Raw genomic sequence first — 288,358 nt, forward strand, 5'->3', positions numbered from 1 at the left:
TCAAAACAAAAATAATCCAGATATTTGTTCATAAGACAAAATTTTACAGTTATAAAACTATTTATAATTGACTTACTGTGCTGGGGGTAATACTGACTAGTTTCAACCAGTTTGTACCTCAGTCATTAAGAAACACCACTATATACTATACAAGATGTCCTATCCTGTAATTACTATGTTAGTACCCATAAGAAAAGAAATCAAATTTTTTTTATAGTTTGTGAGAAATAAAATTTAAATAGTTCACAAAGAAATTCTTTGTCCAAAAGGGGTATAAATAAGCAAAAATGAATTATAAGGTTACTGCCTCTTCTGAAATGCATTCTTATTTTGATAGTAAACAAATACTCCATGTCTGAAATGAGTATTTTTTAACCAGGGCAAAAAAAAAAAATGTTTATCAAAAAGTGGCATAACTTTGCAAAACAAGAATTTGTAACAGAATTATTACTAATATCTCCCGCCTAAGGGGAGGCTTACATACAGCACAAAGTTGTGCTATTTCAAATGGACCGAACACAACAAACCATTTTAAGCTTTGACCCTCAGTGTGATCTTGACCTTGAGGTAGGGATCCGGGTGTTATGCATGACACATTGTCCCATTATTTTAAACATTTGTGCCAAGTAATTTCTTAATCCTTTGATCTATGCAAAAGTTATGGACCAGACACAAAATATACAGTATAACAGGCAATGTTAAGCTTTGACCTCCAAGTGTGACCTTGACCTTTGAAGGTAGACATCTGGGTATTGTGCATGACATATTGTCTCATTATTGTGAACATTTGTGCCAAGTAATTTCAGAATCCTTTGAATGATGAAAAAATTATGGACCAGACACAAAAGATACCTTTTAACAGACCATGTTAAGCTTTGTCTCCAAAAGACCTTGGAGGTAAGGGTCCAGGCGTTGCGCATGACACAGAGTCTTATTATTGTGAACATTTGTGCCAAGTAATTTCAAAATCCCTTGATCTATGAAAAGGTTATGGACCGGACACAAAATCAAAATGTAGCCAATAATAGATCATGTTAAGCTTTGACCTCCAAGTATGACCTTGACTTTGGAGGTAGGCATCTGGGTGTCGTGCATGACACATCATCTCATTATTTTGATCATTTGTGCAAAGTATTATCAAAATCCCTTAATGGATGAGAAAGTTATGGACAGGACACAACATATACCCTCCAATTTATTATCACCATATGTGACGTTGACCTTGTTTTATCACCATGTGTGACCTTGACCTTGGAAGTAGGGGTCTGGGTGTTGTGCATGACACATTGTATCATTATAACAATTATTTGTTATTATTATTATTCCTTTGATGAATGGCTTAGATATGGACTGACACAAAAGTGTGACAGAGGGATGGACATACTAACAAAATGGTACTTAAAGTGACATTTCTTTTGATCTTTTTAGTTAATTTTAGTGACACAAGGCTTAACAAGACATACAATTATAAACGGAATGAATATGATCAAACAAAATGTACTGTTACCCATAGTTCTCCTAGTCACACAAGTACCTCTGTTTGTATTGATGGACAGAGGGGCTGAATAGCAGAGCCCATTTCAACAACCCCCTCTTTTCTTTAAAAAGGCCGGGGGCAAAAGGCTAAATGGTGCAATTTTACTCTAACATCAGGATCATGACAAAAGCTTTTTTTTAGAGCAAAACAACAACAACACACCTGTCACTTTTTTTCACAGAGTTTATTTTGCAGTAGTTTAATATAAAATTTGTACAAGATTGTTTTATGTATTTAATCATGATAAATAATTTCCTTCTAATTCAAACAGCTTAATCTAAAGTTAAGTAATGTTATAGAAAAAAATGATAATTACAATTTTAAAGCACTGTTATTAATATAATTATCGCCTGAAATGTTACAGTCAGCCATCACTCTGATTGTATATAATATGAAAATTACACAATGTGCCAAAAACAAGCCAGTGAAGACATAATGTAATGTTGAAAGTGAAAATATACCTTGAGCAGACGGTGGAACTATTGATGATGTATTCGATGTGGTGCTACCATTTGTGACAAAGCTTTTCTATATGATGTATAACCTGTTTGATAGCAGCATTAAAATGACTGGCTCAAGGAGAAAACAATTTTTTTTTAAAACACTATCAATCTAACTTAATGTGTCATGATAACAGAGCAATTTTAGTAAATTTAGAAACAATACAAAAAAGCCTTCATTGTCATTTCCTTAAAATGATATTTATGCCCATTCAGGAGTAAATTGCAAAATAACTTTACATTTTGTCATATTTGTTTTCAATTTATACAAAGGTCATCTGAAAAGTCAATAAATAATCTCTGTGACCCACATAAATATCTATAAATAAACATCGGAAATTATCGTAATGTTCATTGGGGCAGTCGTTTTATATTTTAAGCAGTTTTTATATTTAATTCTTAACATTTTTCATTATCAATTTTTGTTCAATCACCATTATCGTAGTTAATCTTTTGAAATATACAAATTATTCATCTTAGCCAGAAAGTGAGGAAAAAAATGAGCATAATGTCACTTTAAAAATTTGTTAAAATCAATTATAGTGTAATATATGAATATGTTTGTCTTGATCATCACATACATTAGTATATAATGTACCAGTATAAAATACAGAAAGAGAGCAGCACAAAGTGACTGTGTCCTGGTTATAATTAGATAACTCATGATAATAATTATGGAAGAAAATTTTTAATACTTCATGTATTTTAACACCTGTATAATGTTCAAAGGAATGTTTTATAAATCTGAAATGCAATTTTGCATATACTGTCAGCACAAACACGACATTCAATATATTATAAAACATCAATACAATATTACTATGTCTACAACAACATTGATGGTCCCGTACAGCACCATGTTATATGTGAGTCTAATAAAAATTAAATTTAAAACATAAAAAACCCCTTTTAAAGGTTAAATAATAGGAAAAGTTTCAAAACAAGAATTTTAAAGGATAAAAGAAATATGTCGTTTTGGAATTTCAAGGTTTAAAATTTTTTTTGTAATTATGCGAGGAGGTAAATCATTGTTATTTTCTAGTATTTCCAAAGTAAATACTATCGTTGTTTATTTGGTAAAAGATTTAAAGAGAAATGTAAAAAGGGCACCTACCCCATACGGTAAAATCTTACACTAGCTTGAACAAAAATTTTATTAAAAATTTTCCCTTGTGGCTGAGGGATTATTTTTATGGTTGAGCATTAAGAATTGCAGCCACTGTCTATCCCTGCTTGAGCGTAAGAGGCGATTAAATGGGTTCAATACTAGAGACTATGCATCTCTTAGCTCCAGCAGGTGAGATGGTTTCAACCCCAGATTTCGCTTTGAAGTTTGTAACATGCAAGGGTAGCCAAAATCATATTTCCTGTTTCTGCCCCATATGACCTATACAGTGTTGATGTGCCGTATACCCAAACAAACAATTTTTAACACAGTCATTACCAAAAATCTCAGTCATCTGGACAACTACTAGTATCATAAAATAATATGATAAATCAGTAGAACTCTAACTTCTGCATTGACAATGTTTAAATTAAAACATTTACTAATTCTTTTTTTTCAGAGACAAAATTACCTGGTGTTATGATACTATATTAAAGAATACAAAACAATTCATCCCCACCTCATACTGTATTATATATCTACCCATAGTCAGTATGAAATTACTGTCCTTACATATAACATGATGCTGTGATTTTCAAGTTCAACCAGAGCTCACATTTTCTAGACATTCACACTGGTGTAATAACTTGGTATGATACCAAGTATGAACACTTATCTGGTGTGACTTAGATTATTATGTCTTGGTCCTTACAAATGAGGCTTGATATGAATAGAAAAAACAACTAAAAATTGTTATCTCAAGCAAAATCAAAGTTGTAAGTGACATGTACAATAATTATAAAGGAAATAAATAAATCTATGCTGCCATCATTTTACTGACAAAACTTAACAAAATACAAATATAGTCTCACAGTAATCAAATCAAAGATAATATATTTACAAATTAACAAATACGCAAAATATTAATGTTGAATATATCAAAATTTCTCATGGTTTTGCATTGTATGTCATGAACCAAATTGCCAAATATAATTATCTTGCAAAAGAGCTAGCAGGTTGTATTTATAAAGAATTACGCATAAATATACAAAGCATGATTATCTTCATTTATTTTGAAACATCTAATGGTAACATTAGATTGATGGTGTAAGTAAAAAACAAATTCCTGATAGGCCCTAGCCTACTCACATTACAAACTATATCTTATTAAAATTTTGAGAAACATTTATCAATTAACCTGATGTTAAAGTAAAAAAAAAGCTATATATCTGCTGCAATAATAATTGTTAGTGTCCAACTTTATTTGTCATCCAATGAATACGCTGTATTTCTTAAAAAATGTGTGCGTTAATTTTCATAGAAGTACAAAAGTCGATACTATATCGAATTCCGTTCATAGTCGCCTTCTATTTTTCACAGTACTTCATAGAACCGCATGGTGACGTAATAAAGTGGATAATCGTGAGGCCAAATAAAGTTTGACACTAAATATGTTAGTATTCATCCATGCTGTTCTACAGAAATTAGAAACATTCTCCTGATGCTATTGCTCCCGTCGAAGTTTCTAATTTCTGTAGAACAGCACAGATGAACACTAACATATACTTGGAATTTATAAAAAAAAAGATCTTTCCTAAATGCTTGTATAAACTGCCTTTAAAGCAAATGGTGCATGGATAAACTCATTGCTGAATGGATAAAAGCCTACTTAAAATAGTAGAATATTTTGTTTCTGAACCTTTTATTCTTTTACATACAAAATTCATTTGTGTTAAATAAGGAAGACATTTTATGTTACAAATCTTTCGAGACTCAACTATTAGATTAGAGATCCTATCTAATTTTACTGTTGATAAATTTTAAAGAAATATTTCATTTGATATAGCCTTATACCCTTAAACTAAGCGAACAACTAGCAAGCATTTTCTGAATGTCCTATCCAAATCTTATTCTATACATATTACAAGAGATTTATGCTGGTACATATGCACAAAATATTTGAGCCGCGTCAAGACAAAACCAACATAATGGGTTTGCGACCAGCATGGATCCAGACCAACCTGCGCATCTGCGCAGTCAGATCAGGATCCATACTGTTCGCTATCAGTTTCTCTACTAGTAGTAGGGTTGGTAAGCGAACAGCATGGATCCTGATCAGACTGCGCGGATGCGCATGAATGGTCTGGATCCATGCTGGTTGCAAACCCATTATGTTGGTTTTGTCATGAGGCGGCTCATTTTTGTGTTAAGATTGTAAAAAGGGAGGCATATAGTGACTATAATGCAAAAATTGATCACTACTGTCAGGCAAGATATTTAAGTGATACTTAAAAACACTATAAACATATATATTATATGAACAATAATTGAAATCAGCAAAATCTACTAGCATAAGACAAATCACAGAAGCAGCAAATTCCCAGGAAGTATTGAACACTGTATGTGTATGTTGTAATAAAAATGATCAGCTTCTACATTGTGAATATCTACATATGTATGTGAAACACACTTTACATTGCCCTATCTCTCAATACTCATTATCAATTCTAAACTTACATTTTAAAGTAACAGTTTTTTTGTAATGTGCTGTACAGTTATTTCATGTATCTGTAGATTCTTGTATGGTGAAATAAGTTGCTATTAAACAAAAAATAATTTATAGTTTAAGTTTGTAGTTTTAATAAATTTTGAGGTCAAGATAACTTGGCAGCAAGTTTATAACTAAACATCATCCATTGTCACAAATCAATACCATCTATATATGAAACACATTGGAAAATAACTGGGAAAAGAACATGACATAATACATGTACTAGTATTATAAAACATAAATTTTGTAAACACTACAAAACAATATCATTTTGTAACACAATATTAAATTCATATTTCCCTGAAATAATATACTATATTACTTAAAGTATTAAACAATAATCTAAATGCAATGAGATCTGACATTTAGACTGACAATACTCGATTAACGTTACATTCTATCTTTTATTCATTAGTTCTGACTTCTTCCACTACTTGTCAAATGTAACTAAATAATGAATTACAGTTTTCATTAAATTATTTTTGATTTATGTTTGGCAGTTATAGTGGCTCAAGTTGACTACAACCTGTATATCTTATGGCACTTTAATCAAGCACCAAATTGGGTAAGGATGACTTTTTATAATTTAGCAATAAATGTAAAGTTTAAATTATAGAATGCAGTCATAGAATATCAGCAATGTTGAAACTGTAATAACAATCAATCAAACTGTCTGTATTGTATAGTTGTATTGTAGTCGTATTGTAGGCGTATTGTAGTCATATTGTTGTTGTATTGTAGTCGTATTGTTGTCGTATTGTAGTCGTATTGTTGTGGTATTGTTGTTGTATTGTAGGTGTATTGTTGTTGTATTGTAGTCGTATTGTTGTTGTATTGTTGTCGTATTATAGTCATATTGTAGTGGTATTGTTGTTGTATTGTAGGTGTATTGTTGTTGTATTGTAGTCTTATTATAGTTGTATTGTAGTCGTATTGTAGTGGTATTGTAGTCGTGTTGTTGTTGTATTGTAGTCGTATTGTTGTTGTATTGTAGTCGTATTGTTGTTGTTTTGTAGGCGTATTGTAGTTGTATTGTAGTCGTATTGTTGCCGTATTGCAGGCGTATTGTTGTTGTATTGTAGTCATATTGTTGTTGTATTGTAGTCGTATTGTTGTTGTATTGTAGTCGTATTAGGTTAAAATTCAGCATCAATTTCTTCATAACAAGCAAAAATGACCTCTTGCAATACTATTACTGCATATTCAGATATAATTTGGAGTGATATCCAACTTACTTAGGTCTTTTGACTGATGATATGGCTTAAAGTACTGGTAATCAGATCATTTGCTTATAACTAGATCATTGTTATAATATTTATACACTATGCTGGCATGAAATCTACAAAAATTTTGAAATATTCAATAACTGAAAAAATAACATATACAGATTAAGAATGATTTACTTATTCAGTTTTACATATGACTAAAGAAATAAATGTCTTGCTTTACTGAAACTCAGCATGATCAATTACAGAAACAAATCAGCAGTTACTTCATTTCAGCATAAAATTCAAGTTTACCTTCATCTATTAGTCAATGTTCAAACCAAGAAATTAATGAAAAGTTTGACATGAAACAGTTTAACTCTGAATTCATAATAATCTGTGACATATTCACTTATAAAACTATTGTACCATAACCTTATTTAAAAAAACATATTGAATAAGTGTTTAAGTTAGCCACGTGGAAATATTGGCAAATTTTGCGTATTGATGAAAATAGCTAAAATTTCCTCTTGCCTAAATATCAACCAATATGTCATTAAATTCTACCCTTGCATGATTCACTTATATTTCCTCACGCAAAATGTCTCGACTTTAAATTCGCTAACTTTTCAAAATGCAGAAATATTCATTTAAACAGTATGCCATTTTTGTGTTATTAAAGCCATTATTGGTTCATTATAACATTAATGTGATCCTTGCATCACATATATCCACATGTACTTACTGTCTTTGGCATTCAGCTCAAACAAAACAACAAGAACTGACAGACAATCTGTATGAAGCCATAGAAAAATATATTTTCATTTATTGTACCAGTATTTTAAATAAGAACTTCTTCTGGTCATATACCATGCTTTTTATTTTTTTATCTTTAGTTACAAAGTTAAAATTTAAATATGTTAAAGCTATGTACAGCATCTTTAACATTTATCAATAATACTTAGATTACAGTTTGAAAATCTAGAAATTTGTTACTGATTACAAAGCATATTTAAGTCTTGTTTTCAATTTTGTTTACTAACACAACAGTATGTGATACAATAACAGCATCTGTCCGTGAATTATGAATAAAATAGTAATATTTTACGAGTATTTAATCTAAAACTTGTATTTGACGAGAAGATCTCATAAGGCATATTAAAGCAAAATGATCTGTTCCAGTAAAATCCATGACAACCAAATACACGTAATAAATCAAAATACCCATATAATAACCCTTATATTATATATCCCGTCTAACTTAAACTAAATATCTAACCATAATGTAATTGCAATATAATACAAGCAAAGTCATTCTGGATCATACACAACTTCCTGTCGCATGTGATACATGTATTAATGTAGAAAAATATGGACAGGTATATAATGTATTGCATATTACCAAGTGTAAAAATGTTTTTCCTTCATATTTGTCTATCAAATATTGACAATATCTTAATAATGACTAGATAATAGTGTTTAATTAACCTAGTTCTAATCTAACAGTTCTTACATAAACAAATTTTAAACTAAACATTTATGAATGATGAAGGATGACACTACAGCTCTGTATGGAGGTGAACTATTGCAGGCATGGTGTGTGGTTACTATGTACTGTCAGGGGAGGTAAATGTGATTACAAGTCCAGAGTAATATATTAATTGCCCACATTCTATTTTGATTTTCACTACACAAAAAAATGAATGTTAAACCAAAAAGTTGACATACATCCATGTAACACATTGGTACCCTTTACATGCATTTTCTATCCCAACATGAATAGAGTAGTTAAAATCTATATGTTATACCGGAAAACTACTGTAGAATTTAATAATTATTAAACTTTCCTTTATCTTTCTTTTAAAATATTTACTACTCACTTATACATTGTTAAAACAAGTATTCATTAGAATGGAATTTCAATAATTTTGGACAATTTTTATGGAGCTGTAATATCATTAACACTGCTTTTAAAATGAGTCAATTATTATGATTGCTAGATGTTTAAGAAATATTTTTAAGCACATAAAAATATGTATATGAAAGAATAGGAGTATTTTGCATTGTTATATTAGTAAGAGCACATTAACAGAGCACATTTAGGCCTTATTTATATATCGATCTATGTACATGTATAATAGAATTTATTTAAAATCGCAATAATCAAACATGAAACATGAACTTTGTTTCCAAATCATGACAAAACCACAACTCTATATCTTTTTCTCCTAAAACAAAGAAAATGAAATCCATTCTTGAAGGAATATAACCCTCACACATTTTTATGTAATCTCCACAAATATTCATGTAAACAGGTGCTATGACATATTGCTTAATTTCTGCACAACAACATTGCTCATGTTTTTTTCTAACAGTTTTCCTACATTAGGCACTGTGTATTTTGGTGTAAGATATCCAACTCTGTATGCTCAACACAAAATTTCATTATCAAAATTTTTTGCTTCACAACAATAGGAATTAATTCAAAGTCTGTGCTTTTTACAACTGTGAACAATATAAACTAATTCAAAATGTATTGACCCAGAATTGCCATTCTTATACTGAAAAGGTCAGACATTCATATCCCCATATGAGCTATTCCACTCCATATATTTCATTAAAGATTCTGGCGGGACACTTTTACGGATTTTCTTTATAGAGTCTGTGAAATCTGACAGCTTCATTTGCCGAACCTGAAAATACAAAATAGGAAAAATGTAACTTCAAAGCAAGTAAATACACTGATTTAATAAAAAGGTTATTTGGAAAAATCAATTAACAACACATGTTGTGTAATAGCTAAAATTATTTCAAATGATTCATTTATAATAGCATTTAATTATATTTTAAAGGGACTGCTTTTTTTAGCCTAATTTGTGTGAAAAGCGTTTAAACGCTTTTCAGTTTGGGTCAGTTTTTTACAATTTGAATAATTATTCTGGAAAAACGGTGTGCACAAATGATTTGAAATTTTTCACAAAGATTAGTGGTCTAAACCTACATCAAATGGTACAATTATCTGGAAAAAATATTTTCAGTCCCATCATGTCAAAAAACCTCAGTGGAGTCCCTTTAAGTCCCCACAACAGAATGAATTCTAAATCAATCTTAGAAGATAACTTTCCAACAGGGTGGTTTAAACATTATATTCAATATGTAAAATTTAAAAACTATTCTATTTTTAATAAAAAGCAAAGGATCATTGCTAATTTTCTGTGATTACAATACATGTACATGTATATATACTGACCTTGCTTGCATCTACATGTTTCACTTCTGTTAATGATAGCTCTGTAAAAACAAGAATAATGAATTTCAAAAGACCTTAGTTTTGAGTCATACTCCATGTAATATTCAATTTTAGGGATATTATGGTGAAATTTTTAAGTTACACAGATGTGCAGACTCATTTGGCTTCACAGATGTGGGCTCTAAATTAGTGGCAAATGCTTATCACATCAGGTTTTTTAGCATGGTAGGGGCTAAATATTAGAGTACCAAGTATATTAACTGTCATTCTTGTGGCATTTGCTAATAATTATTGCGAGATATGCATGTTTGAATCAATAAAAGATCTTTGAAAAAATCATAGAATAACTATAATGATTCTAAAATTTATAACATTACAATTACAAAATTAAAGTTCACACATTTTGAAAAAAAAATGTGAAGAACAATTGTTGGATCTTTTAAAAGGGAGGCAACTTTGCCATATTCATATAACACAGGACATAAAATTTGGTTATGAAATCTGTGTTTTTTAAAGTTTTTTAAAGTCACAAAAGGACATTGTCGGACAATTACCTGTGAATTATGATGGCATATAATATATTCAATAGCAATCTTGATAAAAAAACTAACAAAGCAGGTCAAAATTGGGTTCTGGATAATTTTCTGTATAAAATAAATGCTATGTCTAAAATATTAAGAGCAATTATTCAATAAAACACAAAAAACGCCATTTCAATATATCACTTCTGATTAAAGTGTTTATACAAACCTCTTATTGGACCAAGAGCTGCATCTTTTGCTAAAGCATTCAAGTCACTACCGGAATATCCATCTGTCATCCTGGAGTAAAAATTAAACAGCATTTAACTAAAACATTTCTTATGGAAGCTGAAAAATATCAAGACCATTCTAATTCTATGTACATTGAAATGTAAAATTTAATTAAATATCAAATCAAAGAAGTAATTGAATTTCAACATAGCTAATGGCAACTTACTAGATTTTTTTCTGGTTTTTAGTTTCATTTTCTCATAAATATTTGCATCAATATCACTTTTCATGCATATTCACCTAAACTTGATGATGTTAGTTATGTTCTTGCAACTGCTTTTCATAAAGATTACATTGTGTTAATAATCACAGCATAGAATCTGAATGAAGGTAACTTGTTTAGTTTGCATTTTGAACTGTTTGTGTTTTTTAACTTAAAGTGTATAGAGCTATATATCTGTAGCAAAAATTGTTACTGTAATTTTGAAAAAGAATATTTCAAAATATCTATATGAAAGAAATCTGTATATTTCCTTAACAGTGAAAGACGTATGCACAAAACTATTGCTTAATATTTAAATCCTACTTGAAATTTAATAGCAGCATATAATTTTGTTCTAACATTTTTTTAACATTTTATTCTGTTTACATGTGATAATAACACTTTGTGTTACAACTTCTTTTTGACATTCATCCATAACATTAAGAAACAAAATTATAATACCAATTTTATTAATCTTATACAAAGTTAACTTTTGACTAAGTCAGTTGATTGGTAAATTTACTATAGAGTATGATATAACTGGAATTAGTAATTTGACACCATGACTTACTTGGCTAGATCATCAATTTCTCTATCAGTGAGACTGTTACTATGTTTACCCAGTAAATGTTTCAGCAAATGTAATCTAGTCGACTTGTTTGGCATTGTCACATACACACGTTTAGTAAACCGTCTACAACAATAAAGAAATATTGTTAAAACATATTACAGTAGAACTTCGGTAAGTCGAAGTTGAAGGGACTTGCATAAAAACTTTGACACATCGGGATTTCAACTCATGAAAAGGTCTCAATTGATGACAAAATTTCGAGCCGTTTATGTATACAAGTAAGTTACAAAAGGCGTAACAAAAGGAAAGGGAGATAACTAACCCAGCTTATAGTAAATATATATCCCCGTGTGATTATCACCCGACACCGGGTCATGGAAGTTCTCAAATGAAAGTATTTCTTATTGTTTACTTTCAAATACCACTACAGAAATTTGAATGATAACAATTAAATCACTTTATAACACATTTAAACTCAAACAAAGGCTGTTAGAAAACAAGGCTATGTAATTTACACCTGTCACACAAGTTGATTGGAAATCATCTTCGCGCCTGGAAAAGGTATGAAAAAAGTCTTGAGAACAAAGTTGTCAAAATAATCGAAGGACTTCGACTTATTTGTGGTAAATTATACTAGATTTATTATATACGAACCTCTAAAAAAGTTCGACACATCGAACAATTCGACACATAAAATTTCGACTCATATATAGGTTTTTATAAGGAATATATAGGGGAAAAAATCGGGACTTTCATTTTAATTCGACTAATCGAAGTTCGACTAATAGAAGTTCTACTGTAATTATCTCCCCTTACAGATTTACAAACTCCATCAAAAAGAATTAATGTTAAAAGTTAACAAATAAATTGAAATAATTAAGTCTATCACTTATGTTGGAACTTGATATGATGGATAATAGTTGAATAATAAAATTCTACCAAGTGTATTAGAATATTATTACATCAAGTTTGTATGATAAATACAGGATGTAGTCATAGTTACTGAAAATGATTTTTTTTTTGGTTGGGTTTTATGTTGCATCATAAGTCATATAGCGAGTTTCCAGGTTTACTGGTGGAGGCAGACCTCAGGTGCCCTTCCATGCATCATTTCAGGCACAAATAGGCACCAGAGTAGAACCACAAACATTCAGTAAGCTAGCTAGATAGCTTTTTGCCTAGAATACACAAAGAGATTAGATAGAGGCATATGATACGAGGGCTAGATTGTAAAAACTGTGCTTGATTTCAGCATATTTCTCCACAATATTAGGCAGCAATGAGTACAATGCTGAGTGTTTTTCCAAAGAAACACCACACATTGATAGGGGAAGGGAGTTATAGACATATTTTTATACAAGTACTACATAAGTTTCTGCATGGGATCAAATGCAAAAGATATGACCAACACACTTTAGAAAAATAGAATATAAGGAATAATGGGTTAGGAAACCGGAATAAGTGTTAGAGAATTAGGAAAATTATTTAAGTGTTAGATAATAATAAAAATTAGTGTAAGTGTTAATGAATGAAGAAAACAGTATAAATGTTAGTGTGTTAGAGAATGAAGAAAATAGGAAAATAGTGTAAGTGTTAGAGATAAGTAAAATGATACTGTAACCCAACGAATATTCGCGACCAATTAATATTCGCTTTATTCGCGGATGGCTACGAAGCGCGAATATTTGTTTGCGCGAATAAGTCCGCACGATTTCGCGAATAAATTGGAGAGAAAATTTTATTTTAGACGTTGTTCATGCAAAGCTACTTGACCGGATATATTCGAATTTTACGGGCACCTGTTAGGAAGTAATGAATTGTTATGAATATTGCCATAAAGCAATAAAAACACAAACTAAGTAAACTACTACTATTTTATAAATATCAAAAGAACTCTATGTCAATATAGCAATCACTATTTCATTTACATTTAAAGTCATAATGAATTGATACAGTGTTCGAATATTTATAAAGAACGTATAATTCACTCATTTTGGACATAAGTCAATCAACACCCTAAATAGATTAACTTTGTAAAAACAGCTAAACATGTTACAAACAAAATCATCATTATGACACGCGCAACTGAGCAATTATCGTCTAGTTTGTGATTTTCACACATCTGAAGGGAACAGACGAAAGAAAACTATTTTTAGTCGAGAAAAACAAAGTATAATAGTGTGATACACACCCTTTTAACGACATGTTTAGAAATGAAGACGAACAATGCGTACATGTACACATATAAATAAAAAAAATCTAGAGAAAATGTTTTGCTGAATTGTGATCACAATTCACTTACCAATACAATATAAGGCTAGCGTATTGTTAATCCCATTTTAGACACCAATAATGACCTCAATTATTGAAGATTAATAGTTGGCTAGTGGATTTTACGGCCCCATCGGACTTTCCAATCCGCGAATTTTTTTTTTCTGAAATCAAGAAAACGCGGAAATTAATATTCGCGAATATGTCCGACCTCGGCAAAACGCGAAAATTTGTATTCGCGAATATAAATTGGGTTACAGTATTAGAAATAGAGAATAAGGAAAATAGTGTGAGAAATAGAAAATGAGAAACTGATGATTGAAGTATAGTGTGAAGAACATATAACAAATACATCATGAAAAAGGAGAATAAGATATAAATATAAAGAATGGAGTAAAAGACAACCTGAGTACAGCATCGTCTAATTCCTGTGGTCTATTTGTAGCTCCCATAATCAGCACCTTATCATCACTAGCACCTGCTACCTGCAAACACATATCACCTTTAATATATATAAATTTTTACATAATAATCACATTGATTATAAAATCCCTGTTAAATAATGGTAGAATATTGCTCAAATTGCTAGGTAACTGCATTGCTAAAAACTTGTTTTTCATCTAATGGTCCAAGCTTATAATGATTAGATTGTTCTCTTTTAATATTTAACTTTGCTTTACTTTTCTCTGTGATAATAAAACAGCCATGCAGATAAGTGGAAATGCCTGATTTTCAAATTTCAAAAAGGGGTATAATTCAATAAAATTTCAAGCCAGAATTATGGATCATGTGACATACAACACTATTAACCTTCAAACACCTGTTAAGTTTCAAATGAGTAAACACAAAGTTACCCAGTTCATAAAGGGGAATAATTCTGCAAATATCTATGCTTAAACTACGAGTCTTAAAAAGTGCCTGAAATTAGAAGCCCAAAGACATCAAAGATTTAATTGTAAATGAAGAAATAATGATTTTAAATAAGCTGAATTTCTAGGTCACTTTGACTTGGAAATAATTGTATTCCATTTTAACTGACTATTACAGACTATCATTTTTGTCTTACCCCATCAAATTGCACAAGAAATTCAGTTTTGAGTCGACGACTGGCATCATTTTCTCCTTCCTTTCTCTCACACAACACAGAGTCTATCTCATCTATATATAAAATATGTTACGAGAGATAAAACTTGCAAATGATGACATAGGGTTTGGATAATCAACAAGAGACATATGTTTACAAAAGAATCACATTTGAATTCTTTAATACAAATATATAAAAATTTCAACTTGTAAAAGTAACCTAAACCATTCAATACATATAAAAACAAAAGCTGTAAAATACAATTTTTTAAAAAGTCGAGTTCATTATTTTCATGAAATAAAATAGTATTTTACCCATGAAGACAACAGATGGTTGAAGTTCCTTAGCAACTGCAAACATAGCTCTCACTAGCTTCTCACCTTCACCAACCTGTAATAATAACAGTTCCAGCTTCTAAATATCTGATCATCAGTAGGAACATTATTAAACCTTCATTATGATAATGAAATGCTGTAAAATAAGTCTAGATCTTGCCCTAGGATAGAACTCAAACCTGGCACCTTTCAATATGTAAGTACACGCAGTAACATGAACTAGTAATTACCATAGAGGAGAGCCTTATTTCTTACAGTTTTCTTTACTATGTGGACTAATGGAGCTACAGTAATTTGTGTGTAATTAATGACAGTGTAAGTGGTAGACATTTAAAATAATTGACCACACTTTATCTCTGACAATTATATAGCAACTATATTGTACATACCCATTTAGATGTTAGACTAGAGGCACTGATATTGAAGAATGTAGCGTTAGATTCATTAGCAACTGCCTTTGCCAACATTGTTTTCCCGTTACCAGGGGGACCAAACAGCAATAACCCTCGGGCAGGTGCTCTTAAACCAGTAAACAGCTGAAATATTACAACCAAATAAACATGTTACTCTAAGTTTACAAATGCTTTCATTTCTGACAAACACATTTTTCTTGTGACTTATGTTTACTTTTGATTAGCAAAAATATCTCAGTTCTTAATAATTGATACAGATATTGATTCTATCTCTTTTAAACAATTATACTTTTAGCAGTGCTGAAAATATCTTTAAGAAAATATTTGTATTTCTTAAAAACTGTAAGAGAAACAAAATATGATGTCATAATGTCAATGAAAAGAAAAACATTAAGAATTTAACCCTTAGTTTGCTGGCAGTGACTAAACCTACATGTATGTCCAGTGCGGAACAAAATCAGCCAGAAACACTTTGCCGTCAGATCATGGTCTGCGCTGTTTGCTATTCAGTCAGTATTTATTTTGAAATTTTCCATGAAAATTATGGTTTTGTCAATAAATGTGGAACAAGTCAATTAAGCATTTAACATGGTTAGAATTAATACAATCCAATTTTGCATAAATGGAAATGAAAACTAAACATAAGAAGATATAATGATTACCTCTGGTCTAAGTGCAGGCAGTATAACTATCTCTTGGAGAGCTTGTTTTGCTGTATCTTGTCCAGCTGAAATCATGAGATCATGTACTGTATACACACAGTGATAACATCTGGTATATACCATAAACTTACACATCTGAGCACTCTGACCGGATTCTATACAGTTGACTCCTCAATATTACTTTATTTATTTTGAAATTAATTACATATACATTGTAATTTCAAAATAAGACAAATTAGTGCACAAAGTCAGCTTTGAAAATGTTTATGTTATAAGAAGCCTTAATTTCAAGAGTCAGAGATAAATCCTATCATTATAAAACATCATATAATATTCACATAAAACAAGAGATATACATGTATACTTATAACTATACCAGGTAACTAACAGTGACAGTGTTATTTTTCAAACTTTACATGAAGACCCAAGGTGCTCCTTTGTATGTTAATACATCTCCGGAAATAACAAACATTTGAAAGTTAGCCGAATATTATATTCCTTATATGAAAGAATTCTTTGTCCCTTACAGATTCCAATCTTGAAACAGAAATACTGAATTACAATGTATATGAATACAGTCTATGAGTGAGGAAGAAATGATTTTCACACCTATATCCTGAAAACTGACTGCTGGTCCATTATCTATCACTTCATTCAGTATAGTCTCTGCTAATTTCTTATCCACACCCTTCAGATTTAAATTCTTTATGTCTTTTGGCTTCTTTGGAGTGTTTTTATTGGCCTGAAAGTCACATGCATTCAAAGAATAAGGGAACTGGTAAACAAATATAATACACACATGTTGTTGCTTGTTTTGTTCACATTTAAAAATCTCTGTAGAGTAACCTTGCTAACTTCTACTAATGAATCATTTTACAGAAGCTGTAGATTCCAAATTGTCTACGAATTCACTAGATATAAACGTAATAGAAACATGTTTATTTCCCGACTCAGCCATTTGGTTGTACACTAAAAACAACATGATATGATTTTAACAACATTTTTAAAAGATTGCTATTAAGTAATTACCCCAGGGATAGAATTTTGCCTAGGAATGCCACGTCTCCAGGAGTATGGAGAGTTTGAGGGTGAGCTACGAGGTGAGGATTCCCCACTTCCCCGTCTGGTGTTGCCATAGTTACGGGGTAAAGTATTGCTCTTGTGTACAGCGCCACCTATAGGCTGCTTCATCTTCATAGGCTTATTTGTAACTGTAACAAATTGTATCATCATTATTATCATATCAGAATTAACTAACATATAAGAAAAAGTGCTTAAAAGATTGTATCTGAAATTTCCATTTAAACTGGCCATTTTTATTTTTATTAAATAGTTATTTCAGTCTAAAAATGTTACATTTTTGTTGTACAGCCCAGAAATTACAGAACAATTATTATAAACAACTTAAAACAATAGCCATGTTTCTATATATATCCAGTTGGCATGCATCAGTGAAATGGCAAGTTAGCCTATGACTCATCATCAAAGTTAGGAACATTGTTTCTATAAACAGACAGGCACACCCCAGCTATATTAACCTATGAGTAACTCACTTTAAGTCTTTTATCTCTATCATTACTGATTCCAACATGACAATGTACAATCTAAATGCTGCATTTCTAAAGTAACTTGGCCATGAAATCAACTGTTTATTCCAAGAACAAGTAATAAAACACTAGCAAAATGTCAAACCAATATAATCCATGTCAAACTGTTACAATACAAAATTATCTGATGAGTAAAAGGGGTGTTCAAAAACTAGTGTAAGTTTCTACATTTGTATAATTAGAAAAAAATAAAGGACTAGATACCAGAAACAAAAATATCTATGATACAACTTCCACCAGTTGATATTCTAACAATGAAACAGGATTTTAAATGTAGTAAAATATAAGTTGAAAAAGAAAGAAGTCTTAATAATTCTATTAACTTAAAGATTGCTACTTAATACACTTGTTACTATATATAGTAACAAAATTGCCTATGATTTCAACTGATTATGAGTGTCACGTGACCTATTATGAGTTTGCGGCCCGGGGCCGAGAACTAGTTATCAGCCCGCAGAACATGTGCAAGTGCACAAACTGAAACAATGACGTCATATTTTACGTCATCAAACAGTTAACTGTAAAAGTGAAAGTAGGTTGTCAGCACGAATCGATTTATTTTTATTATGAGAGCTTAAGCGTATTTAGTACAAACACATTTTTGTTACTTTTGAAATTTGAAGAAATTCTTTCCGAAAAAAAATGAAAATAAAACTTGCTTCTTGATTCTACTGCTTTGAACACACAAACAGTAAACATCTCTGTACAGAACAGTAGAAGAGTAGACAAGAATTTCAAGGAAAGAACTTCAAAGTCTATTAAATTTTGTTTTGATTTTTTTAATGCTACTATTAGATCTACCAAGTGTATTAAAGACATTAATACACGTCAGCGTGGGGCCGGAAGGTGATAATCGGCCCTGAATGAATAATGACCCTCGGGCTAAAGCCCTCGGGTCCATTATTCATTTTGCGGGCCGATTATCACCTTCCGGCCCTCTCCTGCCGTGTATTAACCTCTTAATATTTAATTAAAATGTCACAGTTTTCTTCGTTCATCTATTTGTTGTTGTTGTAATTGGCAATGTGAAAGTCATATGGTAACTTTCTATGTTAACTGTTGGATATATTATAACTGTACAAACATAAAAGCTGTAGAGACTAGAGAACAACCAGCCCATCAGCTAGATATACACACCCCTAATAACATTCAAACCACCAGTGATAAATGTATATGCATGAAAAAAAAAGATGAATTGTATGCAAATAGAAATAATGAAATCATCTTGTGTCCCCTGATACATGCATCTCAATGATGATACATGTTTATATAATTAGTGTAATTAGAGGAACAAAGAAAATAAAAACTGACAACTGACAAAAAACAAACAGTTTGGTACAGATCTACATGAGTGTATAGTGCATGCATAGTGAATAAAATCTGTCATACTTACATTATAACTACCACTTCATGTATATTCATATTCATCAATGATTCCCATGGATTGTGAATAACCTTGAGATCTATTTTTTAGATTTAGATTCCTGGAACAGCTCTAGTTTCATAATACATTTTACTAGTATATTACACTATACCTTGAGCTCTAGGTATCACAGATGGTTTAGGTATCACAGTTGTTCTGGTTGTGGTGGTTGTTGCTGCTGCACGTCTTTGTCTAACTGTAACATTAGGGGATAGCGGACCAGACTTTGGTCGTACCTGAGGGGATGGAGTTACTCTCGATGGTCCTGCTTCATCGACCTCCATTGGTGTTGCTCTCTGGGGTGATTTGGGAGCCTTTTGTAATAATTTATCTACAGTTTGAACAAAACAATAAGACTAGTACAGTAAAGGCAGCAAAGAATCACAAAGAATCAAACTAGTGGAAACACTGAAAATCATGCAAGATTCTACACAACAACATCACATATTAATTATAAATTTCACCATTATATGGTTCCAATACTCTGTGTCACAGCTCTAGACTAGATAGTTTTTTATTCTAAGGTAAAATAAAGGTTTTCTATTGAAAATTTGTATGTCAGTTTGTTTATCTCTTAAAGGAAACAATATGCAACTCTGCCAACAATTTGCTTTTTTTAGTCAAGAAATATATGATTGTTTAAGCTTGAGACATGATTAAGTTAAAAAATTCCATGTGTGTAAAATCTTTGTAAAAGCAGACAATATTGCTGCATCAAAAAAGTTTTAACTTACTGACCCCTGGAGGAGTTTCCCCAAAGAACTTTAATATTTAAAAAAATATATGATAAAAATGCCTATGCAGAGTTAATCAAGTGCATTTAGCAAATAATAATACATACAGAAATGAAGAAATGGGGATACAGTTTACACAACAAAAAATCTTCTAGGTGCTTGCTATAAAATTAGAATTTAAAATACAGTAATACTCAAATAAATTTTATAATATTGTAAACAAAACAAGTCAGCAAGGAAACATGATTTAACACACAAAACATCACTTCTATATTATATATACATGTACATATACAACAATATAAAATCATACCTAACACCTCTAGTCTGTCTTGTGCCATAACAAGATTGGTCATCATCTTTTCCTGTAATCGTCTTGCTTTATCCCAACTCTCTCCTGTTATAACATAAAAATGAACTAGTATTAAAATACTTGACAGTGTTTTTAAGTCCAATGGATGTCAAAATAAAACTCCATTCATAAGACCAAAAAATAACTTTTATGACTCTATTCACAAAGCTAATGGCTCAATTCACAAAGCTTATGGCTCAATTCATAAAGCTTATGGCTCAATTCATAAAGTTTATGGCTTGATTCACAAAGCCATAAAGCTTATGGCTCAATTCTTAAAGCTTATGGCTCAGTCATAAGCTTATGGCTCAATTCATAAAGCTTATGGCTCAATTCTTAACGCTTATGGCTCAATTCATAAAGCTTATGGCTCAATTCTCAAAGTCATAAAGCATATGGATCAATTCACAAAGCAAATGGTTTGATTCACAAAGCTTCTGGCTCAATTCATAACGCTTATGGCTCAATTCTTAAAGCTTATGGCTCTATTCATAAAGCATATGGCTCAATTCAAAAAGCTTATGGCTTGATTCATAAAGCTTATGGCTCTATTCATAAAGCATATGGCTCAATTCAAAAAGCTTATGGCTTGATTCATAAAGCTTATGGCTCCATTCATATAGCATATGGCTCAATTCATAAAGCTTATGTCACAATTCATAAAGTTTATGGCTCAATTCATAAAGCTTATGGCTCAGTTCACAAAGCTTATAGCTCAATTCACAAAGCTTATGGCTTGATTCACAAAGCTTATGGCTTGATTCACAGTGCCAAACAGTAACTCTTATACAAAATTTTGGCTGAAATTGTTGATCATAAGTTGGAAAATTTCTTCTTTGTGTTGTAAACAATCAAGAAAAAGTAACATTAATGAAAAAGGCACATATTAGTAAGTTGTAAAGCTTGGCAATATATTATATAGAACCTAAGTGCTACCCAATAACATGTTTCAAATGTTCAATAGGTAATGCTACATGCTAAATATCTAGGCTCTGGGCATTGTAATTTCACACAAAGAAACCTATATAAACTACCTGACTCTAAGAGTAGGTCCAATTTTGACCCCAGAAGCATGACAAAGATATATGAACAATTTATGAGAATCTGGCCCCGTGTTCACAAAGATTTAAGGATCAGGATCAAGATCAGGATCAAATTTAAAAACTCTAATATTCTTCATTGTTTATCCTCAAAGATTAAATATCTAATATTAATTTGATAAAACTAGACTTGCAATAGCAAGTTTATGAAAGTTTAGAATAAATTTATTGTCATTTTTGCAAGATACGGGCATTTTACAGTTGATCCAAATATTGATCCTGATCCTAAAATTGATCCTTATTTTGATCTGAAAATTTTTGTATTTGTTTTGTTTTTTGTTGATTTTATCCCAAAATAGTTTGGTTTCTTTGCAAATCAGCAATATTTTACATTTTGAATATATACCATTCAATTCTATGAAAGCATGATTAATTTTAGTAACATAAAACAATGAAAATAAAATCAGGATCACTTGATCCTGATCCTGATCTTTTGTTAGTGAACACGGGGCCTGTAGTTACAGGTAATTCTTGTCAAATCTTTCAGATATCAAAATTGATATAGTCGTTTCAACCATAACTCACTCATATTTCTATAAGAAAGATACCAAGCCACCAGACATGTTACATGATCACTCTTAAACAAAAACAATATTATAATATAAAGATAATCTGAGAATAATTCCTTGTGTTACTTTGTTATGTCTGCATGGAACACAACTATTGATTGTTTAACTGATGGATGATGCAAGGAAAATCTTCTCAATCCTTATGAAGACATATCAAAACATAAATTTGTCTCACCTTGTCCCTTAATATCAATAGCCACGCCCTTCTGTAGTTCAGCAATACCTTTCCTGTATAACTCTACAGCCACATCTTTACGTCCTGAAAATATATCAATAAAAAATAATGATATGATGATTCTTTAAGTTTCAGAAATGAACACATTTTTTGAGATAATAATCACATGTTCTATACTGTTTGAATAACAGATTCAAAGTATGCTAGATGCTTATCATTAACAGAAAGTAGTGCTAAGTTGTCATAAAGGCAGCAAAATGTAAAGTTGACTGTTTAATTTCCATCCAAACTACAGAGTCTCACCATATCTGTACTAAATGCTAAAATTGAAAAAAAACCTAAAAAGTATGGTTTAGCTATGGACATAATAAACAAGAAGGCCATGATGGCCCTGAGGTCGCTCACCTGTATATAGGCCCCCCACCCCCGGGCCAATTTTTACCCAAGGGCTTTTATTTGTTTATTTGAACAGACTTGGTAGACACCCATAAGAAGATGTTTCATGCTAAACATCTAAGTTCTAGCTCATTGGCTTTTTTAAAAGAAGATTTTTAAAGTTTTTACTATACACATATAGTTAAAAACAATGTCACCCCTGGGGAAGGGCCAGTTTTGACCCCTGGGCGTTTATTTTAACAAACTTTGTAGATATTTACTTAAGATGTTTCATGCTTAATATCTAAACTCTAGCTATTTGGGTTTTTCCAAAGAAGATTTTTAAGTTTTTGCTATACACATATAAGGAAAATCAATGACCCCCCCCCGGGCGGGGCCAGTTTTGACCCCAGGGCTTTTATTTGAACATACTTGGTAGACACCCATTAGAACATGTTTCATGCTAAATATCTTAGCTCTAGCTCTTTGAGTTCTTTAAAAGAAGATTTTTTAAGTTTTTACTATATGCATATAGGGAAAATCAATGACCCCCTGGGGCAGGGCCAATATGACCCCAGAGCTTTTATTTGAACAAACTTGGTATACACTCATTAGAAGATGTTTCATGCTAAATATCTTAGCTCTAGCTCTTTGGGTTCTTTAAAAGAAGATTTTTTAAGTTTTTACTATATGCATATAGGGAAAATCAATGACCCCCTGGGGCAGGGTCAATTTTGACCCCAGGGCTTTTATTTGAACAAACTTGGTAGACATTCACTAGAAGATGTTTCATGCCAAATATCTAAGCTCTAGCTCTTATGGTTCTTTAAAAGAAGATTTTTTAAGTTTTTACCATATGCATATAGGGAAAATCAATGACCCCCGGGGCGGGGCCAATTTTGACCCCAGGGCTTTAATTTGAACAAACTTGGTAGACACTCACTAGAAGATGTTTCATGCTTAATATCTTAGCTCTAGCTCTTTGGGTTCTTTAAAAGAAAATTGTTTAAGTTTTTACTATATGCATATATGGAAAATTTTTGACCCCCTGGGGCAGGGTCAATTTTGACCCCAGGGCTTTTATTTGAACAAACTTGGTAGACATTCACTAGAAGATGTTTCATGCCAAATATCTAAGCTCTAGCTCTTATGGTTCTTTAAAAGAAGATTTTTTAAGTTTTTACTATATGCATATAGGGAAAATCAATGACCCCCGGGGCGGGCCAATTTTGACCCCAGGGCTTTAATTTGAACAAACTTGGTAGACATTCACTAGAAGATGTTTCATGCTTAATATCTTAGCTCTAGCTCTTTGGGTTCTTTAAAAGAAGATTTTTTAAGTTTTTACTATATGCATATAGGGAAAATCAATGACCCCCTGGGTCGGGGCCAATTTTGACCCCAGGGCTTTTATTTGAACAAACTTGGTAGACATTCACTAGAAGATGTTTCATGCCAAATATCTAAGCTCTAGCTCTTATGGTTCTTTAAAAGAAGATTTTTTAAGTTTTTACTATATGCATATAGGGAAAATCAATGACCCCCAGGGGCGGGGCCAATTTTGACCCCAGGGCTTTTATTTGAACAAACTTGGTAGACACTCACTAGAAGATGTTTCATGCCAAATATCTAAGCTCTAGCTCTTATGGTTTTTTAAAAGAAGATATTTAAAGTTTTTTCTTTTGGTTGCCATGGCAACCAGAGTTCTGCATGGAATTAAATTCTTTGAACAATTTTTAAAGGTGACCACCAAAGGAACATTCCTGTGAAGTTTGGATGAAATTGGCTCAGTGGTTTATGAGGAGATGTCATTTAAAGCAAAAGTTTACGGACGGACGGACGACGGACGGACGACGGACGACGGACGCCGGACGAAAAGCGATCACAAAAGCTCACCCTGTCACTTTGTGACAGGTGAGCTAAAAAGAATTGAGAAATAAATATAAACTCTTTTTTGGTTTCTATCAAAACAAGCATTTAACAATATCAGAGAAAATAACAATAAGGACACTCAAAGTACAATTCAAATACTTAATAATAATCAGTAAATCATCATTTGTGCTTTGTTTAACCTTGATTGTTTCTTAGGTTAGATTTGTTTTCATTTCAATTAAAAAATATAACTTTTTCAATTCCCGTTTTAGTACATAATTTGTTTTATTTGCATAAAAAAATATATGGCAAAATTTTGATATCATATTTTTTCTGCCTGTTTTAAATGGTGAATGAATTCCCTGGTGACACATTAATGGTAAATGTCTTGTTAGCTGATTTAACTAGTTTGACAGTAAACATGACATCAGTATCTAGGACATGATTATTGCTTCAAGATGGTGACAATTGTTTCATTATAGGTATTATGTCAAGTGTTTTATATTATATTTGCACAAGTGTTACACATTATGACAACAACATTCTACAGAACTGTTTCCTCAGCAATTTTCTTTAGTCATAACAAAACTAGATATTCATAACCCTATGAATACCAAAGGCTTTCATGACTTAACTGTACTACCGGGGTGAACCTGGCCAGCCCAATTTAATGTCTTAATATACCACCAGTATTAACTAAAGCCAGGCCAGCTGCACTAATGACTTCCCTTTAACACCAGTATATAGCCAGGCCAGCCTGCTCTAATGACTTTACTTTAACATGAGTATAGAGCCAGACCAGCCTGCTCTAATGACTTCACTTTACCACCAGTGTATGGCCAGGCCAGCCTGCTCTAATGACTTCACTTTAACACCAGTATATAGCCAGGCCAGCCTGCACTAATGACTTCACTTAAACACCAGTATATAGCCAGGCCAGCCTGCTCTAATGACTTCACTTTAACACCAGTATATAGCCAAGCCAGCCTGCTCTATTGACTTCACTTTACCACTAGTGTATGGCCAGGCCAGTCTGCTCTATTGACTTCACTTTACAACCAGTGAATGGCCAGGCCAGCCTGCTCTATTGACTTCACTTTACCACCAGTGTATGGCCAGGCCAGCCTGCTCTATTGACTTCACTTTACCACCAGTGTATGGCCAGGCCAGCCTGCTCTATTGACTTCACTTTTCCACCAGTATATAGCCAAGCCAGTCTGCTCTATTGACTTCACTTTACCACCAGTGTATGGCCAGGCCAGCCTGCTCTAGTGACTTCACTTTTGAAGTTTTCCACTAGTGTATGGCCAGGCCAGCCTGCTCTAATGACTTCACTTTAATACCAGTGTATAGCCAGACCAGCCTGCTCTATTGACTTCACTTAACCACCAGTGTATGGCCAGGCCAGCCTGTTCTATTGACTTCACTCTACCACCAGTGTATAGCCAGGCCAGCCTGCTCTAATGACTTCACTTTACCACTAGTGTATGGCCAGGCCAGTCTGCTCTATTGACTTCACTTTACCACCAGTGTATGGCCAGGCCAGCCTGCTCTAATGATTACACTTTGCCACCAGTGTATAGCCAGGCCAGCCTGCTCTATTGACTTCACTTTACCACCAGTGCATAGCCAGGCCAGCCTGCTCTAATGACCACTTTACCACTAGTGTATGACCAGGCCAGTCTGCTCTATTGACTTCACTTTACCACCAGTGTATGGCCAGGCCAGCCTGCTCTAATGACTTCACTTTGCCACCAGTGTATAGCCAGGCCAGCCTGCTCTATTGACTTCACTTTAACACCAGTGTATAGCCAGGCCAGCCTGCTCTAATGACAGTATATAGCCAGGCCAGCCTGCTCTATTGACTTCACTTTACCACCAGTTTATGGCCAGGCCAGCCTGCTCCTAATGACTTCACTTTAATACCAGTGTATAGCCAGACCAGTCTGCTCTAATGGCTTCACTTTGCCACCATTATATAGCCAGGCCAGCCTGCTCTAATGACTTCACTTTACCACCAGTGTATGGCCAGGCCAGCCTGCTCTATTGACTTCACTTTACCACCAGTGTATAGTCAAGCCAGCCTGCTCTATTGACTTCACTTTGCCACCAGTATATGGCCAGGCCAGCCTGCTCTAATGACTTCACTTTACCACCAGTATATAGCCAGGCCAGCCTGCTCTATTGACTTCACTTTACCACCAGTGTATAGCCAGGCCAGCCTGCTCTAATGACTTCACTTTGCCACCAGTATATGGCCAGGCCAGCCTGCTCTAATGACTTCACTTTACCACCAGTGTATAGCCAGGCCAGCCTGCTCTAATGACTTCACTTTGCCACCAGTATATGGCCAGGCCAGCCTGCTCTAATGACTTTACTTTACCATCAGTGTATAGCCAGGCCAGCCTGCTCTATCAGACTAAATCATCACTGCTTTATTGTCACAATATAATATCGTCTTTGAAATGTGAACAGTTTAATTTCATTGTTAGGTAAGGTTATTTTACTAATTTAGCATGTTAATGTTAATTAACTAAAACATTGCTGTTCCTGTCACTTGAGAGAAATAAGGAATTACTAACAAACACATAGTGCCAATTTTTTGTAGTTTTACTCTGTGATGAATGTGAATCATTTTTCTGCCACCTTTACAGTAGTTCAACAAGTTTACATACCACACTATTTATGATATTATTGTTTACTCTTCAAGAATGAGGAATACAAGAAGAAGATTTCAACATACATATCAATAAGTACATTATGAAACATAATTAATACCTATAACTTATAATATCTGAAATAAAACCTGATTACATCATCAGATTTGATCATTTTAACAGGTTGAAATATTAATAATGCTAAGTCATAAATCATGTTTTGGAAAGGGAATTAGGTGTGTTTTGTTGTTGTATAAACTATAGACCATCTTTTATCATCTTCAACATTAGTGTTCCTTTCCTATCATAGAATGTACCGGTATGTAGCAAAAAAGAAAAGAAAAAAGTAAAGGTAATAGAAAGATTAACTATAAATGGACTATATTCAAATTCAAAAGCTGTACAGGTCTGTTACATGAATTCAAAAGTGGTTTATGGATATAGATTAAGAAATATAATTACTACATGAACTTCACTTAATCAAATTCTACAACCTTCTTATTTAGCCATTTATCCCCCCAAAAAGATCTCCTACTTCACTTGAAATAATTCTAAAACAGATAAAAATATATCTTAAAATAAATGATATAATTAGAAACATCACACTTTGTAATTCATCTCAATTATGGCCCATGCAACTTGTCTAAACAACTTGTTCAACTAATATATTTCTATTTGAGTAGAGAAAACTTTTTTTATGTTACTACAGTATCAGAGACAGATTATTCTTTTCTTTCAGTACAGCCAAGTTTTTCTTACATAAAAACAAACATCCTGCATCCAACACTCTGTAGAACTGATACATGAAATACGTATGTTCACACAAAAAAAAACAAAGCTGTAAAATGTTTATATTCATAGTCTGACAGTATTTTGTTGTAAACACCGAACAGAAAAAGTAAACATAAAGAAACAAAGAAAATTGTACCTTCAGTTTAACACGTACATCAAACAAAATTATTTTTATTGTCAGGGTTTTTATTGAAACTACGTAATGTTGGGTGAAATTATGATGCAAATTACGTAACATCAAGATTTCTTACACTAACAAAGATAATAAAACTAGCTGAGATAATAATAAGATTAATAACAAAATTACCCAATGGCAAAAAATAATTTTTATCATCTCAAACAAATCAGAATTATTATTTGAGTATTGCACTTTAATCTGATAAAAGATCAAAAGGATTGTCCAATTTAAACAAGCACTTTCATAATTAAAAAGTACTAAAATACCTACAGGTGTACGATCTTTTTCAAATTATGTAACTAATGAAAACAGTATTGTACAAACAATGTTTTAAATATACCAGAATACTAATATATACATTACTTCTTTTTTAATATGACCAGCTGTTAAATTAGCTCCTGCTACATTAAACTGTTAGACAATATATCTCCATGATTTCTTTATACAGAAATGTTTATCTTTCTTCTTAATGAGCCAATTTAAAAATCATTAAATAATTAATCATCAAATAAGAATGTATGTTAGTTTCTTTTTGAAGAAAAACGATTACATTTAAATTCACCATACACTAATGGAATGAAATTACTAATCAACTTGTTTCTTGTAGACTAAAATAAGTAAACACATTACTGAAAAAAAGCCAATTAACTTGTTAAAAATTTCCAAACCACAAGATCATATAATCAACCATAGAACCAACCATATGGTTCACGTTGTATATTGGCTTTGTTTATATCACCAACTACATCATATAAACATGAAAGATCATAAAGTCATGTATTCCATAAACATACATTATATAGAATCATGATTTATGGGGCTTCTGGTAAGCTGTAGCCTGTTGTAAGCAGAAAGGAATCCCAGCAGGGAGGGACACAGGGGGGGACATTGGCCAGAACAGGTGCCTGTTTGCCTGGTTAATGTAACCTGTCTACAGAACAATAGCATAGATAACAATAACAATACACCTCTTATCTCTCCTTATCTATATCACCACTGAGAACATACCTTTCTCTAGAAACCAGCACTGAAAGCCATACAGGCTTATCAGCAGGAACAAAGAAAAGTTTGCTGCCATCAAGTTCAATCAACTGTAAATATTTCTTTGTACAAGCCAGTTACTTATAATATTTATTTCTACCTAATCACATAATGTCAGAATCATTTTAACAAAACACTGAAATACTTACAAATACATAAAAAGAAAATAGGAATGCTGTTTTTATGAACTTTAAAATTATATAATAAATAATATCATAAACTATACAGAACTATACTGGTATGAATTAAAGAAACTCCACTGAGGTCCAATAGCCTAAAATAATAAATTTTGAAATTCTTTCTTAAAATAACTGGTATATTTAAATTTGAAACCAAGCAATAGATGGTATATAAATATAGACGGTAGTAAATTGATAATCAATTTTATGCGATTTTTTGCCGATTTGAGTGGTGAAAACTGTTTAAACGGTTTTCAGTTATTGGGCCAATTTTCACAATAAAATTGATTATTTCTTGGAAACGGAGTGAGCAAATGATTTGAAATTTTGTACATGAGTTATTGGTCTAGAATTACATCTAGTTATACAAAAATCTTGAAAAAATATTTTCGGTCCCTTCACGTCAAAAAACCTCAGTGGAGTCCCTTTAATATAATGTAACCTGCCTTTGAGATGAGCAGCATATGATATTGGCAGTTGGTTTGTAAGATTTCACTGTGCTATGTGATATTGACAAGTATGGTTATAACAATATCAGCAGCTAGTGTTGACCTAACTGTGCTGCTTTGTAATAATATATTGATTTCCTACCATCCCTGGTGAACAGTATAAATATGAAATATCATCAAATCCCACAAGACAACTTTCAGAAACTTCAATATATAGCATTATCAAATTCAAAATTAATGGAATTCTGTTTCAATTTTGATGTGTTAAATGCTACACTCAAACTAGGTCATGTTCTCATTAAATCATTGTGTTCTATAGGTCATACTGTGATATTTTTTGAGTTGGACATCAGGAAAAATCTGATGAATTTGTTCTCTAAATTTACATTACATTTTTTCAAAAAGCATCTTAAAAGAAACGATTCCAAACAAAGTAAATTAAGCTTGAGAAAATCCAATCATTCATTACATACACTTTAGTGAAATTTTAAACAGAATTATTTTAAAATAAATGAAAGAAGTCATTATAAGTATGTCACAATAAAAAAGCAACTGGTCTATTTCAAACTCAAATACCAAGGTTTATTTCTTCGTTACCTCATTCAATCTCTCATGTAATAATAATAATATTACTATACAATGAAAAACTGCTTAAAGCAACAGATGTTCCCTAAATCTACACATTTGTATATCAATGCACATCAGTCAATAAATAAAGTAAGTAAGAATAGTTAAAAATTCTATTTCAAGCACCAGCGTCCTTGACCCCAGCAAACCAAAGTATCTATCTACAAAAATTGAAAGAGATCTATCAACAAATAAAGGTTGCTTAAGCAAAAGTGTAAAAATCTTGGTCAAGTACCTTGACCTAGACCCAACAGACAACTTCCTTTACCCAGTTATAAGACCAATGAAAATTCTTATCAAGTTATTTTCTGGACAAGAGTGAGACTGATGGAACTGTAAAACTGGTTTAAAACCAAAAAGTTTAATTTTTGTTGATATTCCAATATCATTTTCCTTGCAAATTAATAGTAATCATGAATAAATATGAGATATATGTCTGCTCAATAATGCACACTCTCTGAAATTGCTATGTAGTCAATTCTTACCATATGATTATCTGCTTTGTTTTTTTACTTTTAGAAATGTTTACTTTTAAAAGCAAAGATAGTAAATAAATTGATACATATATTATTATAGATAATTTTAACATAAGGTTCAATGATGTCATACACAAAAATGAATGAATATAAAGACAACATTCATATTAAAATCTTTAAATTACACTGAAATTTTTAACTTAAAAGCAAACAACATTAAAGGTTTATAATTATGCTTGTTTTTGATAGTTTAAAGGGTAAATAAATTAATGCAAACAATACTGTGTGTGAGGTACAACATACTACATTTATATATAAACCACCTCACATCTTATTAATGTTTAACTAAACCATAATATAAAATTACCTACTGTAATACAGTTAAATAGGCTGTATGATAGCGCTTTGAGTTTGTCAACATTATTTTTTGCAGCAGCAATTACGATTTTGAGTATCCTGATGTTAATTAAAGAATACCCTAATAAACTAAAATAAAATTGGCAAAAAACATAAAATTTTGACAGAGCAAATTTAAAGCATTCTACATGCTTTGCATTCAGGGAGCATTAACCCTTTTCCACATATATACGCGAAACAACGCACTTTCGACCCCCCCCCCCCCCCTTTTTTAGGCCTCAAATAGTGAAAAAATGTCCTTTTTGGACCCCAAACATAAGTTTTCGTTTTGGAAATGTTGCTAAAAAAAATTGAGCACTTTTTCGACGCTATGAAGGGGGCGAAGTCCCCCTCATCGCAAAGAAAATTTTGGACTTGTGAGAGGCTAAAAATGACCCCAGGTCGATCATAATGTAACGTTTAACCAACACTGAAAAGCCTTTGACTATATCTCAATCCCTTGAGCAGTTGCAGCACTTTGAAATAAATTTTGATGGAAAAAATCGAGGCAAAATAGTGATTTTTGGCAATTTTGAGATGTCCCCTCGTTGCCATGGTAACAGGAAATTTAAGACTGAGCATGTTGTTACAAAGGCAATGGTCCAGTCAACATTTGTGCCAAGTTTGATTAGTATTGAAGCATTGTTCATAGTTTCATAGCAGTTTGAACTTGTAACAGGAGGCTTTTCAGTGAAAACGGCCATTTTTCACAATATGCTCATGGGGGAAAGGGTTAAAAGTTATGGACTGGTCTTGAAATGTTATGGAGAGATTATTGAAGGTATAAAGAATATAAGCAATTTGATTACAGTCACTGTGATTGTACCCTTTACCTGCAGTATCTTGACTTTCTTCTGAATGATCTTGACCCAATTTCCATATTGAAACAGTCCACTTTCAATATAACGTTCATGTATTAATGAAAACCCAATAGCTTTGCTAATGACAAACAATATTTTGTAGGATATAACAAATCAAGTAGATATGTTAAATTTAGTTACATCATATTAACATGTAGGTGTGTATGTCATCTTCACATTTAATTTTTGACAAGACTTAAGTAGATATACATTATGTAATTTATGCTTATTATATTTTTGTTACTGTTTGTAACCCCTATTTGAGGCCACCATAGCAGCAGACATATCATCAGGAACATTCCACAGTCATTGCAGGTTTAAAGCCAAATTAATTATTTACAGTTGATTTGACCTGACAGTTAACTTGACATGACAGCATAATACCGCAGTGATGTCTACCAATTCTTTGTACTTTGTGTGTTAGCCATGACAATAATAAAATGTCTTATTTGTGATTTTATTAGTCAGTAAAAAGATGGGAAAACAGGACTTTTTCAGTAAAAAAATAAGGATATTTGGGCTATTATGGTAAAAAGTAGGGATAAGCTTGGATAACAGATCTATCTCTGGCATTCAGTTTCTACTGAGGAATGCCAGACAATTCACTCCCAAGACATTTCACTATTGAGATGTTTCACTCCCAAGATGGGTCACACCTTCATGTTGCACTCCCAACTTGTAATTGTATGGACGTTTCACTCCCATTTTTTTTAAATGTTTATAACAATTTAGGAAAGTTAACAAATATTTTTTTCATTTAATATGTAGGGGAAATTAAATCTTATGTTTGATTTTTATTGATATTGAGGGCATTGTTAATAAGAATTTATAATTCTGAAAAAAAAATTATGAAATGTTACAGAATGTGTAAATAATATAATCTAAACAGTATAATATCTGCACAGAAAAGTGAATTTTGTTCTGTTTAAACAGTGTTTTGAATTATTCATTGTATTAGGAGTGAATATATTGGTTTCAATGAGGACATATGATAAATTATTAAAAGATTATTCTTTTAAATTATTTCTTTATCCATTTATTAAACAGCAGCCATTAAACAAACTTATGTAATTGTGGTGTTAACAGTAATCTTGTCGCCTAATTAATTGTATAAACACTGAGACCATCAACTTACAGTTTGACATCACCATACATTGTGAAGTCTCCCAATTTAAGCAGGAGACTCCCACTTTCTTCGGCCATATTTTCAAAGATTTTTCTTAAAATAATTAGTGCTCGCCAATTTTTTTGAGCCAATCACCGACGAGGATTTTTCAAATTTTCAGGTTACAAATCTTAATAGAACAGATTTTATATAAACTGGACGTTTTATATTATAAAACGCAAGTGGGCGGAGCTAAGTTTCTAAGAGCGCTAAAGTGCAATATACGCATGTGCAGAGATCTTGAAGTTTACTCCTCCTACTTATCAATATTTATGCATCATGTTTTTTCCGAACACGCACATGTATATCGTCACTACGGCATAGAATTAAAAAAAGAGGTTCATTGAAATGAAAACAGGCAAAATAACAGTAAAAATGTTTTAACAAAAACAACAACAACAAACATTTGTGGTTTGTGTTATAAATACAGCATTTTAGAGTCATGTGTATTTAGTATACATCTACAGATACATGGGCATCATGTATATTATTTTAAATATTTAAATTATTTGCTAAAGAGTAAAGGTAGATAGCCTATTTAAATCATAATTGTATGGGTATTTGAAAACTTGTTAACTATTTCTTATCTCAAAGAAATGCACTATGTGTCGATAAACAAACAGGCTATAAACATGAAGTGGTCGAAATAAACTGTTAAAATTTTTTAATCAAAATATTTCTTCCTGATAAACTCCATATCGCCATACATGTAACCCGAAAATGTATACCGCTACCATCTTCCAAATATGGTTATACACATTTAGGCTATCGTGTGACGTTACACAGTGTGTTGGGCGGAAAAAAATTGGGCGGAGCACTAAGCCGGTTAGAGTGCATATTGGATGTTCTTCGCAAGCTCTGCTCCTTTTTAGCTTTCTTATTTACGAAGAACACCCAATATGCACTCTAACCTATACCTGTATAAAAAAAGTAAAATAATATTTAATCAGATAATAAGATATAACTCAATTATATTAGATGATCCAATCAAGCAAAAAAGCTAAATAAACTTTAACAATATGATATACAAACTTAACCCTTTCCTTCATGAGCAATTTGTGAAAAATGGCCGTTTTCATTGAAAAGCCTCCTGTTACAAGTTCGAACTGCTATGAAACTATGAAAAATGCTTCAATACTGAAGAAAATTGGCACAAATGTTGACTGGACCATAGCCTCTGTAACAACATGCTCAATCTTAGATTTCCTGTAACATTGGCAACAGGGGGACGTCTCAAAATTGCCCAAAATCACTATTTTGCATTGGTTTTAGTCCCATCAAAACTGATTTCAAAGTGCTGCAACTTCTCAATGGATTGAGAAAGAGTATAAGACTTATCAGCGTTGGTTACACATTACCTTACAATCGACCTGAGGCCATTTTCAGCCTGTCATATGACCAAAATTTCCTTGTGAGAATCGTTATATGAATTTTGGCCTATTTTCACTTTGGACCCACTTAATGAAAACAAAAATGGATCACCTTGAGTCTTTTTCAATCAAATATTTGGCATTGGGTGGAGAAGAAATTGTGACCATACATACTGTACATAATATCATCAAAGTAACATAAGTATCGTCTGCATCCTATCTCAGGAAGTGTTATAATTATAATCATTCCATGAACTTCCTGGACCAGAACTTTATGTTTGCATTTTTCAGTCTGCAGCAACAAATAGTTATATATTTGTACAATAAATACATGAAATAATACAAAGTTATGAACTGATGAACTTACCATCTTCTTCATCAATTTTCAAAGCCTTAGAGATGTACTCAAAAGCTTTTCTGTGATGATGCTTTTGGGTGGCAATCATTGGGTCAACAGGTCCAGGACTTCTTTGAGCCTTTGACGACATACTGATGCCTACTTCTGCATCCCTTTGAGGACGATATCCTGCTCTTTGTTGGGATATTCCTCTTATAGCACTGCCTTTGCAAGCAATTATACCCAAAACAACCCACAGTTGGAAGGCAATAGTCCGTAAAACTGAGAAGATAAAGAGAAGAGGGGCAGCAATTATGCGGAAATTTCTTCGATGGAAACCTCCGTGATCTATTGGCTTGGCTTTGGATTTGTTTTCAGCTCGCTTTCGGCCCCAGGGCCGTCCAGGTCCTTTGCGATTCATTTTCTTCGCAAGCCGCCATTTCTACAAATTCACATTTCATTTACATGGTACTCGGATTTCAAGTGACAGCAACCTTTGTACTATCTAAAAAGAAAGTAAAGCTGAGTACCAGTTATTTATTATTAGTCACGCGGGATGTACCGCGCTTTAATCATATTATATGGAAGAAGTCAAATATAATCCGAATACAGGAAACCACGAAACTGACGTCATGTTTGGGAAAACCCAAAATACTGTATTGTGATTGGTAACTCGGCTAAACATACATGACTGCACTTTGATAACATGTAGACATGTAAGACACGCCCGGGGATCAGTGTTGACAATATTGTGAAAAGCTCAAGGTGTGTAAAAGTGAAATGGAAAATTTAAATTTTAGTCAAAAGAAATGCGATATGTTTTCTTCAAATCAGGATCAGTGCCTAGATAAAGTGAAAAGTTTACAGCATTTATGCAGAGCAACGGTATTATCAAATGTGACGCTCGGATGTGTAAATAATGTTAAAAATCTCGAATTACCAAATTTACTGAAGGATTTTCTGTGTTCATTCAACATTCCTGACGATTTTGATTTGGACGGATTTTACATTGATTACCATTGCAATTTTCCGAATCACGTACATCACAAAGTGCATCAGATTCACCCAGGAAAGTGCTTAATTGATGGTGCTAAGGTTTTAATTAAATCCCAGCATTGCTCAGATGTATGTCGAACCTGTGATTCGTCGGGGAGATGTACAATGCAGTCAAGCAGTGAAAGGGACATTTGGCTTCATTTAAGACACAAAAATTTAATGTCTTGTCTCATGTCAATTCACGATTCTCAAGCTCAACGCATGTGCCTTGTGTTCGAATTCCCGGGCATAACACTTCAAGATTTCGTTTTTAGAATGTTTCTGTCCAAACAACAGGTACCGGAGATTATATCCTGGCAGATACTTTCGAAACTTACTTCCGTTTTAATCTACCTAGAGAACAATGGACTAATCCCATGGGAATTATGTCACCCACAAAATGTGGTGATAACAAACAAAGGCGAGGTAAAGTTGGAGAACTTATTACTTTATCTACCAATGAAATCCGGATCAAGATACCAAAGTAACACGGCAAAGAAAATGTCACCAGAACAAATGAAAGGTGAAGAACCAACCACAAAAACTTTAGTATGGGGTCTTGGAAGGATCCTATACGAAATTTGTGCCAGACTGCCCAGGAGAGCCCCAACTTTGAAAGTCACAAACATTCCACCTATGTGTTATAACCAGGCCATCAACTGCACGAAGGAACTGTCAAAGGTTATGTGTGAGTGCCTTAGGACCAACCCATGTGCAAGACCAACACTATGTGCTTTAAAACAGCGTGCAGATAGACAAATAGAAAAATTGAATGTCAACAATTACGATACGCGACTGGAATCAAATATGTTGACACTGATGCGAAGTTTAGATCGTCTTCCTCTCTCAGGAGGATTTCTTAGATAATCATGGGACTACTCAACAAAAAGCTGCACGTTCTTTTTCCCACCGTGTAAATCAGAGAATTATAAGATGAATGGTAGTATGTGTCAGAACATGTCTTGGATGATACGTGTCTGCCTACAGCATTCCAGAGTATAGAACATTCACCTTGTGAAGAACTAAAATCAATGTGAATTCATCAAATTTTAAATGTGTTCGTTTTAAGTGTTGTGCTTGCCTATATATATTTATGTATCCATCTTGTCTCCACCACTCAATTTAAAGCATTATTGATTTTCAACGAATTCAGATTTATTTGCCAAAGGAGATTAATTACTATTTTACCCATGCCACAGAATGGTTTAGTACTATGTAGATATGCAAAAAGGGTGTTTTATTTTTTGATGAAAGATTATAATGTAAACAGATATATATGTATAATGTGTAGAATTGCTTCATATCTTGCCTAAGCTCAGGTTAACTGCGACATGTTTTGACATTGAATTATCCGATTTGAAAAGTAAATAATTGATTTCCGTCTGAAGATGTTGACATTTTTATACATTCCAACCGTGATATCTATAAATGCGTAACTTTAAAATCACAATTATTTTTAGAATGACAAATGACTGCCTTGGGCGTCCCCAAACTCCTCGCAGCGCTTACTTCCCCTGATCTGTACAGTAACCACTGCCACCACAAGTAAATTCGGTCGAATATAGCCGGATATATTTTTTTCACTTTTAATTTTAAAATAGAACACTTTATGTCATTTTAGTTTTCTTTCGTTAAATAGTTATGATTAATGTACAAGAAAGTAAAAAAATATACGTATAAAAATTATTTTGTAAACATAACGTAAGATATTTTCACTGTGACACCGTTTGCATAGTAAACAATGGCAGAATATAAACAGTTATTGAACGATTGCACAAAAATATTTGATCCGGCACTTGTTTTAAAGTGATAACAAATTGTGTGTCTTGAACTTATTTTGTCTGGTAAGGATGTAATTATAAATCTGCCAGTTTGATATGGGATCCCTGGCGTTCTGAAACTGGCCGCCATGTTTTTGTCACATGATACAACTATCATCACGTGATTTCAGTGGTGGCAGTGGTTAAAGTAGCAAAGCGTGACGTAACCGCTGTGAGGAGTTTGGGGCGTCCCTCGATGTCATCGTGGCGTACCGCGAAATGTCAGCAAAATGTGAAAATTGCGGCATTGTTCTGCTGATTTTGGCAGGCCAAATAATATGGACGTTAAATCGTAGATCAATAAGATATTAATTATAATTACTAGATTTAATAATAATTCTTTCCACACATAAATATACATTGGCTGAGTTATTAAGGGTTGTAGAGATAACAGTCTCAATCAGCACACTTTAACCTCGTATTTACAACGTAATTATTCTTGATTAAAGAACAATTTGTAACAGCGGCAACGTGAGTCTGATAATTATATAGCCACTTGACTTTTAAAGTTCATAGTTAATACTAAGCGGAAATACGGAGGTCTGGTATCTTACTGGCGAATTATCTGGTTTATTCAATTACAAGCATACGAAAAACGAAAGACGATTTTGTTTACTGTATCAAAAGTAACCTGTTTTACAGCTTTTTTTACTTTCTCATATATGAGTTTTTTGCTGTATAAAAAACAAACTTAAGGAAATATTTTGATTCATTAATAAATGAAACGCTCTATGATGGGAATGATCTCATTTTGTTTTGTTTCAACGTAGTACACAGACTGAATAAATGGCGCCGATTTTTAGCGTGGTAAGAGAGATAAGAAAGATAGTTTTTCCTATTAAGAAATTATACATACTGTATATGCCCTGTCATCACAGGTTTATGAAACATACTGTATTTCCATAGTAACGGCGACAATATATGACATTTTTCTTGTTATCGAAAGTAAGAATCACGATATGGTGTTGGGTTACAAATATATTGGGCTAACATGCGAAGATATTCAGCTAAAATACTAAATCAGGAATTATTACCGTGCTTTCACAGGTATTAAAATGATTTCTTGGCAGAAATGGAGTCATTAGAGATTTTCTGTCTTTGATATTCTCTCAATATTTTTTTCTTTTCTTTTTTCTCTCGAGAATATCTGCATTAATATAATTAAAAGATACTTTAAAACAGAGCAATTCTGCTGCTTTTCTCCGAACGGTAACAAGACATTTTGGCACGCTGAGGTACTTTATTCCTGTCTCTGGTGTTACAAAGGCTGTTTGGTACACCTGTATAGTTTTGGGATAATAGGAAATCAAGATTTATGTTGATAAACGTGTAATCAAGTCCCATCAGCTGATGCAGTATGACTTATATTATCCCATTGTCCTTGTATTAATCTGTTATCAGGGTTAAGGCATCATGATAATTAATTACACATTCTGGCAGCCCACAAGACCTGTCAGCAACAATTATACTATAAATACCAGCGAGGGTTGTTCCTCTAACATTTAAACTTTCTAGCTATTACTGCTTCAAGATTTATGTTATCAAATTATTAGAATTTACACATTTCAATGATTTCATACGCCATTATTGTTCAAGTTTTACATCAGAAAAAAGACCTCATTTTCTCCAGACTTCTATATGTCTTAGTATTGGAATTATAAGCTATTGATGTTGTATTAAAAGACAACCCTTCCATGACATTATCAAGGTAAAATAGGAAACAAAAAACATCATCAAAAGAAATGTTCTGAATCAGCATAATGGATGTTTATTTATATAGTATAAATATAAACACTACTAGTATTTTATCCATTATTGTTTTTTTTTTTCCAAATGTAAATCTAAGAGACATGGCAAAATCAATTCAGTTTTCCCTTCTTCAAGTTAAATTTTTCATAATTAAGAAAGTTGTTGTTGAGATTTAAACAGAAGTTCATATCAGCATCAACTATCAAAATTTTACAGAGTCTATTAAATAATATTTTTTATTCATAACATGTAGAGTAATGTTATAAAATAAATACCAGTTCTAGTTATTATATCCAATTTATCTCAATTTTCAAAGAATTGTTGCAAGAATGCTCCTTACAACATAATGTTTATTAACAACATGTTACTTTGAAGTGCTTTCTTGCCAATTTTATGTGACATGTCTACTTAACATGTGTACATGTATACTGTTACACCGAAGACAAACTGTCTAAAATTTCTTCACAAACTATCCTGAAAATATTAAATTGCCTGTATATATATGTATATATCATAAATGTTGTTGTATCAAGCTTATATAATTAGCCATTCAACTGTTCTATATAAAATTTTAACATATATTTAATATTGAGATGCTGTTGCCTTAGTGTTAACATCACATCTTGTAATTTAAGTTTTGTTGAAATATTTTTGTAATATTTTATATTTTGATTATCCAATGACTTCAGGAGCATGTTTTAATATTTTTGTTGTTATACATGTATCAAAGTGGCTTCACCTATTTGTGCCTTCATTTAATGTAAATGTACATGCAATTTTAATCTTATCAATGAAATATTTTACAAGATTTTTGTTAGACTGTTTTTAACAAAACAAATTTTAATCAATTTAATGTAAATATTTTTATTTTATTAAATTTGTTGAATTAAAAAAATGTGTACTTAAGGTATTGATGTTGGATTTTTTAGAAGACAAACATAATGCATGAATGAAGTATATACAATGAAGTATTGATATAAAATCAAATCAAATTGATATAATAAAAAAATCAAACAATCAAAATGTACATAAACAAATATACATTGTAGATATTGATAATTTCAGTTTTAGCTAAGCATGTTAATCATTCTATGCCAGGGTTAAACTTTTTGGTTTAGAGTTTTATTTTTATGTATGAATAATTCACTAAGGTTGTGTTTTCTTTAATCCTTAATTTAATGTAATTGATCATAAAGTGATAAGATTTTTCCATTAGTATAGAGAGCCTGGAGAAGTCTGACTACACAAATGGCAAGATAACTTAAAATACTTATCTTTTTATCCCCAAAATTGATATAAGGCTGTTCAAAAAATGGAAGATTTACAAGTCTATTTATGAAATTCAGCAAGTTTTAAACAGAAAAATAATCCTTTTAAAGTTAAGATTTATGTGTCATATTTCAATTAGTAAAACTAGCTATTTGTAGAAGGTCACTGCATTATTTCATTCAAGATGACAAATGAAGTGAAATAAGGTTATTATGTTTCAAAGGAAAGATATTATCATGATGTAGTATAGAGTTACATTTATAATCAATGAGTTGAAGATAAGATCATCACTGATATCTGTCTTCTTGAGGGGAAATTAACTGCTGCGCTGATATACACATATGATCCCTTCATGTGAAGTTTTTACTTGTCATATGATAGGATTTTAATACATAAATGAATGATGATTTTTCTATATCAGCAATGCCAGCAAACAAACCCAGCAAAGCTTAATCACAAATTGCAGTATTTTTTCAAAATGCTAAGTTGATAATAGTTTAAGAAAGTAATGAAAATAGAAAAGTATGATAATTAAACTCAGTTTATTGTGTTCATTGTTAAATTATCAGTATTCAAATTGTGTTTTAAGAGAGTTTTAATCCTACTTTAATTTTTGTTCACTCATATAATTATATATGTTGTTAAATTTTGTATTTTATTTTGTATATTACATTGCCTTTATGTAACAGATTGAATTTCTGTTATCAGAAATGAGCTACTAAATTATAAAATCTATATCATTATTAAAAAAATGTTGAATATTATTAATGTTTATATTGTGTGTTAAAAATAAATAATATTGTTTTTGTGATTCTAAATAAAAGGCGTATCTTTTTGTATATAAGATTTAGTTGGTGTTAAATTGAGAACATGTTCTCTTTTTCCATTTAATTTCCTATCAATCAAGTTTTCTCTAAAATAAATGAACCTGTAAACTGGCATTTTGATTTACATACTCTTATTATCTCAACAATAGTTTGGAAATTATTGAAAGTAAAGTTTATTGTAATGGTTAAACTGTCTCTGATGTATTATATTTCAAATAGAAACTAGATCCTATACATTTCCTTTGGCAATGATTTTTTTTCCAGATCTGAAAATTTTCAGGTAATTTCTTGCCTGCAAAACGTTTGATGTTTGAAATATCTCATCTATTTTCACAAAGAGGGTATCTTCTATTGTCATTCCATTATACATGTGACTGTTTTCTATTTTAAAGCATGTTTTTTTAACATTTTGATCTCCTTTTATTTAGTTATGTTTTGAAGTTCATTATTACAATTATGCATGTTTTTCATTTATTTATTTTTGTGTAATATCAGTATTGATTTAAACTGGTGGATATCTTATGATATATGACATAGTTAACTGTGACCTAGGTAAAATTATTGATCTATTTGATGGTTATAACACATTCAAGTCTGAAGTGTTTTTTTTTTTGTTCAGTCTGGTAATGTCAGATATTCTTGAACTGCCAGAAAATAACTGCTAACTTGACACAAATTTTCTGAAACTATAATGGTATTTATAGTTTGTATCTTCATAATCATTCCAGTATGTCATATACATAGTTTTTCCATCAAGACATAAATTATGCAACATTTTTATTTTTGGATATATTTTGTTTCTTTTATTATTTGTACTAGACATAACATTATTTTTTTCAGTTCCTGGTTTTATTTCAATTTTTTTTTGCTACTTTTGTTATACCACATACTATATCAAAATGGAATGCAATAAATCATTATTTTTAGTTAATATTTTCGTTCTATTTTGTTTGTTTGATCCCTCTGTTTGCAATGTTTTTAGTGTTTGCCAGATTTGTTCCGCATGTTTTGCTGAGAAAAGGGGAATCTGTATTATGTATTATTCTAAGTTTGAATGATTTGATTTGACATTAAAGCATTTAGCATATTTCAACTTTATTCGGAAAACGCAGAAGTCTGCTTGCTCTTTGTAGAAACATGGCTGGCAACAATGTAGTTACAACATTATATTTGAAGTCTATTTTATTTGTTATAAACTGTTAAATTGTACTATTAATTTCTCCCTTCTTACAGCAGCTGAAGTGGTGGAAGATTTATTTCTTTCTCTTACCAAAACACATAGGTCTGTGCTGGATATTTACTGTTTTACACCATATTCTTACTATGGTTTTAACAATTTTAGAGACTGTACTTTCAAAGATATCAATTTCAATTGACATTTCAACTTTTAATCCAAGCATTTTTTATCTCTTGAGCATTTTGTTTAAGAGTTGAAGGATTAGGTAATGTTTCAAATTTCCTTAGTTAACATTTAAGCAGGACCTTTTTAAACTTAAAAAATTAAAAGAAGGACAAAATAAACACTGGGATTTTAGTAAAATAAAAATCATAAGAATGATGCAATTGTTAAAAGAAGTCTATTCATTTTATTCAAAGGAAATCAGAACAATAAACAGGCAATGATAAATTAATTAAAGAAATTGTTTGTGAACTAGCCATCTACATAATTTCCATATTAAAACTACATGTGATAGGTATTTATTATATTCTCTCTTTTTTCTAAATTTCTGCTATTTAATTCCTGATTAGAGAGTTTTTGTCTGTTTTTACAGGTGGTCTGGGTTGTGTTAACACCACTTGCCTGTTGCTATGGATATGCACAATAAATTATCAAATTTTATCAGCCTAACAATGGCTGTACTGTGGTGAGATGCAAAAAATCTATAATGTAATTTACATGTCTCTCGTAATTCATACCTATTTAACCAGATTTTGGTATAATTTTTTCCTGCATTGAGATTCAGTATCAAGAATAAATTATGTGTTACAGGAAAACAATAAAGTGAAGACATTAAAATGTTACTAAATTTCCGGGATGGGATAACAGTTTTAAGTACCTGAATACATGTACAGAAAATGCAAGGAACACAGCAGTAACAGCTTGGTTTTTAGAGTAAACATTGTTAAGTGAAATTCTCACAGAGTACAAGAGAAATATTTCAATTACAATATTCAAAATGTGCAGTTAAGGAGTTTAGAATAAGAAAAGTTCTCTTGAAGTTCTTACATTTACAAATGTCATAAAAAAGAATTTCTTCTAAATGTTGAATTTTCAATGCATTTAAAAACAGTACAATTTTTTTCAAGGCAGTTATCACTAATTACACCTTTCTAGGCAATTTTCATCATTGTAACTTTCAAGGCAGCCATCACCATAATAACTGTTAAGGTAATTATGAGCAGATACAACTGTCAAGGCAGTTATCACCAATTACAAAATTCATGGCAGTTATCACCATAAAAACTGTGCAGGTCCAAATACAACTGCAAAGCCAGTTATTACCAAAAACAACTGTCAATGCAGTTCTGACAATTTCAACTATCAAGGCACTTATCATCATTTTAAGTGTCAGTGCAGTTATCATCATTTTAAGTGTCTGGGCAGTTATCATCAATTACATAATTGAAGGCATTATCACCATTTATAAACTCTGAGGCAGCAATCAGCATTTTAACTTTCAAGGCAGTTTCCACCAGATACAACTGTCATGGATGTTATCATCAATTACATCTTTCAAGGCAGTTATCACCAAATTTAACTTTATAGGCAGTAATCACCAAATACATCTTTCAAGGCAGTATAATCATCAAATACATCTTTCAAGTCAGTTATCACTAGATATAACTTTCATGGCAGTTATCACCAATTACATATTTCAACTTCTATGGCATTTATCACATATTACATCTTTCAAGTCAGTTATCACCAATTATATCTTTAAAGGCAATTATCACCACTACATCTTTTAAGGCAGTTATCAGTAGATATAACTTTCTGGCAGTCATCATCAATTACATCTTTCATTGCAGTTATCACCAGATACAACTTGCATGGCAGTTATCACCAATTATATCTTTCAAGGCAGTTATCACCAATTACATCTTTCAAGGCAGTCATCACCAATTACATCTTTCAAGGCAGTTATCACCAAATTACATCTTTCATGGCAGTTATTACCAATTACATCTTTCAAGGCAGTTATCACCAATTATATCTTTCATGGCAGTTATCACCAATTATATCTTTCATGGCAGTCATCACCAATTACATCTTTCAAGGCAGTTATCACCAAATTTCATCTTTCATGGCAGTTATTACCAATTACATCTTTCAAGGCAGTTATCACCAATTATATCTTTCAAGGCAGTCATCACCAATTACATCTTTCAAGGCAGTTATCACCAAATTACATCTTTCATGGCAGTTATTACCAATTACATCTTTCAAGGCAGTTATCACCAATTATATCTTTCAAGGCAGTCATCACCAATTACATCTTTCAAGGCAGTTATCACCAAATTACATCTTTCATGGCAGTTATCACCAATTACATCTTTCAAGTCAGTTATCACCAATTATATCTTTAAAGGCAATTATCACCACTACATCTTTCAAGGCAGTTATCAGTAGATAATTATAACTTTCTGGCAGTCATCATAAATTACATCTTTCATTGCAGTTATCACTAGATACAACTTGCATGGCAGTTATCATCAATTACATTTTTCAAGGCAGTTTTCACCAATTACATCTTTCAAGGCAGTTATCATCAATTAAATCCTTCAAGGCAGTTTCCACTATATAATTTCAAGACAGCAATCAAAAATATAGAGTAGGAAAATTATGTTGAACTTTATTCAGCCTAGTCAAGTAATTAACTTAAGTCATTATATGTCAAGAGTTCCTGTATTTCTAATTCATGAAATGTTACTGGATTAAGTATTACTACCAAAAGATGTTACTCAAGTATAGATGTGGAAAGTATTAAAGGTAACAAACAACTAAATTCTCTGATGCACATAGTCACTCTGGTAATGATCCTACATACTACAATTTCTATAAGAAAATTAGTTTCTCAATGAACAAATATGATTACATGTAAACATACAATTCCTTTGGTTTTAGTTTTCTTAAACCAAGTATTTCAGTGGATTTAAAATTGGAAATACTACTCGAGTAATGAAATTAAAGCATTTTTTTCTTTAAATGAAAAAAAAAATCACCGTATACTATTTTGAACCATTTTTGATATTTTCCTAATTCAGTATATTTGTTGCTGATAATTTACCATAGGAACTAATATTAAATGTTTGATTTTTACTTCTAAATGAAATATTGATGAAATAATATGCTTATTTTAAATTTTCTCCATTTTCATGGCAACTCATGAAATATTTATTTTTATACCACTCCCATATTTATAGAAAAAACTTGAATATCCTCCATATATCTTGTGCTGGAAAACAGGTATATAATACAAGAGCGATCAGTTATCACATGTGTCGCCTCATGATGGCAAATTTCATGTTGGGACAAATTTTGTGACAGACGGACAGACAGACAGACAGTGCACAACTAGACTTGGTACTGATCATTCCTGTAAAGTTTGGATAAAATTGCACCAGTAGTTTATGAGGAGTAGTCTGTACAAGCTTTTGCGTATCTGGCAACACACAGAAAAAAAACACCTTTTTATCAAAGGGCCATAACTCGGCCAAAAATCATTCAACCGGAAAAACCCGTGCATTATGCGCAAGGACTTGAGCTACAGATCAATCCTGTAAAGTTTCATTGAAATTGCATTAGTGGTATAAGAGAAGTAGTTCGGACAACCTTTAAAAATAAAAATTATAACAGGGCCATAACTCTGACAAAAATCATTGAACCGGAAAATGCTGAAAATATGCACAACTAGACTTGTACTGATCATTCCTGTAAAGTTTGGATGAAATTGCACCAGTAGTTTATGAGGAGTAGTCCGGACAAGCTTTTGTGTATCTGGCAACACACAGAAAAAAAAACCTTTTTATCAAAGGGCCATAACTCGGCCAAAAATCATTCAACCGGAAAACCTGTGCAATATGCTTAAGGACTTGAGCTATAGATCAATCCTGTAAAGTTTTATTGAAATTGCATTAGTGGTATAAGAGAAGTAGTCCGGACAAACTTTAAAATTAAAAGTTATTAAAGGGCCATAACTCTGACAAAAATCATTGAACCGGAAAATGCTGATAATATGCACAACTAGACTTGGTACTGATCATTCCTGTAAAGTTTGGATGAAATTGCACCAGTAGTTTATGAGGAGTAGTCCGGACAAGTTTTGTGACGGACGGACAGACAGACAGACCGACAGACAGACGACGGAGAAGTGATCCCTATATGTCGCCACTACTCCGTCCGTAGAGGCGACACAAAAACTGGACAAAATAAAACAATTCAATGTCATTAAACAAAATAAAACAGATTTTAGTTATAAGAATTTACTCATCAATCACAGATTATTACATTGTTTACATACAATATAACAAAGTTTTAACAATGTTTCTTAAATGAACATTAAATAAAGGCAAAGATTTAAAAGTGAGCATAATTTTTATTTCTACATAAAGACTTTATAACCATGACCACAAAATTGTCATTATATGGCAATGTTGTAAGTATTTCAATGTGAAAATCGCCTACAGATCATTGTATATATTATTATAAATGTCCAAATAATTGTGACATTACTAGCCATTGTAAGACAATACTTTTCATAATGACTAATACAAATACATGTGTTACTCTGCTTACATGTTCTTCTTGTAGTAACAAGTCAATGATCAAGATTTATTATAAATGCAAAATTTATACTGAACAATGAATATCTCTATTACATAAATCATAATAAACAAACTTAAAATATAGTAACAAATATTAGCTGACAACAACAGTAATGAGCTGTGTCACGACAAAACCAACATAGTACGTTTGCGACCAGCATGGATCCTGATCAGACTGTGCGAATGCACAGGCTGGTCTGGATTCGCACAGTCTGATCAGGATCCATGCTGTTCGCTATCAGTTTCTCTACATGTAAAAGGGTTTGTAAGCGAACAGCATGGATCCTGATCAGACTGCGTGGATGCGCAGGCTGGTCTGGATCCATGCTGGTCGCAAACGCACTATGTTGGTTTTGTCGTGACGCGGCTTATTTTAAAAACCAATCATCCAGGGTCTGTTAGGTTATAAAGAAATTTTCTATAGATACATAAATAACATTAGATACATAAATAACATTTAGCTACATCTCTGCACAGACCAATGGAAGTACCAAGAATCGAGACTAAGCTCAGTAAATTATATTATAAGTTATACAACTTTGAGGCCAGAACTGTTTTTCTGCCAATTTTATACATGTACTTACAACAGGGAAGGGGGTTATAAAATCACATACACAAGTTGTTAATTCTCCAATATTAAGCCTGCTAATTGATAAAAGACAAATATTGGAAGGATAGTTTATGTGTGCAAGAACTTGTATAAATAATGACAGATATTATTATAGAGACAGGCTTGCTTACTCGTCTGTACAAGCTGACCAGTCTCTATACTCCTGATGCTTCATTATAACATTTATATACTGAAATCCTTCATACTGGCAATGGAAAACCTTCAAATTACAGTCAGTAACTTAAAATGGGTGGTTCACATAAAAAATCAGTTTGGTTGAGAGGGATTAAAGGGGAACAATGATGTACAGCAAGTGTCCAGTTATAACACAGCTGCCATATACAACCTAGTATAACACTGTGACCCAAAACATGACATTCGGAGATAATATTTACATTAAAAACATTAAAATCACACTGGTAAAATACATCACAATGTCTACATACAGGTAAAATAATTTGTTTATTTACATGATATAAACATGAAAGCCCTGGCTGTTTACACATATAATTACCACTTAAGCTGATATAATCTACTTAAGTTAATATACAAATTGGATGTTTACAATACACAATAAAACCTTATTAGATCAAAAGAATAAACACAAAGCATTAAATAAACATTAAACAATGTTTAAGACATTACACTGATGTCTACAGTTATAATGACAGAGAAAATAATCAATAATAGGTTACAATAACTGTGAAATTGATAATAGTAACATATATGTGATAATGACATTTTAAATAAAGAATCAATACATATAGGACCTACAGTATTACACTGACCAGTATCTGTCTAAGTACAGTTTTATCTCAGATGCCATGACATAGAGATATATAATTTTCATGTAGTTATGTCGCAAATATAATTTATAATACAGATTTTGTTTACTCTGCCTTGATTTGTTTGTTCCATTAGAATTTTAATCATAAGACAATTAGTAAAATCTAATTTTGACTAAGTTTATCAGTTGATTTTACAGAAATGTGCAAAACATTTACTATAATTATTCAAATTTACAGTTGTAAGTTATCACTAAATTTTGATATAATACATCATGTATTTTATCACAGTAGAACAAGTTTTACTGCTTCATTAAAGCTATTCTATGAACCCACAAATATTAAATATAGCTAAACTGTATAAAAACAACTTCAGGTAACTCTAATGTCTATAATATCAGGTTTTAAATCAAAGATTTCATTGTTTTATTTTTTCAATCCTAAAAGATTATTGACATAACTAAGACTCCAGTATAGAGGCCAAACTAAATACATGTACCACTGGTTAATATCCCTTAAAATAACAGAAGACAAAATTACAGCAGCACAAGGCTAGGAAACAAATTCAGCAGGGTACAGGTAAAAAAACTTCGTAAATGTATAATCAAATCAAAACTTTGTGACACATGAAATTCCCATTATGTTCCAACATGACTGCCGTCAAAAAATCTTTCTTAAAAGGCTAAAATCTCCTTTCTTTGTAATTAATAAAGTTACTGGGAATGTCAAATTAATCAAGCTACTGGTATTCAACTTTCCTCCAGCTAGAACAGAAAGTGATTGACCTTTACCACCAGTTTACAGCAAGACCAGCTTTATGATATTTCTTGCTGCAAAGGAGATTATTTCAGATTTTGATTTGTACCGGGACATTAATTATCTCCTGGATGCCTCCATGGCAATCACCTGACATCTGGGACAATCCCCGATGTCCGGGACATTATGGCATGTATGTTTATATAGTCAGACCATTCTCTTACTGTTGGCTAACTTTCAATGTTTTCATCAGGATATCCCGAAAATTTATAATGGACAGTTACAAATATGGGAGCTGGGAAAGTTCATTACAGAAATTTAGGAGGTTATGGATTAATTTCAATATATCAACAAATTGGCAGTAAGTCATACCCGGATTCAATTCTTTAGCTATATATTAATGAACAGAAACATTTAAGCAAACTTAACAATCAAAGGGCAACAAAAAAGGGCAATATGAGGTGAAGTTAATGACTAGGATTATAAAGAAGAGCACAATTATAGCCTGGTTAAATATAGTAACATCAACAAAATAAGTAACGTGAAATAATTTACATTAATACATAATGGTACTTATTATCAGCAAGAACCATACAACACTAATAGACAGCAATAATTACACTCTGTAAGAAGTAGCTACCAATCTTCAAAGACCTGCATCCCTAGTAATAGAACAAGCCAAGTTTTAATATTCATGTCAACTTACTCATGTCAAACAAGCTAGCTGGAAAATCACTCAAGTACTTACAACATTTTCCTATAAATTCAGCACCAGAATAAAAATCTTTTTCAACCAAACAACACTTGTTTTAACTCATATTTTCAGTGAATAGAAATATAAAAATCTTCATGGAAACTTATTCCATCACAATCTTTTCCTACTGAAATGCACTGAAAGAAATGAAAAAGTTCAAACTGTCCCAATACTGTTTCATCTTAACTGAACTACAAATGTATCAACCCTTGTGGAATGATACAAACTGACAAACATTTTACTTCTCTGTATCCCGAACTATTTGAAAGATAAGACCATTACTGTCTGTCAGCCTTATGAAAGGTTCTTTCCATGCACTGTTTACTTCTCTGATAAGGAAGTTCAGCTATCACTGAAGTACTTAGTCAACCTATGAGACACTTTCATCAAAATTCTTCACATGTTCAGTCAATAATTTCCTCCTTCCATTTATCTTCATCTTCTTTCTTCACATCAGGTTTCAGATGACTTCTAATTCCCCCAATCAGATTTGATGCAGCCTCTGGAACAGTGATCAGGGGCTGAACTAAGGTAGGAGGGATTTGTCTCAAAACTCCTCCCACTGCTCCCATTACACCTTTAGTTTCATGTTCTTTTGTAGCTACTTCCACCATCGCATTAGCCGAGTCTGAAAATCCCTGAATAACAGAAAATACAGGTTTCATTGTATAAATATTTTAGATTACTTACACAGTTAACTTTTATTTCTTTAAATATATCACCTGTAAAGTAAAATATTCCAAACTGAGGTAGAATATTTACATGCACCTAAAATTTTGGACAGTTTAAGTGAGTCGAGCAAACATACAATCGAAAAGGAAATATGTCAGTAAATTGTAAGGTATTCTGACAGATTTCTTATTATTCTTAAAAATCTTTATATTAATTTTCATGTAAATAATTAAAGTTTTAAAAGAAGATGACATATAAACATTTAAATTCAAGAATAAAATTTGTGAAAAATAAAGCTATCTTACTTCACGAAGTACTATGTACGCATTAGACACGCCCTCTCGGATGTCAGATGGTTGTCTAGGATAGAAACCCCGCCTTCTTGGTCCAGGTGATACAATATCAAATGTCTGCTCAGCACACCACTATAAATAACAGTAAATATTTTAGTTTTTAAGTCTGTATCCAGTGTATATTATATATCAGCACTAAAAAAGGCTGATAAACACTGTACAAAATTGATGTTTAAGTTTCATAAGAAATTCTTGGTAGGACTGAAAATTAACTTAAAATATTGAGAATAATTATAACATTAAAGTCAATGAGGCGTACCTGTACACCCTGGACAACTCTATTGGTAAGTTCTAACACAGACATTGCTGTAGACATAGAGAATGATGTAGCTCCCCTCTGTAGACCCCTGATTATACGACCATCTTTACGATATTGTTCCACGGGTAACCAAAATAAATCCTTCACTCCATGAGCTAAAATATGTACAATAAATCAGCATCTAAACAAATAACTAACAAATATGTTTTATAAACCTTTGATACTTCTTATGGATTTTGAATCATCTTATGTTTGAATCGCTACTGTGACATATATGTCAATTACAAATGCTATTATCATTACATATACAAAAAACTGAATTAAGTTGATATTAAAAGTGCATGTATAACTTAATTAAACTAAGTTGTCCTCGCACACAAACATTTTTTAAATGAAAATACAGGTTTTAAGTGCAAATTAATTAACATCACCAAGCCAAAAATACCAGTGTAGAAACCTCATTAGTATTATCATTGCTTAAGAAATCTATGCTGATGAGCCCTACTTAAAATTGTGAACTATTTTTTGATATTACAAGGAATTACTACCATTAAAGGATCGCTGATTCTATAGTCTGAGGATTGTAGAAAGTTTACCAGAGACCTCAAATTAAACGTCTCACCAGAATGACTTCAAGTAATTGATATTAGAGTTGTAAAACAGTAAATACCTAGCTGCACAATAGAATGCATTGGTCCCAATCCACCTAGAATTGTAGGAAGTTGATTTACTTTGATGTCTGTCAACCACTCATTTAAACAAAACCACACAACCTTGTCAGAACCCAACAACCTGAAATTATATCATATCTATGTTTATTTTTATATTTTAATGGATATAAAAATTTATTTTAATAAGAAAGACACAGTTAAAGTAGAGTAAATTTAGTATATAACTAGAAATGTGTCCATAGGACACAGATGCCCCCACACGCCACTGTTCTGGCAATCTTATGACTCTAGGTCAAATATTTTTTGGACTACATGTGCCACAAGTTGAAAACAAAGGGCCATAATTCTGTTAAATTTGGTCGCAGCAAAAATTCCTTCCCTTGCTACCATCTACACATTAAGGTTATTCATCCCTGTAAGTTTAAGCAAAATCTGACATGCGGTTTAAGAGGAGTTGCATTCACAAAATTTCTACATAGTATCTAGTGAAAAAATCAACAAAGGGCCATAATTCTGTTAAATTTGGTCGCAGCGAAAATTCCTTCCTTTACTACCATTTACACATTAAGGTTGTTCATCCCTGTAAGTTTAAGCAAAATCTGCCATCCGGTTTAAGAGGAGTTGCGTTCACAAGATTTCGGGACGTACGGACGGACTGACTGACGGACGGACGGACAAGTGCAACGCTATATGCTCCCACATTGTGGGGGCATAAAAATAATTTGGGCTAAGTACAGAATTTCAGGCATGTACTAGCATGCAGTTACCTAACAATTGTTCCTCCGATCTAGATCTTACCTGTGTTTGCAGGAGTTATTTCAATTCTGGAAGAACTAGAAATGTGTCCAAAGGACACTGATGCCCCCACACGCCACTGTTCTGTCCATCTTTTGACTCTAGGTCAAATATTTTTTGGACTACATGTGCCACAAGTTGAAAACTAAAAATCAACAAAGGGCCATAATTCTGTTAAATTTGGTCGCAGCAAAAATTCCTTCCTTTACTACCAACTACACATTAAGGTTGTTCATCCCTGGAAGTTTAAGCAAAATCTGCCATCCGGTTTAAAAGGAGTTGCGTTCACAAAATTTCTACATAGTATATAGTGAAAAAAATCAACAAAGGGCCATAATTCTGTTAAATTTGGTCGCAGCAAAAATTCCTCCCTTTACTACCATCTACACATTAAGGTTGTTCATCCCCGGAAGTTTAAGCAAAATCTGCCATCCGGTTTAAGAGGAGTTGCGTTCACAAAATTTCTACATAGTATATAGTGAAAAAATCAACAAAGGGCCATAATTCTGTTAAATTTGGTCGCAGCAAAAATTCCTTCCTTTACTACCATCTACACATTAAGGTTGTTCATCCCTGGAAGTTTAAGCAAAATCTGCCATCTGGTTTAAAAGGAGTTGCGTTCACAAAATTTCTACATAGTATATAGTGAAAAAATCAACAAAGGGCCATAATTCTGTTAAATTTGGTCGCAGCAAAAATTCCTCCCTTTACTACCATCTACACATTAAGGTTGTTCATCCCTGGAAGTTTAAGCAAAATCTGCCATCCGGTTTAAGAGGAGATGCATTCACAAAATTTCTACATAGTATATAGTGAAAAAATCAACAAAGGGCCATAATTCTGTTAAATTTGGTCGCAGCAAAAATTCCTTCCTTTACTACCATCTACACATTAAGGTTGTTCATCCCTGGAAGTTTAAGCAAAATCTGCCATCAGGTTTAAGAGGAGTTGCGTTCACAAGATTTCGGGACGTACGGACAGACGTACGGACGGATGGACGGACGGACGGACACTCGGACGGACAAGTGCAACGCTATATGCTCCCACTCTGTGGGGGCATAAAAATTATATCTGTCAGACTGTCCTAACAAGAACTCTAAATCTGATTAAGAATGTAGAACACTGGGATATCTATATGAGTGCTTTTCTGAAATAATTTCCTGGCAGTAATTTGAAACAGTCAAAATGGTTGCTAGTACGAGGGTTGATCAATAAATTCGTGGACACACTCCATTAATTGTTTTCTTGGGGAAGGAAAGTTAATATAATTATATTTGACATTTATCCAATTATTTATCAATTTGATGTGTAAGTTTCAGATAAATAATCCATATATTTTATCCGAAATGACAGTTTTCAGAAATACATGTAAAGCTGATCGCCGCAGCTCATTTGCAACTTACGTTACGTCGTGACGTCGGCATTACATCTTCTCAAAAAATGCAGCACCAACTTCTACACATCGTTCATGCCTGTGTACCCATCGACTGAAAATGTTCTTTTACAATGAAGTATCAAATGAACGCAACACAGACAATGCTATGGACTGCAAATCATGGAACCGGGTTAACTTGTGCCCCTTTATTTCTGCCTTCAATTTCACTCGCATAACGTTCACATCGCAACAAGTTTTAATTGGTCTGCCGTATCTCTTATCATCCTGAAGTTCTTCTCTACCCTCACAGAAGTGTATGTGTCACTTATAAACTAACGAATAAGACACTTTTTTTGTTCCAGATACAATTTCCATGTTTTCTTTAGTTTGCTTTGGCGTCATACCAAGATTTACACAGAATTTAATTACTGCCCTCTGCTCCAACAACGTCATGCTCCTCACTGGTGACCCACCCCTGTCTCCATTAACATCTCGAAATAGTAGCGACGCTTGTTTTTTTTTAAATATTCTTTAAACGATATGAAAGAACGTTGCCGTCATTTTCATATTTTAAAGAAGCACGCCAAAATAAGGACAATTTTTAAGTATTTCAAAATGGTAAATATAACTTTTTTTTGAGCAGCGGCGTTCGTATGGTATAGGGTTGCTATGGCGATACATATAATAAACAAAATGAGATTTGTTTTTAAAAAATCACAATATATTTGAATAGTATTAAATTCTTCTCCTAAATAGCAAAAAATCTTTATAATATCTTGATTAATTATTAAGTTATTAATAGTGTCCATGAATATATTGATCAACCCTCGTACATGTAATGAAATGTATTAATACAAACCCTTGTTTGTAAGTCAGACTTTTCAGCCTCAGTTCAGATCTGTTCAATGACACAAGACCTCCTAGTCCAGCTAGCGCTCCCTACATAATGCATAAAATAAGTGCATGTACATATACTTGTTAAGGTATATACATGTATTTAGTGTTTCTAGATAATACACAAAATAACTACATATACATGTAAGGCATATAAGAATCTTACACCGGCTACCGGTACAGACCGGAATATCTAGCTCGAGGGTAACTGTTTACAGCGGTAACGAGGCTCTGCGGAGTTTCCACTTAACAGTTACCCGAGAGCTAGATATTCCCGTCTGTACCAACAGCCAGTGTTTGATTCTTTTTCTTGCATATTACATGTCAATTATTTTCGGAACAGAAATTATGCAAACTGATATTCTCATTACGCACTTTTTTCTTATAGTAGGGTATGAAATTACAACTTTATTCATAACGGAAAAATGACGTTATCCTAAGAACGCGATTCATTTATAAAAGGCGCGCGTCAATGACGTCATTTTATGCACGGGACTTGTCTTACATGGGGGTGTAAGACAGAGTTTTCTAGCACCGGTGTAAACGGAAGATAATCCTGTCTGAGATGCAAGAATACAGCTAGTGTTTCTAGACAGCTTTAGCTCTTTATATAATATACATAATGATTACATCTCCAGATCCCACTGAAACCCCTAATGATTACATACAGTGGCATATAGCTAGTTCTCCCAATTAAAACACTTAATGATTACATTAAACACATGAAACTTTTTTTTTGGTTTACATCACACCAACACAGTATAAGTCATATGACGACTTTCCGGCTTTTACTGGTGGAGGAAGACCTTGGGTCCCTTATGTGCATCATTTCATGAGCAAACCGGCATCTGAGAAGAACCACCGACATTCTGCAACCCACAGCGGCAAGGGGCAGATGGTTTGAAGTCAACAACCTTCACCACTCGGCCTCCGACACCCCTCATGAAACATGTCAATATGGCGACATGGAATGACATGGACATTCTAGCATGCATTTACACATATACACAAAGTGGCAAAGATAAATCAGACAAGCCGCCTGAAATGAACAAAACTGCATATTACTTTGAACAAGTAATAATCTTATTTTCAATAAGTTAATTCAAATATTCTTCTATACACACCAGAAGTATATATATCATAAAGAAACAAAGTCTAGGTATAAATACAAACCTTAACAAAGTTTTATATAACAATTTTACTTACATGCTCTCTATCAAACTTTCCATGGTAATCTAACCTAATGGGGACATCTGGTGAAAATACAAATGATCTGCAATAAAAATACATCACTTATTGTAATTTATCTGTAAGATCCATTACTAAACATATATTTGCATGATTAACAATTATCAAAATTAACTTGCATATGTAAGACTTCTTCTCTTGTTTACAAACCTTGAACTTCTTTTTATAATAGGCTGTACTATCTATAAGGAAAATGGATTTTTTTATTGAAAAGTTATTACAATGTAAGCTACAGTATATATTAGTATTTAAAACATTTCCTACTTGAAGAATACAGGTTGAGATGATCTGGCAGTTTCTGATGTAATGGTTGCCACACTTGATGCACTACTCTTCATGGATCCTAGCCTTATGTCATCACTGATAGAGCTGGTTCCTAAACTGCTCTTAAAACTCGCCTGCATAATGCCGGGAAACATATTTATTACAATTTACAGATTATTCTAACTAAAAGACTAACAGTTCTATAATTAGTTCACTACATTTTTTTACTATCATGGATCATAATGTCATTGAGCATGAAACAAAATTAATATGATAACACCATATTTTCACAATTTATTCTTTTGGGTATATTTGCTAAATTTCATGCTATAAGAACAGCATTGTCATTCATTACCTCCCTTACATTATACATAGTGATTTTTAGTAGCAAGCGAGGAGAAAAGTTGATTTATTACATGTGAAAATACATTTTATGAGCTTCTTAACATGTACTATAGATTGTTACAAAGTGTACCTTATTTGGATACATAATGATATCATTTACCTGTAGATCACTGGTAAGTTCATTAAACTGCATGAGAAGATCCTGTGGTTCTGGACTAGCATCTTTCTGATCATCTTTATTGACTGTCATTACTGGTGGGGGTGGGGCAGTGTTACTATGATGGGGTGGGGCTGGTTTTGATTCTGTGGTTGTAGAGATCTCATCCTCACCACCTGCCAGCTCCGTGAAGAAAGACTTCAGGAAAAATACTGTATCCTATAAGAGTAAAACAAACTTTACATACTTTTGTGTTATCATTTCTTTTTTTTTTTAATAAATCTAAGGGGTAAGACAGTCTAATGGTTAAGGTGTTCCCCCTCCTGACACTCTTTGTCCAGGTTCACTTTCGATCATGATACATCAGTACTGGATAGTTCACATTGTAGCTTAAAATGAGATTTACTAGTAACTTTACCACAACTGGGCTGAAGCTTATGATATAATTTCAAATGATTTATCACCCTTGTAATGCAACAATTTTTTTTTATTACTTGGCAGGACAAAATATACTAACCTCCTACATTTGAAAACATTCATTTATTCTAACAGCTTTTACCCCAAACGAGGCCACAAATATGCAGTTACTTGATACTAGGCACTTCTAAAATTAAATTTAAGTACATATATTGATAAGTGAGTTGTTTACCTGATCTACATTAAGTCTGATTGGTTGTAATGAAACTTTGAGGGCACATTCTTCTTCTGGTACTGTTTTATCAGGTCTGCTATGTATTGCCTTTATCTGAACCTTCAAATTTAAAATATATGACATTTTATATACATAGCATACACAGAAATTTACTTTACACTACAGAAAGTCATGTGGGTAAAGATTTTGACATTTCTTTAGTGTTGTTTTTGTTTTGTTTTGTTGTAATAAAATTTTGCACATGTTTGACAGGAAGTTTTATTTATATTGTATCTAAATTTGATGATAATAAGATCTACACATTTAGTCCAGTAAGTAACAGTAAGTAACAGTACTGTGCTATAAATCATTTGTGGTTTTAGGTATGTCAAAAGAGAAAATATCAATCAAACATTGGAGGTTTAATAGCATGTATCAGTATAGAATAAATATTTTTCCAGCAGTATCAATTTAAAGTTTAAGTTACAATAGTTTTGACAAATGTTTTGCAACCTCGCAAATACTAATGGAAATAAACCATCTCACTGCTTTCAAGACAAGTACCGGTATATCAGTCCTACTTGCCAAACCAACCAGTAGTAACAGCCTGGCAGCAAAAAGGTTGATAACAAATAAAACATGTTAGTTTTGTTACATACCATGTTAGCATATGTCTGTCTGGGCATATCATCAGATGAGTACTGGTAGAGAAATTTGTTCATTTTAGATGACTTTATACGATCCCTAATTTCTATATCACTTATCAGCAGCACTTGTCTTGAGGCCTGTGTCGTGTTGTGTGGATACTCCTCGTGTTGGAAACGTACCTGTGTTATATCATATGATACATGTACATATGTGAACTTCTTTAACATTCATTAAACTTTTTTTAAGTTGTCACACTCTTTTTAGGCATACCTTTCAACAAAACTTAAGTAATTAAATGAATTTGATAACTGTTATAATAAAATCTTGATTATTTGGAATTAAGGTCAGTCACTACATACTCTAGAATTAAATTCCACTAGAATTAAATTCTAATAATACTCCAGAGTCTTCAAATCTAAGGAATATTCTTTCAAGAATTACACAGGAAAATGTCAGTTCTATTCATTAATGTTATTATGATGAATAAGTGTACATTTAAATGCACTCTGTGCTCAGATTTCAAAATATAAGCATCTAAAATACATCATGACAAAAATTATACAAACATACTTTAGATAATTGCAGCTCCATGCACTGACAATGGTTTCTACCTGGTCCCCCTTTATTCAGTAATGTTTCCCTTGGTATAAGTGAAACCTCCCTACCACCAGCATGACCTGACCATCTATCTCCTGGTGAACCTTTGTGGAATGATACACTCATACCTTCCCTATACATACATACAAAAACATACATACAAAAATATACATATTATATATATCAAATGATGAGCCTACCGAAGGTTTGTAGTAGAACCAAAACTGGTAGATAATGTATTACCTTAAACTGCATAAGTGTTGCTGTGTCCTATTTCTTCATCTACCTCTGATTTAGAATAATCAAAAGTAAAGAACAATATAACCATTGATAGAAAAACTGGTATCTGTTTATTTATATCTTGATAAAACTATTCACTTCTTTCTATCTCTTTACCCATTTAACTTACAAATAAGCACTCGACCATTTTTGAGTGAAAAGAAATGTAAATCACCTAAAACATTTCACATTTATAGCTTAATTTATACATGCAGATGTATTTTTTTTCTACTTTTAAGATAAACTACAGCAGTAAGAATTGTATCATAGTTATGTTGTTACCTGTAATTTATATCTGCCCTATCTGATGTTACTTTATCCACATCAATGAGGTCTGAACCACCATATATATACCAGACAAGGGTCAACTCCTTCAGTGCGTACCTACACACAGCCTGCGGGAAGTTCTCTGGTGCTTTCAACAGGTCTGTCCGACCAAAAGGTTTTGAGAAATAGTTATCTTTGATTTCTACAGGAGCATTTACTAGTACTCTGATTGAAGGCTCTCCATCATTAGTCTGGAAAATAAACAACCATATACAGAAAATTCTAAATAGACTAAGGGGAATAGTTCAGTAAAATATTATAGTTAAGAACTTCAACAATTATGAAGATAGCTTTTCATCAACTACATCTAAACATCAATATTCTCTGCAATATTGTCAGGGATGAATACTTACACTTTTGGCCAAGGCTGTATTGTCAAAGATGATTACTTACACTTTTGGCCCAGGTTGTATTGTCATAGATGATACTAACACTTTTGGCCCAGGCTGTATTGTCATAGATGATTACTTACACTTTTGGCCCAGGCTGTATTGTCATAGATGATACTTACACTTTTCACCCAGGCTGTATAATCATAGATGATTACTTACACTTTTGGCCCAGGCTGTATTGTCATAGATGATACTAACACTTTTGGCCCAGGCTGTATTGTCATAGATGATTACTTACACTTTTGACCCAGACTGTATTGTTATAGATGATTACTTACACTTTTGGCCCAGGCTGTATTGTCATAGATGATTACTTACACTTTTGACACAGACTGTATTGTCATAGATGATTACTTACACTTTTGACCCAGACTGTATTGTTATAGATGATTACTTACACTTTTGGCCCAGGCTGTATTGTCATAGATGATTACTTACACTTTTGGCCCAGGCTGTATTGTCATAGATGATTACTTACACTTTTGACCCAGACTGTATTGTTATAGATGATTACTTACACTTTTGGCCCAGGCTGTATTGTCATAGATGATACTAACACTTTTGGCCCAGGCTGTATTGTCATAGATGATTACTTACACTTTTGACCCAGACTGTATTGTTATAGATGATAACTTACACTTTTGACACAGACTGTATTGTTATAGATGATTACTTACACTTTTGACCCAGACTGTATTGTTATAGATGATTACTTACACTTTTGGCCCAGGCTGTATTGTCATAGATGATTACTAACACTTTTGGCCCAGGCTGTATTGTCATAGATGATTACTTACACTTTTGACCCAGACTGTATTGTTATAGATGATTACTTACACTTTTGACCCAGACTGTATTGTTATAGATGATTACTTACACTTTTGGCCCAGGCTGTATTGTCATAGATGATTACTTACACTTTTGGCCCAGGCTGTATTGTCATAGATGATTACTTACACTTTTGACCCAGACTGTATTGTCATAGATGATTACTTACACTTTTGGCCCAGGCTGTATTGTCATAGATGATTACTTACACTTTTGGCCCAGGCTGTATTGTCATAGATGATTACTTACACTTTTGGCCCTGGCTGTATTGGTATAGATGATTACTAACATTTGCGGCCCAGGCTGTATTAACATAGATGATTACTTACACTTTTGGCCCAGACTGTATTGTTATAGATGATTACTTACACTTGTGGCCCAGGCTGTATCATCAATCATACAGAAATCATCACTATCCTCCTCATCATCACTGTATGACCCAGTTAAACCAGCAGACATTGTACTGCTTGTAACAGAGGCATCTATATTTTGAGTTATAACGATGGGATCACGGAGTGTGAGTGAACCTGGAGCACTAGGGTCACTATTAGCAACAAAGAAAACTTCCGTCTGTTTAATATCTGTGCTGGAGATATCAGGAGATGCTGAAATATAAATATGTAAACATGATGTGCCTTTAACTGTTAGAAACTGCCATTAGTATTATCATATCTGAACTTTAGTTAATAGTGAAGACATATAGAGGTAAAGATCTGTTGTTTTATATGAAAAGAGAATTAGAGTAACCGAACAAATATGTAATGAAAGCTTTTTTAAAGAAATTAATGTACAAGTAGACAAAGTTATTTCAAGCTGCATTCTTTAAACTAAACCATTATCTGAAGCAATATTACCTCATGCAAATAAAAAGCACATAACATTATAGAAAGTGTACAATGTGAATTGTGAACAAACAATGGTTAACTAATTTTGATTGCTGGTGATAATATACATGCCTGTGTCATCAGTTTATAGCAATAACAGCATACAAATCACCATAACTAATAGCTAGTATTTTCAGTTTAAAAATGAAATATTAAAATTATCTTACAATGGTGAATGGACTGTTCCGAGCAATACAAGATTATTACACAAATGAAGTAACATAATTTTTTTTTTTTTTACGTCACACCGACATAGTATAGGTCATTTGGCGACGTTCCAGCTTTACTGGTGTAGGAAGACCTCAGGTGCCCCTCCATGCATTTTTTCAGGCACAAACGGGCACCTGAGTAGAACCACCGTTGTTCCGTAAGCTAGCTGGATAGCTTCCTCACATGAAAGAATCCAAAGTCCCTGTCGGATTTCGAACCCACAGCGGTGAGGGGCAAGTGGTTTGAAGTCAACGACCTTAACCACTCGGCCACGGACGCCCCTAGTAACATAAATATCAATGTTCTTACCTTCCTTAGATGATTGAGTACTGTTAGGTGAGGACTCTATCATGGCCTCTGACATCAGATTATGTACATGATCCATGCTGGATTGTGTTAGAGATGTATCCTCAGTATCACCTTCATCTTCATCATCTTCTGTCTATAATAACATATATAATCTCTAGATCTCTATAATAATATATATTAGTCACTATGTAGTGTTCAATAACCAACATCAGTGACAATTTACACATTTCAACTAAAAGACAGCATTTTCTGAAATTTTTCTGCAAATGCTGCATTTAAATAAACCAGATAAAAACATGATCTGAAAAAAACCCCAAATAATCTTGTTTTTAATTATTGATATTATTATTCTTTTGTTTTTGCTTTAAATCATCTTAATTACTTTTTTATTATTCTACATTTATACATCACACTTTTCCACACACTACATAGAACTTAACATATTTCATCTTAAGAGATTACCAAAACCTTCATTAAAGTTCTAGCAAAGTTTCAATTCTTTAAGCTTTGAAAGTTTGATAACCAACTGCTACTTTCTTGTCCTAAATACTTTATAAGAAGAGACTGACCCTTTAAATAATAAAACACGAATTGATTTTACAGTCAAACCTGTAAACAAGGCCAATTAAAAAAGATACAGGACATGGTTTTTATAGAAAAGTGGTTTTTGTTTGGGGGTTACTTTGTTCTGTTTATTAAGTCAAGTGTTGTTAAAGAGTGGCCTTTATTTACAGGATGGTCTTTATTCGGAGGTGGTGTTTAACACAAGTTTGACTATACTTACATTAGTACTATTATCTAATTCTGTGTCTCTGCGGGTGTCTGTACCAGGTTGGACTGGAGGATGTAGGTCACCATCATTAGCAACATATTTAATGAGTTCTATCAACGCCAGACAAGAATCTGCACATGTTCTAATGTTTACAAGATTTGATGATACTCGTAAGTCAGTTTTTGGATAATGCTGCAAAATAAAACATGTTATATCTTTCCTATTTTATTCTAATTTCTACTTCATCAATACTTGGAACTGTTTATAGGATTGATAAAATATTTGAATCAGTATTTTGTTAAACAAAAGTAATCTAATATTGTTGCATTATTTTCTAATATTATGGAATTGTTAAATTACTTGAATTTAAAATAATGTAATATATATGCAAGAAGTACATGGTAACTTTAGTTCATTATACTAGTAATAATATACAAGTTAAGAGGAGCTAGAAGTGAAGAAGATACATGTACATACTGGGTCATTGCTTGTGTTTGAACGTAACAAGAGTTCCAGTCTCCCTATGTCTGCCACACATACATAATCTATAATGAAGTAGAAAATGTTGGTTAATAAATAAATAACCAGGCACTTGTCCGTGCACTATCCTAGGGTTCTATCAGGCATCTTGGCAATATCTTCATCTGTATGCTTTATCTTATACACATTGCAAGCATCTAAATTGAACCTTAAACCAACACTCCTCATACAAAATCTCAGGGTGAAGGAAATTAATACATGTATATAGAGTAACATAACTAATAGAAAGATTCAGCATTATTAAATTTATGAGAAGAGAAAGGAACCTTCAACTCCTATTGAAATCTTATTATACAGACTATGGACTGATATGTATTACTGTTGTATATTTCTTTTGCAAATACTAGAATATGTAAATATCAACAAAATAAGTATGGTCATTCACATGCACAGACACAGGATGTATCTATAAGCAACTTATAATTATCATAAAAAACTTTTATCAATTTTCCTCTTCAATCTAGGTTTTATTACACATGAATATAATACATGTATATACCTTTCCTCAAATTTGTTCTTTGACTTTTAATTTTCTTTGATATATACAAGGCCCCATCATCCAACACAAACCTGCAATTCAATACAGAACATCAATTTTTTGTACTTTTAGTGCATTACTACATAATATCACAATAAAATAACTCATATTGTCACCCTATTGCAATAACTGGTTAACTCCTATTAAATTTAGAAGGACTTAACCTGTTACTGCACTAAAGTGATGAATTATGTATGAATAATATGTTTGAGATTATATACACAATAGATGTAAATTCATTATCAATTTAAGAATAAATTTGTGAACATGAATTTTTTTTTTTTTTTTTTTTATTTTTTTTTAGTATGTCATAGTAATTTATTTAACATGAAATTTAAAATTGTTACAATCCCCACAAGATTGATTTAATCAGGATGGATATAAAAGATATTGTAAAATGCAAATGTACATTCTTAATTTTCTGTCACCTTCAAAATAACATAAACAAAACTACCAGCTATTTGTACTTGCAAGTTAAGTTTATTATACAGTTTATTAATGTGTAGTTTACATGTCACAGCTTTTAACTCTAGTTTTTATGTATGTTCACATTTACAAAAACATTTATGAAGAATAAAACATTACATTTTTTAATTTATATACATATAATTTAAGCATAATTTATGTTTACATTAAGCAATAATTACCTTAACAATGAAATGGAAGACTCAGTAACAATGTTACTGGATATGGAAAATGAATCAGCTAATATCACAGATCGTATGGGAAGAAAACTAGGTCTGAAACAAATATGTATTGTTTGTTATAATATTTTAATACAAATATCTGCAATAAGTGTAATTCAACAATGATACAAAATTTTAATTTACATACAAGACTACTGTATTTGATATTTCAGGAATGTTGTCACATGCAATTATTGGTTGGTTGGGTTTGACATTGTACCAACACGTCATATATAAAAGTCATATGATGAGTTTTTTAAGCTTTACCAGTAAAGAAAGACCTCAAGTGCCCCTCCGTGCATTACTTCTTGTATGAAAAGACACTTTATAAGAATCATTGATGTTCAATAAGCTAGCTTCGAAAGAGTCCAAAGTCCCTGGCAGGATTTGAACCTCAGCGGTGAAGAGCAAGTGGCTTGAAGTAAACATCTTTAAACACTCAGCCACGGATGCCCTTATTAAAATCATTGTGACATTAGATAAATCAAATCATGTAACATCACTGTATATATCAGATCATTGTAAATAACAATCCAGTAATAATTACTGTATACATGAATATCAAATCAAGTGTTATTGTATATGTCAGATCAAATAACATTTACTGTATATATCAAGTGATATTCAGGGATACATAAAATCAAGAGACAATCATTGTCAATGTATATATCTTCTCAAGTAAAACTGGGCATATCAAATCACATGATAATCATTGTATATACATGTACATATATCAAATCAAATCCAGTCACATTATTTGGATATATCAGATTAAGTTATCCACTGGAATTTAGTAAATCCAATTAGATGTTATTAATAATTACAGTTCATTGACAAATGTGTAGAAATGTAGACAGTTTAAATAAAATATTACCTATAGTCTATTGCACATGTCCACAAATGCACATGAAGTTCTGTAAGAACTTTAGGATCTACATATCCTAGTATAGGATAATCTTTTACATCCAGAAAATCCATCATCTGAAGATAAATATAAAACTTTCTTTTAGCACAAAATACCAAAATAAATTTGAACATTCAATCAGGTTATATGAACATTATTTTCAAAACAGATTCAAGGAAACATGAAATATCAAATTATATTGAATTGAACTCTTCTCTAACAGCTTACTTCCATTGTAACTGACTAACTTCTAACTTTAAAGTTATCTTTTCTTTGCTATATTTTCAGTAACACTGTTGCTGTTAAAGTCAGTCATATGGGAATTTCAAGCTTTACTGGCGGACAAGGTTCTTAGATCTCACTCCATGCAGTATTTCAGACCAAAGCAGACACCTGAGTAGAACTACCATCAATCTGTAAGCTAACTGGATAGCTTCCAGAGATGAAAGAATCTTAAGTCTCTATAGAGATCCAAACACACAGCAGTAATGGGATAATGAATGGAAATATGGAAACCTTTCCCACTTGACCATAAAGACCACTGCCAGTATTTAACTAACAGTCTCCCAATCAGATATAAAAATCTCACACCATTTAAGTATTTGCATAATCTTGAAGTAAGTGAGAACCACAAATGTAATGATTACTCCACTGTTCATCGTTATTACAGTGAATTGTGTATGTTATTATTGTGTTTAGAAGAGTTATATCATAAATACCTGAACAAAAACATTACAGTATGGTGGAGACATCTTATGTCTCATTGTTGCTCCTTTCACACCCACGGACACCAGAAATTCCTGAAATAATCAAATAATAATTATTTGATGAAGTCAGGTCAACACTGTAAAGGTCATATTCTGACTTCCCAGTGAAACCATTAACATTATGTAGGCTAGCTTGAGTGTTTCCTCAATGGAAGAAATCACAGACATTGGTGTGATTTGAATTTACGACAGTGAGATGCAGATCAGTTATAGTAAGAGACCTTAGTCACTTGACCAAGGAGGCCTCTAGAAACCACCTATGATATGTTTAATATAACTGGTATAAACAGAATGTAAAAGAAATTTCTTCAAAATGATTTTCTGTGAATAACAGCCTATTTTTAAAACTATAAATATATGCCATACTAATGATATAAAAATATAATTGTTTACCTTAACAATTTCATCAGCTGTTAAGTCTTTCTTTGATGTTAAAGTGTCTAGTTTGATTTTAAGAGCCACTGATACCATATCTTGTGAATCAGTACCGGTTCCTATATCTTCTCTAGTGTTGACAAGTACACCAGGCTCGGACCGGTAGATGACATGGTTGTGTTGAAGATGTGGAGGTACAGGTGCGGTTAACTCACCACACTCTATCAATGGCAGCATCTCTGTGTTTGATACACAAGCTGAAATAGATGAACATGAGGTAGTACATCATCTATTACTTTAATGTATGATACTTCACTGAGTCATTTTACAGTTATTTTTGTTCTTTTTTAAAAAATGGAAAAAAATGGTTGTGCTTAAAAATAATTCTGAAACTGACATAATGCTTTTCAGCAAAATCTAACCTTACTGAAATGTTCTTTCCACATGGCATTTATTCAATAAAAACTGATATACAACAGAAGTTTTAAATCCTACCACTATGATAGAGGTCAGCTCTGTTGACAAGGACATTGACAAACTGAATGTTAGGATCACCATTGTGAGCAGAAACAGTAAACAGGAGAAGATCTGATATCTGTACCAACACTTCACCATGTGAATCCTGCTGTATACAACCATTTGTATCCTGTAATATATATTATATATCAAGTGTGAATGTAATATGTATCATATATCAGATGTGAATATCAACTTGAAACATCAATGATAATATACAAACAATACACACAGCACCATGAGGTTACAACTATTGTCATTATCTAGCATGTTTTATTGATAAAGTAACTGGTATTATATTATTATAGCTATAAAAAGTTAGGTGCATATAATAAGATATATCATATTTTAGTTTGTTTGGTATTATACCTATTTTTAACATATGTTTTGGTCATATCTCAGCAGTCAGCCTTTTTTGGGGTTTTATAATGTACCAACACAGAATAGATCTTATGGCGACTTTCAAGCCTTACTGGTGGAGAAAGACCTAAGGTGCCTTTCCATGCATTATTTCAGGCACGAATGGACACCTGAGTAGAACCACCGACATTCCATAAGGTAGCTGGACAGCTTCTTCAAATGACAAAAATCCAAAGTCCCTGTAGGGATACAAACCCACAGCTGTGCGAGGCAAGTGGTGGTCTGAAGTCAACAACCTTAACCACTTGACCAGGGACGCCCCAGTCGGTGTAGCTAAAATGCTTTCCCGGATAATCTAACCAGTGATAACCAATTTCTCTGCAAGTGACTGACTACTAATCCCAAATTATATTTTAGACAAAGGAAACAACATATGTGATATTACCTTGCTATCTGTGAATGCTGTCAATCTTCCTTTCCCAATGTTTAGATTAAGGCACAGTTTACTCTGTTGTTGTCTTGGGGGACGTTTCCGTCGTGAATATCGACTGTCATGTATACTGTAGTGATTTATACTCTCATCATCATCAGAGTCAGATTCTATAATATATATTTATACTTACTCTACAGTAACATAGATATAAAACATGGTATGTAGTATCAAATGATTCAACTAGTATACAATAATGTTTAAAAAAGATTGTGCATCTTACACCACTTATATAGTCATACCATTTTTAAAATAAGAATTGGCTGTATCTGCAGGTGTTTGAAAAATCTGAATCTAAGCAATATCAGATCATGTAAATGTATTTAAGCTAGAGTGGGAAACAACTTCTTCCAACTTATATTAATCACTTTTGATTTCGCTTCCTGGAACCAACCAGTATAGGCATCATATGAAGAAACATTGTTGTGACCCAATAAGGGCTTGAACTCATCATCCCTGTGTTGAGAGGCAGACACCTTAACCACTAGGCCACCGCTCTCCTTGAGTTGAGAAATGTTAAATCTGTAAAATGCTACAGGCAATGTTCTCAACCACAACTTGGACATGCAATCATAATAGAATATAAGAATGTATTACCTATTTGTATACCAGATTTTGCCATTGAGAAATGTTCACCTGTATGCAGTGGACTATAAACATTAACATCTACAGTGTTAGTCATCATATAATGATCACGTTGTACTGTTACTGGGGCTGGAGCACTTGGTTCCCATAGCAACATATCATTGTTTAACCTGAAAATACATAAAAATTCTAGTCATTTTACAAACACTAAATATAACAATCTGATGTGACACTGTTAAAACAAGTAACTGGATAACACAAGAATTGAAAATAACCTGAAGAGAGATGCAAATTGTTCCTCTACTAAAATCCAGTTATCTTAAATTATTTTTTTAATAAAATCACTCGCCTAAATTTATTGTTACTAATCAATATTTAGTTTGTCACATACAATTTGAGAAATCCCAAAATGTTCTTACAGAATACTTTTTGTCATGCAGCCTCCTATGGCAAGAGGGGTACAGAAATTACTCATTATTTTGAAAAGAAGTAATTCCTCTACACAAAATATAACATTATTATATTGCCAATGTATAAGTCATCTTTTCCACATTATAATCATTGAAGAAACCATTCCTCTGGAGTTTAATAAATATGTCATTTAGAATATGCAGTTTGCACTTAACAATGGTATAATTGCCTGGTACTGGTATCCCAACACATTTATATGCAATTATGTGCTTGTATGCATGACATTTTACTCATTAGACAGTTTACTCATTAAAGCAATTGATACAATTCGGATATACAGGACAAAATCTGGTACATGTATTTAAATCAGCTTTCATCGCATTGTCTTTTTATCTGTCCACTGGCAATATTATTGCAGAACCCTAATAAGGGTCTCATATAGTAGTTTACCCATTTTATATCTTTACTTATCAGATACAAACGATTACTTAAATATCAAGCATTTGTATGAAAAATATCGGTACTGCTTTTGTCTGAGAACTACTCATATATCAGACACTTCTTACTTTATTCCGTAAAAAAGTAGTACAGACTATATTCCTAAACATTGTAGAGAGTAAACAAATGTGTTATATAAACACTGATACCTGTTGTAGAGGATTTCAAAGAATTGTTGGTTTGGCAAGAAAGCAACAAGGTTTGGAAGTACTATTTCTACAACCATCTTTGTGTTGTTGACAGACTTCTGTATGAACTCATTAAGTTCATCCCTATCTGCTGGTAGCACCATCTATAATAACAGTAATATTAAATGTAACATTATATTTCCAATAATATACATATAATTAAAAACTTATATTCCTTAATAAAACAATCAGCAAAATTCGTTGCTGGATTTTGTATCATGTTGACACACATATTCTAAATTATGTGGCAAATTTTATTTCTTTCTCTCAGGTGTAAGAACACAATGTGCCTCAATGTATAGAACCACAATGGCTTGGTCTTCTATCAAACTGTAACTCAAACAATAAAGATTCAAAATCTGACAGTTATGTTGATACTATTTTCACATCCAAGGTGTTATAATAAACCAAAATTGCATGTATTTTACAAACAATAAGACTTTTATAATAGAATAAAAAGCAAAATGGTCAGATCAATTAATGATAGGACCTGTTCTGTTTTTTCCATTGACTCCTGTTGATCGGTGTCATGCATGTTACGCCGTGATGAGAACGGGGAAGGTTCACTCCTGGCAAACTGGCATGCTCCGTTCAGGGAGTCTAGTGGTATTGTATCATCCATGTAGATCTCCTCCTCTAGCACTGATGTTGTAGTGTTACAGAACTTGACAGTGATTGTAGGATTGTTAAACCCATCCTCTCCACCTTCCCCACTTACATGAGCAAAATGTTGACACTCATCTGTACCAGTTTGTTTGTAATAACCTACAGTTCATCATATACTAGTATTATATAAGGTGTGTAATATATAGTTATACATTGATATCATCAAATGTTCTTATTGCAATAATAATAGGAAATTAGTCAGTATCCTTTGTAATTATGTAAAAACAGTTTACAACAGATAACACTTAACAATAATTGTACAATTGTACAATAATAATGTTATTTATCTAATCATAAACACAAATTTAGAGGTTAATAAACTAGTTAACCACAAATGTAACTATTTCTATTGCCTTTCATGACAAATTAACATGTTCTGAACCAATTTTATTTATACCTACAGTAAACCAAACATGGTAACAATAAATATTTCCTGGTGCAGCACATCCATACAGAAATGTTAATTAGTTTAGGCTAAAATAGATTTTTTAATACAAATGTATGTACAGTTTGTGTAGGAAGCTAAAAGAATACTGAAACACTCTTGTATCTATTCCTGGAACCAATCAGTACTTAGCAATGAGTGTAAAGTTTCTTACCCACAGACACAATACGGCTTGCCCCTGACAAGATTTGAACCAATCCAGCTTGCAATCTTAGATTACAAGTATGATGTGTTAACCACTTTGCTGCCATTCTGACTTTGTTTTAGGCAAGTCATTTTGGATAAGAAACATAAGATTACTTAGACAAGCAATCTTAAATTTACATTTAAGTTTAAACTCATCAACACTTTGCTCAACTTTAATTTGTTTTGAAATAAGGGGCACATAAGGGGCATATAGAACGATATCTAACAGCATGAATAAACTTATTAAAACTACAAGGCACGTAAACATTAATAAATCCTTGTATATCATTACAACATAAAAGATTAAGTTAATTATCAGTTAATGTTCACATTTACCATGGATATCTGAGGCTGAGATTTGAACTTGCTCCAAGGGTTGACTGGTAACAAAAGCTGTTCTTACTACAGCAGTCTCTAGATCTACAACTAAAATATCATCTCTAAGGTTACGCTGATACCAAGACTTGTCTACATGAGGTTCTTGACGAAGATCTGGGATAGGAAACCTGAAATATAGAACAGGACAAGACTTTATGTGGTACTTGATCAATTGAAAATAAAGATGTCAGTCTTAGAAATAGCTCTTTTTTTTCATTGCTTCTACAATTCATTTTTGCAATTTATATATCAAAACTCATTTAGATCAAAACAACTTATTTAAGTTGAGTCCCATTTAAGTTGAAGTCAACCCTATTCCATGAAGTACATGTATTTTAATTGGTACAGTGCAAAAGTTCACCCCTTAAAAAAAATCCATCAAATTTTGAAAAAGAAAACTTGCAAAAACAATCTTAACTGGTGGAGCAATGTTGTTCTAAATAAAGGAAAGTCCTGGAAACCAAATTACCCCTTTGTCGCTTTGGAGTTAAGCTTCTATTGCAACCTACTCAGCTACTACTTAGCCGGTGATGTCCTGACTAAAGCTGAGGAGTTGCCTTACAGAGGAGGCAGAGACAAGCCTTACTGTCTAAGGTTACTGTACATTTTTGTTCTAATTTGCAGCTGTACAGTGACCTACTTGATTGAGAATTCCTATCTTTGGCTAATATCAGTGGAACATTCATGGAGGTAAATTATCGCCACTTTTTGCATAAAAATTAACCCTTTAACCTTTTACCCCCATGAGCATATTGCGAAAAATGGCGTTTTCATTGAAAAGCCTCCTGTAACAAGTTAAAACTGCTATGAAACTTTGAAAAATGCTTCAATACTGATGAAACTTGGCACAAATGTTGACTAGACCATAGCCTCTGTAACAGCATGCTCAATCGTAAATTTCCTGTTACCACGGCAATGGGGGGACGTCTTAAAATTGCCAAAAATCACTATTTTGCATTGTTTTTTTCCATCAAAACTGATTTCAAAGAGCTGCAACTTCTCAATGAATTGAGATAGAGTAAAAGGCTTTTCAGCGTTGGTTACTAGTTACCCTAAGATCGACCTGAGGCCATTTTTAGCCTGTCACACGTCCAAAATTTTCTTGGCGATGAGGGGGACTGCCTTCCCCCTTCAAACCCCCCAAACAGAAGGGGGCACATCCCCCTTCTGGCAACCCCCTGATGTAACATTTGAATGGGGGACGGCGCTGAAAATGTGGTCACTTTTTTTAACAACATTTCTCAAACGAAAAACAGTGTTTGGGGCCTAAATAGGACGTTTTTTCACTGTTTGAGGCCTCAAAAAAAGGGGGCGGGGGGGAAAAGCCGTTGAAACATGCTTATATAAGGAAAAAGGTTAAGGGCATGACTGGTGACATGTCCCAGGTCCGTACTCAAGAGGGAAAGCTGCATTTTGTGCCTTAATGGGTGGATGGACCCTCATTAAACGTAGACTACAGAACAGTACAGATTTTAAAGTATTTACCTTATGTTGATCTTGGCAAGAGAGCTGGTTACCTCTATGATAAACCTCTGATCCTCAGTAGCACTTCCTTCATCTAGAGTCTGGGTTAAACTATAATCAGTCTAAAATAAAGAAATAGTAAAGACAATAAAATTGCCAATTGACAAATATTCAACACAATAAATATATGGACACAAAGTAAGTTTTGTGAAATAAACTTTTAACAAACCTTGATGAACTTCTTATATTGGATCATTTCCAGTTTATAATGTGAAGCTATATTGAATATTAAAGAAACTATTACTATGATAATTATTGTATATGGGTAAATCAAATTATTCGTAGTGATAATTCATTCTTGTTCACCCCTCCAGTATAATATCCCAGCCAACTTTGACATTATTTTTTCAGGTATCGATACAGAGTTTATTCTATCTTAACTTCCTTCAACAGCATGATATGTTTAACAAGTCAAGACTCTTATAGACAATATTGAGTTGATAATGACATTACTTACCCCTAAAAATGATATTTAATTCAATATTTTCATTGCATTATACATACTTAAAGGTATGGATTTAAGTAAATATTGTACATTTTACTTACCCCTACAGTATGATATAACGAAGCTCCAGCTAAGGGAGAATCTGTCACTATTTTTTCAGGGGTGATTATTGTGTTGATTCTATCTACTAGTGTAACATCAAGCTCTATCTGTACCTGACCCAATGTCACACTTATATCTGTCTCTGGCATGTACCCGGGCCGAGAAGATCGCTGTATTAATAAAGAAAGTTTTTTCGTATTATTCAAAGTTTACTAAAAATCTACATATTGTAGATGCTCAATTGTCAATAATACAAGCAGAATATGTAAGCTCTAAATCATGTTGTTTCATACAAAAAGATTTTAAAATTTGTGTATTGAATCAATGCAAACTTTATTAAGTGACCCTCATGAACTGAAGGGACCAAATTTGACACTAGGTACATGATAAATGTCACTTTTGAAGACGGCTACAAAATATACATATACCACATATCAAATATCTAAGCTCTTGCCATTTCTATTTTCTGAGAGAAGATATCAATGATTTCACTTTCTAGGTGTATATTTAGTTTATTTACAGAAATTATTGATACTGATGTATGATGTATACCACACATTGGCTGACATAACATGAAAGTAAGATGATCACAAAAGTCCTCCTCTGAACATTTTAGGGTTCAGATGAGCTAAAATGTAGAATGTTACATTGTACTATGATACTAAAATCACCAACAAATTAGGATAGCTCTCCCTGTTGCATTAATGTATCAATACTTAAATAATTAAATTCTATGATATATTTTTTTGTTCACATGGTACTTTTAATGACTACATATATTTGAATGCAACATGAAATACTCATTTTCTCTATACTATTATGCATATTCCTTAAATAGCATCTGATTCATTTTTTATTCAAAACATCATGTTTTTTATTAATTTTTCACTAAAACATAATTATTATATCATGATATTAAATCACAGTGTCAATATCATGCTTATTATCAATTGATGAATCATGTATCATCGGCATTCTATTGGATAAAGTAAACATTAGGCATGGTCTTATATAGAAAATAAACTTAAAACAGTCATATTTGTATCACTTGTCATTTATTTTCACCATGTGACACAATAATTATTGAAACATTTTCTTTTTACCAATGATTGTAAAACATATATCCTGAATTTCTCATTTACATGTATGTATATTTAATGATGTCTATATTATGGAATTTCCCCTTAAAATAATGATATCGCCTGATATAAGAATGTTTCATGCACTAAAGCAAACTATTTTGAAAAACATTTGAATCTAGAACTCTATAAAATAAATAATACATGTACATGCAAATACATAACCCCTGAATCTGGTGAATAAATCATTACTGGGTAAGTAACAATTTCTTCAGGTTTATTTATACATATATTTTTTCCCCCACCAAGTTTATTTAAAACTAGAGAGTCAGTGATATTACACTGATCATAATTTAATCATTATAAATAATAGTATGTTTCCATATGTTATTGTTATTTATGTTGTTTGAATGTGAATATGGCTGCATTAGAACTACAGTAAACTCTGCTTTCAACAATATTCGGGAAACCGCAAAATTTATATTGCTCTATCCAACATATGGCAATATCCGAAAAGGCAGCCACATACGTTTTTGTAAACCTATCATTAATATATGTTAAACAATATAAAGCTAAATCCCTCATTTCCCTCAGTGGCAGTGTGGCCAAGTGGTTAACACATCAGACTAGTAATCTAAGGATTGCTGACCTCGTGGGTTCAAACCCTGTCAGGGGCAAGCTGTTGTTTCCTTGTGGTATATATTAACACCATTTACTGAAAAATGTCAGCAAGTTTCCATTGCATGCGTTTTTGTATCAAAGTTGTCAGATTTTTAAACTTTTCAAGTGCAATGAAATGTCCTGAATGTCATACACAATATCTATGATTGTGAGATATCATGTTGTTTAATTTACATACATGTAGTAAGCTGTATATTGTAATTACTGGACCACTAGATGGAACAATGAAAGATATATATCACTGTAAGTGATGTCTAAGTTTTCTGAGGATCAAAAATATCGCAAAAATTTGATTTCTTCGTATAACAGCTTCACTGAATAATGACCGCAAATTTCTATTGCTATATGTCGAACATCTTTTAAGCGATGTCATAGTAAGTGGTGATTACTGTATTTCCTCATACTAACCATTTACAACCAATACATTGATTTCTTTTGTATAAAGAACACATTTGTGATGAGTTGAACACTAGCTGCAATAGGTAGACTTGTGTTCCCAGTATAGAGCCAGGCCAGCTTTCACATCCATAAAATCTGACCAGGCTTTATACTGCTGACTACACAATTTTAATATTTTACTACTGAACTTAATGGGTGAAAGGAGTTAAACTACTAATACGCAGATCAAAATCCATATATACACATTAACAATTATTAAGTGTCTTTCTGAAACGAACCTTATTTCTTGAGACAGTTTTAACTTGCATGTTAAAGGAGGGACTGCCTCCCTGCATACTGCTATACATGGGTACCTTCTTAACTTCTGAACCATCTCGGAAAAATGTCAAAATCTGAAAATAAACAATAAATGGTAAATTGATTAAAAAAATTTCTCCTGTTTCTGAAGCCTGAGAGAAGCACAGAAAAATTACAGTGTGTAGCAATGAAGATGTTAGATATATAACTGCAATCTAATACAAAGTGAACAAACCATGGACATATAAATCTAAAAGCAATTCAATAACATGACAAATTATTATAAACAAAAGATAATGAATACCTCTACATGATGTAAGAGGGTGATAAATTATAGAACTGAAATAATTAGCCAATGGCATCTTATCTAACAATATGTAGGAACTTCTGCTTCAGGATTATGATGAATACTGGTAAAATTATTTATCAATATAATGTTGACAATTTCATAGATTATTAACTCCTATTCATTATATAACAGTATACCAACTTTCCCAGTTACAACCCAACAGAAAGAAATTCTGTATCATTCACAAGTGTGATGCAGGGCAACATTGATGGTTATGGTTGAATATATAGTTTAAATTTGTGGGAGGTATTTAATAAAAGCGAGATGATAAAAAATATATTAATTTGGTGTATAAAGAGGTCATCTTATCTAAGCAAATACAAATAATATTATAATTATCAGAACAATATATTCTTCGTTCACATTTTGCTACCTATATAGCAAATTAGTTCACATTCAGTGCTTTCTTCATGTAATACACATATCCATCATTACAACATTATAAACTTTGAGAGAAAATATTATTTATTTGCCTTAAATGTATCTATATGTTAAAGGCACTCCACTGAGGTATTTTAACATGATCAGGGACTGAAAATATTTTTTCCAGATAAATGTACCATTTGATGTAGGTTTAGACCACTAATCTTTGTGCAAAATTTCAGATCATTCACGCACTTTGTTTTTCCTGAATAATTATTCAAATTGTAAAAAAATGACCCAAATTGAAAGGCGTTTAAATGCTTTTCACTCAAATCGGGCTAAGAAAATCATTAACATACGATGTTCAATTTATTTCATAGAATATTTCTTAACTATCTTTGCATATATTTCTGTTTAAACTGCCCCAGCTCATTTATGTAAGAAATTCAAATGTTATGTTTTTAGGCTTTTAAACCTTAGTGGAGTCCCTATAAGTTATTGCTGTGTTTTTTTGTCTCTCAGAAACAACTAATTGACTATCACAAGAACCATTAAAATGATTTAAATTAATCTTATTACAGTTACAATGCTTTCACAATGACAATGGTATGATTCATATCACTTTAAAACAATGTTATAATAATATCAAATTTACAAGGACTAGTTTCAGTATTGACTGTATAGCCTTTGATTATGAAACCAAATGAGCCGCGTCAAGACAAAACCAACATAGTGCGTTTGCGACCAGCATGGATCCAGACCAGCCTGCGCATCCGCGCAGTCTGATTAGGATCCATGGTGTTTGCTTACAGACCCTATAACAAGTAAAGAAACTGATAGCGAATAGCATGGATCCTGATCAGACTGCGCGGAGGCTCAGGCTGGTCTGGATCTATGCTGGTCGCAAAGCCATTATGTTGGTTTTGTCATGACACGGCTCGAATTATAATTTATATTTAGGTCACCAATCATGACATTATGACCAGAAACACAGCTATTTCATCATCTTACTTATCATAAAACAATAAACATGGCTCTATATGTTTTTTCTTGCCACAATGTATCATACTCCTTATTGTGTGAATAATTAATAAAAAAAACCCAAAAAACAACAAATAACAAAGAGAGTAGGTTATCCTGGAAAATCAAAAATAAAGCACGAACATGAAATTATAATACATTAGTTGATTGTATCAAAAGAGAAACATAGCCATTCACATGTCATGAAGATTCAAGTGTTTGTTGTTGACCAGTACAATCCAATTTATCAAATATTTTACACATCCTTTATCCTCTGATATAAATCTGAGGAAAAGGCAAACCTACAATGAGGGCACTTAAAAAAGTTTTTAGACCTCACTTTGGAATACATTTTTACTTCTTCTTTCGGTGAGAACTTTTTAAAGTGTCCTTGTACTTATTGTCTGAGGTTAAGCCTTTATACATTGTAAATGTTTGCTAAGAGCAACAGTAGCATTAAAACCTCCAGTACACAAACCATGTAATTATTCTTAGAATTGTAGACTTTACTTGAAATATTCATTATTTACTTAGACATGATAAATCACATTTAAAAATAACTGAAACCCATGAAAATTGTCTGTACTGAGGAATATCATTGTCCTTCTTCAAATTTAATTTGAAACAAGACTTTTTATAACTTTTAGTTAAAGCAACAATAATGTTGGTTCCGTACTATCAAAAGGCATTTGTGTATATGAGCTACGTCACAACAAAACCAACATAATGCGTTTGCCACTAGCATAGGTCCAGACCAGCCTGCGCAGTCTGATCAGGATCCATGCTGTTCGCTTACAAGCCCTATAACAAGTAGGGAAACTGATAGCGAACAGCATGGATCATGATCAGACTGTACGGATGCGCAGGCTGGTCTGAATCCATGCTGGTCGCAAACGCACTATGTTGGTTTTGTCCTGACGCGGCTCATATATATCTTACATGACTTTACACTGACGTCTTATAATTAATGTTTTGATGGAATAAACTATATACAAGTTCAATAGTTAATCAGAGCAAGTGAATACCACAAAATTAGCTTATTAATTTTCATTTGATCGGGTATTTAGTACATATAATGATCATGTTGTGAATTCCCAGCCTAATTGTGTAAGAAAGACCTCAAAGCACGAGTGGACACCCGAGTATTGTCCCAATGTAATCTAGCTTTTTAGCTCTCTCACAGGAAAGAATATAAAGTCCCTTGCAAGATTGAACCTGCATTTCAATGTTGGACAACATTTAATTCAACATGTTATTATAGACTTTTATGTTGTTTTTCTTGGTTGGGTTTTATGCTGCACCAACTGCTGCATTTTTGGTCATAAAAATTATGGTGACTTTCCAGCTTTACTGGTAGAGGAAGACCTCAGGTGCCCTTCTGTGCAATATTTCAGTCACTAACAGGCATCTGAGTATAACCACCAACATTTTGTAAGCTATTGGATAGCTTCCTGACATAAAAAAATGGGTCAAAGACAGAAAAGGCCGGGTTGCATAGGTACACAAAATATCATGAGGCTGTGAATGGTTACTTAAATTTTCTACCACTGACCATTGATGTTGAAAATTTAACTAAGTCAGTAAACCGGAAGTGGATGAGCAACAGACCTGAAATGGAATCCCACAATATTGGACCACATGTAAATGCTGTGAACCACATATCAAGAGGTTGTGGTAAGTAGTTGCTGAGAAAACTGTTACGAAAATTTCTTACTATTGATCATTAATTATGTCAAAAATTTAACTAACTTGGCAAACAGGAAGTGGATGAGCTACAGACATAAAATCAAATCCCACAGTATGGGACCCTGTGTTAATGCTGTATACCAATATCATAAGGCTGTGATAAGTAGTTGCTGAGTAAACTGTTACGAAAATTTCCTACCATTGACCATTAATGTTTAAAATTTAACTAACTTGGCAAACAGGAAGTGGATGAGCGACAGACCTGAAATCAAATCCCACGGTATGGGACCATGTGTTGATGCTGTATACCAAATATCAGAAGGCTGTGATAAGTAGTTGCTGAGTAAACTGTTACGAAAATTTCCTACCATTGACCATTAATGTTTAAAATTTAACTAAGTTGGCAAACAGGAAGTGGATGAGCGACAGACCTGAAATCAAATCCCACGGTATGGGACCATGTGTTGATGCTGTTTACCAAATATCAAAAGGCTGTGATAAATAGTTGCTGAGAAAACTGTTACGAAAATTTTCTACCATTGACCATTTATGTCGAAAATTTAACTAAGTCGGCAAACAGGAAGTGAATGAGCGACAGACCTGAAATCAAATTCCACATTATGGGATCACATGTTAATGCTGTATGCCAAATATCAAGAGGCTGTGATAAGTAGCTGCTGAGAAAACTGTTAAGAAAATTTCCTACCATTGACCATTAATGTCGAAAATTTAACTAAGTCGGCAAACAGGAAGTGGATGAGAGACAGACCTGAAATTGAATCCCACATTATGGGACCACATGTTAATGCTGTATGCCAAATATCAAGAGGCTGTGATAAGTAGCTGCTGAGAAAACTGTTACGAAAGTTTTTTCCCCACCAGCCCGTCCGCCCGCCTGCCGCCCAACATTCACCATACTATAACCTGGGTTTGCACCTGTGCAACCAGGCCAAAAATCCAGCTTCTGTCAGGATACAAACACACAGCATTGCGGGTCAAGTGGTATGAAGTAAACAACCTTAATCACTCTGTCACGGACACCCTTTATTTAATAGACTTGATGACAGTTTTTCAACAGTTATGTTCTGGAACACAAACTAATAGTAAATTATGTAATTAATATGCTGGATTACTGTTATGATCACAACTGAGGGAGTTTTTGTCTGGAAATATGTTTGGGATAAACTACATACCCAACTGACCCTTAACCTACTGAATTTGTGTAATGGATTTGCCCTGCTTTGATTTGGAACAGTCCATTCAAAGTTTAAGGGATTTCAATACATATATTACAATATAAAACTGAGCTAACATCAGTACAGAAGCTGGCCTGTCTACAATAAATGAGATAACCTCTTGGAGCATCCATCCATTGATCTTGATAACAGTATTTTATGTGAAGGTTCTTGAGTGGTGAAGTGAACTCCAAGTTACATATTTCTATGTCAGAATGACATCAATGACATATTTAACCCCATTTTAAGTTTAAGTTCAAACATATCATACTGTGGGAACTACTAGGCCCTTCACTTTATGTAGGCAGGCAAAAGGGAAATCAATCTTTGATTTAAGTCAACTTTATTGATACTGACTGTGTCAAAGTTAAGCCAATGACTGGAATGTAATCATGACAATCTTAGGATTGAAACTGATCATTAATTAAGGCTAAGAAATATATCCAAATGGTTCAACTCCCACAAGTGGCAGAATCAGTTTAAAGTAATTTCTAATTCTGTATAAATCAGAACAAAGTAAGTGTACACCTCTATATAGATAAACTGTTTTTGCCAAATGAAAAGTGTACCCTGTCTATAAAAAAAGTTGTACATGTTGTAATTCCTTGCAAACAAATGTTATTTTACATATAAGTCTATATGTACATTTCAAACTTTAAATATAAACTTACTTAACCCTAAAAAGGGAAAAACCAGAAATTTGTATGTTCAAAAAATTCAAATGTATCCATCAATGTGAACAATTATATTTAAAAAAACTCCCTTTACAGTATTGAAATATTAGTCATTTCTCTGGAAATCAAAACAAAAATTTATTCATATGTTATAAACATAATAAAGCGTAATAATTACGCAGAACCCATTATTTGATGTTGCCTACTTTATTGAGTGACAATAGATAAACATCATCCACACGTCAATCAACGGAAACAAATAGATCCTGTACTATCTATAGAGTGTTATAAGTGTACAACATCCGTCCATTTACTTATCCTTAAAACTTTAAAACAATATATAATTTCATTAATCATAGATTTACCCAGTACACATTCTGAGTAATGTTAGTAAACAAGACACTGTAACTTGCAATCAGTTTTTAAGGAGAACACAGAGGAATTACTTACATATGATATAAGGTAATTTTATAATTTGTTTATTAACTATTAAAATAATTGAGAGAAAAAAACAACAAACAAGATAGCTTTGTATTAAATATTTTAACACCATTAGCTGACATATTATTTTTATTATTATTCTGATTATTGACAGAAACAGAAAGACAATACATTTGATTAATTGTTTCCTTTTTCTTTATTGTAGAATATTTCAAGGGGGGAAAATGCCAGGAAAGCTACATCTTGTGCTGGTGTTTGTACTGTACATACCAGAAGTTTACTGTGCTACAAAACTGATACACCAATCTAACACTGAAGACAATTCTTCAACAGTACACAGCATAAAACATTATGATAGATACATCCCCAAGATAAATAGTGATGCTAAAATGATGTTTGAAAATAGAATTGCTGAATTAAATAAGATACAGTTACATTTGTTTGACCGAATAAAGCGAAGAGTAAAACGACCAAAGAGTCTTTCCAGCAATGAGTATCTTCCACTACAAAACAAATTAACAGAATGTGCTGTTGACACAAGGATATGTGACTGCTACAGAGATGTTAAGACAAACCAATCAAATATCAACTGCCGTTATAAGAATCTCTACAACATACCAGAGTTTAAATCTGTTGATACCATTTATCATAAAATCACATTCAGTGCCAACAACTATATAAAAAGCCTTCCTACTGGAGCGTTTAGGAATCTAAAAGTTGAACAAATAGACCTTCTTAACAACAAGTTAGCACAAGTACAATCAGGAGCATTTCAAGGCTTAGAACCTTACCTGTATGAACTACTAATTGAGGGGAATGGAGTACCTGGAGTTGAAATTCCTTTTCCAGTTATGTCAGTCCTAAGAAAACTGCGTCGACTCAAAGTTAAAAATTTCAAACAAGACAGCATATCAAGCTCAAACTATTTTCCATACTTTCCAGACCTTGAAGCTCTAGAGTTTGATTCTATACCTCTGGAAAGTATTGATAATCTGGCATTTTTTAAAAAACTAACAAAGCTTCAACTCCTTAACTTTCAATATGCAGAGTTTGTACAAATTCCAGTGGTAAGCTTAAGCTATTTGGAAAGCCTAAATAATCTTTATATTAGGTTCACTAAAATAAACACAGTCCTCTCAAAGTCATTTGAGAAACTTACGAACTTGCTTGATCTGGATTTATCCTTCAATCAGATAGAGACTTTGGAAAGTGATGCTTTTCTTGGAGTTGCCAATCATCTAACACATTTAGATCTAGGTTCTAATAAACTTCAGCCACACTCTTTGGTGGCATTGTCAAGAAAACAATGGACAAATCTCAAGCATCTGACACTATCCTACAATGATGGCCTCACATATATGCCAGCAAATGTCTTCAAAAACATGCCAAACCTAGAAGAATTGTTTCTTGTTAACCTGAACTTGGTGCATATATCTAGAGATTTATTTACTGGCTTAGACAACTTGTTAAGTCTTGACCTTGGTTGGAACAACATAGAATCAATACAAGATGGAGCATTTCTAAACATGAACAAGCTTTTTGAGTTAAAACTAGAGTACCAATTTAACTCTGCACCAGTTCCTAAAACATTACAATTAAACCCTGGTGCATTTAAGGGATTAGAAACAAGTCTTATCTACTTGTTTCTTGAAGGAACTACCTTGGGTTCATACCAATTATGGACAACTCTTAGGCTCTTTAAAGAATTACAACAATTGGCAATGAGTGAAACTAAAGTTAGTGAAATACCATACTATGCTTTCCGGGAAAATAAAAAACTTACTAGAATTGAGCTGAATAAAAATGGTATCAAGTACTTAAATCAAGCAACATTTAAAGGACTTGAATATTCACTTAAAGATGTATCACTCAATGATAATAACCTAGAAACAATCAGTGACTGTGTGTTTCAGAATTTCCAGAAACTTGACTACATTCATCTTATGCGGAACCCTCTAATGTGTGACTGCAGATTAAAATGGCTGCACAACTTTGTCCTTGAAAAGAACAAAACTGTACCAACATTTTCACTAAATGACTTTATCTGTAAGCAACCTCAGAATTATGCAAATATGCCCCTGTACAAAATCCCAATTAATGAGCTAATATGCACAAAGAACAACCCAGAGAGATGCATAGATGATGAATTGACTAGTAGTCCAGTAAAAACTGTTACAACAGCTACTAGGTCAACTACAAAAAGCACTACACAAAGTTCTACTGACAACTGGCTACAGTTGTCTATAGAAGGGAGAACAAGCAGTTCATTTACCATAGCATGGCGTGTTTCTGATCAAACTACAATCACTGGATTCCAACTAGAGCATCAGCTAACAACATTTCCAGAATCAAGCAAAACACTAAAGATACACAAGGATGAGAGAGTCTACACAATTCATGACCTCATTCAAGGTAATCTCTACCAAATTTGTGTTACGGCAGAACTGACAGACACCAAAGATAAGTCTGTTAAAGATTGTAAAGTAGCACAAACAATTGGAAAAAGCTCATATACAGATAAACAAAGTAGTAGTGATTCAAGAAACATAATTATTGGTGCCATTATAGCAACAGTTGCTGTTGTTGTTCTTGTGGCTGTTGGTGTATGTGCTGTTGTTAAATACAAGGTCCAAAGACTGAAGGAACTCCGGTTTGCTTTAAACTCTCCAATACAGAGAAATCCATACACAGAGGATGGCATGAATGTATGTGTTGTGCCAAATGAATACACTGAAATAGATGTTGCAAGATTAGCAAATAAATACAAAATAAAATGTCCAAAAGACATACAAAGACAATTTGGAATAGATAATACATGTTACAAAAATGGTGAAGAGATAAGTCCTTATAATACATACCAAAGAATTGGGAAAGGCAAGAGAAAAAATCCTTATGAAAATGACGACGAGGAAGATGTAGTCATCCTTAACACAGAAAGTGATCAAGTTCACTTCAAAACTGACCTAGAAGAAAGGCATTCTGCACCTTCAAGATTAGATGCAGGAGACCTTAAGAACCATTATGACAGAAATTCCCGACCACTTCCAGCAACACCGGCTGACCAAAGTAACCAAAAGAGAAGCTCAACATTAAAACCAGTGAAGAAAGTAAAACCTGTCAAAAAACAGGTACTTGTTGCCAAAGCATCAGTGTACAACAACAAGGATGAAATTGATAAACAAAATGAGGATTAGATATTAAATATCTATGGAAACACAAACATAAAATAAACTGAGCATGGCACTCAATGTTTGTACTATTTCTCAATTTTTAAGCACCTCATGTGCATAAAGGCAGTGTGCAATAATGTATATAACATAAATATATAACTACTCAATATTGTATTTATTTCAATTACCAGTATGTGTGTTATTAAAATATATTATAATAGTTATATCATTTTTTTTTGTTATTTAAATACATTTAAATAGAAGATGTTTGTTTTCATTGCAAAATTTAAAAAAAAGTCACAGAGTGAACCCCAGGTGTAATATTTCCATGAGTGAAATTATAAAACCTGATGTTTAGAGGTAAAAATAATTAGATCTTTCATGCAAAATAAACAAAGTTTTATTTCCCTTTTAAAAGTTTTGAATGACACAGTCAGCAACTGACTATATCAAAGAATGATCAATACATAACACTATAAATTTATATCTGCGTAACATGGCTTCAGATACTGCAGTTAACATGTTTGATTTTTATGCCAATTTTAACACATTTTTAGTCACATCTTGGCATTGGATCCACATATCTGGCTTTTCTGGATAACTAACCAGTAATTAACAATCAACCCACTACTAGTCACACATGATTCCTAAATCAGTGGTGAGAGACTATTGACCATTAGACTCAATGTCCGAGATCAAATGTTGCAGAGAAATTTCATATCACCATTGACAATATAAAGCTACATGTATAATGATTGTGGAAATCATTTACTCATATAACTAGAAATGTGTCATCATGCCACAGATGCCCCCGCATGCAGCTAAAATTTCAGATGTTATAATATTCAGTTCCAAATTTGTTTGCACAAATTATTTTTTTCATTTTAAGTTCAAAGCCCTTAAAACTTTTCAATGTTAACACAAACCATTACCATACAATGTTCAAGGCACTGAAATTATTCAGTCTTAACCTTTTGAAAATAGCATATTTCATATTTGTTGCCAAAATAATGGCTACATACATTTCAACAAAAGTATGAGTGCTGAAACTGAAAGTTCAAAATTTTTCCAACATTCAAGAAAGATAAGTTTGTTCAAAATCATTGAACCACGACCAAATTCAAACTTAAACTGCTTATTCCTAAGATGTATCTATATCATTTTCAAAGTGAAAGGGACATAACTCTGCCAAAAAATTATAAAACCATGACCAAATTCCAACTTGACCTGCCCATTCCTTTGACATATCCATATGTCAAATTTGAGTTGAATATGTAACACTGTTGGGTAGATAATGAACAGAAACTGTAAATTTCATATTAGTTTCAAAGTGAAAGGGGTTTTATCCTGCCAAAAATCATTGAACCATGACCATCGAACTTGGTCTGGGCATTCCAAAAACATATCCATATGTCAAATTTGAGTTGAATGTGTTGTACAGGTGGGGAGATAATAAACAGAAACTGAAAATTTTATATTATTTTTAAAGTGAAAGGTGCATAACTCTGCCAAAAATCATTGAACCATGACCAAATTTGAACTTGACCTGCGCATTCCTTTGACATATCCATATGTCAAGTTTGAGTTGAATGTGTTGTACCGTTGGGGAGATAATGAACGGAAACTGAAAATTTCATATTATTTTCAAAGTGAAAGGGGCATAACTCTGCCAAAAATCATCGAACCATGACCAAATTCGAACTTGACCTGTATTTTCTCATGTCATATCCATATGTCAAATTTGAGTTGAATGTGTGCAACCGTTACTAAGATAATGAACGGAAAATGATGATGACGGAATGACAGAATGACGGAACAGGGTAACACTATATGCCCCGGCCATTACATGGCGGGGGCATAGAAATAAAGTGTGATGTAAATAACATGTATTGTTAAACAAAGAGATGTTCATGAAAGAATTCAGAATCAAAATTTAGCAGCCAATGCAGATTTGCAAGCCATCCTCATTTATAATGACATAAATGGTTAAACAGTGTCAATGTCAGTATTCATTAAGTTTTTTTTCTTTTCTTTTTTTGGTATAAAATCACTTAAACTCAATAAGGCGATATCATTTCACATTAACTCATTAAGACACTCACAGTATAATTTTACTTAGACTCATGAAGACAATAATTATAATATCAAATATATCAACAGACACTTCAAATTTAATACAAAACATATCCAATTGTATACAGGACTGGTGTGTGGAAAGTGGTGAGGGAACATTTTAAACCCATAAGGTCATCAGGTACTAAACACTCTACCTGCAGATAATTACAAGGTAATGTGGAACAATTGCAAAATAACACAATGTTCTCCCAACTTACTTCCCCTTGATTAATTTTATATCATACTATACACTTGGTACTTAATTTGGCTTCACAACATTAAATGTTAACAACAAAACTTGGATATTTTCATTGCTCAAGTAATCTTTAACTACAAGAGCTTAAAGACTTTAAACACAGTAAAGATTTCTTTTCAAAGACCCAAAGAGCTGGTTTAACACAAAAATATATATTCTTTGGTTACTTCTTTCGATGATTTTTAAAAATGTATGCCTTGACAAAGCACCCAGGATTTTGATATTTGAATAACTTCATATTTGCCAAAAATGTTCTTTACTTGAAGCTTCACACTGTTATTAAGAAATCCTATCAAAGATTACATGATTTCAGAACCACAATAATAAAAGTAACAACAATATAACTTCAGTAATGTTTACTCATCAACTGTTTTTGTTACATCAGTCAGGATAATTGCACACAGCAAAAAAAATACAGCCAAGATTTCATGCTTTTTAAATATACATGTAATTTAAAATTATATGAAACTATTTAGCAGCAATATTTGTGTATGGTAACTCTGTATGAATAAAAAAATATAATGCAGACAATGGTGTAGCCTGGCAAGACAACATGGTTGTGGAAGCTGGTGGTGATATACTGGTTATATCCTGGTCCTCAGATGATTAATTCTCTGAGTTCTTAGATTTAGCATGCTGTCATGTAGGAGGGATTAAATGAAATGTTTACCTCAAATGTCAACAGCTGCAGAATAATTGTTGGTATAACTTATCAGAACTGGCAATTTTAGTCCAAGACCTTAATTTAAACTACAGTCGACTCTCGTTATCTCGAAGTCTTCGGGACCGTCAAAAAATATCGAGATAACGAAATGTCGAGATAAACGTATGAGGGTTTGAACCTGTCAAAACTAATTTTTTACAGAAGACATGCGCATACCTTATAAGTCAAATAAGTACGATGTTTCATTATCTTGTGTCAATCCTTATAATAAAAGTTAACAGTTTGTTACATAATTTAGCGGATGTTTACCAGCGGAAATAACAGCATTTAGGTGCTATGTGATTGACACATAGTGCGGTTTACTCAGTTATACACCACTAAAACATAAACCTTGTTTTCTAACTTTATTTATTTAGTATTTTTAACATTGCATAACAACACATATAAATTACATGAAAACATTTCATAGCAATCTTTTGTGAGAGTAATATTTATAAAAGCACAAAACTTGAATAGTTAGCACGTTTATTTAATTTACCGATTATTCGATCAAATTCACTCATTTTCGACATAAGTCAATCAACACGCTAATTAACAATTATTTTCAAAAACACCCTGACTTGTTACAAACATATCATCATCAATTATTATGACACGCGCTTTGAGCGATAACCGTCCGCTTGGTGTTTTTCACACCTCTGCGGGAGGGGCAGATGAATAATTATTTGTCGAGATAAACAAAGGATTATAGTGGAAAATAACTGTTGGGGCTGAAATATCAAATCGAGATACTGAAAAAAAAATCGAAATAAAAATATCGAGATAAAGAAATATTTTCAATATAGATAAAGAAGGGGAATAAACGAGACTTTCAGAATTTAATCGAGATAACGAAATATCGAGAAAAGCGATGTCGAGATAACGATAGTTGACTGTAATAACTTCCAAAGTATAAATGACTGTGTTAAAAATTTTCCAAACTGTCTGTACTACTAAACAAACAAGCTGACTCCTATATACCCCCCCTAAACTTCGTTTGTGGGGGTATAATAACTTCAGTAATGTTTACTCATCAACTGTTTTTGTTACATCAGTCAGGATAATTGCACACAGCAAAAAAAATACAGCCAAGATTTCATGCTTTTTAAATATAATTTAAAATTATATGAAACTATTTAGCAGCAATATTTGTGTATGGTAACTCTGTATGAATAAAAAAATTAAAATGCAGACAATGGTGTAGCCTGGCAAGACAACATGGTTGTGGAAGCTGGTGGTGATATACTGGTTATATCCTGGTCCTCAGATGATTAATTCTCTGAGTTCTTAGATTTAGCATGCTGTCATGTAGGAGGGATTAAATGAAATGTTTACCTCAAATGTCAACAGCTGCAGAATAATTGTTGGTATAACTTATCAGAACTGGCAATTTTAGTCCAAGACCTTAATTTAACTACAGTCGACTCTCGTTATCTCGAAGTCTTCGGGACCGTCAAAAAATATCGAGATAACGAAATGTCGAGATAAACGTATGAGGGTTTGAACCTGTCAAAACTAATTTTTACAGAAGACATGCGCATACCTTATAAGTCAAATAAGTACGATGTTTCATTATCTTGTGTCAATCCTTATAATAAAAGTTAACAGTTCGTTACATAATTTAGCGGATGTTTACCAGCGGAAATACAGCATTTAGGTGCTATGTGATTGACACATAGTGCGGTTTACTCAGTTATACACCACTAAAACATAAACGTTGTTTTCTAACTTTATTTATTTAGTATTTTAACATTGCATAACAACACATATAAATTACATGAAAACATTTCATAGCAATCTTTTTGTGAGAGTAATATTTATAAAAGCACAAAACTTGAATAGTTAGCACGTTTATTTAATTTACCGATTATTTGATCAAATTCACTCATTTTCGACATAAGTCAATCAACACGCTAATTAACAATTATTTCAAAACACCCTGACTTGTTACAAACATATCATCATCAATTATTATGACACGCGCTTTGAGCGATAACCGTCCGCTTGGTGTTTTTCACACCTCTGCGGGAGGGGGCAGATGAATAATTATTTGTCGAGATAAACAAAGGATTATAGTGGGAAAATAACTGTTGGGGCTGAAATATCAAATCGAGATACTGAAAAAATCTAAATAAAAATATCGAGATAAAGAAATATTTTCAATATAGATAAAGAAGGGGAATAAACGAGACTTTCAGAATTTAATCGAGATAACGAAATATCGAGAAAAGCGATGTCGAGATAACGATAGTTGACTGTAATAACTTCCAAAGTATAAATGAATGTTAAAATTTTTCCAAACTGTCTGTACTACTAACAAATCCCACATTAGGAACTCCACGTGAAACACTTAATCTTGAATGATCAACAGGATTTGATGAACGTCTACTTCTGACATTATCTGAAAAATTTCCAACAGTAGAAAGTACAGAATCCGCCTTCAAACTTCCCTCATTAACATCTGAACTTTTTCTGCAGGAAGCGGTACACTGACAGAAATAATCTGAACTACTTGATATTACAGACATATCATACTGTTCTATGGCATTGTCCTTGCTTGATGTTTTGTCAAACTCTTCTGTTTTATTTTGGTTCAAATTATTCCTGACTGTTAAGTTTGGAGGCTCAGAGAGAGTTAAGTGTTTCTTTAGCCTATAATAAATAAAGATGCCAATAAATAATGTAAACATTAATATAACAACTATTCCTCCTATTACAACACCAAGAATAGTACTAGAAAAAGACACTGATATTTTCTCTGGTGCCACTGTGGTGGTTGAAGATGGTGTGTCAGTTAGGGGTGGAAGAGTTGTTGTTGACTTGCATTTTGGTTGAGTGTCTCTATATTCATTTTCAATTTTAAGCACAAGGCAAAAAGTGAAAGTAGTGTCCTCACGTAATTGGTAGAATGTGTGTGATTTGGCATCAAGGCCGGGGTAAGCTTCTTTATTTGATTGGTAATTTGATATCAATTCCAGTTTTAAACCAGTAACATGAGTCCTGTCATTTATTACCCATGTTATTTCAATGAAAGTTGATGCTCTATTATTTATTAGAATTTCAAATTCTGGAAGAGGTGGTGTAGTACGAATTGGTGTTGTTGTTGTGGTTGTTCTTGAAGTGGTAGTTTTTGTTGTTGTTGTCAGGTATATATCTGGACAGTTTCTGATAGTTGCTCCAGTGGGACACATTTCATTTTTATTAAATTCTGTAAAGTTTTTATTTGTCAATGAAACAGGAGATGCACATTGACCTATTTCCTGACAAGCATCTGTTTCCTGGGTTTGGTTACACTGTAATTTAAACCAATCATACAGCCAGGCTAAATCACAATTACAATTTAAAGGGTTTCCAACCAAAATCAGCTTAGGTCTGACTGGAAAGTCACTCAATGTACATTGATCAACAGTTTGTATTTTGTTTCTATTTATATAAATAGTCTGAAGAGTGTCTCTTGGACCAAAAAATGTCTCTTGTTTTAAAGAGGTAATCTTATTATCAGCAATATGTAAATTTGTTAGTTTCACATTGTTTCTGAAAGCTCTATCAGGTATATTTTCAATACCAGTGTTGTCTACTTCAAGAACTAACAAATTTGTAAGTGTTGATAAATCCATCCAGAATTGAAAAACATTCAGTTTGTTGTTTTGGAGACTAAGAATCTCTAAAGATGTTTCTATTCCACTAAATGCATTATTCTGGATATCTAGATAATCAATACTCTGCTGATCATGAAGTCGAAGTTCAACCAAAGATGGCGAGTTTTTGAATGTTTGTGGTGTAACAGTTCTTATGTTATTATAAGCCAGATCAAGTGTATGGAGACTTACAAGACCAGAAAACATATCTTTGTTGATACTTGTCAGTCCAATGTCTTTGCATTGTAGATATGCTAAAGCTGGTGTTTTGCTAAATATTTCACTTGGAAGATCTCTTAAATTAAAGTTATATCCTATATTTAAGTGACTTAAAACAGTCCAGTTTTCATTTCTTAAAAATTCAAGGCTTAGTTTATTATTTAGATTATTATTATCTATTTCCAGGAATTCTACACTGTCTGTTACTCCACTAAAGGTTCTTTGATCAATTGTGTTCAGATGTATATTGTTGCGTATTTTAATGTCCTTGAGTAGTGACATTGGTGTGAAAGAATCTCCATCTATAGATGTTATACCAATATCCATAATATCTAATGAGGTTAATTTTAAAAACTTTTGAATAGCTGGGACTGGAAAAATAGTTATGCTCCTTAACGCTATTAACTTGAGTTCCTTCAAATTGCTCATTACGCCGAAGATATCTGCACTGATAGATTTTAGGTTTTTCCATTTTTTGATTGTTAAAGATTCTAGATGTGGGAATGGAAAAACAATTGGTGCCTCAATGGATGTATCACCATAGTTTTCAAGATGTAGAGTTTTAAGTTGTTCATCAAGAGCAGCAAGAGCTTGGTCAGGCATTCCATTTGACCCATCTCCTTCTAGTGATATTGATTCTATTTCTGGTGCTAAACCTTCAAATGCATAATTGTCGATCGAGGTAACTGGATTGTTTAACAGATCTATTTTCTTTACTTTCAAGTTAGCAAAGGCATTAGCACCTATCTGTCGAATATTGTTACATTTTTTACCAGCAAATGGTTGGCAAGTTCCAGTTTCTTCAGATGAAGCAAATCCGATTTCATCATATACCTGATTTGTGTTGTTAAATGTTGGTATTTCAACCAAGTTTTTGTATCTGCAGTTAATTATGGTTTTATTTTCTTTATCAATGTTGCAATCACAGTGAACTGTTGGAGAAATACAAGACTGACATATCTTAAACAACAGAGCATGGAAGACAGCTGTGGCAATATTGAAGATGTTTACTTTACCAAACATGATGATGATGTCAATACATTCACTTTGCTGAAATGAAAGATAGATTAGTTTTATCTCAGCATATTCATCCCCAGCAATGATGGCCCTAGATTGCTCACCTCAGAAATGTCATTATTTCTATCATCTATTATAAGGTTGTTAGGTCATTCAAGGTCAAAATCCAATCTCATATTAAAAATTGTAGTGAAGGTCAAAGTGTTTGCAGTCAAGGTCAAATTTTAATGTCATTGCATAAACATTCAGTAGACAGGTCAAACAATGAAGTGAAAATACAATGTCTGGAATCCAATCCACAAACAGAATTTTAAATGTAATCAAAGTTTAAAAGCCATATGGTTAGTATGTCCTGATAATATTAACTCATATTAACTCGAAGTTTAAAAGTTTTAAATTTATTACATGCACAAAAGTATTCCCCATGTTTAAAATAGAATAAAGCATCTACCATTCTGACTAACAATAAAACAGTCAGTCATCAATTCTGGCAGCTCATATCAACACTGTACTATGTACTCAGTTGAGCTATGGTTACCTTGAACAAGCCACCTTATTCTTAATCTTTGACAACCAAATATCTATCAGTTTAACATACATCATTAGCAAAACACAAACAAATGTGTGATCTTTAAATTGTTAACCAGGATGACCCTTGATTTTATTCTTTAAACAAATTTGCTAAACCTGGCTGATGATCCCTTAATCTATTACCAAAACTCATCAAAAATAGTCTTTAGACAAAACAGTTAGACCAAGTATCATGTGCCTTGTTTTTGTATCTATTGTTTGAATAAGAATTTGGATAAATTGCCTTATTTTTAAGGACATAAAATTATTGGAACATATAATAATAAGTTGTGTATCATAACAATAAAACAATGAAATGCCATGCTAAGTGCTGAACTCTTAAAATAATTACACTAACTCATATTCAAGTTTACTCCATTATCAAATGAAAGATGATTTATTAAAATTAAGTTCCGGCTAAAGTACTAATTGACTATCATTTATTAGATAAAATTACACACTTTTTACCTTTCCTTTCTAATAACTGTTTAATGTAAATGTTGACTATCAATTGAAAAAAAAACAAAAACTTAAAATCCAAATTTTATCCAAATTAAATTTGCTGTCTATTTTATGAGAGCAGTGATTGACATCCTTTGAAACTCTTCTCAGTTTTCCTGACACCTACTATAATTATTAAGGCTATATAAAATGACTATTAGTTAATTATGATAATACTAAACTCCATTAGAAACAGTAGTCAATAAAAATTCTAAATTACTAAACCAATATTATTAGGAATAGAGTGTATCAATGTCACATTATAAAGTACATTTAATGGCACATTATGAAATATAACTTATCAATGTCACATTATAAAGTACATTTAATGGCACGTTATGAAATATAACTTATCAATGTCACATTATAAAGTACATTTAATGTCACGTTATGAAATATAACTTATCAATGTCACATTATAAAGTACATTTAATGGCACGTTATGAAATATAACTTATCAATGTCACATTATAAAGTACATTTAATGTCACGTTATGAAATATAACTTATCAATGTCACATTATAAAGTACATCTAATGTCACATTACGAAATATAACTTATCAATGTCACATTATAAAGTACATCTAATGTCACATTACGAAATATAACTTATCATTGTCACATTATAAAGTACATCTAATGTCACATTATGAAATATAACTTATCAATGTCACATTATAAAGTACATCTAATGTCACATTATGAAATATAACTTATCAATGTCACATTATAAAGTACATCTAATGTCACATTATGAAATATAACTTATCAATGTCACATTATAAAGTACATTTAATGTCACATTATGAAATATAACTTAACAATGTCACATTATAAAGTACATTTAATGTCACATTATGAAATATAACTTATCAATGTCACATTATAAAGTACCTTTAATGTCACATTATGAAATATAACTTATCAATGTCACATTATAAAGTACATTTAATGTCACAATATGAAATATAACTTATCAATGTCACATTATAAAGTACATTTAATGTCACAATATGAAATATAACTTATCAATGTCACATTATAAAGTACATTTAATGTCACATTATAAATAACTTATCAATGTCACATTATAAAGTACATTTAATGTCACATTATAAATAACTTATCAATGTCACATTATAAAGTACACTTAATGTCACATTGTGAAATATAACTTATCAATGACACATTATTGTGTACACAATACAAATGTTACATTACAAAGTATGCAAAATCAATGTCACATTATGAAGTATTCTGTATCAATGTTGCATTGTTTTGTACACAATTTCAATGTTGCATTATAAAGAACACAATTTCAACATCACAACATACCAAGAAAGGAATTATAAGATATGAAAGCATTATAAAGTATATCATGGATTAACTTGTGGTATAAATGTACATATTCAGACTACATAGACTATATCAAGATACATAATATAAAAGAGCAGCATAGAGCACAATAAATTAAGCTTCCATACAAAGGTGTATATTTAATATTGAGTTCATTAAATCTCACAAAGCAGCATATCAAGGTTACAGTGAGAGAACACCATTAACTTCACCATTTAAAACATCACTGACCATGACAAAGTTTTATTTGAAGAAAATGATGCTGCTTAGATATAACAATCATTTCTTAACATATATATAACAATTAAACAATATAGTAGTAGTTGGTTGGCCTATTTCCCTATAAACAATTATTATCTTATTACGCATATATTAATTCTATTGTTATGAACGTTGCTCCTCCCAACACCTACGTATCTATAAGCTATAAGTTTACAAGTGCCCTGTAATCATTGATATACGGAAATAATTTATATATAATTTCCTGTTCATGACAACAAAATGCATAGAAAATCATTGATATTAAAATTAACTAGAAACGTGTCGTCACGTCACGAATGCCCCCGCATGCAGCCAAAATTTCATATGTTATAATATTTAGTTCCAAATTTGTTTGCACAAATTATTTTTTTCATTTCAAGTTCAAAGCCCTTAAAACTATTCAATGTTAACACAAACCAATTCTATACAAAGTTCAAGGCACTGAAACTATTCAGTGTTAACCTTTTGTAAATTGCATATTGCATATTTGCTGCAAATAATGGCTACAAACATTTCCACAAAAGTATGAGTGCTGAAACTGAATATTCAAAAATTGTCCAACATTCAAGAGAGATAGACCAAGATTGTCCAAAATCATTGAACCACGACCAAATTCAAACTTGAACTGCTTATTCCTAAGATGTATCTATATGTCAAATTTGAGTTGAATGTGTACAACCATTGGGGAAATAATAAATGGAAACTTAAAATTTCTGATTTTTTTTTCAAAGTTCAAGAGGAATAACTCTGTCAGCTATCATCAAACCATGACCAAATTCGAAATTGACCAATGCATTTTTATGACATATCTATACCTTTAATTTGAGTTGAAAGTGTACAACTGTTGGGGAGATAATGAATGGGAACTGAAAATTTCCTTTTTTTCAAAGTTAAAGGGGCATAACTCTGCCAAAAATCATCAAACCATGACTAAATTCAAACCTAACCTGCGCATTCCTCTGACGTATCTATATGTCAAATTTGAGTTGAATAATTATGTAATACTGTTGTTGAGATAATGAACAGAAACTAAAAATTTCATATAATTTTCAAAGTGAAAGGGGCATAACTCTGCCAAAAATCATTGAACCATGACCAAATTCAAACTTGACCTGCCCATTCCTTTAACGTATCTATATGTCAAGTTTGAGTTGAATGTGTATTACCGTTGGGGAGATAATGAACGGAAACTGAAAATTTCATATTATTTTCAAAGTAAAAGGGGCATAACTCTGCCAAAAATCATCGAACCATGACCAAATTCGAGCTTGACCTGTATTTTCTCATAACATATCCATATGTCAAGTTTGAGTTGAATGTGTAATACCGTTGGGGAGATAATGAACGGAAACTGAAAATTTCATATTATTTTCATAGTAAAAGGGGCATAACTCTGCCAAAAATCATCGAACCATGACCAAATTCAAGCTTGACCTGTATTTTCTCATAACATATCCAAATGTCAAGTTTGAGTTGAATGTGTAATACCGTTGGAGAGATAATGAACAGAAACTGAAAATTTAATATTATTTTCATAGTAAAAGGGGCATAACTCTGCCAAAAATCATCAAACCATGACCAAATTCGAACTTGACCTGTATTTTCTCATGACATATCCATATGCCAAATTTGAGTTGAATGTGTGCAACCGTTACTAAGATAATGAATGGAAACTGATGATGATGGAATGACAGAATGACGGAACAGGGTAACACTATATGCCCCTGCCATTATATGGCGGGGGCATAATGAAATGGAAAACATGAGCTACTGCCAGGCAGCCTCACGGGCATAATAAAATGGAAAACAAGAGCTACTGCCAGGCAGGGGCACAATCCACTTTTTTACTTTTCCAAATACAAACAAATTAGTAGTTAAAACAAATCTTTAAACAAGAAACATGGCAATGCCACGAAACCAGGTTTTCAATTATCACTTTTGTAGATAAATATGTTGTAGTTGAAATACAAATACAAGCAACAAACAATGTAACTATGTGCAATGTAAATCATGAATAATGAATTTTCTATTTCAAGTAACTGTAACCCTAGGGGACCAAAAAGCAATCCCAAGTGAGGTCTTTAGAAAAACTTGCTTTACACCAAATATCATAAAAATATCTTATTCCAAACTAGTTATTGACTGGAAACCTGTTTTCTATTTTATAACTAAATAAAGTTTGTTGTGATTAAAAGGATATATTACACAAATTTTAAATTTAATGGAAAAACAAAGGGCCATCCATAATTAGGTCAAAACTTATCCAATCCCAAAACCCCGACAATATGCATCAGGGCACTTGAAGACAAAGCTAATCTGTGAAAGTTTGAACAAAACCCCTTGAGAAATGTAGGAGTTGCGAACAGAAGAAATTGTTCACTATAAACTCTATATAAGGAAAAAAAACAAAGAGCCTTAATTAGGTCAAAAATTATCCAATCACAAAAACCCAACAATAAGAATCAGAGCACTTGATGACAAAGCTTCTGTAAAAGTTTGAACAAAACCCCTTGAGAAATGTAGAAGGACTTGCGAACAGAAGAAATTGTTCACTATATACTCTATATAAGGAAAAAAAAAACAAAGAGCCATAATTAGGTCAAAAATTATCCAATCACAAAAACCCAACAATAATCATCAAAGCACTTGATGACAAAGCTTCTGTGAAAGTTTGAACAAAATCCGTTGAGAAATGTAGAAGGACTTGCGAACAGAAGAAATTGTTCACTATATACTCTATATAAGGAAAAAAAAAACAAAGGGTCATAATTACGTCAAAAATTATCCAATCACAAAAACCCAACAAAGCATCAGAGCACTTGATGACAAAGCTTCTGTGAAAGTTTGAACAAAACCCCTTGAGAAATGTAGGAGTTGCAAACAGAAGAAATTGTTCACTATATAAGGATAAAAAAACAAGGAGCCATAATTAGGTAAAAAAATATCCAATCACAAAAACCCAACAATATGCATCAGGACACTTGATGACAAGGCTTCCTTGAAAGTTTGAACAAAATCCTTTGAGAAATGTAGGAGTTGCAAACAGAAGAAATTGATCACTATATATTCTATATAAGGAAAAAAAAACAAAGAGCCATAATTAGGTCAAATATTATCCAATCACAAAACCCTGACAATATGCACCAGGGCACTTGATGTCAAAGCTTCTGTGAAAGTTTGGTCAAAATCTGTTGAAAAATGTAGGATTCTGGAGTTGCGCACAGATGAAAAACCTGGTTAAAAAGAAAATTAAAGAAAAAATAAATAAGTTTTTCCTTTTTCTAATTTTAAAAGGTCAGTCTAGTCACACTTCTTGTTTCTGTATGAATCCTTTCTATAAATACATGAGAAAGTTAAAAAAAAAATATTTAATAAATATAAAAGTCTGTGTTGGTTTGTTCAAGTAAGAACAAAATGCACTGATACATAACAAATTTTATCAATATAAAAAATGTTATGGTCTTTTAGATCATTTAAAGATTTAACTCCTATTTACTTACCAGAGATGTTGCTAACATTATCTATGTCTATGACTTCGGACAGGTCATAAGTGTGTCAAATATTAATCAAATCTGTACATAAAACATAAAGTTCTACAGAATTCAAATATATTTTCATATTTGACCTTGATGTCAAGAATATTTACAGGTCAAGGTTAACCTTGAAAAACTTCACCACATGCCAAATCCAAACAAAATTCATTGACTGATAAAAAAGCTACCAGAAGTTTGTTTGTCATATTGAATCTGGATATAGCAATTATTATTCCCATGTTGTATTGCAATGTACATTGGGAGGAATTAAAGAGGTCTGTCTCTCTGTCTGTCTGTCTGTCTGTGTGTCTATATGTCTGTCTGTTTTAATAATTGGCGATCGGTATATAAGTCTTTATATTAATTATGTTAAATTCTTCAAGTTTCTTACAAATGTAAACCCTTTAAAAACATATATCTGAAATAATACAACATAAATATACACTTTAATCTATATCTTACCATGGCAGATACAAAATAAGTAACCTTATGTACTTAAAATGGTGTAAAAGTTCATTTTTCAGAGAAAAAATCATTTGGTCCCAATATAATTTCAAATATTTCATGGTTACCTCCCTTTAAGCATAAACTAAATTATCATGTTCTTTGTGTATGCTGCAAAGTGGTCTCTAAGTATAGTAATAAATGAAAAGTAGTACAATTGTTTTATTGACCTTAATTGGCATAGAGGTTTATGAGGAGATGTTGTTTAAAGTAAAAGTTATCGGACGGATGGAAGACAGACGGACGCTGGACGAAAAGCAATCACAGAAGCTCAACATGTCACTTTGTGACAGGTGAACTAAAAATACATGTAAGTTCTAAACACCAGCTTGACATAAATAAATCATATTATAAAACACTGATTTTTCTAGGTGTCAACCAAATATTGGTTCATTTAATATTATCCCAACATAAAAATAGTTTGCTAAACCACTTTCTGTATCATTCTGTATATTATTCTTCTACTCACAATCAAAGAGAATTCTTGCTAACACATTTAATTTTCCTTAAAATAAGTTCTGTCTATTGCATAAAAACAATGTACTTTGTATTTTATATGAATGTATATTATGTGAATGTATCCTATGTGAATATATCTTGTATGGATGTTTCTAGTGTAAGTCTATCTTGTGTTAATGTATGATGTGTATGACATCTTGTGTGAATGTATCAGTGTGAATATATCTTGTGAAAGTCTTATCTTAGCAATTTTTTTTTAAAGTAGCATATGATTATACAACTTCATTCAAAACAGAAAAATGAGGTCATCCTATGAAGGCAATTCATTCACAAAAGGCGCACAGAAATGATGTCATTTAAAGCACACAACCTGTCTTTCATAGGGGTGTAAGACAGTTTTTCTCCAAACACTGGAGTAAAACAGAAGATAATCCTGTCTGATATGCAAGAAATTATATGATTTTACAGGAATGGTCAACATGTGAAATAGTATCTCCCTGCATGCTTTTTGGTGTGTCCATAATGAAAAGGAATATTATACATGTATACCTGATTAGAAATTACATAAAATATTTAACAAATTAGTCACTATTATTACCCCTCACTTTTGGGGAATGTTAATTTCCCATATATTTATACTGTTAATGCAAGTGCACCCAATTTGTACTGTTACAGGGAAACAGTATAAAATCTGGTCACATGGTCTACTTTCTAAAGAAAATAAATCATCATAAAAAATCATGACAGTTATTGTTCGGGCTAATAAAATAACACATGGGTTTGTGAGTAACAAAAAAAAGTGTCATCCCTCGTAAAAATCCTGTATTTTCCTTGGGATGATATCTTAACTGTTACCAAAAACCCATGTGTAAAATGCGTTTTTTATTCAAGGGTTATAACTTGGCCAAAATTCAATCAAGGGCTATGTAATATGCCCAAGTACTTGTAGTGTCAGAGTTACGTCACAGACAAAGTTCAAAGTGTAAAATCAACCCATATGTTGCACGCCACATGTCGTCTCAATATGGTGATCATTTTTTTGAAATAGTTGTAAATAACAAAGTAATTGGGGTGGACATGATTTTACTGCATGGTCATGCTGTGAACTTGACCTTCAAGGTAGCAACCCAAATAATGCGCATGACACGACGTCTCAATATGATGATCATTTCTGTGAAATAGTTGTAAAATCCAACTTCAAATAACAAAGTTAAGAGCCATATGCAGACACAATTTTGCTGCAAGGTCATGCTGTGACCTTGACCTTCAATGTAGTGACCCAAATGCTGCGCGTGACACGTCGTCTCAATATGATGATCATTTCTGTGAAATAGTTGTAAAATCCAACATCAAATAACGAAGTTTTATAACGGGCCAGACAAGATTTTGCTTCAAGCTAGCGACACAAAATTAATGTTTCGCTTGTCGTCTCAATATGATGACCATTTCTGTGAAATAGGTGTAAAATCCGACTTCAAACAACAGTTATGAGTCAGACACGATTTTGCTGCAAGGTCATGCTGTGACCTTGACCTTCAAGGCAGCGACCCAAATGTTATGCATGACTAGTCGTCTCAATATGGTGATCATTTTTGTGAAATAGTTGTAATGTCCCACATCAAATAACAAAGTGATGGGCCAGACACGATTTTGGTGCAAAGTCATGCAGTGACCTTGACCTTCAAGGTAGCGACCCATATGTTGAGGGCAACAAGTTGTCTCAATATGGTGATCATTTCTGTGAAATAGTTGTAAAATCAGCCTTCAAATAACGAAGTTATGGGCAGGACACAAATTCGGGACTTACGTATGTACATAAGTAAGTACGGACGGACAGTTGGCTGGACAACCCAACAAATTTTTCAGGGTAATAGATCAATCCTGTTAAATTGTCCGGACAAACTTAAAAAAAAATTTTTAAATGTCAAAAACTGCATACCCTGCTAAAAATCATTGAACATGAAAATGCCAAAAACATAATTTTTTAATCAAAAAAATTTATTCTTCATCCAAAATGGAAAATTTTGGTCTCCTTCACTAGCATTACCTAAGATTACATAAATAGAGTTGTTATCGCCCCCACTTGTTGGTCCCAGGTGGGACAAGTTTATCAATTTTTATCTTTGTTTATAGACTATCATAAAGAAATTTCAAAAAATAAATGAAATAAAAAGGAGCTGTAGATTCTTCAAATGATTTAATAGCATGTAGCCTACTAAAGGTAAATACCTAAATGGATTAATAATGCCATGAAGTGAAATATTTGAAATTCAAATTTTTAAATGGATTACAGATTGTTATTATTTATAAATTTAAACAAGATCAACAAAACAAGTTAAGGTAATTAAGCACTAATATCATCTATCTAATAAAAATAATTGTACAGTTTTGGTGAGCCCTCTATTCTGGTTTATTACAGTAAAAATTAAATAGCAGAATAATTACCATAATTATATAGGTGGGTGAAAATTTAGATACTAATTAAGTCTCATTAGAGTGAATCTGTGACATATCTTACAGTGAAATAATTCCTTAATTTTTTTTCTTATCCGTTTTATGTCATGAATCTTTGTTTACTGTCTCAGGTCATGAAATATGGAGAATATTATGAGAACTGTTTCTATGGTGATGTTACTGTCAACAGCAGTGATTTCTCAGTCATGTACATCTCCAACAACTAGATGTGACTGTTTCCAGATAGATGGGAAAACCATAATAAACTGTAGATATAAAAACTTAACAGCTATACCAACATTTAACAACACAAATCAAGTGTATGATGAAATCAGATTTTCTTCATCTGAAGAAACTGGAACATGCCAACCATTAACTGGTTGTAACAATATTCGACAGATAGGTGCTAATGCCTTTGCTAACTTGAAAGTAAAGAAAATAGATCTGTTAAACAATCCAGTTACCTCGATTGACAATTATGCATTTGAAGGTTTAGCACCAGAAATAGAATCAATATCATTAGAAGGAGATGGGTCAAATGGAATGCCTGCCCAAGCTCTTGCTGCTCTTGATGAACACCTTAAAACTCTACATCTTGAAAACTATGGTGATACATCCATTGAGGCACCAATTGTTTTTCCATTCCCAAATCTAGAATCTTTGACAATCAAAAAATGGAAAAACCTTAAATCTATCAACGCAGATATCTTCAACGTTATGAGAAATTTGAAGGAACTCAAGTTAATATCATTAAGAAACATAGCTACTTTACCAGTGCCAGCTATTCAAAAGTTTTTGAATTTAACCTCATTAGATATAATGGATATTGGTATAACATCTATAGATGGAGATTCTTTCACACCAATGTCACTACTCAAGGACATTAAAATACGCAACAATATACATCTGAACACAATTGATCAAAGAACGTTTAGTGGAGTAACAGACAGTGTGGAATTCCTGGAAATAGATAATAACAATCTAAATGATAAACTAAGCCTTGAATTTCTAAGAAATGAAAACTGGACTGTTTTAAGTCACTTAAATATTGGATATAACTTTAATTTAAGAGATCTTCCAAGTGAAATATTTAGCAAAACACCAGCTTTAGCATATTTACAGTGCCAAGACATTGGACTGACAAGTATCAACAAAGATATGTTTTCTGGTCTTGTAAGTCTTCATACACTTGATCTGGCTTATAATAACATAAGAACTGTTACACCACAAACATTCAAAAACTCTCCATCTTTGGTTGAACTTCGACTTCATGATCAGCACACTATTGATTATCTAGATATCCAGAATAATGCATTTAGTGGAATAGAAACATCTTTAGAGATGCTTAGTCTCCAAAACAACAAACTTAATGTTTCTCAATTCTGGATGGATTTATCAACACTTACGAATTTGTTAGTTCTTGAAGTAGACAACACTGGTATTGAAAATATACCTGATAGAGCATTCAGAAACAATGTGAAACTAACAAATTTACATATTGCTGACAATAAGATTACCTCTTTAAAACAAGAGACATTTTTTGGTCCAAGAGACACTCTTCAGACTATTAATATAAATAGAAACAAAATACAAACTGTTGATCAATGTACATTGAGTGACTTTCCAGTCAGACCTAAGCTGACTTTGGTTGGAAACCCTTTAAATTGTAATTGTGATTTAGCCTGGCTGTATGATTGGTTTAAATTACAGAGTAACCAAGAAACAGTTGCCCGTCAGGAAATAGGTCAATGTGCATCTCCAGATTCATTGACAAATAAATACTTTACAGAATTTAATAAAAATGAAATGTGTCCCACTGGAGCAACCATCAGAAACTGTACACATTTATACCTGACAACAACACCAATTCCTAATACACCACCTCTTCCAGAATTTGAAATTCTTATAAATAATAGGGCATCAACTTTCATTGAAGTGACATGGGTAATAAATGACAGGACTCATGTTACTGGTTTAAAACTAGAAATGATATCAAATTACCAAGCACCTAAAGAAGCTTACTCCGGTCTTGATGCCAAATCACACACATTCTACCAATTACGTGAAAACACTACTTTCACTTTTTGCCTTGTGCTTAAAATTGAAAATGAATATAGAGACACTCAACCAAAATGCAAGGCAACAACAACTCTTCCACCCCTAACTGACACACCATCTTCAACCACCACAGTGGCACCAGAGAAAATCTCTTGGCTTGGTGTTATAATTGGTACAACTGTTGGAGGAGTTGTACTTGTTGTGCTTATCATAGCAATTCTCTTTAATCTTCTCGGCAGCAACAAAGCAAATAAACAAAAAGCTTTGACTGAACCTGGCAAAATCTCTATGAAGGCTGATGTTCCTCATGCAGGTGGTACAACTGAATATTTTGCTAAGAAAATTGAGGAGGGTGCATCTCCTAATGATACAAGTGTAACTGTAATCTCAAATGGAGATATCAACAATCAAAGCAGAATTTCTGCTGGCAGTTACCAAGCTTTAAATGAGAAAGGAGTGGATAGTAGACCTATGCCGTCCTAAGTTTGATACTGACAAAGGTTAAGTTTTAATTGTTCTACAGGCACAGCTGAGATTGTGAAATCCTACATGTGTCATATTCAATCAGTGCCAACTTGTGTTTTACTTGTGTTATAAATCTATATTATGATTTTGGATACACATACTTCAAAATAATGTAGACACTTCAATTTTATTATCCAAAGATATGGTGCTGCAGAGGACAATGAAAGCCTCAAGATATGATAAATGTTGGCCTTTAAAGCACGACAAAGCATATATCTTATGATATAAAATATACATTTTCATTATGAGAGTTATAAATCGGACACATTTAAATGTGCAAACAACTGCAGTGTGTATTACAAGTATTGAAAACGTTATACATGCAAGGAAGCTTTCAAAGACTTAAATTTTAAATAGCAATTGCAAGTTGATACACTTTTATATACTGAATATTAAATAATCAAATGTAGCTGGTTATGATAACATCTGTGATACTTTTAACATATCAGAAAATTATTTTACATATACAATGTATATAGTTTATCAGACTGAGTTATGTTGGTGCTGCTTGCATAAAATCCTTGTATATATTACTTTTACATCTCATGGAAACGTGTATCATATATCATAGAACTATTTTTAGACATGTATTCTGCTACCAAAGACCAAAGCAATTTATCAAAAATTATTCTATAAATACTTATTACATATTTACAACACTACTACTGGTTAATTTAACCACTGAAATCCTGTGCATGCACAATGATGAAATGAACTATTGACCTGTCAACAGTTTTAACTCTTGAACCCCTTTTGACGTCATCGGGTTTTTCTGCTTACGCCGCCCGCCACTTCTCGGACATCAAACGTCCCTCAGATCAATGCAGGGTAGTGGTTCGTCTGTAGGATTCAGTTGTAAATAATTCAAACAGTTGTAAAAATGTTCTCAGTATGTTGTTGCAATATATATTGTAGTTTCATTGCAAAGTATTTGGTGATAAAACAGGTATTTCATGGGTGTTACTGGTACAGTAAACTGTTGTCCCTAGGTATCAGGGATAACAATTGGAACTGTTGCCGAAGGCCTCTGGTAACAATTCCAAATGTCATCCCTGATACCGAGGGACAACAGTTTTGACTGTTCCACGAACAACTATGAAATAACTGTATAATGACTGAATCTGATGCATATCCTCCTAGGTCTAGAAAAAGATGTAAGCTTGAATATGTCACATGGTGTTAACAAATACAGAAATTTTCTTAGTCTTTTTCATCCTGGTATTAAATAATATAAGTAAAATTATCTTCAATAATTTTCAGAGTCACAAAAATCTATTGTTAACAAATTTGAATTGAATATATTTTGAATGACTAAAATGCTGGTATCAAGTATGTCTGTCTAGGATATAACCTACAAGCTAGCTTACTGTTTAACCAGATATAATATTTGTATAAAAGTAGCTTGAAAAGATTTTGTCATACATGTAAAATTTCATGCAAAGATTTCTTGTGTTATATAGCTATAATGTATGTGCTAAACAGTTTTGTATTATATATCAAATTACCGGTAAATTTTGAGAAAAAAATTATATTATTATCAGTCTTTACTAATTGAAAATGTGCTGATATTTTTGTAAATCTGTTTATAAAAGATTATATATATATAAATGTTAAAACATATTTAGGTAATTGTTATCTATGTCAGATATCATAAAACTTGTTCCAGCACCATACCTTTGCAGGTTGATTTTCATTCTATTAACACTTTCTATTAAAATCTTATCCTTTGTTAAAAAAGAAACCTTTATTTTAAGGACTGTTACGGGTTTTTTTGTTGTTGGTTTTTATTGTTGTTCTTTTCTCTTCTTATTTTTTTAACTTAATGTCATCAAAAAAGATAGTAAGAATAATCATACAACTTTCTTCCCAATATGGTTTTATAACTGTCACATGATGTCATGTCTTTATGTATGATGTGAATATATCTGGTGTGAATGCATCTTGGTAACATCAGAATCTTACTGGAATGGTCAACATGTGAAACAGTATCTCCCTGTATGCTATTTGGTGTGTCCATAATGAAAAGGAAGATTATATATCTGATAAGAAATTACATGAAATATTTAAGAAATTAGTCACTACTATTATTGTTGATTAAGTAATATTATGCAACAACAATGTAGGATATTTGATGCTTTGATAATATACCATGGCCACTTGGCCATATTATATGATATATCAGGCCCTCACAGGTATATTAACCATCTAATTTATTCCATACAGGGGCAATTGCTTGCACAGTTATAGTGCTGTTATAAATACCACAACTCTATACAGTTAGATAATACATTATGATTTTTAACTTTTGATAAAGAACAAATGGGTCAAACCACCGATTATCATTTGATTATCATTCACCTTTAAACCAATAATAATAGTTTAAATATAATATTTAAATTTTACACAGAAAACTTTCTATATAAATAAATAGATCAAACCACTCTTTAACATTAATATTTTAAACTATAATGATAGTTTTAACATACTGTCAACATACTTTTTGATTTATCATTTGTTAAAAATTAAAAAAAAATAAAAATAAATAATTTTTGAATTCAAAATAAATATTCTTCATCCAAAAAGTGAAAGTTTGGTCTCATTCACAACCATTACCTAAGATTACATAGAGTTGTAATTCCCCCCACTTGTAGCCCCCAGGTGAGAGAAGTGTATTGATGTTTACAGTTATTACCACACCTGACTGGTCAACAAACTAAAGGTACAATGTATTGGAGAAAAGAGACACAGTCTATATATAGAGGTCAACTGTGACTCAGTCACTGTCATATGTACAATCAATAAGGAATTCCAGGTGTGATAATAAAACCAGGATATCTTTATATCATTGTTTATAAATAGTGTGTCGTAAAGAAATTTCAAAAAATAAATTAAATAAAAAGAAACTGTAGATTTGTGAAATGATTTAAATTACCTGTATTGTGTGTAAACTACTTAGATAACTACCTACATGGATTTATGAAGTCATGCAATTAATGCATGAAGTGAAATATTTGAAATTCAAATTTTGAAATGGATTACAGATTGTTATAAATTAAGAAATCATCAACAAAACAAGTAAAGGTAATTACAGCACTAATATAATCTATCTAATAATAAATTTTGTACAGTTTGGGTGTGCCCTATTTAAAATGTTGATATTCTGGTCTATATATTTAATTAAATAGATCACTGCTTTATAATTTGATCAGATTAACTAACATATATAGTTAAGCAAACATTCAGATACCAAGTCTCATTTGTTTGACTGAATTTATGTCATATTTTATGGTAAAATATTTTTTGAAGTTTCTATCTTGTTTATTTCAGGAATCTTTGTTTACCATTTCAAGTCATAAAATATGGAGAATATTATAAGAATTGCTTCTATGGTGATGTTACTGTCAACAGCAGTGATTTCTCAGTCATGTACATCTCCAACAACTAGATGTGACTGTTTCCAGAAAGATGGGAAAACCATAATAAACTGTAGATATAAAAACTTAACAGCTATACCAACATTTACCATCACAAATCAGGTGTATGATGAAATAAGATTTACTTCGTTTGAAGAAACTGGAACTTGCCAACCGTTTGCTGGTTGTAACAATATTCGACAGATAGGTGCTAATGCCTTTGCTAACTTGAAAGTAAAGAAAATAGATCTGTTAAACAATCCAGTTACCTCGATCGACAATTATGCATTTGAAGGTTTAGCACCAGAAATAGAATCAATATCACTAGAAGGAGATGGGTCAAATGGAATGCCTGACCAAGCTCTAGCTGCTCTTGATGAACAACTTAAAACTCTACATTTAGAAAACTATGGTGATACATCCATTGAGGCACCAATTGTTTTTCCATTCCCACATCTAGAATCTTTAACAATCAAAAAATGGAAAAACCTAAAATCTATCAACGCAGATATCTTCGGCGTAATGAAAGATTTGAAGGAACTCAAGTTAATATCATTAAGAGACATAACTATTTTACCAGTCCCAGCTATTCAAAAGTTTTTGAATTTAACCTCATTAGATATTATGGATATTGGTATAACATCTATAGATGGAGATTCTTTCACACCAATGTCATTACTCAAGGACATTAAAATACGCAACAATATACATCTGAACACAATTGATCAAAGAACGTTTAGTGGAGTAACGGACACTGTGGAATTCCTGGAAATTGATAATAATAATCTAAATAATAAACTAAGCCTTGAATTTCTAAGAAATGAAAACTGGACTGTTTTAAGTCACTTAAATATTGGATATAACTTTTATTTAAGAGATCTTCCAAGTGAAATATTTAGCAAAACACCAGCTTTAGCATATTTACAGTGCCAAGACATTGGACTGACAAGTATCAACAAAGATATGTTTTCTGGTCTTGTAAGTCTCCATACACTTGATCTGGCTTATAATAACATTAAAACTATTACACCACAGACATTCAAAAACTCTCCGTCTTTGGTTGAACTTCGACTTCATGATCAGCAGAGTATTGATTATCTAGATATCCAGAATAATGCATTTAGTGGAATAGAAACATCTTTAGAGATGCTTAGTCTCCAAAACAACAAACTTAATGTTTCTCAATTCTGGATGGATTTATCAACACTTACAAATTTGTTAGTTCTTGAAGTAGACAACACTGGTATTGAAAATATACCTGATAGAGCATTCAGGAACAATGTGAAACTAACAAATTTACATATTGCTGACAATAATATTAACTCTTTAAAACAAGAGACATTTTTTGGTCCAAGAGACACTCTGCAGACTATCAATATAAATAGAAACAAAATACAAACTGTTGATCAATGTACATTAAGTGACTTTCCAGTAAGACCTAAGCTGACTTTGGTTGGAAACCCTTTAAATTGTAATTGTGATTTAGCCTGGCTGTATGATTGGTTTAAATTACAGAGTAATCAAGAAACAGTTGCCCGTCAGGAAATAGGTCAATGTGCATCTCCAGTTTCATTGACAAATAAATACTTTACAGAATTTAATAAAAATGAAATGTGTCCCACTGGAGCAACCATCAGAAACTGTCCAGATATATACCTGACAACAACAACAAAAACTACCACTTCAAGAACAACCACAACAACAACACCAATTCGTACCACACCACCTCTTCCAGAATTTGAAATTCTTATAAATAATAGAGCATCAACTTTCATTGAAGTAACATGGGTAATAAATGACAGGACTCATGTTACTGGTTTAAAACTGGAAATGATATCAAATTACCAAGCAACTAAAGAAGCTTACCCAGGCCTTGATGCCAAATCACACACATTCTACCAATTACGTGAGGACACTACTTTCACATTTTGCCTTGTGCTTAAAATTGAAAATGAATATAGAGACACTCAACCAAAATGCAAGTCAACAACAACTCTTCCACCCCTAACTGACACACCATCTTCAACCACCACAGTGGCACCAGAGCAAAGCTCGCAGCTTGGAATTATTATTGGGTCCAGTGTTGGAGGAGTGGTACTTGTTGCCCTTATCATAGCAATTCTTGTTATTCTTCTCCGCAGCAACAAACCCAAGAAACAAAAACCTTTGCCTGAACCTGTGAGCTTCTCAATGAAAGCTGATGTTCCTCATGCTGGTGGTACAGCTAAACGTTTTGCTAAGAAAGCAGAGAAGGAAGGTGCATCTCCTGATGATATAAGTGTAACTGTAATCTCAAATGGAGATATCAACAATCAAAGCAGAATATCTGCTGGCAGTTACCAAGCTTTAAATGAGAAAGGAGTGGATAGTAGACCTATGCCGTCCTCATACGGACATTATACAAATGATATTGGAGATAGACCACTACCAAATGCTCCTAGAGGAGCCACTGGACATGGATATGTTAATTCTGGATTTAAAAATAGTGCAGATCATTTACCTGAAACTTCAAAAAATGATTATAGTGAAGTTCGATACTGACAAAAGTTAAAGTTCTAATTGTTCTACAGGCACAGCTGAGATTGTGAAATCCTACATGTGTCATATTCAATCAGTGCCAATTTGTGTTTTAAATCTATATTATGATTTTGGGTACACAAATTCCAAATGTAGACACTTCAATTTTATCATCCAAAGATTTGGTGCTGCAGAGGACAATGAAAGCTTCAAGGTATGACAAATGTTGGCCTTAAGTACAACAAAACAACATATATTTTATGATATAAAATACATTTTAATTATAAGGATTGTAAATTGGACACATATAAATGTGAAAACAACTGCAATATGTATTACAAAGTCTTGAAAACATTTTAGAAAAGGTTATACATGCAAGAAAGCTTTCACAGACTTTTAATTTTAAATAGCAACTGCAAGTTGATATACTTTTATGAAGTGAATATTAAATAATCAAATGTAGCTGGTTATGATAACATCTGTGATACTTTTAACATATCAGAAAATTATTTTACATATACAATGTAAATAGTTTATCAGACTGAGAATACTAAGTCTTGTACATAAATGTAGATAAATCTTGTACATATCATTTCTTACACATTTTACATTCCAACAAAGTTTTACACAACATTCTGTTATAATTATGAATTGTAGCATCAAACTGTTTAGCGTGATATTATAAGATATATCAATGAGGATATACTTTTGAATATAAATCAAATTTTGTAAAAATGTAATACAGCTTTAAAATAAATTAAAATCTGTCTGAATTCATGCGTGACATGACACATAAGTAATTTTATTTCAGAAACAGCACATCAAGAAATAACGCATATATGTTGGTTGCCACTTGCATAAAATCCTTGTATATATTACATTTAGATCTCATAGAAACTTGTATCATATATCATAGAACTATTTGTAGCTGATTTAAAATTGTGAATGTAATCTGCTACCAAAGACCAAAAGTAATTTAACAAATAATGAATAATGTATATTCTCCTATGTCTAGAAAAAGATGTAAGCTTGAATATGTCACATGGTGTTAACAAATACAGAAATAGTCTTAGTTAGTCTTTTTTTATCCTGGTATTTAAGAATGTTAATGAGGATTTTAAATTATCTTCAATTATTTTCTGCAACAAAAATTTTTTGTTAACAAATTTGAATTGAATATATTTTGAATGACTAAAATGCTGGTATCAAGTATGCCTGTCTAGGATATAACCTAAAAGCTAGCTTACTGTTTAACCAGATATAATATTTGTATAAAAGTAGCTTGAAAAGACTCTGTCATGCATGTAAAATTTCACCCAAAGATGTTTTCATACTTGTGTTATATAGCATATAATGTACGTGTGTAAACAGTTTTGTATTATATGTCAAATTATCGGTAAATTGTGAAATATTTTTTATATAATTATCTTTACTAATTGAAAATGTGCTGATATTTTTGTAAATCTGTTTATAAAAGATTATATATATATAAATGTTAAAACATATCTGGATTATTGTTATCTATATTAGATATTATAAAACTTGTTACAACACGAAACCTTTGCAAGTTGATCCTCACTTAATTACCACTTTCTATTAAAATCTTATCCTTTGTTAGAAAAGAAAGCTTATTTTCAGGACTTTGTGTGGTTTTTGTTGTTATTTATTGTTGTTATTTCTCTTCTCTTTTTTTAACTTATTGTCATCAAAAAAAATGAAGTGAAGTTACCTCCAGCAAAACAATTATCATACAACTTTCTTCTCAATGTCACATCAGGTCATCCTATACATTAGTCTGATCATGCTGATAAATATTTTAGTTTCTTCATACTTTCTCTTGAGTAATATTAGTTCAGGGAAACATGCATTCTTCTCTATACAATGATAGAAGCAGATTTTGTGTTTCTGAACAGTCTATTCAAAGTTTTAGGAAGCCACTAACAATAGAATGCTCAAACTGAATAGATGTGCAGGCTGGCCTGACTCTATACTGGTTGCATTAGGCTAGTCGTCGTCAGTTGAAGCAGGTGACAAGTTGAATGTAATCTGACCATTATCATGTCCTGCTCAATTTTCGTACTTTTGTTTTCAAAATCTCTTTTAACCATAAAGAAATTGTTCCAGTTACATATGACTATCATAAAACAAATTCATTATGGCAAAAGTAAAATTATTTACATTCTCATTCATCCATGTCTATTGTGATAATCAAGAGCTTGCAAAACTATGTTTGTTGGTAACTGGGGGAGGGGGGGTACCATACTGTTACAAATCATACATGTATGAATTTTTTATGTTCATAATGAGTTTTATGCACTTAAGAAACATGAAAAGTGGGTGTACAAAACATAGACAAAATAAATTTACATTAGGAAAAACATTAGCATGACATGTACATTTATCAAAGTCTTGTTTTTTGAACGAACTGAGGTGAAATTAGAATGGAAAAAATCATATCCGCAAACAGGTTGTGACCATGTTATACCATTTATAAATAGAAGTTGTTTTTATAATCTTTTAAGTAACATTGTTTTTGATTGTAAGTTTTTTTATTGTCAATGTCTGTTTCTATTAATTATGCAATAAATGCTAGGGTAATGTTTTCATTTACCTCTGTCTGTATTCAGATGATTAAAGAGTGCATGATTATATAATTATGATATATCATTTTAATATCTGGTTTCTTATTGTTTAATTCTTTGTTAGATGATTGTACATAACATATTTTGTTACTTTTACTTATAATGTATATCTCTTTAAAAGAATGTTTTATACAAGATACACAAATGTAATGTGGTCAGAAATTATCAGTAAATAAAGTGAAATATAAATATCTTGTTTTTTTTTTATCTTCTGAGAATATTCATCACCTATATTAAAAGTAGAAAAACTATTGCTTTGATTGATACAAAAAAGTAAGGAAATTGAAACTGAAACTAACTTTCAATGATTTATCAAGTTGATTTTTTTAATTACAATTTTAAAACCACTTAACTACAGTGCAGCAAAACCCTAGATATGAAAGAGTGTGTTAAATAGTAACAATATTGTCAACTTTACAAATAATGTCTTGCACAATTAGCATAATTATGGTATTTTAATATTTAAATAGATGTGTCAAAATATGAAAGAATAGCCTTTATTAAGTGAGAGGTAGAAATACAAAATTCGACTACATTTTACATAAAACTAGCCTGTGTCTAATGAATAATAAACTATTTAATATTTTTCATGTTCTATTTTCATGGCATGCACATTTACTAAGGAGAATATAAGTAATAATCAACTTATACTGTAACAGTTGACTTATACTGTGAATTATTTTCTTATGTTACATTGTAATATCAAATCATTTATTCTCATAAAATCCATAATAAATACCTACTTTCAATGTATATAATGGCTAACCAGTTTTCTTAAATGTTAAACTATCTGAAAAGAATATAGCTTTGAAAAATAAAGTGTAATGGTAAATCAGTTTTAAATTTTTTAAAGTCAACTGTAACAATGAGTTAACTTATGGTTTTAGATGATTGAGTTAGGATAATATTGCATTTAACCATAGACATTCTTTTTCTATTATTTTCTAACATTAACCATTGAAATCGTGACTACAGTCATATCATGTCTGTAGTGTAAACATAAAATGGAGTATACAACGGGCCCATATACAAAATAATGTCTAAACTATGTACAACAATATTCAAGGACTACCTGTTTTATTATTCAGTTAGAATACATACTAACTTAAGTAACACATCCGTAATATCATTATAATTTTGCTCAAACACTACCATGTTTTAAATAAGGCATGTGTAAGGCAAAACACAACAGTAAGGCATGAATTAATGTATATATTACATGTCCCTGAGAGTTATATCATTTCTTTTAAAAATTTGCCCAATTTTTCTTCTATTCTGTCAAAATAATTTCATATCAAATGACCAATTTATTCTCTTAAATCATTAATTTTCTGCTAATTATCCCTATGTGGGCTGCACAGGTCATAGCAAAAAAAAACAACATTTTTCAAACAATAAAAGTTTTGGTAAATTATCTGCATTGTGTTAAACCTCAAGTATTTTGTGATTAATGAATTAAAAATGTTGTAATACTGCTATACAAAGAATGAGTAGAGGAAATGATTAAATTTGTCACTGATAGAAACCTGACTTGAATGGTAATCTGCTGAATATAAATAGAGATATAATGAGAGTGGGGACCATTGAAGGTTTTACTATCTTGTCTGTTTGTACAAGCTTAGTCAAAAGTAATATAATCTTATAAACATTGAGGTTATGACTGAACTATCTATATATAAACATTTAAAATGAAATATTATTACTTGAAAGTATTTCGAATGAAAAATTCTAAAATATAGTAATAAACATTATATTATCTGGTCATTGTGGACGACTGTGTACAGAATGGCTCTAGTTGTATACTGCTGGCTTTGAACAGGTCATTAAAGCCAACCCACACACTCCTTAACCTGCCTTATTTGTGTAATGGATTTGCCCACCTTTGAATTAGGAACAGTCTATAAAGTTTATGCCATTTTAATATTTCACCACAGAAATGCACCTGGCTCTATACTGGTAACAAAGGCTAATTACTTCCTGTACAAGCAGGTTAAAGGTTCAAGCATGGAATAAAGAATAAATTCTGCATGTACTGGTCTGTATAAACCAACATTGAAGTGATAACATCTAGACATATCTATGGCAAATTCTTATGTGAAGCTTTATAACATGTTTACCTTGGCCAGCCCACACTAAAATGGTCAGATAGTTAGATAACACTGATGAAAAGAAAACTTTTAAGTTTTTTTCCTGTTGACACAGGGTTTAAAACAAATATCTAGTTTTCAATTATACACTGTATTACAGGCTAAATTGTTCAGCCCCAGGCTATATTATGTATGAATGTAGTGTTACATACCAGTAGTCTGACACTGTCAAGTTCATTCTCATTACTTACACATTACAAGGCCTTTTGAAGAATAAACTTGAAATTTTAATGAATAGTTTGTCCTTGATTTATAGTGGCTTAACATATAATTATATGAAATCATTTAGCATGTCTAAAGTCAATTAATTCCACCAACTCCAATTTTTATAGACCACAGTGTGCCTTTTTAATTTTCATAAAGGTAATTTTTAATCATGATTTGCTTTAAGAGGAGGTTTGGCCTTGTGGTTAAGGTGTTTGCCCCTAAACCCAGGGATCCTAAGTTCAAGCCATAATACGGTCACAACCATGTTTTCACATATGATATCAGTTCTGGCACACCAATAATTAGCGACTCAAAAGTAATTAATATATGTTGCAAGAACTTAGCAAACAAGCTTCAATAAATATATGTTTAAAATTAACTAATTTGTTTAAAAACAGATGTAAGTCTGCATCTATTTATATTCAATGATATTGTGTAATAAAAAGAGCACATAAACTAATTACATCAGATAGTCGCATGTTTGTTTATCTTAACTTGACATCTTTTATCATTGTAAATACTTGAATATTACATTTGTTTTTCTTAATCATACTGTCATGTCAATAAAATACTTCTGAATTCCACAAAACAAAAGCTTTCAAAAGACAACATGCTCGACTATCTATTTGCCATGCAGAATATTTTTATGTTTTATAAAATACATGTTAGAGTTGAGCATCTGGTTAGTTACTTTTTTCCTTGACCCTAAAGACAAGTGATTTTGTCCAATGGTTAATAGGAATTTCTAAGTCCAAAAAAGAATATATACAGTAAAAACTCTGTGTAAGAGCTAAGGATCTTGGGGAAAAAAACAATCTTGAACATATTTGGAAGTTCTGTACGTTACATAGTATAGTACAGAACATATGTCTTAACATGGCGGGATTCACAAATGCGCGAGTCATTTGTGCATAACGGTCACGTGGTATTAGGCTGTTTTTGGCGGTAAAACAGAGCGGGTTTTCATTCTAGGCTTGACTTCTGTCCTTTCAAGGCGTAAATTTTATTAGGCTTTATTTTGAAAATGTCTGACGACGACAGGATGGATGGAATGGAGGGGATTATTGAAGACAAGGTGCAGTCAGCATTGAAAGAGAATAATGAGCAGCTGTTGAAAAATATTGAGGGCATGATAAACAAGATAAGTGTTCCAATTCCTTCTTGTTCCGATATTCAAGAAAAACCAAAACTTAAAAGGAAGAGTAATGACGAGCAATACAGACATAATGCTAAAGTAATGGCTAAATTAGAAGATGTTAGCACATCTTTGTCTTCACAAGATATCGATAGAGCACGAGTTTCAGTTATAGAAGCAAAAGACCTTATAAAACGGAGGCAGAAGTTAATTCAACTGGCTGATGGTTCTGAGCTAGGTTGGCGCCTTGTGGCGGAGTATGAGTCGAATCCAATTGCGTCTGGCAGTGAAGACGAGAAGCGCATTAACAAAGCGGAGGCCATGGCGAATAGGAAGGCTAAAGAGGATAAGGTCAAGAAAGCGAGAATTAGGAATTTGCCTAATCGTAGACGAATCAACACGGGGGAACAGACGACTAGTCAGCCTCAGCGTTCTATGAGTTCTACAGGACAGACTCAGCGTACAGGAGCATGTTATACCTGCGGGGATTTTGGACACTGGAAGGCAGACTGTCAGCAAAACAGGCGTCCTAACAATAAGTTAAGTGTTTCTAATTGTCATATTTTTTTGTGATGAAAAGTCGCAAGACTGTATGGTTGACAACGGACTTTCTATCCAGAGAGAGGGTATTATGTTAGATACCACGTTAAATGTTGATTCTTTAGATTGTAGAGAAGCTAGTAACTTGAAGTCTGGTTGTCATAGTAACGATTATCCAGCAATTTTCGGTAAGAATTATATTTGCAATAATGTTGATCAATGTGAAATTTCTACTATTGCTGAAAAGGATAAAAATCACGTAAGTATTAATGGTCTATCGCTAAAAGGGCGGCTTAAGGAATCTTTAGAATACTGGAGAAAAATCACTTCAGATAGTTATTTACTTGACGTTGTAGAAAATGGATATAGGCTACCCTTTAGAGAAACGCCCCTGGATATATATTTAAAAAATAACAAGTCTTCAAGAGAAAATCCAGATTTTGTAGAATCAGAAATAAGCTCTTTATTGAGCAAATGTGTTATCTCACAGGTTCAGAATAAACCAAGAATAATTAACCCTTTAACAGTCGCTTACAGTAAAACTGGTAAGCCTAGATTAGTTTTAGATTGTAGGCACATCAACCCTTGTTTACATTTGTTCAAAATTAAATTTGAAGACATTAAATGCGCTCAACAGCTGTTTGACATATCCAGTTATGTATATACATTTGATTTAAAAAGCGCTTATCATCATGTAGAAATTTTTTCAAAACATAGAACTTTTTTAGGTTTTTCTTGGACATCTAAGGGTAAAACAAAATATTATATGTTTAACGTCCTCCCTTTTGGCATAGCAACCGCAGGTCATATTTTCACAAAATTATTAAGGTGTGTAGTAAAATTTTGGCGATCTTTAGGTCACAAAGTCGTTATGTTTTTAGACGACGGCATTGGAGGTAATGCGGATTTTCAGCAAGCTAACATTTCAAGTTTGTTCATTCAGAAAACTTTAAATGAATTGGGATTTTTGATAGCTCAAGAAAAATGTAATTGGTTACCGTCTCAACATGCTAGCTGGTTGGGGCATGATTTAAATTTTTTGTCGAATAGATTGTTTATCAGTTGTGAGAGAATTAAACGTCTCGAATCATCTATAGATGTTTTGTTGTTCATGCTCAGGGCTGAAAATACACAACTTATTCAGGTGAGATCTTTAGCCTCAGTTGTAGGACAGGTGATATCACTGCTTAGTGTCATGGGGACAGTGGTTTGTCGCAAAACGAGGTATTTGCATAAGTGTATAGAAAATAGAACAAGTTGGAATAGCAAAGTAAGTGTGACAGACAAAGCTTTACAAGAATTGTTGTTTTGGCGAGAAAATGCGTCGGGTATGAACAAAAAAGGTAAAATCTGGAAAGAAAAGTTAGTAGTTGATGCAGTCGTGTTTACAGATGCAAGTAGATTGGGCTATGGTGGGTATATTGAGTTTGTGAATACATTTGATAGTAAGGAAGTAAGTTCAGGAAGTAAGTATGCCCAAAACTTTGAGACTGGAAGTAAAGATTTTAAGAAAGTAATAAATTCGAACCTGGTGCCCGCAAAAGAAATAAACATTAAGTCTCCGGAGGTAGACTCAATCAAGGAATCCTGGGAGCTGGATTCGAACAAAGCATGCAAGGTAAAATGTTTAAACCACAAGTCTTCAGTAGAAGACTTAAGAAATAAGTCCCCGGAAGTGGACTTGAATTTGTCAAGGGTAAAAGTCTTGAACTGCAAGACTCATGTAATGGACATTGCAATATCGTCCCCGGAAGAGGACGCTAATATAGATTCACCGGAAGTGATCTCAAGTTCCGTGTCTTTAGTATATGACACGAGGATTGACGGGCTCCCGGAAGTGAGCTGTCGTTTTAGTGGGTTCCCGGAAACGGACCATTTTTTCAAAAATAATGTTTTAGATGGGCATTGTATGTATGATAGTGATTTGTATGAATTTTCAGATCGTTATGCAGATTACGAACATGATCAAGGGTTCAGTGTTAGAGGGAAAGTATCACATTTAGTTGGCGCATGGCATGCGCAAGAAATAAAAAGTAGTTCTACATGGAGAGAATTAGAGGCAATGTATAGGATGTTGTTAAGTAATATCTTCCGAAACTACGTGATAAGAGTATCAAATTTTTTACTGATAACAAAAATTTAAAGTTTATCCTTCAATCAGGTAGTAATGTCGAGCAATTACATGAAACTTGCTTAGATTTTCACAGAACATGTGATGAGAATCAAATTACATTTGTCGTTGACTGGATTCCTCGTTCGTTAAATAGTAGAGCTGATCATTTAAGTAGATGTTTAGACTCAGATGACTGGTATATAAGCAATCATGTATTTCAGTATTTAGATAAAATGTGGGGTCCACACACTGTAGACCGATTTGCTACACACTATAATTGCAAGTGTCGGAGATTTAATTCAAAATGGTGGGTACCTGGTACAGAGGGTATTAATTGTTTTGATCAGGTGTGGAAGAATGAAAATAATTGGTTGGTACCACCACCAAGCAACGTTGCTAAGACGATAGTAAAACTGGAAATAGAGAAGTGTATTGGTACACTTATTGTTCCAAAGTGGAAGTCTGCACCATATTGGCCTTTATTGGTAGATACACAGGGACAATTTAAAGATTTCATTAAAAATACATTTGTGTTACCCTTTACAGGCGCAGTTTGTAGAGGCAAGGGAAACAACGGTGTTTTCAGCAAAGAACCGTTTTCTTTCAGAATGATGGCATTGCGGTGCGACTGTACCAGCTAAAAGATTTAAATATTTAACAGATAAAAAACGTATAGTACAGTCAATTTTCAAGATTGTTTAATATGCTTAATATATTTTCAGGTGTTGGCTTAACACGAAATCTGAAAAAATCAATTTCTGGATGCCGGAGTTCCAGTGAGAAATATTGATAATGTAGTGGGCAGGATGGCCGATCAAATTTTACATTCCAGAGCGGATGGAACTATTTCAAAGTATTATTCACATGTTAAACAATTTAAAGAGTTTTGTTCAAAACACGGATTTCAAGCTTACCCAGCTTTTCCTATCTATGTAGCGATGTATCTTTCGGAGTTAATAGATTTACATAAATCTGACACTGTTGTTTCAGCAGCGTTTTACGCAATAAGGTGGCTACATGAAATAAACGATTTAACTGATCCCACAAAGAATGCCATTGTGATTAGAATGCTTGAATGTGCAAAAAGAACAAACTCTAAGCCTGTACAGAAGAAAGATGTTTTATTGCCGGAACATTTAGTGAAACTTTGTGACTTATTTTCAACAACAAAAGACATTATAGTTTTAAGAGACTTAACAATGATTCTTTTGTGTTTTGCTGCTTTCTTTAGATATAATGAAGTTAGTGATTTACGATGTTGTGATGTTAAATTTTTTGCTGATTACATAGAGGTTTTTGTTAAGAAAAGCAAAACAGATGTATATCGAGAAGGCAAGTACGTAGTAATTGCTAAAGGGGTCACTAGTGCGTGTCCGGTTTCTATGTTACAACGATACATGAATTGTGCCGGTTTGTGTTCTAATTCGGATATGTATTTGTTTCGTCCAGCGTGCAGATCTGGTTCGAGATGTTTTCTTTTAAAGAAAGACAAAAAGCTTAGTTACTCTCGCGCACGTGAATGTATTGTTAGCAAGTTAAAATTAGTCGCGCCAGACATGAATTTGGGTACGCATTCATTACGCGCAAGCGGAGCTTCCGCGGTCGCGAACGCAGAAGGTGTTTCAGAACGTTGCCTTAAGCGACATGGAAGATGGAAGTCTGATTTAGCTAAAGATTCATACATAAAAGATTCTATTCAAAAGAGATTGTCTGTTTCTAAGACGTTAATGTTATAAACATATGTCTAATATATAAGTATACTATTAGATCTATTTCTGTATTTGTTCTCGAATTTGAATTTAAACAAGTCTCTAACATTTGTATTTGTTCTATCGAAGTCTTGCCCACTGCAACATTGTGTTATGTTATTTGTGAGTAGGCATGTTAAGACTTGGAAGTTCTGTACGTTACATAGTATAGTACAGAACATATGTCTTAACATGGCGGGATTCACAAATGCGCGAGTCATTTGTGCATAACGGTCACGTGGTATTAGGCTGTTTTTGGCGGTAAAACAGAGCGGGTTTTCATTCTAGGCTTGACTTCTGTCCTTTCAAGGCGTAAATTTTATTCAAATTCGAGAACAATTCATTCAGCAATTTTGATAAGTTGTTTTGTATTTAAATGATGACATGTATATAAATACATAGAGTCTAGTTTAAGCTGTAATATTTTGTTTTATGATACTTAATTGTAATTAAGTACGTGCATCATCGTATGTAAGAAAAGTAGCTTTTTAAACTAAATTTGCATGCTAGGACGTAGTCCGTAGATCCTATATTCGGAGGAATGGACGATTCAAATCGCTCAGCCAGGCGTTCTTTATATCTGGCGGTGCTGGGGTTGTGCGCATGAACTCATGCCTTAATGCCAGCGTTGACAGGTCGAAAGTTCTCCGTGTTACGGACACACGTTTTTTTCCTCAAAAAAGAGGTTTCGGTTCGTGGACGGCTGCCATTCCGTAGATGAATATCCATCAGATTCTGTGGTTTCTGTTGTAAATGTTGTAAAAGTAACCGCAGAGTGATTTGGAGCATGTAACATTAAATATCAAAATTTATTGAAGTATTAAGTTTAATGCCAGTGCATTTAGTGAGATATTTAATTCAATATGTATGTATATTCTTAAATGTATAATGTATTCCTCCAGCAATAAACTTGAATAAAGCCTATCGAAGTCTTGCCCACTGCTATCGAAGTCTTGCCCACTGCAACATTGTGTTATGTTATTTGTGAGTAGGCATGTTAAGACAATGAAGTTTTCAAGTGAATACAGGCAGTGGAAAAATACAAAACTAATGCAAAACTGACAAAAAGATGAGCTAAAATTAATAATCTAAACAAACAAAAATATTTCTTCTTTTGTAACAAAGCAATTCAATCAGTCGTCATGCTTAAAAATGACAATTTTTATTCAAATAAATGGTGTATAGAGATGACTCATAAATAAAACAAGCCCTAATATTACCCAGGTCAGAACAATATAAGGCTGATGTAATTTCTACAAGGACTGGTCAAGAGAAAAACTCCAAAAGATAATTTCTGTAGATTATTAAACATAGGAGAGACCTATAGGTCAAAACTTGAGATGAACCCTAACCAGGCGCTCTGTTTTAAAGAAATACATAATAGTATAATATTTCTTTTACATTTGAGGATATATATTCAATTATAGGAAATTTTTTATTATACACTAACAGCTTATATAGATTTGTTAAGGCTATCTTATACAGTAGTAATTGGCACTTTCCTTTAGGATAAGTAATCAGGATTATGTTACTGTATTGTACAAGATAAAACATGACCTAATCGTAATACACGTAAAATATTGAAAAGTGGAAATTCCCTTTACTGACCAGTCTACTTAGGTATAAATATTGAATACTATCAAGTATTTGTAAATATTGATAGCTATCAAAATAGATTACAAAGTAAACTGTAAAATATTTCAAATATATATATTTGTAATACAAGTCAGAAAAGAAAACCATCACTGTGGTAGTAGATTTTTTAATCTTATACATGTATTAGTATGATGTCACAAAATGATATCACTACCCATACATAAATTATCTAATTTTTCAAGTATTTTCCAAAACATCAAGAAAGTACATTTTTATAAATAGAACATGAAACAAAAAGTGGAAACTATACAACTTAAAGGGTTCAACATAAAACTTTATAGGAACAGAAACCTGGTATACTTGTAAAGAAAAGGACACAATAGAGTGATAGGTGAGCAAACAACAAGGACAACTTTCAGTTATTTGTTTCACCACATGAGGCTAGTTGGTTTATTGGTTAGAGTCTATTGACCTAACATCTCCTTGTAAGATTTACAACAATGTACCCACACCTTAATTATATGGCCTCTTGAACAATCTGACGGATTTATTAACAAGTACTGAAGTTTACCTTATGATGTCATTCTTCTGTCAAATATAGGGACATACATCATGCTGCTTATGCATGTTTCTTTTTAAAAAAATAACATGAATTTAATGCATACATGATTTTCTTTACGAATACATGTATATTACATTAAATTATATACATAATCATAATATTTTTCATCTAAAATAAAGGGAATTTAAAATTGTTTCTGATATTTTACCCATACCATAACTAATATGATAAAATAGAGATAATATATGGTAGGTTGTATATATATTGACACAACACTAGAGAAGTATAGTGATGACCACAGAACAATTTTCCAAGAATCCCTCAATACATTATTTCAAGCACTAGTAAGTGAGTACCTAAAAGTATAACAACAAACCTTGCTTAAGTTAGCTGAATAGCTCTCTTACACGAAATTCAACATTACTTGGTGAATAATGTATTTCACCAAATCTAACAAACTGGCATATATATAAGATCATATAAATTAATATAATTATTTTGTTCAAAACTTGGTAAATGTGGGTTTTTCCAAGCAATTACACCGACACAAACAAACTATTGCCATTATAGCTTCTTGTTGCACAACTGTTCACAATAGAGTAGACAATCTGTTGCGCTGATTTTGTAAGTTATAACTGTAACAGTTTGTTTATACCAATGTATTAGTTTGGATAACCAAAATATTCTTAACTCTTGAGTAAGTCTATTTCTGAAGGAAGACAAATGGTTCATAGCCACATAATAAGTCTTGTATCACCGTCACAACTATTTTCAAATTAAATATAGCATAATTTTCATACTGTGAAAGACACTACATGCAGGCGTCACAAGGCAAGATTGTTCAAAAGTAAATAGAGAGACTACTAGTGTATCATATATAATCTTTTTTCTAGACCTAATGTTAAGAATGTCAAGATATCTTTAAACAAATACAGATATATAATTCAATATTCTAGTCATTCCTTAATTTTAACCACACTATGTGAACCAGATATCATATGATTCATTTTAAATAAATTGCCATAAAACTGATAAATACACACGCTAGTCTAATTTCATAAACAACATTTTTTTTGTAAAAATCAATTATGTTACCATGGTAACAGTTTGAATAGCTAATAGGTGAATAAGCATAATTATGTTAACTGATATATCATACAGATAACTAAAATCCAAGCTATCAACCATTTAAATATATACAGAGATTTATCTGCTCCAGGTCAATTTCATGTTTTACAGACAAGCTGGCACATTTACAATGATATCAAATATATCCCCAAAAAACCATAGCAACCTTAATCTCCCTTTATAGAAAATATCCTTTATAAATGCCTATTTATATCTGATTTATGCAATGAGCTGTATTTAAATGGACACATTTTTTGTATTTTTTTTCGATATTTTACAAAGATAATGAATTTTTAAGGTCAACCCATTCAACAAACTAGCTAAATAAATCAATGTTTTCATACTTTCAAAAGCATCTTAACCTTAACTTAACATTCACATTAATTGGTAATATAATTTTAAGAGCTAGGGTATATCACTTAAAACATATTTCATTAATAAAAAGCACAATAATGAAAATTCACAGATTAGATAGGACCAGCAGAGTGATGTCCCTTGGGGTGTCTGTACAGATGGGAGTATCTAAAGTTAATACTAAAAAATTATCCCAGAGATCAATATTCAGGCTGTAATAACAGTCAGTGACTTAATCTTTTACTTGCATATAACATATTAATCAAATATACATAGGAGAAATTATGAAAAGTTATATTCTCATTTTGTGCTTTTTTCTTAGCAGCATACAAATTTCAACTTCATTCATAATTTAAATTCAATTAAAAAAAATAGCAAAATGACATCATCCTTAGAATGCAATTAATTCATAAAAGGCACACAGGAATGATGGCATTGAAAGCACATGAATTGTCTAACAGATGGGTGTAAGACAGGTTTACTGATACTGGTGTTAACAGTAGATAATATGATATGATATGCAAGAACAAGAGCTGTCAGTAGGACAGCACGCTCGACTATTCTAAGTGCTTGATAGTAAAAGAGCCTTGATAATGTTAAATTTTCTAAGTTCACCAAAGGGCTAATCTTTTTTTATAAATTCATGTTATAGGCCTTAGAGGAAGTCTAATTATACAGTATTGGCTTGACTATTTGGAAGGACCATTAGGGTGTTTTATTGAATATAATAATACTCATTACCTATAATACATAAATTTGACAGAAAGGTACAAAGGCTTGTTATTAAGATGTTTTATCAATAAATCACTTCTTTATTATTATGAATGCATAAAGTTGTCCCAAAAAGGCACAAACCCTTCAGTAGTTATGGAGCTAACAGCTTACAGCAAAACTTTATCATGAATTTCTAAGTTGAAAAGGGGAAGAAAAATTCAGCCTAAAAAAAAAAAAATGCAAGATAGAATTATGGATCTTGTCAGTGACCTACAATTCTGACCCTAAATGCATATGTGAAGTTTTAAATAAATATCTTTAATAGTTATTGAGATATGTAAAACTTGCATGTAAACATTAACCAAGAGGACTAAGTAGGGAAAAGGGGATATGAATCAGCCTTAATGCAAGATAGAGTTATGGAACTTGGTCAGTGACATACAATTATGACCCTCAAATTATGACCCTAAGTACATGTGTAAAGTTTCAAGTTAATATCTTTGAAGACCTTAAACCTTTAACCAAAATTTCTAAGTTTCAAAGGGGCAAATAATTCTGCAAATATTTGCAGACAGAGTTATGCAATTTTGCAAAAAATGATGTACATTGTTACTATAAAAAAGTGTTGTAAATTTCAATTGAATATCTCAAGCAATAATTGAGATATTTGACTTTACAAAAAAATATTTAACCAAAATTTCTAAGTTTCAAAGGGGCATAATTCTGTCAATATTGTAGGCAGAGTTATCCAACTTGTCAATCTGAATGTACCTTGTTACTATAAATAAGTATTGTAAGTTTCAATTGAATATCTCAAGCAATAATTGAGATATTTGACTTAACAAAAAACTTTAACCAAAATTTCTAAGTTAAAAAGGGGCATAATTCTGTCAATATTGTAGGCAGAGTTTATCCCACTTGTCAATTGATGTACCTTTATTACTATAAATAAGTATTGTAAGTTTCAATTGAATATCTCAAACAATAATTAATGAGATATTTGACTTTACAAAAAACTTTAACCAAAATTTCTATGTTAAAAAGGGGCATAATTCTGTCAATATTGTAGGTAGAGTTATCCAACTTGTCAATCTGATGTACCTTGTTACTATAAATAAGTATTGTAAGTTTCAATTGAATATCTCAAGCAATAATTGAGATATTTGACTTTACAAAAAACTTTAACCAACGCAGACGCCGACGCCGACGCTGACGCCGACGCCGACGCCGGGGCGACTACAATAGCTCTCATATTCTTCGAATAGTCGAGCTAAAAATGGTTGTACAGTAAAGAGTACAACAGACTGTGTTTGAAATGCTGCATAGAATGTTAAAGAAAAATTCAAAACTGTCAAGTCTCCATGTTTTGCATTCATGGTTTGTTTCACAGCGATAATAATTTCATTAGGCACAAAATAACATTAAAGATAATTCTTTCTGATGTTTTCAAAGAAGAGTAAACAGTTATCTTCCTTACAGCATGCATACTATAATAGAAAATTAAATCAAGCAAGAGGACTTTGTGTTTGAAACAACTTTGATAAGAATTAATGTCCTAATGAATATGCTAGTAGCTACAACAATAAACTCAATGGATTAGATAATCAGTCAGTACTGTTTTATAACAGTACAATATTGTAAACTTTTATCTATTATAATAACTTACATCCTTCACAAGAATATTCTAATAACAAATATAAACTTAAGCAATGAAATGTAAACATGTGTCAAGTCTTACAGGGTACTTTCCACTCACATTTTACATGTTTTAATATTACGAGATTTCACATTTCACATTTGTCCTAGATATATGCAAATCACAAATCTGACATTTGTTGTTCTCCAACCTTGACTGGCCTTTTGTTTCAAGTGATTTGAAAATCATTATAGTAATGACAGAGTTATGGTCCATACAACAATTCATCAGACATTCAACCTGAACTGTGACATACAGTACACTCACCGCAGGTTTTGCTTTTTCCGCGATACCACCGCGGACGATTTTTTTTTATCGCGGACAAACGCGGGGGTTCGTCCGCGATGAGAAGGCTAATTTCCACGCGATCCCCGGTGTTCAGTTGTTTCCACCGCGGACAAAATTCTGACGACCGTTCTTCATTCATCGATAAAATCAGTCACCCGTTTCCCGCGGAGGAACGCCATGGTCAGTTGGTCAGTATAAATTAACCTCCAAAAATAAATAATAAACGTTTTATTATTTTTTAACGTCATCTATTTTACACAATGACTTGAAAATTGACCACAATCGTCTCCTTAAATGTTATTATACGTTAAATTATTTGAACGGAATTTGAAATAAAAATAATTACAGCTGTACCTGTTTTTGTTGTTGTTTTTAATATTTTTGTTATAAACGTCCACAAAACTATTCGTCCACATACCAATATTTTTACAACTGAAATCGTCATTTATCACTGTCATCTTTACTTTTTCATTCCTTGTGGTTCTCAAAGTATTATTGCTGTTCAACCATATGGGAGCCATAAATATGATACTTAGTAAAAAAAGGACATTTGTGCTGATTTCTCAATGATGACTGACGCTACAGTACATGTCCTGTAAGAGGTTGATGAGTGTGAATACAAGACAAGACATAAATAAAATACATGTACATATATTAGAAATAAAAGAAAAAGATATTTAAACCATCTTTAAGATTTTATTTGTATGCAATTATATTCTTTAACAAGAGCTGTCGGTAGGACAGCATGCTCGACTATTCTTAGTGCTTGATAGTAAAAAAAATGCCTGATACAGTTACCTCCTCCTGTTTACAGGTTGGGGTCATGATGGTGAACAAGTGTGCAAAGTTTCAAAGCCATATGTCAATGGACTTTGAAAATATTTGAACTATTACAAAAACTTTAACGTAAATTCTAAGTCGAAAAAGGGGCATAATTCTGTCAAAATGCTTGATAGAGTTACCTCCTCCTGTTTACAGGTTGGGGTCATGATGTTGAACAAGCGTGCAAAGTTTCAAAGCCATATGTCAATGGACTTTGAAAATATTTGAACTATTACAAAAACTTTAACGTAAATTCTAAGTCGAATACGGGGCATAATTCTGTCAAAATGCTGATACAGTTACCTCCTGCTGTCTACATGTTGGGGTCACGATGGTGATCAAGTGTGCAAAGTTTAAAAGCCATATGTCAATGGACTTTGAAAATATTTGAACTATTACAAAAACTTTAACGTAAATTCTAAGTCGAAAAAGGGGCATAATTCTGTCAAAATGCTTGATACAGTTACCTCCTCCTGTCTACAGGTTGGGGTCATGATGGTGAACAAGTGTGCAAAGTTTCAAAGCCATATGTCAATGGACTTTGAAAATATTTGAACTATTACAAAAACTTTAACGTAAATTCTAAGTCGAAAAAGGGGCATAATTCTGTCAAAATACTTGATAGAGTTACCTCCTCCTGTCTACAGGTTGGGGTCATGATGGTGAACAAGTGTGCAAAGTTTCAAAGCCATATGTCAATGGACTTTGAATATATTTGAAACTATTACAAAAACTTTAACGTAAATTCTAAGTCGAAAAAGGGGCATAATTCTGTCAAAATGCTTGATAGAGTTACCTCCTCCTGTCTACAGGTTGGGGTCATGATGTTGAAACAAGTGTGCAAAGTTTCAAAGCCATATGTCAATGGACTTTGAAAATATTTGAACTATTACAAAAACTTTAACGTAAATTCTAAGTCGAAAAAGGGGCATAATTCTGTCAAAATGCTTGATAGAGTTACCTCCTCCTGTCTACAGGTTGGGGTCATGATGGTGAACAAGTGTGCAAAGTTTCAAAGCCATATGTCAATGGACTTTGAAAATATTTGAACTATTACAAAAACTTTAACATAAGTGGTTACGCAGACGCCGACGCCGACGCTCGGGTGACTGCAATAGCTCTACTTATTCTTATCGAATAGTCGAGCTAAAAACGGGTAGACTTGTTTGTTTGTGTTTTTTTTACAGTAAAAACCCCGTCGAAAATGGACATGAGAAATATGCATGACACTTGCCAAAAAGTTTATGTATACTGTACATACCGTATATATGATTGACACAAATTCAAAATGGTTATCTTTGCTATCATGTCAGATATTGTCGGATATTGTATATTGTTGTCATAAATTATATATTGTCAGATATTATAAGTGTGAAAAGGGGGCCATGTCGCCGCTACTTAATATGTATTTATACAGTTGTATTATACATATATGTTCATAATTCATTTGTGCTACACAAAGAGTGTTCCTCACATGCTTTTAAATTTAATTTGCGTCTTTAAAATCAGTTAGATTTTACGAGTTTTTTATTAGTTTCTATGAGTTAAGACTTTTATCTTTATAACGTGTAAGTTACAATTACTAGTAAGTGAGTTACATCGCTCTTTATATAAATTAATTGTGAGTTACATCGCTCTTTATATAAATAAAGTTTAAAAAGGTCGTATAATGTAAACTTAACTAGAAATGTGTCATCATGCCACGGATGCCCCCGAATGCAGCCAAAATTTCAGATGTTATAATATTTAGTTCCAAATTTGTTTGCACAAATTATTGTTTTCATTTAAAGTTCAAAGCCCTTAAAGCTTTTCAATGTTAACACAAACCATTTCCATACAATGTTGAAGGCACTGAAATTATTCAGTCTTAACCTTTTGAAAATAGCATATTTCATATTTGTAGCCAAAATAATGGCTACATACATTTCCACAAAAGTATGAGTGCTGAAACTGAAAGTTCAAAATTTTTCCAATTTTCAAGAAAGATAAGTTTGTCCAAAATCATTGAACCACGACCAAATTCAAACTTAAACTGCTTATTCCTAAGATGTATCTATATTATTTTCAAAGTGAAAGGGACATAACTCTGCCAAAAAAATCATCGAACCATGACCAAATTCCAACTTGACCTGCCCATTCCTTTGACATATCCATATTTCAAATTTGAGTTGAATATGTAACACTGCTGGGTAGATAATGAACAGAAACTGTAAATTTCATATTAATTTCAAAGTGAAAGGGGCATTACTCTGCCAAAAATCATTGAACAATGAACAAATTCGAACTGGGCCTGGGCATTCCAAAAACATATCCATATGTCAAATTTGAGTTGAATGTGTTGTACTGTTGGGGAGATAATAAACAGAAACTGAAAATTTCATATTATTTTCAAAGTAAAAGGAGCATAACTCTGCCAAAAATCATCGAACCATGACAAAATTGGAACTTGACCTGTGTTTTCTAATGACATATCCATATGTCAAATTTGAGTTGAATGTGTTGTACCGTTGTGGAGATAATGAACGGAAACTCAAAATTTCATATTATTTTCAAAGTAAAAGGGGCATAACTCTGCCAAAAATCATCAAACCATGACCAAATTCGAACTTGACCTGTATTTTCTCATGACATATCCATATGTAAAATTTGAGTTGAATGTGTTGTACTGTTGGGGAGATAATGAACGGAAACTGAAAATTTCATATTATTTTCAAAGTAAAAGGGGCATAACTCTGCAAAAAATCATCGAACCATGACCAAATTCGAACTTGACCTGTATTTTCTAATGACATATCCATATGTCAAATTTGAGTTGAATGTGTTGTACCGTTGTGGAGATAATGAATGGAAACTCAAAATTTCATATTATTTTGAAAGTAAAAGGGGCATAACTCTGCCAAAAATCATCGAACCATGACAAAATTCGAACTTGACCTGTATTTTCTCATGACATATCCATATGTAAAATTTGAGTTGAATGTGTTGTACCGTTGGGGAGATAATGAACGGAAACTGAAAATTTCATATTATTTTCAAAGTAAAAGGGGCATAACTCTGCCAAAAATCATCGAACCATGACCAAATTCGAACTTGACCTGTATTTTCTCATGACATATCCATATGTAAAATTTGAGTTGAATGTGTTGTACCGTTGGGGAGATAATGAACGGAAACTGAAAATTTCAAATTATTTTCAAAGTAAAAGGGGCATAACTCTGCCAAAAATCATCGAACCATGACCAAATTCGAACTTGACCTGTATTTTCTCATGACATATCCATATGTCAAATTTGAGTTGAATATGTGCAACCGTTACTAAGATAATGAACGGAAACTGATGATGACGGAATGACAGAATGACGGAATGACGGAAGGACGGAATGACGGAAGGACGGAATGACGGAAGGACGGAAGAGGGTAACACTATATGCCCCGGCCATTACATGGCGGGGGCATAAAAATGGTTAAAGTGACACATTTTGACAACCTTGAAATTGTACGGCTGTACACAAGTTGTTTGAAAAATAATCAAATTCAGAGAAACAAAAGCTGGCATATAAATTGTTGTAGTATCTTTTTATGCCCCCGCCATGTAATGGCCGGGGCATATAGTGTTACCCTGTTCCGTCCTTCCGTCCTTCCGTCATTCCGTCCTTCCGTCATTCCGTCATTCCGTCATTCTGTCATTCCGTCATCATCAGTTTCCGTTCATTATCTACGTAACGGTTGCACACATTTAACTCAAATTTGGCATATGGATATGTCATGAGAAAATACAAGTCAAGTTCGAATTTGGTCATGGTTCGATGATTTTTAGCAGAATTATACTCCTTTTACTTTGAAAATGATATAAAATTTTCAGTTTCCGTTCATTATCTCCCCAACAGTTTTACACATTCAACTCAAACTTGACATATGGATATGTCAAATAAATGCGCAGGTCATGTTTGAATTTGGTCATGGTTCAATGATATTTAGCAGAGTAATGCCCCTTTAACTTTGAAAATAATATGAAATTTTCAGTTTTCGTTCATTATCTCCCCAACGGTACAACACATTCAACTCAAATTTGACATATGGATATGTCATGAGAAAATACAGGTCAAGTTTGAATTTGGTCATGGTTCGATGATTTTTGGCAGAGTTATGCTCCTTTTACTTTGAAAATAATATGAAATTTTCAGTTTCTGTTTATTATCTCCCCAACAGTACAACACATTCAACTCAAATTTCACATATGGATATGTTTTTGGAATGCCCAGGCCAAGTTCGAATTTGGTCATGGTTAAATGATTTTTGGCAGAGTAATGCCCCTTTCACTTTGAAAATAATATGAAATTTACAGTTTCTGTTCATTATCTACCCAACAGTGTTACATATTCAACTCAAATTTGACATATGGATATGTCAAAGGAATGGGCAGGTCAAGTTGGAATTTGGTCATGGTTCGATGATTTTTTGGCAGAGTTATGTCCCTTTCACTTTGAAAATAATATAGATACATCTTAGGAATAAGCAGTTTAAGTTTGAATTTGGTCATGGTTCAATGATTTTGGACAAACTTATCTTTCTTGAATATTGGAAAAAATTTGAACTTTCAGTTTCAGCACTCATACTTTTGTGGAAATGTATGTAGCCATTATTTTGGCTACAAATATGAAATATGCTATTTTCAAAAGGTTAAGACTGAATAATTTCAGTGCCTTGAACATTGTATGAAAATGGTTTGTGTAAACGTTGAAAAGTTTTAAGGGCTTTGAACTTAAAATGAAAACAATAATTTGTGCAAACAAATTTGGAACTAAATATTATAACATCTGAAATTTTGGCTGCATGCGGGGGCATCCGTGGCATGATGACACATTTCTAGTTTCATAAATGTCATATGCCGAATTTTTCATTATTTGACTTCAAGTTTCTCACTACCATGAAGTTGCGACGACAATGATTTATCTTGATGTCGAATACATATTATACATTACCCAACACAATAACAAGAAGAAGAACAAGAAATATACTGCATTTGTATATGTACTTTTATTACAACAAAAAAGAAAAAAAACAAACTAATTTTACATATAGTTACATGTATATGTACAGTACATGTTACAGTACGTACGTATACTGATGTTTAAATACAGTAATTACTTTTTAAAATTTAAGGTTTCCACCGCATTGACCGGTGTTTGACCGCCGCGTTCCTCCGCAATTTACCACTGCGTTCCGCGGGTTAAACGGTTTCAGCCGCCGATTTATGTCCGCGGTGGTGAAAATTTTCTGTCCGCGGGGTCACGCGGACAATATCTGAGCAAATTTTCGTCCGCGGTAAACCTCATCCGCGGGGTCACGCGGGTTTTGCAAAAGCCGCGCTGAGCGTACTGTACTGGAAGAATTTCAGACGATACATGATTTATTCAAATCAATACATCAATATATGAACCCTTAACCTGCTGAATGTTTACATTGGACTTTAGGAAAATCAAGATGAAAATTTGAAATTGGTCAGCCAATAGAATAGAGGCTGGCCTGGTCAAACTGCATGTAAGCACAGGCTGGCCTGGCTCTAGACTAATCATTTACTGTTCCAGTAGGTTAAGAGTTCATACTCATAAGTAAAAGTTCAGAAGCTAAACAAAAGTTCAGAAGCTAAACAAAAGTTCAGAAGCTAAACAAAAGAAAAATAAAGTATAGAAAGACATGTGATGACCAGGTTATGACCTGTATTATTAAAGTATGATAGATATGAGATAGATATAAGACTAGTGTATTATCATGCTTCTTACCTCACTGTATTTTGGTTCACTGGACTGTGACCTCTTGTTATATAATGCCTCTACAAGTTCTCCTATACCTAATGTAACATTTAATGTTGTACTAATCTGTTTTAATGCTGATTTCTGGGTACATTCTACAGTCAGTGGTCTACCTAATAACCTGTAGTTTCAATATAATAACATTCATTATTGCTGGGTTTCTTACAACTTGTCAGAAAGAAAAATAACAGTCTAATCTGATTTTAATACAGGAAAAATCTATCATTTATGAAATATCTCCTATATGAGTGTTCCCAAAATATTTCAAACGTCAAGGATTCTATATCAGAAATCTTGACATATTATAGATGACAAGTCAACATTATGTAGCAGTGAATACCAATCATATAGTGATGTCTATTCTTTTATACATTTTATTGATATAATTTGTTTCAAAATCAGGAGAAACATAAACACAATTCATGATCATTAAACCATATTCATGTTTATCAAAATAAAAACTAAACTATAAAGCATTAATATTTACATTACCTTAGATGGTCATAAGAAACAAGACTGGTCATCTGTTTTCTAACCTCCTTCAACTCTGTCATACCCGCTGCAGACACCCCACCGACTCTCTGGAAAAACTGTGATGACATTTCTTTCGTAACTTCAAGCACTGTTTTATCAGCTGTGGATGACATGTTATTATGTAGAACAGTCACAGAGAAAAAACCTACACGCAGGTAGTAGTGGCTCAACTCTGCCGACGGATCTTCATGATACTTTGCCGTGGAAAAACCATCTACATGAAATAACACAATCATTACATTATGTAGTAACTTGCTACAATAATTTTTGTTTTTTTAATTCATGGTACTACACATTTACCTAAACAAAAGCTTTTTGAGTCAAAGTATTATTAGTCTAGACTAGTGATAGGACTGGACTTTGAAAGGAAACAACCTATTTAAGTTATTGACCGGAAAAAGTTTTTACATAAGTGTCAATGGGACAAATGATCTTAAAATCTTAAAGGTGGCTTATCAACTTGCCATGGGCAATGTCCCCACCAAGTTCCCAAACATAGACTTTTTTCCTTTTTTCAAGTTAATGACCGGACAGGAATTTTATCCTTAGTGTCCCTGTGACATTGACCTTTGACCTAGTGACCACAAAAAATAATAGCAGTCATCTACTGGCCAAGTTATTAAGCAGACATTGATGTGGTTAATGGAGGGATGGACAGAGACGGAAATATAAACAGATGTATAAGCACCATTCCATAATACTAGTGATGTTCCGATTGTCGTAAGTCGCCGACAATCAGTTACTGTTATGTAAAGCGACAATAATCGATTCACAAAAATATGTTCCGCGAAAAAATGTTTAAAGTATCAAAGGGAATTAATTCTGATGGTAATTTTCTTTTAGGAACACCTCGCCGATCGCAAAAAATCATCTCAGAGACAATTTGGAGTTAAACAGGATCAATAATTGATGTAAACAATAGTAATATAATGTGATGTGAATGTTATTATTTGACATCCATTGAAAAATAAATCTATTTCGTAAAATTATGACTATATATAAGGTTGAAAAGTGCTAAATGAAGTTCATGTTACTGGATATAATCAAATGCCTTGGGAAGAAATGTTACTTCCCTATTTCTTTTTAACGCGACTTTATTCGAAAAGTTATCTATTATGTCCCATCCGACTGAACCGATGATCGATTGGGACAAATTTCATCCGATTTCCATCACTACATAATACAAGTCAACTTCCAACATATAAAAAAGTAAAAATTCGTAAAGTTATAAAATTATGTTACCTCTGTGTGTTCTTGAAGTGCCTCTTGGTAAGTTGGTAGCTGAAGTAAATAGTTTTTTACAGCAATTATTCTTAAACCAAATCCCTCATGAAATAAAATCTCTAAGGAATCTGTTACATATAGTACATTTGCACCAGTGATATAATTCAACAAAAGAATAAGTCCGCAAATTACAAGGAATCCTCAAGTTGATAATAAATGCCAGAGAAAAATAAAAATGTACATTTTCCAATAAATTTCACATCATGCTACATATTGTGACATGTAAGTAACATGCCAGAACAAAACATTATCACAAAAGAAAAATACATGCATTGAACTTAATTTAAATACATAATGTAAACTGGTTAACTTTGATTCAAATATGCAAAAAACAGCAAGAAAACACATGAATTCCTCCATATTGAGGACAAACAACCTTATTGTGTATTTAAGCCTGTTTTCCACCTTTGCAAAATAATGTTAAAATTTGAGGTCTACAACTTACAAATAATTGATTAAAAGATGTCAGGATGAAAATTGATCTCTGCCTATTATTTTAATCACACAAAACAATATATGCTCATATTATAAAAGATAACAATACTAACATGATGGTATGGAGCTGGTAGTTCTATTGGTAGTGTTGCTATAGTTACTAGAGTAAGATGAGTCCATATCACTGGTACCAGCAGGTTGGTTAGACAACAAGGAGAAAAACTGATCATCATCATCTACAATATAACAAACAGCTGTCAGGTCTAACTACAACTGTCACTGTCCTGGCTAAATTTGTCAGGGTAAAATGACAACTCAACCCATAACTAACTAAGCAAAGGTCAACATGGCCTGTTAACAATAAATTAATAGGAAAATTGAAAACAAAGTAACATTTATAAGTAACAATAAATCTCGGACTAATAGAGTGGTATTGCTTTGCTCGCAGAAAAACGTGAAATAAAGAAGCATGTATACTGTGCTCCTCTTAGTTCACGGTACTTAACACTTTAAAACAGTAAAGAACACAAACAATAAACTTACACTACAAAAAATGTTATAAACTGTATCATTTAGGCATTTTTCTGCTATTTGACACAAGGAAACAACAATATATTCAATCAAAATTAGTTTTAATTGGTCAGATGTAAACCGTGTGTCGGCAATTTTGAAAACAAAATGTCATCACTTACCTCGCAATAATGGTGTTTTATTTCAGTTTTTTCATGTTTCAGTTAAAATTTCTTTAAGTTATTTTGAATAATTATAAAATTATAAGTATTTTTACATTGTAACTCAAAATTTATTTTTTCAACAAACAATAACATTTAGAAAATGATGATTGTTTCAGACGTATGCACAAATTTAATGGACTTTTGTTGTTTTTTTGCAGAAGTTGTAAAATATTGTTCAGTTTTACGTAAAAATCTATAGATTTAAAATATTTTGCACTTAAACTTTGTTGTTAAGGTGTTTGAATAAAACATGTCAATTCTGACCAATTATAACAATGATCACATGAAAATATGTCATTACCGTGAGATAAGTGATGACGCGGAATTAGTGATGTTGAGTATACAACAAAATCGCTAAAATTAGATTTGTACGCAAAAAATAGCCTGATATATGGTATATAGTTGTCCTATTAAGAATTTAATATAAATGATGTTATATCATTTTCCCCTCTGTGATACAATTATTCGATCTCCATATACCCCTTATCAGCTGAAAAGAGCACTGATTTATATCATCCCAAAACATTAATTCCAGCTTAATTATTCTCCAAATTTCTGATTTGTCTTTCTCTCTTGTCCCATTCAAAACATTAATAATGTTAGTGGTGGATTGTAAATAGAGGATATTGAATGAGTGTAGTTTAATACTAAATTTATTGAACGAGTTAAATAAAATCAAATTATGTGAGTCTCTGACGAGCATAATATTGTTTTATTCAACGAGTTCAATAAATTTAGTATTGAATCTACACGAATATAATATTCTATTTATCACATACATGTATATAAAATAAGAACAGTAAACTGTTAAAATGAGTAATTTTTCAATAATTGTATCACAAAATTTCAAAAATTGATCACAATTTTCTCACAAACTGCAAATGATCAACCGAAGAAGTTTGACACCTAACCATTATTAAATTCACCACTTTTTGATCATACACTAATATTGACAAAAGAGTGCAAAATATACCAAACTTTTATAAAATAAAGATTCTGTTTTCAACATGCAAATAACAAAGTTAATTCTATGAATAAAGGATAAAAAGTCTTTAAACACATGTATTCCCAAAAATGTTGATGAGAAAATGCTGAGCTCCTGACCCTTCAATCTGTGATCATCATTGTTTAACTATATATAAATATCATCTAAAAAGGATTTTACAAGTGATCTTGTCTATAAAGAAATAATTCAAGTAATTGGTATAAAAGAAAACAACCTTGTAGAGCATAGTCCTGCATCTGAGCGAGATTGTTGCTCTGAATTCTGCCAGACTGTAGTTGATGCTGTAAGTCCACCTCAACTTTCTCAAAATCTACCCGGTCCATTGGCTTGTTGCGGATACTGGATCGATGTGATTTACCACTTCCTCCAACACCTTTTATATAACATAATACTGTGTCAGAATTTACATCAATGTACTAACTTCTTCCAAAGACTTAACCTTTGGTAACTTACATGAAAAAGGTAAACAATTCTTTCAGCCAACATCTATTATCAACATTAACTCTTTAATAAGATTAAAATAATATGGTAATTGTGAAATTGACTCACTTTTACTTCCAATTCAAAATTTGAAAATTAACTTGATTACAGATAAATTTGAAATGTGTCCATATGACACAGATGCCCTCACATTCCACTATTATGTCAGTCTACTTACAATGTGTATGACAACACAACATTGGGACAGAATTGACAAGTCTACATGCTCCCCCTTCCCTCCCTAAAGAAAAGAACTTAAGCTTGAAACAATATAATGAACACAAAAAATATTTTTCACAGAGTCTGATGTTCTCTTATGCATTACTGATATATCTAAAACTTGTCCTTGAAGTAAAACAAGGGCCATGCACAAAATATCTTATTTAACAATTCAGTGAAGTCCATGCTTGTCATGGGTGTTGGTCAGTGTCCTATTATAATGCCTATGAAGACATATTAAAGTTTCAAGTGAATACTTTCAGTGTTTGTGGAAAAACGTAGATACACAATCTTAATCAGGATTTTTTAACTTAACCAAAGGAATGATTTCATGCCAGTTATGATTCTTGGACATATTCATACATATGTGACAGAAGACATGCATTTTTAATAAGATAGACAAGTGGAATAAAATTTGACCCATTCATCATGACAGAACAATGCTCTATTATATTATAACTGAAATATCCTTCAAACAGCAAACTAAAATTGTATTATAGCTGAGAAACCTTAAATTAGTAATTTGCATAAGTTTTGGGTAAGTTGCATACTCCATACAATAGGATGTGTTGTGGCTTTGGCTATGACACATATATCCCCCTTCCAACAAATCAGATAATTTAGGATTTATGATGCTCAATATTGGTTAACAAATAGCTATACTATAATAAAAGTTAAGTGAGTGTGAGAGAACAGTGCAAGAAGAGACAGACAGAAGGTAAGACAGACAGACTATATGTCCCCTTACTAAAAATGAGCATTATAAGTAATTAAAAGCTAGAGTTACATATTGCAAAATATCTACAGTTAAGAATATTTTTTCATTTTCTGAAAAGGTTTAAGCCACATCAATGGTGACTTTCAAGCTTCAATACCCTAAAGTTCCCTTTGAGAATTATCTCTGGTAGAGGCAAACTTCTGCACAGAACCACTGTGCTTACTAACATAATAATATACAATGCTAAAACAACAAACTCTATAGTGATGGACACATTATTGGAAGCTACTTCAATAACAGAGGCCATTATATCACAATTGATACTCATAGATAAGAAAGAAACATGTACCTGGAGATGTTAGACCAGATGTCAGCTCAATTATTCCATGTAGTTGCTGTGGTGATAACAGAATGTGTAACCCTCCAAACTGACATAAAATCTCCAGCTGAAAAAAATATACACTTAATTTTTGATCTCATAAACAAAACTTCAGTTATAAACTATATACAGTCTGGTCAGACAGCACATAAATGCAGGTTTTTAGTTTATAGTTTTTACTAGTGGAATATATATGCTATTATCCCAAACTTAATTGACTTTGAAGGCTTTGTTCTTCTAAACTATATTCAATTTTTTTTAGTACCTTAGGTCCATGTAATGTGTCGTTCTGTTTAGTTTTTAGCTTGATTTCTTGCCTTCCTGTCAAAACTGCCACCTGTATTGGGTTGGACTCTGGAATGGAGTTCTGGTGCTTGGGAGGGGAATTCTCTCTAGAGTCATACACACTGTATGTAGATGATGTGCTTCTTGCTGATGTAAACATCTGTTGTTGACAAAACTTATAATATCATACATGTAAATACATACAACTTGGCTCAATATTTAATTTTAGAGAATATTTTGATGAATAAAGATCTCTGTAAACTTATTATGTTGCTCAAGATGGTGTTTTTAACATAATTTACAAGTTACTTTGAATTCACTTAACTTTATGGGCATGAAATTTTGTAATTTTGTCATAAAAACATTTTCATGGGTTCTTAAATTTGTGGAGTGCCTATTTTTGCAAAAAATAAGTGAAATGCAAGTAACGTAATCCAAAATAATCTTACAGCAGACAAAATTAACTTTCGTGGGATCTTAAGTTTGCGGATTGACCATGTTGTATTGTTGTGTCATGTATAATGTCAAGTACAATATGAGCCACATCACGACAAAACCAACATAATGGGTTTGCGACCAGGATGGATCCATACCAGCCTGCGCGTCCGCACAGTCTGATCAGGATCCAAGCTGTTCGCTATCAGTTTTTCTACTTGTTATAGAGTTTGTAAGCGAACAGCATGGATTCTGATCAGACTGCGCGGTCGCAAACCCATTATGTTGGTTTTGTCGTGACGCGGCTCATATACAGTATCCTACCTGTGAAGAAGAACTCTCAGAACTACTACTTCTGGACCTGGATGGAGATTTTCTATTTGTGATTTCATCAAAGAACATCTGTACTCCTTCAATGTGTAGATTCTTCTGACTTATAGCAGCTGGTTCATATGTTATATTGCCATCAACTGAACTTCCCTCTGTTGTAGCCATATCATCAAAATACTCTATCCTATAACATGTAGACACAGAAATATATACATCTTACAAATAACTTATCCTCAACACTATATATAATATATACTAATTAAAAACTATATCTATAAATGCCCTTTTTCACTTATATATTTACACTTGTTTAGCTAAAGAACATGGCATAGTTTGCCTTTAAAAATTAGCTTTTTCATTTTAAATGACACTAAGCGATATAAAAACATTCCACCTTAATTGTTACAGGAAAACACAACATTTAGCTATACAAGCAATTTTGTAGAACAAAAACAACAAGAGCATCGCAAAGGTAGTGCAATATAGGCCTGAATTCAAATTTGAATAATTCATCAAAAATAATGTTTAAATCTGAAAAGAAACACAGTCATTTAACTTTCCCGGAACATGTTTGATCTTAATAAATTTATTTCATGTAACAATATCTCTCATTGATAAAGTAGCATTGAATCTATAACACGAAATGGTCAGAGTAGCCTGGGATTCAGGCGTTGATAGTTTTTGCTTATTTATAACATTTTTTTTCTTTATTCATAACATATGCGCTATTCCGTATTCGTTCGTGGTTTTGATAGTATCGATTTGCCAAACAGAAACATAACAAAAAATCGACAGACTGGAACCCAGGCTATGGTCAGAGGACAAATAACTAATGTTTGCTAAGTTATGTCAAATGAAATATTTGAAATATTCATAAGACTGCCTTTACAATGCGCCATATGAATACACATTACTACATACTTAATGAATCATTTGTTTGAAACAAAACAATTATATTTTAGAAAGATAATTTTAGATGTATTACCTCTTGGAAATACTTTCAATATGTTGCACTGGCTTATAAGTAAAAATAATGGGATTTTTCCAAACCAATAACGTTTGAAAAAAGGTACTTCTAAACATTATTTGTTTTAATTGTTCCAATATTTGAATCAGTTAAGATCTGTTGAATCTTGTCTTAGGTATGTGACTTTGGGTTTTTTTGTGAAGTGTTGAACTTTCAGGTACAGACATTGCATGCTGCCTCCATCAGGGTTTCAGTAATATATTAATCATATATTTGTATAATTTACCTTTTTATCCTGATTTCCATGGCAACACCTTTTTCAGATCTATCAGGGTGATGTTCTAACCTAATCACAGTGTTACTCAGTGACACACGAATCTTTGACAACACTGAAATATGTATCATTTAAACAAGGACAACCAAAAATTGTTGGTAACTAATTATATAGAGGATCATAATGTATTTAAATGTTGTTTAATTTTGACATATGTTGATAATGATCTATTGACCACATGTTTTAATATTTATCTACTTTAGATTTTTTCAAATTCTACTACATAACTACCTTTATTTTATAATCTTAAATGAAGTATACATTAAAAAAAGGTTACCAAGGCAAATGATTTAAGCCCAAAAGGGACATTACTTAAAAAAAATTAATTCTAGGATCATCTGCCTTTTAACATAAAATGTAGTGTCAAATTTTGAAAGTGAACATGTATACCAACTTTGAACAAAATGACTTTGATTAGTGAGGGAGAATGAAACTAAAATCTCTATCAAAGGATATCATATTAGAATAATCAATAAGAGTGTCATGACAATAGCACCACTTTTTCCTTTAAAAAATGGGTGTCATAGTAATGTATTCACCTGAGTCAATCATCATAGCAAACTTCTGTACACCCTCTATAGGCTCAGTTTTTTGTTGTGACTGTGTCTCAGACTCGAGGCAATCTTTGGCCAGCTGTAAACTTGTTGTCATACTAGTCTGCATACTACTTAACATTTCATCAAACCCTGTCATTTCTTAAACAAAAAAAACAGCATATTCTATTTACAACATAAATTTTATTATACAGCATATACTAAATTGTATGCCTGACATTAATAAGGAATTTAAAAGACATTAATTAACTAAGAAACAAGAGGTACTCTAAAGATTTTGCTCTCTTTTGAATGATATATATAAATTTACAATTACCAAAACTGACAGTAAGATATTTTTGTTACTTATGTATAAAGAGTAAAGACTATAATGTTGGTCAAAAGGCATAGGTTATAGATTTGTTAATAGAATGAAACACTAAATTCTTGTCATGAACATACAGTACATTTTACGGACTACAACACATTAGTTACCCTACCATTATCATCCCTGCTTTTTGGCTGGAGTGTAAGTTCAAGCCCAGTCACCTCCAAGGTTGTACTATCTTGTATAAGAGCAGACCAGGGAATGGACACTGTTATAGCTTCAACAAAACCATCCACCAACTCTACTGGCACGCTTAAAGATGCCAGGTCTTCATTAATAGCCTAAAAATGAAAAATAATTTAAACAAAAATACAACTGACATTCTTTTTGCTACAGTCAAAAGTTTTTATCATTGTAGTGTTTTATAATCTGCCAGCAATAATTAGAATGGGTTTGACATATAATCTTACACCCAGATGCCATAAAAAAACCTCTAGTAGTGGAATCCTAAACACATCTGCCATTATCAATGTGATGTAATGAAGGATGTCCACATGTGAACATCCTTAACACTGTCATCTTGCTTCTGTACAAGCTTTTCACACACTGACAGCTAATTGACTGTCGTTTATAAAACACAATTTGCTTCTTCAAAATGATTTATCAGTCATTGTTATGTACAAACCTAGTGTTCATGAAGTTGAAGTACCCTCGTAGAAATTCATAATAATTAAGACTGTCTCAGAATGTAATTTACTTTCTCGTTTGTATGAAGACTTTTTATTTTAGAATTTCAAATGGATAAGCCAGAAGTGTTTTCAAAAGATAACATGCATGTAAATTCTGGCAGCATACAAAATAATTGAGGCAAAAACATCATACTATCTCCATAGATACCGGTAACTATAAAAATCTTCCTCTACCTCCAAATAGTTTTTATCTGGATTAGGTTTTACATCACACCATCGCAGTGTAGGTCATATGGCGACTTTCCAGCTTTACAGTTTACTGTTGGTGAAGGACCTTAGGTGGTGTTGTAACAATTTGCACCAGAACACCTTACCCCACTTGAGGGACAGTTACCCCTCTGTGTGTTATTTCAGGCCAAAAAAGCAAAGAGGCGCCTGAGTAGAAACACTAGATGTTCCATAAGCTAGCTGGATAGTGTTCTCACTACAGCAGTGAGACGGCGCCCCAGTGAGAGGCAAGTGGTTACAGTATGAAGTTAACTTTGCAATGGTCACCCCTCTCTACCTCCAAATAATCAGCCAAATTGAACATAATGAGGTTAGTTTGCATAAGATGTAGATCAGATGACGCGTTTCAATGAAATATTTAATGTCTTTAAAAAATCCTGACTTACCATATGATCCAGAATTATAGAAAATAACTTTGATACAGCCCCTGTTTACAAACAAAGTCATGGCCTAATTTAAAAAGACTGTCATAATTAAAGATAGCTAAAATGTCTCTAACAATATCAGTTTAATGGTATATACTATGTAAAGATGATACCTGTACATCAAGATTTAAGTCTGTAATTTTCCCTGTCCCATTATAAAGGTCTAGGCTTAACTGGTCTAACGATAGTTTTTGTTTCAAAAACTGTCCCAAATAATGTTGTAAAATGTAACGACAGGCCTTCTTTTTCAAGAAGTCCTGCCAGTTTCCAAAAGTCCATGACATCGTCAATGTTTAACAATAATAAGAATGCCAATAATCTCGATCAATTTTCAAAATGCAGGTAAGTTTCACTTTCAATAACTTTTTGAGAAACAAAATACGCCATTTCATTTGATCGGTATACTTCTGGTAATATCGCAAAACTAAACGTAGTGTAAGGGACACAACTCTAATGTTATCAATAATTTGAAGGGGTTTTCTCAAGCAAGTTTTTATCTGTCTAGCTGATGTCGTCCGTATCCCAGTCGCGATTACTTCCCTTGACCAATAACTTGTTACTTTTTGAATACTTCGACATTATTAGACATTTCTCAGAATTAAAAGATGATCATTAATTAACTACAGTAGGATCCCCTTTCATGGACTTTCGTGCATTTTCTTTTATGAAGAACGGGTCTCCCATTTTCCCGCAAACCGGTTATTGTGTTATTAAGTCGTGCTAATAAAAATCCCCAATAAAAATACACATATGCATTCATAGCCTAAATTTCATATGGCTGATTTGGTACATTGCGCGTTGCATTGTCGACAGCCGATAACGCAACCTCTATCGTGATCGCCTTTTCGTGTTGTCGCTAGCGACAACACGACAAAGGGCCAAACGGCGCGTCGTCACGTTGTCGTCCTGTCGCTAGCGAAACACGCCAAACGTTGTCGTGCGGCACGTTGACGCGATGTCGCCCTGTCGCTTGGCTTATAAGCCAATCCTTCGATTTGAACCGAGCGATAATATGACATCTCGACAACACGCCGCACGACAACGCGCCGTTTGGCGTCCAAAGTCCGACAACGCGCCGTTTGGCGCCTTGTCCTGTTGTCGATAGCGCTATATCCATATTATACACACCCGATATGACCCAACATGCGGGAAATCGAGTTGAATTTATGGACCTCACACATGGAGTCGCCAGCGGAATCCCAATGGTCGACTAATTCCAGAAAGCTTATTTAAGATTTTTTTTAAGCAGAAATTACTCCATTCCAGGAGTAACAACCGATTCTTCTGTTCAAAGTGTAAAGCATCATGTCACGAGACCTCGGATTTAAAGTCTTCTCAGTAATACTTCTCAGTAATTTTAGCTGGAGTAGCTAGTGATGTCCAGAGTTCGCGACACATACTAGTAAATATGAAGTCAGAGGGTTTCTGTCCGCTCCTCTTTGCTAGAAATGCACGAAGCATACATGATATGTAATCACGAACTCAGTACTAGTCATTTACGATACCTTATAAATTACTCGGGTATCCGGCTCTTTCAAATTGTATTGTAATATATAAAGCCATGCAGCAATTTAAGGGACCAATCAGTACGGGTAACCTAACAACATATATATTTTCACGTAGAGATATCATTACAGTTTAGGATTACAAATCTGTGCGCATGTAGTACACCATCTAAATGGTTATTAATATATGGCCACTAAAGAGAGAAAAACGGAATTTCTTAACGCTGTTGTGATCCCCAAATTAAAAGAATGTTTGTGCTCAAAACAGTGAGTGGAATTTTGAAAGAGAATATAAATTAATATTATAAATTTTGCATATCACAATTAAAGAACAAATTTAAAAATAAGGCAACATATTCTAAGGGTGATCTATACGGTATCCAATTAGGAATACCGGAACCACGCAACAATTAGATTGCTTAAATAACTGCAAACACAACTCTAATGTCGTCCTAAGATATCAGTAGGGATAGGAAATATAAAATTTCTTATTTACTGAACGGGTCGGCATTTTACGGCCTCCACGCGGCACAAACAACGCTGAAAAATATAGAGAAAAACAAAACCCCTAAAGAACGCATTGAAAATGTTGCAGGCTCGGTTTGTTTGAGTCTTTTCGTGGAAGGTATTGGAAAATGCATCATGGTTAACACGGTATCCAAAAGGAACATCCAAAATGGCAAAATTCTTGATGCAGTGTGCCTGTCCATAGACAGTGGTGGACTAGTGGTAAGCACAAGCTACCACTACCCACATACAGAAAGAAGTACTGTATTGCACATCTTAACCTTGACGTTTACACGCTACATTTGTATAAATAACCAGTCACAAAAAATGGCGCGAGTAAGCGTTAATATTGGAGTCAGAAAAGTTATCATCTAAAGGCACTCCAATGAACTCACATTGTTACTTTATATGATAAGATAAAACTTGTAATGATAAAGAACAAAGAACAAAAGACAAAAGCATGTGTTTTATATTTTATTTAATGTATAAAAAATAAACAATTTGATAATAAAACCTGAACATACTAAGTGGTATATTTGTACCTCTGGTAATGAATATCTTATAAAAGAATTGTAGAACGTATAAAATAGATGATAAAGATTCACAAAACATAGACGTTCAAACAACACCATTCATGTTTTGGTCAGTTAGTCAAGCTATAACTATTACAAGGAAAAATTACAAGATAACAGATTAGACAAGATAATCATAGTACAAAATACTGAAGGCATTGATACATGTACTTGAAACAAACAACAGAAATAATAGATTGTCAGAAGATAAGTGGTCAAGATGGTAGAAGTATAACATGCTAGAGTATTGATGCGAGTGGTCTGGTTGGATGAGTTGTAGAATTAATCGCATTAGTAAACTAATCTTTGGTTACTTTGAGGTCATCATTTTCACAAATTCTGAAAATAAAATACACACACACATTAGAAACAATATGACAAATATATTTACAGATATACAACTTTATTAAATATGAGTAATATGCGCTTAATTTGTTCGCAATATCGTTTCATATCTCTCAATAAAATGACACCAGTGGTCGATAACATTTATGTAGCTGACTTAACTTAAAATCTATACATCTCTTTTCATAAGTTCGATTCTTCACGTCAGTGACCTTAAAACCAATTACGCAGTCCCAAAGCATATCTCGCTTCATTTGAGCAGTCGCCACCCTTTTAATTGAAACAAAATCGCTCAATACATATCTACATGTATATAGCATTACTGAATTTGATAACTTAGGTCTTTTCACGGATCACTGGCTTATAAAATAATTGTAGGGTTCGTAAACAGCTAATTAAATCCTTCCACTTTGTCAAAATATCTCAGACAATTACGACAAATAAAACATGATTAACATAAGATGTTGTTTTTATAAAAATCTTTTTGAACTAACCTTCGTAGTTGACTTGACCATCACCGTCAATGTCAGCTTCTCTAATCATTTCGTCAACTTCTTCATCTGTAAGTTTTTCTCCTAGATTCGTCATTACATGTCTGAGTTCAGCTGCACTAATGTACCCATTGCCGTCTTTGTCGAAGACTCTAAAAGCCTCGCGGATTTCTTCTTCGCTGTCAGTATCTTTCATTTTACGAGCCATCATAGTTAAGAATTCTGGAAAGTCTATTGTTCCATTTCCTGTTGAAGTGGACAATAGAATTGTCAACATATAAAACATTAAAAAAGATAAACTTTAAGGTAATTGATATTTTGTCCGTATATCCCAAGGAAAGAATGCATACTTTATACAATGGAACTGATTACAGGATAAGAAAACATAAACGTTATCGACCTCGTGTTTTCACAAAAGTGATAAACTCATCTTATGCACTGGCTATGCAACTATTATTTTGGCGGGCCGATTTAACGGTCTTTGAAATTGAAAAAAAAAAATCTTATAATTATATCATGAAAATTACTGATTTAGAAATAACTTGAACTACTCCGTGTAGCTTGTATAAAGTTATTTCATTTTTATCTCTTGTTCATAGCTTGCACACATTGTGAATGCTTCCTACTCTGGTAACATAACATGAAATTTAAACCTTTGTGTTAAGATATAGATCTAAGGAGTGTATAATTTAATTACCGTTATCTTCTATTGCTCTTAATTAAATATAAATTATGTAGACATATACATTTAAATTATAACATTTATACATAAAGATATTTAATATGCACTATTTAAAGTCTCAAGTATTTTACTAACCATCAGCATCCACCTCATTGATCATGTCTTGTAATTCTGCTTCTGTAGGATTCTGTCCAAGGACGCATTACTGGTTTCCAAACCCTTTTTTTTGATTGTGCCAAACCCCCTCCTTTCAAAAAAACTGAACGCCTTAAAATTTTTGTAAGATAGATTTTAAAAAATGAAAGTGGGTTTTGGGAAAAAAAAAGAATTTTAAAAATTGAAGGAAAAAAGGAAATTTTTAAAAATAAAAAAGGGGAGACAAAAAACTTATTGATTTTGCCCTTTTGATTAAATACAAAAATTTAAGATAGAAAAACTTTAAAAATTTGAAAAAAATTTTAGATTTTGAAAAATTTTTAAAAAAACTTTCAGATATTTCCACCCCTTTTAAAAGTAATTGAACATTTTAAAAACTTCACTGGGAAAAAATTTTTGATAGATCATTCTAGATTTAAATCTTTTTTAAAAAAGTTATGTTAAATTAACCCCCTTAAACCCAAAATTTATTAAAATTTCCCGCGATTTGCTCTTCTGTCAACTGGTCAGCCTGCAATAGCGAGCAAGAAGTTATTGTTTAAATAAGCTTTTTATCAAACATATAATCACACATATATGCGGTTCAGAAGTTTATGTGAAATTATATAACGCCAAAAAAAACCATCAAAAAACAAACAAGTAGAGCAATTTGACGAATGAAACCTGTAGATTGTTAAACTAGTAGATTGTTATAATAATGAGGAAAATACAGAGTTCGCTAACTTTTTATTCGTTAACTTTAAGTTATTTCTGGTTATTCTGATATAATGTCAGTTTTTTGTCGGTAATATAATTGACAGTGTCAAGACTATTCATTGCTATTTGTTGCAGCATGTCAAAAACAAAAGAAAAATGTGACATAAAACTGTAAATCATGTAAACTGATTTTATTGACAATCAACAATTGTAACAAATTGTACAAACGATTTATGTATTTTAAATATTGTGCAAACTAAAAATCATTCAATTTTTAAAAACCCGAAAAGGAAAAAACCCCTTTTAAAAAAAGGTTTTTTTAGAAAATCAACAAATTTTTTAATTATGGTTTAAAAATGGCGCCATTTGGTGCGCAAATGACAATATAATTATCTCTTTTAAACTTTAAGATTTCAAAAAATTGCAAAAGATCGACGAAGTTCTGTATCTGATGTTTTATATTCAACAACTTTTATAAATGGATGCAGCAAAATTAAACTTACCATAGTGGATTTAAAATCTCTTTACAAAACTAGCTTATTTCCACTCCCCCGTTTATCTTTCCTTTTTAAAAGAATTTTTTGAAACCTTTATCCCAAAATTCAGGGTTAAATTAAAATGTTTTTACTTGAAAGTATTTGCCGCCTGCGACAAAAATAAAGGGATGGTTTTGCGTGACCATTTTCCAAAAAGGAATAGAACATATTGGGCTGAAAAAACAATACTGCAATTTTTCACCTAAAGCACATTAATGATTTAAAAAATTTTTCAGTTTTAAATAAAGGGAAAAAATATTTATAACAACACATTTGGGTGTGTTTTAAAGGTTAAGAAAAATAAATTTGGAATGTTAAAAAGTTTGGTTTTAAGGGCGGGAGTATAATAAGAAAAATGGTTTTTTATTTTGTTTAAAGGGTTTAGAATTTTTTGGGAAAGAACAAACCCTTGATTTTTTTTATTTATAATTTGGGTTTCAAATGAATTTTCTTGTTTTAAATATATTTTTAATAAACCCATAATTTATGCTTATAGGGAAAAAAAACCCTCAAAATTATTAAAAAACTTTAGGGATATAAATGAATTTTCAAAAATTTCCCAAGGAACCTTTTTTTAAATTAGGAATTTTAAAACTGAGCAACTATTTTTTAATGTAAGAAGGGCCCGTCAATAAACCCCAAAAAGGCCCCCATTTTTCCCCTTTATTAAAAAATTTTTTTGGAATATTTGGTCCAAAACCAAAAATTTTTCTTTCAAAATTCTATAAATTTTAAATTTAAACCCATTTTTTTTAATAACCCAAAAAAAAAAGCTCAAAAAACGAGGTTGTAATTTTAAACTGGGGGGTTCCTTAAATTTTCCCCTTGTTGTCGCAACTTTTTTTTTCCATTTTAAATTCTCCCTTTTTTTGGTTTTTTAATAATTCAAACCCCAAAGCCTTTCATAAAATTTCCCAAAAATTTGGGGTTTTTTTTCAAAAACAGGGAAAAATTTTCATTCTTTTAATTTGTCCAAAAAAGTCAACCCCCAAATGGTTTTAAAAATTTTTATTTTTTGGGGCCCCAAGTTTTACCCCATTTTTGGGTTTTTAATTTTCACCCTTTAAAAAAAAAAACCCGTCCAAAAAAACCCTTAAAAATTTTTGGCCTTTTTTTTGGGGCCCTTTAAGGTCTTTGGAAAGGCAATATCCCCGCCCTGGGGGAACCAAAAATTTTGGGGGAAATTGGGAAATTTGGGAAAAAATCCCTTGCAAAATTTTTATTTTGATTAAAATTAGTTTTTTTAAAAAACGTAATCCCAATTTTAAAAATTTAAGAAAATGCCAAAGGTTAAAAAAATGTATTTTTTAAAATAAATCCAAAAATGGGAATCATTTTTTCCTTAACTTTAAATTTTAAAAAAATTGGAAAATCTTAAAAAGCTCCCCTTCAATGTTAAAGGGTTTAAGGGAATTTAATTTTTTAATAAAACACATTATAACCTGGGGAAATTTAAAAACATGAAAAAATTAATTATTCCCAATTTTTTTTTTAGAAATTTAATGGAAATTCCCTTTTTTCCCAAAGTTTTTATTGATGCAAATTTGGGAAAACTTTTTTAATTTAAAATTTTTCTCTTAACCCAAAAAATAAAATCCCCACTTTTTTGCCCCCTTGGTTTTTATTTTCAAGATTCATTGTCGAAACAACCTTTTCCCCCAAAATTTGTTACTTTGTGGTTTTAAACTAAAGTTTTAAATAATTTAAATACAAATAAATTAAATCTTATACTTCGCTTTTGGCCATTTTCCGTTCGGTAATCTTTTCCTATTATGGTAAAACCCCAATTTTTTGGGGGTCTTTTTGACAAAAAAATTTTTTTTCTCAATTTTTTCTTTAAGTTTCTTTTGGGGGTTTTTTTAGGAAATTTAAAAGTTCCCTTTTTTTCCCCTACCAAAAAATTTGAAAAAAATAAAAATTAAATTTCCCCGTATTTAAACCAAATTTTTCTTTTTTCCTGGGCAACCCATTTTTTTAAGCCAACCAAATTAAGCGGGTTTTAAACCTTTCAATTTTTAAAAAAAAAAATTAAGACAATTTTTTTTTTTTTTAAAACTTGAAAAAAAGGACCCCAAAAATGCAAATAAGAAAATAAAAAATGCACAAATTTTTTCTTTCGGGTTTTCAAATTCCTTAAAATTTTGTTTTTTAACCCAAAAAAATTTTAAAAAACAAGTTTTAATTCTTACAAAAAATTTTTTTTACCCCAAACCTTAAAAGCATAAGAATTTATAACACAGTTAAAATAAAAAAAAAAAAATATTACCTTTTTTTGGGTTAAAAAATTTTTTACAAAAAAATGCAAAAAATTTCTTTTTTTCTTTGGGGGACAAAATTTTTTTAAAGATAAATATTTTCTTCACTCTGGGTGAAAAAAATTTTTTTCTGGAAGACCCCCAAAAAAAGACAAAACCAATGGGACCTTTCTTTCCAAAAGGCCCAAAAAACCCTATTTTAAAAAGATTTTTTTAAACATTAAAAAATTTTTTTGGGGGAAAAAAATTTTGCGGGAATAAAAAAATGATTTTGGGCTTTATTTTAAAAACCCGTTTTTTTACTTTAAGTCCCAAAATTTTCAAGAAAATTCTGGGAAAAAAGGAAAAGAAAACAATTTCCGTTTTGTTTTCAATTTTAAATTTGCAAAAACCCATAAAAAAAATTTCTTTTTTTTTGTTTCCCCCTGGCAATTTTAAAAAAAGAAAAAAAGAGATTTAAAAATTTTGTCCCCCCCTTTAAAAGGGTTTAAAAAAGAAATTTAAAAACCCCAGCAAAAAGGCAAACAAAAAGGGAAACCCCAGTTCAGGGACCAAAGGAAAGAAAATCTAAAAATTAATGCACCCAAGAGGACATGGACCTTAATAACCCTTAAAATTTTTCCCTTGGGTAAAACAATTTTTTGGGAATATTAAATTTTCGAAAAAAATTTTTAAAAAGAAACCAACATTTAGTGTGAAACAGTAACAGTCTTTTTGATTGTTAAGATATCCGAATACAGTTTTAATGGCGACATAGCCGAGTGGTTAACGCGTCGGACTTAGTAATCTGATGATCGCTAGCCGCATGGGTAGCTCAAACCCAATCAGATGCTAGTCGTTGTTTCCTTGAGCAAGACACTTTACACTCATTGCTCAGTACTGATTGGTTCCAGGAACGGATTCAAAAGTGTGTCTATAAGCTTATAGCTTCCTATACAATCGAACTAAAAATAAATTCTGTATAAACCAAATGCATTTTTTACTAAGCAACCATTCTAGCACAGACATTAGCGGGTTTCAAGCGTACAATTAAAAAAATAAATGAGAAGACAATCATGTCAATACTGAAATGACAGACACATACTGTCACATAGAAGATAATCACTGTAACACTGTTATTGCTTACACTTACAGTCTTCTTAATTTAGTTATTTAACTGAAAAGACATTTATTCACAAAGTTTTACTCTTCACAAAATATTTTTATTACAATGCTTATGTCGATATATAAGTTATAACACAGGTATAAAATAAATAAAAAAACAATACTATACAAATTTTGTGGTATAATAAGTTATTGTGACAAAACAATGTCAAACAATATCTAAATTGTTGTTCGTTGGATCAGTGTCTTTATGATTGAGATAACTATTTTCTGCATAGCATCTGCTGTAAATTCTGTTTCTGTTGTAGAACCCAAAAAGACAAAACATCGACACTGCTTTCAAAAAGCAAAAAATACATATGGAGGGAAAGATAAGCATATAAAAAGATTAGTAGGCAAACGGCAGTCCTGCGGAATGACGAATGATGACGGTGTCATTTGATAACAGTTTGTTTACTTTGATGTCATCATTCTCAAGAATTCTGAAAATAGGAAAAGAAAACAGGATTTAAGTATGTCGTCAAAGTATTGGCAAACATAACAAAATACTATTTTTTTGCTCCACATGGGCATAAACAAAATAAACAAGTCAGATATCTTCACATCTTTGTCCCTTTAAAGGTAACAATGACAATTCGCATACCACACACACAGCACACACACGTACACACGTCCTTGTTAGCCAATTGCATGTTGTAGCTACTGTGCAGTCGGAGGTACAAAAAATATTAGCAAGGCAAAACGCAGTTTTTATTCAATGGCCATTACTCAGCAAAAATTCATTCAACCAAAAAACCCGTGCTATATGCACAAGTACTTGAGCTACCATCAATCTTGTAAAGTTTCACTGAAATTGCATAAGTGGTACAAGAGAAGTAGTCCGGACAATTTCTAAAAATCAAAATAATTATAGGGCCATATCTCTGACAAAAATCATTAAACCAGAAAGCACAACTAGACTTGGTACTAGTTTGGCTGAAATTGCACCAGTTGTTTTTGAGCAGTAGTCCGGACAAGTATTGTGACGGAGGGACGGACATACTACAGAGAAATGATCTCTATATGTCGCCACTACTCTGTAGATGCGACATAAAAAGCAATTATATTTAAGAAAAATATAAATTCAGATTTAAAATTTCTTTCATATGTATGTATTCTCATAAATACCGTCATAATTGACCTGACCATCACCGTCAGCATCAGCTTCTCTAATCATTTCATCTACTTCATCATCAGTAAGTTTTTCTCCTAGATTTGTCATAACATGTCTTAGTTCTGTTGCACTTATAAAACCATTGCCATCTTTATCGAAAACCTTAAATGCATCACGAATTTCTTCCTCGCTTTGATCATTGTCCTTCATTTTACGCGCCATCATTGTCAGGAATTCTGAAAAATCTATCGTTCCATTTCCTGTAAAATTGAAGATTTATTTTTCACACATTGAGTTGCAGATTTATATAATCCTCTCACTAATTTTCTCCTAGGGTGCATTTCAAATATAATACTGTTTAATTAAAAAGGTAATTTACGATATTAAGGCTAACATATTAGGTAATTTACGCATTTACGCACACTTGCCTTTGTTATGAATGTAAAATTTGTTATTCAGCTTATTTCCTGTCTGTAAGACATAAAATATGACGCTGTTTAAGAATCATGCATCTACACACTACACACTAGAAAATTACAATATATCATTTTCAAACTGACAAATCAGATGGGAAATATAATAGACAATTATGAAATAGAGAAAAAATAAAGGATCCCTAAAGAACGCACAAAACGACAAAATTGAAAATGTTGCAGGCTCGGTTTGATTGAGCCTATTCATGGGCGGTAATGGAAAGTGCAAGTTACCGTCCACGCCCCCCCCCAGCACCGGCTTAAGCAGAATTCAACATTAAATCATGGTAATGGTGAATTATTGAGTTTAGAAACATCCGCAGATGTGTTCATACGGCGGTTATCATGGAACCTTCAATGTGACACTTTCATAAAAGAATGCGTGTGCCCTAAACGAAAAATCTATGAAGATGATAATAAGTTTTATCCACAATATACATCTTTTCTGCTATAAAATTGTACAAACCATCAGCATCCACTTCATTAATCATGTCTTTCAACTCAGTTTCTGTTGGATCTTGTCCCAATGACCTCATAACTACTCCCAACTCTTTTGTTGTGATTGTGCCATCACCATCTTTGTCAAAAAGGCTGAACGCCTCTTTAAATTCTTTGAAAGGAAAACAAATATTGAATATTAGATATAAAAGTATTGTATTACACTAATATCAAAAAACAATTAATTATATTTTGGTCATGATCTAACAAAAAACAAACAAACAAACAAAAATACATTTTTAACAGGACGGTTTTAGGTTTCGTAGTAATGTTTAAGGCTTACCAAAAGTTTACTTAAAGGAAAAGTTACATCAGTATTTTGATAAATTTACAAAATCAGAATAATTATGTGAATCTTTTTATGTCGTACTATATTCAACGTCAAGCTTTATAAATTTATTACGTTTCATGAAACATGTGTAATGTAACTTACCGGCAATTTGTTCCTCTGTAAATTGATCACCCTGTAAGAGAAGTTATTGAAGTGATTACGAATACATTATGACAAATCTTAATTCATATAATACATGAATACGTGCGTCATAAAGCTCGTGATACATCGTGATACAGTGGTATATTTCACTTTGAAAATCAAAAAGGGCAGTATATGACCAGCAGCATCTTAGTTTGTATGACACATTGAACGCCGACAAGATAAATGAAGCATCTAGTTACATATTATAATATACAAGATATATCTTATATGCGTATAGTGTGACCTATGAACTAGATTGGTGTTTGATTTATATTAAACGCATCATAGCTTCAATGGTATTTCACGTATATTTACGGAAACTTTGACAATAAAATTCAAAATAATAAGGTCTTATATGTATAAGATAAATTTGAACCCATTAAAATGATGAAAAATATTTAACAATGTATTTTATGTGAAACTATTAAACACACATGCATGTATGCCTATCTGAAATACCAACATAACTGTATGAAAAAGTATATGCTTAATGGCAAGTGAAATATTTTGCTGTTTCCTACATAATTGATAGATAAACCACGTTCAATTACTTAATTGATATAAAACAAATATTCATATGAAAGCGAAAATTATGAAAATTTTTATTGGCCGGTTTTTAAATGTTTTTTATTTGAACCTTGACAAAATCATTACCATATCATAGTAGCTCTATATACAATGACTTGTATTGTTAGTTAACAAATAATGTAGAAACAATTAAATGAAACTTACCATTTTTAAAATCACTAATTCTTTAAAACAAGCGTGTCAGTAATCCGCGTTTTCTCTTCTGCCTTTAATGGTTGTGTGATTTTATACTCATACAGTAAGTGTATATGTCGCAAATTGACAAAAACTGGCATGCGTATCAAAACAACACATGTACAAGGTGTGTCGGGACGCTGTGTTTTTATGTACAAAACTAGAAATTTGTACGCCAATATAAAGCACTTTAAAACTATAAAACGTTAAAAGAAAAAAGATAGTGAAATAATTGATAACATTCAAACTGGATCATAATGTAAAATTATGCATCATTGTTTAATTGTAGATAATAAAATAATTTTACGCAGTGATTATGTTGACATTTGAACAACAAGCATGCAGGGAAAATATCACATCAAACTTTTCACATTATACCATATTTATTCATCTAGTACAGGCGGTATATATGTCTTTATAATCACAAATATATCATGAAATGTGCATTTCTTGGCAATGAAATATATTGATTGTAAAAACATGTCTGCAGTAACATAAAATGTAATCATAATATGAAAACGTGGAAGTTGATGTCGTTATTATGCTTTCCAACTAATTGATGACAAAATTGCTCAATTCGACACTAGTACTAGAATAATTAAGAATATTGTTAATAGTTATATAGTATCATTTATTTCCAGTATTGGGTTTCGATTGAACCTGCCTGACAAAAAAACGAAATGTCCTTGAGAGTTTTTCTCACGAATGAAGATCGATTACCCATATTTCAAAGCTTGTAAAATATCATATTGTTGTTAGGAAGTATTATTTTTATGTAAAATGTTGAAACTATTACTGTGCAAATTCCCGGAACAAATTACATTAAATATGTTCCTGGTATGATTTCAATGCATATAGTTCTCTATTCAAAACAGTCAAAATTAGATGATTCCTCTAGTTACAGAGATAATAATTTAATGAGAATTTCATACACTCTGTAAGTCATTATTATGATGTGGGAGAAATTCTAGAATGTTCTGGTAATACACCTATAATACTTGGTCATTATGAGCCGACATGAGCTATATGTCATATTGATAAATGACAATACCTATATACTTATATACTTATATTGAAATCTATTATTTCTTAATTTTGTATATGTTTCATTTGATTCTTACAAATTAATATTATCTAAATTTTTGTCGCATTATTTACAAAATGCTCTACTGGCATGCGAGCAGTTCCCGTACAAAAATCGTAGTGAGTTAAACATTATTTTTTATTACGCTCACTCACCACAATTTGAATGTTACACATCAATATTCAGCTCGTCACACAAATAATGGAAATTCCATGATGTTCTAAACATAGAACAACCCTTAGTTATGAGGCCTCATATGGGGTACCGAAATTATCCATTTTTTGTTTGAAGAGAAGTAGTTCCCGTACATAAAATTTAACCCATTATAATTATACAAGTTTGTTATATCGGACCTATTTTTCATTTATAATTATTGAACAGAGCATTTTCTAAGAGATAACTAGATGTAATTCAGGAAATAGAGCGTAGACTAAACGCTGGTATCTATTACCCGGTACCGTTACCCCAACGCATTCACATGCAATGGCATGCTTGTATGCATGATATTTTACGCATCAAAGCCATAAAATTATTTAAATATTGTAATATTGGCCAAAATTCTGATAATTAAACAAGTTTTCATCACATTGCCTACTTATCTGTAAACAGGTGGTATCAGTGGAAAACCCTTTAACAGGCCTCACGTGTCAGTATTTTAGCGCATGCACGCAAGGACGGAATCCCCCAGAGAAAACAAGGTCACTTTTTGACAACGCACAGGTGAAAGTGATTTAAAATGAGACTTTTTATACGTACTGCCGAACTGACACTTAGATTTTGTCTCGTTTATGCATCTGCTTGATTTGAAATGAATTTTTGAAGAATGCAAGTAAAAATTAAGCGTTTAAATGAAAAATACGGGTACTGCTTCTGTACGGGAACTGCTCGCATACCAGTAGAGGTACATAAATGTTAAGAGCAATGTCACCTTTAATGCACGTAGGCATGCTTTTTTGTAAATTTGTTTCCTAATTCATCTTCGAAATTCAGATTCTATCGCCATTTGAATCACATCCTTGATTATTTCAACAATTTCTTCTAAGTTTTTCTCAGTTTCCCTCTGAGATTGTTATACAAAGTGCATGATTAGATCTAAACATAACTATTTAATTGATTGCCATCTTCATCGAGCACGTGGTTTCCTTTACAAATCACTTCTTTCAATGTTATGATTTGCGTCATAATCATGAGAACTTCTAGGAAATTCATCGTAAAATTTCCTGGCAAAGAAATAAAATATTAATATTCTCAACTTTCCAGAAAAATAAAACAACTAGGAAATTATACTCTGCCAAGGTAACTAGTACAGACTTTCGGGTCACTTAAATCATATAGACACGCATACAAATATTTCATTTCCAATTTTAACACAACTTATTTTTGAGTGCATATCTTTTATAAAATAAGACACAAGACGATACTTACTTTTAGAAATCAAAGTTTGCAAATTTTATAATTTTGTAACTAAGGCTGTATGTTCGTACAGACAAATTTGAAGAACTTTTGAGGAAAGTGAATCTTTATCTTCCGAGAGTTATTTTCAACAGTGACAAGAAATGTGCAACATCTTTAACGTCCAAAGAAGTATTCATTTTTAAATCTTATTTAAGTTAGACATACCATATAGATTTAATTGAATTCAAACTTGTGGCAAGACGCGCAATTTTAAACCACAAATATTATTTTTACTTGCATACAAAATATTTGAACTTGTACACTTAAGATTTTTACTTGTACACTTATTTTCACATCGACATCTACTTTATTGATCATGTCTTGTACCTCGGATATTGTGGGATTCTGCCCGAAAACATCTTTAATGCTATGTTGATTGTTCAACCACTTTTCTTGTGAAGAATTCAATTCAACAATTCAAACCTTACAATGAACTAATCGTACCAAACCAAAGGGATAGTTAAAGTTGATTTCTGATTAGATCTATTTAAAATGAAAGCATTTGGCATATCATGACCATTTTAACGATAAAATGTGTACGATTTGTAGGTTTTGATAATTCAAGAGACATTCAGATTTTACTATATTATTATTTATATTATTATATATATTACTTCAATGTTTACAAGCTTAAACTATTATTTCGATCAATAAATGCTTTTTGTAACAAATAACATTACTTTATTCAATGTAAATCTTATGCTATACTGTGCTCCTCTTAGTTCACGGTACGTAAGGAAGAAAACAACAAATGAAACTTATGGTACAAAAATTGTCGTAAGCTATAAGTATTTTCTACTGTATGGCACAAGGAAACAACAATATATTCAGTCAAAGTCAATTTTAATGGACCATACCTAGACCATATGTCAGCCATTTTGATAAAGGTATGCAATCATTTAAATCGCGGTAATGTTGTTACATTTCAGTTTTTTTCATGTTTCAGTTAAAATTTCTGCACATTATTTTGCTTGATTTTAAATATTAAAATTATTCTGACTTTGTAACTCAAAATTTATTTTTCCAACAAACAAGAACATTTAGAAAATGATGATTGTATCAGACATACGCACAAATTTAATGGACTATTATTGCTTTTTGCAGAAATTTGTAAAATTTTGTTCTGTTTTACGTAAAAATCTAAAGATTTAAAATATTTTTGCACAAGAACTTTGTTGTACAGGTGTATGAATAAAATATGTAAATTCTGACCAATTTTAACACTGGTCACATGAAAATATGCCATTACCGTGAAATAAGTGATGACGCAGAATTAGTGATGTTGAGTATACGTCAAATTTATATTTATCATTTTGAAATTGGCGGGCGTCTTGAATGAGATATTTTTTGGCCCACTGAACTTTTGATATATATTCCTGATAGTATTACTATGTATACTCATTTGACACCAGAAACCTTATTCTCCGCCTACTTCATGACTTGACATTTTAAATGACGTCATGCTTCGATGAAATAATAGCAAGTATACCACCTTGCGTATTACATAATTAAGATACACTCCTCTGTTAATGAGGGGTTGCCTATGAAACAAACAAATCCTTTTTGTATATTACAATTGTATTTCTTTTCTTTCATCTCGAATTTTAAGACGCATACTGATATGACAGATCTATTAATATCTTAGATAGGATGATACATATGACATCACTTCCAATATACTACAGACCAGATAATCGTGTACACTTAACAAGCTAGATATCTTAAATGGAGTTGTCAATATTTCAGTCTAAACAAAACCCTTCATCATTTTCACGGAAATACTCAAAACATGTTCTAACTTAATAGCGAACAGTTCAGACAGATCATGATCAGACTAAACTGACTGATCTTGGTCTTCATGGTTATATAGTTAGACCCTGTTCCCGCCAGCAGGCTCATAGGTGAATGTGCTAACTGTTCTCTTTGTTCTCGATTTCCTGAATAGACATAAATTGTCATGGCTCTTTTAAAGGATAGTCAAGGGCAGTCTTTTTAAAAATTTCTTTGAGATAAATAAAGAAAGATTTTCCTCTTTTAAAGTCTCAAACATAGATTTCATAAACTCATATAAATATGGACTTATTGATATTTTGATAATGTTCGTCTGATTCCTTTCAACTAAATCAAATGCTAATAAGTAAACAAATTATTATTTAGTGTCATGAACGTTTTCTTTATCAAATGTCGATAAAAGACAAAATTGCCTATACCGAAATTTTCTCGTACTCAAAATATTCAAACGCCTTTTGTCGATTTATAAACTCGTATTATCAATCAAATATAAATCTTTTGACCGTAAATAAGATGTATTTTCATTTCGCAAAAATGAGGTACACATGTAGTTTAATTTCACAATATGGATATGTTCGGTCCGCTTTTGTTATGCGACACCTATATGAAATATAACATTAATGTCGCATTGCGGCATAAAATTCAATAGTTTGCGTTCGTTTCAGAAATGAATATAACAGTTAACGTTGGACTAAAGGCTTTGCTAGATTTTCACATATTCGTTTAAAATGGTAAGTTTAATTTCTTCAGATAATCAATGCAAGTTATAAAGATGATAGATGTTTTGTTTAAGAAACTCATTCGGGCATTTGTAATATTTCATACTTCTATATGCATTAAATTTGTAAATATAAATAGCAGTTTTCTTAAACTGATGAACAATTTAATTGGCTATTTTTTTCTTAGCTTTATGTCAGAGTAATAAGATACAGCGTAACAAAACGCTCTAATGAAATGTCTTATTCCTAACTGTTTCAGGCTAATCAATTAACAGAGGAGCAAACTGCAGGTATGTACCATTTTGATTGCGTCCTGGAAGTTCTAAAATGAGTATAACGTTATAAATATTTACTCTTAAAGCTTTCAGTGTAAAATTATTTTTGATTGTAATAGAATTCAAGGAGGCTTTTGGTCTGTTTGACAAGGATGGTGATGGCACAATCACAACCAACGAATTAGGAACAGTAATGAAGTCTTTGGGACAGAACCCTACTGAAGCAGAGTTACGAGATATGATCAATGAGGTGGATGTTGACGGTAGACTTTTACTTCTTTTGATGATAAATATTATAGTTGTTGTAAATCTATATAATAGTTTGAATATTTTGTTCTCATTAATCCATTCACAATTTTTGTTTTCTTATGATTGATTGATGGGCGCACTAGTTTTCTAATGGTTTATGCAAAAAAATATGATGAACAAGATAAACAAGGAAAGGCGGCGTTCAATAAACGCAACCCCCACACGACCCATTAACAAATTTTATCAAACACATACATTATATACATTCAACCAGACAGTCCCCTGGTGTAGTATAAAAAGAAATTGACTTACATTAGAGATATGCTTCAATGAATTTTCATAAATACATAATAGTCTAACAATTAACTGGTTGCCGTTCCACTGTACATGTATTTGTGTGGGTGGGAATGCGTTATGTTAATGTTGATTCTCACTATCATTATGATGTTTTTATAGGAAATGGTACTATAGATTTCCAAGAATTTCTTACTATGATGGCACATAGCCAGACTGATGATGCTGACGGAGATTTACGTGAAGCTTTCAGCGTTTTTGATAAAGATAACAGCGGAACAATTAGTGCAGCTGAATTAAGACATGTTATGACAAACCTTGGTGAAAAACTTACAGATGAAGAAGTTGATGAAATGATAAGGGAGGCTGATATTGATGGCGATGGTCAAGTCAATTTTGAAGGTAAAAAGAACAAATGCATAACGATTCAACAAAGTTGTTGCGAAAATAAAAATCTGGTTTAATGAAGGTTCGATTAATATGGACTATTCTTAGAATTTTGTCGAAATAAATTTCCAATTTATACATTTATACCAAATCTGGTATATGTTAGTTTGATACCTAGTTTCAGTTTTGATTCAGGGATGAGTTTTAGTTTGAACATTTCTAAAAGAACAGCGCAAAAATCTGCTTTGTTTTATTTCAGAGTTTGCCATGATGATGAAAGGGAAATAAGCACTTTTTTGACGAGGAAAAATCAACAAGATAAAATAATATGATAAAAGAATGTTGAGAGATAAGGACTTTTTCATATAAAGTTTTTCTAGCGACACTTCCGAAGTGAATATCATACATTTTGAAGATATTTAAATCCCTTTAGTATCTTATTATTAGAACTTGTTACTTAAAAGAATCACATTATGACAATAGTCTAAATATATTGCATATATCAAGAACTTTGCTTCTTTTGCAAACAAGGTTAAATAACGCTATGTCAAAATTACATTTATGTAGTAAGTAGAAAATACGAAATTGAAACATTTAGCTGAAATAAAATGTTTCAAAATGGTTTATGTTAACGTCACTCTTCCTTGATCTTTGTGTTCATATTTTCATGTGCACTGAACTTGTTCTTTGTAAACTCATTCCTAGGAGTGATGAATACATTTGCGATTATATAGCAGTAATGATTTTAGAAAAAAAAAACAAACGTTTCTAGTAACCTTAGATGTTTAAATCTGGGCAATTCGGGACAAAGTGGTAAAGGTTGTTTGTGTTCACCCCTGTTGTTTCAAAACATGTTTATGATATTGTGACTCTGGAGATCTTTCATAAGGAAAAGCTATATCCATTTCACTTATGGAAGTAATCGACACCTGACGTTTTCCTCCACCACTACAGCTGTGATACTATAACACAAACACAGATGTTTCAAGTTAACTAATTTTTTAGTCAATTTCGAAAGGAATGTCAAAATTATTATATATGTTCATGTAAACAGAATATTATAACAACAAAGAATAATTGCGTCTTTTTATTGAGCAACATTAGACAAACGATAATACGATTAACAATAAAATAAAAATAAACTTCATATTTATTAAACATGTTTATTTTCTTGAACAGACTCGTCCTCGTGTGCTCCTTGTGCTGGGTTCTGTGGGGTTTAGTTCACAAGTTCATTGAACGCCGCCTTTCCTTGTTGATCTTGTTTATCATATTTCAATAAATCGGAGTCTATCATTTTCAACTTTCGTTTCTTATATAATTGCTCGCGAGGGATCTTCTCTTTCCAGAATAAGATGAGCCGCGTCACGACAAAACCAAAATAGTGCCTTAGCGACCAGCATGGATCCAGACCAGCAGTCTGATCAGGATACATGCTGTTCGCTTACTAACTCTATTACAAGTGGAGAAACTGAAAGTGAACAGCAAGGATCCTGATCAGACTGCGCGGATGCGCAGGTTGGTCTGGATCCATGCTGGTCGCAAACGCACTATGTTGGTTCTGTCGTGACGCGTCTCAGATATTTTTAACAGCTGTGTTGCAGCTGTAGAATATTAGTACGTGCTTCAGCTTAATTTTCCTGGTTTGTCTTTTAATACTTTTTTGTGCTGAATACTGCCAAGGCCGCCTAATGGGTGTGATGATAAGACACGGGAAAATTGAGTCTGCAATGAGTTCAGCTATTTTTTCTTTTTGTTTATATTAATCACCTTTCCAGAATTTAAATAATGAATAATTAATAGTGTTAAGAAGAAAAACAAAACTACTTTTAAGCGTTAACGGAGACACAAACAATCGGTCCTTCAACTTGATGACATAACTTCGATCAAATCTGAAATCAATGCAATTTATACATTTGATTGTATGAAATATATAACCGTCTAAACCTTTAGTATTGAGTTTATGAATTACAATGTATGCACTAGCAATTGATATGGTTATGGTTAAATTCAATTGTAGATTGATCCTATCTATAAAATTGTGTACAATTTGTATTTTAATCACCATATACTGTATGCACCTACCGGCCACATCTTTATAAAATAAACCTGTTATAATTCATTATATCAAACCTTACCTTTATAGTCGACGTGCCCATCGACAATATTAATATCAGCATCTTGTAAGATATCATTTGCTTCCTTTGTAGTAAGTCCACCACCCAAATTTGTCATGGCATTTCTGAGGTTAGCAGCACTTAATATACCATACCCCTCCTTATCGAATACTCTGAAAGCTTCATATATATCCTCATCCCCTTCTTCTTCATTCAGTTTTCTTTTCATTAAAGTGAGGAATTTTGCCTCACTCACTTTTCCCTTACCTTGTGATTAGAAGCAAAAAAATCATTTAAAGTACTAGAAAAAACAGTACATTTAGTCATTTTTGAGTAAAACATACATGAACATGTACATTTTACTACCAAAAGAAATAATATATTTAAAATTAATGTAGAAAAAAATCTAAAAGAGTTTGTACACAAGTGTATAATTATCTGGACTATATATTTCACTATCATTAACTTAACATATTCTAATGCTAAATAAACTGTTATGTTTGCTCAAACGTAAAATAGAAATAAATAGGGTTTACATTATTTTTGCGTAGGGTTTACATTAATTTACTTTAAAAGACATTCCCACCGACAGTCCTTTATAACCTACAGTTTACTTGGATATATTCAATTGGCGACAAATTGAAATTTCATTTTGCATAAGTAGCTTTTGAAAGACGTGTTCACCGAATTATTGAAAGGGTTGATACGAAAAACAATCCTCTAGGTGTAGCAATAACGGTTTTGGAATGATGACTTGCAATGAGAGACAACCCTGTTCGGAGTCTTCTTATTGGAGAGGTCATTAGTTGTCTCCACAGTGTTGAGAATGATTGCTGGCGGCATCCATTTTTTGCGTATCAAATTGAAGCTAATGCATCTCATTTTAAGCCTTAAAACATTAAAACTAGTCTACTTAAATTGATTTGCACATGCTCTTCATATTTAATGCCCTTTTTGGGAGAGGAAATGTTTCTTTATACTTTCCAAAACATTAATCGAAAATCTGATCATTGGATTTTACAATCATTTATTTTAAAGTTAGTTTGATAACATAACATAAATTGTTCTCTTTCTAGAAAAATATCCCTAATGCGCCAAGAAAATGTTCGTTTCTCCGCCAGATAATCTTTTAAAAGTGCAAAACAAACTTTCATTATAATACTTTATTTAATTTTACCCATGAAATATGATGCTTTATTTAATTTTAACCATGAAATATGGTGCTATATCAGTCAAATATATTTCATATTTTTTAAAAATAAATATGAAATATAAATATGAAAGTGGGCGGAGTCAAAACTTATTTTAAGGGACTTCTTTCGGCGTTTTGTTTGAAAAATCTGATAAATACAAAACAACTTTTTCTTGAATTTTGTTTTGAAAACTATCTAGCATGATAGAAAATGGTCTAACTAAGAAAATTAATCCGAACACAAATATCTTTTATTCAGTAATTAACGCTGTACAGACGTTTAAAGAGTTGTTTACATGACGTCACAATGTAGCGCCAAACAGCGCGTGCTTACGCATAAATTACTGCGCGCTGTACAATCGCAGTCGGTAGCAAGCAAGGGGATTCGTTACCATTTTCTTTGATAATGAAATTAAATAAAAAGGATATTTTTTTGTTTTTTCGTGAAATATGGTATATATTTTCACTCAACATGATAAAATGCCACATATTTTCACTCGCTGTACCGGCTCGTGAAAATATGTGGCATTTTATCATGTTTCGTGAAAATATATTCCATATTTCACGCAAACGAAAAATATCCTCTTAATATCAGTCAAATATATTTCATATTTTTTTAAAAGTAAATATGTAATATAAATATGAAAGTGGGCGGAGTCAAAACTCATATTTATTTTCGGGGACTTCTTTCGCCATTTTGTTTGAAAAATCTGATAATTACAAAAAACTTTTTGTTGAATTTTGTTTTGAAAACTATCTAGAATGATAGAAAATGGTCTAACTAAGAAAATAAATCCGAACACCAATATCTTTAATTCAGTCATTAACGCTGTACAGACATTTAAAGAGTTGTTTACGTGACGTCACAATGAAGCGCTAAATATCGCGTGCAAAACAATAATTATATTACTGCGCGTTGTACAATTGCAGTTGCGTAGCAAGCAAGGGGGTTCGTAACCATATTTCTTTGATAATGAAATTAAATAAAAAGGTTGTTTTTTCGTTTTTCGTGAAATATCGTATATATTTTCACGAAACATGATAAAATGCCACATATTTTCACTCGCCGTCCCGGCTCGTGAAAATATGTGGCATTTTATCATGTTTCGTGAAAATATATTCCATATTTCACTTAAACGAAAAAATATCCTCTTAATATTCAATATGAATAATACATTCTATTTTGTTAAAAATTTGTAATTTATAATCAATTATTGTGCCTTTTATGCAAAAATATCTCCAAATATTTTCGAATTAAACAAATCTTACACAGCTGCAGAAATACCTCTTGGTTGCTTGTATATCCCAGTTTGCTGAATATTTAAACATGCATTCTTTTTATGGCAATTAAATGCACTTGCGACAAAATCGATGGCTGAATCATTAATGATTCAACCCGTTGATGTTTTAAAAGTTGAACGTTTTTGAATTAATCAAAATTGTTTTTTTTTACTTATGACTTTGAATAAAGTATCGAAGCACTTTATTACAACATCAATCTAGACTATGCAAAGGCACGTCGTGCAAAAGATGACAGTTTTGGCGTTACGTACAATTCAAGCAAAAAGTGACCGGGTGTACCCAATGTTTGATAAACAAACATGTGTAAATCAAATGGTTTGGATATTAAACAGTTATGACCAATATAATCAACGTTATGCTGAAACGTAAGATGGATGTTTCTTCTTCGTATGAGTATAAGTATGAAAGAAAGAAGTTAAAACCAACTTTTGCGTTTAAAATAAGATTGATAACTTAAGTTTATCAAACAATGCAGTTTACCATCATCTAACTCTGCAATATCCCCATCAGTTGGTGTCCGTCCAAGACATCTTATTGCAGTTTCTAGATCATCTCTGTTAATTGTACCAGCATTTTCCACATCAAACACGGAGAATATTTCCTTGATGTCTACGAAAACGAAGATATAAGAAGTTATTAATCGTATAATTCCAATTTACAAATTTACCGAATACACTCAAAAAACATTCATGTAATAAAAAGAATAGAAACAGTTTGTTGAAGCAACTCCAAACATAGATATTAAACAAAAATATTAGTTAGCGTCATTTTATGGCACTAGCAAAAAGGTAGGGGCTAGCGTTACCTGATGCTTTCATTATAAATTGGAACGATTCACTTAATTAATATGATGTTGAAGACATTGCTAACCAAATAAGAAGTGCAATTAAATGTATTCATGCAAAGAAATGGATTTACTACATCCGTTTAATAAACGAAATTAGTCAATTACTGCGATTTTAATTTTTTTTAAACATGTATATAATGAATAACATATTTATTTTAAAGATTTAGAGTGTAGAGACATGTAATTCACCCGAAGAAATACTTTAAACAATCAAGCTGCAACATAGATGTTAGGTATTGAACAACATCATAGACACATTGTAAATATTACAGAAACTTTATACAGAAATATTGAAATTAAACAAACGTTATAAATAAATTATATAAACTTAACATAGACAAAACAGAAACTAAGACAAGATGAATATAACAAACTGGCTGTATACGGTAGATTAAATATATTACATAAACATAAAAATAGATTACATACTTGCTTCGTGTGTACTGTCGACTTGATTTGCCTTAAAGATATAAATGAGCAGTAAATAAATTTGCGTTACAATATGTTAAATTGATAATGCTCATCAAATACCGCTTACAATTTTTTAAATTATGTAATCGATACTTAAACGTACATGTTTATCATATTATTGTCAAATTATCAATCATTAAAACTTCGCGAAAAAAGAATAAACGAAATTTTAATGACCTACCATTACTTCACTCCTTTGTGGTATGCACAAAACATAACTTCCGCCTTCAACAAGGATTTACAAAAGATCGTGTCAAATTTCTAAAACATGCAACGATGAAATTGATATGATATCTATAATAAACTTAACTTGAATATCACGCAATAATATTAGTGTCGATCCGTTCAACATATTTGATTTATATGAAGTCAAGACGAAACAAATATTTCAACGGTTATCATGATCTTCAATTCAATTAAGTATTGAATTCTATTCGATATATAATTAATAAAGATAATACTAGTATTTTATCCCTCTACTATAGTACTTCCTATTTATAATACTTATTCAATATGATTAAAATCACGGTAAGTGTCCAGCTTTATTTGTCATCAAATGAAAACGCTGTATTTCTTAAAAAATATGTGTGTTAATTTTCATAGAAGAACAAAAGTCGATACTTTATCGAATTCTGTTCATAGATGCCTTCTATTTTCATAGTATTTCATATAACCGCGTAGTGACTTAATTAAGTGAATAATAATGAGGCCAAATAAAGCTTGATACTAAGTATGTTAGTATTCATCCGTAGTTGTTCATCGCTCCCGTTGAAGTTTCTAATTTCTGTAGAACAGCACAGATGAACACTAACATATACATAGACAGACACTGTTTGAAAAAGGACTTTTTTCAGGAAAACATTTGCAAAGTGTTGAAAACATCTGCGGAAGTTTATAAAATGTTGAATTCTGCTTGAGCGATATTTGAAACATAAAAAGCTGAGAACACAGACAAACAAGGCATAGCAGCTCCCAACAAAATCCAGGCATACGATTCATGACAAATACTACTTGTAAAATCGACTATATGACCTCCACACGACATAAATATTATATGTGGCAATAATTTAGAAAACAACAGAATTCCCGAAGAATGCCCAAACGGCAAATTGAAAATGTTGCTGGCTCAGTTTGATTGAGCCTGTTCATGGACGGTACTGGACGTGCAAGTTACCGTCCACACACCCATAGCACCGGCTTTAGAAAGCGGCGTATGGTTGTATCTTGTCTATTCGTATTCAAATTATGGACGATTTTGCTTATTTTGAACAGAAATAAGGAAATGGATGGTAGAAAATAAGATTTTATTAAAGTAATATAGCAGTGTAACATAAAACAAACATGTATAATGTCATCAAGATGATCTTATTGCAGATTCATTTTGTAGATAATAATGCAAGTGTACAGTTTTTAAAAACAAAACAAAACTTGTTCTTCAGGTTACTTCGACATCATCATCTTCACAAATTCTGAAAAACAAAGCAAATAAAGTGAGTATGTTTGAAATAAATTATTCAAAAATGGGATCAAATTGAAACAATTGAAACCTTTCCAATTCATCATTTTTTCCCAACTATGCATTTTTGTATCGATGTTTCAAATGAGAAAATAAACATTTTGATATTCTCTTGCCTACATCAGATAATTTCAAAGGCGACAATCCTGTTTGTTCTTTTAAAAGCAGTTCAATTACCCCCCTTGACCCAATCTTATGACATAAAGCGGTTTGCTTTTAACATAAATTGAGTATGATATTTTCAAATATATGACATAACCTACATATATTTCCAGTGTCTCATAATAGCTAATCCAGTACCAATTCAAAGTAACAATACCTTCATAATTGACTTGACCATCTCCATCAATGTCAGCTTCTCTAATCATTTCATCAACTTCTTCATCTGTAAGTTTTTCTCCTAGATTTGTCATCACATGTCTGAGTTCAGCTGCACTAATGTAACCATTGCCATCTTTATCAAATACTCGGAACGCTTCTTTTATTTCTTCTTCACTATCTGTATCTTTCATTTTTCTAGCCATCATGGTAAGGAATTCTGGAAAATCTATCGTTCCATTACCTGAAAAAGTTTGATATAATTAAACCTATTCTCTTGATAAATATATTGCTTCATTTTTCAAATACAGATACAGTTCCTTTACTCGCGCAAGCCGCTATGAAGATATTCACTACTATTTGTTTTATGTTAGTAAATTTGCAATTGATGTAAATTTGCAAGCGCAAGTATGCTTCTTAATTAAGATTTTTTTCCGGACAATTAGGTGTTTCACTTTATTACTGAAAGTTATGGTTTGATTTGATCAGTTATTTGATTTTGATAACATATTTAAGATATGAAGTTAACAAACCATCAGCATCAACCTCATTGATCATATCTTGTAACTCTGCTTCTGTAGGATTCTGCCCCAAGGACCTCATTACTGTTCCTAACTCTTTTGTTGTGATCGTGCCATCACCATCCTTGTCAAACAAACTAAATGCCTCCTTGAACTCTGTAATAAAATAACAATTATATAAAAAAAGTACGAAACTATGAAAGTATGACTTACTTTTTAAAAAAAATGTTCGCCTTTTCTTAAACAATATTTTATTTAGAAGAGACACAAAAACATAACACTGAGATTTATCATCGCAAATTAACGACACAACTAATATCAACTTCAATTCTAGGCAAACTTCGCAATGTTCTGAAATTATTGATATGAGTGCTTTGAATTTAAATATTTTTCAGGATATTAAATGCGTTTTCAAGACATTTTCAAATATAATTTATAAGTAGTTATCACTGATAAGTATCATTTAACACCATGCTTGAAATAACAGAATGTGATTATTAATGTCTCAACATTCACATTTATTTGCATACAAATTTACCAATTTTAAGTTTTTTCATGATACAATGATACATATACTAGTATACTGTATATATTATTAGTTATAAAGATCGTTGACAGCTTATATGGCCCTATATAAACGGCTATTTGTAAATATAACCCGAGCCGTCAGGCGAGGGTTATATTGCAAACAGCCGTTTATATACGGCCATATAACCTGTCAACAATCTTTATAACGAATTTATAATACAGCAAGCATCATTTTTATAGAAAAAAGTAAGATTTGTTCATGAATCAACAACAGCCGTGTATATAAAACTATATAAACGTCACGATTATCCAATGAAAAATGACGTTACAAACGTGCAGTATTATAATGTACAGCATATTAAAATAATAAAGTCACAGCAATAACACGTATAATATCATTTTTTATTTTTCCAACGTTTCGGCAAATGTATGCCTTTTTTTTTTTTTTTAATGTACAGCATACATCATCATATCTCCTTTGTATCAACTATTTTGTTAACTTATGTTCTGAGTTGCAATTTTGATCTTTAAATTGTTATCTATTACATATTTTATACGCAAGGCAACTTGTTTTGTAAAAGTCAGTTAAAAAGGTGTGTTCTGGTGTATAAAATAAGATAAACATTAAATCAAAGGTAAGACGAAAATGTTTGATAGGCTAGGGAGCGTTATTTGGAAGATAAGTAAAATATGAGAGTATAGCTATTAAAACTCATCGCAATGTCCAACTTAAATAGGTAAACAAGGGGCAACTAAATAGGTACAGGACAAAAACAATGCTTGCAGTCTTTTAAATATATATCTCATGAAGAATCAATGTTAATTCATCTAATAGATTTGTATAATATCTATGAAATATTTAGTTTGCAAACTTTAATGTCGACACTTAGCTAAAACAGTACATGTATATAATATATAGTATTAATCATGTGTAAAAGTCGGATTTTATAGTTATTATTGAAAGAAAATTAAAAATTAAAATTGTAAGGTCCAGTTTAATTGACTATAATCTCGCGGAACAATCAAAGCATACCCAAATGATGAGGGAATTGTCGGAAATAGTTTTAAACTTTTAAAATGTTTATTAGTTATGCACCAATATTTGTAATTCTTCTACACTAATATATATGGAATGAAGCATGCATTACATTTTTTTGAGGTTGTGAAACACATTTAGAATAATTATCAGATGAAATGGTATATTTTTCTAATCATATGAATCAAACCACTGACCAGCGATCTGTTCCTCTGTCAATTGATCGGCCTGAAATAGATAAGGTATATCAGCAATTAACACTTTAGTTTGATTAATTTGTTACTAAATAATTTATTTTATAAAGATTTATATTTTTAGACAGAAGTTTTGTTTGTTTGTTTCATTTAACGCCTTTTCCCAAAAGTATTTCAGTCATTAAGGCGGGTAGTTTCCAAACCATCGTTCCTGGAGAGTTACACCAGTACTAGACTAGCTTCCTCCGTGCTAAACTACCAAAGCATCTCCCGGGGATCGAACCCACGCCAGAGAGGTAACTGGATTAGAAGTCATCGACTCTAACCCCTCGACCACGGAGGCGGTCATTTAAGACAGAAGAAAACCGTCGGAAACATCAAAAGGGTTGAAACGTTTCATGATTGCACTACGCATTATTGAAAACATAATAATAGAAAATAAATCGTTATCCAATTATGCACGGATCCAAATATTTCAAATATGAGTAAACGCGTAGTTGTATTGTAAAATATCAATTTTATAATTGTGCCCATTGTAAAATATCTTTCATCGTTGATTTTTTTGTGGTGTAAAGCAGCATAGTATTGATCAAATTTGAAAAACATGAATTCTTCTTGTAAGATAAAATGTAATTAGACATAAAATCTTATTTAAGGTAATGGAAAAATAAAGTATATGAAACATATTGCAAAATAATGAAATAGCAAAGGAATTTACAATTATTATGTACCATTCGGCGGCCAAAAATATACCATGCCAACAAAAAGCAATATATGAATGTTTAATGTACAAACAATTACCAATCTTAGAGTTTCTGTGCTGACGTTTCTATCATAAAAGCCAAATAAATATTTTCGTGTATTTTCACACCTTAAAAACGAATATTATATTCTGGGGAAATTGCATAAAGTTTTACTCATAATTTAACAAATCAGCTGTATTTATTGGCGCTAAGATAATATTGCATTAGAAAAGACATGGTTCGTAACAATATACAAAAAGTATGAGGAATTTGTATGACCCACAAACATTTTATTTTTATGACGATATGTTTGTTTAATTAATGTATGACAAAAATACTTTACTCGTCGCAGTATAATAATAGTTTGTATTTCTAAAACAATGAAGACAAAATACAATAAAACATTAAGCGCGATATTTGAAACATAAAAAGATAAACACAGGCAAACAAGGCATAGAGGTGTTCAGAACGCAGCTTCCAACAAAACCAGGCACACGATTCATGACAAACACTACTTGTAAAATCGACTATAGTATAGTATATACTAGTGTGCTTTTTAGTGTCGTACGAGCATTTTGAAAAAGTACTTTAACAATACCAGGCAAGGAAATTTACTATGCAATTATATCAAAATAGAGTCCCCAAATCGACAAAATTAAAAATGTTGCAGGCTCGGATTAATTGTGTCTATTAATGGACGGTACTTGAAAATGTAAGTAACCGTCTACGCCCCCTGTCACCGGCCTAACCTAAATTCAACATTTAAACATAAACATGAAGGGGAGCGGTGGCCTAATGGTTAAGGTGTCTGCCTCTCAACCCAGAGATCATGGGTTCGAGCCCTACTCGGGTAACGACCATGTTTCTCCATATGACACCAGTACTGATTGGTTCCAGGAAGCGGACTCGAAAGTAATTCATATAAGTTGCAAGAATTGTTTCGCAATCGAGCTTAAATAAATATGTTTAAACCAAACATAAAAATGAATTATGATGTTTACGGCAGTTATCATAGAACCTTCAATGTGACACTTTCATGCCATTCGATGCAAAGTGGCGTATAGAAATAGAAAATACCACAAACATGTGCACACAACAGTAAGGTTGCGCTGAACGGTCTCCTAGGATTGAAAGTATAACATCTTTGAATAAATGTACTGGGCGACTTTTTGCGACCTCCAAACGGCACAAATAACACTGATGTGGCAATAATATAAAGAACAACAGAATCATTGAAGAACGACAATTTGAATGGCGTTGTATAGTCCCAAAGTAAACAAGCGTACCTGCTACAGTCTATATAGATCAGTGTTACTGAAAATAACGGATTGTTCACAACTATTTGCTTTATATAATAAAATTATATTCACGTATATGTTCTTGTCCGTCGTTATAAAGGTATTACTAATTTACATTAATTCGTTTTACAAACATATATGCAATCTTGTCAATTTATGTCTTGCTTATTTTGAACAGAAATAGGAAAATGGATGATAGAAAATAAGATTTTATTAAAGTAATATAGCAGTGAAACATAAAAAACATGTAAAAATGTCACCCAGAAGATTTAATTGGCAGTTTCTTTTTTGTAGAAAATACGGGCAAGTGTCAGTTTTTAAAAAAAAATAAAAAACTTTTTTTAAAGGTTCTTCGAAAATAAATCATTTTTCAAAAATTTCTGAAAAAAAAAGCAAAAAAAGTGAGTATGTTTGAAATAAATTATTCAAAAATGGGATCAAATTGAAACAATTGAAACCTTTCCAATTCATCATTTTTTCCCAACCATGCATTTTTGTATCAATGTTTCAAATAAGAAAGTAAACATTTTGATATTCTTTTGCCTACATATAAACCATTCTAACGGCGACAATTCTGTTTGTCTTTTTAGTAGCAGCTCAATTATCCCCCTTGACCCAATCTTATTACATAAAGAGGTCCGCTTTAAGATATTGATTATAACATTTTAAATTATATAAAATAATCTAAATTTGAGCCACGTCACGACAAAACCAACGTAATGCGTTTGCGACCAGCATGGATCCAGACAAGCCTGCGCATCCGCGCAGTCTGATCAGGATCTATGCTGTTCGCTATCAGTTTCTCTACTTGTAATAGGGTTTCTAAGCGAACAGAATGCTGCTGATCCGCGCAGTCTGATCAGGACCCATTCTGTTCGCTTAGAAACCCTATTACAAGTAGTGAAACTGATAGCAAACAGCATGGATTCTGATCAGACTGCGCGGATTCGCAGGCTGGTCTGGATCCATGCTGGTCGTAAACGCATTACGTTGGTTTTGTCGTGACGCGGCTCATATATTTTCTGTGTCTCATAATAGCTAAGCCAGTTCAAATTTAAAATAATCATACCTTCATAATTAACTTGACCATCTCCATCAATGTCAGCTTCTCTAATCATTTCATCAACTTCTTCATCTGTAAGTTTTTCTCCTAGATTAGTCATAACATGTCTGAGTTCAGCTGCACTTATGTAACCATTGCCATCTTTATCAAATACTCGGAACGCTTCTTTTATTTCTTCTTCACTATCTGTATCTTTCATTTTTCTAGCCATCATGGTCAGAAATTCTGGAAAGTCTATCGTTCCATTACCTGAAAAATTTTAATATAATTAAACAGATACTCTTAATAAAAATATAGCTTCAATTCCTTTATTCGCGCGATATTCACAATTATAATATTTAAGATTTCCTTTACAGTATGAAATATGCAATTGGATGTAAATTTTCAAGCGCAAGTATGCTTTTGAATTAAGTTATTTTCTCCGCAAAATAAGGGTTTTCACTTCATTACTGAAAGTTATGTATTATAATTTTGATAACATATATAAGATATATAATGAACTTACCGTCGGCATCCACCTCATTGATCATGTCTTGTAACTCTGCTTCTGTAGGATTCTGTCCCAAGGACCTCATTACTGTTCCCAACTCTTTTGTTGTGATTGTGCCATCACCATCCTTGTCAAACAAACTAAATGCCTCCTTGAATTCTGTAATAAAATAACAATAATATAGAATTAAAATACAAAACTATGAAATTAAAACAATTGTTTACCTTATTAAACAATATTTTACTAAGAAGAGACACACAAACATTACACTGAGATTTATCATCGCAAATTAACGACACAACTAATATCAACTTCAATTCTAGGCAAACTTCGCAATGTTCTGATGTTATTGATATGAGTGCTTTAAATTAAAATATGTTTCAGGATATTAAATGCGTTTTTAAGACATTTTTGAATTAAATTTATTAGTAGTTATCATTTAACACCATGCTTGAAATAACAGGACGGTATTGTAACAATGTGATTATTAATGTCTCGACATTCACATTTACTCGCATTTGCATACAAGTTTACCAATTTTAAGTTTTTCATGATACAATGATACATATTATATGTTATTTTGGTTTTGGAGTGATATATGTGGATATATTACCTGTTAAGATTTTATATCACCCGAGCCGTTAGGCGAGTCCACATATATCACTCCAAAACCAAAATAATTATTGTATTACCCTTCCCCTGCCAAGTTTAGACGATTTTTTAAAAAATCATTGCTGTTTCAAATGAAACGTCGGAATAAGATTCCCTTTAGGGTACCTCTTCGTCACAACATGACGTCACATAAATACATGACATATTTTTCCCGTACCTATCGAATGTAAACAAGAGAAAAGGAGTAGTTTATATTGAACGCACTTTTTTGTAATTAATATCAAGCTTTCACAAGGTCATATTTGTTTTCGATACTGATGGTAATATGTATCATTACTCTACTTTGGTAAATATTTATCATTTGACAGTTAAAAAGTGCTTTTAAATCGGAATTTACACCGCGTGAAATCGAACCGTACGCGCATCACCTCAGCGCATGTTGTTTACAACGTTGGGCACCCAACGGGGAAATTTAGTGTGTATATTACCCGTCTGACTCGGTTATATCAATTTCTTTCGGGTGATCAATATCCAATCAAAAAGGCGGACAAAATCTGGAAGGGTAATAAACTAGTATACTGTATATATTGTACAGTATACATAATCATATCTCCTTTGTATCAGCTATTATGTTAACTTATGTTCCGAGTTGCAATTTTGATCTTTAAATTGTTATTTATTACATATTTTATACGCAAGGCAACTTGTTTTGTAAAAGTCGGTTATAAAGGTGTGTTCTGGTGTATAAAATAAGATAAACATAAAATCAGAGGTAAGACGAAAATGCTTGATAGGCTAGAGAGCGTTATTTGGAATATAAGTAAAATATAAGAGTAAAGCTATTAACACATCGCAATGTCTAACAAAACAGTGCCGTTAAATAGGTAAACAAGGGGCAACTAAATAGGTACAGGACAAAAACAATGCTTGCAGTCATTTAAATATATTTCTCATGAAGAATCAATGTTAATTTTTCTAATAGATTTGTATAATATCTAAGAAATATTTAGTTTTCAAACTTTAATGTCGACACTTAACTGAAACAGTATATAATATATAGTATTAATCATGTGTAAAAGTCGGATTTGATAGTTATTATTGAAAGAAAATTAAAAATTAAAATTTTAAGGTCCAGTTTAATTGACTATAATCTCGCGGAACAATCAAAGCTTACCCAAATGATGAGGGCATTGTCGGAAATAGTTTTAAACTTTCAAAATGTTTATTAGTTATGCACCACTATTTGTAATTCTTCTAGACATAATATATATGGATTAAAGCATGCATTACATTTTTTTACCAAAAAGAGTGAGGTCATGATACAACATTTAGAATAATTATCAGATGAAATGGTATATTTTCTAATCATATGAATCAAACCACTGACCAGCGATCTGTTCCTCTGTCAATTGATCGGCCTGAAATAGATAGGTATATCAGCAATTAACCCTTTACTTTGATTTATTTGTTACTAAATAATTTATTTTATAAATATTTGTATTTTTAGACAGAAGATTACCCTCGGCAACATCAAAAGGATTGAAACTTTCATGATTTCACTACGCGATATTGAAAACATAATTCTAGTAAGAGAAAATAAATCGTAATTCATTTTATGCACTGATCCAAATATTTCAAAAATGAGTAAACGCGTAGTTTACGGAATGCCGTTAGGGCCATTGCCTATGAATGTGTTGATCTGAAACGCGATAGTCGATAGTACGATGGTGAAAACGCGAAATCACGAAACTACGATGGTGAAAATGCGAAAGCACGATGATGAAAACGCGAAAGTACGATGATGAAAACGCGACAGTACGATACTACGATGATGAAAGCGCGATAAACTATCGTGTTTTCACCATCGTACTGTCGCGTTTTCACCATCGTAGTTTCGTGATTTCGCGTTTTCATCATCGTACTGTCGTGTTTTCATCATCGTACTATCGCGTTTTCACCATCGTACTATCGCGTTTTCACCATCGTACTATCGCGTTTTCATCATCGTACTGTCGTGTTTTCATCATCGTACTATCGCGTTTTCACCATCGTACTGTCGTGATTTCATTATCGTACTATCGCGTTTTCATCATCGTACTATCGCGTTTTCACCATCGTAGTTTCGTGATTTCGTGTTTTCACCATCGTACTATCGACTATCGCGTTTCAGATTAACACATTCATAGGCGATGGCCCTAACGGCATTCCGTAGTAGTTAGATATTGACTAAGAAAAACAATTCAATTATTTATAACTTGTAACATGTTTAAGAAATAGAGAAAGTAACAGATGTTGCATTGCCAAGTATATTGAACATAAACAAAAGTTGGTATACATTCAAACATGTTTTACATAAAGGGCAGTAGTATTCTTTATTGAACACACCCATTAAACGAATGATCTTCTTATCAAGGTTACATAGATAAAAATGATTTATAACATTAGACAATAAGACAGAGTGTTACGAGAAAATATAACACCTATTCATCAATGTGATATATAAGCTTTAATTTTAAACGATTCCAGACATTAGATGGCAGACTAGAAACGCTTACCATGATGGATTTAAGTAAATCTCCAAACAGATACAAACGAAACCTTTCCCTCCACGTTTACACCTATATATGTACCTGTGTGCCCTGAACCATACTGAATTAATCGTACAATGCGCAATGCGACATTATACATGAAGTATGTATTATTGTTCACTTCAACAGCTTGTAAATGTAGTGTTAACTTTCTTAAGGCAATCGATATCATTAACATTTCCTTGTTATATGATTAACGTCTAATGTAATTATGTTATTTATCTACACATTAAGGTGTTTAATTAAAATACAGACTTTCACTTTTTGATTTAGCAATGATCGGTGCAAGTTTAAACAAGCGAGAGTCAATTCAATTCAATTTAATTTATTTATTTATTCAGCATAATGAGAAAAGCATTGGAATGTATGAGCATTCATTAACAGTTATCATTTAATTGTGTAAAATTAAGTATGTCTACCAGTATCTGTACACACCGGCTTTTGAAATATCATTAAAAGAAAACTAAACCTAAGTAATATTCATACACATTAAGTTATTCATTAAACTCAGTTACCTTCATAAGCCGCGGTGTATTCAAATATTGTTGAAGCTATGCTACTTCAACAAAGTCACTGTATAGTAACAAAAATAATAACTCTCTTTTTTTCTAATTTGTTCACAAATACATACAAAATAAAGATTATTAAACATAGGATAACATTATAGTTTTTTTATTATTTATGTTTCATATTTTAGGAGTAACCTCCCTTATAGCAATGTGCACGTCTTTTAAAATACAATGGTGTAAATATGCAGCAAAACATAATGAAGCCTTACATTATGTCTATATCAACAAAGTTTGCTACATCTATGAAATTACTACTAAGAAGTTTGACAAGCACATTTTTTATCAGCCAAGAAGACATATTAAGCTAGTTTACATAACAAGCCAGGTTGACAGCAAGTTAATAGTGTTTGAAATTTCTGAATAGTTGGCCAATGGCAACAATATTGTGGAGACACTTATATTTGATGGTACGCCACAACGGGGTCAGACAAGTACGAAATGATAGTCATCTTTTATAACATTCATGTGACAAAAGATACATTCCCTATCAGCCCTAACAATGTTATGATAACGAACCATTTCGATTGCAAATTTATGAACAGACCACCGCAGTCGGTAATTGCTATTCTATGATCATTTACCTTTACACTCGATAAATATTTTTCAATATCAAAACTTTTTTTTTATAATTTTATAAGTAGTAAGTTTTGGCATAGTATCTAAAGTGTTAAAACTATTCTGACAAATTGCCTCTATATAGGCTTTCTATAGCTTTACTTATTCGGAGGTCAGTAACAAGTATACCATCAATCATATTATTCCATATGTAACTGGAACCCATCTCATCTAACAGTAGTTTAACACTAAGGGCCCATGAACCTTTAACAAAGTTCTTCTTATCATACATAAAGCATCTGTAAATAAATGTATCAGGAGATCTAACAACCTTGCACCAGTACTTAAGATAATTTTTTTTACATATCAAGAGGCACTTAACCAAGCTTACCACAGACAGTTGCATTCGTTGTTTGATACATTCAAAATTTGTTTCAAAAATTAATATCAATCTTTTCCATATCTGGTACTTTATGAAATCCCCAAATCTCGCAGCCATAATTCAAAATTTGAAGAATCATTGAACCAAATAAATAAGTGTTACACTAATACCAAGAGGTACAACATCAAATAAAGAATTTTAATTTAAACACAGCTTTTAAAGCTTTTTGAACACTTAAAATTTACCATTAGCAGACAAAACATGAAAAAGGTCGGTGATGATTGATTGAGAGTTTACGGAATTAAAAGATATGAAAATATGTGAATATTTACACGAGAAACAACTGTTTTATCACCCTAATTTATAAAAATTTTGAGGACGTTTCTTGTTAAAACTTAAGATGATAAAAACATATTTTATAGTCTGCTGTCGGTCTAAATTTTGAAACCAAGAATGAATTAATTTTTGATTTGGTTAACCGAGCATTATATTCTTCCGTTTAAGTGGTGTTCTTGTTAAATTTCATATTATTACAACAATTCCTCAGTTTTTTTTGCTTTGCATTAATGTCATTGTAAAATATCTTTCATCTTTGATTTTTTTGTGGTGTAAGCAGCATAGTATTGATCAAATTTGAAACATGAATTCTTCTTGTAAAATAAAATGTAATTAGACATAAAATCTTATTTAAGGTAATGGAAAAATAAAGTATATGAAACATATTGCAAAATAATGAAATAGCAAAAGGAATTTACAATTATTATGTACCATTCGGTGGCCAAAAATATACCATGCCAACAAAAAACAATATATGAATGAATGTTAAATGTACAAACAATTACCAATCTTAGAGTTTCTATGCTGACGTTTCTATCATAAAATGTCAAATAAATATTTTCGTGTATTTTCACACCTTAAAAACGAATATTATATTCTGGGGAAATTGCATAAAGTTTTACTCATAATTTAACAAATCAGCTGTATTTATTGGCGCTAAGGTAATATTGCATTAGAAAAACATGGTTCGTAACAATATACAAAAAGTATGAGGAATTTGTATGACCCACAAACATTTTATTTTTATGACGATATGTTTGTTTAATTCACATTTGCACGTTAGGTTTTGATGTATTTCTAAATCAATAGCATGTATTTGTGTTTCAGTAAGAAATGTCAAAAAGCGATGATAATGTTTTCGAAAATACAAGCAAGACATCTCTGGAATGAAATTGTCGAAAAGTAGTCCTCAGGTTTATTTCGTCATCATCATTTTTACAAATTCTGAAAAAGAAATGCATAAATTTTGCAAAAATTGATCTAAACTTTATACATATACTGTAAGTGATGCATTACATTTTATTTGCTTTTGTCGTAAAAGAAGTTACATTTACTTATAATGTATCAAATTGTATTTAGTTGTTTTAACTGTAACTCTGTGTTAGTTTATTTTTTATAAACAAATTTAAAATTTATACTAAAATGTCTAACGTCGGATGTCAATATTTACGATTTGGGAAATCAGATACAAATGCAAATTGAGCAAACAAGTTCTTGAAAGAATACGAATATGAAGTAAAATAATTATTTTTTATAAACTTTGATATCATGATATATATAATTTCCAAAAATAAAGTGATGACCTGTAATGTTTTTTTGTACAAAAAGTTATACACCGCCTTTTTAGTTTTTTTACATAATGATAGAATCATACCATCATAATTAACATGACCATCACCATCACCATCTGCTTCTCTAATCATTTCATCAACTTCTTCATCTGTAAGTTTTTCTCCTAGTTTAGTCATCACATTTCGTAGTTCAGATGCACTTATAAATCCGTTGCCATCTTTATCGAAGACACGGAAAGCGTCGCGAATTTCTTCTTCACTATCTGTATCCCTCAGTTTACGAGCCATCATATTGAGAAATTCAGCAAAGTCTATCGTTCCATTTCCTAAAATAATTAACTTATATTTTCATTGCAGTTATACTGTAGGTGTTTTTCAGTTTTGGGTTGAATTGATACGTTTTCTACGTTGTTAAGTACAGTATAATTGACACATGTACAGTTACTATACATAATTTTATGGTCACAAATTTAGAATTTTATTTTATCAACGACGAATACTGATAATGTGACGAAATAGTCATACAACATTACCATCAGCATCCACTTCATTGACCATTTCTTTTAAATCAGCTTCTGTGGGATTCTGTCCCAAGGACCTCATTACTGTTCCTAACTCTTTTGTTGTGATTGTGCCATCACCATCCTTGTCAAAAAGACTGAACGCCTCTTTGAATTCTGTAACAAAGTCAAAACATTACTTTGATACAATTTTACTTCAGTACACATTGAATTTGACAGAACTTTTTGTTAATCTTATATTCTAACACGACTCGCATTTTTCCCCATTGAACATAGAAGAACCGAAAGTGTGTGTTATTTTAGAAATAATATATCCCAAACAGTGATTTTATCGCTCAATAACATCACTGTTTGGAGTTCGGATGCGAGGAATTATATCACGAGGGCGTAGCCAATGTGATATAATGATGCGCATCTGAACGACAAACAGTGATGTTATTAAGCGATAAAATCACTGATTTGGATATATTATTTCGATTCTAACACGACATTAACAAATAAATGTTGCGGTACTTGATAGTTAAGCAAAATTGCGCCTGATTTGTTTCCGAACTTATTTTCAGCGTGTCGGATTTTTAGTAGTTACGTCACGTGTATAATGATTACGTCACATGTCTAAATATAGAACGTCAAACAGTGATTTTATAGCATAATAACACACACTTTGGTTCTTCTATGTTCAATAGGGAAAAATGCGCTTGTGTTAGAATTAATTAGACCCCTATAATGTTTTCCCATCTAATTGAAAGATCGAATTAGTTTGTCATGAAGGAGAAATTGTCATTTCAGACATAGCTCAAGCTTGTAAAGTACAAAGTTCGTCCATTTCAAGTAATAGTTTTATAAAGTTATATAGGTTTGCAATTTCTTTCGTCATATTACTCTTGTAAATAAAAAAGCATAAAGTTATACAAGTAACACTAGTCTATCAATAGTTTGCAAATATAATATATAGAATGCGTGTTTTACTTCTAGAATCATGCGCACTATAAAATCAACTGTTTTGATTAAACAAATAATTAATGAAGTGGTCAATGGAAATGCTAACATGGAAATCGTTGACAAAACAAGAATATTTACCAGCAATTTGATCCCCGGACAACTGATCTACCTGTAAAAAAGGTACGAATGTATTCTATATCAAAATAATTGTTTTTCAATATATATTCTCGTATATGGATATATTTAATGAAAAAATAATGAATATTTTTATACATAATTTAGAATAAATCAATAAAGATGGATGATCATTTCAAATGCATCCACATTTATATTAACTTATTAATTTTGACGAGAATTTAATCTAAACATGCTTCAAATGAAAGGACACATACTATTTTATGTAAGTGGGGGAAATATTCGCGCATGAAATATTAAGATGAATTGTAGATGCTGTTCAGCAAGCAAAATTAAGTGGTATTTGACAGTAAATATGTAGACAATAGATTCCATTACCTTATAACTATTTTGTAAAATGGTTTGTATTAGGACATATATATCTATTTAATATATTTATAAATATTATACTAATATCCTTTTTTTCATCGTGCACTTTGATGACCTGACTTACCATAATGACAAATATTTTATAATCCTTTGTATAAAATTAAACTATTTCCTACAGTGTTACACCTTCAATACGTGTATGCTTATGACAATATACTCCAGAATGTTTTGATCGAATGATAAAATGCGCAATGCGACAAAAGTATATGATCGTTACATCATTGTTAACATCAACAGCTTGTAAATGTTGAATAAAAGTTTTCTTAAGGACAATCAATATCGGTCGAAATCATTACTGTTTTTGTGTTACATGAACAACATATTATATAATCAAGCAACTGTTTCATATATAGTTTTATATATTAAATTCACTTGAATTAAAAGTAACTGACATGTCTGTTGCCAGTTTCGGCAATAATGAATAATTTCAGGTTCGATGCCGTTAATGAAAGGTAGTTGTAGAGAAACAAACACACATCATGTGAGTCACTGGGCCTACGGTCCGTATACACGTAAAGAGTTATAATGCAAATACACATATCCAGTGTGTCAGACTATTCGATTGATATGACCCTAGCACCATCTTTACCAAAATTCAACTATCATGTAATCTTCTTTTTGTGACACTTTCCAGGAGAAATACCAAATGGTCTAGAAGTGTAAGAATGTAAGTGCCTTAAGGTTACATATAGACAGTGAAAAATAGTGTGACGTTCATTTACATGTGTTACGATAAACCGGATAAAATGTGTATTATTTCACTACCCATCTAGGAAATGTTTTTAACTTCTCAAGATTTTGTAAAATTATTTAAACATTATTGAAACATATTATGTGACATAAATTTTCTGTTTAACATCGCAGTCAAAGATAAAATTGGGTAAACTGAAATGTTCATGAACATGCATTATCACGTGTTCTGACCTTTTTCAGAATGATAATTATTCTCGATTTCATATACATGTATTATAAATAATCTTGAGTTTTATATGAACTATTTCAACATCAATTAAATTGACCTCTTTTCTTGCTAATAAATATATTTCAACGTTTCTGATAACAATTATCTCAATATCGCAAAGGAAAATTATTATTTTTTATGTCTTTTTATGGCAATTTTGGCCACAAAGCTATAAAGGCATCTTTTGTGTTTTTGTCAAAAACTTTTTTATGTAATTTTATACTTTTTACCCTACCTCAAACTAACTCGGAATTGTCTATGAACTTTCAACGACATTTCTTTTTTATCATTGCAACGGACCGCGTCCAAAAAGGTGTATAACAGATTGAAAATTACAGAAGTTATTGAAACTTTGCATGACCTTAGCATATGATAATAGAAACATTTTAAGTCTAACAAGGGATGTTTTTGTTAGAATGCCGTCGGAAAGCTGATGCCTTGGACAGTATTGTCGTCTCCCTCAACCACCAACGAGCAAGAACAGGTTCCAGGAAGATTCTCAATGAAATGACGTCCACGATAAGACTACAACTGTGGACGCTGATAAATCTGGGACATATGGTTATTCCAGCGCCGAGTATAAACAAACCTATAAATACACATCAAATAAGATAAATATATTCATAATAGGTTTGATAGAAGAGATCTAATGTATTCAATATTTGAATTATACCAAATACCAAGTATTTCTATGAAGAAATAAATGAAAGTAAACTTAAAATAATTTATGTTGTCAATTCGAAAGCAAGACAGGAAGTGGACAGAGTTACTAGGAATTGTTATATTCCAGAACCAAATCAGCTTAAAATAACTTTCATACAAAATCAATCATCAATCACACAACTTGCGAAACCAGTTCAATCACCCATAACAAACAAACATGACCACATAACACCACAATAGATCTGGTATGGCCTTTAAGATAAAATACCGTAAACATTCTAAAAAGAGGACCCGTATTATTTTAACCTTAGCTACATAGAATACAAATGAATGACTTTAAAAAAGATGTTTTCACGTGCCATATCAAAGCGCGTTATTACAACTTTATTGAAACATATGCTTTGGTGTTTAAAGAAATATAATAACAATAACATATTTAACTTTTTAAAACATTCCTCTTGTACGTGTATTTATGTCTAATTTTAAATTTTAATGAAGAAATATTTTCCCAATTTTGTCAGAATGCTATATTTTAAAAACCGTCGTAACAAATACAGGTAATAAATAATAGGGAACTGATTTTAAAAATACTATCTTTGTTTGAACATATACTATTCTCTTGCCATGACAATTAACATAACAGTGACATTATACCTTAGTAATGAAGGCATTTTCGTTTTAGAAGGCAATAACATGTTTTATAATGTTGTAATAATAGATTTAGAGTATTTTAGTTGTCTTTCACCTGGACAGAATAGCTTTAGATGTAAAATTTATTTTGTTAAATATGAAGCAAAATGTAAACTAAGGGATTTTGCAGCGTTCATACAAAATACTCAATCATTTTAACTATACTAATTGTCAAAGTGCTTCGATGGCTAAAGATGACACTATATGCAAAATGAATACCATTTTGGAAACTGTAAAAGTACACAAAACTATTATAAAAAATGAAACTAGAAGTTTTAGCTTTCTTCGGGCTTATTTGGACTTTAACAAAAATAACGATAGTTGTACAGAGAGTAATTAACGGACATAATTATACAAATATATATACAAAATGGAGGAGCTCCAATGCTATGTTCTATACAATGCAAGTACAAAAAAACTGCCAAATTGAATATTAATCTAAAATGCACATATTACAATATTTCTAAAAATGTTAAAATTACTGATTACTGTACCTTCTAACAATTAATTTTAAAGATAATGAATGAAAAAAACAAATATACACTTCCTGTGTTGTTATCCAGCAGTTCATCATTATCAGTAGGATTTGATAGCTGAAATATTTGGGTTCAATTTGTAACATGACATTGACTGATTTTTAACGATTTGAACCATTTTAAGCACGTGTTAGTGTTTATCTTTATCTTTGTGTGTTAAGATTCAAAAACAATAGCGTTGTATATTTTACACATTTGACTATCGAACATATAAATAGAAAATAATGGTTGGTATACGAATTGATTTTGGATATTTAGTTATTAAAGGAGATAAAACCAGTATATGGTCTAAAAAAGAGAGACAAAAACACCATTCCTTAAGAAACTAGACCTATATCTGATATAAATAAAGGATTGTGTTTCAGCCCTCTCTCTTCGAAACATCTTTGATCTTTAAGATCATCTTTACATATAAAACGATTACATGCAGGCATTAGAATATTAAAACTTCCACGAGTTTATTCTATTGTTTCGTAATTTTGTATACCTGTACATTGCCTTAACCTTTCTTTAAGCATGTGATGTGGTCACATGTCTGATGTTATGCACCTTAATATATGTATGAATACATGTATGCATTACAATAAACAAAGAGTAAAAGTTTATTTAATCAGAGTGTATAATTGTAACATCTTTATCTTGCCGTCCACGACATTGGGACATCGGTTCACGTGCTAGATATTCTTCAAAGTGATTCAGTTTATGGGTGTTTATACTTATGATGCTTGTCTCATTGTTTAAGATTTCTTTCAAGTAGCAGATTGTGGAGATAATTTATTAGAAATGAAGACAGGTGAGACAGAAAGAGAGAAAACTCCTCTTCTGAAGGAGACGAATTCTTCTAATGGATCTAAATTCGGATACAAATACTTCTTACTTTTATTAGTAATGGTGTTTTTATACATCTCTGTAGGAATTACTTTTTACACTATATCCCAATGGATCCAGTATAAAGTCAGGAAGGAAATATTGCAGGGTATTGAAATAAACTCGACTTCTGTATGCGAGGGAACAAATCAAAGTGACCCTGTGTATGAAAAGTTTCAAACGGTTGAAAAGAAAACAGCATTTTGGCAAATGTTAAACCAGCTGGCATCAAGTATACCTGGGAGCTTAGCAGTTTTAATCATCCCATCGTTTTCTGACAGTTTAGGTAGAAAAGTTTTGTTTGTATTACCAACGACTACAATTTTGCTAAAAGAAGTAATTTACGCTTTGATAATATACTTTGAATGGGACATTTTGTGGGTAGTTTTGGCATCATTGTTCGAGGGAATATTTGGTTCATTCTACTTATTCAGGTCAGGAATGTATGCTTATATTGCAGACATAACAAAACCTGGCCGACATAGGACATTAGCACTGACAATTTTGGAAGGAAGTTTCTTAATTTTTATAACATTATCCGGACTAGCAGCAGGATATTTCATAGAGTTTGAAGGCTTCCTTGTGCCTATGATAACATGTGTTGGGCTTATTTTTTTTGCATGGTGCATTGTTATATTTGCACTGCCTGAAACTCACGAAAAACACAATAGAGCCAAAAAGATGCCTTTTGGTGATCATATGAAACGCATTACAGGTTTCTATAGGAGTAAACAATTTTCAAATAAACGTTCAGCCTATGTAATGTTATTATTAGCGTTTTTTATTGCGGAGCTCACAAGTAGTCATCGAACATCTTTAGAAATGCTTTATCAACTTGGAAAACCATTTTGCTGGCCTTCACAGAAAATCGGATTATTCAGCGCTGCAAGACATGCGACTGAAGGTTTTGCTGGCTTAGTACTAATTGCTCCACTAAAGAGTTGCTTTTCAGAAATTATTATTGCGATTCTGAGCTCAATGTTCAATGCAGGATCATATGTCCTCGAAGCATTTGCCGATACAGACCTAATATTGTATTTAGGTAAGTTCATTAAACACACTGTAATACATATTTTATCATCTGCTGTAGTCATCACAACTTTACATAAACTATGATATATGTAGTTGAAAATTGAAAAAACAAAAGCTGGGGTTTATAATATTCACATGTGAAGTATAAGAATATAACGACTATATACAATGTTACAAAGTTAATCTTATTTGTTTAATTATTAAATTAAGAAATGAAATTGGTATCAGCGGTGTTTATCGACTCTTTAACACCGGTTTGGAGTTTTGGTTCGTAGGAATTGATAAAAAAGGCCGTAGGTCCGAGTCGTTAATGTTTTTGCATCAAAACGCTCATATCGATGTCATTTCGATTCTAACAAGACTAAATATGGGAGGTTACTTCCGTTATTTTTATCATGTACGAAGTAAAGAAAGTAATACCATATGCATATTGATTAGATGAAAAGCATGTACGTTGTAATTTAACTATTCAAGTATGTTACTAATTAGAAATTTCGCCGACTATTATAAGAACCAGAAGTAATTATGTTACTTGTGAGCTTACGAGCAAATATCATAAATCATGAAAATATATCAACTTATACCACCAAAAGCATAGTTAAGTATGTCTCCCTTGTAAATGATCCATGTAGTGTTACTATGCCTAGACGCGTGTTTGATAATTTCAATAAGAATTATCAAGGAGTTCAAATCATTTGTATTTAGTAAGATAGGTAGCTTGTTAGAATTAGTTATAAATCATCAAATATACGTGGTATTATATATGAACTCGTGTTTTATTACAGTACCTATACCAGCTACATTTTCATTTCTCATGATTCCGATGATAAAAACTATGATGTCGTCAATGACACCGTCAGACAAACAAGGTAAATGAGTTGTGTACACTAACTTTATTCAATGTCGAAGCTCATTATTAATTTATATATTTAAAATAGAACACAACATGTTATAATATTATACCATTGATTGGTTTGCATGAGAACATTAATTTCTGAAGTGAGGAACGAATAAAGTAAAACTTAGTCATGTGTGTCAAAATGATAAAAAAAAATTATTTGGATAAAGTAAAAGAAACCAATTATTGTTCGTATTTTCATAATTAAGCAAACCATTTCTGTTCTAAACAATTCAAGCATTTGATTAATTCACACATTTGTCTTATTACAAGTAATGACTTTTAGGAAATATTATTGTTTTGTTTTCTGTTTTCAGGATCACTGTTTTCTGGTATTGTATTTGTAGAAGTTTTATGTTCAATAACTGCAACCTATCTATTCAACACCATCTACTCAGTAACTCTGTCGTTATTCCATGGTTTAGTGTTTCTTGTTCTCGCAGGTCTATGCATTCTGGTATTGATCGTATTAATGTAAGTAATTTATACTTTTTAATTCAACAAAAAAAAAAAAAAAAATAATTGTCATCTTATTTCCGAAAAAGGTCAAATTCATCAGGCGATGTAAGATGCATGGTTTTAAACCCTTATAATCACATTGCCATTTATATAAGGATGTCAATTCAGACAATATAATTAAACCTTTTTTTGTTACTTTTTTAAGAACTATTTCATCGAACATTATACTCATAAATTTAGAGTTTATCTCCATAATAAAACATTTATTATTTCAGATTGTTTGCAATGACACAAACTGTGGAGATAGCTCTTCCAAAACTTGAAAAGATTGTGACAAACTAAGACATTGCTGCACAGAAGTCTATCACATTCAAAACAATTTTTTGACCACATCTTAAATCTTTGAATCTATTCCTACCTTTAACTTTAGATAGTTTATGAGTTATTTATAACGCTGTATATATAGCATTTTGAGGTGAAAAGTTGAAAGGTAAAATTGAATATATAAAAGTTTAACAGGTTGATATTGTTTACAATTACTTTATGTAACGATAAAATTTAAGTGCATACAAACCAATACAGTGTTAATTCGGTTAGGATAAATTCAAGTTGATGATAAGAATAAAGGTAGTTGATACAAATATGTTGTTATGATTTTACCATGTTTATTCAACAAAGTGCATGCAATTTTCCTTTATGCAGAAACTGTTTCTGAAATTGATAAGAATGGCATTCATACATTGAATAAATGTTACATAAAATTACTTTTCCATATTATGTCGATATTACAGTATGCATTTGCACAATTATATTTGATAGTAAATATATAAATTCTATATCCACAATGAAATGTACAAACAAAAATGTAATTGTTAACTTACCTAAATTTTTTTATATTGAGCCATGTAGATAACGGAGATAAGCAGCTCTTATATACACCATTGAAAATTTCACTCATGCCTATCGAAAAGTGAAAAATTGGGCATTTTGTAGCAAATAAAACTTAATGGATGTACATTTTATCCTTTTATATTATAAACCATTTGAAAGTTAAATCTTTTATCTGTTGTGCATGTTAAGATATTGGTAATTTTTCATGCCTTTCACTTAGAAAAACATAGCAGAACATACCCACTAAGCCAGGTTTTTCGCCAGATGAATAGTTTTGTAACAAAAAATATATGTAGTTCTCTTTAAGAATGGATGTATCATTTATTTTAATGGGAACTGTAAATGTTTTTACTTGCAGCCATAGACCAATGTATCAGCTTTAAGAAAATGTATTATTTTACTGATTTTGATATCTGGTTAATAAGTTTTACTTGCTACAAGTTGTAAGTGGTATCTTAACTGGCTAGAAAGTTGCATATCTCTTTAATCTATGTCTCTGTAATCTATGTCTATGCCGATACAACAAAGATTTGAATCTCTACTTAATATATTTAATTGAATTATTGTACATTGAAACGTATGTTTATGAAAAATGTATACTTTACCATGTATTATACTTTTCTGTGCTATGTATTTTACCACCAAATTGTTTCTTGGCGATGAAGATGTACATGTTTTTGACAATAAAATTTTGACTTGAATTGACTTGATAAAATATTTACAGAAATGCCATTATATTTAAGTATTCCACGGACATCTATTTTCAACCATAATGTAGGTATAAAAATACAGGAAATTTTACTTTTAAGAGGAAAATAACTTGCCAGATGTGACAACTTGTGAACCACTTAAGCTAGTGAACTTTGTTACATAGGGACACATGTTGTTTGACACGTTATTTTCTTCTGTTACAAGGAATAGTGTATACATTTTAAATAAATGTTGTTTGACACGTTACATTTTAAATAAAAGTAGCATGACTTTACAACAATTAATTTGCGTTTGTTTGCACTTAAAAAAATCAAGTACACTGAAAATAGTCAATCGCTTTTAAAACATGATTTTGTATTGTTTATGATGATTTCTAGATTTGGGGGCTATTGATAAGTTTATGGACCTCAAAATCTGAATTATATACATGTATATACTTTTGTTGGACTATAATAATTGTTCTTTGTTTGATGCATGTGTAAGAATAAAATGTAATTATTAATATATTCGTCTGTTTTTTTCTTTCTGGTTTACACAGAATCTAGGAATTGTTCGTGCTGTTTTTAAAGAAGTATATATCAAAACAACAGAAGTAAAGTAATGTATTTGAACGTTGTATAATGCCCTTTAAAAGCCTGATATTTGCCTAAGGGTGCTTTAAACAGTTGAAAGAGGAATGTACTCTGTTGCATTTACATATATAGTAAATCAAGTCCTTTTAGGCTGACATTTGTCAAGAACCTGCATATAGTCAATTTCCGAAATCGATCGGTTTACTCTTCTGTCGTTACCAAGGCAACTAAGAAATAATTCCAATTGGCCCAACTTTTTTTAGAAATACTGTGCATATACCGTAATACAGGTCCATTCACCATATGTATAGCAAAAAAACAACAACAAAAAACCCCAAACAAACAAAAACACCCCCCTCCAAAAAAAAGCGTTATTGACAGTTGATAAACTGGCTACCGCATAGTTCAAACCTTTGAGAACATTTTTCGTTCCAAGTCATGTGAACAGAACTCTTAGCTTTGAAGGTAAAATCTTTAAAAAATACCCTTCAGCTTGACTATATTTTTTATGTGTGATTATCTCTTTTTTCCTAAAGTCACAAAAACAACATATTGTAGTAAAGTTTAGTTTTCCTAAATAAGAACCCATAGTTTTAACCTATCAAGAAGGTATGACAAATGTCATTTTAAGTATAGTAATGGTGCCAACTTCACAACAATTTTTACATTCTGTGCAGTCTGTTTTGTATGTTTAAAATCGTCTAACTGAAATTGTTTTACAAAGACCTTCTACTTTTCGTATTTAGGAGTGACACATACCCAGCCCATCTCTGTATTTCTGTACTTTGATATTATGTTGCGATTAACCCATTACGCGATATACACGCCTTTTAACGCCTTTTTCACCCCCCTTTTTGTTGTCTCAAATGGTGAAAAAATGCCTTATTCAGGCCCCAATACTTGTTTTTGTTTGAGAAATGTTGTTAAAAAAAGTGACCACTTTTTCGGCGCAGCCCCCCAACCAAAAGATACAGCAGGGGGTTGCCAGAAGGGGGATGCGCCCCCTTCTGTTTGGGGGGTTTGAAGGGGGGCGGAGTCCCCCTCCTCGCCAGGAAAATTTTGGACTTGTGAGACGCTATAAATGACCCCAGATTGATCATAAGGTAACGTGTAACTAGCGCTGAAAAGCATTTGACTCTATCTCAATCCATTGAGAAGTTGCAGCACTTTGAAATCAAGTTTGATGGAAAAAATCAACGCAAAATAGTGATTTTTTGGCAATTTTGAGATGTCCCCTTGTTGCCATGGTAACAGAAAATTTAAGCCTGATTATGTTGTTGCAAGGGCAATGGTCCAGTCAACATCTGTGCCAAGTTTGATTAGTGTTGAAGCAGTTTTTATCGTATTATAGCAATTTGAACTTATAACGTGAGACTTTTCAATGAAAACAGCCATATTTCACAAAATGCTCATGAAGTTATGGGTTAAGACATCTTATAACATTGCTTGTAAAGTGGTCTTAGGAAACTATTTTGTCTTAATATATACCAGTTATTAATATATGATACACGCCATACAAATTTGATAGTCAACCTATTTTACCATGACGTTGTCAACGACAGAAGAATGAAAAATGTATTGTAATCAATAATCTTTTTATTTCATTTTGGCATTTTAAAGACCTACTACCTTAATTTATTAGTTAAAACTAATCATAGTAATATTAAAAATGTAAATAAATATAAAACAGGCATATCATGTTGCTCGAGATTTAACCGGTGTGTTCATGGGTAAACAAAGTTAATATAATTTATAGAAGAATGAATTACTTCATGTAGATTATAATTGCTGATATACATATGTTGGTATTTTCCTGAATGACGGAAATTTATTTAATCTTTAGACGTTGGAGTTGTACAGTTTGAACATGCGCATTGAAGACAAAATAAATGTTGTTAAATTCAGTTGGTAGGACAAAATTTCTATATATTTTTACAATTTACAATTCTAATATTAGGTACAAAAGTGGCTAAAAGCGTATTAGAGAAGCTTCATATAATTCATCGCTCAACATCAAATGACACATATGATAAAAATGCTTGGCGTTGATTTTGTCTCTATCTACGAAGAAACTGGTCGCATTTACCAGAAGTGTTTGTTTTGCAACAACAGATGTGCAGAATGTTTTGTCCCGGTGTATCATAGTATTGTGAAAATTCTCTAATAGAAATCGTTGAAACATTCATTGCGACTAACGTGTTCACTCTTCTGTACAGTATCATTACATTTCGTTGGTTCTTTTGTGTCGATCATATCGGATATAAATACAGCTGCGACAGAAAATATTTTCACTCTTTGTCTGCAAGTGGCATCAGATTCAACAGAAAGGATCAGGTATTATGTATCTTAAAATTTTCCCTAAAAATGATGAATGTTTTTTTTCCAGATTGTAAGATGGCCCTGTCCATTTGAGATATTAAGCCTTGTAAAGGTTCAAAGCACATTCACATTGGTGTAAAACGATTTGCAGCTTAATACTTCACATAGTTTGAGGGTTATATTGTGTCTATCGGAACTTGTTCCGACTTTCACAGAACCTTGGATTATTCATCGCAGCAAGACACGTAACAGTTGGTTTTACTGGCTACGTACTAATTTCTCCACTCAAAAGTTGCTTTTCTGAAATAAGTACAATTTTCAACTCAAAGCATTTATCGAAAGAGACATCATTTCGTATTTAGGTATGACGATATTTATCATTATCTGATAACACGTGGTATTTCTAAATTCAACAATCTGCATGATAAATTCGAGACATTTATAATGTGTTTGGCTGTATTCTTTTATATCAATGCTTTATTGTATTGCATAATGCCTTGCAAAACTCCCATACTTTATATATTTGACATGCAAATCCAGAAAGGAATGAAATGAATTTTAAAGGCTTCAAACAAGATTGACTGTTCAATACACTGAATCTAGTATTTTATACATAATTTAATCAACACTATGAAGTTTTTAAAATTTTATATGTGTTTTGTTAGTAAATTATAATATAAACAAACTGTAAATGAAATATATGAAACTAATGTACATCTGTGTCTTTAGAAATATATGTAAAGCCTACTGTCTTTGTGGTCAATTACTACTCTTCAAAACTCAAAACCGTTAAAATAGCCGATAAACACCGCTGAAAACAGTATTATTTCTTAAATATTCATTCCTTATTACATAGAATTGCAGTATGTCGGAAGGGGAAAAACTGTCAGAGGATTGTACTGGCGAGCTTAATAATATTTTTCTCAGACGAGTTTCATAAAATTTTATACATTAAATCACAACTCATATCACATTTTGATCACATGACTAATTTTAAAGAAAACAATTCAAACAACACATATATGTAGACGTTTAACATATAACAAGAATGGATGTAATAAACGTGTGCGCCATATTACATATATTACACATAAAACCAGGGAAGTCATGAGACAAAACTATATGTATAATATTACTAAACAATTATTTCAATGTGATATTTGATATAGATGTAACACTAGCACAGGAGTGGATGTTCAATATATCACTCGCTATATTTAATATAAAACAAGGGAAGTCATGTGATTAAACTATATTATAATATACCTAAATAAATATTTCAATGTGGTATTTGATATAAATGTAACGCAAGCACACATATTAGAGACAGGTGGAAATGTCTAATTTTACATACCTACTTATTTGTTATTATGATATGAAAATGATCGAGACCCACAATATGCTCGGCTTAATCGTCTATTGATGTATGATAATGATGCGAGGACGAAGTATATCAAGTAATTTAATCATATAAATGAAAGCGTTGATGCATTTGACTTCAACTGCGTTTTATAAAACATAATGATATTGCACATATTAAGATTATCGATGTTAAATGCCCCTTTCAAGTTGTTGAATTCAAAAAATAATTCATAATTTATACATCTCATATTAGCAATCAATATACTCATTGCAAATAGTAAATTTCAATAAATTGTGTATTTGAATGTTATCTTTTTAGGGTTATGCGACCAGCATATTTAATTTTTAATTTGTCGCAATGCGTCACATATTTCAATAGCATCTATCAATTATATTCATTTCAATGTATATTAGATATTAAGTCATAACTGTCAAAAGGAGTAAGATTTTGTGTGTGTGCGTGTGTGTAAAAGTGGAAATCTCTTAAATATAACAAAAATGGTAAGTTAAATTCTTTCTTAAAATCATGTTATGAATTAAATAGTAGATACGCAGATTTTGTTGAAATTTGCAGTACAAAACTACAATAGAACTATACAAACTATTCCATCATAAAAGTGTTTTTTTTTTAATTTTTCTTCATAGCAATTTACACTGCTTCAGCTTTGACGTATTATTGGAGAAGGACCTCTTTCATTAAACTTTCAACCTGAAACCCTTATATAAAAGTGAAATAAACAGTCATGAATATTCAAAATACCATTTAGTTTACGGTTACAACCAACATTTTATATAATAATTTGACTTTATTCTCTGTCAAAGGTATCGTGGAACTACCTCAACACGCTGGTTCTTGGTTGCCAATAACGATTTGAGTTTTAGTTAGAATTATTTTGAACATTTCTTTGTCCTTCAATGAGTGTTACCATGTTACCTGTAAAAACGATAATATGCAAAATTATATATTGATGTAAAGAAAACAAGAACAATAAGAAGAATTAAGAATTAGCAACATCTTTGTGCATTTTGTTGTTTTTGTTTTAATTCAAAAAATATTTGAAACATTTGATAAATAGCAAGATTTCGTTTATTTATCAGGCTGACAAATTAACAGAAGAGCAAATTGCTGGTAAGATGTTTCTTTACCTTTACATTTCATTCACTTGGAATTATTTTTATTGCAACCATTCATATCAACGTTATAGACACGACACTTTAACACTTTAATTTAAAATAATCATTGAATCAAAGAAAACAATTGATGTAAAATAACTTATTTTTCATCTAATAAATTACGAAGCCAAAATGCGATCACACATTATAAGATAAATGTAAACACTTTTTTTGTTTTCGTGTAGAATTCAAGGAGGCGTTTAGTTTGTTTGACAAGGATGGTGATGGCACAATCACAACAAAAGAGTTGGGAACAGTAATGAGGTCCTTGGGGCAGAATCCTACAGAAGCAGAGTTACAAGACATGATTAATGAGGTGGATGCCGATGGTTGGTTTGGCTTGATTTCATACAATGTTAAAACAATTTCTAAATTAAGAATATAAAACATTATTATATTGCTTGTACCAAATAAAAGATCATATAAGGATATATCATATAATACGAACGTAGATGTATTTTCTTGTTGATATTTTTATTCATTTATTATGTTTGGTTAGATTTATCGTCGCGCAACATCGCAAAGGTCATATCGCGACTTTTCAGCTTTACTGGTGGATGAATACCTCATGTGCCCCTCCGTGCTTTATTTAGAGACGAACGGCACCTGAGAAGAACAACCGCGTTCTGTTAGCTAGCTTGATGGTTCCTTACATGAAAAAATAACCAAAATCCCTGACGGGTTTTGAAGCCACAGCGGTAAGGGGCAAATGGTTTGAAGTCACGACCTACACCACTCGGCAATTTAACCTTAATGTGATATATTGGCTAGTGCAATGAATATACTTATCATATTTGTTCTTCGTAATCTTATATATATAGTATTCAGTGAATGTTCAACTTTCATTCATAATTAAAAAAAGAAATATATTAACAGGAAGTGGTGCGATTGATTTCCCAGAATTCCTTACTATGATGTCACGTAAACTGAAGGATACAGACGATGACGAAGAAATATGCGAGGCGTTCCGAGTTTTTGATAAAGACGGTAACGGATTCATCAGTGCGGCTGAATTGAGACATGTAATGACTAATCTCGGAGAAAAACTTACAGATGAAGAAGTTGATGACATGATCAGAGAGGCTGACATTGATGGAGATGGCCAAGTCAACTATGAAGGTAATGTGAGTTTGATGACTGGATAAAGATATTTTTTCATTTATAATTCCCTTTATTTGCGTCAACAGAGACAATGAAATGTACAAAAACAACTTAAAATAAATAAATAGAATCAAAGTAAAACAACAACAATTAAAAAAGAAACAATGTTACACCTGAATAAATGATGCAACTGCGTGTATTTAAGTAACTCGGTGTTTTTTAATCTTTATTTTCAGAGTTTGTCGCCATGATGAGGGGGAAATAGCTATTCAACGTTTTCCTGAATTAGTTATAAATTTCTACAGTCTATAAAATTTAATATTTAAATGCTGTCCAAAAAGCAAAATGTACAAAACTTTTACAGATAAGCTACAGTTATTTGATTCACATACCGCGGGTACACTGGAATCATTATTGTACTAAATCTTTATATGTATGTGATTGGTTGTGACGCTTCATCGTTGTAGTTATAACTAACATATTTAATTTATATACATTTGTATAATATCGTGTTAAGTGAAAAAAAACATTCGCCTTTCTGTCCAATACATGTATTTCAACAAGAAGGCAATGGTGGCCAAAAATTGTCCACCTGGCCCTAAAATTGGGAAACAAGGAAATTCGGATAAATTGTACTAACGGGAAAATGAAAATTTTTAGTAAAAATTTAAGCATACTTTTTAAAAAGGGGTTTTACAAATGCCCTTTAAATTTTAAAGGAAATTAGTCAATTACTGTGGCTAAAATATTCAGTTTATAAAGAATTAGCACTTCTATCATATTGAAGTTCTGAGTTGTGGTCAACATTCACTCTTCCTAAATACAATATACAAATACAAACTGCATGTGGTTTGATAAAATGTTGTAATAATTGGAAAAATCATTTGAAATAATACATAAAAACCTTCATATCACATGGTTGTACTCTATGTGTTGCGTCTCAAGATTAGAATTCCATACACAGTGTCTGTAAAGCAGATGATCCAAATTATACAAAGAAACAAATTCTGTTTATATAGCGTTGAGTACTTTAAATTTGTTCCATAATGAATTGAATAAGCATAATGAGGTTCAATCCACCAACGATAAGACACGGGGAGATAAGTCACTGCTGGAAAATGTCTATATATACGGACTTTCAACAAAAATAATGTCGGTTTGCTAATTATAAATATAGAAAAAAACTGCAAATAAAAATACCCTGAAAGTAATTTAACATAAAAGTTATATATCAATAATGTTTTTCTTGTCAATTTCCCCCTTTCCCTTTATATATACATACTGCCTTCGTATGAATAAAGTTTATCTATCTTATCTATATAATTCAATATATGTGACACTTAGAGCGGGGCTAAATTCGACCCAAGGGTGGTGTTTTATATACAACTTCTGTAGAGGACTACAAGGTGATGTGCTACAAGCCAAATAACTATGCGATGGGTGTTATAGTTTCAGGGGAGAATGTGTTTATGTAATGTTTACTATATAGGTCTGTGTCACAGGGACAATGTTTTCATATTGTTTGCTCTGTATACAGTGATTTACAAGTTTATACAGTGATTTAAGAGAAAATTATTTCAAAAGCAGTATAGTAAGCTGCCCAAGTAAGTGATAAGTTATTTATCACAGTGAAACTAATAGCATTATCTCATTTTTTCTTGAGAAAACATTTGAAATAAGGCAATCATTTGAGTCAAACTAACCTATATTGCTGTGTATTGAAATAAATACAATGAAACTTTATCCACAAGTCATATGCATCTGTCATTTCTAAATAGTTCCCTAACTATAACATATTGATATAATTAATGAATACGTAAATAAGAACCAGGCTGAATGGAATGTAAGTGCTGGAAACTTTATCCATAAAAATTGTAGGAGGAACTACACACATCCACAAACGCTTTAAGAAATGACCGACTATAAATCAATTATTTGCAACCTTATAACAGGTAAAATTAGAACTTTAGTCCGTTTTGTGGTACTCTTGCAAATTTAACTGAAGAAAGTGCAAATGAAAGAAAACGAAGCCGTATTGACGGTGTGAACTCAGTTACATAATTAGGATTTCAGGTAATAGTAAAGAGACAAACTATGACAACTGGGCCCAGCAAGTATTTGTTAGAAATTTCCATGTTATAGATTTACCTGCAGTATATTCTAACAAGCATGAAGCTCGAATTTTAATACTGGTTAAAGAATACCAAACGCTTGGCAAGAGACCAATTGGATGACCTCAGTCTCTTTTAATAAGCGAACATAGATCTTAAGAGAACCACATTTGACCTTATAGAATCATTAGTGTTTGAAATTATCTTTTGTCCAATAGGATCGCAGTATTTCATATGAATCGTAAATTCGGTAAGTCGACAAATAGTAAATCGACTGTTTATAGAAATAATTTAAAACACTAAACCGGTTAAAATTTTATTAGTACGTATTTACAAAGTTAAATTTGTCACTCGGACTAATCAACTTTAACCTATACATGTTATTAATAAACGTAACTAAGTATTGAAGACATTGACGAGTTATTCTTACCATTAGTGAACTTGGTGGAAATGGAGATCTCTACCACGCATATGACAAAAAGGCATCATTTTGGACATGACATTGTATATCAGTATTGTCTAAAGACGGGAAAGCCGGCAAGATTATGGTGGAAAAACCGCGTCTGTGATTTTAAATGAATTCTCAGACGAGCAATATTGTATGACAGTGGAAGAGAAGAAAGGCAAATTAAAACAACCGCAACAAAATTGATCAAATCTGATATCTATTAACTGAAAATGACATATAGTAGTATCATCCAACTCCATTACATTTGTCATTTATTATTAAAAATATATATGATACATTTACTGTCAACCATAAATCCAGATAAAGAAGAATTGAAGTTTAATTTTATTAAACAAGCCATGATACGCAGAAGCGCATTGATATCTGTACAAATTGTGGTCTGTGTGGAAATGCACCACCATATCGGCTCAAAGTTCCTCTTTGATTTCTTGCATGAGCTCGAATGTAGTCGTTCTTTTTCAGAGACTTAGATATTTGACAGAAATGCTGCTGGTACTTTAAATACCATTCCATGTTTTTTTGTCGGAACTTTTGTACAATGCGTAGCAGATACTATTTATCACAATATCGAAACTATCGATGGACGCATTACTTTTCATAAAACAGGTATCATTGCCTGCATTGCAACTGGTTCACCTATTAGAACATCAAAAGCGAGAACTGATTTGTAAAAAGATCTGCGGAAGATCCTTAGATCAGAAAAAATTCAATGTCAAATACTTAAGATATCCAGACTATGAAATTGAAAATCTGATCTATTCTAAAATAACGTTAACGGAAAACACAGTGAAGACAAGAATTCTTTTTCTAAGGCGATATGGTCATGACACAAGAAGTGATTCTCATGGTCTGAATGCATGCAAGTCTACAACAATACTTGTGACAACCCCGGCACAGCTTAAATTGGCTTTGATCGATATGAGCGTTAGCGATGATATATGCATAGATTCAATCTTACAATTTGAACAATCTAAAATGTACAATATCACGCCAGTTATCACCTTTGACTAACATCATTTGTTTATCAGACAAATCCAGTAAATTATGTAGATGTACATGTAATACTTGTTTTTAACAACAGCGAAGTTTTAACACATTTTTCTTTACCAGTTTTTACAAAATAACTGTTTTCAATTTTTTAAATAATAGCAGTAAAATAAATGCCAAATCTGTTTTTAAGCAAGAAACGTATTATTAACACATTTTTATGTACATTTATAAACCTTTGGTATATATTTATCGTTTTGTAAAAAGACACAAACCTTTTGCGGTTTTAAGCGTGAAGTTGAGCCGGTGCTAGGAAGTGCGCGGATGGTCATGAAACGAAACTGTTGCTGCAAAACTGTTCATATTTGCTTGATTGCTTTTTTTAAGTTTTCAATTTTAAACATTTAATTATTTATTACATGTATCACCGAGTCTTTGTGTATTGGATAAACATTTCAATACATATTTATTAGATGCAAAGCCTGGACGTTAGGAATTTTAGTCTACAAGTGTATTTACAAACAAAGAAATGCCAAAAAACAACAATTATGTTCATTAATATGCAAAGTAAAAAAATATGTATTTTGTAGTTGTAATTTTGACAGAAAGATGTCGTCATTTGTAGTTTACACAGGATGGTAATTTATTTTTACATAACATACATGTATAATAATATTATCATTAGATCTGGTAAAGATATTAAAAATTTGTTTCAAATACATTCTGTACATTATCAAATAATGTATAAAAACATCACTGATGACGACTTGCATATATAAAATATGATAAACAAGATCAACAAAGAAAGGCGGCGTTCAATGAACGCAGCCCCCACGTGCACACAACCCAGCAACAAGGACCAGCGGCCAAGCAATTAAGTGTAAGGTTAACTTTTTTGTACATTTATGCAGTCTAAAATCATCTACACTGTGGAATGCTTGCTAACAAAACCTTTGAGTCGACACAAAAAAAAATCAAAACAAAGTTAGTCTAATTTGAAAATTTTGCATTGTAATTATTAATCAATATAAATACTCACCATCGTAATAGACAAACTGTTACAAACAAAATGAAAAAATAAAAGTTATACTCTAAAAATTGTATTTAAAAAAAAACGGTGGCAAAAATGCTCAAGTTAAGAATAAAGCAATGATTCGAACATCCAGATGATCCGGATGTCTTATCCCGATACCGGATGATACCTAATTTACAGACTGACAATGTATATTTAAACTACCATATTAACCCGGCAATTAAACTTAGTATGCCCTTCAACCTATTGAAAACAAATGACTGATATATTTCCTGTTTGTTAATACAATGAAAAGAAGGAAAATTATGGGTTTTATTCATTAGGAATATGATATGTTTATAAACAGTTTGTGTAATACTACAAACAATTTGAAAGGATAAACACGGTTGCGAAATTTCATAACTTATAAAAGGAATTTGAGGCTTAAGTGTGTAAATACGCGCGTTTTTACTAAAATTTCAACCTAAAATGGTATGTCTTATAACGTTTTTATTTCCTTTCAAGATGGCAAATGAATTTACTCTAGATCTAAAGCTGAAAATGCGATACTGATTTTAGTTTTATCTGTTTCATGACTCAATTATTTATTAACTTTACACTTCCTCTTTCTTTATTTTTAAAAAAGACTTAAATTTGCTCAAGAAAATTATTCTGGAACGTAATTATTCTGGAACGTTTTTAGATAATAAAGATATCATGTGCAAAATGTTTACACATGCTATCAATTTACTTACAATTGGTTTATTATTAAAAATAAACTTTATATTACGTTTAAAATCATAATCTTTTGCATGTTTTCAGGCTGATTTTACAGAGAGTCAAACTGCTGGTATGTCTTATTTTTTATTAAGACACTTTTATATACCACTACGTAAAAATTCCCTATGAATTCAAACAAAGCCTGTTATATTTCCCCGGCCCATGGCCGAAAACAAAAGGGTTATCGACCAGCATGGCATGCCAAATGTCTTATTTTTTATTAATATTTTAGGGATTAAGCGTATAGATAGACCCTACAACTTTGCTGATTAAAAAGATGAGTCTGGATCCACTTGTTACTATATAGTAACGAAAGTAACGAAATTGCCTATCTATCCCTCTTGTGATTTCAAAATAAAATAATCAAAGGTATAAATGTTGAAAGTACCTGCGGGATCTACCTTATGAAAATATGAATGTTCGAGAAGCAAACTGCCAAAAATAAAATTGATGGTATAAATTACTTGATATTATGAAAACGAGATGGTATTGCTAAACAATGGGCAGCCATTTCTAAATACCTTAGTTAAACCATTAATTTTCATGCTCCATTCTTACTACAAAATGGTTTCATTCACTGATTGTTTTACAGAATTCAAGGAGGCATTCAGATTGTTTGATAAGGATGGTGATGGCAAAATCACAACAAAAGAGTTGGGAACAGTAATGAAGTCTTTGGGACATAATCCTACAGAAGCAGAATTACAAGACATGATCAATGAGGTGGATGCCGATGGTTTGTTCATTATATAAACAGTAAAGTATGAAATCTTAATGTCGGAAGTTAATTCATGAATTTAAATGAATGATTATTGATTCATATATGCATATATTGAGTAAAACTTTAAGAATTAATGTTTGATAAGACACTATTATTCATTTTTTCAAGAGTTATTCCATGCCTTTATTTTAGGAAATGGAACAGTAGATTTTTCAGAATTCCTCACCATGATAGAAAAGACGATGAAAGAAGCTGACATTGATCAGAAAATACTCGATGCATTTCGAGAATTTGATAAAGATGGTAACGGTTTTATAAGTGCAGCTGAACTGAGACAGGTTATGACAAATCTTGGAGAAAAACTTACAGATGAAGAAGTTGATGAAATCATGAAAGAAGCCGACACCGATGGAGATGGTCAGATCAACTACAAAGGTAATGTTAGTTTGATCACTTGATAAAGATATTTGATAAACTATATTTTCATATATAATTCCTGTCATTGTGTTATCAAAGAAAATGCAAAGAACAAAATTATACCTGAATAAATGGTGCAAATATTTTAGTAACTGTAAGTTTTCTCATCTCTTTTTCAGAGTTTGCTGCCATGTTGAAGGAGAAATAGCTATTCAACGATTTCCTATTTCTACAATCTTTATATATCTAAAGCATTGTCGTTGTACTTAAAGTTATTTATGACACTCCGGATGTCAATTAAACAATTTTGAGCTGTATTACAATGCAGAATTATTTTATATATGTCTGTTAAAAATGTACAAATCTTTCCCTGAAAAAAAATGTTTAAGCACGCTATACAGTACATGTTAATTACTGTCACCCATGTACATTTGAGTCAGTATATTATTGAAATTTTGTTTATATTTCTGCTCGTTTTTATGCTACAAGCATAGTTATAGTTAACGCACAGCTTTATTGTATAATATAATTAAAGATCCTGTAACACATTTTTTCATGGTTTTATTTCATATATATGATGCTCAAATTAAGATTTGTCAATATTGTAAGTTTCAATAAGTATTATTTATAAAGCTATTACAGAATTTAACATTTCATGTAAATAAAGGGAGGTAATTAGAAATCTATTTTCTATAAATTCTAAGTTAAACTTTCCAATAAGAAATGAATGCATATAATTTATTGATTAAATATAATGTGCACAAATATTTGCAGTACACATTTTACATATTCTTCGATGTTTGAAACTTGTTTTATTTGCATAATTATATACATATATAATTTTTTTGCAAATGTGGTACACACACAATCACAAAACATACAGGATCATTTTGAATAAACCCAATGTGTTTCTGGTCTAGTATTTTAACAAGAGGGCAATGATGGCAAAGGAGTAGCTTGCAGAACATTGACACAGGGATAGGATAATTGTACTAACTGTAATACTGCCTTCTTAGTATTTTAGCACATCTTACATTATAGTAGTGCTACATATCTGTATTATTTTAGCTCTATGACAAGCTAAAAAAGATAGTCATATAAATGTTTACTAGCTTTAAAATCAATTTAACCTATTCATACAAATAGTTATTATATGAAGTTTTAGGTGACTATCAAAATCTTTGGACTTGTTTTATGTGATACTGTTATATCATATGACCAAAATTAAATTATTCATTTTGGTAAATTTTCAAAAATTTTCAATTTCTTTCTCCATGCACAAAATTCCCCTAAACAATCAGATGAAAGGCAAGTCTTCCTGCTTTCAGCTTTTGTATCTCTACTGGGTGTAGATGTTCATTACAATGCAAAGCAAAGTGTGTTTATTTTAAAGTGTCATCATCTGTAGTTTACACAGGATATTTAATTTATGTAACCTTGTTCTTATTGGTCTGTTAGAAGTCTAGATCTGGTATATAGATATTGACCAGGTTGAATTAAGTGATCCAGTTTGTTTACAAGAATATCACTAAGAGATTAGAGAATGTCTCTTTCTATTGACTTTCATGTGACTGCATCTTGACCAATTGTAACAAGGTGAAATTGTTACTGACATAATGCATACAATGTAGGATATTACAACAAATAATGCAACAGCCAATCATCTGGTTAACTAACTGGTAGAGCATTGCACTGTGAATCAGGAGATCAGGGTTCGATTCCATCACTTACATTGCGATTCATCATGAAATATTTCCTACGGTCATTTGCACTGTATCTCTGCTATGGTATGTACAGCAGTTGTCAGTTCTGGCAACAAGAAGGCAGACTGCCCAGGAATGATGCTGAACTTTCCTCTTGTTATTTCAAAGTGGCCTACTGCCTTGATAAAGTTTACTAACAACACCACAACAACAAATTGAACAATGCAAAAGCCACAATTCTTTCAATTTCTTTTACAAGAATATATTATCATACATATCAGAAACAAGAGCCATGTTAACATGGCCATCCGCCACCAAATTTGTTTGCTCATTTGAACAATGTATATGTAGCAGAGCAAAATAAAAGAGGACTTTTGGTAATGAAAACTGATTGCTGAAGTGATAACAGATTTGAAACCTATGTGAATACTGATGGCTGAAAATAACAACGGACAATTACTGAAAAATAATGCAGGGTAGGTTATCATTCTTGTGTGCTACACTCCTCCTCATTGATATCTATCCACTTATGAAGTTTCAAGTTGATACCTCTAACACTTTTTGACATAAGCTCCGGACAAAAAGTAAAAAAAAATAACGAAAGACAATAACTGAAAAATTATAAAGGGTAGAGTTACCATTCTTGCGCACAGCATTCCTCCTCAATAAGATAAATCCACCTATGAAGTTTCATGTTGACATCTCAAAGACTTTTTGAGCCATGCTCCACTCGGGTGAAAAATTAAGTTTGAAAAATAACAAAGGACAATAACTGAAAAATATGCAGGGTAGTGTTATCATTCTTATGCACTGCACTCTTCCTCAATATGATCTATCCACCTATGAAGTTTCAAGTTGATACCTCAAATACTTTTTGAGATATGCTCCCGACAAAAATGTGGGATGGAAGGACGGTTGAACGAAAGGAAGGACGGACGGACAGAGACTATTTCTTTATCCCACGCCGCCTTTTCGGCAGAGGATAATAAGCACTTACTTAAATGTAATTATAAATAATCACTTAGTACTTTTTTCTGCTTTATTCGAACACAGAATTGTAACAAGTAATCAAATATATTCTGTTACATTATCAAACATAATCAAAACATCTCTTAATTTGATATTTCAGAGAAAGGTTACACATTATACACAACAAATTATTTTCATGTACACATAAAACTATAATCAATTATGTCCGTTTTATTAGGTATCATCTTGATTTTCCTTTTTTCCTCAATTTCATCATTCTGATAACATAGACATGTAGAGCAGGCCACAGTAATGAGATATTCTTCTTGTACCATTCTCTGAAATATAGAATAGTTTACAATAAACTCTCTGAACACTAAGCAGTGAGGTTGACTTGCCTATGTTACTAACAGACTAAGATACAGAGGATATTGAATGAGTGTACTTAGATTAATACTGAATTTATTGAACGAGTTGAATAAAATCATATTATGCGAGCCTCTGGCGAGCATAATATAGTTTTATTCAACGAGTTCAATAAATTTAGTATTGAATCTGCACGAATATAATATTCTATTTATCACATATATAAAAATAAAAATGGTTAACAGTTGAAATGAGTCATTTTTCATTAACGCGTCTATAGTGTAACGCTAACATTAGCGCGCTTTAACGCTATGTTTGTACATAACGCAAATGACGTCATGTCAAAGTGTTATTACACTAGTGTAATATCATTTTTATTAAATGGCATTATTACATTACTGCACCGCAGGTTTTTGTGATAAAAGCTGTTATGTTCAATTACATATTTACAGTCTAACCAGACTCTGCACCGTTGAATGCTTGTCAACAAAAACTGATCCATATTAAAAAACAAAGTTAGTCTTTTTTGGAAATTATGAGTGGTATCTGTTAAAGAATAGAAACACTCATTTATCAAGCGTAGTAGACAAAATATTATGTACAACAAAATGAAACGTGCTACAAGAAGTTGTAATAAGACTTCTTAAGAACATTGAATACATTTATCTAAAACTTTTATATACAAATGTATTTATAAGGAACAGTTAGGTGCTTGTTGAAGTTAATCTGATATACACTGAAAAACACTTTAAACATAATACTTTTCAAAACTGTTTTCATAAAAATGGTTTTAAGATATCATTCTCAAAATTTCAACAAATGTTATCTGAAGTAGTTTGCCACATTTGTGCACATGATTTCTATAACATAATTCATCCATGTGGAATATGCATGCATTCAACTTTCTCTACATGGAAAGTGATCAGAGTGACATATTTGATTTGATTAAAATACAAGAGGGCCATGATGGCCCTGAGGTCTCTCACCTGTATAAAGGCACCCGGAGCGGGGCCAGTTTAAACCCCAGGGCTTTTATTTGAACAAACTTGGAAGACACCCATTAGAAGATGTTTCACGATGTTAAGTTTTTACTACACACATATAATGAAATGACACCCATAAGAAGATGTTTCATGCTAAACATCTAAGCTCTAGCTATTTGGGTTTTTTCAAAGAAGATTTTTAAGTTTTTGCTATACAAATATAAGGAAAATCAATAACACCCGGGGCGGGGCCAATTTTGACCCCAGGGCTTTTATTTGAACAAACTTGGTAGACAATTACTAGAACATGTTTCATGCTTAATATCTAAACTCTAGCTATTTGGGTTTTTTCAAAGAAGATTTTTAAGTTTTTGCTATACAAATATAAGGAAAATCAATAACACCCGGGGCAGGGCCAATTTTGACCCCAGGGCTTTTATTTGAACAAACTTGGTAGACACCAATTAGAACATGTTTCATGCTAAATATCTTAGCTCTAGCTCTTTGAGTTCTTTAAAAGAAGATTTTTTAAGTTTTTACTATATGCATATAGGGAAAATCAATGACCCCCTGGGGTGGGGCCAATTTTGACCCCAGGGCTTTTATTTGAACAAACTTTGTAGACACTCATTAGAAGATGTTTCATGCTAAATATCTTAGCTCTAGCTCTTTGGGTTCTTTAAAAGAAGATTTTTTAAGTTTTTACTATATGCATATAGGGAAAATCAAAGACCCCCTTGGGTGGGGCCAATTTTGACCCCAGGGCTTTTATTTGAACAAACTTGGTAGACACTCACTAGAAGATGTTTCATGCTAAATATCTTAGCTCTAGCTCTTTGGGTTCTTTAAAAGAAGATATTTTAAGTTTTTACGATATGCATATAAGGAAAATCAAAGACCCCCTGGGGCGGAACCAATTTTGACCCCAGAGCTTTTATTTGAACAAACTTGGTAGACACTCATTAGAAGATGTTTCATGCCAAATATCTAAGCTCTAGCTCTTAGGGTTTTTTAAGAGAAGATATTTAAAGTTTTTTCTTTCGGTTGCCATGGCAACCAGAGTTCTGCATGGAATTAATTCTTTGAACAATTTTTAAAGGTGACCACCAAAGGAACATTCCTGTGAAGTTTGGATGAAATTGGCTTAGTGGTTTATGAGGAGATGTCATTTAAAGTAAAAGTTTACGGATGGACGGACGCCGGACGGACGGACGCCGGACGAAAAGCGATCACAAAAGCTCACCCTGTCACTTTGTGACAGATGAGCTAAAATACTGTTTTACATTAGCAACAATGAAAATTATGATAAAGAAACATGGTCTTGGAAATGTAAAAAGATTCCAATGCAATTTTACATGCTCCCTTTGCTATCCAAAAACTTTAATGTTGGCTATTATTTTATTAATCTTAAATGAATTGTATTCATACCTTGACACAACAACCTATGGACAAGACCTTCAAGTAGACCAGACTTAACATGACCTTGACTAATAAATGACCTTGACCTTACAGGCCAAATGTTTGTCTTTTACTTGATTTTTGCTGTAAGTGGCTATAACTTTGTTACTTACGTAAGGATCGTCTTCATTCTTTCACACAACAATCATTTAGACAAGAATTAATAGACCAAATTAATAATGACCTTTGCTCATCAATGACCTTGATCTTGAAGTTCAAATTAATGAATTCTACTTGATTTTTGTTATAATTAGCTATAACTTACTTATTTATGACTGGAATATTTAATATTTGAACATTACAATTCTTGGATGACAACTTAAAGATGACTAATATGGTTTTGATCATCACTCATCAATGATATTTGAAATCCTTTGAATTTTGTTTAATTTGAAATTTGTTTAACTACAATAAGTAAGGGTATTTCAAATAGAATGAATTCTCACTTGTTATATTTGATGTGTGACTTGAAATTATCATCAAGAAATCTTTTGTAAAATTCTGACAGCTCTTCTGGAGTGAGTGATTTAATGCTTTCATCATTTTCTGTTTGTACCTTCTCTGCTAATCTTCGCTGAATAAATTCCTCCTTTTCCTACAAAGAAAATGTGACAATTGTTATATTAGAAATGACAGGTCCTGAATTGCTCACCTGAGATAATTTCTTGCTTGAAAAGACCACAAATTTTATTTTTCAATTAATTATGAAGTCAGTAATGAGGTCATATTTGATTAATCATTTTTCACTCTATTTTTGAGAAATGAACTCTATTGTTTTTTTTTGTTCTGTTGACAGTTAGATGGCTCCTATCCCTTTTCAGACATGCGGACAGACAAAGCACAATGCTATACCACCCTGGGTGTTACACACAACACTTCCTCTCATTATTGTGAACATTTGTACGCACACACCATGATTCCACTTTATTGAAGGACTATTACATGTATTAGAAATATTGCAAAAATTATACAAACTTTCTGAAAAAACCTGTGTAAATAACTTAGTTTACTTACTGTAAAGAATCCTTTATTATGTTCAGTCCAGAACTCATGATGCCATTCCTGTACAGCCTGTCTTTTCTCCCTGTACTTCTTCTCAGTGCTTGTCTCCCCTTCAGGAATATAAAATTCTACTGGACGTATATTAGAAATTTTATCTGGAGGACCAACCCAATCATTTTCTCTCTCCTGTGGTAGTGGTACTGCTGATTTGGAAGGATTCTGTAAATAAATAAGCAGACAGACATGATTGCCTCTAGATATCTCACCTGATTATTATACCTAGACAAGGTAATAATTTCTAAAATGCTTAAATATATCACAAGGTCATTTCACTCCAACTGATTCCCAGAATGCTTGAGAAGTTAAATGTATAAGATAATAACATTCAAATTACACATTTCAACTTTTAAACTGAGCCAAAGCATGTTAACAATAATTAGTATCAAAAGATGATCATCTATTCACAATCATAACATATGACATATAAGTGTGACCTTGACCTTTGAACTTTTATTTTGACATGTTATCATCATGTATAACACACTTAATGCCAAGTAATTTTACAATCCATCCAGGAATGACAGAATTGTTGACCGGAAATAACTATTAATGCCCCTACATGCAGCCAAAATTTCAGATGTTATAGTATTTAGTTCCTAATTTGTTTGCACAAACTATTTTTTTTTCATTTTAAGTTCAAAGCCCTTAAAACTATTCAATGTTAACACAAACTATTTTTGTACAAAGTTCAAGGCAGTGAAAATATTCAGTGTTAACCTTTTGTAAATTGCGTATTGCATATTTGTTGCCAAAATAATTACTACATACATTTCCACAAAAGTATGAGTGCTGAAACTAAAAATTCAAAATTTTTCCAACATTCAAAGGAGATAACTTTGTCCAAAATCATTGAACCACGACCAAATTCAAACTTAAACTGCTTATTCCTAAGATGTATCTACATGACAAATTTGAGTTGAATGTGTACAACCATTGGGAAGACAATGATAAAACTAAAAATTTCTGATTTTTTTCAAAGTTCAATAAGGATAACTTTGTCAGCTATCATCAAACCATGACCAAATTCGAACTTGACCAGTGTATTCTTATGACATATCCATATGTTAAATTTGAGTTGAATATGTACAACTGTAGGGGAGATAATGAACAGAAACTGAAAATTTCAAGGGGCAAAAATCATCGGACCATGAACTTGCCTTGTATTTTCTTATGATATATCCATATGTCAAATTTGAGTTGAGGACGGAACAAGGTAACACTATATGCCCTGGCCATTTTATGGCGGGGCATAAAAATTCATATCATGACTTTGGAATTCAAGTTGCAGTCACTTAGTGTGACCTTGACCTTTGAGCTGGAGACCTGATTCTTATAAGCTACAAGTAGTCATCATATACAACACACCTGTGCCAAGTAATTTTCAAATACAGCCAGGAATGACAAAAATCGGTGCACTTTTAAGAAATATTTTATATCATGACTACTTTAACAACTCTTTGGATCTACATGTGTGACCTTTGACCTAGGGACCTGATTCTTATGCAGGACAAATCATCATGATGTTCAACACATTATGCACAGAAATTTTTAAATCCATTAATGAATGACAAAAGTGTTGACCTGAACAGGACACAAACATCAATGCACCTTTATAAAAATTCAGATCTACAAGTGTGAACTTGACCTTTGAACTAGGGACCTGATTTTTACCCGCAACATATCGTCATTATGTTTAACACATTCATGCATCAATTAATTTCAAATAAATATAAAAATGACAGAATTGTGAATTAAACATGAAAATCAGTATATTTTTATGAAAAATTTCTTTTGAAGTGAACATGTTGTGACCTTGACCTTTAAGCTAGAGATCTGTTTCTTGTGAAGAACACATCATCTTAATGTGCTACAAATTTATACAGCATCTGTAATTGACAAAGTAATGGACCTGACACAAAAGTTGGGATAAAAGGACTGATGGATGTTGGGAAAAATATTAGCCTTTCCATACTAGGTGGTAGTCCAACTAAGCAAACTTGTCAAAGAGACATCGAGGTAATTTGTAAGAGTTTGACAGTATGGAAAAAAAGGTTTGTAAAATTGGTCAAACCGTTCACGCCAAATTAATAAGGCTAACTAGGGGGGGGGGGGGGGGGGGGTCACATCTCAGTTGTTTCTCAATTCTGTTTACTTCAAGATAAAATATTTATTTATTACTTGAAATTATTGTAATGACAGCTTGACAGCTTTAATTTCTCTACCATTTGATACCAAGATTTTTAAATTTCGTGAAAAGATGTTTGAATATGACTGACCCAAAGTCCAGCATGATGCTTGAGCATATATCAGTAGCAGCATCTGATATATACTCAATCATGAAAATATGGGTGCATGGAGATAAGTCTGGGTTAGTCAACTTAGTCTCAATATTTCGACGGCAAGACAGACCATTTTATAATCTGATATTTCATAGATGTCTGTCTTTACGAAGATGTCTGTCTTTACGAAGGGCGAAGCATCATCTATATAAAAAAAGCCCTAAAGCGCACATTTTGTTGGGGTACGTTACGATACCGAAATCAACTTGATTTCGGTAAAGTTACCGAAATCAACTTTTCATTACCGAAATCAACTCGTAAAAACCAGTTCATTATAATCTACATACAATGTATGTCAACTGTACCTCCTGTCTTAATTACTTCACACCTTACATAATACAGTAATACACAGCATGTCATATCGTACAGGTTACAACATTTCATAATTGAAATTTGTCAGCATAAAGTGTTCCATTTTTTTCATCATATAAATATATACCAGTCATTCCATAAATTTATGCTGTTTACAGATATGAAATTTAAAATGATTTTAAATCGATCAACATAAAATCATGACTTAACACTTTTTCAATAAGTAGAATATGTGGTGTACGGACATAATCCCCTTCGGACATAATCCCTTTCATGTATTTTTGTATAACCAGACATAATCCCCTTCATGGTTGGACATAATCCCCTTCATGTGTGAAATTTTGAAGTGGACAAAATCCCCTTCATAAAATTGCTACCTAGGACAAAATCCCCCTCAGAGGAATTTTTGTATTTGAAGTGGGTATGAGAGCGACATACTGCATTATGCTGTGTAGTAAATATCTTAATGTATTAATAAGTAGAAAATATTTCAGCAGAATAGCACATTCAATTAGCAACATTTAAATCACATTAAAATTGCTTTATTGATGCATTCATAACAATCAATCAAGTAGTGCAGTGATCTTGGTTTGATTAAATTATCACTCTTTCATCAATAGAAATTGTAACAATGGATAGTATTTTTCAATTAGAATTATCAACTTATACAATCAATGAAACAATTATTGGCTAATAAAAATGTTTTTCATACAAATCAATTTAAAACTATTAAAGAAATTGCCTAATCAAATATGTGTTATGCAGTTGATAATTTACCATAATTTTAATGAAAACTTCTAAACTAAATAAAAGTAACTATCGATACATAATCATAAATAAAAAAACAAAAGTTCATTATTCACCAATTTTTAGGGAGTATAATAATACATTATTCATCAATTTTTATGGAGCAAATAATATATTAGAAACCTATGAAAGAAGGGGATTTTGTCCGGGTAGTGAAGGGGATTTTGTCCAGCCTTGCAAAAAAATGAAGGGGATTATGTCCACCCATGAAGGGGATTTTGTCCGGGTAGGTGAAGGGGATTTTGTCTGAAGGGGATTATGTCTGACATTCAGAATATGTAGTTAAGTATCCGGGACATCAAAAAATTGCATACATTTTTGGAACAACTGATATGCAATTTGGTAATAATAATATTATTGAAGCACCTTGTCTCATATACCGAAATGTTTTCTACAGAAACGTTTAGCGACCACCCCTACAAATTAGTTAAAACCGGTCTTTTGACAATTTATTTAATATAAAATTATATTTTTACCAGCTTACTAGATCTGAAATATGTATAATATAGAACTATAAAAAAAAGTCTTTTGATATATATTATATAGGGATGGTCGCTATACGTCATTTTATATTAAACTGTAATGTATTTTCTGTCTTAATGGAGACAAGCAGCTTTAATTTCATGTAAAATAATTATGTCTAATTATGTTGTTTGGATACTTTAAAGTTTCCATGCGCCGATGTATATTAAAGGATTGCGGTTAACGAGTATGTTAATTATGTCAACTAACACCTCCATTGTCCGAGCACGTGTATGCTTGCTCCTTATTAGTAAAGGTGTTATGATGAATGGCTACCGCTACGTCTTTTTATTTTAATCAAATCATAATCATTGGATTTAAATTAAATACTGTGATAATTTCCAATCAACTATTTTAATAGTGATCTAAATTAGGCGGATAACTTCAAACACAGTTTTGTTTAATCTTGTATTTTGAAATCATTAAGAAACATCAAAGAGATGATAGGCTGCAATGTTATCTGACTAAACAATGAAAATAAGCGATATGAATTCAAAGTTTAAAACTCACTCAAATACCTTTTTCATAGACTTCTGAAATTCATGTAAATATTTTAGGTGTTGTTCTCATCTTTGAAATGAAATCTGATTTGATTTCGGTAATGCAACACATTAATACGGGGAAGTCAAAGACCGGGCCCGCGAAGCGGGTCCGGGCTTTGGCTTGCCCGGCTATAGACTACACGAAAATAAAATAAAAAACAATTAAAAATATATAGAATTCTATACCTATCAATGAAATTTTCAGTGTCAGTCCTAGTCGGGCGCCGCCATTTACAATGAAACTCAATGATAATAACGGAACAAATCTCAACTTTTCGGATAAATAATAATCGTCGAGTGTTCCGAGTGAAAACGGAAGCGGTGGATGTAATACCGAATGACACCTTTAAAACGGAAAGAATGAAAGGACTTCCCCGTTTATAGGCTTTGCCTTTGAATTTCATATTAACAAGGGAAGTAATCATGATATAATATACATATCCGTCTATAACATCATCATTTTTTATAATTAAATATTATTTTCCTATGTTTATGGTTCAGTTTGAATGATTTTATATTAATTAATTAAACAAGATCTATGAAAATGTTTATTTTAACTTTTACAAGCCGATTTCGGTATGGTAACATATATTTCGGTTCGTGACAAATCAGGGAATAATCTTGATATTTAGTTATTTGTTTCTAATATCATTATTAATGATTATTTCGAACTGAATTTTTGCATGAAAGTCAAACTTATCCTATTGTAATATATAATAATGAAAAAAATATAATAAAACGCTTAATTGTGATTTTATAAGTTGATTTCGGTAATGAAAAGTTGATTTCGGTATCGTAACGTACCGAATGAGTTGGGCTAAGTCTGGGTGTACATCACTACATGCATCAAAATAATAAAGATCACCATCATCCCGTCGCGTCATAATCAACTCAAGTGTGATTGCGCCGACGTACAATGTAGATGAGAAGCGTGCGTTACGCTTTTAACAATTTTCCACTTTATTGAACATTCAAGCATACCTGACTAAAATTCTTTCCTGATCCCGAATTAATCAAACACCTCAGAAAAGTTTGATTTTGCAAAGAAAAACATTTTTGACAGTTTAATCTTGATATGGGGGCTGCCATCTTGAATTGGTTCTTGGCTCCTTTTGCGTTATTGAAGAGTATCGTAAATGTACGCTAGGAACAAGTAAGTATTCATTTGGTATCTCTTTGCCTTCTCCATTACCTTAATCGCAGTCATGACTACTGGGACGCCAAATGTTATATCTTGATATGTCTATTTCATTTAATATATTGTAAAGGTAGATATCATTTATGAACTGCTCTCAGTCATTAGGAATTTATTATTGAGCACTGTCAAAATAGAAGTGTATAGAACTGTATAACAGCTGTAGTTCTAATACTAAACTGCTAAATTTAACAGTGAACTGTCATTTAACTTTGTGTTCATTTAGAGTCACAGTACCTGTGCTCGACCAGCCCAGTGCTCGACCAATACTTCTATTTGTGTATGATTTATGCATTAAAGTGGAAAAACCCTGGGAGTTTGTGCTTGCTCTTTGTACCTGACCTGTAACCTCTACACCATGTAAAAGTACTCCAAGTTTGGTAGAAGATTTACCATTTTGCAGACAATATTAAACAGTACAAAAATACAATTTTATAATAAAAGTAGCAGTAAAAACTATCTAAAACACTGAAATAATGATAATTTAGGGCAAATGTGGACAATATTTGTTAAATTGCCTTTACTTTTATGATTCGAATTGATTTCCATAGGAAAGGTGTTCAAAAATTATCAAAACCCTGCTTTACATAAAAGGCAGGGGCTATGAACATGTAAACAAATATGGCAGCTGTACGGAAACAAATCGAGAACACACCACTAAAAGCATGGACCATTTGTATATTACACCAATTATCACACTTAACTATGTTTGCAGAGTGATTTTAGTAAAAAAATATGAGAATAAATAATCCCAAACACCCCAGTATATTTAAATTCCAAAACTCTTATAAACACTTTATTTGTCATTGTATAGCATTTCCTTTGTATCATATTTGCTTTCATATTTTCATCTATAGACAATAAAACATAAATGTTTCAAAATATTTTTGAAATAGAATTGTTGAACATAAAAAGTCATATCTGTTTTTAAAAAATAAAAATTCTGATAGAGATAAAACCACCTGGTCGAGCACTGGTTTGGTTGCCTGAAAAATATAGTGGTTTTATACCCTATATACAACTTCGTGGTAAATTGTATCCTGATCTGTATAATTAAAAAGCTTGAGCTTATTGTGAGTTAGAAAGGGCCAGCTTTGTAACAAACATAAGTTTCCCAGCAAACTTTTTGTTCTGAAAGAGTTTTTATGTGATTTTGTGAAAAACTGGTTGAGCACTGGTACGGTGACTCTAAACACAAATGTCATTGTCCATTCTTGTGAATTTTTAATAGACAATATCTACTTCTTAAAATTAATTTCATATTATGACAAAATACCATATACAAAAATTACATGTAGAATAAGATGGCCCGATCATCATGCATCTTGATTATCTTGTCGTATCGTGAAGTATACAACTACTCAATTTGATAGAACATTTCTGATAGTACTTTCTTAGAGCTTTGGTCCCTGCTGCTATCACAGTAATCGCAACATGTGCAAATGTGGAGCCAAAAATCTATCTATCTTCCATTAATGTCAAACCCCTCACTTGAACGTAGACATAGCTCTAAACTTTAGACATGGCTATGAGATACAAGGGAATCTGTGAACCTAAGTCCCTAGCTCTTATTGAAAACACCTCTAGGTTCTTTTACATGCCCAGTGTATAGCATTGATACGTGTAAAGATTACCTGGATTTCTTACCAGTACACCTCTAGGCACTAGGTGGGAAACACTGAAAGTGTCTCTGAAAAATCCCAAAGGTGTTACCCCAGATCGAACCAGGGACCTCAGGAGTGACAGTCAATGGTCTAACCAACTGAGCTTTCATTATACAGTGCACTCCAGATACAACAAGATTGTCTGGACTTCACATGATTCCTCATTATAAGCGGGTCTCGTTATAACAGGGACAGAACAAATTGAGAAATCCGACACTTATTTCTACTTTCCCTTTCGTGTACATATTTTTTGACAAGTATATAATGGGAGGTAACTCTTCACTCAGAAGTTTTTGTTTCATTTAACTATACATGTATATGAATATATCTAGCTGTCATAGAATTTAAACAAAACATATGAAAACACAAACTATGTCCAAACGCACATGTTTTTATTAATATGTACTTTTTAAATTTCGTTTTCAAAAGTCATGCAGTGTATTTCTCATGAACACTGAATAACACTGCAAGAAAGTAGCCGCTTCCTTTGTGCTAATCACTCAATAAAATTGTTTTGTCATGACATTTCGTCGCCTAAAGGACAATTTAGCCTGGAGTGCTGACAAAACAAGGCTGACACATTTGATCGCCAATTGCTCAATAGTTTCTTCCTTTATTGTCCTTTGTCTTTGGTCACCATTGTTTTTCTCAAGGTGACAAACTGATGCAGTTGAAGTGTCAATGAAGAGACCTTGTTAAAATTTTAATAATTACGCATGGGACAGCGAATTTATGTACTTTGTCACTAATATCTCGCTAAAACAGCAATTTAGAATGAAAGGAAAATAGAAGGTGAAAGGCCGGGACACAGTAGAATGTACGTTATAAGCGGTACCTTGTTAAAACCAATCTCGTTGTAAGTGGAGTAGACTGTATATTTAATATGTATATAATATTATTAACAATGTGGTGATCAATTATTTTTTTCTCATATTGTCTTTTTTTAAAGATGAACATTCCTGTCCTTGCAAACTGCTCTGCTTTTTTTCAGCGAAATGATAAGCCTTATTATATTCATGCTATATTTTATTATATTTTAAGCTACAATGGATATACAATATGTGCACAGTCAGAGAGTTGCATTTACGCCAGCTCATGTACAGCTAGCATGTGATGGATTATATCTAGCATTACCTCTCACAAGATCAACTGTTGGAATATGGAGCCTACAGGATATCTCTTGTAAGGTAGCTATCATTTTATGGTAAATTCACCTCAGATCATTCTTGAAATATACCAGCTAGTAATTTTTCTTCAGAAATATATCAGTTTTTAAAAGAGATACTGATGAAAGTAGTTGTATAAAATGAGTCTTCTTTTCCTTGGCAATGACAAAGACAGTTTTTAGTTATATTCAGGTACTTGTAATATCAAATTTTTCCTATTATTTCATTCAGATTATTTTTTAACTTGAATTATTATAAATATTTTACAGCCGCTTGAGTTAGTTGGGCACAGTAAAATACTGAGAGCTCTTGCTCTTGGTAATTTATCAGTTCCCAAACAACTAGTATCAGCTGCTGAAGATTATGTTATCATATGGAATCTACAGCAAGCCAGGAGACAGTTTGAGAAAGGTATTTATATTGAACTATCTAATTTACCATTGGTTTTAATAAAGATATGAGCCTTGTCACAACAAAACCAACATAGTGCGTTTGCGACCAGCATGGATCAAGACCAGCCTGGGCATCCGCGCAGTCTGATCAGGGTCCATGCTATTCGCTATTAGTTTCTCTACTTGTAGTAGGGTTGGTAAGCGAACAGCATGGATCCTGATCAGACCGCTTGGATGAGCAGGCTGGTCTGGATCCATGCTGGTCGCAAACCCATTATGTTGGTTTTATCGTGATGCGGCTCATATATAATTTACATCTTTGATTTTTATTTTTTTGATTTATCACTGGAAATAAGATAAAAGTAAAATCCAGATAAATGTTGGTTGAGTATGTTCTCTTCATATTTTAGGTGAGAAGATAAAAGGTCGGGTGATTGGTACAACATTAGGATGTGTTCAGTATTGTTCTCTTAGTCCAAATGACTCTCTTGTAGCTGTGTGTGTAGACATTGACATTGTAATACTACAAGCTGCTGTAAGTTTTCTAGTCAGTGTCTATAAAAAACTGACAATAACCTTTTGACAAAATATATTGAATGATATCTAAATAGCATTTAATAAGTCATATAACAAATAATTTACTTTTACTATTAATTTATGAGATTCTGTTTACATAATTGAAGTAATCAATTTTTAATGACATTAAGTACTTTTTGAAGTACGAGTTGTCTCCCATAAAAACACAAAAATTGAAATTGTTTACACATATACATGTGCATGCTTTATATTAGGAAATACAGAATTTACAAGGTGTAAAATATAAAATATTAGCAAAATTTATATCATTAATGTAGTTACAACATGGCTTTTACCTTCTTGTCTTTGGGACTGAAGTTTGTCATTATCATGCGTGAGTGTATTAATAACATAGATAATCCATTCAGATCTGTACTATATCATTGAGGTGTATCTGTTTTGGTGTTAGAGTTGGTAATGGCAAGTAATTATGCCAGGTATTTATATCTAGAATTTGGTGTCCCTAAAATTAACAGTCAAGAGTTTGACTAATGTCCATTTCACAAAATCTTTCGAAACTAGAATAATTCTGGTTAAACTTTTTGTTGTCCTTGCCCATGAAATAGGAAGGCAGGTTGATGAAATATTGGATAGATATGTTTACATTGTTTGCAACATTTTAAATACATGTCATTTTCTTTATATATAGAGAGAGAATAAGATAGCAGTACTAGAAGGTCATAATGGTACAGTAACAGCAGCTGAATTTTGTCCTCACTATACGTCTACACTTGTTTCCATATCTGATGATCGTACATTCAAGGTATATATTATAATACATAATTCTTTTTTGTAAACATGATATGTTGTTGTGGCATTGTAATCTCAATCAGCATTAGATTAAACCATGTCCAAAAGGAGAGATATACACTCATTAAACACTCATAAAACATAGATGTAATCAGAATAGCTTTGTATTATATCATATTGATTTTGATTTACAACTGTAAATTAAAATTATGTAAGAACATTAATATTACTTAAATGTAAGCTGTTGTATGAGTCCATGATTTTGACTTGAATATTTTATGTAATTTTAAAGATTCATTACAAAGACCCAAGAGGTTTACTAAACTTAAGAAAGTTAAGATATTACCAACTTATTGCTGATAATATGTTTAACGTAGCAGATTGACACCAATGAGTGAGTGAAATCTACATAATAAGGAAACATATTTTGCCTTTTTTAAACTGAAAGTAGGATTTCTGACTCCTCATAAATAAATTGTCCCTCTTCAGATGTTTCTGAAAAAGTAATGAATATATGTATACATGTAGATCACCTTTCTGAGCTTATACATGGATATTTAGTTTACTTGCGTACGCTTAGTATGAAAACATGTTAACAATGAAAGTAGGACAAAAGACCTTTCAAGCTTCTTGTTAGAATTTTCATGACTCAGTAGCAGTTTACTCAGAAAGAAATGAACATGATATTTTTGAATAAAAAATTTTGAAGTAAAATGTAATAATTATTACTAACTTGATATCACTGATGGTAAAAGTTTATTTAAAGAAAAAGGACTTTTTGATAAATATAAAATGCACTATTGTTTTGAAGTGACTTTATTATTTACAATTTGTGATTTTGAGAAGATTAATCCTTTCCTTTTCTCAATGTCATATAAGAGTGCAAACATACTTCAATAACTTTGAATACAGTAACAACTTGATGTCTAATGAACGCTGTCAGTGAACTGATTTTTTGGTTAATTGGTGTGTTTATATCTGTTTATACACTTCTAGGCATAAATTCAATGCTAAATTATCAGTTTTCAATCAGAAAAAATAACAAAAGAAAATTTCTGTCATATGAATATATATTTTTAGGCAATTGAGAGATCACATGAATCAAATTCATACATAACATTCACCACATATATAAGTCATCTATTTCATATACAAGTGATCAAAGACAAATTCATACAAACATTGTATGAGAACACACTTATATTATGCATTTAAAACATTTATAACTCACATCATAACTTGTTTGAATGTCTATTTGTGAGCATAATGATTACTACAAGAGTAATATTTACCATAAAGCAATATCTAAATTTTTATAAAATACATATATTAATCAATATAATATATAATATAATGTAAACTATCAACATATTAATTGGGAGGGAAGGGTGGGAAAAATTTTCAATTATCAAAACATGTGATCTCTAAGTCGACGAAATACAGAATGACCAAAATGCCCAGGAAACAAATGGTCAAAAATATTTACCGCCAAAAACAGAAGCGACCAATAAAAAGATGTTTATGCTGACGTAAATCTACCGCCAAAAACAGAAGCGACCAATAAAAAGATGTTTATTGCTGACGTAAACCATAAACAAAAATCGACTAATGAAAAAACACTGAAAAGGTCAACTTCATTCAACCTTATAATTAAGTTATTTTTAAAACAAAATAATCCACATTAGGTAGGATCTTTTTAGATGCACTTTTTGCTATAAACTTGGTCATAGATCAGTGATATAAGATGAAATTACTTCAACAAAGAATTATATTTCAATAGGTATGGAACTTGGAAGATTTGACGCTTGTATATCAGTCACCTATATTGACACCATCACCATTTCTGAGTGTAGCAATGAATATACATGAACCTCGTGTTGCTATAGGAGCAGCAGATGGTGTGGTAATGTTTTGTTTTATTTATATTGTTTATAAAAACACATTTTATATCAGTTTGTAAATGCTTAATGAAAATTTCTAATTTAATTTTGTTAAATTTACAATATTTTTTATTTTATCATATTTCCAGTCCGTCTGAACCTCTACAGTCTGTATCTTGATTTCATCATGTTTATTATATATGTCCCTGCAAAGAGAAAACCCTGCAAACAAGTATTAACTTCTAGATATATAATTAAAACAAAAAGATGTTTTTTTTAGATTCGTGTTATAGACCTCACAGATGGTAATGGGTTTAGATGTTTACATCAGTTTGATGTTGGTAAAGTCATTGCTAAGGAGAAGGACGCTAAGTTTATGGAACAAAATGAAACCAAGAAAGGTATCAGTATCTTTTATCATCATAATTGGTGTCGATAATGTTTGATTCACATGATCAATTTCACATTTTCTTTAAATAATGATTTTAAGTCTATCATGTTACATAGGATATGAGTTGGATTTTAATGTGAAGATCAAAACATCCTTTTTTTTCTTGACTATATTATTAATCTCAAAAATGTTTTTTTTTTTAAACAAACATAATTAAGAGAATGATACATTGTATTAGTTTGATTTTTATACGCCCATTTGAAAAACGGGACGTATTATGGGAATGCCCCTGGCGGGCGGGTGGGCGGTCGGGCGGGCGGCGTCCAATTTTGTCCGGAGCATATCTCCTACATGTATGGAGGAATTTTAATGAAACTTCATAGAAATGTTCACCACTATGAGGAGCAGTGTCACGCACATGAACCAGGTCTCTAGGTCAAAGGTCAAAGTCACACTTAGAGCTCATTGAAAACTGCTTGTCCGGAGCAAAACTTCCACATGTATAGAGGGATTTCAATATTACTTGGCACAAATGTTCACCATTGTGAGGCGGAGTGTCGCGCGCAAGATTCAGGTCCTTGCGGCCAAGGTCAAGGTCACACATAGAGGTCAAAGTTCAGATAAAAATATGAAGATGTGTATATTGACCATTTAGTCATCATTTATTGAGGGATTGTAACACAAATGGTCATTATCAAGACTATGGCTGTGATACATATAATTTAGGTCAATATATACAAGGTCAAGGTCACTAAAGATGATGAAATATCCAGATTTTGTCCGGAGCATATCTCCTACAGGCATGGAGGGATTTTAATGAAATTTCATAGAAATGTTCACCATTATGAGAAGGGATTTCAATATAATTTGGCACAAATGTTCATCATTGTGAGGCTGAGTGCCGTGCATAAAATTCAGGTCCCTGCGACCAAGGTCAAGGTCACACATCCTGTGCATATCTTCCCTACTGTTTTGTTTTAAGGTTCATTTAACAACACAGTGCCAAGAATAAAAACTTGCTTGCTAGATAACACTTATCCATAATGCCCCCATCTTCATCTAAAGCTTTCGTAAACGGGCGTTTTTTGTGACTATGGCACCCTTGTTTTTGTGTGTATTCAAAATTCTCTATGGTTATATAAGCAAGCTATGTAAGCTTTTACTTGCAGAAAGATAGCTTTCTTGTATAAGATTTGCAAATGGTAATTTGTCTATGCCAATTTATGAGTCTGACATTCTTTGTTCTTGTAAAATTTACAAAGATTTACAAGATAACAGTGAAATACTGGTATAGAAATTAGATACACTGGTTAGAAAACTGCCTGTCTGTTTATGGTAGAGGTAATGTTTTAAATCAACACAAACAATTATAAAAAACAAAATCATAGTATATATATTGATGATTCAGGGCCTGTCACCATAAGTAGTAGACCAACATGGAAGCAGGGAGACCGGAACAATTCAGTGAGTGATGTACCTGACAACATTGATGACAGTGTAGAAGCTGGATCATCTGTACTCTGTTTATATTATACATATGTACATGAAGAGACCCTGGCTAGACAGGCAACTACAGTATCTAGAGATCTACCATTCCTCTCAAACAAAACTGATGTTGTAGGGTAAGCTGTTTATAGTTATATGTTTTATTTGTTGCATTATGTTTGTTTATTTTTTTATATTTTATTGCATTTTACATCGTAATCACAGTTTATGTCATATGGTGACTTTCCAGCTTTACTGGTGGAAGAAGACCTGGGGTGCCTCTATGTGCATTATTTCAGGCACAAACAGTTACCCGATTAGAACTTCAGACATTCTGTAAGCTAGCTGGATAGATGTATGTTTCATATATATTTATATTTATAAAAGCAAGACTTATTTCTGAAATAGAAGAAATGTCTGTTTATTGTCAAAGGATAATATAGAAATTGACTCTGTTAGTCTGTCTGTGCCTGTCTCTGTCTGTCTGTCTGTCTGTCCATTACACTTTGTGTCTGTTCCATAGCTCATAACTCAGCTATACATTAAGGAATTTTGTAATTACTTTGCACAAATATTTACTATAATAAGTACACATGTTATTCACAACACCCATACCTCTACTACCATTTATATGTCAAGATTAACATGGATTGTAATTCCTTGTCCAGAGTTTTAGAGAGATTCCAGTGAAACTTTAAATATAGATAAATAACAGTGAGATGGAGTGTATTGCAAGAGAACAATAATCCTATCCAAAATAATTATCAAATTATCTCCCTTAATGTGCATGTAATTCGTTTTAGTGATAAAAATTCAGAAAGTTTTCTGTTGATTTAATTTTATTTCCACAAAATATTTACTGTTGCATGTGCAAATCAGTCATTTATCAAGATTTTAAACTTTTATACATACCTAAAACTTTTGAAATAATTCAATTGTGTTTCATGTAAAACTTCTTTTGGTAGGGGATGTTGGTATCTCTGTTATAATTTTTTTAGCTACTCCACCTGTGTTCTTATCTTTCAGAGGCCATCCATATATTGATTTTAAAGTTCTAACACTTTTGTATAACTGTCACCTGCACTTGAAATATTGCTTCCAGACTATGAATACTTATTCCTGACTTTCACACGTTTCTAGGCATGAGTACATAACTGTCATGATTTTTGGACATTATTTTACCCTCTTTGACTGTTTTCACTGTACTTATTCAGGTACTGAAATTTGTTAAGTGAGATATGTATGGACAGTTATTGTTTCTTTAGGTAATTCAGTAAAGTTTACTCTCTGTTAATGTTACTTTGCCTGGTGTATTTATTATTTAAACCTTGGTTTCTTTCAGTGATTTATTGAAGACCTCTCCTATGTTGATGGTGGGTACAACAGCAGGCATGCTAGAGTTTAATGCTAGAACACTAGATATGGCTGGCTATGTTGACTTTCAAGGTATAGCTCTTTCTATTATTGTAAAATAAACTTACATGGACAAAAACTAGTACTTCCTTGATTTCTTGATGTGACTTACAAGTCAGTAAACATTTTCTCAAATTGATGCCAAATGTTTGATATTGTTTTTAATGTATCATGAATATATCACCTGTATTTGTGTGTGATCAATGTACTTCTCTACATGAAAGTATCTAAAGGTTAGAATAATAGTGCAGTTTGTTGACAATTGATTGTCTTATTATTGTAATAAATGAAAGCACACAAACAATAGTAAAAATAAAATGAAATGTATTATATATTTCTCTAACAAGGCAATCATATATGACTGATATTAAGACATTATTTATCAGATCCAGTAAGCTGTAAGGATAACTTGAATGCTGATACAAAGACATTGAATGCTGCTGGTACAATTATATTTGGTCAAAGTGCTGACAACAAGGTAACATGTTGTCTCATTTTGTTAATGTATTCATTCTATTTCTCAATCGTGGATGATCAGTTCAATCATATAATCTTGAGTTTTATACCAGGTACATGTAACATTACAACTAAAAGAGTGAGAACTGTCAAAATTTAAGCATTATCATTATGCATGACCTTTCACCTTTTCATATTGTTCAAGCTACTGATTTCTAAATAGGGCTTTACAGTACACATGTATATGTAAACAAATCAAAGTTGAAAGGGTTCAGCTGTTTGATTGAATGTTTCATTGCTTTATTTTATCAATGCTTCACATTTATATGGCATGGATATTATGGCTGCTCAGAAAATTATTTAACTGTTATGTTGATTAAGAAAGCATTTGGTTAGAATAAATAAGCATTGACAGTTCATGAGACTGGCATTGTTCAATTTGGAAATTTAATTATGTAAGTTTGAATAGCAAATCTCTTCTTTAAGTGATTTTTGGTTTTTATTTTGCATTATCTTACTTAGATATGGTGCATAGTAGGAAGTCCTTTCCAAAATGTTGTTCATATATTAAAATGGGGAAAGTCGGAAAGTAAATCTAGGAACCAGACACCAGTATCACGAAGTTCTGGGAACCAGACACCAGGGTCACAGAGTTCAAGTGATCTAACAGATATAGAGGACAGATTTTCAGCTATGGATCCCTCTTCAAGAGCTGAAAGTATACAGAAACAAATAGAAATAACAGTATTATCTAAGTATGCTTTATAATGATAATTAATATACCTGTATATAATATACTGTTTAAATACAACAAAGATCAATAACGATACATAAAATATAAGCCTTATTAATGAAATAACATTGAAATACTGACCAGTGATGGGTATCTCAGTAGGGCTGTAGGCAGACTGCTTCTGTCTTTAAAGAATTTCAACTATAGTTTAGAGCAATTTTTTTGTATATTTTATCTCATTTCCAAACAATAATTTTAATAATATCTTTTTTAAGAATAGAATAGTTCTAGCGTTATGCTGTATAGTTTTTCAGTTCCAGCTATAAATCTATTGTAATTCACCAAGATATTAAATAAAGTAGAATCTGACCAGTCTATGAAATATTGGTTAGACATTCTTTATGTCTATTTATATAAGTATAGAATTTCTGTTAATCTTTTAAAGATTCACACATATTAAGTTGATACAGGAAAACATACAACATATAAAATTATAATGTTCAGTTGTTAATGTGACTAATAGGAATATTCATGATACATTTATGATAGGTCAGCCTTACTGGATGATTCACCATTGAGAGCTGATATGACACCAAAGACTAAAGATACTAAAGATAAAGTCCCTAGAGGTAATAAAGTAAAGTCATTTACTTTATATGATTATAGTAAAGAGCTTTGTGCAGTATGGTTGTATCTTATTAGCTCACCTGTCACTTTGTGACAGGGTGAGCTTTTGTGATCGCTTTTCATCCGGCGTCCATCCTTCCTCCTTTAACTTTTATTTTAAATGACATCTCCTCATAAGCCACTTAGCCAATTTCATCCAAACTTGGCAGGAATTTTCCTTTGGTGGTCACCTTTGAAAATTGTTCAAAGAATTTAATTCCATGCAGAACTCTGGTTGCCATGGCAACCAAAAGAAAAAACTTTAAATATCTTCTTTTAGATAACCAAAAGAGCTAGAGCTTAGATATTTGGCATGAAACATCTTCTAGTGAGTGTCTACCAAGTTTGTTCAAATAAAAGCCCTGGGGGGTCAAAATTGGCCCTGCCCCAGGGGGTCATTGATTTTCCCTATATTGAATAGTAAAAACTTAAAAAAATCTTCTTGTAAAGAACCCGAAGAGCTAAAGCTAAGATATTTACCATGAAACATTTTCTAATGGGTGTCTACCAAGTTTGTTCAAATAAAAGCCCTAGGGTCAGAATTGGATCCGCCCCAGGGGGTCATTGATTTTCCCTATAAATATATAGTAAAAACTTAAAAAATCTTCTTTTAAAGAACCCAACATGCTAGAGCTAAGATATGTAGCATCAAACATGTTCTAATGGATGTCTACCAAGTTTGTTCAAATAAGAGCCCTGGGGTCAAGATTGGCCCCGCCCCGGGGGACATTGATTTTCCATATAAATATATAGCAAAAACTTAAAAATCTTCTCTGAAAAAACCCGAATAGCTAGAGTTTAGATATTAAGCATGAAACATCTTCTAGTAAGTGTCTACAAAGAGTGTTCAAATAAAAGCCCTGGGGTCAAAACTGACCCTGCCCCAGGGGTGTTATTGTTTTTAAATATATGTGTAAAGAAAAAACTTAAAAAAAATCTCCTTTTAAAAAACCCAACGAGCTAGACCTTAGATGTTTAGCATGAAACATCTTCTAATGGGTGTCTACCAAGTTTGTTCAAATAAAAGCTCTGGGGTTTAAACTGGCCCCGGGGGCCTTTATACAGGTGAGCGACTTCAGGGCTATCATGGCCCTCTTGTTCTATATCTATATAACACAGGAATTTCACTTTTCCTCTTGCATTGTGTAATGTTAAGTAAACCAAAGGTGTTAAGGTCTCTTTTTTTTTTGTTCAAATACCAGAAATATATTTTGTTTCCTTTTAGGAATATTTTTAAAGAAGTTTTTGTATTGCTGCTCATATATTCAGGCATTTTGTTTTTATTAGAAGCTATGTAAAAGTAAAATGAAATGTCCAAAGCTACTGTTGTCCCTATTTTCATGCCTCAGGAAAGGACAACAAATAGTCACTGCCTTGTCTGTCCTTCTAACCTGAACAATAGCTTCTTAGGTGGCTACGAGAATATAATATTAAATCATCATTGATGGTATTCATTCAGGAAAGGGTTTATGTGGATAAAAAAGTTTTATATATGGCTATCAGAAAAAAGGGAAAAACAATAGGGTAGCCACCTAGTTGTCATTTTTGTTAGAATGCCAATCTGTCTGTCCATCCACCATACTCTTGTCTTCAGAATAACTAGAAAGTGATGAAGGTTTTAAATTAAAACTTCACTACAGTTCTAGAAAATTAGTAAAAGGAAATATATTATCCAAATACCATAATGGTACCTTACTAAAGTTTAGAATGATCTCCCTTTGTGAAACTTATTAAAGGTCACTGAGGTCCAAATGCATAAAACCACAGAATTTGGATGGTTTAAATAGATCAGCTTCGCCACTTAAAACAGAAAGATAATTTAAAAATATACTCTGAAATAAATTGAAAATTGTATTTTCATGAAATTTTAGCCCAATTGTAGTGAAAAGCATTCTTTCACAAATTTTTATGTGTTTTCCACAATTAGGATAATTATTCTGGAAAAATTGAGTGAAAATATATTTGGCAAATGTGCAGATTCAGGGAACATTCATTTTTAGTGATATGTCTTGTTCTTGGTTTGTTTTCTTCTTTCTGGATAGTTTACATGCATTTGCTTTTATTATCAGATTTTGTAACTCCTCCAAAGAAAGGTGCTATATTAGATAAACAGCCCGTCACATTCAAGACAAAAATAAAATCATCTGGTTATACTGCAGCTCCAAGGTATTTATATTGTCAGTGTTCTTTTCACGACTTTATTTGTATAATTGGTTGGTCCTGCTTTCAGTTTAGAACTATCCATTGTTATTTGAAGGGTAATCATTATAATTAAAAATGATAGGCAGACTTCATGGTTATACAGGCAAGTGCTGCTAGTATTTAAGATATGTCCCCTTTTATGGTGAATTATTGTTAATCAATGTTGATAGAATTAAGTATTTGCTTCATGAATTATGTTTTTATTGACAAAGCAAGGAATTGATAGTTGCTTATTGTACAGTTACAAGTAGCAGATAATTGTCATTGATTCATTGGATTATCATATATTTTCCTTTAAGAATGACCATGTTTACACCATCAACAAACATTTCTGCAAAACCTAAAATACTGGCAAAATCAAGTACTAGGCAGACTCAGTAAGTATACATGTATCTTACATTAACATTAATTTTGATGAAACATATTTGATACATAATTATTGTAGAGATATAGTAAACATTTAGATTTTGTTCAATTTTGTATGTATGAATTTTTATTGCTGTATAATAGATACTAAGAATGTTATAGGGTATATTAATATAATATTTAGGTCAGCACGAGAGTACCCAGTACGTGGTAACCCTCCAGTAAATCTTAGTACAAAATTTGATGTTGCTGAGAGACCAACAGCTGTCAACACAATTACTGTTTCAGGTACTGTAGAATTCAAAAATATAATTGAGCCGCGTCACGACAAAACCAACATAATGCATCCGCGCAGTCTGATCAGGATCCATGCTGTTCGCTTACCAACCCTATTACAAGTAGCAAAACTGATAGCGTACAGCATGGATCCTGATCAGACTGTGCGGAAGCACAGGCTGGTCTGGATCCATGCTGATTGCGAACGCATTAAGTTGGTTTTGTCATGGCGCGGCCCATATGTATATGCTGAACTGTAAATTAAACCCCTTAGTTAACTTGATTACTGTCATGGATAGTGTAAAGTAGATTTTAACTCAATATTTCTTTAATGCTATTTTCCTGTCTACTCAGCCATTCTGTTGAATACTGCCTTTTAACTATATAAGTATTTGCTTTATCAATTGAGTTTGTTTTAAAGAAATTTGATTACATAGAATTTCTTTTTTGCATATTATTAGAACAACCTTGTTATAACTTTTTTATGATTTACAAGCTGTGCTTGGATATGAAATTATTGAAAATTGTAAAAGTTATTTGTAATTGTACAGATGGAGGTCAGAACCTAGCATGTGCTCTTGCCAATAAGTCAGCTCTTGTGTTCAGTGTTCCATTGTCAAATAAAGGTTCTACAGCTTATACAGGTAGCTATACGTATAATTATAAAATATGTAAATAATTAAAGGGGTACTTTAATAGCATATGATTATAATAAGATACATTTTGCATTTGTTTTCTTTTTTCACAGAAATACACACATAATTTATTATGCAGTAAATAAATTAGAAAACTCAATTATGTTTGTATAATATTTTCAATTGAAAAAAATATACACATGATTATAGATTCACTTTTGTTTCACTTATAACATTATATTCAAATGAAATAGTATCCCCAACTAAAGGCATTGTCATTGTCCATCCCACTTTTCATCCACCCTGGCTATGTAAAGTAAATAGGGGTCATCTTATTGTAATACAGAACAAAAGAGAACAATAAACTTCATATCATAAGAATAGAATCAGAGGCAATGGCCCTGTGTTTAGAAAACAATTGTAGTTAAGGAAATATCATTAAATCATTAAAGGATGGTATATGGCTAACCTTTGCTCAATTTTATGGCCATTGTAACAATTTTGTGGTATATAATACTAAGAAACTTTTATCAAGTGCTCTGTTATTTAGGACATAACCACATAGTGACCTGTGTAGACTGGAGTCATACTGGTTCCCGGCTTCTCACATGTTCTGATGATAAGACAGCATGTGTATGGATCAAAGGTCAATCAGATCCTGTAATGACCTTTGACAGAATGGTTAAAAACACAGCTAATACAGAGAGTAAAATTAACAAAAAGGTATGTTAAAAATGCTGATGGTGGTTTTGTTCCATATACAATACTCTTATTGCAGACACAAGGTGAAACATAGGATCATTATTAAGTAAACTTAACTACATCTAATTTTTCCTTCTTTTAGAAAAACCTTATATGATGATGATTAACAACAACAACACCATAATCATCAACAACATCATCATCATGATCATCATCAACACCATCATCATCATCAACATCATCATAATCATCATCATCATCAACATCATCATAATCATCATCATTATCATCATCATTATCATCTTTGTCAACATTACTATTATATATGATAAGAATAGCTTTCTTTTTCATGGATGCTGATTAAAAGTTTTTCAAAAAATTATTTACAAATTGAAATATATATGAAAATTTATAACAATCTAATTATTCTGTTTTCTACTTCTAAATATAAGTATTTAAACAGATGAATAGGTTTCAAATTTATTGTGTTTGAAAAAAATGTTATAGCAATAGTTATTTATTTTACAGGATAACAAAGCCTATAGTAAAGAAGTGCACTTTGGACAGTTTTATTTTATGGATAAATTTATTTTACTGTGTGTTGGAAACCAACTTCTCATGTATAAATATTATATAGATACCAACAAAAATGATATACAAAGGTAAGTGTATGATTTAGTCTTAACAATTCTAATTTCAGTTACTATTTATGAAGTAATTGTCTTATTTGAAAAAAAAAGCTTCAGTTGTTTCCAAAGTTATGTACATAAAAGCTACTATTTTGCAAATAAAAAAAATGATTTAACTTCATAATTTTAGTCATAAAAGTTTTTAAAGTCATTCTTTACAAGAGCTTTATAAATGATAAGATTGTTAATTTATATTCTTATTTGTAACAATGGTATAAACAAACTTGATATTTAAAAATGCTAGCCAGAATAGATTATGTATTAATGAAGTAATGTATGGTAACAGGTATTTAGCTCAGGGTAAATATAAGCTGGTACAAGAATGGGGAGTAGAGTCACAACAGGTGACATCCATGTCAGCCATTAACAGTTTCCTCTCTTGTATCCTTCTATACTGTATAAATTATGTACTGCAAGAATGGGCAGTTTCTTGTTCACATGAGATGTTGATATACTTTCATGTTGCCTGGAATATTCAGATCATATGTTATACAAAGATTGAAGTAGTGCAAATAATCAACAAATATAACTACATTATATATTGGTATATATTTTTGTAATTTTGCATATTTTATTATAGTCTGATCTATACATACATATACAATTAAAACAATATACATACAGTAAATTGTATAGCCATTCTTTTAAGAATTATAACATACTCTTCTAGTTTATAAAAGGGGCAACTCCACAGTCCATATTACAGAAATCTACTGTAGATTTACCTCCATTATTTACATAATTATTCACATTTACATGTCAATATAAACACATCATGATTAATATCTCTAAGACGTTTACAAGTAAAACAGCATATATATTTTTGTAATTTTGCATATACATGTATGTATGTTTGTGTAAATATCTACCTGACTTTAAAATTTAGTTCAGTGAACCTATACTCAATTACAGCCTCTTTAAGACAATTTGGCACCAGTTGTATTGCAAAGGTGCACTTATTCTTTGTCCATAAGAAATCATTAAATAAGGAATAGTAATGTAGGGTGAAATTCAGTCAATACTTGTTTCTAAAATAATATAGTGTCAATGAAATAATATGATTCATGTGACATTACTATGTACATAGTAATCTTATTTAAATGTTAAAACTTAATGAAAGAATGATTTATTTAATGATGTTAAATAAGATTATTTGAAAATAATCATATAGGATTTCTGTTGATTAAAAAGATTCCTTGACACATGTACATCAGATATTGTATTATGTGCATGCAGTAACAAGAGTATAGAGGTATTTGATTTGAACACTGGACAAATGGTGAGAAAAATGACAGATGTTCATTCAAGACCTGTACATGCATTATGTCAAAATGAGGTATCATTTACATTTTATATTGCATTTCTTTTTTCCCCTTCACTTAGTTTTGTGTTCTAGTTTTTGTCTTATTACCTTACAGTTTGAAAATGATATACCTATATCAGAACTGTAGGTTAAGTGCGAACTAAGTTTTCTTGTCTTTTAATTGTCACCTCAAACAAAATACATGTATTTTTGACCTTACTGAATGTACAATGTGTGGAAAACATCACAGCTAAGGTCAAATGTCAAGACAAATATATGTCCTCATTATAAAGTCTATACTCCTTCAAACATTAAGTTTGCTAAAATATTCACCTTCAAAAATAATAACAAATCAACCTATCTAAAATCCTCTGTCTTAGAGATGGTTGATGTATTCATTTTTCGTGCGACAGCTCTAGTTTATTATTGTAAATCTTTATTGGTCTTTCATGGCATTCTTGTTTTATCATTTATTCTGTATTCTAGCATTGATTTTGCTTTTCTGTAAACAAATCTTATTATGCAAATTTGGCGCAAATGTAGTATAAGGCATGATTTATCCTGATAGATAACATATTTGTTGCTTGAAGGTGAATATCATACTTGAGGTTATTCGCTCCTTTTTTCAAGAATAAAAGGTGGAGGCATTGTCATGATCCGCTCGTAGGTGCTGGCGTCAGCATCAGTGTTGGCTAACCTTTTTGGTTAAGTTTTCGTTAACGATTATTAACTTAAATACAAGTAAAGCCATAACATTGAAACTTCATATGTGGACACATCTGGATGAGTTAGAATTTTTTTTTGCCCTGAAAAACCTTTTTGTGAAGGTTAACTTCTCAAATACTATCAAAGATATTCACTTTACTTGTTTGCTATAAAAATTGGATTGCATTTCCAAGAGACAGATAACCCTTAAGGGTCAGTTATCTTTCTTTTTATTTTTTTTTTATATTTTTTTCATAATTTTCTCAAAAACCATCACAAATATTCACTTCAGACTGGAAATACTTGTTGAATATCAAGGCAACAATTACTGCCAAACAGTATCAAAATACTGCCCACTTTTCTACAAGTTAATGAGTTGTTTGATATGTTGAAGAAAAACACCCTCATATTGATAAATTTGAAAAAAGTGTATGAACATGAAATATATCTGTTTGGTTTTGAAAAAAAAGAATTATGCTGTAGTGTTTTGGACATTATTGAATTGTTTGATTAATATATATGAATATATGATGATTGTTTTTTCAAATGTATTTTATAATATAGGGATCACAATTTGTATCTCATCCATCAAGTGCCTATGATTTGTTTGCCTCGGCTGCAGCAGGTGACTGTATCAAACTGTGGGATCTTAGAACTAACAGGTACATTAAACTATTATGTTTTCTTTATAGCAAATGTCATTTCTAATATTTCAATGTTCTTAAAGATCTTGCCTCTTCCCATTTGCTTAAAAGAGTTAAAAATGTATTGCTGATATATTTCTTTTTATGTTACATTTTGTGTGTGAAAAAAGTCAATAACTGGGTCAAAGAGAAATTTCAAGATATTTAAATTGTCATTAGACTTTAACACATTGTATTGAAGGTCCCATGTGATTCTAAATATATATTAGAGTGATGGTTATTTTTAGATAGTTTGGTATGGTACTTGATAATATGTGTTTTTAACATTGACAATATTATTGCCAATATGAAAATGTTGTAAATATTTCAGATGTGTAAGGAGATATGAAGGTCATTTAAACAGAGTTCACCCATGTGGTTTATCATTTAGTCCTTGTGGAAGATTTATTGCTACAGGGTCAGAAGATAAATGTGTAAGTAATACAACTGCTTTTATATATCATGTACTTTTTATATGCCCGAAAGGGCATATTATGTTATACCCCCTGGCGTCCGTCTGTCTGTCCGTCCGTCCGTTAGCAATTTGGTTTCCGGAGCATAACTTAAGTTCCATTTGGCCCACAATGTTAAAACTTCATAGGATGATTGTCCATATTGGGTAGAAGACCCCTATTGATTTTGGGGTCAAAAGGTCAAAGGTCAAGGTCACTATTACCTTAAAACTGAAAACGGTTTCCGGAGCATAACTTAAGTTCCATTCGACCCACAATGTTCAAACTTCATAGGATGATTGTCCATATTGGGAAGAAGACCCCTATTGATTTTGGGGTCACAAGGTCAAAGGTCAAGGTCACTATGACCTTGATACTGAAAACAGTTTCCAGAGCATAACTTAAGTTCCATTCGACCCACAATGTTCAAACTTCATAGGATGATTGTCCGTATTGGGAAGAAGACCCCTATTGATCTTGGGGTCACAAGGTCAAAGGTCAAGGTCACTATGACCTTGATACTGAAAACAGTTTCCGGAGCATAACTTAAGTTCCAATTGGCCCACAATGTTCAAACTACATAGGATGATTGTCCATATTGGGTAGAAGACCCCTATTGATTTTGGGGTCAAAAGGTCAAAGGTCAAGGTCACTATTACCTTATAACTGAAAACAGTTTCCAGGGCATAACTTAAGTTCCATTCGACCCACAATGTTCAAACTTCATAGGATGATTGTCCATATTGGGTAGAAGACCCCTATTGATTTTGGGGTCACAAGGTCAAAGGTGAAGGTCACTATTACATTGATACTGAAAAATATGTTTTCACGCATAACTTAAGTTCCATTTGACCCACAATGTTCAAACTTCATAGGATGATTGTCCATATTGGGTAGAAGACCCCTGTTGATTTGGGGTCAAAAGGTCAAAGGTGAAGGTCACTATTACCTTGATACTGAAAACAGTTGCCGGAGCATATGTTAAGTTCCATTTGGCCCACAATGTTCAAACTTCATAGGATGATTGTCCATATTGGGTAGAAGACCCCTATTGATTTTGGGGTCAAAAGGTCAACGGTTAAGGTCATCCTTACTACGAAAAAAAAATACTTTCGGGCATATAATGCTCCGCCTAGCGGTGCTCTTGTTTGTGCATTGTTTTGCTAGTTTGATTTTTTTTAAAGAATTGTCTAATATCATTTGATTTGAAACAATTATTTCAAAACTGAATTTGAATTGAACAAGTATTTACTATAGTTTTTACTTTTTCACAGTCTTAGTCTAAGATATTGTTTTAAACTTACAGAATAACATAAATTGGAACAAAACATAACATATGTTAAGATATTAATAATGTAGATTTAAATATATCGATCATAACATTCATTTCAGTAGAGGATATTACAAGAATAGATTTTATCAATATGGATACCATAATTGTTATTTATTTTATGTCTAATTTCAGAGTTATATATTTGACATGAGATCAGGGACATTTTTACATAAATTACAAGGTCACACTGATGTTGTGTCTGATGTAGCATTTCATCCTTCAACTCCACAGGTGACTTATTTTGTCATTAAAACATTTATTGATCAGTATTGTCTGTCATTATTTGACAAGCTACTTTATTACACTCGTTCATATTGCTTACACACAAAAATGTTCATATGTTTTATTACACTATGAACTTTATCTTCCTCTTAAATTATAATATTTTCGTTGTTTCCCTGTAATTTGATGATTTTTACATTAATATAAATAATGTTGATTACAATTATATTGCTTTTATTTTCAGCTTTACACATGTAGTTTAGATGGCAAGTTAAACCAATACACCAACAGATGATAACAAATTCAAGTTTTAGTCTTTGTACTTTTGTGCTCTCCTGAAAAATCTAGTCCTTGCAACAATGTCAAAGACGATTAAAGTAGTCAATGTGAACAAGTATTGTTCATGTCTGGCGAAAAAGTCCTGTTCTTGTACTTGAGCAGATATACAGGCCAGGAAAGGTTGTTACATATCTTTGAGCTTCCAGATATAATTGACTGTAATCCGCCTGAAAGGAAGATGGATTGTGGGATTTACAACACTCATGATTTAAACATGAGAAGAAATCAACGCTGATTTACATAGCAGAGAATATATGAATACATTGTGAGAATGCATATCGTCAGAACATGAACTATGTTATATTGATATCTAATATCAAGTAAACAAACTATAAACTCTTGGTGTCTATCGTTTTCAGAAAGAATCTCATGGTATCAAAGATGATATTGTGGTGATTACAATGTGCATATTTTATTACATTCACATAAAACTAGCTCTACATGATGTGTTTCAAAGTAATATGCTTTGTGTTCTTCACTTAAAATTCAATACTACATTACTCATTTATCGGTAATAAAATGATGAAGTGTCCCGATCATTACAGAAACTTCATGCAGAATGTGTGTATCTCTTTAGATAAGTTTAATGTTTCTTGATGCTGACTTAATTCAATATAATTGTTTGTCATTTTATGTTAAAAGGCAAACTATTTTCAGATTGCTTACATTGTACATGCTATTCAGATTGAAAGTTAATTGCACATGTTCACAAATGCTTCATTTCAAATGAAAGTAAAATGATTTTTGTTATGTTTTTTGATTGTTGAAAAAACAAATGAGTAAAAAAATAAAAATGTCATGGACCCAACTGTTCCTTTGTTTTTTTATTCATTTTATCTAAAATAGCTACATTGATTTCCTAAATAACGGTCAACTTGGCCTTGACCTAGAAAATTTTGTCCGACCAATAATTACAACATTTTAGCCTACAATTCTAAGATTTTGTGCGGAGGTTGGTCATGATTGGGAGACGGTCCTTATTGCTTTTAAGGGCAATTGAGTAGAGAAAACGTCTTGGACCACAGTCTTAAGATTAACCATGGATGTTAGTCATGGTTAATAAACGACCCTTTTTGAATTTGCGATCAGTTGACCAAAATTAAAAATCTATGTGGTTTTTAGCCCATATATACTGTGCTCCTCTTAGTTCACGGTACTTAACGCTTTGAAGCAAGAAAGAAAACAACACATGAAACTTATGGTACAAAAATTGTCATAACCTGTAACATATAGGTATTTTCTGCTGTATGGCACAAGGAAACAATATATTTAGTCAAAATCAGTTTAAATGAGCCAGACGTAGACCATATGTCGGCTATTTTAAAAACAGTATGTCATCATTTTAATCGCGGTAATGGTGTTTTATTTCAGTTTTTTCATGTTTCAATTAAAATTTCTTCATGTTATTTTGCATAATTTTAAATGTTAAAAGTATCTACATTGTAACTCTAAAATTTTTTTCCAACAAACAAGAACATTTAGAAAACGGATTGTTTTTTGTTTTGCAGAAGTTTGTAAAATGTTGTTCTGTTTTACGTTCAAATTTATAGATTTAAAATATTTTGCACAAAAACTTTGACCAATTCTGACCAATTTTAACACTGGTCACATGACAATATGCCATTACCGTGAAATAAGTGATGACGCAGAATTAGTGATGTTGAGTATAAATGCATATTGTGTATAAGTGAATCATGACTAGTCGACGGCCCCTATCAATTTTCATGTCACAGGTCAAGGTCAGTGTTTAAATTGGTCATGACTAGTAGACGATCCCAAATATTTTTAGTTAAGTTGGTTAAAGGTCAAGGTCACTTTGGTTTTTACCTAAACAATTGTATTAACGCGCTTAGAAATATGGACAAGCTATCACGGCCATAGTGACCCCGTAAACAGTCCCGTAAAAAAAAGATAAATGGTTCTATGTAACATGACATATTGACTTCTTGGTTTCCTTTAGGGGACATACTCGTCACAAACATAACATGTTCAAAAGCTGAATGGAACATTTATACAGTAGATGTCCAGCTATCATGTAGAAACATTCAAAACCACAGAATATATTCTGAATCAACAAACTGATCTGTCAATCAACTCCCAAAATGTAATGTAATGTCCCAATTAAACCAGTACTCTTTTATACCCCATCTTATGTAGCTTATCTTTAAAGGAAAAGATTAAAAAAATTACTTAGTTTGAAGTTTTGATACGAAGATTTCAATCCAGATAAAGCAACCGAGGTCAATAAGGACCTGTTGCATATTTCATTTTCTCTTTTATATGAACGAACAAAATTCAATTCTGCAAAAGTTAAATAAGATCAAATATTTGTTGCAATGTAGTTCTGACTGAATAAACTGACTGTGTTTTTTTATGATTTCCGGCCAGCTTACATGTATAGACAAGCAGGATTTTACTGCATTAAATATGCTCAGAATATGAGGTCTGATAAGAAATATTAGATGTGTTATTTACTTTTACTATTATTTGTTAAATTGTTTCTAAATCAATGTGTTCATTTTAATAATTTAATGTGATGTTTGCTGTATGTTACGAAAAATGTCTGTGCGAATACTGTATTATTCCTGCGTTTTCGTGATTTTCTAGGTAATTCACGAATTGTCCACAGTTTTGTTGCTTAGTAAATACGATTCATTTACATGCAGAGGCAAGGGGTCGCTTTAGGGATGTATTTATAAGAATAAATAAAGATCGTGTCAACGAAATAATTTTTTTTTTCATCATTGCAAATATCTAAGTCGTTTCGATTGAAAGAAATTCTTTAAATGTCATTAATTTTATTTTGTGAGGATTTTATCAAACATGAAATTAATTATTTGGAAGAGAAATAAGATACTGCTAATAATGATAATTATAATAATAAAATAAATGATAATGGATAACAAGCATTGTCACTCATATATTTTATATTACATTTTGAAAATGTCAAGGCCGGGCAAGTTATTGTAAAATTGTGCGTTTCTTATTTGTTTCCGCAAACGATATTATGTGACAAACCTTATTTATCATATTGTGATTGTTTACAATATAACCTGGTTAGGCATTGATTATTTTTATTGTTATGAAAATAATGAGATTTGGTCAATTTTGACCAAAACGGAAAATTGCGTGTACTTGTCAATAAAGTCTAGAATATTATCTCAATGGAGAATAGGGATTATATTTGGCTTTCTCTGCCAACATGATTGCCAAATGTTCACGTACGTCAATCAAATAGAGATTTAGAGACATCATGAACAATGATATGTTGTAAAATAGTGCAAGGAAAAACGATTATTTTACACAAGCAATGAAATCTGTCACTATTTTATTTGCTTTTGAAGTTGATTATATATGACATTAATGACATTGCGACTACAAGAAAAAAAGTATAATAAGTAAACATCAGGAGTCAAATGATGTGTAATATTGTATCGTCATACTAAAGATGAAGGCATCATTTAGAAAGAATAATTCAGACATCAGCAAACAGACATAGACAATGATAGAACCTTAAAGAGTAAGAGTAAATAATTGACTGTAATTGACTCCACCAGAAAGGAAGATGGATTGTGGGTTATATAACACTAATAATTTAATCATAACAGCAGATAGAATATTGTTAACATTCATGAGAATCAAAAACTATACTGCTTTTATTCCTATAAGAAGAGGTGAAACAATGAAGTCTTTTATAAACAGATTTGTCCCAACATAATTTTAAGTTCTTTTTCGAAAATACTTATATCGAATTTTTCATGTAACTAAGATATTTGAAATACTATTATACAATGTAGTTCATTTAATAAACTTATTGTTTGTGTTATTAAAGGTCGTCTTTTGGAGATGTGAATATGCTTCACTGTTTTATTTCAGACAATCTTGTATGTGAAACCTACAACGTATAGATGTCTTTTCAATATTTAGATACATCGGATTTATGTTTATAATTGCGATCTATGTCTTCGCTGAAAATCAAGATGAATCGTTTCTATATTGGTTTGGTAGCGTGTATTGATCTATATCATTACAAGATAGTAAAATCGAATGACCCAGACATTTATCACCACAAAACATACATCAACCTTCTCTTGTCTTTTTATTTGGGATATAAAGATATAATATGTAACTCTTTAAATCTGATATAAAGATTAAAAAAATCAATAAAATCGCACTGACAGACCTAATGCAGTGTTAACTTCAATCGGCATTCAAATGTAAGTCAACTTTTAATCTAGAAATGCATTGTTTCAAAGAAATATTCTGTTAACTAAATAAGTTACAGGGTTTTAAATGGGCATTTAAGTCACAATACATGTAAATATGACAAGGGATACGTAGTTATAGATGATTGTTTTAAAACTTTAGTTTATACAAATTCATTTTAGTTCGAATGTGTTGGAAGCTATAAGCTTATTGAGACACTCTCGAAACCGTTCCTGGAACCAACCAGTACTAAGCAATCAATGTAAAGTTATTTGCTTAAGGAAACAACGGCTTGCCCTTGACAGAGTTTGAACCCACGCGGTGAGCAATCCTAAGATTACTAGTCCGACGCGTTAACCACTCGGCCACGCCGCCACTCATTGAAACTTTAGATACTATGGAAATATTATTAAAACATATTCTGTTATTAATGTATTTACGCACTGTCATACAGCATGGTTATTAAACGTTACTCTAGTAGGCATCAGGTCGAAGAACTCACTAAAATGGTCGTTGTAAATTTGTTTCTTTGAAAGCTGATAGAAGATGGAGATTGGCGCTACGTTAATTAGCTTGTCTAATGGAAAGTTTTGTTTTACTTTGAAGAAGAAATCGAAAGCTTAAACCATTTGTTCTCTCTTTGTACCATATGTACTGTGTTTAGAGTGGGTGATAAATAATAAAACGTCTCTCTGAATCTACTACTGGTGCTTGTAATAAAGCGTGAAAACAAGTTATCGTCAAAGGCTGCTGAGAAAAATCACGGCAAGCATTTCCTCGTTCAATGACAACACTTTGTTGCACAATAAAATACTTAATTGAAACTTTTCAGTTTGGAAGGCTTGCGTTCATTGAACGCCACCTTTCCTTGTTAATCATGTTTTTCAAATTTTTTACTCTCAAGACCTATGTGACTTATTCCTTTCCCTTAAAAAAAATTCTTGGTATTTTGTAGATGCTAGTTTTCTAGAATTTTTAGGATATACCATTTGAGGACCATAAAAAGTACATTTGCAATGTATTTGAAGATTTAAACTTTGTTTACAGGCAACACAGAAGTGTTTTATTTTGTTGCGTATATAGTAAATGATTGATTGTTAATTGTCACGAAAGAAAGAAGTTGTATTAATTTTGATATCTAGAAAACCACTCATATCTGCTGGCGAGGAACTTATAAAAAGCTGAAAAAGGTTGATACATCAGAAGCATTAATCATAACAAAATAACATAAAAAATGCAGATACGGTTTGATGAGAGATAATGAAAAAAATGCAACATTCCTCACGCTCCCTAGCACCGGCTTAAGCGATACACATTTTTCAACGATTATCCCGAAGTGAAGTACGGGACAAATTTTAACAGCTACCATACGGCACTTGACACATGCTGGTTGTGAAGTATAAAATATGGTAAAGGGTGATCCGTCCGTTCTAGGTATCAATAACAAAAAATTAATACGAAAATTGCAGACGAATAAGCCTGTACTTGAGGGATAATCGAAAAGTGCCACGTCCAAAGTTAGATTTATTTGTGCTAATTAGCATTCATATTTGAACATTCTTTGTATTTAATTATATTCACATTTTCTTTTTTCCTGTCGACCAGAAAATTGCAAAATGTATTTAAGTGAATGAGTGTTACCTTGTGTCCAATATTGACACAGTGATCTGTTTTGATAGGATTGGGTTTATGGCTTCTAGAATATTCATCATTTAAGCATTATACAATAAATCCCGATTGACAAGTCAGATAACTGAATAATTATTAGTTGTCTTTTTCCCTTGCAGTTATATGTATTTATGATATCTTATATTTCGAAATTTCTTACATTATTGTTTATTTCTGAATCTCTAACATCTAAACTTTTCTAAAGAAGATGTTAAATGAAAACATAAGATAAACTTTTTATTCACACATTACTTGTTCGTTATAACTGATCAGACATTAATGAATTGTTATAACTAACTTATTCTCCTTAGGCGTGGACGGTAGATTAAATATATTCTTGTCATCAATGGAAGGAACAATAAAAAGCGGAACCTGTAACTTGTTAATTTCTGTTGTGTTTCGCGACCTTTAACGGTTTCATTTTCAATGTTTTACTAAGATTTTATCCAGACTTTGGTACATTAGCAAAACAAAATTACGGCTAATAATGTATGCTATTTAAATAACTAAAAGCATACGAGTGATAAGCCTATTTTTGGTTAAGCAGTCTTAACACTTTGTGAGAACATGAGAAGGAAATTTTGTAGACATAGTACTCTTATTCTAAGCAAAGCACTATTTTGTGACGCACTTATTTGTCTGACGACGGAATTGTTTTGCAATACCAGCCTGACAGTTTATTGGTTTCCATTAACGGTATGAAAAATATTGAACTTTGGTCAATTTTGACCAGAAATACAATTCGTGTGTAATTGTCAATCTAGTCCGATATGTTTGTCAGATGGAAAAGAGATTATTTCTTGTATTTCTTTCCAACAGATTAATTGCTACAAGTTCATCCAAAGTCCATCGAATATTAAATAGAGCGCTACTGGTTAATTGTTGCATAGGAATTTAAAATATTCTGTATCGCAATTCCAATTATTCATTTACGACATTTAAAATATTTGAAACAGGAAAGAAACACTACGGGACATACATGTATAAGATATTACATCTAATGATAAACATAAACTAAGAAGAAAAGAAACATACAAAACACGAAAGAAACCATTTTAAATAAACACTTTTGTTTTCTTATAACTTAACACCTTAAAGTTCAATGATTAATACGTTGATGGGCATTAATACGAAAATAATCATTATATATAAAACAAATCATTTAGCCCAATAGATTACTTTCTAACTTAGTTTTGGCTATAAACACATCTGATATTTTAAGAGCTTTAATGATTATTTGCCTTGAAAATATATGTTATAAATATTATAAGTATGCTATCATAGTAAGCTTTGTCTAAATCATTGCATGCAAGTACTTTTTGTATCGTTTTGACATTTCTCTTTGCCAGTAATAAGGATAAAAGTAAAACATACATTTTGAAATAATCACGTGAATAAAAAGGTTTATAAAAAAGTCAAAACAAAACGTTATGCAACGCAGCATGAACCGTAAAATATTCTGTCACTTTGTCATTCAGTTCAATCGGCTCGTTCATATTAGATAAGATGTCCTCATAAAACAAGTATCAGTCGTGCTCAATCAAGGGCAATGATAATCAAGTTAATATGGAGAATGGAAGAGAGTATAAGATGCGCTGGTATACATGTATAATGAGCCTTATTTAAGAAGCAGATTCTATCATTTGGTGAGCTATATATTTATCTAATTCCTAAAGATGTAACATACATTTATCCATAAAAATCTATACGGAAAATCTCATTATATTGAAAATATAAGAATACGATAACCAATTTAAAGAAACTAACAATAAGAAAGATCAAGTTATTAGGGTCTGCCAAATGTGTCACATCATGGGGATATTACTTTGAGTTGCTCCTACTTTTCTTCAAATGTTATATAAAATGACATGGATTGAGTTTTAGATTCAACGCAATAGGAAGAAGGCTTTCTTTAAAATCACTTTGATCTCATTATTTTGCTTTAATTCAAAGTGTAAACTTGAAAACAAATGCGATCACAGGTAAGATATCATTGAGATGATTTGGCATAGACGATTGTCGGAGAAAATGATTTGTGTATAAGACTATTAACTTAGCGCTCTGTCAAAAATTGTGAGAATTTGTGACACAAAATTGATGTGTAAACCTTGATTAGTTGCCTATGAGCAAACTATCTTGATTCAATAGGATTTTGATAGTATTATTGACGTAATAGCGTATACTATATACACATATATTTAAAGTCTTAAAGAAAACATGTAAATAGAAGTAACGATAATGTTTCAGTTTACCTGACAAGTACGTATCTATATTTTAATTATCTCAACAAATACTTAGAAATTAAGATATAAGGAGAAATCATCATAATTAAAACATATACATGTATGTTCTAAAATACCATTTCTTGTTTCAAATGAATTCAAGGAACAGAGGTTGATTAATAGTTAATGACAAGACACCTTGTTCTTTAAAGTTTCGTCCTCGGATATATCGCCAGGTCGAAGAAACACAACTTGTCCAACTACCTCTCCCGCCCCAAATTATTTCATATTTCAAGTTAATTCGGACAGAATCACAATTTGTTGTTTCGTTCCGAGATTGACTGCTTTAAATGTACATGTGTAGTTAATAGTAACAGTTCCAAATGCATGGCATCATAAGAACTTTTCATTGACTATTTACTTCGAGTATTAACAAATATCATTTTATTGATCTAACACAACGGCATGAAATCTTAAATTAAAGAAAAAACAAACAATTCCCTTTAAAGTTGAAGCGTGCTTTAATGTGAAAACAAACGCTGTTACATTTACCATATTAATTCTCTAATTTTTCAAAAACAGATGAATGTTGGCAAAGGCGATGGGTATAGATAATGTGAATTTGGCGCATTAGTATTTATATTGAATTAATAATAGTATACTTATGTATACATTGATGGCTTTGGGGCAACATCTATAGTCATACTTGACATCTGATGGATTCAATTATGTGACTTTAAATAATATTTCCGTAAAAGATAAATTACTGCTTTTAGCGTCCGGTAGGAAGAAATGTAAGAGTTGGGAATAAAAAGGACATGCATTACAATTGCGTATTTTAGTCCACAGCCAGTTCACATTGTTAAGTTATCAATATGTATTTGAATCTTTACATTTACGTAATTGAGTACATAGCTATTTTTTACAGATTAACATCGTTTTGCATAGGATAATAGTGGTTCTTATATGTTATCCTATTATTTGTCCATAGTAGACAGGCGCTTACCCACTATTGCAAAGCAGGAACAAAATGGCTACTAAAATTGTCTGTATGATAGTTTTTCCTCCCTAAAGTTTGAAACTTTTTTGAATATATACTTTTGTTTTTATAAAAAAAGATTTACACATTACAGCAGAACAGAGAGACAGAAAACTTAATAATTTTAGTAATTTTAATAATAAATGTTTCTACACGGTTATAAAATTTATTCAAGTGCCTAACCTTTTTCTTTTAAAAACCACGCTTACTAAACTTGGCATTCGCTTAGTTTGGTCGTTTTGATAAAATACATGTATCGCTTTTCAGTATTAACCACAATAAAGTATGTTGAACTGATAATATCTGTAAAATTTTATCTATCTGAAAATAGAAAACAAACAAATGCTGTGCTTTTCATTTATTGTTATAACCTGATAAAATAAAAGTGTGCCAAAAATAAATAAATGCATGTCTAGAAACATTCCTGGAAGTTGTAAATTGCTTTATTATTATGCATAACTGGTGTCTAAATACAAATGTGATTTAATCTCAGGAATTTCCATTCAATTTGTGTTCAATTTGATAATAATTCACGCATTTAAAAGTTGAATCAAGTAAGAAAATATTCCTTTCGGAATCTAACAAAATGTGAAACATCATCGTGTAGATTTTAATTTACATATAAATGCCGTATCATTATATTATAAAACTTGTAGACATTCACTCAATAATATCTATCATTTTGTAGATAAAGAAATTGACAGCATGAGTTGTAGACAGCATCTAAAAAAGAATAACTTAAGAAGTAAATCTCGAGAAATTTACAACATTTATTATTTTGATGTATAGTTTTTTTCTGAATTAAATGTCAACCATCTTTAGTGTGGTTGTGAATGATATATTTTTTTGTTTGTTTATTAGGTCATACAGGAAATTCTTTGTTTTGACGAACTCCGTGGTGCATAATAACATATTTAATTTTTACACTGCCTTTACGCTGTCATAGCATTCTAATGACGCCTGGAACAGAGCGGAATAAATTGTCTTACAATGTGAAGTTTAGTTTTCTTTTGCGTGTCACAAATATCTGTCTGAGAACAATTTGGTTTGTGAGAATTCTTGTTTTTCTTGTTTCCAATGATGTACACTGAAAATTACAAAGCGAACCTTGAAGCAATATTCATAGAATTGAATTCATAGGAGAAAAAAACATGTTTTAATGCAAGAACGACAATTTCCAAGATATTTAGTGCAAGTCAAAAAGGTTCAGCATCATGTCAAAGAAGAACGAAAAATAGACATAAACAGTTTCTTGTCGTTATAGATACATAATCAATGTATTTTACTCCATATTGCAATACGGCAGTACATTTAAACAACCATTTGTCATCCGTCGTCAAAAATAGTTTTGATCACACAATTAAACAAGTCGATTTTTACTTTATAATGAAAACCGCAGCTTATAGCCTGTGATAAATAATTCGTTGAAGCATATAAGCTGCATTGAACTAAAAAAACTTGCATTGTCTTTAAATTGTAAAGATGGTTTAAATCACATCATATTATTTTATTTGGTTTCATTTGCTACTTCGCAATTTATATTAGGGTTTCATAAAATAGCTTCTTATATCAGAGTTCTCGTTGAATAAACATCTGCCTATTTGCAATCAATGTCAAGCATTTTTAATGTCAATATAATGATGACATTATTGAACTGAGAAGAAAAATTGTGGTTCAAGGAATATAAGCATGAGGAACGTATTAGTGTTTTATAAAGCAGACAAGAATGGCAGAAAATCAATCAATAACACTATATAATTGGACTGCTATTCTCATCTTTCATGAATAAAATTATGATGTATCGACGACATTACTTCCTGACAAGTTCATGTTTACTTTAATTCATATTCATTTGAGTCGTGTCATGACAAAACCAACATAATGGGTTTGCGACCAGCATGGATCCAGACCAGCCTGCGCAGTCTGATCAGGATCCATGCTGTTCGCTTACAAACCCTATTACAAGTAGAGAAACTGATAGCGAACAGCATGGATCCTGATCAGACTGCGCGGATGCGCAGGTTGGTCTGGATCCATGCTGGTCGCAGACCCATTATGTTGGTTTTGTCGTGACACGGCTCATTTATCTATTGTTTTTCAAATTAAGGTATCAAATTCTTTTTTTTTAATTATATAGGGCAAACGTTTCAAAGCTCCACTATGTTGGCACAAATATGCCATTATTGAAATAATATTCGTAGTGTTACTTTAATTAGTTCTCTTTTACTGTACAACATGAATGTTTAGCTGAAGTATTCTTCAGCTTATTGCAAATTCTTTCCAGTTTTAGTTATTTTAGTGTAACTAGTACTAAATACTCTGTCATGGGTGGGTGATTAGTGGCCGATCCCGACAGAAGTTACTAAATTTTTATTAAAAAGAACACTTTTGTTCATTTGTTTGACGATATTCTGGTAACAAAATCTACAATGGAACATTTAACAAGATCATAACGTATAAAATAGAAGAAATCATACACACATATAACAATATAACATCACAGACTATAATTCGAGAAGAATATCCGATTTCTAAGCAAATATGTTCAAAATAATTATTATACAGATAGAGATATACTGAAATCAGTAAAAATAATAAGTAAGTCTAAGATGGGTAAAGAGCGCATTACAAAATTGTAAAACCATCATGATAACAATGTCAAGAAGGAACAATCATAAGTGACTGTTTCTTGGTGATTTGAATAAATGCCGCCGAATATCCTATACAGCAACGAAATGTGGGACAATGTTGTATTCAAATATAATTTAAATCATAAAATATTATGAATAAAAATATCCTTCGTGAACAACTTTTCTGAATACCGTGTTTATTAATCTTAAACTGCAATAAAATTTCTCTACACAATAAGGTTATAAAATGGATGCAACATGGTTTAAGAATAAGTTTTATTTCATTAAATTTCCTGAATAAAAGTAAATTGTCTCGTCACGGACCATATGAAAAAAGAATGATTTATAACTATTTATTTTGTCCACTTTTTTAACGAGAGTGAGATATAAGCGACAACAAAGTTTTATCTTTCAAAAACAAGCTCTTTTGCACAAAGAGCACCTACTGATAAATTGTTTTCTGACGTTTAAAACAGTTTCAGAAATACAGGAATAACATAATTATAAAGTACTGATGATTAAGGCACTATAAAGCTGGAATAAAATTGGTTGATCTAAGAGTTTTACATACTGTGGTATTAGGAATAAAAATTTAATTTGACCTTACGAATTGAAAGTCTTTATCCATTGCTCTTAATATGTGTGTTATTGACTAACAGAATATTTCTATATATATGCTTCAATTAATAGCAAAACTATTATTTATTTCACAACATATAAAATATAACCAATGCACTTTCGACATTTCAAACCACGTGATGTTTCAATAGAAATCATTATCGTATCTTATCTCATCAATTTAGCCTCGTTTTCATTTTAAGAGTAAAAAACGTCCACATCAAATCCATATCAAACACCATTTAGCGTCGTTTTCATTTTCAGAATCCAAAATATCTTTGACAAATGCATATCTTACCGCATTTAGTGTCGTTTTCATTTTGAGACTCCAAAAGCCATATCAAATTCATATTGTAATAGAATTAATAAAGTTCTGTTAATATGTCAAAATTTAATTGTAAATACTTATTCTATTGGACTCGTACACAGCTTCAAAACCTATATCGGACTCGACTAGCGCCTCGTCCAATATCGTTTTGACAGCTGTGTTCTCGTCCAATAGAATATAGTATTGTACTTAACAAGCATTAATAACCACATAATATTGTGTTTATTGGAATTAACAGGGACGACAGAACAGCAAAATGCTGACAATTACTGTTATATCTTAGTTTATTGCCCCTCATTTTTTCGTAATGTTAATTTCCCATAGGCCTCTTGGAGTTATTCTTACTGTTAATGCAAGTGTACCACGCGACTAAGAATTTTGTACTGTTACATAGGTAACAGTATTTTTAACAGTATACAATCTGGTCACGTGGTCTTCTTTCTAAAAATTTAAAATGAAAATAAAAATGCCGCCATTTTTTTTTTTTATCTCGATTCCCATTCTTATTTTTCGACGATAGGGCCTAGGGGGATCAACCAAAAAAGTAACTATGACTCTCATAAAATTTAGTCTTCCTTGCACCCTAGAATTCTTTTCGCGTTTATACAATATCTTTTTTTGTTGAATAGTTCAAAAAGTAAACATCCGTTTTCAACGGAAGTTTTGTAATGTGGAATACTTTTGTGTCAAATTGGAACAATGCAGACGATTAAAGCATGCAACCCAAAGGATTATTTAAAAAATTTTAAACCACGTAACGTTAAACAGATAGAGTTGCTGGACAAAGTACATCTATAGGATATCATCGATATTTTGTCAAAAAACCATGCGAATTAATATTTCTGGATACAGAAGGATTAGATTTCACAGATTCGTTAACCTTAATAAATGGGTTAGTGGTTTTGTTTTTTAAATATAACACAGCTTTATGTGTATGTTTAAAATGACTGGTAGATATCATCAAACTTGCCTTAAAGAATAAAAGAAAAACAGCTTCTTCAAGTAGGCCTAAAGTAACTTAAACTTGCAAGGTTTAAGGACAGTTTAATTATTGCTACTCTTGGTTAATTTTTGTTACAGTTAGATTTAGTTTACAATTTCAGATCATCACAGTATTTGTTCGGGGTAATAGAATAAATAACAAATGGGTTTATGGGTAACAGTAAAAAAATCATCCCTCGTTAAAATACTGTTACCCTCGACAAAGCCTCGGGTAACATTATTTTCCTCGGGATGATATTTTTACTGTTACCCACAAACCCATGTGTTGTTTATATATTATAACTCAATTACATTATTGTACAGTCTTCTGTGAATGGTGATTTGAGACATTATTCTCACGGGTTATTGATCAGTCTATTTTGTCTACATAAGATGAATAAAACAATTATTATTAATAATAACACATTTTATGCTTTCTTCATATTAAATCGTACGTTTTCAAAAGAAACGTTCATAACATCTCTCACGATACCTTGCCTGCATAAATTCTCGGTATGTTTTTTCCCCTAGAATACTATATATTAACAAATTCTAAGAGGTTATCTGGAAAATCTAATCTTTAAAAACGGAAAGAAATTGGTATCTGAAGATTGAGAGGGAGAGTGACATATCAAATTAAATGATATAGATTAGAAATATTTTATATGATTTACAAAAATAAGCGGTCAATAGACTGAAAGCTAGAGTAAGGATTAAAATGTCAATTTAGATATTTTGCTTTGATTGGCTATACTTAGACTGCCGTTGCATTGATGTTAGTAACTAGCTAATATTATAGCCATTGTTTGCTTCAATAGTATATCAAAATGCTTTTTAATAATAATTTCAGTGAAACAAGTATTGCTTAACAAAGTATCTTTTGTGTGCATTGTGTTGTTCCTGCGGAGGATGTTTAATTCCGGTAATTATCATAATCATTTTTGTTCGGTTCTTCGCACCAACATAGTAAAGGTCATACTGGTCGAACAGGCTCTTGAGTATAACCAGATAGTTATGTTATAAGGATAATTATTTGAGCTGCGTCACGACAAAACCAACATAATGGGTTTGCGACCAGCATGGATCCAGACCAGCCTGCGCATCCGCGCAGTCTGATCAGGATCCATGCTGTTCGCTTACCAACCATTTTATAAGTCGAGAAACTGATAGCGAACAGCATGGATTCTGATCAGACTGCGCGGATGCTATGTTGCTTTTGTCGTGACACGGCTCATTTGATTGTTTGTGTTTAGTAGAGAACATAATCAGCCATATTGTATTTGAAAATATATGATTCTACCCCTTGTTAATTGTTGTTTTTTTTTAAATCGAGTGTGAAATACTTTCAATCGAAAGTATCTTTCTGCATTCTCGTGTATAAAAATTAAGTTTATGTTTAAAGCTGCATACCTCCAGATGAACCAAATATTTCAAGTAAATCAAACTTGAGAAAAATGTACTTAAAAAAAAGTAAAAATATATAAAATTAAAGTACAATTAATTTACATGTTGTGTGCGATTAATGACTGATATTGCAGTATTTATTACCATATTTCTACTGCGTGACTAACGCAGTAAGGGATTTTTTTGCATATTTTGAACTCTGTTGGTAATATACGTGGAATGTAAGTGCCGCTAGCAATGTATAAATTACTTTCTTTGTTCACTTCACAGGTTTAAAAGGACATCGTAAAAAATTACATAAATTACATGAATATTAGCATGAATCTGTAAGTATGCTGCTTTAATGATTGTTTCAATCAATTTTGATTATACGCATCAAATGAAAACAACACCATGAATCAGAAAAAAATCACAGGTAGTTTTATCGTCCGAATGATTTTTATATCACACATTCATTAAAATGTAACTGTATTTTGTTATTGTTAAAATGCTTTACATTATTGCTATTTATCTTTCCAGTCGTCAATGTGGTTTCTTGAATAGTCTATCTGTTCTTGGATGATATCCATACATGTAATATAAGCCAATAACTGCGGCACAAAACGTAACAGCTATTGCAAACAATACTACACTTATTATGCGAGCTTTTTTGCTCGTCCATTTGTTTTCCAATCTCATCACGTAAACTTTGGATTTAGGTCGGAAATCCGTGCGTGAAAACATATCATGTGACCGTTCCATTATTTGGTCAGCAATGTCTCTAAAAGTTTTCTTCCGAGAGGGATTTTGACCCACTGCAAATCGTTGCGCCATCTTAATATAAACGGATTTTACTCCAAACACCATTAAAATCCTCTAGTTATTTGCTCCAGTGTGTTTGAAAACTATTTCTCACATTAAAACACAGAATAGTTGTATTTTTCTATATGATATGGAATAAGTGTTTGAAAGTAAATTCCCACCCGCAATTTTGACAAATTTTTTATAAAGACCAAACCCTTTTTCTTTTTAAATTTTAATTTTTCCCTTTGTTAATTTGTTTTACGGTTTTTTATTTCCAAAATCTGATAAGCATTAATTGATCTTCCCGAAAATGTAATGGGATATTTCTCTACAAAATATAATCCCTTTCCACAAGGACCTTCCCAATTTTCGTTTATGCAATTTTAAAAAAAAACATTTTTTAAATTTGGTTAAGAAAAATTTTCAGTTAATTTTATATTTAATTTTTACCCTCACCAAATATAATTTTACTTCCATTCAAAAGTTGGACAAATAGAACTGCATTTATTAAACGAAATCCCTGAACATTGGAACTATTCAAAGTCGACTTCGTTAGCAACAGATATTTTCGATACTATAAGAATGAACGCACAGAGAGCATTGGAAGAATTATAGAAATTCTTTCTTTGTAGAGAACATGTTTGCCAGTGGTAAGAAAACACTAATTCAGCTATTTGTTTGATAATAGCTATTCTATAGAACAGAGTGAAATAACATACACGTGCGCTTTGCACTTTCACAACAATACAAATCGAATCGTTACATTTTGCCTACTTTATAAGTTCTTATTTTACTTTGCCTTTACACCGCTGACAATAATATAGAAAAGTTACGTGTTATGAATGTACAGTAATTACAAATAAATGATATTAATAATTTAATAATTAGAAAATTGTCATTACTTAATATGAAAAAAAACAACAACAACAACAACAAAACAACAACAAACAAACAAACAACAAGAAAGTTTAGTACGATTTGGATAATATAATGAACAATGAGGTAAAGTAAAGTATACTTTTAATTTTATTAAGTGATTTTATTCTGGTTTCATTTATGGCTTATGTCCAGATTTTTATACTTCACAACAGCAGGTGTCAAGTGCCGTGTGACAGCTGTAAAAAGTTGCCCAGTACTTCACTTCAGTGTTGTTACATTTTTCTGGTTCTTCGGGATCATTGATACCAGCACTATTAACTGTTGAGAATTGAGTATCGCTCAAGCCGTAGGTAGGGGGCACAAGGGGTGTTGCACTTAATCATTATCCCTCATGTACAGACTCAACCGAACCGAGTCTGCAATTTTCATGTAATATTGTGATTAATGCTTCCGAGGGATCACTTTGTTTCCAGATTTTTATGACGTCAGCCCATGATCACTTTTTTTAATTTCATTCTATTTAGTTCCGATTATTGTTTTCTCATTTAGGTTTAATGCATTTTAGTTTCTTGTTCATTAAAATCAAATATCTTTGAATGTTAAAAAAGATAGAAAAGATTATAGAAGGTGTGTTTAACAGAAAAATGTTGTAATGATAATATTTTTTTGTTTATTTTATAAAGCTATTTTGTTCTATAAACTAAAATATCTTATGTAGAACACACGACTGAATGAGATAAATAATTCTATTTATGACTATGTGAATTGTTATTATAACTATTTTTGATACTGAAAAATGAGCTCAGAACAAAAGCAAACACTACAATGGAACAAATATTTTACAGTTAAAATAACAAAAGATGAACTGATGCACTGATATAGAATACAATCATAGATATACGAACCATCCTTTAAAGACACACTGTGCATCAGAAGTTATTTATTATTTTCTTCTTTAGAAAAGGTAAACATGTGTGTTTTTAAAGTTTACATACTTAGCTAATAAAACTAACTCTGAGACATAAGTTGCAAGATGTAAACAAAGTCAATGTTTACGATCATACAATATACTAAATCACATACAAAACACTAAATCACTTTCAATGTACTATTTGTCAATGTTAACGACCATACAAAGTACTTAATCACATACAAAATACTAAATCACTTGCAATGTACTATTTGTTAAGGGCAAGATGTTTTAGGTAACATTGTTAACCATAACAGGACACCAAATATAAGGAAAGCCTTTGAGAAATAAAAACAGAAGTTCTGGGACATAATAGGTCTTTAAAGAAGTTACAATTTAGTCACATGCAAAGCACTATTAAACATATGTCATTCTAATAAACTTATCATTTTATTATAAATTAGTAGTTAAGCTTGCTTTGCAAAAATTAAAAATAAGTTACATAGTTTCATTAATCATGGAATCGATAAATATTCTGCCATATGTCATCGTGTGTTAAAGTATAAACTTAAAACTTTTAACCTGTGAACATTTGAGAATAATGAAGTGTCCAGAGAGGGGCGAACGAATGAGTTTATCGATGAGGATCGTCAGTTTTTTAATCTACGCAATATCCACGATGTTCATTGCAGTGATTTTGGCGGCATTTTATTCTTTTTGGTACCATCCTGTATTAGATTTTCACATGCAAAACAATATTGACTAATTAGGAAAAATTTGATACAAACCTGTAAATATCATTAAATGATATGTTTCTATTTTAAGTATTATCTACATCTATTGGTGTGTACAAACAAAACATTCCCGTTATGAATCAACAGTGAAATTGTACATCGTTGGAATATTAAAAAAGGTATATGCGTGTAAAGGAAAACCAATGATTTTAAATTCAATCAAATACTATTGCTTACAACATAAGCAGGAGGATCGTAGCAGATGAACATGAATGTTCCGAATAAACATAACATGACTTGTATGATGTTGGTTTGTTTATATGGTCAAATTACTGGACAACTACGATGTCTTGTATAACTTTTATAAAGTAAGAACTTGAGTGATTATAAGAGTAAACATTGATAAGACGACGGCATGTGACAGCTGATTAATAGGGAACAACTCACGATGTCATTAATTATATGATAGATTCTTTTATACCACGAGTATTGTATGACCAGAATAAAAAGCCAGTGTGTTTGCATTATGAACACTAGTATAACGTTATTGATATTAATTCCTATCAAATTAACATAGCTAATTTTTTCGCTGACGAGGCTACATATTTTAAAGATATTGACTACAATAATGGTCATTGATCAATAATAGATAGTTAAAAATGTTGAGGATCAAAAACAACAACTGCCTGTAAAATAAAAAGACTCACCCACACTTTATATCAATTGAATGTTAACGATACATTTCGAAGGGTATTACCATAACTTTCCGTGAGTTATGTGGGTTATTAATTATTTAAATGGACAAAACAATAAAACTGGAAATAGTTATGGTAAAATCTAACATTATTTTGATTTGACATGTACATCCACCATTTACATGCAGATGGACAAAGTGTTACTTTAATATAATTGATTTTGTCTAGCTCTGATCAAAAGATTCAATAAAGTTCAGATACAAAATAAAATGCAGCGTAATACTAGTTTCTTGTATGTCTGCAATATAACAAGGTTTATTTATTTTATCTCTATATGCAATGTATGTAAAATATGCCTTTATTCATATTTAGAATTGGCTTTTTTCTGACCCAAACATTACATATTCAAAATTCAGTGATAAAATAAGGAACAAATAACGTATTAAATGCTTCAGAACTATTTTGCGCTAAGGTTACTTAGTCAAGCTTCTACATGTTTTGGAAAATAGTAGTGTCTCAGTAGTGTCTCAGTGGTGTCTTTGCATTAGGAATAAAATGAGAGTATTGTGTTCATTACTCTGGAAGAGTAACATATGAGAAAATAGTAATTGCATTGATATTGTTTACTTAGTAATGTACCAAAACATATACATACAACGTTCTCTTATTTCAATTAAATGATTCGACATTATTCTTACATTAAACCATAAAAAAATAGTATACAACTACCACTGTGCATCAGAATGTTCATGCACGTTCAAATGCATCAGATTACATAGACCAATTAAAAAGTTATTCCATTGAAGAAAAACCCAAAACAACAACAACTAAATGCTGATTGAAAAGCGGGTGTAAAAAAACAATTTTATAACTTGTCTGATGAAACACTGTTTAAGTGAAACAAGTGTAATGACCCTTACTTGGTCTCATTAATGATTCTTCGTTCCATATACGATTTCCCAACAAGTGTTATCTGCATAAATCGGAATATAGCAATAACAGTGAATTAAAATAAATGATGTGTCGCTTCAGACAGCAGCTTGCAAATCGTTGTACAAATGTCAGATCACTGTATTGTCCGCAAGAGGACAATAAAGACAATATTTTACCTTTTTCGGCTTATGATACAAAGCTTGTTATGCTTAAAATCTTTGCAGGAATTATGTAAATGATTTCAAGACGTTCAGGTAATACTTTTCAAACGGTACATTCCCATTTATCTCAAAATATTGTTTTCTGTTCTGTCTAACTCTAATTTGTTTCAATTTATAAGTTTTTTTGTTTAATATCCAGAAACACGCGCCTAACAATATCATGATATGCGTTTTTGGATTCTTGCGTGACAAGGATTGTAACTAAATATGGTTATATTGTTTCTACGGTTTTGATTTCCAAACATGTATTACATCTGCGTTTGTTTATTTGTCAGTATACATAAATCATGCTCACACCACGTGACTAGACATAGATTATAAGTGGAACAGGTGTATATAAAACTTTGTTATTTACTTGTATTTCAGGTAATTATCAGTACCTTTTGCTGAATATTAAACGGTGATTTCGACAAGACATTGTTCATTGATTATACAACTATTGAATTATTTTGCTCACATATTTTTTTGTTAAATTCTACTTTATATCTAAAAAGCATTTTCATATGCAAAGTCAAAATTTAAAACAAAAACTGTAAAATGTTTTAAGCTTAATAAAATTTTCTTATTATATAGATTTGAGTTTTTAAATATATCGATTACACATTGTCAATTGATTGTTTTATAGACATTAACAAAAAGTACTTTTAGTGGTAAGCTCTCATTCTTTACAAGAACCTAACAAACGATGATGTAATATAAAACTAGTAATATAGAAATGTTGCATTGTTGTGGGTTATAATACTCTTTATATGAAATTAAATTTACATTCGGTTTAGGCTGATTGGTATTAAATCAATATAGATATTATATTACATCGTCATCTTTGCCGGACTTTCATACCAGTTATACATGGATATATGTAAAATCATTTAGTAACATTTCATTGCATTTCTGAGTTTTGCGTAAAACCATCTTTAAAGGAATAAAGTTATTTCACTTTAATCAATGACTTTTAATCAAACTGAGCCTGCAACATTTTCAATTTTGTCGTTTTTGGGCATACTTCAGGGATTCCGTTTTTCTCTATGTTATCTGACTTCTGTGCAGCACTTTTTTTGAAAAGCTATGATTTGGATGTATGTCCTTTGTGAAGGTCGGTGTCATTTTCTTTCTAATAATGCAAAATCTATGAAATTCTCAAGAGACATATTATCTAAAATTTGGTGAAGACATTTATTTCTAGGAAATAATGGTTAAGCTTAGTAAATATTCCGGTACACTTTATTAAGAGAAACTTTTATATGAGCTTGACAAATAAGTAATGCCTATGCATGACCGACCGGTTCTAACGAAGATTTTGTTAGGCTATACATCCTGATTTGACTTATGAAAATTTTTTTGTTCTTCAAATATCCATTTGTAAGAAATTTTTTATATAAATCTACAAAATTGAGGTTACTTATTGTAGGCAATAAAAGTGAATTCCCTTAAAGTAAGATATCTGATATCTCTTTTTTGGCAGGATTTAAAGATGAGTCCTGTAAAACAAAAAAAAACGCCCAAAGCAAAAAGCAAAAATTTATTAAAAAATTGCGAAATGCAGTGTAACTTACTCCTTTATCCCCTTTAGCATCTCCCTTCCCTTAATCCACCCTCCAAATTTAATTGTACCATTCCGGCTTCGAGAATGTTGAAGTAAGCTGTTCTTTATTTGTCACTACCATTATCATCTTTAAATACCCCCATTTTTCACTTCTGCAACCTTTCTTTCTATTCGGTGGTCATGTGTAGGTAGACGGTACTGGTGGCAGTGTTAAGTTGTTAATAGAGTTAATTGAAAATTGAAAAGAAAAGTGTCAATGTTCATTTGACTATTTGAGTAGAAAGCTTTGAGATATACACAATGCACACTACATATCGATCAACTTTCGTAAATAATAATTTGTGAATAAAATGTTATTAAAAGTGAATTGGTGTCGTTATAACAATTTTTAATTTATATATACTGCGATCAATTTGTGACAATTGATGTGACTAAAATCATTTGTTTTTTGTATATTTTGCTACTTTAGTTTTAAAATTCAATAGTTGCTCAAATTAGAGAAAAACAGGATCCCTAAAGAAAGCCCAACACGGCAGAATTGAAAAGGCCCTGTCCGAAAGAGCCCGTTCAGAGACGGCACCGGTAAAGGTAAGTCACCGTCCACGACCCCATCAACTTTTTCTACATAAAATAGCTAGATTTTATCTTGTTTAGCGTTACATCTTGCAAGATATTATCGTGAGAAAACAGAAATCATTGTTCTAATGATAATAATTTACGATGTAAAAGTTAATGTTTTAAAAACTAATCTCAAACATATCATTTAAATATCAGTTTACCAACAAACAAGGTAATTATTGTAAGGAGAAAACCATCTTACTGTTTTTTTTTGAAAATATTGATACCGTCGTTTGATGACCTAGTCACGGAATCATTTGGGCTGAGAGAAGTCATCACAATATCAATGTGTTGATTAAGAAAAAAAAGTCATAAAATAATCCTATTTTTAAATGCGGAAATCTGGATCGTATTTTCAGAATATTCATTATTTTTTTATGCTTTTCAGTGGATTACTGATTGATCCGTGAGAATTATATTATAAGTTCACAGTGAAAATTATCAAAATATAATTTCACACTTTTCAATGACGAAACTACTTTTTTAAGATTTTCCCCATGTGGTACCTCAATTTTATTTTTGCTGACAATTCTGACAATGTCAGGCTGTTTAAAGAAAAGCAAAGCTGAAATTGATAAATAACTTACATGTCAAAAGTAATAAAAAGAAGAAAACTTACAGTTAGTTACTTCTTTTCATTCAAATTACCAATCACCAAATATCGACTCTTTAATTTTTTGTTTCATTTTTACAGTCTAAACATGCAAAACTGCTCTTGATGACATTTGGGCATATTTAAGTATCCTACGAGCAATAACTGACGTATGCTTTATGAAAACTTGAAAAGCAATGACAGCCATCAGTCCAAAAAAATAAGAAAACAACCCAGCGTTCGTAAGGCTTCCAAGTTTTCCAATTTCCTAACCGGTGTTTGACTGTTTACACATTTGTCAACACTTATTTATTGTCTGTTACAATCCTCAAATAAGTTTTGTTTCTTTTTAAAAGGTGTATGACTAAAAAATCCAAATGATATCCCTCTGAACCAAACACAATTATTTTCCTCCAGTGAAATACACATCTTTAAAAATGGCGGTCGTTTACATTTAACAAAGCCAGGTCTAATATAAATTCGCTGTAAGTAACAGAAATATGGATGGATGGTTGGACTTTTTCTCCTACTAGAATTGTTTGTTTTATTATTAAAACAAGCGATCATTCATATTTTTTTAATAAAATGAATAATATCACCGCCGTTTATTGTTGATTGTCGAACTTATTTTTCAGTCCAAAACTTCTTGTATTTAATGAGAAATTCGACTTTTTTTAGGCTCTCAATGGGGAAAACAGTTTTTTATTTTTAACGTTAATATTAAGGAAATTTCGTTTAAACTTGCTTTTAAGCATAAAATAAAAGATTTTTTTTTGTTTTGTTAAATTTTTAAACAAATATCCTCTATTTATTACAATTATGTATATAATACAAATGCAGGGAGATTCATTGGCAAAATCTTTAGTGTTAAAACGCTACATATTCTGTAAAAAGATCCATTCATAAAGTGTTTTGTCTCTATGCAAAATGTAAGATTTATTTGGACACGAGAAAGGAAAGAAAAAGATACAATATCATTCAAAGTATAATAAGATACAATATTCTTTCAAAGAATGCAGCACATGTGTAAACATGGATATCGCAAAAAAAAACAGTATGATATAATTGTGATAAGTCATGCTCATAACTTAACTTCGTACAATGATTAAAGGCGGTTTTGCCTGTCTTACATTGAAAGTTTATTGTCATAACTACAAACAGAAATCCAGAAACACTTCTAAACAAAAACGTTTACGTCACATCACGTCGTAAGCCAATAAAAGGTTTGTTATGAAAGACACATCACGTCGTAAGCCAATAAAAGGTATGTTATGAAAGATAATGTTAAATACAGGTAAGTTCTGACGATTTGTAAAATTGTCCAATTGAAAGCTGAAGAATAAAAGAGAATCACCATATATAGAAACTTCCTGTTCGTCACATCAACGACTGAGATCATTAATTTACCTCAAGTGAACAAATCTTATATTCTTGTCTTTGAAAAACGATATTTATAGAATAAGTTTGATTAAAAGCAGCACAAATAATGGCAATATATATACATGGAATGATACATAAAAGCATGAGAGGTAAATGTGTTTATGCGGAGACATATTGCTGTAAATACAAACATCGTAAATCAGTAAATGTTGTCATTTGAATAAATAGGTGATAATAAAGACGCCTTACACTAAACAAAATACAGTTAACACACGGTAAGCTATAAAAATATCCACGACTATTTGAAATATACATAAAACTCTTTTACTTCTTTTAAAGGTGTTTCCATATGATGTTTTGTAACATACTCGTACAAACAGTATGTTTTTTTCAGTTCACGGAAGAATTACAGTATAGATGTTGTACTTCTTACAATGGCTGTAACAGAATAATAAGCGATTGTTTCATTGTTACTGTTGTTTAACATATTAAGTATGCGATGTATAATACAAATAAGTAATGCATACATATTGTGACAAGTCATTGATCATTGATGGGAGTGTGGCAGTCGTAAATGATTTATAAAATGTCATATTATAACCGACACATATAAACTGACACAAATCTGTATGTGTATGCTTGGAGATATTCATTGTTCTTAAATAATATGATTTTTGACTCATTACTAATACTTTATAATTTCGCAAAATGGAAACATTCCTCACGGCGAAAATAAACCCGGCCCTTTTCACACGATACTTCAGTGAAACGTACAACAGGGGTATTTATTTGGACCAGCATACAGACGCGTATATTACGCAAAAAAGTAAAATATATAACCTATTTATTTCGAAGTATTTCGAGAAAATGCAAATGTTACATAATAATATATCTTTTATAAGGTCTGTTTTTATAAAAAAAATTACAGGTCTTTATGACAAATTATAAATCACATGACATTTTGTCACGTGCACGTTGCATGTTTTGATCACAGCAAAATTAGTTTTTATATTGATTTAGAAAACAAAATGAAATTGTAAAATAGGTGATGATTAAAGTGTGATTTTTTGTTATGACAAAAACATCGGGTGTAAAGATTTGTTATAACATAAACATCACGAAACCCGGATATAATGATTATGAGTTGTTACGATTAAAATTTCATCATAGGGTACTTTCATCACTACAGTTACAATGCTTGGTAAAATTTTACCTTCCATGTTCACTTCTAAAATTATTCTGATGACAACATTTTTGCAGTTTTTCTTTAAAATTATTCTGTATTAAAGGTTATACATCTGTAAGGTAGCTTTACATGGTACTTAACAATTATTCAGTTCTGTCGATCGATTGTATGAAATAGTTTTAACTCTTAAAGTATCCTCCCTTCTGACTGATAATGATCTTACAGCTATAGATTTAGGTATAGAATGAACCAATAAGCAGATCATGAATCGTTTGCGCATTGCTGAAATAATAATTATACGCTTGCATTTTGGTTATGTATATTGCTTTCTTTGATGGTTGTTTTCTTATACATTATATTTTTCTACATAAATAGTTTTATTGAATTATTTGTAGAAATACAAATTTAATATGTCTGATAATACATTGCGTTTCAGTTATAATTATCTACGTTTGTTTTACAGAAATTAGACTACTTTTAATTATTGCCAGAACCGATCAAGAATTTTTTGTAATTGCAACCCTGATTTGTCTCTACAGATACAAATTATGAGCATAGGACAATTTTCAGTACAAAAGAAATTTTCGTGTGTACTTGTCAGTTAAGATTAGACTGTTATAGCGATGAATTGTAGAGATTACTTTTCATTATCTCTAGCATTTCCTTCTTCCAAGATAATTTCTGAACGTCCATGAAAGATTATTGATTAATAGAGATTATATGAAAAGTGAAAAATTGTGGAGCAAGGAATAGGAAAGCCTTTTGAACCTCTGTAGTTATTTTATAATAAAGTAACTAAATGCGCTGAAGTTGATTATATATGACATTATAATTTAATACTATCAACAATTTGTTTCATGTTTGTCATGCATTTTATAACGACCAAACTGTAGCACACAGATCTATCATATACATATATGACTGAAGCTTTCAATTCAATGAGAAGCCTCTTAATAAGCGTTATCTTTAATTTCGAGTGTCGTATTGATTGTAAGATATATGTTTGTATTCAAAAACAAGATTCAACAATAATTGTATTACAACTCTAAAATGACGAAATAATTATTCATGTTTAAGTAATATATTTATTAAAAAACTTCCTTTCATAAATTGCCGGAGTAATACATCTTGTTAAATAGATATAAAACATTTATATATATTGGTTAAAGCTTAAAAGATAAATATAGAGTTTGTGTTTTTCAAACATTAACTTAAAGAATAAAGTTATCTGTACTTCAGAACAAGAATTCACTTTTGTTTAAACACCTCTCGACTCTTTTCATTGCAAAGGAGATATCTCGTAATAAACAAACACCATTTGTTCGACACAGTGTCCATCTTCCAGTAAGTCAGATAAAGTAATTGCTTTGTGAGACGCTGTTTGAATAGCAAACTGATGGATAACGTAATATAAAATAAGCATTGTACAAATAGCAAAAAAAAAAAAAAAAAAAAAAAACACACACAAAAAAAAAAACAAAAAAAAAACAACAGTAAAATATAATATGACAAGGTGGATGTGAACAAACTTAGAGGTTTAAAATTTCCATAGATGGAATACAATGCAGGACAAAATTTAAATAATTTAAAGCTTTTGCATAATTGATATGAATTATAAAAAACAGAAGTGTGATATAAAATTCTAGATTGTAATTTAGATATTTCGTAATTACTTTTAATTCAAATTTCTTATAATTATATTTTAAGTATTTGACCCCTCTATTGCTACAATCAAGTGACTTAACGGTCTTAGACACATTGAAGTTGTCAATCAGACGTTATAGATATTTTCAAGTTTTTTTTAAACACAATGACATGTTGGTTTTTAACTGCGTGCAAGTAATAAGTGAAACATTTCAGAAATAAAGTGGGCATGTTTTTTTTTTTGTCTGGGTTCGGTATATTGACAGATCACTCATAACTTGAACAATGGGATCAAGATCTACAAAGCAAAACGGCATTCACAGCACTCAGTCCTCAATACAACTAAGCCGCACCAACAATTCACCTCTAAGGGCTTCGGACTAAAAACGCATTTTAGGAACACATACCTTTACGCAACGTTACTATTAAAATAGAGTGAAAAAGGTTGCTAAAGAACTGAAAATTCGACGGCACAGTTGAACATGTTGCAGGTCCGGTTTAAATGGGCATGTTTATGGATGGTACACGCTACCGTTTACGCACCTTGGTACCGGCTTTAGCAGAATCCAACATTTAAATATGAAAACTGATAAAGTTATCTTTATAATGTGTGTATCACATCTATTATAATTTTGTCGTCAAAATATAACTTCTTGGGTGCACATTAATTTCTAATCTTTGATATGTTTATACATTGTAGCCTTTTAAAGCATGCCAGAAACATGCTTAGTGCTTTATAATAATTAGATTTATTCATGGTAATAAATCTGGTCAGATATGAAGGATATCTTAGATTTTTCAGAGATAACTGACTGTAATCCGCCTGAAAGGAATATAAATTTTAGGATATAAAACTCCCAGGATTTAAAAAGGACAGATAAATTTCCCGTAAACACTCATTAATTAGAAGCAAAATCTATTCTCATTTTATTCCCTCAAGCAAACATGAAACAATTTTATATTGTACCTAGTTCATCAAAACAACTGTAAATGCTTCTTACAAACTGGCACAGGAGCGGACCAAATGTAGGTATAACAGCAATTATTGAGTACAATTAAAATAAATGAATGTTGTGTCTTCCCCTTAAAGTGATAAATTTCCATGGCCTTTTTTCTATGTTATCATTAAAATGTGTTCCATTATATTGTCTTAGCTTTGTTGTAAGATTGCTTGTACAAGGGTAATAAAGCCAAACATGAGATCAGTTTGGTTTTTATATTTCTTTCAAATTCTAAATATAAATCAATGTCTTTCTTTGGCTGGGCAAAACAATATCGTGTGACTCACTTCTGTATTTTGTCTAAATACTACTGATCTGTTTGCAATTAAATTCTTGCAAGGTATTGAGGGTGCCTACTTAAAATTTACAAATACCATTCTGGTGGTCGAAAATTAGTCAAACACAACAAACACTTCGTCTCTGCAATATTCTAAAATCTCAGAAACAACCACATATCTCATGGTTGTTATGCAGAGGTTGTTCTGTATAACAGTCACATTTGTTAATTTACTGTCGGCGTGAATATCTCAATATATCTCAATAAATTTATATATATTGAGATATATTGAGATATTCACGCTGACAGTTAATATATATATATACATACAACGGTCTCTTATCTGACATTGAATCATAAAAAATAGTATACAATTACTAATGTACATCAGAATTTTCATGCACGTTCAAATGTATCAGATTATATAGACCAAGTTATTCCATTGAAAAACAATAAATTGAAAAAATGTGTAAAAAAGCAATTTTGTAATTTCTCCGATGAAACAGTGTTATAATAAGTGAAGTAAGTGTAATAACCCTTACATAGTCTCATTAATGAATCTTCGTTTCATAAAACGATTTCTAAACAAGTGGTTTCTGCATAAATCGAAATACAGCAATAACAGACGATATTTTTGCCTTGTTTGACTTATGCTTCAATGTTATGCTTCAAACCTTTGGAAGAATTGTTTAAATGATTTCAAGATGTCCAGGTAATGCTTTTCATAACGTATATTCCAATCATTTGTCTTAAAATTTGTTTTGTTTTCCGTCTTATGTAATTTGTTACAGTATTTTAAGCTATTCTATTTATGCAGAAACAAGCGCGTAACAATATTATGACCTGCATTTGAGGGTTCTTGTGTGACAATGATTGTAACCTGATATGATGATATTGTTTCTATGGTTTTGATTTCTAAACATGTGTTACATCTGCGTTTGTATATTTGTCAATATACATATATCATGCTCACACCACGTGACTAGAAATGAATTACAAGGCATGTGGAACAGGTGTATATAAATTTTTTGATTTTTACTTGTATTTAAGGTTATTATCAGTACCTAAGAAAATTGCTGAATATCAAACAGTGATTTCGACAAGACATTGTATACCCATTTAATAATTCTGCTCACACATTTTGTCGGTAAAGTCTACTTATTATTTAAAAAGCATTTTAATGCAAACTCAAAATTTAAAACAAAAACTGTAAAATGTTATATGTTGCCCTTTTTCGATGAATAAAATGTTCTTATCATATAAATTTGAGTTTTTAAATAAATCGATTACACATTGTCAATTGATAATTTCATAGAAATTAAAGATAGATTTGTACAAAAAGTAAGGGGAGGGGTTGAAGTCTTTGTAAATGATTTCTTTTAAAGCAATATTGATATTATATTACATATAGGCTGCGGAAATGAGTTACCATTGCCGGACTTTCATATGTTATATGTGAAATCATTTAGTAAGATTTGATTGCATTTTTTGAGTATTGGGTAAAACCTTCTTTAAAGGAATTAAATTATTTCATTTTAATCAATGACTTTTAATCAAACCAAGACTGCAACATTTTCAATTTTGTCGTTTTGGGCGTTCTTCAGGGATTCCGTTTTTCTCTATTTTATCTGACTTTTGTGCACTCTTGTGAAAAGCTATTATTGGATACGTTTTTTGTGAAGGTCGGTGTCATTTTCTCTCTAAAAATGCAAAATGGAAGAAATTCTCAAGAAACACATTATGTAAAATTTGATAAAAAATTCACTTCTAAGAAATATGGTTAAGCGTAGTAAATATTCCGGTACACTTCATTGAGAGAAACTTTTAAATATGCTTAACAAATAAGTAATGGATATGTATGACCGACTGGTTCTAATGAACATTTTGTTAAGAGCGTACGACCTGATTTGACTTATGGAATTTGTCAGTTCTTTTTGTTCTTCAAATATCCATTTGCAAGAAAATGTTCTATATTGCTCTGCACAATTGATGTTACTTATTGTTAGCAATAAATATGAATTCCCATTTAAGTAAGAAAGTAATAATTTTTCTGATATCTCTTTTTGGTAGAATTTAAATATGAGTCCTGTAAAATAATGAAATAAATCCAAAGCAAACATTTATTCCAAAATTGAGAAATGTAGTGTAACTTACTCCTTAATCCACTTTCGCGTCGCCCTTCCCTTAATTCACCCTCAAAATTTAATTGTAACATTCCGGCTTCGTGAATGTTGTAGTAAGTTGGTCTTTATTTGTCACTAGCATTATCATCTTTAAATACCCCCATTTTTCACTTCTGCAACCTTTCTTTCTATTCGATGGCCATGTGTAAGTAGACGGTACTGGTGTTAATAGAGTAAATTGAAAACTGAATAGAAAAGTGCCAATGTTCATTTGACTATTTGAGTAGAAAGCTTTGAAATATACTACAATGCACACTTCATATCGATCAACTTTCGTAAATGAAAATTTGTAAATAAAATTTTATGAAATTGAATTGGTGTCGTTATAACATTTTTATATTTATATATACTGCGATCAATTTGTAACAATTGATGTGACTAAAATTATTTCCTTTTTGTATATTTCGCTACTTTGGTTTTAAAAGTCAATAGTTGCTCAAAAAAGGTTCCCCAAAGAAAACCCAACACGGCAGAATTGAAAAAGCCCTGTCCGAATGAGCCTGTTCAGGGACGGCACCGGTAAAGGCAAGTCACCGTCAACGCCCCCAGCAACTTTTTCTACATTAAATAGTTCGATTTTATCATGTTTAGCGTTACATCTTGCAAGATATTATCGTGTTCTAATGAAAATAATTTACGATGTAAAAGTTAATGTTTTAAAAAATTATCACAAACATATTATCTAAATATCAGTTTACCAACAAACAAGATTATTATTGTAAGTGGAATACGATCATACTTTTTTTAAAAATATTGATACCGTCGTATGATGACCTAGTCACGGAATCATTTGGGCTGAGAGAAATCATCACAATATTAATGTGTTGATTTAGAAAAAATAGAGTCATAAAATAATCCTATTTTTAAGTGCGAAAATCTGGATCTTATTTTGAGAATATTCATCCTTATTACAATTATATGTATAATACAAATGCAGAGAGATTCAGTGGCAAAATCTTTAGTGTTAAAACGCTACATACTCTGTGTTTTGTCTGTTAGCTCAATGTAAGATTTATTTGGACACGAGAAAGGAAAAAAAAAGATACAATATCATTTAAAGTACAATAAGATACAATATTCTTTCAAAGAATGCAGCACATGCGTAAACATGAATATCGCAAAAAAAGTATGATATAATTGAAATAAGTCATGCTCATAACTTAACTTCGTACAATGATTAAAGGCGGTTTTGCCTGTCTTACGTTGAAAGTGTATTGTCATAATCTCAAACAAAGACCCAGAAACACTTCTAAACAAAACCCTTTACGTCACATCACGTCGTAAGCCAATAAAATGCATATGATAATTATAACTGGTATGAAATATAATGTTAAAGGTAAAGTTCTGACGTTTTGTAAAATTTGTCCAATTGAAAGCTAAAGCGCAAAGAGAATCTCCATATATAGAAACTTCCTGTTCATCACATCATCGACTGAGATCATTATTTTACCACACGTGAATAAATCTAATATTTCTTGTGTTTGTGAAATGATATTTATAGAAAAAGTTTGATTAAAAGCAGCACAGATAATGGCAATAAATACAGGGAATGATAAGTAAAATCATCAGAGGTAAATGTGTTTTTGCGGAGACATATTACAGTGAATACAAACATCGTAAATCAGTAAATGTTGTCATTTGAATAAATAGGTGATAATAAAGACGCTTTCCTCTTAACAAAATACAGTTAACACACGGTAAGCTATAAAAATATACACGACTATTTGAAATATACATAAAACTCTTTTACTTCTTTTAAAGGTATTTCCATATGATGTTTTGTAGCATACTCGTACAAGCAGTATGATTTTAGAATTCACACATGTAATTTTAGGATCAAAATCTTGCCAAAATTACAGTTTAGATGTCTTTCTTATTAAAATGGCTGTAACGGAATAATAAAACGATTGTAACTTTGTTACTGTTGTTTAATATATTTAGTATCCGATGTATTATACATTAAGTAATGCGTACATTTTGTGACGGGTCATTGATCAGTGATGGGTGTGTAGAAGTCGTAAATGATTTTAGAATGTAATATTATAACCGACTCTTATAAAATGACACAAATCTGTATGTGTATGCTTGCAGATATTTATTGTTCTTTGATAAAATGATTTTTGACTCATTACTAATACTTTATAATTGTAATTTCCATTGATATTCTGATACTCTACTGTCGCAAAATGGAAACATTCCTGTCTCTTTTCTCATAGCGAAAATAAACCCGGCCTTATTTACACGATACTTCTAGGTTATTAAACAGTAAAACGTAACAGGGGTATTTATTTGGACAAGCATCCAGTCGCGTCTAAAGTTACCCCGTATTACGCAAAAAAGTAAAATTTATAACCTATTTATTCTATATTCGAAGTATTTCGAGAAAATGCAACTGTTACAAAATAATATATCTTTTTATGCCCCCACAGAGTGGGAGCATATAGCGTTGCACTTGTCCGTCCGAGTGTCCGTCAGTCCGTCCGTACGTCTGTCCGTACGTCCCGAAATCTTGTGAACGCAACTCCTCTTAAACCGGATGGCAGATTTTGCTTAAACTTACAGGGATGAACAACCTTAATGTGTAGATGGTAGTAAAGGAAGGAATTTTTGCTGTGACCAAATTTAACAGAATTATGGCCCTTTGTTGATTTTTTCACTATATACTATGTAGAAATTTTGTGAACGCAACTCCTCTTAAACCGGATGGCAGATTTTGCTTAAACTTCCAGGGATGAACAACCTTAATGTGTAGATGGTAGTAAAGGAAGGAATTTTCGCTGCGACCAAATTTAACAGAATTATGGCCCTTTGTTGATTTTTTTCACTATATACTATGTAGAAATTTTGTGAACGCAACTCCTCTTAAACCGGATGGCAGATTTTGCTTAAACTTCCAGGGATGAACAACCTTAATGTGTAGATAGTAGTAAAGGAAGGAATTTTTGCTGCGACCAAATTTAACAGAATTATGGCCCTTTGTTGATTTTTTCACTATATACCATATAGAAATTTTGTGAACGCAACTCCTCTTAAACCGGATGGCAGATTTTGCTTAAACTTCCAGGGATGAACAACCTTAATGTGTAGATGGTAGTAAAGGAAGGAATTTTTTCTGCGACCAAATTTAACAGAATTATGGCCCTTTGTTGATTTTTTCACTATATACTATGTAGAAATTTTGTGAACGCAACTCCTCTTAAACCGGATGGCAGATTTTGCTTAAACTTCCAGGGATGAACAACCTTAATGTGTAGATGGTAGTAAAGGAAGGCATTTTTGCTGCGACCAAATTTAACAGAATTATAGCCCTTTGTTGATTTTTAGTTTTCAACTTGTGACACATGTAGTCCAAAAAATATTTGACCTAGAGTCAAAAGATTGAAAGAACAGTGGTGTGTGGGGGCATCCGTGTCCTATGGACACATTTCTAGTTTAAGATCTGCTTTCATTAAAAAATGATCTCCTTAAAGGTCTTTATGACAAATTGTATATCACGTAACATGTTGCTACGTGCAGGTGCATGTTTTGATAACGGCAAAATTAGTTTTTATATTGATTTAGAAAACAAAATGAAATTGTAAAATAGCTAATGATTTAAGTGAGATTTTTTATGACAAAAAATTCGGGTGTAAAGATTTGTTATAACATAAACATCACGGAACCCGAATATAGTGATCAGGTGATGAGTTGTTACGATTAAAATTTCATCATAGGGTAATGTCATCACTACAGTAACAATACGTTGGTAAAATTTTACCTTTCCTTTTTACTTCTTTAATTATTCTTAAGACAACATTTTTGTAGTTCTTCTTTAAAATGATTTTGTATTAAAGGTTACATCTGTAATGGTAGCCTAACATAAGTATGGTTTCGCCGATTGTTTAAAATAGTTTTATCTCTTAAATTACCGACTGATTATAGTCTTGCAGCTAGAGATTTAAGTAAAGAATGAACCAGGAAGCAGATCACTACCTATCGTTTGCGCATTGCTAAAATAATAATTATACGCTTTCATTTCGGTTGAGTATATTATTGTTATTGAGTCTTACATATTATTTTTTGTACATAGATAGTAAAAGGTGAAATGTATATGTAATCGTTTAAATATCGTTTAAATTTTATGAAATTGTAAAAATGTCATGAATGTAAGTTTGTTGGTGAGTTTTTTTTTCTTTTTATAAAACTTAAAATTTAATGTTTATAAAAATAATATAATCCAAAAAAATACATACTTAATATGTCTGATAATACATTGTGTATCAGTTATAATTATTTACGTTTGTTTTACAGAAAAAGAAATAACGTTTTATTAATGCCAGAACCGATCAAGAATTTATTGTAATTTCAATCCTTATTTGTCTCTACAGACGCTATAAAATAGCGCACTTTTATCTATCTTACTATGATTGTTTACAATAAAATCTGACAGTCTATTGATTTTTGTTACAGTTATGAAAATTATGAGCATAGGACAATTTTCGATACAAAGGATGTTTTTGTGTGTACTCTTCAGTAAATATTAAAATGTAGTAATGAATTATAGAGATACTTTTCATACCTAGCTATTCCTCTTGCAAAGATAATTTCTAAACATCCAAGAAAGGTCATTGAATAAAAGAGATCATATGAAAAGTGAATTGTTGTGACAAGGAATATTTCGAGTGTCATTTTGATTGTAAGATATTTGTTTGTATTCATAAACAAGTTTCAAGATTAATTGTATTAGAGCTCTTAAATGACGAAATAATTATTTATCTTTAAGTCATATATTTTTTTAATATTCCTGAGTAATACATCTTGCTAATGCTAAATAAGTTTAAAACATTTATTAAACAAAAAAATTAAACATATTAGTTAAAGCTTAACAGATAAACATAGAATTATTGTTTTAAAACATATTTACTGAAATGAACATTTCAATAAATTTAGTTATCTACACTTCAGACCAAGAATTCACATTTGTAAAACATCACTCAGTCCAATTCAATCATTTCATTATAACACAGATATGTCATAATATACAAACACCATTTGTTCGACACTATTTCGTTATTTAATATATGTCCATGGAGATTAAAAATGATAAACTCATCTTCCAGCATGTCAGACAAAGTAATTGCTTTTTGAGACGCTGTTTGAATAGGAAATTGCTGGATAACGTAATATAAAATAAACATTGAACAACTAGCTGGAAAACAGAAAAATATTAAAAAAGAAATAAATGTATAAAATAACAAGTTTCTCTTTAACAGATGGATGTGAACATCATTTAGTTGTTTTACAATTTCCATATATAGAATAAAATACTGAACAAAATTTAAATATTTTAAAGTGTTTGCATAATTGATATGAATTATAAGAAAACAAAAGTTTGATATAAAATACTTAATTGTAATTTAGATATTCCGTAATTATTTTTATTTCAAATTTCTCATAATTTTATGTATTTGCTCCCTCTATAGGTACAATCAAGTGACTTAACAGTCTAAAATATGATAAACAAGATCATCAAGGAAAGACGGCGTTCAATTAACGCAGCCACCACCCGACCCAGTAACAAGAGCCAGCTGCAAGGAGCCCAGGAGGACCCCAAACAAAAACAGGGAAGGACACAAGGCAGAGCACGGGCAAGCAAACCACTACCTAAGAATAAATAATAAGGAACTGATAAGAAACTAAAAGAAAACAAACAAATGATTGAACATTAGGCCCATAAAGTCAAAAGGCACAGGGGAAGGGGACACGAGACCCGGGGAATAAATAAAAACTAGGGGCAAAGGGGAAGGTACTTACCGTAGACGAGAAAACAACAGGAGACACAAAAGTGTCACCGAAACAGTATAAAACAACATAGACAAACATCTGAGGAACACAGAGGGGCGCCGCCTTGGAACGGTCAGCTGCATAAATACTGCTGGGGAGTTTAAATCGGTTAATGGTGCACCAAACCTCACTCTTAACCCATCATGTTCCTATAAACGAGACAGTGTAAATAAAATGAGTCCCCGCCAAGTGAAATTCTAACAGTTGTCATGGTTACAAAAGGTGAAATAAATAAAACATCGAAATGCTCATGTAGAAACATACAAAAGAAAACCCAATGACCATAACAAAAGTACTCAATGTCTTAAAGGAAGACAGAGCAACAAGAAGATCACCTACAAGGGCCCGACGAAGCAAGACAGAAGACGAACATTAAGGCAATTCAGTCCCAAAGGGCTTTAAGAACTGTCCATCATAGTCTCCCACTTGGTCCGTCAGATGTAATCAAAAGAGGAAAGCGTAGCGTCCAACTGTAAATGGGTTGAACACTAAGCATGCGGTATGTCTTAAAATAGTAGGGTCATAACCCCTTTTAATAAAACGTTTAATAATTTTAGTAAAGACAACAGAAAAATTACAATGATCAAAGATCTTACGAGTTTGTAAACAACATCCCCGTAAAAATCAGGCTGGCTAATCCCTTGTCGCAGAAGAGTTTTCAGATCACTATTGAATTTTGAAATTAAATCAAAGTTACGATTGTAAAATTTTGTAAAATATTTACGTAATTTATAATAGCGATAGCCCTGTTTGAGTAGCAAACCGGCAATGAAAATATTTCGCTCGTTAAAATCCTTTACGTTGCTACAATCTCTAGCGAATCTAATTAACTGAGATATATAAACCCCGTAAGATGTTGGTTGCATGCGGTACCTTTCCATCCAAATGAGGATACTTTACTATATCAAAATCAAAAAAGACACATTGACGTTGTCAATCAATCGTTATAGATTTTTTTTTAAGTTTGTTAGACACAATGAAATATTGGTTTATAACTGCGGACAAGTTTTAAGTGAAACAAATCAGGAATCAAATGGGCATGTTTTTTGTCTGGGTTCAATCGGCCAATGCATTTTAGCTAACATAAAGTCTGATCATAAGTCACAAAGGCATGCAGATCACTCATAACTTTAAAAATGGGATCCAAAATCTACAAAGCTAAACAACGTTCACAGCACTCAGTCCTCCATATAACCAAGCCGCACCAACAATACACCTCTAAGGGTTTCGTACTAAAAACGGGAGAGGAATATCGCATTTGAGGAACACATACTTTTTTGCACGGTAACTATTAAAATAGAGTGAAAAAAAATCGCTACAGAAAATCGATGCTGAAAATACAGCACAATTGATAATGTTGTAGGCTTGGTTTAAATGGGCCTGTTTATGGATGGTACACGCTACCGTTTACGCACCCTGGCACCGGCTTTAGCAGAATCCAACATTTAAATATGAAAACGGATAAAGTTATCTTTATAACGTGTGTATCACATCTATTATAATTGAGTCGTCAAGATATAACTTCTTGGCACATTAATTTCTAATCTTTGATATGTTTATTCATTGTAGCCTTTTAAAGCATGCCAGATACAGGCTTAGTGCTTTATAATAATTAGTTTCATTCATGGTAATAAATTTGGTCAGATATACAGGATAGGAGATGTCGTTATATATCTTGGATTTGTCAGAGATAATTAACTGTAATCCACATGAAAGGAATATAAATTGTAGGATTTACAACTCCCAGGATTTAAAAGGGACAGATAAGTTTCCAATTAACATTCCCCAGAATCTAAGTCTATTCTCATTCTATTCACCCAAGCATAGATGAAACAATTGGACAGTGTACCTAGTCCATCAAATCAAATGTAAATTCTTCTTACAAACTGGCACAAGAGTTGGTCATATAGGTACAACAGAAGTAAATACAATTAATGAATACAATTAAAATAAATGAATGTAGTGTCTTCTCCTGATAGTGATAAATTTCCGTGTTATTATTAAATGTGTTCCATTATATTGTCCTAGCTTTGTTAAAATAATGACTGCGAAAGATTGATGAAGCTTGTTCAAGGATAAAAAAGCCAAACATATGATCAGCTCGGTTTTTTTATTTCTATCAAATTCTAAATATAAAACTGTTGTCTTTCTTTTTTTTTGCAAAACAATATCGTGTGACTCACTTGTTTGTCCAAAAAACTACTGATCTTTTTGCAATAAAATTCTGTCAAGGTATTGATTCTCATAACATTTATGAAGATAATAATCTCCGACTACAGAATTTGTCTAAATTGTATCACGATAAAAAATGGAGATACTCGTAGGTCTTTACGACAAAAAATTTGCTGTAAGTTCAGCCAACTTGATTAAAAGTGATACCGTATCACTTAAATTTGTTTCAAAATTTGATTTGAAGGATTTAGTAATGATGTTATGAAGAACTGTATTTCAGCAGATCAAATATCTGACAATTAAATTACTTATTTTTAAGAGACATCATTGAAAACTAAGGTTATTTGATTGTACAAGACGTTTATTGTTGTTCAATTATGTTGTTATCATAACCCTTTAAACTACCTAAGGGTGCCTACCGAAAGCTGAACAAACACCTTTCATGTCGAAATTAATCAAATACAATAAACACCTCGTCTCTTCAATATTATAACACCTGCCCAACATGGCTTTTAAAGTTTGCTGAGGACTGAAGTCTTTAATATATTTGGAGTAAAAAATACGTTTTAGTATCCTCATATCTTCAACATAGTGTGTACGATAATTATTGAAATATTAATTATTTGATTTTGGGATTGAACCTTTAATGGTCTATTCAAGAAGTATTTCAAATATTGAAAAAAAAAACACACAAAAAAAACTCCAAAAAAACCACAAAAAAACAACAACAAAAAACAAAGCCAATAAAAATGTATCAATGTTCATTTGACTATTTGAGTAGAATGCTTTGAGATTTTGAGATATCGTACCATGTACACTACATATCGAACAACCCTCGTTTATGAGAGTCTGTGAATAAAATGTTATAAAGAGTTAATTGATATCGTTATAATAATTTTAAGTTTATATACAAATGTATACTGTGATCGATTTGTAACAATTGATGTGACTAAAGTTATTTGCTTTTTGTATATTTTGCTAGTTTAATTTTTGAATTCAATAGAGTCTCATTTTTTCTACATGTTTACTTAATAAAACAGCTAGATTTTGTCATGATATTATCGTGGAAAAACAGAAATCATTGTTCTAATGATAATAATTTACATTGTACAGATTAATGTTTAAAAAACTATTCACAAACATACCATTTAACTATCAGTTTACCAACAAACACGTGGAATACCATCTTACTTTTGCTGTTTTGAAATCATTGATGACCTAGTCACGTAGTCATTTGGGCGGAGAGAAATCATTGCAATAGTTTTGTGTTGATTTAAAAAACAGTGAGTCATGAAATAGTTCTGTTTAAGTGCGATAATCTGGATCGTATTTTTCAGAATATGCACTGTTATCACAATTATGTGCATACATATTGTAATACAAATGCAGGGAGATTCATTGGCACAACATTTAGTATTAAAACTTAAAGATTGATAACATAAACGCTACATATTCTGCAAAAAGATTCATAAGGCGTTTTGTCTTTTTGCACACTTGTATGATTGATTTTGAAACGGGAAAGAAAACAAAAATATTAGAAACAATATCATTTAAAGTATAATAAGATACAATATTCTTTCAAAGAATGCAGCACATGTGGAAACATGGATATCGCACAAACAAATATGATATAAATGTGATAAACGTTAAGCATAACTTAACCGTGGTTTTACTTAACGTTGACAGTGTATTGTCATTATTTCGAACAAAGATGATCCAGATACACTTTACGGAACATCACGTCATAAGCCATAAAGAGACATACAATAACTATAACTTACATGAAAGATAACGTTAAATAAAGGTAAGTTCTAACGTTTTGTAAAATTTGTCCAATTAAAAGCTAAAGAATAAAAGAGAATCTCCATCATGGATATGATGTATAGAAACTTCCTGATCATCATATCAACGACATAGATCATTATTTTACCTCACGTGAATAAATCTAATATTTCTTGTCTTTGTAAAACGATATTTATAGAAAAAGTTTGATTAAAAGCAGCATAAATAATGCCAATATACATATATGGACTAATAGATAAAAGCATCAGAGGTAATTGTGTTTATGCGGAGACATATTGCTGTGAATACAAACATCGTAAATCAGTAAATGTTGTCATTTGAATAAATAGGTGATAATAAAGATGCCTTACACTAAACAAAATACAGTTAACACACGGTAGTCTATAAAAATATATACGACTATTTGAAATATTCATAAAAATCTTTTACTTCTTTTAAAGGTGTTTTGTAACATACTCGTACAAGCAGTATGTTTTTAGAATTCACACATGTAATTTTAGGACCAGAATCTTGTAAGAATTACAGTATAAATGTCTTTCTTCTTTAAATGGCTGTAACTGAATAATAAAACGATTGTTTCATTGTTACTGTTGTTTAACATATTTAGTATCCGATGCATTTTACAAATAAGTAATGAGTACATATTGTGACGGGTAACTGGTCATTGATGGGAGTGTAACAGTCGTAAATGATTTATAGATTGTTATATTATAATTGACACATATAAGATGACACAAATCTGTATGTGTATGTTTGCAGATATTTATTGTTTTCTTAAATAAGATAATTTTTGACTCATTACTAATACTTTTATACTTATTACTAATTCTTTTTCCTCAGAGCGAAAATAAACCGGCCTTATTTACACGATACCTCTAGGTTATTAAACAGTAAAACGTAACAGGGGTATTTATTTGGAGAAGCATCCAGACGCGTCTAAAGTTACCCCGTATTACGCAAAAAAAGTAAAATATATAACCTATTTGTTATACATTCGAAATATTTTGAGAAAATGCAAATGTTACAAAATAATATATTTTTTTAAGATCTGCTTTCATTAAAAATTGATCTCCTTACATGTCTTTATGACAAATTGTAAATCACATGACATGTTGTCATGTGCAGGTGCATGTTTTGATCACAGCAAAATTAGTTTTATATTGATTTAGACAACAAAATGAAATTGTAAAATCAAGTGTGATTTTTTGTTAGGACAAAAACATCGGGTGTAAAGATTTGTTATAACATAAACATCACGAAACCCGAATATAATGATAATATGATGAGTTGTTACGATTGAATTTTCATCACTACAGTTACAATGTGTTGGTAAAATTTTACCTTCCATTTTTACTTCTTAAATTATTCTTATGACAACTTTTTTGCAGTTCTTCTTTAAAATGAGTGTGCAATAAAGCAGCCCGCCTCCTGATTCATGCTAATTTTCATGAAAATTAAAATAAATCTATTTAAAAGTATATTATTGTGAAGTAACCAAAAGGAAGCAATTCTAACATAATCAATGACACTTGTAATATACCTAAACTACCAAAACAAGTCAAAATATGCAAAAATAACTCTTGTGTTAGTAACGCAGTAGAAATATAGTTATAAATATTGAAAAAAAAATCTGTCATTAACCGCACATAACATATGAATTATTACCTGAATCTCGAATTGTTATAATAGATAGATATAATTTATTGAGGTATACATATTTGTACATAGTCATAATACAAAACAGGTAATACATATATTAAATCATAAGTCATGAATATACGCTTTATTTTAAGTGTTTTAGTATCTTTTTCATGAATAGCTCAGTAGGTAGAGTGCAGGACTAATTATTTCGATGTCGTGGGTTCGATACATACAAATGCCATTTTCACTTTTATTAATTTTGTCTATTTCATGTTGATTCATCTTCAATCAAGAAAGTTCTTTTCATGTTCATTCTGAAATATTCTTTCATTAAGTAGTTTAATATTCAAGATTGTTCATTGATAGTATATATATGATGAATGTTTGAACTTAGAGGTGTGTGTGCTAATTTGTGATATTATGTGATGTTGATATACTGATTGTGTGCTATTTTATTTATGATATCGTGAAGCTAACATTGAAATATATTAGTTTTGATTCTGTAATTCTGTGTGGGAAGTGTTTTAAACATATTGAATTTATTGTGCTGTGGACATTGGGCATTGATTAAATTTGAGTTGTGGACAATTGAGTTAAACTTGAGGACATTTGTTAAATTTGAATCGTGGATAATTGTAAGTTAAACTTTACTTTCATATTTTTTTTGTATTATTGTAAATAACTGTTTTTCCTTAGTTAAAAATGGTAAATTTTGTAGCTGCGTTGAAATTTTGTAGCTGCGTTATCTTCTCTGTCGCGTTTAGCTTGTAACAGAATATTTTTAACTTTCCTTAAATCTTATTACATGTTTCTCAAATTTGATTTGTAAAACAGAATTATGCGCATCTGGAGGTATGTAGCTTAAAAGGTTATACATCTGCAATGGTATATTTTCATTAGTATGGTAACAATTACTCAGTTCCGTCGATTGTTTCAAATAGTTTTAATAGTTTTATTTCTTAAATTACCCCCCCCCCCCTTCCTGACTGATAATGATCTTGCACCTATAGATTAAGGTACAGAATGAAGCAGAAATGAGATCACCTGCTAAAATAACAATTATACGCTTGCATTTCGGTTGTGTATATTGTTTTTTATGGTAGTTGTCTTATACATTATATTTTTTCTACATAAATAATTGGTGAATTATTTGTCTTGATGAAATATATATGTAGTTGTTTAAATTATATAAAATTGTGAAAATGTCATGAATGTAATTTTTTTGAGTGAGTTTTTTTAATAAAGCTTAAAATTTAATGTTTATAAAAATAATAAGATCTATAAAAATACACATTTAATATGTCTGGTAATACATTGCGTATTAGTTATAATTATTAATGTTTGTTTTACAGAAAAGAAATAACGTTTTATTAATGCCAGAACCGATCAAGAATTTATTGTAATTGCAATCCTTATTTGTCTCTACAGACGCTATAAAATAGCGCACTTATCTATCTGACTATGATTGTTTACAATAAAATATGACAGTGTATTGATTTTTATGAAAATTATGAGCATAGGAGAATTTTCAATTCAAAGGAAACTTTTGTATGTACGTGTCACTAAATTCTATGACGATTGATTGTAAAGATTAATGTTCATTCTCTTCAGTTATTCCTATTGCCAAGATAATTTCTTAACGTCCACGAAAGGCCATTGAATAATAGAGATTATATGAAAAGTGCATTGTTGTGAAAAAATGTATCGGGAAATCATGATCCTACAGCAACTTAAAATTTCTGTAATTATTTTGATATAAAATAACACCAATTGCGCTAAAGTTTATTATATATGACATAATAATTTTAATACTACATTTATTATCTATTTAATGTTTGTCATGCATTTTTCTAATGACTAAACTGAAACTCTCTAAAAACTGACAGATCTATCAGATATATCATACATACATGACTGAAGCTTTCAATGCAATAAGAAGCCTCTTACCAAGCGTTAACTTTATTTTCGAGTGTCGTTTTTGATTGTAAGATATTTGTTTGTATTCATAAACAAGTTTCAAGAATAATTGCATTAGAACTCTTAAATGACGAACTAATTATTTATGTTTAAGTTATTTACTTTTTTAAAACTTCCTTTGATAAATTGCGGAGTAATACATCTTGCTGAATAAGTATACAACATTTATTAAACAAAATTTAAACATAATACTTAAAGCTAAACAGATGAATATAGAATTATTGTTTTAAATCATATTAACTGAAATTAACATTTCGATGAATGAAGTTCTCTACACTACAGATCAAGAATTCACGTTTGTTGAAACATCATTCAACTCAATCACAGATATGTCATAATATACAAACACCATTTGTTCGAAACTATTTTGTTATTTAATCTATGAAAAGAGACAGTGTCAATGGAGATTAGAAATGATAAACTCATTTTCCAGTAAGTCACACAAAGTAATTGCTTTGTGATACGCCGTTTAAATAGGAAACTGCTAGATAACGAAATATAAAATAAACATTGTACAACTAGCAGGAAAGCAGTAAAATAAGTCAAAAAGATATCAATGTACAATATGACAACTTTCTCTTTAAGAGATGGATGTGAACATACTTAGTGGTTTTACAATTTCCATATATGGAATAAAATACAGGACAAAATTTTAATAATTTAAAGCGTTTGCATAATTGATATGAATCATAAGAAAATAGAAGCCAAGAATGTTATGATCTAAAATTTTATATTGTAATTTAGATATTCCGTAATCATTTTATTCGAAATGTCTCATAATGTTAAATATTTGCCAACTTTATTGATTCCCGCAATTGACTTAATTGTCAATTAGACAATATAAATGTTTTACAAGTTTGTTAGACACAATGACATTCTGGTTTTCAACTGCGTACAAGTTATAAGTGAAACATATCAGAAATAAAGTTAGCATGTATTTTGTATGGGTTCAATATGTTGTTTCGACCAAGACATTTTAGCTAGCGTAAAGTCTGATGTATAAGGCCTACAGATCACTAATTACGAGGGGTGTTCGGGAAGTTTAAGGACTTTGCTGTATTTTGTTCCTTAATGGTGCGTTTTTATCCATATTTCTCAAAATGTAATTTAAATATGTGCTCATGTATGTAGTATAACGCTCACTAACAATAGTAGACAAATACCGCTCAAAACTTGTTTCTATAGGAACTGCATAATGCATACTCGGAGCACTCCGATTTTATCGTATTTAAGTTAATGGTACCGATATATTTAATTGATAATAATTTTCTTTAATTACGATGCAAAACGCCACGAAAAAGCACGAGCATTATACAACGTCAACGTCATTTCCTGAAAATTCTACTCGTAAATCGTTACAATTGTTTGAATAACAACAGTTTTAACATCACTGGTTCTTACCCAAATCAAGAGAAAAATGACGTCAATAGGCGACGTTGAAGTCAGGGCAATCATCAAGTTTTGTGTAGGAATAGAAAAGACACCAACGGAGACATATAAAATGATACAAGCATCTAGTACAACAAAGAAATGCTGTAGATTGCTAGTATTTAGATGGCACGACTTGTTAGTCAATAGAGGATGACAAGAGATGCGGTCGACCATCGATGGTTTCCGAGTTTTTCCGGAAATCAAAGCACAGCTGCGTGGTCGACGCTTTGATTCCGGGTTGGAATTACAGATTGAAACCCAGAGAATAGTTTCGTCATTCGACAACATCTGGTACGAGGACACTTACGACAAATGGGTCAAGAGGCATAGAAAATGTATCGCTGTGAATAAAGATTAAGTCGAAAAGCGAGTCGATATGACGATCGGGGAAATTTGACGTTAACATATTTAGCACTGACGTGACGTTAGCGTGCTCCGGGTATGCTTCGGTGTATGTTTTGTTTTATTTGTAATTTACTTATTGTTTAATGTATTTCATTGTAATTTTTTATGGTGTTTTTCTTGTTTTTCAATTCATATTATTTATCAAACTACAGCAAAAGTCCTTAAACTTTCCGAACACCCCTCGTATTTTAACAATGGACCAAAGATGTACAAGTCAATGCGACGTTTACAGCTCTCAGTCTTCCGTATTACACAGCGCCACAGACAAAGTACATCTTAGGACTTCATATTAAAACGGGAGAGGAATATCATTAATAATAACAAAGAAAGTAAACGCTGCAAAGGCTCTGGTATTAGGACGCGGTAAAAATTCAAACATTACAGTAGTTCAACGTTATGTTTATATTTGCCGAGTTATATGTAGTTCCGATAACACTGAGAAAAAACATATTTAAGATATCACTCACATGAACCCGAAAAACGTTTCTAACAAGTGATATGGAGACCGTATTTATTATAACTTGTGATGAACAAAACCAACGATTTATACCTGGCTGGATTTTGCACCATTTTTTCATTTCTCTCATGTCAAAAGATAAATACAGAACAAAAGTATAGCACGGCAATTAATTTGCTCTCGTTGATTGACTGTTTTATGCGTCGGAAAGTCAATTTACACGTACCATCCTTTATGACGACTTCACTAGCAGAATTAAATTTGAGAACATAAACTTGTATGCAACGTAGCTATAAAATAGAGAGAAAAAAAATCGCTAAATAACTGCAAATGTTGCAGGCTCGGTTTTATTGAGCCTGTTTATGGACGGTAGTGGTAACTACACACTACCGTTTACGCCCCTAGCACCTGCTTAAGTACAATACAACAATTTTGAATATGAAAACTGGTAAATTTATCTTTATAACATGTATATCACATTTATTAAAATTGAGTTGTCATGGTGAGTTAAAAAATACAAAAAAAAACTTCGTGCTCTGGGCACCTAAGTTTCAAATCTCAGCTTCTTTAAACCATGCCCAATACAATCTGAGTGCTTAGTAATAATTAGTTTCATTCATGGTAATTAATCTGGCAGGAGATGCCGTTTTATATCTTGGACTTTTCAGGGATAATGGACTGCAATACACCTGAAGGAATATAAATTGTAGGATTCACAACTTCCAGGATGTAAAAAAGACAGATAAATTTCATGTTAATACTCATCAGAATCAAAATCTATTCTCTTTTTATTCCCCAAAGCAAACATGAAACAATTATATAGTGTATCTAGTACATGCTTCTTACAAACTGGCTCAAGAGCTGATCAAATATATGTACAACAGAAATAAATGCGATTAATGAATATAATTAAAATAAACGAATGTTGTGTCTTCGCCTGATAGTGATATACTTCCGTTGCCTTTGTACTATGTTATCATTAGAATGCGTTCCATTATATTGTCTTAGCTTTGTTAAAATAATGACTGTGAATGCTTGCTGAATCTTGTACAAGGGTAATAAAGCAAATCATGAGATCAGTTTGGTTTATATATTTCCCTCAAATTCTAAAAATAAATCGTTGTCTTCCTTTGTCTGGGCAAAACAATATCGTGTGAATTACTTGTACTTTGAAATTAAATTCTGGCAAGGTGCTGATTTTTATAACATTTATATGGAGAATACTCTATATTCAATTTCGGCTACGGAATGCATGCCGATGAAAAAAATGGACATAATCTAAGAACTGTTTAGCAAAACATTTGCTGTAAATTCATCGCACGTCCGCCTGTTAGTTAATACCGCAAAACATTAATTCATTTCAAAATTCTATTTGAAGGATTAAATAATGTTGTTATGAAAAACTGTACTTTCCAAATGCTTCTATAATGTATTCTTGTATCATAGTTTTGGGACCTTTCTGTTG

General features: G+C 31.7%; 14 protein-coding genes and 1 pseudogene across 19 annotated transcripts; 8 read left to right on the plus strand and 7 right to left on the minus strand.

The window, feature by feature from the left end:
- Window positions 1–4,181: 4,181 nt before the first annotated feature.
- On the minus strand, window positions 4,182–35,722 carry LOC132735055 (spastin-like). Of its 2 annotated transcripts, XM_060721956.1 has the most exons (15): window positions 35,263–35,720; window positions 22,459–22,542; window positions 20,576–20,659; window positions 19,641–19,859; window positions 17,528–17,709; window positions 17,108–17,240; window positions 16,499–16,563; window positions 15,813–15,959; window positions 15,403–15,478; window positions 15,071–15,162; window positions 14,410–14,489; window positions 11,734–11,856; window positions 10,899–10,969; window positions 10,149–10,189; window positions 4,182–9,591 (listed from the first exon to the last, which is right to left on the minus strand). In XM_060721956.1, exons 1-15 carry the CDS (start codon window positions 35,651–35,653, stop codon window positions 9,469–9,471), a joined length of 1,911 nt encoding a protein of 636 aa, XP_060577939.1. In that variant the 5' UTR covers window positions 35,654–35,720; the 3' UTR covers window positions 4,182–9,468. The 2 variants fall into 2 exon arrangements, with proteins under 2 accessions (XP_060577939.1, XP_060577940.1); XM_060721957.1 differs by lacking the exon at window positions 19,641–19,859 and having other exon boundaries at window positions 35,263–35,722.
- A 12,465-nt stretch (window positions 35,723–48,187) lies between these two features.
- Window positions 48,188–146,000, minus strand: LOC132735048 (autophagy-related protein 2 homolog B-like). The gene is made up of 42 exons (XM_060721944.1): window positions 145,693–146,000; window positions 144,350–144,518; window positions 143,856–144,011; window positions 143,269–143,371; window positions 142,010–142,199; window positions 141,231–141,410; window positions 140,936–141,032; window positions 139,384–139,542; window positions 137,543–137,665; window positions 136,953–136,991; window positions 135,669–135,924; window positions 135,147–135,297; window positions 76,615–76,728; window positions 74,177–74,347; window positions 73,592–73,692; window positions 72,065–72,234; window positions 70,922–71,196; window positions 70,393–70,535; window positions 69,347–69,504; window positions 68,705–68,859; window positions 67,879–68,029; window positions 67,402–67,640; window positions 66,961–67,041; window positions 66,212–66,318; window positions 65,299–65,391; window positions 64,613–64,683; window positions 64,051–64,118; window positions 63,586–63,765; window positions 62,802–62,934; window positions 61,768–62,003; window positions 60,134–60,369; window positions 59,546–59,705; window positions 58,987–59,154; window positions 58,346–58,447; window positions 57,700–57,915; window positions 57,195–57,328; window positions 56,889–56,955; window positions 55,648–55,727; window positions 52,618–52,739; window positions 51,948–52,102; window positions 51,641–51,760; window positions 48,188–51,301 (listed from the first exon to the last, which is right to left on the minus strand). The coding sequence occupies exons 1-42, from the start codon at window positions 145,861–145,863 to the stop codon at window positions 51,068–51,070; spliced, it is 6,234 nt and encodes a 2,077-aa protein (XP_060577927.1). The 5' UTR covers window positions 145,864–146,000; the 3' UTR covers window positions 48,188–51,067.
- Window positions 82,293–85,795, plus strand: LOC132735049 (leucine-rich repeat neuronal protein 1-like). Its single transcript, XM_060721945.1, has 2 exons — window positions 82,293–82,422; window positions 82,607–85,795. Exon 2 carries the CDS (start codon window positions 82,626–82,628, stop codon window positions 85,593–85,595), a length of 2,970 nt encoding a protein of 989 aa, XP_060577928.1. The 5' UTR covers window positions 82,293–82,422; window positions 82,607–82,625; the 3' UTR covers window positions 85,596–85,795.
- On the minus strand, window positions 89,663–94,706 carry LOC132735052 (leucine-rich repeat-containing protein 4-like). Of its 2 annotated transcripts, none has more exons than XM_060721950.1 (2): window positions 94,558–94,706; window positions 89,663–93,552 (listed from the first exon to the last, which is right to left on the minus strand). In XM_060721950.1, exon 2 carries the CDS (start codon window positions 93,523–93,525, stop codon window positions 90,931–90,933), a length of 2,595 nt encoding a protein of 864 aa, XP_060577933.1. In that variant the 5' UTR covers window positions 93,526–93,552; window positions 94,558–94,706; the 3' UTR covers window positions 89,663–90,930. The 2 variants fall into 2 exon arrangements, with proteins under 2 accessions (XP_060577933.1, XP_060577934.1); XM_060721951.1 differs by having other exon boundaries at window positions 94,551–94,702.
- Window positions 102,826–107,289, plus strand: LOC132735054 (slit homolog 2 protein-like). Of its 2 annotated transcripts, none has more exons than XM_060721955.1 (2): window positions 102,826–102,925; window positions 103,290–107,289. In XM_060721955.1, the coding sequence occupies exon 2, from the start codon at window positions 103,300–103,302 to the stop codon at window positions 105,697–105,699; it is 2,400 nt and encodes a 799-aa protein (XP_060577938.1). In that variant the 5' UTR covers window positions 102,826–102,925; window positions 103,290–103,299; the 3' UTR covers window positions 105,700–107,289. The 2 variants fall into 2 exon arrangements, with proteins under 2 accessions (XP_060577938.1, XP_060577937.1); XM_060721954.1 differs by having other exon boundaries at window positions 102,920–103,044.
- Window positions 108,409–114,502, plus strand: LOC132735051 (leucine-rich repeat-containing protein 4-like). Of its 2 annotated transcripts, none has more exons than XM_060721949.1 (2): window positions 108,409–108,553; window positions 109,069–114,502. In XM_060721949.1, exon 2 carries the CDS (start codon window positions 109,101–109,103, stop codon window positions 111,693–111,695), a length of 2,595 nt encoding a protein of 864 aa, XP_060577932.1. In that variant the 5' UTR covers window positions 108,409–108,553; window positions 109,069–109,100; the 3' UTR covers window positions 111,696–114,502. The 2 variants fall into 2 exon arrangements, with proteins under 2 accessions (XP_060577932.1, XP_060577931.1); XM_060721948.1 differs by having other exon boundaries at window positions 108,430–108,822.
- Window positions 146,001–148,052: 2,052 nt separating the features above from the next.
- On the minus strand, window positions 148,053–157,902 carry LOC132735072 (uncharacterized; annotated as a pseudogene).
- A 4,828-nt stretch (window positions 157,903–162,730) lies between these two features.
- Window positions 162,731–164,664, plus strand: LOC132735068 (neo-calmodulin-like). Its single transcript, XM_060721972.1, has 5 exons — window positions 162,731–162,850; window positions 163,098–163,128; window positions 163,233–163,376; window positions 163,819–164,058; window positions 164,303–164,664. The coding sequence occupies exons 1-5, from the start codon at window positions 162,848–162,850 to the stop codon at window positions 164,329–164,331; spliced, it is 447 nt and encodes a 148-aa protein (XP_060577955.1). The 5' UTR covers window positions 162,731–162,847; the 3' UTR covers window positions 164,332–164,664.
- A 453-nt stretch (window positions 164,665–165,117) lies between these two features.
- On the minus strand, window positions 165,118–170,277 carry LOC132735070 (calmodulin-like). The gene is made up of 5 exons (XM_060721974.1): window positions 170,154–170,277; window positions 169,931–169,961; window positions 169,135–169,263; window positions 166,182–166,427; window positions 165,118–165,935 (listed from the first exon to the last, which is right to left on the minus strand). Exons 1-5 carry the CDS (start codon window positions 170,154–170,156, stop codon window positions 165,907–165,909), a joined length of 438 nt encoding a protein of 145 aa, XP_060577957.1. The 5' UTR covers window positions 170,157–170,277; the 3' UTR covers window positions 165,118–165,906.
- A 985-nt stretch (window positions 170,278–171,262) lies between these two features.
- Window positions 171,263–186,255, minus strand: LOC132735073 (calcium-binding protein LPS1-alpha-like). The gene is made up of 13 exons (XM_060721976.1): window positions 186,105–186,255; window positions 185,615–185,645; window positions 184,547–184,690; window positions 184,097–184,339; window positions 183,647–183,666; window positions 179,679–179,709; window positions 177,695–177,838; window positions 177,196–177,438; window positions 175,913–176,142; window positions 174,089–174,119; window positions 172,340–172,483; window positions 171,808–172,050; window positions 171,263–171,441 (listed from the first exon to the last, which is right to left on the minus strand). Exons 1-13 carry the CDS (start codon window positions 186,105–186,107, stop codon window positions 171,413–171,415), a joined length of 1,536 nt encoding a protein of 511 aa, XP_060577959.1. The 5' UTR covers window positions 186,108–186,255; the 3' UTR covers window positions 171,263–171,412.
- Window positions 186,256–189,502: 3,247 nt separating this feature from the next.
- LOC132735058 (lysosomal proton-coupled steroid conjugate and bile acid symporter SLC46A3-like) lies at window positions 189,503–194,232 on the plus strand. Its single transcript, XM_060721961.1, has 4 exons — window positions 189,503–190,799; window positions 191,575–191,658; window positions 192,005–192,161; window positions 192,422–194,232. The coding sequence occupies exons 1-4, from the start codon at window positions 189,674–189,676 to the stop codon at window positions 192,486–192,488; spliced, it is 1,434 nt and encodes a 477-aa protein (XP_060577944.1). The 5' UTR covers window positions 189,503–189,673; the 3' UTR covers window positions 192,489–194,232.
- A 4,129-nt stretch (window positions 194,233–198,361) lies between these two features.
- On the plus strand, window positions 198,362–200,815 carry LOC132735066 (calmodulin-A-like). The gene is made up of 5 exons (XM_060721969.1): window positions 198,362–198,502; window positions 199,100–199,130; window positions 199,360–199,503; window positions 200,051–200,293; window positions 200,512–200,815. The coding sequence occupies exons 1-5, from the start codon at window positions 198,500–198,502 to the stop codon at window positions 200,538–200,540; spliced, it is 450 nt and encodes a 149-aa protein (XP_060577952.1). The 5' UTR covers window positions 198,362–198,499; the 3' UTR covers window positions 200,541–200,815.
- A 4,295-nt stretch (window positions 200,816–205,110) lies between these two features.
- Window positions 205,111–207,567, plus strand: LOC132735069 (calmodulin-beta-like). Its single transcript, XM_060721973.1, has 5 exons — window positions 205,111–205,346; window positions 205,677–205,704; window positions 206,227–206,370; window positions 206,548–206,790; window positions 206,952–207,567. Exons 1-5 carry the CDS (start codon window positions 205,344–205,346, stop codon window positions 206,978–206,980), a joined length of 447 nt encoding a protein of 148 aa, XP_060577956.1. The 5' UTR covers window positions 205,111–205,343; the 3' UTR covers window positions 206,981–207,567.
- Window positions 207,568–209,500: 1,933 nt separating this feature from the next.
- LOC132735060 (cytochrome c oxidase assembly factor 8-like) lies at window positions 209,501–218,970 on the minus strand. The gene is made up of 4 exons (XM_060721963.1): window positions 218,817–218,970; window positions 213,266–213,472; window positions 212,698–212,846; window positions 209,501–209,782 (listed from the first exon to the last, which is right to left on the minus strand). Exons 1-4 carry the CDS (start codon window positions 218,922–218,924, stop codon window positions 209,686–209,688), a joined length of 561 nt encoding a protein of 186 aa, XP_060577946.1. The 5' UTR covers window positions 218,925–218,970; the 3' UTR covers window positions 209,501–209,685.
- A 51-nt stretch (window positions 218,971–219,021) lies between these two features.
- Window positions 219,022–241,322, plus strand: LOC132735050 (WD repeat-containing protein 27-like). 2 transcript variants are annotated; one of them, XM_060721947.1, is made up of 24 exons: window positions 219,022–219,103; window positions 221,736–221,881; window positions 222,130–222,271; window positions 222,663–222,787; window positions 223,478–223,591; window positions 225,359–225,481; window positions 225,739–225,859; window positions 227,258–227,471; window positions 228,677–228,780; window positions 229,134–229,225; window positions 229,726–229,958; window positions 230,486–230,565; window positions 232,672–232,768; window positions 233,104–233,181; window positions 233,355–233,458; window positions 233,998–234,090; window positions 234,632–234,804; window positions 235,312–235,445; window positions 235,759–235,853; window positions 236,687–236,808; window positions 238,045–238,142; window positions 238,495–238,597; window positions 240,081–240,179; window positions 240,415–241,322. In XM_060721947.1, the coding sequence occupies exons 2-24, from the start codon at window positions 221,741–221,743 to the stop codon at window positions 240,463–240,465; spliced, it is 2,736 nt and encodes a 911-aa protein (XP_060577930.1). In that variant the 5' UTR covers window positions 219,022–219,103; window positions 221,736–221,740; the 3' UTR covers window positions 240,466–241,322. The 2 variants fall into 2 exon arrangements, with proteins under 2 accessions (XP_060577930.1, XP_060577929.1); XM_060721946.1 differs by lacking the exon at window positions 219,022–219,103 and adding an exon at window positions 220,591–220,965.
- The last annotated feature ends 47,036 nt before the right edge of the window (window positions 241,323–288,358 follow it).

This window comes from Ruditapes philippinarum, unplaced genomic scaffold, assembly GCF_026571515.1.
Source record: "Ruditapes philippinarum isolate M1 unplaced genomic scaffold, ASM2657151v2 ctg16_1_1_1_1, whole genome shotgun sequence".
NCBI classification, from domain to species: Eukaryota; Metazoa; Mollusca; class Bivalvia; order Venerida; family Veneridae; genus Ruditapes; species Ruditapes philippinarum.

What these genes read in the sequence shown, in the direction of transcription:
- LOC132735055 (XM_060721956.1), bottom strand. Translation starts at nt 35,653, where the DNA reads ATGAATCGCAAAGGACCTGGACGGCCCTGGGGCCGAAAGCGAGCTGAA. An exon ending in ACCATCTGTTGTCTTCATGG is followed by an intron (nt 15,163 to 15,402) that starts GTAAAATACTAT and finishes TTTTATATATAG; the next exon opens with ATGAGATAGACTCTGTGTTG. An exon ending in TTAGACGATGCTGTACTCAG is followed by an intron (nt 11,857 to 14,409) that starts GTTGTCTTTTAC and finishes TTATTGTTGTAG; the next exon opens with ACGGTTTACTAAACGTGTGT.
- LOC132735049 (XM_060721945.1), top strand. Translation starts at nt 82,626, where the DNA reads ATGCCAGGAAAGCTACATCTTGTGCTGGTGTTTGTACTGTACATACCA.
- LOC132735052 (XM_060721950.1), bottom strand. Translation starts at nt 93,525, where the DNA reads ATGTTTGGTAAAGTAAACATCTTCAATATTGCCACAGCTGTCTTCCAT.
- LOC132735054 (XM_060721955.1), top strand. Translation starts at nt 103,300, where the DNA reads ATGGAGAATATTATGAGAACTGTTTCTATGGTGATGTTACTGTCAACA.
- LOC132735051 (XM_060721949.1), top strand. Translation starts at nt 109,101, where the DNA reads ATGGAGAATATTATAAGAATTGCTTCTATGGTGATGTTACTGTCAACA.
- LOC132735048 (XM_060721944.1), bottom strand. Translation starts at nt 145,863, where the DNA reads ATGTCATGGACTTTTGGAAACTGGCAGGACTTCTTGAAAAAGAAGGCC. An exon ending in CAGCTGATGAAATTGTTAAG is followed by an intron (nt 67,042 to 67,401) that starts GTAAACAATTAT and finishes TGATTATTTCAG; the next exon opens with GAATTTCTGGTGTCCGTGGG. An exon ending in ACTGTAATGTTTTTGTTCAG is followed by an intron (nt 66,319 to 66,960) that starts GTATTTATGATA and finishes ATTTATCTTCAG; the next exon opens with ATGATGGATTTTCTGGATGT.
- LOC132735068 (XM_060721972.1), top strand. An exon ending in AACAGAGGAGCAAACTGCAG is followed by an intron (nt 163,129 to 163,232) that starts GTATGTACCATT and finishes TGATTGTAATAG; the next exon opens with AATTCAAGGAGGCTTTTGGT. An exon ending in CAATGAGGTGGATGTTGACG is followed by an intron (nt 163,377 to 163,818) that starts GTAGACTTTTAC and finishes ATGTTTTTATAG; the next exon opens with GAAATGGTACTATAGATTTC.
- LOC132735070 (XM_060721974.1), bottom strand. An exon ending in CGACAGTACACACGAAGCAA is followed by an intron (nt 169,264 to 169,930) that starts GTATGTAATCTA and finishes TCGTTTTCGTAG; the next exon opens with ACATCAAGGAAATATTCTCC. An exon ending in TGGGCACGTCGACTATAAAG is followed by an intron (nt 165,936 to 166,181) that starts GTAAGGTTTGAT and finishes CATTGATTTCAG; the next exon opens with ATTTGATCGAAGTTATGTCA.
- LOC132735073 (XM_060721976.1), bottom strand. An exon ending in CAATGAAGTGGATGCTGATG is followed by an intron (nt 184,340 to 184,546) that starts GTAATGTTGTAT and finishes TAATTATTTTAG; the next exon opens with GAAATGGAACGATAGACTTT. An exon ending in CAATGAGGTTGATGCTGATG is followed by an intron (nt 172,051 to 172,339) that starts GTTTGTTAACTT and finishes AAACTTTTTCAG; the next exon opens with GTAATGGAACGATAGATTTT.
- LOC132735058 (XM_060721961.1), top strand. Translation starts at nt 189,674, where the DNA reads ATGAAGACAGGTGAGACAGAAAGAGAGAAAACTCCTCTTCTGAAGGAG. An exon ending in AGACCTAATATTGTATTTAG is followed by an intron (nt 190,800 to 191,574) that starts GTAAGTTCATTA and finishes GTTTTATTACAG; the next exon opens with TACCTATACCAGCTACATTT. An exon ending in CTGGTATTGATCGTATTAAT is followed by an intron (nt 192,162 to 192,421) that starts GTAAGTAATTTA and finishes TTATTATTTCAG; the next exon opens with ATTGTTTGCAATGACACAAA.
- LOC132735066 (XM_060721969.1), top strand. An exon ending in AACAGAAGAGCAAATTGCTG is followed by an intron (nt 199,131 to 199,359) that starts GTAAGATGTTTC and finishes GTTTTCGTGTAG; the next exon opens with AATTCAAGGAGGCGTTTAGT. An exon ending in TAATGAGGTGGATGCCGATG is followed by an intron (nt 199,504 to 200,050) that starts GTTGGTTTGGCT and finishes ATATATTAACAG; the next exon opens with GAAGTGGTGCGATTGATTTC.
- LOC132735069 (XM_060721973.1), top strand. An exon ending in CAATGAGGTGGATGCCGATG is followed by an intron (nt 206,371 to 206,547) that starts GTTTGTTCATTA and finishes CCTTTATTTTAG; the next exon opens with GAAATGGAACAGTAGATTTT. An exon ending in TGGTCAGATCAACTACAAAG is followed by an intron (nt 206,791 to 206,951) that starts GTAATGTTAGTT and finishes TCTCTTTTTCAG; the next exon opens with AGTTTGCTGCCATGTTGAAG.
- LOC132735060 (XM_060721963.1), bottom strand. Translation starts at nt 218,924, where the DNA reads ATGGCAGCCCCCATATCAAGATTAAACTGTCAAAAATGTTTTTCTTTG. An exon ending in ATAATAAAGGATTCTTTACA is followed by an intron (nt 212,847 to 213,265) that starts GTAAGTAAACTA and finishes TTTTCTTTGTAG; the next exon opens with GAAAAGGAGGAATTTATTCA. An exon ending in TCACACATCAAATATAACAA is followed by an intron (nt 209,783 to 212,697) that starts GTGAGAATTCAT and finishes TCTATATTTCAG; the next exon opens with AGAATGGTACAAGAAGAATA.
- LOC132735050 (XM_060721946.1), top strand. An exon ending in TCAAGTACTAGGCAGACTCA is followed by an intron (nt 233,182 to 233,354) that starts GTAAGTATACAT and finishes TATAATATTTAG; the next exon opens with GTCAGCACGAGAGTACCCAG. An exon ending in CATTAACAGTTTCCTCTCTT is followed by an intron (nt 235,854 to 236,686) that starts GTATCCTTCTAT and finishes CATGTACATCAG; the next exon opens with ATATTGTATTATGTGCATGC.